Source organism: Erinaceus europaeus, chromosome 19 (assembly GCF_950295315.1).
Source record: "Erinaceus europaeus chromosome 19, mEriEur2.1, whole genome shotgun sequence".
Classification (NCBI taxonomy): Eukaryota; Metazoa; Chordata; class Mammalia; order Eulipotyphla; family Erinaceidae; genus Erinaceus; species Erinaceus europaeus.
This window is the reverse complement of record NC_080180.1, coordinates 32,784,977-33,073,334: the sequence shown is the minus strand read 5'-3', so window position 1 is coordinate 33,073,334 and position 288,358 is coordinate 32,784,977. Positions and strand designations below refer to the sequence as shown.

The following is a 288,358-nucleotide window of genomic DNA, read 5'->3' as shown; positions in this document are numbered from 1 at the left end:
CACCTGACTGCCAAGGCCCAAGTTTTACATGTGCTTCATCAATCCACAGTATCAGAGAGGAAGGTACTGGAAATAAAATTTTATTCCACTTTCATTTAACATACCACATTAGATAAAAACTTCCTGAACATGACAGGTGATGCAGGAACTGAGTGGTATCAACTCCTATTCAGTTGCATATTCTAGAATAAAATCCAATTATCTTCTTGGTGGAGAGAGTTCATGGCCAAGGGCACTTGACACACCTTGAATTTTAGTCAATATTGAATGCAGATGGATATCTTCCCTTTATTGAAGGAGTCAACAAAAGACATTTCATCACAGGGCTTTTGAAGTCGTCCTTCAAAAGAAAGGAGAGGGAACATCTTTCTAAATATTCAGATGGAGAGTAAAATATGAAGGACCTTCTGAAGAAGTCAAACAGTTTAGGGAATCATTTGTGTAACAGAATGAAAAAAGTTATGGCTTCACTAAAAAATAGAAGTTTGTAATGGAAAAATATACTACAATAGAAATATAAGAGGTTGAGACAAGAAGGGAGATGGGTTAATTAAGGAACCATCACAAAGCAATTAAAATGCAACAGCTGAATTGTTATCCTTAGAGGAGGCTGTAACTGCAGGGTGGACATGAAAACAATAGAACCACTGAAGTGCAGAACTAATGCTATAATCACTTCTGGAATGCAGAGGAAAAGTACTAAGACTTTTAACCAAGATGATGTGGGAGTGAATAATAGCAATTAAAGAGAGCAAAGAAGAGAGGCAATCTTAGAATTTCTGATATCTCCAGGGAGGAGACATAACAACAGGAATGGCAACATTAACTTAAGATCTTGAACTACTTACTCTTTCTGAGTTTGTTCAGAAAAGAACATAGTAACAAAACAAAAGTAGTGGACCTGCTTCTTCCCTTTCTATGCTTCTCTTTGAAGCAGTGATATGTAAGGCAGCATAAGGACATAGCCCAGGAATTGTTGTAGACTAGAAATGAATTATAGACAGGATGGGTGAATCCTTACACTGGTCTTTGCTTGGGTTTTGTGCCACGTGCGCTTAACCCGCTGTGCTACCGCCTGACTCCCTAGGATGGGTGAATCCTATGTAGATTTCCTAGAAAAGACAAGAGTAATGACATTTTGTCACCTTTAAAATGATGCATCCAAAGCTGGACAGATAGCTCACTCAGTAAGGCATGTGCCCTGCTGTGTACCCAGCCCAAATTGGAGTCTGCCACCACTTGGGAGTGTCAAAGCACTGGAAAATGCTTTGCTATTGTGGTATCTCTCCCTATGTCTGCTTCTCTCTTTCTCAATGAAAAAGAAAAAGCCAACTGGAGAATGGTGAAACTCAGCAAGTTCCTGACTCCACAAACAACAAAATAAAATAAATAAACTGATACATGTTGTATTCACCAAACAGAAGCAATGGATTTTGAGAAATAGGTATGAGTCAGGGTTCTCCAGAGAAAAAGAACTGCACATATATATATATGGAAAAAGGCTGCATATATATATGGAAAGTTGTAAACATTAATCATATTATTTATTTTCCATTTTGTTGCCATTGTTATTGATGTCGTTGTTGTTAGATAGGACAGAGAGAAATGGAGAGAGGAGGGGAAGACAGAGAGGGGGAGAGAAAGATAGATACCTGCAGACCTGCTTTGCAGCCTGTGAAGCGACTCCCCTGCAGGTGGGGAGCTGGGGGCTTGAACCGGGATCCTTGCGCTTTGTGCCACATGCACTTAACCCACTGTGCTACCGCCCAACTCTCATCTTTTTTCTTTCTTTCCTTCTTTCTTTCTTTCTTTCTTTCTTTCTTTCTTTCTTTCTTTCTTTCTTTCTTTTTTTTTTTTTTTTAAAGTTTTTATTTACAAAATGGAAACACTGACAAGAGTGGTACAATTCCACACAGTTCCCGCCACCAGAACTCCATGTCCCATTCCCTCCCCTGATAGCTTTCCTATTCTTTTTTGTTTTAGTTTATTTATTTATAAGATAGAAACACTGACAAGACCATAAGATAAGAGGGGTACGATTTCCACCACTAGAGCTTCATATCCCATCCCCTCCCCTGATAGCTTTCCTATTCTTTAACCCTCTGGGAGTATAGACCCAGGGTCACCATGGGATGCAGAAGGTGGAAGGTCTGGCTTCTGTAATTGCTTCCCCGCTGAACATGGGCATTGACAGGTAGATCCATACTCCCAGCTTGTCTCTCTCTTTCCCTAGGGGGGCTGGTATCTGGGGAGGTGGGACTTTAGGACACATGGTGAAGTTGTCTGCCCTGGGAAGTCAGGTTGACATTATGGTAGCATCTGGAATCTGGTGACTGAAAAAGAATTAAGATAGAAAGCAGAGTAAATTGTCGATGAATCATGAACCTAAAGGCAAGAATATTTTAGATGGAGATTTTGGGGTCTCCATTTTAGAAAAGGCTAGTAGGTCTTATTTTAGGTATATTCCAAGGGGTCCATGACTCAACTAGTTTTTGCCTAAACCTGACATCTAATATGCAAGTGACCTAAGCTATTGACTGGGAGGATGATGTCATGGTTGGAAAAAGGACCAGAAAGCTGAATCAGGGAAGAGAGTAGCTTCCAAATATGGGGAAAGTATTATTAACTGTAAAACCTATCGATCTGATCTTGGGCCCATGTTCAGCACAGGGGCCTATGTAACCTCTGCATCCCTGTAGGTCTGAGACATTAATAATATTCTTACAGGATATATATATATCTTCAAAAATTACTTAAATTCTTACAATAATTACAAGAAAATAATTCACATGACTATGGAGGCTGACAAGTCTCAAGATCTGCAAAGATGAGTTAATAAGATGGATAATCAGGAGAACCAACATGTTAACTTCAGTTCAAGTCTGAAGGCTTGAGAGGTTAGAGAACTGGTGGTATAGTTCTGGTTTGAAAAACCATACCTGTGGGACTATGTGGAAGTTTGGTAGAGCTTAGGGAAGCTCCCCCCATCTTCAAGGATGGAGGTCTGAAAAGACACCTCTCTTGTTAGCCTCTTTCCATAGAGATGAGCCAAGAGACAAGAGTCTGTCAGACTCAGCCTGCCCTTTGTAAGACTCCCAGAATTCACAAAGAGCCTACACCTTCTCTCACTTAAGTTCCCCTGCTGTCAGCCAAATGGTTGCCTGCTTTAGAATTTACTCACTCAAAGTTCATACATTCCACTTCACCTTTTGATCACAAAGGAAGAGCACATCCTGTCACACACACCTAACACCTGACAAGTGAAAAGCTCCCCAAGACCTTATTTCCTGTAGCCCTTTTGATGTCCTTAAAGCCTTGTTCTTCCTTCTCTATCTCACCTTAGTGGTTCAATCACTATTCTTCTCTCAAATGCCTTTAGATAATTAAATGCCTGCATCAGGAGACTAATTGTTTTGATCTTCATGTATCAACTCTTGTCATACCAGCCCCTGCCATAGGGGAATGCAGACCTTTAAGAAACCTGTGATTCTGAAGTATGTGAAAACTGTTCTTTGTCTAGCCTTCTATATTAACCCAAACCTACCCCCCAACAAACAAGTGTGTTCGTACCAGAATCCTCCCCAAGTTTCTTTCTTTTCACGTAGTCTCTTGAACTAGTGATGAGAACTCAGTAAGTTTACCTTCCTGACTGAGAGCCAAACCGCGTGAGCTCTGGCACATACCATGCAAACTGGTGCAACCATTATGGAAAACAGTATGGAGAATCCTTAAATAAAAATGGAAATACCTTATGATCTAGCAAATATCACTCTTGGAAATTTATCCAGAAGACAGGCAAAGACTAATTAAAGGAGATATATACATCCTCATGTTCATAGCTGCATTACTTACAATAGCCAAACTATAGAAGTAACCTAAATGCCCATTGACAGATGACTAGATGAAGAAGTTACAGACATATATTCAATGGAGTGCCATGAGGCACTTCAACAAGATAATATTGTGTCCTCCAGGACAAAATGGATGGCACTGGAGGTGATTATATTTAGTGAAATAAGTAGGGAGGTAAAAAGACATATAAACGGTTTCATTTCTATATCGAATATAGAAAATTGAAACACATGAATTTGCAAACAAAACAAGACAAAACAGTAACAAACCTGCCTCTAAGACCCTGGGAGAACAATGATAGTTATCCTTGGGGAGTGAGTTGGGGGACAGAGAAGTTTCCTTCTTGAAGGTGGGAAATAAACTGTGAATAAAACAGTCACTTTCCATGTGAAACTAACATTACTCAGACCCTGACTACACTCTAGATGCCTCTGTGAAGTTTATTTTATTTTAATTTTTAAATTATCTTTATTTATTGGATAGAGACAGCCAGAAATCAAGAGGGGAGGGAGTGATAGAGAAGGAGAGAGACAGAGAGATACCTGCAGCCCTGCTTCACCATTGATGAAGCTTTCCCCCTGCAGGTGGGGACCAGGGGCTCAAACCCGGGTCCTTGTGCATTGTAATACATGCGCTCAACCAGGTGTGCCACCACCCGGCCACCCTCTGTGAAGTTGTTTTTTTTTTTTTTCCTCCTCCAGGGTTATTGCTGGGCTCGGTGCCTGCACCATGAATCCACCGCTCCTGGAGGCCATTTTTTCCCCTTTTTTGTTGCCCTTGTTGTAGCTTCCTTGTGGTTATTATTATTGCCCTTGTTGACGCAATTCGTTGTTGGATAGGACAGAGAGAAATGGAGAGAGGAGGGGAAGACAGAGAAGGGGAGAGAAAGATAGACACCTGCAGACCTGCTTCACCGCCTGTGAAGCGACTCCCCTGCAGGTGGGGAGCCAGGGGCTCGATCCGGGATCCTTACGCCCTTGCGCCACATGTGCTTAACCCACTGCGCCACTGCCCGACCCCCCTCTGTGAAGTTTTTATGACAAGACACAAGTGTTGTTTAGGGCATGGAGAAAAGGGGAACTTTGCACTGTTGAAAAGAATATTAATTTGGGTAGTCTCTGAAAACAATATTAATAGCTCTCAAAAAATTCATAATAGAATGACTATATGACCAAACAATTCCACTTCTAGGTCTTTATCTTAAGAATATGACACAGGCTTGGAAAACTAGATGCATAGCTATGTTTATTAGAACATTATTCACCTTAGTCCAGATATGAAACCAACAGAAGTGCCCACTGAGAGATGAATGGGTAAGAAGATGCAGTATATATAACTGCAACAAATGGATAGAATTTGAGATGAAATAATTCAGAAAGTGAAAGGCAAACACTGGATTGTTCCACATATGTAGATTATAAACAAATAACAACAGTCTTAAGACTTTTTCAACAAAATGGTGGTTACCATAGAAAAGGAGCTAGGGGGTGAGAAGAATGGCTAGAGTTTGAATGGTTGTTATAACTTTGATGATAGAATTGGTGTGGCATCAGACATTTGAAGAGGTTTGAAGATGCACTTCTAAAACTTTGACAGTGTTATAGAATAATGGTATCTCAATTAAGAAGAAAAAAAAATGATTCCCACCTAGAAATTCTGAGTATATATGGTTCTGAAAATTAGGGTTTAAAATAAAGTAGATGCAGTTATATTCACCTTTTCTGGATGAACATTTTTTTTTTTGCCTCCAGGGTTATCTCTGGGGCTCCAGATACCTGCACCATAAACCCACTGCTCCTGGAGGCCATTTTGTTGCCCTTGTTGTTGTTATTGTTATTACTACTGTTGTTGTTGGATAGGACAAAGAGAAATTGAGAGAGGAGGGGAAGACAGGGAGGGGGAGAGAAAGATAGACACCTGCAGACCTGCTTCACTGCCTGTGAAGCGAGCCCCCTGCAGGTGGGAAGCTGGGGGGGGGGGCTGGAATCGGAATTCTTATGCCGGTCCTTGCACTTTGCATCATGTGCGCTTAACCTGCTGAGCTACTGCCTGGCACCTGAATGAACATTTCTGTGAGTTTTAACGTATGTAGAGATTAATGTGATGTACAACACAATCAGGGTACAGACTTATCCCTAGCCACCCCCTACTTCCAACTTCCTTGTCCTTTGAAGTCATTCCCCCACAGCTCTACTCTGAACCCCAGAATCTGGAAACCACTGAACAGTTCTATGACTTTAGTCTCCTTCATCCCCTCTTTAAAAATGTCATGCAAATGGAATAATATGCCATCTTTGGAACACAGGGATTTAAAAAAACTTTCATATTATTCTAACTTATTGTCATGCCAAGGTTGAGAATCACTGATTTGGTCTGGATAGCTTGTTCCTTCATAAAGTATGAAGTCTGCTTTCTTTGTAACCAAATGAACAAAAATATTGGATAAGGACCCAGGAACATTCTAACAAGAGATCCAAAAAGGCGACCCCATGTAGAAAATAGATAAATCATGTCTAAAAGAAAACAGGTGATGCAAAGTAGCAAAAGCTAGTCCAGATTAAAAAAATATCCTAAAATGGGATTGTTCTTAGAGCTTAAAAATAGAGATCAAGACTTTCTTGGCAAAGAGCAGCATCCGATGACATGCAAGGGCTCTGCCTCCCATAATGGCCATACTTGAGGGTTTGCACATAGGGGAGGAAATAAGATACCATTTATTCAGTCCAAGTGAGTAAATGATGATTGCTGCCAGATGTCCCTAGGCAAAAATGGAATTTCAAGCAAACTCTGAAACTTGCCTCTATTTTATAACATTTCTTTGAATGACTGTCACTGAACTAGGACTACCATATCAGCGAGATTCTAATTAAGGGATGGTCTACCAAAGAACCAGTTCACCATGGGGGCAATCCTCAGATAACATCGAGAGCTAGAAGGAATTATGTTAAGTGAGCTAAGTCAGAAAGATAAAGATGAGTATGGGATGATCCCACTCATCAACAGAAGTTGAGTAAGAAGATCTGAAAGGGAAACTAAAAGCAGGACCTGACCAAATTGTAAGTAGAGCACCAAAGTAAAAACCCTGTGGTGAGGGGTAGACATGCAGCTTCCTGGGCCAGTGGGGGGTGGGAGTGGGCGGGAGGGATGGGTCACAGTCTTTTGGTGGTGGGAATGGTGTTTATGTACACTCCTAGCAAAATGTAGACATATAAATCAGTAGTTAATTAATATGAGAGGGGGGAAATCAATTGTATGTCTCAAAGTTTCTCAAAACACAAACTGAATCTTTTTAATATATAGGCTGTGTATTTGATAGGAGGACTCTCTCAAAAGCATAGACCAAGTAGATCAGAAGCATCCAATAGCACAGCTATATACAAGATACTGGGTACTGTACAGCAAACCATAACAAAAGGACTTTTCAAAGTTAACCCAATTACCAAATAATGTGATCATAACATTAACTATCGATTGTCTTTTTGAACCCTAAGACAGCAGGAACCTCACATCTCCACTATAGAGCTCCTACTTCCCCCAGTCCTGGAACCCTTGGATAGGGCCCACTTTCCCGTATGCCTCTCCCTATCCATATCAAATAATATTGCATCCGCCGATCACAACCTAACCAACGCAATGATTGCCACCTCAACATGCTTCACTTCAGACTGTGTCCAGAGACTTCACATGTGGAATGACAACCCTTCAGCTTCATTACTCGGGTGAGACACTAGTAAAAGAATTTGTTGTGCATTTTGTTTCATTGGAAATTTGGGATACTGACCATGATCTTCACTAAAATTTTAGGATTGAGAGTTTATCCTCTGTACAGTTCCTAACTTCTAGCCTTAAGATTCCATATTTCTGGTAAAAGAATCTTGCATCATTGCTGATCCACTAGGAAATATAATTTCTTCTTCTCTTTGTGTGAGTCTTTCCTTGGACTGAAGTTCATTCAGTGCTTTTTAATCATCATGATGAGCAAGTGACGGACGATGAATCAGTAAATGAAATGACTGCCCTAATGGAAACACTTTAACAAGAGCCAATTAATCACTTGTGTTCAGATACCAGACACCTTGGCTGCTTATCCATCTATATTCTCAAAGATGGCTTGGCAAACAGAGTTTCAGTTCAGCAGTATTGGATGCATCTCTTGTTTTTTCTATAATCTGTATATTTGTGAAGCAAGAAATAGGTGATGTTGATGTTGCAGTGCTATGTATTCATAGTTGATACTGGCAAAGGACTGAGACCAAAATCAGAATGAAAAAGAAAAAAAAAAAAAGGAAAGAAAGAAAGAGGATCTGATGTTCTAAAGAAAAACGTGATTTTTTTTTCCCAGTAGAGATATAACCCTGTGATTGCAAGATTTTATCATTCTTGAGCCTCTATTCCCTACCCCTGTGCTGTGAATACCAGAAGAAGGCCCTCTGCGTCACTTTGAAAGCTCAAACCTAACAGTCTTAAAATCCACATCATATAATCTCTTTTAATTTTTTTGTTATCTTTGTCTACTTATTGGATAGAGACAGTCAGAAATCAAAAAGGAAGGGGGAAATAGAGAGGAAGAGAGTCAGAGAGACAACTGTAGCATTGCTTCACCACTCACAAAGCTTTCCCTCTACAGGTAGGGACTGGGGGCCCAAGCTTGGGTCCTTGTGCATTGTAAGATGTGCACTCAACCAGATGGTTCACTATCTGGTCTCCATCATATAATCTTTAATTCAAGTCTTTCTTATATGCTTCCTGGACTAATTATGCATTGAGCTCCAATGGGATGTTATGGGGGTTCAATAGATGCCATCTCTTTTTGCCTGCCTTATTTTTAGGCCATTAGATAGGACCTAGAAGTGAAACTGTGTCCAAGATTATGTGGGTATGGATATAAAACAGTTCTGAATTAGCGAGGTTTACACATTCAGACAGAGGCAATGTTGACAACTACAGACTTCTTAGTAGGGGGTCTACCCTTGAGGAACTGAGGAGAATCCCAAACAGAAGGCAAGAGAGAGGGACTGAGAATTGAATACCTAACTCTTGATCTAAATGCACTAAACATTTTTGAAGTTAAGGGTGGGAGGGAGGTTTGGAGGGAGGCCAGAAGTGTCCTTCGAATGGCTATCTCAACACAAAGTAGCTGGGCTACACATCCACTGGAGAAGCAATTACAGAAGCCAGAACTCCCACCTTCTCTACCCCCAAAAGAATTTTGATCCATACTCACAGTAGGGGAGAAATGACAGGGGGAAGATGACCAGAGAACTCTGAACTCCAACTCCCTCAGGTACCAGAGAGAGGAGGAGGAAAAAAGGAGGGACATTTGGATGTAGTAATAGGTGTATGTTTGACTTGGAAAGGAAGAGAAGATGAGACCTTATAAAAAAAAAGGGCAAATATTTACAAATATAGACAGATAGTTGTAGAAATAATAGTTAACTCATATCTGCAACCTTAGGAGAATTTCTGTAGCTTACAATAAAGGGAATGGGGATACAGAACTCTGGTGGTGGGAAAAGTGCCAGTCCCTGTTCAGGCGCCATTTGCCAGTCGAGCTTCGCGGGCGGGAGACAGACGACCAGGGACTCATGGCTGAGCTGGGAAGCAGTATCTAATTTATTAATCAGATACATCGCCTTTTATGTATCTCTTCACCGGAAGTGACAAGGGAAAGGAAATGACTAGGAGAGGGGGTGAAGCAAAAAAAGAGCTCGAACAGAACATAGAAAGCTTCCATCTAACCAGTGGGGATTAAACCAATACTCTGCAGGTAGGGCGGGACCCAAGTAAAACAAGCAAACCTAATGTGATGATCAAAACAGAAGGTTTTATAAGCAGAATTTAGAAGCATACCAACAGAAAAATACAGAGTTGTACCCCTGTTATTTTGTAATTTTGTAAATCAATATGAAATCACTCATTAAAAAGGTGACTGAGATAGAAGAAAAGAGGTTTCCCATAATAGAGACCTTAATGTAAGCACTTTTTCTCATTCAACCCCTTCTGTCTATTAATGCTAGAATTTTTTTTCTGAGGGATTATTTTCTGTATAGAATTTCTCTGAACACCAGACACAATTGTATTACCAATATTCCAGATCCTTCCCAAACATCCTAATATTTACTTATCACTCATTTCCTAAAGGATAAAGCAAACAACATTCAAGGCCATAACAAAATGGGAGAAAGATTAAGCTTGTCAAAGCAGGGGGGGGGGTTATAAAAACTGGAAAGGATGGGGAAGCAATTACAGAAGCCAGAAGCCAGACCTTCAACCTTCTGCATCCCACAGTGACCTTGGGTCCATACTCCCAGAGGGTTAAAGAACAGGAAAGCTATCAAGGGAGTGGATGGGATACGGAGTTATGGTGGTGGGAATTGTGTGGAGTTGTATCCCTCTTATCCTATGGTTTTGTCAATATTTCCTTTTTATAAATAAAAAATTAAAAAAAAACTGGAAAGGGACAAGAGACCAGTTCTCTTAATGATGGTCATTTTGATCATCTGAGGTCCGAGCCAAGTAATGCTTGGATTCTCTGATAGGCACCAATTAGCCAAGATCTCTAATGAATTTCTCTCTTTACTGTCACTGTTGGCACCCATCAAGAATGTCCTCATTACCCCTTTTGTGGACCTCTGCAGGACCTCACCTTCATTACAAACTAGCAATGATAGTGTTGCTCCACTCTTGGCAAGGAGGCTGGGCCATCTTAATCTATCACTCTAGGAGGACTGGTCCTGTAATATGTGCAGCCTAGAATGTTCCCAGCTGTCACCATGGGCTGTGAGCTCAGACTGACAGACACTCAGAGGTTATACAGGTTCATGTGCTAAATATGAATATACATGGGCCCTGGTTCAGATCTGTGTGGTAAACAGTTAATGATATTTATATATCTTCTAAAGTTTGGGAGCTGCTCTCAGCTCTAGCCCAGTTTTCAAGTTCTAGTCTCCACTCTGACACCATCCTCCCAGACAATATTTCTAGTTCACATTCATGTTAGTTATCAAGCTCATGCAAAGACTATTAAAGAACTGGGCTTCTAGGAACATACCTAAAATAGACATCCTAGCCTCTTTCTACCCTGAGGTCCCTATTCTCATTTGCTCCAATCTTACTCTTATGGTTCCACTAATAAAGTGGAATGTTCAATATATGTTTAATAAAAACATATTGTCCTGCTTTATATCTTAATGCCTCTCAGATTCTACTATATTCCCATCCTGATCTCCCTAGGCATATGACCTTGCCAACATGTCTTGCCTCTTCGGGGCCCTAACCCCTACTAGGGAAAGATAGAAACATGCTAGGGGTATGGACTGGCCAACATCCATGTCCAGTGGAGAAGCAATTACAGAAGTCAAAACTCTTTCATTTTTCAACACCAAGAGAATTTTTGTTCACACTCCCAGATAGGGAAATGTTAGAGGAAAAGGACCACAGGGTTATGAAATCCAGTTCCACCAGGACCCAGAACTTTTGTGACTAGGAACAATTTTATATTAGTGATTTAATACAGATTTACACAATTATGAGAGGGGCTGGGTGGTGGTGCCCCTGGCTGAACGCACATGATATAATGCACAAGGACCCAGGTTGGAGTCCCCAGTCCTTACCTGCAGAGGGAAAGCTTTTCAAGCTTTCTCTCTTCTTCTCTAGCTCTCCCTACCTTTTCAGTTTATGGCTGTATCTATCCAATAAATAAATATAATTAAATAACCCCCCCAAATTCTGAGATAACAGAGATGTAGTTCAACAATATTCCCACCACCAGAGTTTTGTGTCCCCATTCCCTCCATCAGAAATTGCAATAATTCTCCCAAGGTCACAGATCTGGGTTGTTATTTCTATAACTATCTATCTTTATATAGATGCCTATTTTTTATGGTCCTGCCTTCTCTTCCTTGCTAAGTACAAACCTACATCTATTACTACTTTCGAATATCCTTCCTTTTTTCCTCTTTTCTCTTTAGGCCTTGGTAGAATTGGAGTTCAGAGCACTCTGGTCATCTTCCCTTAACATTTCTCCTCCTCTGAGAGTATGGTCCAAAATTCTTTTTTTAAAAATTTTTCTTTATATATATATATTTATTTATTCCCGTTTGTTGCCCTTCTTGTTTTTTTATTGTTGTTGTAGATGTCATTGTTGGATAGGACAGAGAGAAATGGAGAGAGGAGGGGAAGACAGAGAGGGGGAGAGAAAGACAGACACCTGCAGACCTGCTTCACCACCTGTGAAGAGACTCCCCTGCAGGTGGGGAGCCAGGGGCTCAAACCGGGATCCTCATGCCAGTCCTTGCGCTTTGTGTCATGTGCACTTAACCTGCTGTACTACCAACTGACTCCCTGGATCAAAATTCTTTATGGGGTGCAGAAGGTGGGAATTCTGGCTTCTCTGTTGGACATGAGTGTTGGCAGGTTGATCTAGACTCCCAGACTATTTCTATCTTTCCCTAGTGGGGTGGAGCTCTGGAGAGGTGGACACATTGATGAGGTCATCTGCTTAGAGAAGTCAGGATGGAATCATAGTAGCATCTGCAAGTTGGTGGCTGAAAGGTGATCAGATAGGAACCTTTGTTTTTGCATCATCAGTGAGAGAAAACAGATTCTGAAGAACACTTGAGGAATCCAGGCACTGTTTTCCTTACTTAGGAGGCAAAATGAGAAACAGCTAGAATTTGTAATAGGTGTAGGCGTGGTTTAAAAAGCAAGTGAAGGGCGGAGGGTAGACAGCATAATGGTTATGCAAACAGACTCTCATGCCTGAGGCTCCAAAGTCCCAGGTTCAATACCCGGCACCACCATAAGCCAGAGCTGAACAGTGCTCTGATACAAGACAAGACAAGACAAGACAAGACAAGACAAGACAAGACAAGACAAGACAAGACAAGACAAGACAAGACAAGACAAGACAAGACAAGACAAGACAAGACAAGACAAGACAAAACAACTGAAGCCTTAGAAGTGAATAAAAGGGAGTGGGGGAGTCGGGCGGTAGCAGCGGGTTAAGCACACATGGTGCAAAGCGCAAGGGCCGGCTTAAGGATCTGGGTTCGAGCCCCTGGCTCCCCACCTGCAGGGGAGTCGCTTCACAGGAGGTGAAGCAGGTCTGAAGGTGTCTGTCTTTCTCTCCCCCTCTCTGTCATCCCCTCCTCTCTCCATTTCTCTCTGTCCTATCTAAGAATGACGACATCAATGACAACAACAATGAAAAACAACAAGGGCAACAAAAGGGAAAATAAATATTTAAAAAATAAGGGAGTCGGGCGGTAGCAGCGGGTTAAGCGCACATGGTGCAAAGCGCAAGGGCCGGCTTAAGGATCCTGGTTTGAGCCCCCGGCTCCCCACCTACAGGTGAGCTGCTTCACAAGCGGTGAAGCAGGTCTGCAGGTGTCTATCTTTCTCTCCCACCCTCTGTCTTCCCCTCCTCTCTCCGTTTCTCTCTGTCCTATCCAACAACAATGACATCGCTAACAACAACAATAATAACTACATCAATAAAACAACAAGGGCAGCAAAAGGAAATAAATAAATAAATAAATAAATAAATATTTTTAAAAAGTAAATAAAAATGGGTGTCAGTTTCCACAGGGCATCAGCCATCTTTGCCTAAATGGCCCCTGTACTTCTCTGTCTTCCCATCTTCCTGATTAAAAAAGTTTAAAATATGGGGGGGGGGGAGAAATCCTATGAAGAATAATTAGATAGAGTTAGGGGGAAAAAAAGCCTTTAACAATGGAACCAAAAATTACTAGTGGAATAAAAACCACTAATTTGAGGCTAATAAAGAAAAAAGTCTCATATTACTACTCAGCAGTTAAAAGAGACTATGGTGTGTCCTTTGGCACTAAATGGATTGGCAGTGGTTATGATTAGTGCAGTGAGTGAGTGCAGGACAACTATGGGATGATGATTTTACTCATAAGTAGAATACAGAGAATTGAAACACATAAACCAGAAAAAGATGTTTGTGTGTGATATTTATTCTTTTAAAATTTTATTTAATCCCTTTTATTGTTTTATTGTTGTAGTTATTATTATTGTCATTGTTGGATAGGACAGAGAGAAATGGAGAGAGGAGGGGAAGACAGAGAGGGGGAAAGACAGACACCTTCAGACCTGCTTCACCGCCTGTGAAGTGACTCCCCTGCTGGTGGGGAGCCAGGGACTTGAACTGGGGTCCTTTTGCCGGTTCTTGCGCTTTGCGCCACATTCTCTTAACCTGCTGCCCTACTGCCTGACTCCCCATGTGTGATATTTCTTAGAGAACTATGGTAGTTATCAGTGGGAAAGGCACAGAACTTCGGTGGTGGCAGTGGTGTGGTGAGAGCACTCTTTTATCTTTTGCTCTCCTGGCCCTCCGTCACACAGACCCTGTTTGCTCTTCTAACCTCTACAGTACACATACAAGGAATCCCTTGAATTTTAATTCCCTTTGGACTGTTTTAAATGATGCCTAATTTCTTAGTTGGACATGACTAGAGATAGTTCCAGTAGCACAGTCTGAATTTATATGCCCAGGAGCATAACTCATTGTTCTGCATGTAATGGATGAATATGCTTACTCAAGGTTTTCAAATGACTGCTGGAGATTCAAGAATACAAATGTTGGGTAACATTGTCCTAAAATAAATGAGAATCAAAAGACCTGGGAAATATCACAGGAAAACTTTTCAAATCAAGTATATGAAAAATGGTGTTAGGTAAGACATTATGTATTTGCTCAGAAGAGGCAGTCATAAATCACTGACCTGAAAGAATTAAAAAAAATTTTTTTTACTCTTGTTGTAGTTATTATTGTTGTTGTTATTGATGTCATCATTGTTGGATAGGACAGAGAGAAATAGAGAAAGGAGGGGAAGACAGAGAGAGGGAGAGAAAGATAGACATCTGCAGACCTGCTTCACCACCTGTGAAGTGACGCCCCTGCAGGTGGGGAGCTGGGGGCTCGAACCAGGGTCCGGGGGCTCGAACCGGGATCCGCAGGTCGGTCCTTGCCCTTTGCGCCATGTGCGCTTAACCCACTGTGCTACCTCCTGTCTCAACCTAAAAGAATTTGCTTTATTTTTGATCCACTTTCATTCACACCATAAACCACAGTGTCAAAGTATTTGTTCTGCTTTCATTCTCCCCAGAAGATGATAAGAAATGTAACATAACATTCATAGAAGGAAAACATCTTAGCATTGTGAGCAGAAAAGTGAAAATGGAGATTGGGTGGTCACTGGTTCGACAATATTTGTTGAGTGTTCCTTGCAGAGCATGATGTCTTAAACAATTATATCTAGAGTTAAAGTGGCCTTTCAGATCTAGTACGTTAACATAAATGTAATGGTTCTCTAGGGACTCAACGTTCCTCAGCTGGGAGGTTTTTTTTTTTTTTTTTGATATGTGTGAGGCCTTGGGTTCAGTCTCCACCACGTGACTGAGCAGTTTTCTGGTCTCTTTCTTTCTCACAAGCTAAGTAAAAGAGCATTTCTCTTGAACTAATGAGCTTGATTTCCCAGCCCCAAGTATAAATTGCTAATTGATTGTGTATGGGTTGGGAAGCTAAGAGTATAAAAGATACTTGCATTGTTATACAAATATAATACTGCTTCAATCCATTACTCCTGTTTCAGGAATCTCTGAGGAGAGAGCAATTGCTCCCATTACAAAAGGGAGATTCTGGAAACATGTCCCATTCCAACTATAGATAGAGAAAACTTGGAGGAAGAATGTGTATTAGGCCGTCAGAACAGTCACGGCCCATTTTTGCATAGCTAAACATAAAAGAAAATATGTCATGTGTTTTCTAATATGACGATACTTTCAACTTGCTGAATCTCCGATTTTAGGGCTCTATGACATACTATTCATTAGCAGAATTGGAACCAAATTCTCTCTACCATATATCTTTCTGTAATGATTAATTTTAGGTGTCAACTTGACTAGGCCAGAATGTGCCTAAATCTGGTCAAGTACCACTCCAGATACATCTCCAAGGGTGTCTCTGGATGGATTAAGATTTGAAATGGATGGCTGAGTAAAACCTGCCCTAATAGGGTAGATCTCACCCAGTTTGTTGAAGCCCTGAATAGAAGAAAATGACTGAGGGGGTAGACAGATAACATAATGGTTATGCAAAAAGACTCTCATTCCTGAGGCTCCAACAATAAGCTAGAGCTGAGCACTGCGCAGGTTAGAAACAAACAAATAAAAAAAAAAGGGAAACAACTGAGTAAATCATAATAAAAAGGAATGACCCCTGCTCGAGTTCATCTTTTGGGACATTGATTCCTTTTAGTCTTTAGACTCAGACTGAAACATCTATTTTCCTGGCTCTCCAGCTTGCCTGCTGCAACTCTTAGAACTTCTCAGCCTCTACACTCATGTGAAGAGAGAACTCTTTCTATCTAATTGTTTGAGCTGGAGAATCAATCTTTTCTGGTTTTCTGCCTTCTTGGTTTTCAGAACTCCCAGTGCCCAGTGGGGTTTACTCTGTTGACCCCTGGTTCTCAGGTTTTTGGACTAGAGCAATGGCCTTTCTAAATCTCTGTCTTGCAAACAATGCTTTGTAGGACTTCTCTGTCTTCAGTGATTGTGTGACTTTGTGCCATATAGTATATACAATAAACCTTTATAAGTCTATGTCCTATTAGTCTGTTTTTCTGGAAAAACTCTCTTAATACACATGTGTTTAGCTACATTTAGTGAGAAAAATTCCCTGAGAAAAATAAATCCTGGGGACAGGTGGTGGCGCACGTGGTTGAGCACCCATGTTACAATGAGCAAGGATCGGATTTGAGCCCCCAGCCTCCACCTGCAAGAAGCAAAGCTTTGTGAGTGGTGAAGCAGTGTTGTAGGTGTCTGTCTGTCTCTCTCTCTATCACCTCCTTCCCACTAGATTTCTGGCTGTTTCTATCCAATAAAAAAATATAATACTTTAAAAAAAAATCCCAAAGGGTCCACCTTTACAAAAGGGCCTATTGTTTCCACTCCTCTTAGTTTAGTGTGGCCCTTCCTGTGGTCATTCTGGAGATATCTGCCGCATCTTCCTGTACAGGTTAGAATGAAACTGCTGTGTGTTGGAATGGTTGTCTCAGTACAATGATCATACTGATGAACTTTACTGTGACTATTTTTTGAGAACTAGGAACTCTTCTAAACATTCACAGGAACCATTTAACTTCATTTTTTCAATGGCCATGTGAGGAGTGTGATTAATGTCCCTATTATGCAGGAAGGTACCCAGACACTGGGAGATTAAGAAATTGGTCAAAAGACAACAGCGCTGTAAAGACTGCAAATTGAGAGGCCAAGTTTCTGGCCTTCATGGGCTTATTCTTCTTAACTAACCCCCTTACTAAATCATAATCATGGAATTGTAGGGTAAGGCTTGCTAACATAAGTAAAGCATTAGAATGGGGTTTTATCTGGTTCAGGACACATTGAGTGCTCACTACTTTCTGAAGCACTTTAGTTTTATAATGGGAAAGATGCTATGCCATGGCAGAGATTTAATGACATGGAGAAGATTTAATGGTACTGAGTTTTCTTTTAAGAGAAAAAAGCTTTCTAGCGAAAATAGTAAATCAAAGGTCATAGCTGATACCTTGTGAGAAGAGCAGGATAGGCTGATTTATGGGAACTGGAACAGAAAACGTGGTTCAAGAATGATGATGAAGAATAAGATAACATGACTTTGCTGAGTTTATTTCAATTTTTATTTGTGTGAACCCTGGGGAAGGGCTTAAAAGAATGTCACTTAGGGCAACTGAAACTGTCATTTGAAAGAAGGGTAGAATATATTAAAAAAATTTTTTTATTGGGGGATTACTGGTTTGCAGTCAAAAGTAAAATACTATAGTTTGCACATGTGTAAGATTTCCACATAACAATAAAACCCTCACTAGGTCCTCCTCTGTCATCATGATCCAGGACCTGAACCCTCCTCATCATCCCTGAGTCTTTTGCTTTGGTATAATTCCCCAACTCTAATCCAGGTTTTGCTTTGTGTTTTCTCTTCTGATCTTGTTTTTCAGTTTCTCACTTAACATGATTCCTTCAGGTTCCATCCAAGGTGGGGTGAAGGAGGTAAATTACCACTACTACCATAGCTGAGTAGTATTCTATTATGTATATAGACCACAGTTTACTCAGCCACTCATCTGTTGTTGGAACCCTGGATTGCTTCCAGGTTTTGGCTATTACAAACTGTGCTGGTATGAACATAGGTGTACACAAATATTTTTGATGGGTGTGTTCTGTTCCTTAGGCTATATCCCCAGGAGAGGAATAAAGATGTATTCCCAGAAGAGGAATTACAGGACCATAGGGTAGGTCCATTTCTAGCCTTCTGAGAGTTCTCCAGACTGTTTTCCACAGGGGTTGAACTAATTTACTTTCCCACCAGCAGTGCAGGAGGGTTGAAGGATAGAATATTTTAAAGTCAGAATATACAAATAATTAGGATTACTCTGGTTAGTATTAAACTGTAAGCCCACTTACTCATTTACCCAGTAAACAGATATTTTTGAGCTGCATTTATAATATGAGCATCATAGTAGACACAGTGATAGTAGACACAACAGGAATTCTGCAGATGTGGTCTCCACTATGTGATGCTCAGACTAGTCAGGAAAACATATTTTAACTTAATAATTACACATTAGGTTTTTTTTTTAATTGCCACCATGGTTATTGCTGGGGCTCAGAGCCAGCACTATGACCCAACTGCTCCTGAAGGCCATTCCCCCCCTAAATTTTATTAGATAAGACAAAGAGAAATTGAGAGAGGATGGGGAGATAGAGAGGAAGATAGACACCTGAAGACCTGCTTCACCACTTGTGAAACAGACCCCCTACAAGTGGGGAGTTGGGGGGAGCAGAGGGGTTGCTCAAACCCAGGTCCTTGTCTTGGTAATATGTGCGCTTAACGGGTGCACCACCACCCAATCCTTTTATTTATTTATTTTTATTTATTTTTTTGCCTCCAGGCTTATTGCTGGGACTCGGTGCCTGCACTATGAATCCACTGCTCCTAGAGGCCACTATTTCCCATTTTTGTTGCTCTTGTTATTATTATTGTTATTGTTGTTATTGCTATTGTTGGATAGGACAGAGAAATGGAGAGAGGAGGGAAGATAGAGATTGGGAGAGAAAGACACCTGCAGACCTGCTTCTCTGCTTGTGAAGTAACCCCCCCCCCCACAGGTGGAGAGCCAGGGGCATGAACCGGGATCCTTAAACTGCTGGTCCTTGCGCTTGGCACTTAACCATGTGCGCTTAACCTGCTATGCTACCACCCGGCCCCCATCACCACCCAATCCTTCTACACATTAGTTATTTAAGTACAATGAAAAATGCTATCAATTTATATACAGGGTCATAAAAATATTTACCAGGGGTCTAACTTTGTCTAGCTCGGGGTCAAGGTAAGAACTGATGATGCATTGTAATGTGTACTCAACCAGGTGCACCACCACCCAGCCCCCAGAACTGACAATGCTTATACTGAGATGGAAACAATGAGTAGAAAGACTTAGTGGAGAGGAGAGGAACTTTCTAGATGGAGATGTGAAGGAAGAGGTCGCCAAGGAGCTATAAGAAGAGACTATGGCAAGCAGAGAGGAAGAGTTCTATTTGGCTAAGGAAATATGAAAGAGTTTGAATTTTGTTCTAAGAGCAATGAGAAATTATTTGGATGCTTTTAAATTAGGAGTGACATGATTGATTTGACAGGAGACCAGAGAGGAAAGCAGGCCAAATCCTTATTAGTAACAATGAGTTGTCATTTGCCTGTCCCTACCCCTTTTGCCTAAAGACTTGGAAACTCAACAGGAATAATTGTGAACAAAATAGGATGCATGGTTTCTGGTCCCTGAACCTTGACCCACAATCTCCAGTCCTAATAAATACCTACATTGTTGGGTGGCTGAAATCCAAAGCAGCAGAACAGGGACCTGTGATTTGTTTAGTATTTTTTTTTGTTTCCATTAGAAGACAGTAAGTTCATGTATTTGGTTCTGCTGGAGAGGAGCAATTAAGTCTAGGGACCGACTCAGTCTGGTAACCACAGCTATTTCTTTCTTTCTTTTTAAAAAATATCAATGATTTAATAATAGTTTATAAAATTATAAGATTACAGGCATATAGTTCCAGACCAAACTCACCACCACAATTCTGTGCTCTCTCTCTCCTGCTCCCACCCTGGGCTCTTCCTCCTTTCTATACCATAATTTTTACAAAGTCTTAGCAATGTTTTTTTTTTTTTAAACAAATTTATGTGTTTAAGTTATTTATATTAAGCATTACAGTAGTTGTCTTTCAGAGGAATTCAGATCATTTTGGTAACAGATAGAAACTATAGCAACAAATGTGTTTGAACACAAACATGAAATTAAAGAACCTCAAGACATTACATATGATAATAAGGATGAACAAAGCCCCCCAAAATTGTAAGAAAGATTAAAAAGTACTAGAGAGAAAAATGACCATCATTTAGTAAGACCTAGAGAGGACTGTATGCTTTTTATGCATGTGTTATACATAGAAGTATTATGCACAGAATTTATATATTAATATATTATATAGAAACATATCCAAGAGAGTCTTTCTTAAACTGTTCTTGATTCACCATTCTTTACTTAAACATCTTCTATCCATTTATTTATTTTTCTTTTTTTTGCCTCCAGGAGTTACAGCTCAAGTTCCTCTTTCCCTCCCCTCCTGCTCCTGCTGTCCACTTGAAATCACCAGACTTCAGATAGCAATGTTCCCTTCTTTACCATAAATACCAGCTGTTTTCTAAGGAAATTTGTTGAGGTCTTTCTTTTTTCCTTTCTCTCTTTCTTTCTTCCTTTTCTTTTCTTTTCTTTTCTTCTTCTTCTTCTTTTGGATTTGTTTTCTAGGAAGAGCCAACTTTGCGTGATTAGGTCACTATAGCTCTGCCTTGGAAGTCTCCATAGCTATTTTCAAAAACTCTTTTATGTTAGAAAAGTAAGTTTCTTGGGGTGGAGCCAAGATGGTGACTTTGGAGCAGCAGTTGTTGTGAGCTCCAACAAGCAGTAGCTGGCAACCTGGGATTCTCTGGATAGGGCAGGATACTGGGCTGTCTGTCTGTGGTGGGGTGAATACGGGCCGGTCAGGGTGTCACCAAAATACAGTCCTATAGCTCACTCTTGGGCTGACAAATGGAGGCCAGGGGGACAATGAAAAGAAATATTTTTATTATTTCTGAGCTCACCCCTCTCCCACCATCCAGAACCATCCCCCAGGGGCTGGATAGCCACTTCTAGCAGGCTTTCTGTTGAGCTATTTTCTTTACTAAGATTCCTGGCTCACCAGGGGTATCATTCCAAGCCTTTTCCTTTTGGTTTAACTTTTCTTTTTTTTTTTAAGTGACTGGAGCTCTATTTGAGTAACAAAATACCTAACCAATCATAGCCGCATCCCTGCCTTGGAAAGACTACCTGGAGTTTTTTGTTTTTTTTTTTGATACTCCTTACAGTTGGCTGTCTTTAAACAGGATGCCTGCAGCCAATCCAGAGTGATCCAAGCTGGCAGACTGGCGGCTAGAGTTTTCTTACTCTATTTTATTTTATTATTACTATTGTTATATACACATGTCCCTTTCCCCTCCTCCTTCTTCACGTTGATCAAAATTAACTGTTGTTGTTTTCTCCATTACTAGGTGACCGGACGTCCTATTCATTGTGAGAGGAACTTGTTTCTCTCTCTTCCCTCCACTCTCCTTTTTCCCTCCTCCTAGCTAAATAATAATAAAAAAAAACCTCTTTCTTTTCATTGCTCTTACCTTTTTTTCTTTTCTTCTTTCTTTCTTTCTTTTTTAAATCTTTCTTCCTCCTTCTTTTGCTTTCTGAATTCACTGATACTCACTTGTGAATTATTTTGGGGAGGAAATCTGACTTAGAGCGGACTGTGTGTGTGTGTGTGTATGTGTGTGTGTGTGTATACTCTCTACTTCCTTTTTTCCTCTGTCTATCCCTAGAATTTATAGTGGACAGTAGATTTACATAATTGTCTATTCTTGCTTTCCCTTTTTTCCTCCTTTATCTTTCTTTTCCTTTTGTGCGGTTGCTATTTTTTATTGGACTGGAGGTGTTGTTTGGCTAACTGGTATTGGTTGAACTGCATCAATCCTTGCTTCAGTTATTGTTGTTGTAATTTCTGAGGTTGGTGACTGCATCTGTCATAAAGTTATTTAGTATAGCATGGCTTGTACTCAAAATACAACTGAAGAATGACAGAACAGAAAAATAAAAAACACATCAATAAAAAATTGGTTAAATCAAGAGCAAATAAAACTGCTACCACAGTGAATCCAGACAGGAGCCCAGAAGAAACTCCAAATCAGTCAGAAGTAAACATGGATAAGAAAAGTATGCAAGCAATAGTAAACCTAATAATCACAGAAATGAAGATGACTATGGAGGAAAGGGCTATCAGAATTAGGGAAACAACAGAAGAGAACCTCAAAGAAAATACAAGCTTCCTCGAGGTAATTAGAGAAATGAAAGCTGAGATGGCCAACTAGCAGAACAAGCTAATACTATAACAGAACTGAAGAAAGAAGCTGAGGGAATGGAAATAAGACTAACAGAAGCAGAAAACAGAATTAGCCAGATAGAGGATGAGCTAGAGAAAATAAGAAAGAGGTAAAAGAGCTCAAAAAGAGATTGAGAGACACTGAAAACAACAACAGAGACATATGGGATTATCTTAAAATAAGTAAAATTCATATAATTTGCCTACCAGAGGAAGAAAGAGAGGAAGGGGAAGTAAATATTCTAGAGGAAATAATGAAAGAAAACTTCCAGACCTAAACAACAGAAAGGATATTAAGATTCAAGAGGCTCAGAGAATCCCAAACAGAATCAACCCAGACCTGAAGACATCAAGACACATCATAGTTACAATGAAAAGAAGTAAGGATAAAGAAAGGATCCTAAAGGCTGCAAAAGAAAAACAAAAAGTCACATACAGGGGAAAACCCCTAAGATTATCAGCAGACTTCTCCACTCTAAAAGCCAGAAGAGAATGGCAAGATATCTACTGAGCCCTGAATGAAAAAGGGTTTCAACCAAGGATAATATATCCTGATAGACTTTCATTCAAACTATATGGAGGGGTCAAAACCTTCTCAGACAGACAACAGTTAAAGGAGGTAATCATCACCAAGCCTTCCCTGAAAGATGTACTAATAGACCTCTTATAAACAAGAACATCACTATAATACTTGCCATATATCAGAGCAAATAAAAAAAATTGTTGAAAATGGCACTACAGTACATTAAATCCATAATATCAATAAATGTCAATGGCTTAAATTCACCTATTAAAAGGCACAGAGTGGGAGGATGGATCAGAAAACACAACCTAACTATATGGGTTGCTTGCAAGGATCCCACCTGATCCAACAAGACAAACACAGACTTTAAGTGACAGGATGAAAAACTATCCTACAGGCTAATGGACCACAAAAAAGGGGCAGGAACAGCCATTCTCATCTCTGACACCATAGACTTTAAATTAAATAAAATAATAAAAGATAGGCAAGGCCATTACATAATGATCAGAGGATCAATCAACCAACAAGATTTAACAATTATTAACATCTATGTACCCAATGAGGGACCATCAAAATACATCAAGCAACTACTCAAAGAGCTTCAAAAATACATCAATAGTAATACAATAAGAGTGGGAGACTTTAACACCACACTCTCACACTTAGACAGACCCAAGAGAATTAAATGAAGAGATGGACAGACTAGACCTCCTGGACATTTTCAGAGATCTTCACCCCCCAAAATTGGAATACACATTCTTTTCAAATCCACACAGCACATCCTCAAGGATAGACCACATGTTAGGCCACAAAGACAGCATTGAAATTATCCCAAGTATCTTCTTAGACCACAGTGGAGTAAAGCTAACATTCAACAACAAACAGAAAATTACCCAAAAGTCACAGAATTTGGAAACTCAACAACACACTGCTTAAGAACCTCTGGGTCAGAGAGACACTCAAGCAAGAAATTCAAGACACAAGTTATCAAACTATTTGGGACAGCTAAACCATTATTGGGAGGAAAACTCATAGCCACACAATCACATATTAGAGAACAAGAAGAAGCTCAAATAAACGACCTTACTGCAGAACAGAATTGAAAGCCCAGAACTAAACCCCCACACCTATGGACATCTAATCTTTGATAAGGGGGCCAAAAGTATTAAATGGAGGAAGGGGGTTCTCTTCAATAAATGGTGCTTGGAAAAATGGGTTGAAACATGCGGAAGAATGAAACTGAAACACTTTATCTCACCAGAAACAAAAGTCAACTCCAAGTGGACCAAGGACGTGGATGGATATTAGACCAGAAACCATCAAATACTTAGAGGAAAATATTGATGGGACACTTTCCCACCTAAGCCTCAAGGAAATCTTTGATGATATAAACCCAATTGTAAGAAAGACTAAAGCAGAAACAAATCAATGGGATTACATCAAATTGAAAAGCTCTGAACAGCTAAAGAAACTATCACACAAAGAAGGAGACCTCTCACAGAATGGGAGAAGATCTTCACAGGCCATACATCAGACGAGATTAATAACCGAAATATACAAAGAGCTCAGCAAACTTAACAACAAAAAAGCAAATGACCCCAATCAAACATGGGCAGAGGATAAGAACACATTCACTACAGAAGAGATTCAAAAGGCTAACAAACACATGAAAAATCGCTCCAGGTCACTTTTTCCAGACAAATGCAAATAAAGACAATATTGAGATACCACCCCCCCTGTGAGAATGGCATACATCAAAATGGATAGTAGCAACAAATGCTGGAGAGGCTGTGGGGACAGAGGAACACTTCATCACTGCTGGTGGGAATGTAAATTGGTCCAGCCTCTGTGGAGAGCAGTCTGGAGAACTCTCACAAAGTTTGACATGGACCTTCTATATGACCCAGTAATTCCTCTCTTGGGGGTATACCCCAAGGACTCCATAATGCCTAACCAAAAAGATATGTGTATACCTATGTTCATAGCAGCACAATTCATAATAGCTAAAACTTGGAAGCAACCCAGGTGTCCAACAACAGATGAGTGGCTGAGAAAGCTGTGGTACATATACACAATGGAATACTATGCAGCTAGTAAGAACAATGAACCCAGCTTGGATGGTGCTAGAAGGAATTATGTTAAATGAGCTAAGTCAGAGAGATAAAGATGAGTACGGGATGATCCCACTCATAAACAGAAGTTGAGATAGAAAATATTTGATTAAGTACTTTATGGCTTTTTTTTTTTTTTAAGACTTTCCACTTGCTTGCTAAAACTACTAAGTCTAAGTATACTCACTGCAGACTATTGTGCACTTTGACTTTAAGTTATATATTTTCCCCTAACTTATGGATACATGTAGACATGGACCCTGTCCCTTTGGCTCTTCTCTATGTCTAGGTTCTGTAACTTTGTTAGGAAGTGCACCACACAAAATGGAACTAGGGAGTCCCCATGAGCTAGGAAAGGTCTCACAGATTATTGGAGCTGGAGGTTTGTCATCTCGGGTCTGGCATCTCTGGACATAGTCTGAAGTGAAATGCAGGCTACATTTTTCAGACAGAAAGAGAGAGAGAGAGAGAGACCTAAGATTTTGTGAGAACTATGGTGGCTATCATCGGAAGGGTAGGGAGCTCAGAGTGGAATGAAACCCTATAATCTTAGAATTTTATAAATCACTAATAAAATGTTTAAAAACAAATAAAATTGAAATGAGAGACAGAAAGAGAGAGGGGCAGAGATAGCACAACACCAAAGATTCCTCAGATATGGTAGGAGCTGGTTTCAAACCTGGGTTGCATATATGGGAAAGCAAGTTCACTCTCCAGGTGAGATAAAAAGATGTATTTATTTTCACGAGAGAGAGAGAGATCAAAGTGCTGCTCATCACTGGTAGATGGTGGCTCCTGGGATTGAAAGTGAGATTCAGGGGGCTCTGACATGCAAGTCTGGTATACAGTGACCAGTGTACTACCTCCTTGGCTCCCAAAATCAATTTGTGGGAGATTACCCTATAGAGAGTGCTCAGTTTAGAGGGTAAGGGAGAAGGAGAGCTCATAAACTAGAGAAACTTACTTTTCATTTTATTTTATTTTTTTGTGTGTGAACATCCAATTTCTTTATATACTTATATATTTATTATTTATTAATAGGAAGCATTGACAAGACCATAGGATAAGAGGGGCACAACTCCACACAGTTCCGACCACCAGATCTCTGTATCCCATCCCCTCCCCTGATAGCTTTCCTATTCTTTATCCCTCTGGGAGTATGGACCCAAGGTCATTGTGGGATGCCGAAGGTGGAAGATCTGGTTTCTGTAATTGCTTCCCCGCTGAACATGGGCATTGACTGGTTGATCCATACTCCTAGCCTGTCTCTCTCTTTTCCTAGTAGGGTGGGGCTCTGGGTAATCGGACATTCTACACATTGCTGGTGTTGTCTGTCCAAGGAAGTCTGATTGGCATTATGCTAGCATCTAGAACCTGGTGGCTGAAAGGAGTGTTAACATACAAAGCCAAATGAATTGTTGAACAACCATGAACCTAAAGACTGGAATAGTGCAGGTGAGTAGTTGGGGGGGGGGGTCCTCTATTTTGTAGATAGCTAGTAGGCATATTTTAGTTATATTTCAAAGGGGCTGTGGCTATGATAGTTTTTTTGTTTATGTTTTTGTTTTTCCCCAAGCCTGAAATCTGATATGCAGGTGGATCCAAGTTATTATCTGGGGAGATGATGTCATGGCTAGAAAAGGAAAAGAAAGATGGATCAGGGAAGAGAGTAGCTCACTCCTTAATATGGGAAAGGGGTATAAATATTATAGACTGTAAACCCTGTTGATTCAATTTAGTCTGGGACCCATATTCAGCTTAGGAGCCTATGTGACCTTGGCATCCCTGTAGATCTGAGCTCACATTCTGTGGTCATGAGTAGGAGCATTCCAAGCTGCCCCAATATCGACCCATCTTCAGATGTAGCATAGAGTATGTTGTCCATCCTCTGTTTGGAGGATAGAACATTCTCTACCATTGTTGATCCAAGTTGAGGGCAAGGTCCTGTGGAGGGCCGACAAAGGGGTCTATTTTGTTGTTCCTGATAGAGATGACTGGTAACAATGGAGAGAGGGATTTATTTGAAGTCTAGGCCCATCATGTCTGTTTGGGAATCTCAGGACACCCCAACTAGAGCCCCAGCCGATGGGGTGGCCTGATAGTGACTAAAGAGTCATCATTAAAGTATGCCAGTCTCTTGCCCTTATTCAGCTTTTGCAGTCCTTGCTTTGATAAGGTTAGCTTTGGAGTGAGTGAGAGAACTGTACTAGTAAGTAGGTAAGGAGGGTATCTAAGTCTAAATAAATACTATTTCATTAGGAACTTTATATTGACTGCAGACTACTGTGTACTTTTGCTTTCAGGTATATATTTTTCCCACATGCATGTTAACTATCGGGTTCAGGTGAAAATTATGAAAGTCATGGGCTATTGGAATATACCTAAAATAAACTTCCTAGCTTCTTCCCAATCGAAGACCACTAGGCCCATCTGCTCTATTCTTACCTTTAGGTTTCTGGTTATTAAATTACTTGTCCTGCTTTATATCTTACTGCTTTTCAGCCACCAAATTGCAGTTGCTACCATGATGCCAACCAGACTTCCATGAACAGATGACCTCACCAAAGTGTCCCAATACCCCACCTCCCCAGAGCCCTGCCCCACTAGGAAAGAAACAGGCTAGGTGTATGGATCAACCTGCCAATGTCCATGCTATGCAGAAAAGCAATTACAGAAGCCAGATCTTCCACCTTCTGCATTCCATGAAGAATTTTGGTCCATAATCCCAAAGGGATAAAGAACAGGGAATCTTCCAATGGAAGGGATGGGATACAGAACTTTGGTAGTGGAAATTATATGAAATGGTACCCTTCTTATTATACATCTTGTTAATAATTATTAAATCAGTAATAAAAAATAAAATAAATGAACTATTAGAACTAAAATCTATTATCAAAGTGTCTTGTATGGTAAAAGAAGGAGTCTATTCTTCAGAATAATGTCATCTCAAAACATCAAGTTAGTTGGAATATAAGTTTTGTGCTCAAAATTTTATTTTATTCGTTTTAAGTTAATAATTTAAATAAATAATCAAGGTTATAATTACAAAAAAAAGGTAGCCTGCAGTGGTAAAGTTCTGGTAACAAAAAAATAAATAAATGAATAAAGAGCTGGAATGTGAACTGGAGAATTGAGTGCACATGTTACCATGCTCAAGAACTGGGTTCAAGCCCCAGTGGGACACCTGTAGGGGGAGGGCACTTCTGTAGGGGGAGGTCTGCAGATGTCTATCTTTCTCTTCCCCTCTCCCCTCTCAATTTCTCTCTGTCTTATCAAATAAAATAGAAAGGGGTTGAGGGGGGGCAAAAATGGCCACTGGTAGCTGTGGATTCCTAGAGTTGGTACAGAGCCCAGTGACAAGCTTGATAGCAATAAAAACAAACAAACATACTAAACAGGAAGGACAAAAAAAGAGTAGAGCTTGCAAGTATGAGGTCTTGATTTTTATTTCTGGCAGTGTACATATAAGAGCATTACTCTGGTGCACTCTCTCTCTCTCTCTCAAAATAAATAAGCTTTTTTTTTTGGAATTTAAAATTTTTAAAAATTTCTTTATTGGGGGATTAATGTTTTATAGTCGATAGTAAATACAATAGTTTGTACCTGCATAAAATTTCCCAGTTTTCTTTCTTTTAATTTATTTTTATTTTTAAAAAATATTTATTTATTCCCTTTTGCTGCCCTTGTTTTATTGTTGTAGTTATTATTATTGTTTTTATCGATGCTGACATTGTTGGATATGACAGAGAGAAATGGAGAGTGGAGGGGAAGACAGAGGGGGGAGAGAAAGATACCTGCAGACCTGCTTCACCACCTGTGAAGCAACTCCCCTGCAGGTGGGGAGTCGGGGCTCGAACCGGGATCCTTATGCCAGTTCTTGCACTTTGCGCCACGTGCGCTTAACTGGCTCTGCTACCGCCCAACTCCCTTTTAAAACAAATTTAAATTATCTTTATTTATTGGATAAATACAGCCAGAAATCAAGAGGGAAGGGGGTGTTAGAAAGGGAGAGAGACAGAGAGACACCTGCAGGAATGCTTCACCACTTGCAAAGCTCTCCCCCTGCAGGTGGAGACTGGGGGCTCGAACCCAGGTCCTTGTGCATTGTAACTGTGAGCTCAACCAGGTGTGCCATCGGCTGGCCCCACATTTCCCAGTTTTCCACATAACAGTACAAGCCCCACTAGGTCCTCCTCTGCCATCATGTTCCAGGACCTGAATGCTCCCCCACCCCAACCCCAGAGTCTTTTACTTTGGTGTAATACACCAAAAATAAATAAACTTTAAAGTTTATTCACAACAACACTTCTTTGGATTTGTTGATCTAGTGGTATGAGAGAAACTATGAATCCTTTTTGGATTCCTTTTTTTTCTATTTTTTTTTTTTTTGCCTTTTCTCTGACAAACACCAAGTGCCAAATATGATCCATGATGCATATTAGAAATGTGCAGTCTTGAACCTCATTTATGTGTGGGTTAGCCAACCCAATAAAGAATGAGTGCTTGTTTTAGAAATTGCTGCAAGGAATCACAGCTGGTTCTGAAATTGCTTCTATTTGTCAAATTCAAAGACTGGAAGAAAATGTGGACCACTGGAAAAATAGGGACTTGAGGACAGCTAGAGCTGGTCTACTCTAATTTTGGAGTCATTAAAAAAAACGACATCAGTTTTATGGCATGAAAACTTCACTCTGACTCCTGAAGGGCAGACTGAAGACACTTAGATGACATTCCTCTATCAAGGTAATGTAGCAGAATGTGGGATTTGGTCCAGTCTATCTATCAATCAATCATCTGTCATCTTTTTGCCAATTTTTATTCACTTCTATGGTCCTACCTTCATTTCTAAGTCACACCTAAACTTATTTTCTTCCTTTCTTCCTTCCTTTTTTTCTTTCTTTCTTTCTTTCTTTGTTTCTTTCTTTCTTTGTTTCTTTCTTCTGTTCTTTCTTTCTTTTTTAAAGATTTTTATTTTATTTATGAGAAAGGTAGGAGGAGAGAGAAAGAACCAGACATCACTCTGGCACATGTGCTGCCAGGAATCGAACTCGGGACCTCATGCTTGAGAGTCCAAAGCCTTATCACCTCCCGGAGCACCTTACACCTATTTTTATGTCAGATTGACCTTCCTTTTTTCTCTCCCCTCTCAGATAAACAAAACAGTGATTGACTTCCACTTGTGTTTTCCAGATTCTTTTCTCTTTCAGTGATAGTATAAAAACAAAGATTCCTGGTGACAAACATTTCTGGTCCTGGTGGAAGTGGGGTTCAGAGACCTCTGGTCATCTTCCCCTATGACATTTCATCTTTGGGAATATGGACAAACATTCTTTTTGGGGTTCATAAGGAAGGAGTTCTGGTTTCTATACTAGCTTCTTTGATGGACATGGATGTTGGACCACCATTCCATACCCCTAAGTACCCCTAGCCTGGAAGGACCCACTTTGTAGGATCACGTTTTTTCTTTTTTCTTTTTCCTATGTGAATAGTGCATTAAATTGGTAGAAAAGTGTGCTAAAATGTAGATTTTTTAATATGGTGATGAGGTATTTAAATATCTAAAACATGTTGAATTAGCCTGTGTTGAGTCCAGATAGATGAGACAACCGAATGCAACTGAAAAGGAAAAATAAAGTGAGATCTTGATTCAGTATTATTTATTGTGACATAAGGATAAACTGAATTTCACTACTTCTGGGCATGATAAAATAGACTCTTATGCCAAAGGTGTAAATACTTCCGTTATTCCACATGAGTTTATAAAAATGGTTGAAAAGAACTTAAAGACAATAGAATTTTCTGAGATAATTTTATCAATACTTAAGAAAATAAATTTAGAGCCTGATCTTATATCAGCAACAACAACAAAAAAATTCAAACAGGAGACAGTTGAGTATAATTTACAGTATTTGACAAGCGAGGAGAAAATGTAGTTGAAAGTCATGTAGTTACAAAAGGCTCTAACCCTAACTAAAATCCAAGAAAATAAAGGAAAATACCAACAGACTTAAGTAGCAAAATTAAAAATTGACACAAAATAAAACAAGGTACATTGGGAGTCGGGCTGTAGCGCAGTGGGTTAAGCACAGGTGGTGCAAAGCGCAAGGACTGGCAAAAGGATCCCGGTTGGAGTCGTGACTCCCCACCTGCAGGGGAGTCGCTTTACAAGTGGTGAAGCAGGTCTGTAGGTGTCTATCTTTCTCTCCCCCTCTCTGTCTTCCCCTCCACTCTCCATTTCTCTTTGTTTTATCCAACAACGATGACATCAATTACTACAACAAAACAAGGGCAACAAAAGGGAATAAATAAATAAATATAAAAAAATAAGGTATCTTAAATTAAAACAATAATGAATTTGAAGTTAAACAGAAGACCTAGAAACATTTGCAGCATATGTAATAAAGAGTTGAATTGCATGCAATGAATTTTTATAATTTTAAGAAAAGACAAACACCTGGGAAAATTGGGTGACTATATGCAGAAGGATGAAATCGGACCACTAAGTTTCATTGTGTACAAATGTCAGCCCCAGATGAATCAAAGACTTGGATGTAGATAGGAAACCACAAAATATACAAAAGAAAACACTGACAGAACACTCCAAATTGTCTTCTTTGGAAACATCTTCAGAGACTCAAGTCCAACAATAATGAAGGCAAAGGCTAAAGTAAACCAATAGGTTCACCTCCAACAAATAGCTTCTGTATTCCAAAAGAAGACATCACCAAAATAGAGAACCTATTGCAAGGGAGATGATATTTAGGAACCATACATCAGACAAAATGTTAATATTCAAAATATACAAAGAACTCAGAAAATTCAGTAACAACCACCACCACAACCACCAACACCACCCATTAAGACATGAGGGAAATCTTAGCAGATTCTTTACCAAAGAAGACATTGACGTGCCCATGGACACATGAAAGAATATTCAGGGTCCATGTGGTGGCACACCTGGTTGAGTGTACATGTTACAAAGCACAAGGACCCAGGTTCGAGCCCCTAGTCCCCACCTGCAGAGGGAAAGCTTTGCAAGTGGTGAAGCAGTGCTGTAGGTGTCTCTCTGACTCTCTCTTCCTCTCTGTCTCCCCCTTCCCTTCAATTTCTGGCTATCTCTATCCAATAAATAAATAAACATAATAAAAAAAGAAAAAAGAAAATGAAATCTACCAAAATGAAAATCAAGACAGCAATGACAAACCATCTTATACCTGTGAGTCAATCATACATTGCAAAGGACAGAGGGGAGCTGAAGAGATAGTTTAGTGGTTATGCAAAAGATTCTCAATGCTTGAGACTCTGAGATCTCAGATTTAATTCCCAGCGCTACAATAAACCAGAGCTGAGTAGTGTTCTGGTCTCTCTCTGCCTTTCTCTGTGTCTTTCTCATTTGCATAAAATAAAACATAAAAACAAACAAATGAACATAAATGACAGAGATGGGCTGGGCGGTTAAGCACCCAGCTGAGCACACACATTGCCATGCACAAGAATCTGGGCTCAAGCAACCCCCACCTCATCCCCACCAATAAACGTGCTGAAGCAGGACTGCAGGCGTCTCTCTCTCTCTCTCTTCCCTCTATGCCTCTATCCCTCTATCTCTCTCTATGTCTCTATCCCTAAATAAAATAATTTTTTTTAAATGGACAGAAACAAATACTGATGAGGATTTAGGAAAAGAGGAACACATCTGGACTACTGTTGAGAATGTAAATTATTCCAGCTCCCATGGAAAATGATTGGGACATTCCCCACAACATTAAGAATGAAGTTATTCTATGAACTGGTAATTCCTCTCCCAGGTAACAAATCAAAGAAAGCAAACACACTTATCCAAAGAGATGTATGCATAACCATGATCATGGCAGCTCTATAGTCAAAATTTGCAAGCAATCTTAAAATGTCAAAAAAAAAAAAAAAGGGTGAATGTATTGGGTTGTCAGAAAAGTCATGATACATTTCTACATTGAAAAACAGGAAAATTCGATCTGAAGAGAAACCAGAGTAGCGGGTGAAGCGCAGGTGGCACAAAGCGCAAGCACCAGTGTGTGGATCCCAGTTTAAGCCCAGACTCCCCACCTGCAGGGGAGTTGCTTCACAAATGGTGAAGCAGGTCTGCAGGTGTCTATCTTTCTCTCCCCCTCTCTATTTTCCCCTCCTCTCTCCATTTCTTTCTGTCCTAACAATGATGACATCAATAACAACAACAAGAATAACTACAACAATAAAACAAGAGCAACAAAAAGGAATAAATAAAAGTTTAAAAAAGAAAATTATATAATCTTAAAAAGAAAAACAGGAAAATAGTTCTTGACTTTTCCAACAGCCCAATAGCTCAGTAGTGAGAGAGCACAATTTACCACACCTGAGATCCTGGGTCCAATCCCCAAGACTATGGATAGCACAGAGGGAACTCCATGCATGGAAGATTAGTGTTCCCTCTCCCTCTCCCCCTCTCCCCCTCTCCCCCTCTCCCCCTCTCCCCCTCTCCCCCTCTCCCCCTCTCCCCCCTCCTGCTCCCTCTCTTCCCCCTCTCCTTATCCCTCCCCCTCCCCTCCCCCTCTCCTCCCTCTCCTCTTCCTCCCCCTCTTTCTCTCTCACCTTCTCTCTCCCTCTCTCTCTTCATATCTCTCCCCACCCACCCTCTCTCAAAACAAACAACTAAAAAGCCTTTGTTCAGGCTCCAGTGATCACCCATGGTTGGCTGCAGCCTCCCAGTTTCTGGTACCAAATGTGGTCTTTGTAGCCTCCGACTTGAGGCTGACCTCTAGAAGCAGGAGTAATAGCAGCCTCACCTGATCCTAGAGTGGCAGCAGGGGAGAGGTGCCTACCCCCCCAATACTCCCCCCCAAAATTAAGAGCCTGTTTAAATTCTTTTTAAAAGAAAGAGGGCTGGGTGGTGGCACACCTGGTTGAGCACACATGCTACAATGCTTAAGTCCCAGGTTCAAGCCCTCAGTCCCTACCTGCAGGGGGAAAGCTTCACAAGTAGTGAGTAGGTCTGTAGGTGTCTCTTTGTCTCTCTATCTCCCCATTCCTTCTCTATCAAATATTTCTTAAAAAAAAAGGAAAAAAAGGACAATCTGTTAAACATTGAAAGGGTGAAATAAAAAACGTGTGAGTAGTTAAGGAAGTTGTGGTATATATACACAGTAGAGTACTAATCAGCTGTAAGAAATGATGAAAATTTCTCTTTTTTTCTGCAACTTAGATAGAACTTGAAGGAACCATATTAACTGAAAAAAGCCAGAAGGAGAAGGATGAATACCTGATGATCTCATTCTCAAGTGGAACTTAAGAAAAAGAATAAAAGCAAATTATCAGGTGAAACATTCATTAGTTTTGGCCTACTGCAGAAGCTCCAAAACTATAATGAAGAGAGGTGCCAAGGGAGCAAAAGGAACTGGGAACCCCATGTCCTGTGGTGAAGGGAGATATGAAAATGTACACCTATAATAGTAAGTTTTTTTTTAACCCAATCATTCTTTAGGAGTTATCTAAAAAAAAAAAAAAAAAAAAGCTACACCATAATGGAAAAGAGAAAAACTATACATCACAATTATGTGATTCTAAAGCCCCATGTTCTACCCCCAGCACCACCATAAGTCAGAGCTGAGCAGTGTTCTGGTCAATCTCTCTTTCTTTCTCTGTCTCGAATTAAAATGAATAAATGAAATTTTTTTTTAAATTTTCCCTTTTGTTGTCCTTGTTGTTGTAGTTATTGTTGTTATTGATGTCATCGTTGTTGGCTAGGACAGAGAGCAATGGAGCGAGTTGGGGAAGAAAGAGGGGGAGAGAAAGATAAACACCTGCAGACCTGCTTCACAGTTTGTGAAGCAAATCCTCTGCAGGTGGGGAGCTGGGGGCTCGAACTGGGATCCTTAGGCCGGTCCTTGTGCTTTGCGCCACGTGCGCTTAATCTACTGCGCTACCGCCTGACTCTTGTAAATGAAATATTTTTAAAATTTATCACAAAGTTAATGTTATCAAGCAGTATGTTATTGACAAAATTAGACATGAAGACCAATGGAATGGAATAGAGACCACAGAAATAAACTCCTGTACACAGTCAACTAATATTTGACAAAGGATCCATGAACATTCAGTTTATTTCAATCAACTGTGAGAAAACTGGATATTCACAAGCACAGGGATGATATTGAACCATTATTATTTTTTTAAAAAATATTTTATTTATTTATTTATTAATGAGAAAGATAGGAGGAGAGAGAAAGAACCAGATATCACTCTGGTACATGTACTGCCAGGGATTGAACTCCGGACCTCAGGCTTGAGAGTCCTATTCTTTATCCACTATGCCCCCTCCTGGACCACTGAACCATTATTTTAATCCATATACAAAAAATTAACCTAGTACAGATTAAAGACTCAAATATAAGAACTGAAGCCATAAAGTTCCTAGAATAAAACACAGAGAAACTCCTCGATACTGGATTCGGCAATGCCTTTTGGCTATGACATCAAAAGTACTAGCTAGAAAAGCAAACATAAATAAGTAATATTATATCAGGTTTAAAAACTCTTCACAACAAAAGAAATAATCAGCAAGACATAGTCAACCACAGAATGTGAGAAAATATTAAAAATCCATGTATCTGATGAGTTAATATTCAAAGTATGTAAAGGAACTCATATAACCCCAAAGCACCAAAACAGAACAGGAAGCCACAGGTTAAAAATGAGCAAAGTATTTGAATAGGCATTGTTTTCTAAGGAAACTATACAGAAGGTCAGTAAAATAGCTCACTTGGATAGTGTGCTGCTGTATTGCAGGTGTGCAACACAGGTTTGAGTCTGGCCCTTACACCACTGGAGAAAGCTCTGATACTGTGGTCTCTCTCTCTCTCTCTCTTTCTCTCTCTCTCTCTCCCTCTCCTTTTCTCTTTCTCTATCTTCCTCTCTGCCTCAAAAAATACAACCAATGAAAATATAGAAATAAACAATAGTTCCATGAAAAGATGCTCACCATGTATAATCAGGGAAATTTGTATCAAAATCACAATTAGATGTCACGTCACAATGGGTAGGTTGGCTGTTAGAAAAAGAATGAGAATCAGGTGATGTTAAGTGGTGGGAGTGTTGCTGGAAACCTAAACCAGAGCAGTCACTATGGGAAATTATAGCAAGTTTCTCAAAAAACTAAATATAGATCTACCAGTTCTACTTCTGGGTATATATCAAATGGAATCCAAGGCTGGAGAGACAGCATAATAGTTATGCCAAAGATTTTCATGGCTGAGGCTCTGAGGTCCCAGGTTCAATCTCCAGCACCAGCATAAACCAGAGTTGAGCAGTGTTCTGGTTTCTTTCTTTCCTTCCTTCCTTCTTTCCTTCTTTCCTTCCTTCCTTCCTCTCTTTCTTTCTTTCTTTCTTTCTTACTTTATTTCTGTACCTCTTTCATAAATGAATAAAAAGATAAAAAAGGGACTACAAATTGGTACATTGAAGAAATATCTGCTCTCTCATATTCATTTTGGCATTATTCACAATAATCAAGATATAGAGCTAGCTTAAGTGTTGATGTGATGAATAGATAATGCGAATGTAATGTATATATAATATAATATAATATAATATAATATAATATAATATAATATAATTCAGCAAGGTAAGTGTGTTCATGCTTAAGGGGCCTAGAAATGGGGAAGCACCACACTGATGACACCCAGGTCTGGCAGTTCTGTGCATTGATGATCTACTTGTTTTTCAGTCCACCCCTGCACTCACTCATTCCAGTAGCTTTGGCAAACAGCCTAGTTTCCATAGTGATAGGGTTGGCAGATTTCTGATCCTCTGGTCCACTCATTGCTCAGCAGTCTCAGCGCCTTGGTCTTCACTGTGATCCTGAGAATTGCTTGACCCAAGTAGGACTAGGCAACCAGAGTGGAAGCTGGTCTCTTGATGACACCACGGCAGTTCTGAGAGCTGGCAAGGCAGAAATGAAGTGGCTCAGAGGAAGATGCTGTGGTGCTGTGGAGGTTATGGGGATTCCCAGGTCTCTTTGCCATGAAGTCAGGGATAGGGTGGCACCAAACTGGTTCTGGATATGCACGGCATCCTCCTTCAGTGGGACTTCTTGCCACCAGCATCTCTCTCCTGCAGGAGATCATTTTAGACATTTACTCTTACACATTTGACCAGCTCTCTACTTCCACTCTTTACTTCCTGATTTAGATGTGCTTTTTCTATTTGTACTTTTTTTTTTTTTTTACCTCCAGGGTTATCGCTGGGACTTGGTGCCTGCTCTATAAATCCACTGCTCCTGGAAGCTACTTTTTCCCTTTTGTTGCTCTCATTGTTTATCATTGTAGTTATTGCTGTCATTGTTGGATAGGACAGAAGAAATGGAGATAGGAGGGGAAGACAGAGAGGGGGAGAGAAAGATAGACACCTGCAGACCTGCTTCACTGCTTGTCTTCACACTTCACACCATGTGAGCTTAACCTGCTATGTCACTGCTCAGCCCCCTATTTGTACCTTTTTGCCTTAACATTGGAATCTGTCTTTCTTTGGGGGCAAGCGTTAGCAACTCTTCTTTGCTGAGTGCCCCCACACTTGTTCCTCAGCCCTTGGACTTGCCCCTCAATACCCTCATAATCCTGACTCTCATTCCAGCCTGGGTCAGGCAGAAAGAGGTCCTCTTGTTCATGAGGACACCCCCCCACAGTAAACAAACACAGTCCTTTTTATTAATTTATGTATTTAAAGCAATTTTATCACCCCCCCCCCCATAGACAAGTGATTTGTTTTCCTGGAACATGGCAATGTTATTCTGTTAGTAAAATTTACAAGGTAGATTAAGACTAGCCCAAAGTTTTTGACAAAAATAAAAAGTAATATGGCTAACTTGTACCAGCAAGTCATAAAACATATTATGAACTTCCTGCAATTTCTGTGCTTATAAAATGTGGAACAAAGATGCTTCCCTGAGGAGCTTTTTATAAAGATAATAAAGCCTAATCTGTAAATTTCTTAGAAATCAATGCATGACAATTGCAATTTTACTTCTATTGGAGCTTAGATAAATTTGCAGAGTTGAGAGTATGTACAGTAAAAGCAGTGCCTACATTCTAGTCTCTCTGCTATTGCAGGATTCCTTGTGTAGGAAGGAGGGAAGGGGTTGGTTTGGGACTGAAAACCTATAAAAGATTGAGAGCAACAGCAAAGGAAAGTGATGTCAATTAAGGACAAATGTGGTTGAGAGTCCAAACTAAAGAGAGTTAGGAGTTCACAGTAGAATTCATCAGTGGATATAACTTGTTTCACAGCAAGCATTCTCTAACTACTTGGTCCTGGGAAAATGACCTAACTTTTTCAAACTTCTGTTCTCTAATTGGCTAGATGTGGATTAATACTTTACACCTGCAGTGTTTCTGCAAGCAATAGGTGGTGGAACCTGCCCAATAGTTCATGTATTGCCTGGCCCGTGGGGATTGCTCCATGAATGGGAACAGTGATCATTTTGTAGGAGAAAAGTAACTGAGTCTGGACACTGAGGATTCCTGTGGTCCAGGCAAGAGGTATAATGAAGAAAGAAGTAGGACCCTGGAGGCCAGGCAGAGAGCAGGGAGAAGTCATGGAAGGAGGGGATACTTCTTTTGATGTTCCCTCACATCCTAGTCATCATTCATAGGATCTTCCACTTGCTGAAGTTTATCTAGTGTTTGTGCTTCTGCTTCTAACTTATTAGCATGATTCTTCCAAGTTCCATCCAAGGTAAAGCAAAGGAGAGGCTTTTATCATTTTTTAAGCTAATATTCCACTGTGCATATATACCACAACTTAAAAAAAAATTTATTTATTCCCTTTTGCTACCCTTGTTGTTTTATTGTTATAGTTATTGTTGTTGTCATCATTGTTGGATAGGACAGAGAGAAATAGGGAGAGGAGGGGAAGACAGAGAGGCGGAAAGAAAGATAGACACCTGCAGACCTGCTTCACCACCTGTGAAGCGACCTACCCCCCTCCCCGGCAGGTGGGGAGTCGGGGGCTAGAACCGGGATCCTTATGCTAGTCCTTGCGCTTTGCGCTATGTGTGCTTAACCCGCTGCACCCAACTCCCACCACAACTTTTTTTAAGAATATTTTTTCTTTTTCTTTTTTATATTTATTTATTCCCTTTAGTTGCCCTTGTTTTATTGTTGTAGTTGTTACTGATGTTGTTGTTGTTGGATAGGACAGAGAAAAATGGAGAGAGGAGGGGTGTCGTATGCTTTACATTGGTTTGTTCTAGCCCTCCCCCCCACCCCCCCCCACCCCCGCCAAGAGAATTGGATCAGTCCTGTTAATTTCGAGGGCCTGCTTGGCCCCGCCCCAAGTAACCCCGGGAGAGGGTTCCTGAGTTGGAGAGTGCCAGAGTTCCGGAGTTCCTGAGTTCGAGAGTTTCAGAGTTACAGAGTAAGAGAGAGTTCCACAGTGGAAGAGTTTCAGAGGGCTCCCGAGTACGAGAGTTCATGAGTTCGAGAGTGACAGAGTTCCTGAGTTCCTGAGTTCGAGAGTTTCAGGGTTACAGAGTAAGAGAGAGTTCCAGTGTGTCAGAGTTTCAGAGGGTTCTCAAGTACGAGAGTTTCAGAGTGCCAGAGTTGGAGGGTTCCCGAGTTACAGAGTAAGAGAGTGCTTGTGCCGCCGCAAAGAGACAGCCGAGTTCTGTTTGGTGATTAGTTTGTCTTAGTTTGTGAGTCGTTGTTCCTGAATAAAGAAATACAGCTTCCCTGCCCAGCCGTTGTCTCCGCGTCTCTGTTACCCGCCGTGAAGCAAGCTATCCCGCCCGGCCAGAGCCTCCGAAATTTTAACAACAGAGGGGAAGACAGAGAGGGGGAGAGAAAGACACCTGCAGACCTGCTTCACCGATTATGAAGCGATTCCCTTACAGGTGGGGAAACTGGGGGCTCGAACCAGGATCCTTGTGCTGGTCCTTGTGCTTTGCGCCACGTGTGCTTAACCCACTGTGCTACCGCCCGGCTCCCATACCACAACTTTTTGGTGAAACTTAAGAACCAAGAAAGGAAAGGGAAATCACAAAATGAAAATTATACTACACATGGTCTGTTGTAATAAGGCTAGGATTCCAGAGCTGAGGCCACTGAGTGAATATTTGGGACTCTGCACGATGGTGGAGGAGGGTGTAAGTTGATGGTAACAAGAATGTGCAGACAACATTAAATGAAAGATAAAAAAATGTACCCATGTGAGAACAGTTATCTCATAAATCACTATTTCTCTAATAAAACAATTTGATAAAGGAATCTAATAGGTCTAGAAGACTAGAATTCTTGGTTCTCCCATCTGCAGGCCATAGCAAGAGTGCCAGTTGTGGCCTGCATGCCTCCACCTTACATTAAATACAGTCACTTTCACGATTCCCCAAATCCCTACTTGCTAAAATTCCTTTATAACTGCTAAGAAAGTGCTCTCACGTTTTCACCATTATTGCTTGGGGTGCTGAAGAGATTAAGCTGCTGGAGGCACATTCCCAGCAGAGGTCGAACAAGGTAACACCCAATCTTGTTTCAGCTGTCATACTGCAGAGAAGAGAAAAAAGAAGCCTAGGTCACACCCTATTTAATGTCAATTTCTGGAATTGTTTGGGGGTGGGGTGGGGGGGCTTCACTTCGTTAAGAGACCTCCCCCACCACCCCCGGTACTAAGTGTTGCAGTTCTGGCTTTTGTTTCTGGACAACGGCTGTGCTGATCTACCTTATGGAGAAAATATCTATGTTAAGGAATTTCCCTTCAGCCATGGTATGACTATTAGTTCAGCATAATGACTTAACACTGTACCTTAGTTAAAGTGCATTTAAACAGAAACACACACAGGACAAGGTGGTATATTAGTTAACTGGTTGATGTGAGAAGTTATGCCCTGGACACTCTCAGAAATATAACACTATGGGTAAATTCTCTAATTTAGTGCTTGTGACTACTTTACAGAAGGTAATGATTGTGGACAAGAACTGTCTGAATGTTCTTCCTCCTGCCCTGACAATTACACAGTCCACACAACCTCAAAACCAGGTTGGAGCAAGTTGAAATGTGCTGGAACAGCCTCTGTGTCTGAGTCCCCTTCTTTCTCCACTACCAACTGTACTGAGTCCCTAACTATGTCTGGATGCCCCAGGTCACAGAGCCTCCCTGGGTCACTGCCTGGTTTAAGTGGGCAAATGGCAGAGGAGACTCAAGCTGGCTTTGGAAGCAACTTCAGGGTTTCTAGGCAGGACATTTGGGTATAGGGAGCCTGGGCTGTGGTTTAGATGGCTGGGTTGGTGGTGTTATTTTGGCTTCATGAATGGCTTCTTCTTTCTTCTTCTTCTTCTTCTTCTTCTTCTTCTTCTTCTTCTTCTTCTTCTTCTTCTTCTTCTTCTTCTTCTTCTTCTTCTTCTTCTTCTTCTTCTTCTCCTTCTTCTCCTTCTTCTCCTTCTTCTCCTTCTTCTCCTTCTTCTCCTTCTTCTCCTTCTTCTCCTTCTTCTCCTTCTTCTCCTTCTTCTCCTTCTTCTCCTTCTTCTTCTTCTTCTTCTTCTTCTTCTTCTTCTTCTTCTTCTTCTTCTTCTTCTTCTTCTTCTTCTTCTTCTCCTTCTTCTCCTTCTTCTCCTTCTCCTCCTCCTCCTCCTCCTCCTCCTTCTTCTTCTTCTTCTCCTTCTCGTCCTCCTCCTCCTCCTCCTCCTCCTCCTTCTTCTCTCCCTCCTCCTCCTCCTCCTTCTTCTTCTCTCCCCCCCCCCAAAACACTTCTCAGCTCTGGCTTATGATGTACAGGAACTGAACCTAGGACTTCTGATGCCTCAAGCATGAAAATCTATTGCATAACCACTATGGTATTTTCCACAGCCTCTTATGGAATTGTTGGTGCCTGAAAGTGATGTTTGTCAATCAATGCAATTCATTTATCTTTCTTTTTAATGATTTAACTAATTGATTTATCTGGTAATACAGAGAGAAATTGAGAGGGGAAGGAGAGACACAGAAGGCAGCGTTGAAGCTCGGTTTCAACACTAGTGAAGCTTCCCCCCCTCCAGGTGGGGGCCCAGAACTTAAACTCTGCTACTTGCACATGGTGATGTGTGCTCTCGACCAGATGTGCCACCACCCAGCCTCCGTTCTTCATTTTTCTGATGATGGCTCCTGGGTGACTGAGTACAGTCCAAAGCAGTGCACAAGGACTTCGCATCTGAGACAGGAGATCCTTATCTTTGCTGCTTTGTTCTAGCATTTGCTCCTCCAGACTTACTGCTGCAGGCACCATTTGATGGTCTCTTCTAAATATGGATGTGAATGTGAAATTCTCACACCTCAGGATTCCACTGAATGGAACGCTGAGCAAGGAGAACAGACTTTTAGTTCCTTTACTAAATATTTATCACACTTTCACTGGACCCTCCAGCCCTTTAGAGATAGAGAGCGGTGATTAAATCAGCAATCCTCCCACTACCAGCTAATTGGGGGCTAGGGGATTAACTTGTTTTCCTTCCTTTCTCTTTCTTTCTCCCTTTCTTTCTTTCTTTCTTTCTTTCTTTTTCTTTCTTTCTCTTCCTTCCTCTTTTCTTTCTTTCTTTCTCTCTTTTTCTTTCTCTCTTTCTTTCTTTCTTTCTTTCTCTCTCTCTCTTTCTTTCTTTCTTTTTGCAAGTAATTAAAAAGAATGTCAGAAGACGAATTCTGGAAGGAAATTTTTTTCTGGAAGCAATGCCTGCTATCTGGAGAATTTTAAGATTCAAATCAGAAAGGAAGTAGCCAACAACTTGCCTGGAATTGGCTGAAAAGCAATAACTTTTATTGCTTGGTATCCACGTTTTATTAGCATTTGGTCCCTGTGATTATTTTCATCAGAAATTCAGGAGATCAGATTTTATCAGCTCACTTAAGGACTCATGAATTTTGGAAGCCACTTAATGGAGCAGAAAAAGAAAGTGTTCAACTGACTGTGTTTGTTTTGGGAACTGGGGACTTGGTAGCATTAAGTAGCCATATGTACAGGATTGCCCCATGTATAAGTATGCTTTTTTTTCCTTTCAATTGTTTGCCCTAATTTTTGGGTGAGACAATCCTGTGAACTGTGAGTAGTGAATGTACTTTTGTACAGAAGCCCCATGAAACATTTTTTTTTGAAGAGGTTTATTACACATCAGTGAGAATTTTAAAAGTAATGTTTTATTTGAGGGTAGCATCTGAATATTCTGCTCTGCAGTCGGCTTCTCTTTCCTCTTTATCAAACAGGGAGGCTTATTAGAGGCAGAGAGAAAACATGACTTTGGTGTTCAGTGGTGGGGAATGGGGAGCAGGTGCTTTGTCTCATTTTTGCCTCAGTTTCCTCACCTGTAAAAGGAGCAACGGGCTTTTAGAAACTCTTTTTAAAAAGTGAATTTATTTATTTATTTTCACTGGGACACTGCTCAGTTCTGGCATATGGTAGTCCTGGTGATTGAACCTGGGACCTCAGTGCCTCAGGCACAAAATCTTTTGAATAATCATTAGGCTATCTCCTTGCTCCTAATTTATTTATTGTTGATGTGATGCTGGAGAATGAACTCAGGGCCTTGCATACATGCTGAATAGCATTGCCCAGTGACCTCCTGAGCTCAATTGTCTTAGTCTATTTACTGGGAGAGAAAGAAAGAGACACACACAGAGAGACAGACAGACAGACAGACAGACAGAGAGAGAGAGAGAAATTGAGAACAAGAGAGAGGAGAGATACCATAGGACTATTCCATCATCCGTGGGGCAACCCTGATGCTTTCCGTGGTGCTTCCTACTCTGTAAACAAAATTCCTTGGTGGTTTAATTTTTAGGGACATTAGGTGAGTTGATATGCATATAACATTTGAGATAATACTTGATGCCCTTTCATAAATTGTAAATAGTTTTAATTGCTAATTAACACTCATTGTCTATGTTTGTCAACTCATCCAGCCCTTGCTTGGGGAAGGCAGGTGTTGACTGCTGGGCTCCCTGGAAACCTCTGGCTAGCATTTGATCCTTCACAGGTCCCCTCTTCCATCACAGCCCCTCCTGGCCACCCTGTCACCATTCCCTCGAGCTCCTGAAAAAAATCCACGTGTGCGAATTTTCTAGGGTTTAAGTAGCATTATTTTGTTCACTAGAGAGGAAGAGAAGCAAAGTGGACATTTTTATCTTCTCTACTGTCAGGTTCATGATCACATTATTCAACCAGCCCCAAGGCTGTCCCTCACTCATTCAAATTATTTCTGTGTTTAAATACCAATTCTATTTTATTTTTTTACTCTCTCTCTGTGTGAATGATAGAGAGAGAAGGAATGAAATAGAAAGAGAGAGAGAAGAGATAGACTAGATCACCAGTCCACTATTTTATGTGGTACTAAAGATTTAACCCAGGTCCTGAGGTATGCAAAGCATAAACTCTCCTGATGAACTACCTCCTGGGCTGCCATTTGCATTATTGATTCGAAGACAACAGTCTCCTTTTACTTGTTTTTCCATGGTTTCAGCCACCCACATCAACCACAGCTTGAAGATAGTATATACAATGGGTAATTGGCTTTTTGAGAGTTATCTTTCATATAACCTTTAGCATAATGTACTGTTGTAATTGCTCTATATTATTATTAGTTATGGTTATTAATCTCTGGGTTTCATTTATAGGACCCCCTGTAGCTTTTTCTGTGCATGCAAGCAAACCTATCTATCTTGCATGCATAGAAATTCTATGGAGGGGGGCTAGGTGGTGGGGCACCTGGTTGAGTACATGCACTACAGGAAAAACTGGCCACCAAAAGGGGTGGATTCGTTGTGCTAGTACTGAGCCCCAATGTTAACTCTGTTGGCAAAAGGAGAAAAGACAATACAAGAGAAGAAAACAAAAACTATGAAGAGTTTGGTACGATCTATGGTTTCAGGCATTCACTCGGGTCCTGGGAAGCATGGACTGTGTATAAGGAGACTACTGTGCACATTCTCTGGAACTCTTAGCAGTCTTAATAAATTTCTGCTTGCAATGGATTTCAACCCACAGGAAAAACATTCCTGTAGATAAGAGCCCCTGCATGGTAATAAATACCTTTGGTTATTGGCCTTCCATCAATTTAGCTTTAGCAGACTTCTTGAACAACTGAGATACCTCTCCTCACAAACTCTTCCCCTATCCATTTCCTCCCCAGTTAGAAAAGCTTTATGGATTGACCACATCTATGAGAAGAAGGTAAGAGCTCACTTTCCAGGAAGAATATGTATATTTACTGTTCACTTGCTCTGGGGGGGGGGGGTCCTAATTGTCCCGTACGGGTTCCTCATGTGTGTAGTTGGGATTTTATCTGACTTTCCACATCATTTGGAAATTACTCTTCTTTTCTTTGTTTTGCATAATGGGTTTCTGCATGCGATTAGACCCTAACAAAAGATGGTACTTATAAGTTTTAAAACTGATTTTTCCCACTGAATTTATTCATTATGGCTTCCTATAGTGATTTAATCCTTTCATTTACATTTAACTAACAGAACAATCTGGCCAAGACATTGACCTTAGGTACCACTGAATCAAACAGTGGGTTTTCTGAAGTTGTCCTCTCAGTTGAATGGCTCACCTTTCTTATTTGAGAAAGACCTTTTGTGGTTAAAGCTAGTACTATTTGTGGTAACAAGTAAATAGCAGAGATATTTTTTTTCCTGGAGGGTATCATACATAAAATGATTCCAAAGAACTAAAAGAGTTCCCAAAATATTTTAAACTGTGACAACATTATTGAAATGTTTATGGTCCATAAACATGCTAGCAGCTCTAAAATAAGCTCTTGAGGTATTTCTTTTTCTTTCTTTCTTTCTTTTTTTTTTTTTTTCTTTCCTTCAGGGTTGTTGCTGGGGCTTGGTGCCATGAATCTACTGCTTTTATTGGCCATTTCTCCACATATATATAATTAGTTAGGACAAAGAAAAATTGAGAGAGGAAGGGGAGGTAGAGAGGGAGAGAGAAAGACAGAGATCTGCAGACCTGCTTCATGGCTTATGAAGTGTTTCCCTGCAGGTGAGGAACTGGGGACTTGAACCCAGATCCTTGCATGGGTCCTTGTGCTTAGTAATGTGTCTTCTTAGTAGAAAAGATTACACTCTTTCTCCTCCATTTCCTTTCCTCACTTCATTATGAATGGGTATCACAAACAGAAGTATGAATGGTCCTAAGTATTTTGACAATTATGCAAACATTGGTGTTTATATGTTAAATCCACATACTTTAAACACGTGGGTTTGGAAACTTTGAGTGTGACTATAGCTCTCATGGGGACTAATAAAATTGTTCTTTGTTTTCACTTGGCCTTTGCTTTTCTGTGACTAATTCCCATGGAAGAGAGCTGCAGGGCAGGGCTGATCACATTCAGCAACTGGTTACAGCTCATCCTGGTCTTATGACACATTCATTCATTCATTTATTCTGCCATGGACGTATATTATCTTTGCATAGATGGTATGGATGAGAACATAATAACAGACTGAAGAGAGAGCCTGGGGATATCAGTCTTTCTGTCCACTCACACAACAAAATAATCACTTTTCATAGAGCTTTTGGAATGCAATTTATAGTTATAAGCAGGAAAGAGGATAATTGACTAGCAGAGTGATTTGGCATTAGGAGGTCCTTAGAGAAAATGGGTTTATAGAATCAGCTAATACCTTGGCTAAAATCAAAATATAAAGGAAGAGAATTATAACCTTGGAGTCTGAAACAGAGACTAACTTGTTCGATGTGGGTAGGGGTTAAGAGTCAGTATTTTTTTGTATTATTATCTTTTATTTATTGGACAGAGACAGCCAGAAATCAAGAGGGAGGGGTTGATAGAGATGGAGAGAGACAGAGAGACACCTGCAGCCCTGTTTCACCACTCATAAAGATTTCCCCCTGCAGGTGGGGACCGGGGGCTTGAACCCGGGTCCTTGTGCATTGTAATACATGCGCTCAACCAGTGCACCACCACCCGGCCCCTAGGAGTCAGTATTATCTAAGGTCTGAAAAAGGATAATGTTCTCACCACATGTATTTGTCATCAGTCAGGCAATAGTCATATAATTATTATTATTTAATTTTCCCATTTTGTTGCCCTTTTTATTGTTGTTGTAGTTATTGATGTTGTTGTGATTAAATAGAACAGAGAAATGGAGAGAGGAGGGGAAGACCGAGAAGGGGTGAGAAAGATAAACACCTGCAGACCTGCTTCACTGCTTGTGAAGCTACTCTCTTGCAGGTGGGGAGCCGGGGGCTTGAACTGGGATCCTTACACCGGTCCTTGCACTTTGCACCACGTGCACTTAACCCACTGTGCTACCACCTGACTCCCATAATTATTATTTTTATGCCATAGCTTTGAGTATTTAATGTGGGGTAAGAATAGAAATTCTTTACATTTATTAATCCAATGAGAAAAAATACTATTATTGTAGCATCTTATAGATGAAGAATAATTTAGGCCACATACTGTTGGGGCATAGGGCCGGTGGACTGCTCAAACTGGTTTATAGTCGAGAGACTACTGTGCAAATTTCCTCCAAAGCATGCCAAACAATGCAGCTTGGTATAGGTCACTGTCAGAAAATTTAGACTATAGGACTTGACAGATACTATGCATTCTGTTGTTTATTTGTCTTTATCCCGAAAGAACTGATCACTAAATATTTACAGTTGGTGCTGCTGCATACGACTCCCAGGCTCTTACTTATATTAGGAAAGAATAGTTAGTATGTTAAAAGAAAATTCATTAGAAAAAAAAATGGGTCAAAGAACTGGAGATTTCTAAAGACGAAATCATATGGTCCACAGACACGTGAAGAAATGCTCCACTGATCATTAAAGAAATGGAAATTAAAAGTACACTGAGATACCATCTCACACCTGGGAGACTGGCTTACATCAACAAATCAGGGAATGACAAGTGTTAGCAAGGTTGCAGAGAAAAAGGAACTCTGCTACACTGCTGGTGGGAATGCAAACTGGTGCAGCACCTTTGAAAGACTAGATGGAAAGTCTTTAAGCAAATAAAAATGGAATTATCTTATGATGCAGCCATACCACTCTTAGGCATTTATCCAAACAATACTGAAACTCTAATTAGAAGGGACATATGCACCCTTATGTTCCTAGCTACACTATTCACAATAGCCAAAGAGTGGAAGCAGCCTAAATGCCCATCTACAGATGACTGGCTAAAGAAGTTATGGTATATATATTTTATGAAACACTACTCTGCTATTAAACAAAGACAAATTGTGTCCACTGGGACAAAGTGGATGGAACTAGAGGTGATGATACTTAGCAAAATAAATAGATGAAAGATAATTACCAGTCTTTCCTGGGCAGATGACTCCACCAACGTGTCCTGGAGCCCTGCTTCCCCACAGCCCTGCCCCACTAGGGAAAGAGAGAGACACGCTGGGAGTATGGATCGACCTGCCAAAGCCCATGTACAGCGGAGAAGCAATTATAGAAGCCAGACCTTTCACCTTCTAAATCCCATAATGAGCCTGGGTCCATACTCCCAGAGGGATAAAGAATAGGAAATCTATCAGGGGAGGGGGTGGGCTATGGAGTTCTGGTGGTGGGGATTGTGTGGAGTTGTACTTCTCTTATCCTATGGTTTTTGTCAGTGTTTCCTTTTTATAAATAAATATTATAAAAATAAAAAAAAAGAAAAACAGAAAGAAAAAAGAGATAAGAAAAAAAGAAAATTAATTAGAAAAGGATAAGAGAAATTTTAATAGGCCACTGTACACCATAAGTGGTGTGTGTATGATGTGTGTGTGTGTGTGTGTATGTGTGTTTGTGTGTGTGTGTGAGATTTTTTGTGATTTTCTTGGTCTTAGCCTCCATTGTCAGTGATTGACCAAATTGCATTTGCAGGGATTAAATTAGTCTTTGTGACTCACTGAGTCCCTGCAGGTAAAGGTAACATGTATGTAGTGGGTCACAGTTCTCAGGTCACAGGTTCCAAGCTGATTTTTTGTCAGCCAGACAGATGGCTGCCACCTGAGACGTCTGTCTCCATGGTTATCTACTTCTGTGAGTGCTAACATTGGGGTGGTGGGGGAACATTCGCCACCCCTCTGCCTTCTTCTCAAACTAGGTGGATAATCCACACAATTTTATCCAACCAGTGAAATGTAGGCCCCTATATTGCTAGGGGAGTGAAGGGTATTTTATACTCAAAATTGTGCCTTCAGGGAGTGAGAATGGAATCTAGCAGACAAGAAGGGAAAGAATTCACATTTCCTTCCATCTATAGAGGAAATTAAAAACATAAGCTATGGTTTGACATAGGAAGATAATGCCTTAACAGAAAATTCAGGCCTTGCTTTGGGACAGCATTTTTAGTTTAAAATAATCTGCATACCAAAACATGCTTCTTGAAAATGCCAGCTTGGTGAGAGTTCCTGTGGTTCCTTCACTTTATGGGATAGGATTCAAATGCAGTGGCTTGGGAGGTGATGCCGTGAATAAAGCCGTTGAACTCTCAAACCTGAGTTTCACTCCTCGGTACTGCATATGCCAATGGTGCTGTTCTTGTTACCCCCTATCCCCATTCCACCAGGACCCAAAGTGTTGGTCACAAGGAATCATATTTTTATATTATCAATGAAAGGGAAATGAAACTGAAAAACACCGAAGGAAGCCACTGTTTCTCTTTTCTGAGATAGAAATGCTAAGAATCCAGACCTCACACATTCTGCACCCCATAAACAATTTTGGTCTACACTCCAAGAATGGGATAAAGCATGAAAGGCAAAATATATACCTGAAAGCAGAAGTACATTAGAGTTTGCAGTGAGTACCCCCCAACACTTCATCTCCACTATTCCAACCTTTGGGTCCATAATTGCTCAACAATTTGTTTGGCTTTGTATGTTAACTCTCTTTTCAGTCACCAGGTTCCAGATGCCATCAGGATGCTGGCCAGGCTTCTCTGGACTGAAGACCCCACCAATGTGTCCTGGAGCTCTGCTTCTCCAGAGACCCACCCTACTAGGGAAAGAGAGAGGCATACTGGGAGTATGGACCGACCAGTCAACGCCCATGTTCAGCAGGGAAGCAACTACAGAAGCCAGACCTTCCACCTTCTACAACCCACAATGACCCTGGGTCCATGCTCCCAGAGGGATAGAGAATGGGAAAGCTATCAGGGGAGGGGGTGGGATATGGAGATTGGGTGGTGGGAATTGTGTGGAGTTGTACCCCTCCTATCCTATGGTTTTGTTAATGTCTCCTTTCTTAAATAAAAAATAAATTTAAAAAAAAGATAAAAGAAAAAAAAAAGAAAGATTCCAATGGAGGGGGTGGGACACAAAACCCCGCATGGTAGTAACTGTGTGGAACTATACCCATGTCATCTTATAATCTTGTTGGTGATTATTTAATCACTAAGAAAAAAATTAAAAGAAGACACCCAGAAGTAGTAATAGGTGTAGGAGTGAACTAGAAAGTAAATGAAAGCTAAACTGTTGAAGTAAGTGAGGAAAAAATATATATACACACATATAGATATAGATAAGTGTAGAATTAGCCATAACAGTGACCTTGGGAGAACTACTGAAGTTTCCAATGGAGGGGATAGGAACCCAGAACTCTAGTGGTGGGTACCATATGGAATTATTCCTCCATTATTTTACAATTTTGTAGATCAATATTAAGTCTCTAGTGAAAATAAAATGAGTATATCATTTCTGAAAAAAATTAGCATTTAGTAATTAAAAATGATTCAAGAAGGTTGATCTTAGAGCATTTGACAAAAGTGAATGTTTTCGTGACAAAAGAGTGAGAATAATATTTTATTATATTGGTGTGATAGTGGGAGAAACACCTCAGCACATCATACCTCTCATGTTGCTGGTCCTTGAAACTGTGCCACATGGCAAGGCATGTACTCTACCTGGAGGGCTATCTCTCTAGTTGATATTAAAGTCTTTTTAAAAAATTTATTTTTAAAAAATATTTATTTTGGATTGAGAAGGAGAGAAACTGAGTGGGGAAGGGGGAGATTAAGAGGGAGAGAAACATAGAGACACCTGCAGCACTGTTTCACCATTCGTGAAGCTTCCCTCATGCAGGTAGGAACCAGAGCTTGAACCCGGGTCCTTGTGCATAATGTGTGCGCTCAACCAGGTGTGCCACCACTCGACCCCTGATAATATAATCTTTTAAATTGTCTTATTGTGTGAGTCATTTTGGGATTCCGCTATTTGTAGTCAAGTACACCTGTAGCAGATTTATAGGATTGTTAGGATTGTTACAAGGATTTAATGAGGAAGCAGAACAGGGACAGGGAGCTCCATAGCAAAGTTTAGCAACTATTGCTGCTATGGAAGAGGGCACAGCAGAAATCTAACACCAATGTCAGCATGGCCATCTGCTTCAAATCATTTATCTGCCTTCATAGGGACTAATAATGGCAGAATTGACCACATGCCTGCTTTATACTCTCCCAAAGTCTATATCCTGGGGTAAAAATTCAATGAGTTACAGAAGAAGTCATCAAGATAATCCAGTGAAGGTTAGCCAACAAACCAGTTATAATACTTCCAATTTCCATGAAACCAAACCCTGGACAATTGTAAACATTTATGCACCTTAGGATATTATCTTCCATCTGCCCTTACTGTCCTCTCACAGTGAGGCTCTAGGAATTGAGGCCTCGGTCTTGTCAACTGAGCCTGGTTAGTGACCAGCAGAGCACCTGTCGGACATGACATTGAAAGTGCTCAGATGAGCCCATCCAAACGTTCTGAGCTGGAATTCTCAAGATGTCTCAGATTTAAAAAGAAGCACCTAGTATCTGGAGTCTAGTGTCCTCTCTCTCTTTAAATGGCTGCTCACTTGAAGTGGTGTATTTGTTTTTGTTTTTGTTTTTTTGCCTCCAGGGTTATCACTGGGACCGGGAGGGGGAGAGAAAGATAGACACCTGTAGACCTGCTTCACCACTTATGAAGCGACCCCCCTGCAGGTGGGGAGGCAGGGGCTTAAATTGGGATGCTTATGCCCGTCCTTGTGCTTTGCGCCATGTGCACTTAATCCACTGCACTACCACCCGACCCCCCTCCTCTTTACTTCAATTTCCTAAGGACTCAGTTGGAAGTATGAATTCTCTTTCTAGAATGATGGGACTTTCATAATCAAGAAAGTCAAATTGAATTTTTCTTTTTCTGGCCTGTCTAAAATTGTTGTGACTACTCATGAGGTATGAGAGTACCCTTTGGTAAATCTGAGACCATTTTAGGAGATTTGGCACTATCATTTCACTTACATGCAAAAGGAAAAGAAGAAAATAATGATCCTTATTCACCAGGGTGGCAATCCTTATCTTCACTGGTAGCCAAAGTACATTAATAACAAAAGCAACAAAATTGGTGAGAATAATATCAAATTATAAATGCTGAATGTGAACAGGATGTGAAGAATTCTCCACAACATTTCATTTCTTTAAAAAGTGTTATTAGCAGGTTTTGGGCAGTAGCTCAGTGGGTTAAGTGCATGAGGTGCAAAGCGTAAGGACCAGCGTAAGGATCCCGGTTCGAGCCCCCGGCTCCCCACCTGCAGGAGTGTCGCTTCACAGGCTGTGAAGCAGGTCTGCAGGTGTCTATCTTTCTCTCCCCCCGCTCTGTCTTCCCCTCCTTTCTCCATTTCTCTCTGTCCTATCCAGCAACAATGACAACAATAAAACAAGGGCAACAAGAGAATAAATAAATATTAAAAAAATGTTATTAGTGACATAATACTGATTTACATAACTATAATGTGTATAATTCTGTGCTATAGAGTTCTGTAACCTCAAACTCACCCCCCCCACCCCCAACGAAAGCTATAGTAGTTTTCCCAAGTTTGCAAACATGGGTTGACTATTATTCCTATAACTATCTATCTATATTTATGTAATTTGTCCTTTTTTCTCCTATGGTCCGCCTTCTCTTGCTTTCTAAGACACACCTACACCTATTACTACTTCCAAATGTGCTTCTTTTTTCCCTCTTCTCACTCCAGATCCTGATGGAGTTGATGTTCAGAACTCTCTGGTCATCATCCCCTAACATTTTTCCTTTTCTGCGAGTATGGACCAAAATTCTTTATGGGGTGCAGAAGATGGAAAATCTGGCTTCTGTAATTACTTCTCCACTGGGTATGGCTGCTGGCAGGTCCATCTATAGTCCCAGCCTATTCCTATCTTTCCATAGTAGGATAGGGCTCCAAAGAGATGAGGTTCTGCGATACAACGGTGGGGTCATGTGACCAGTGAAGTCAGCACAGAATCATGGTAGCATCTTCAACTTGGTGGCTGAAAGATGGTAACATATAAAGCAGGAAGGCAGGAAAAGATGATAAATGAACAGGAACCAAACAGTCTTTTAAATATTTTATATTCATAGTATTATTTTATTATCCCAGGAAGCCAGAGTATAAAAGAATATTCTGAAACTTTTGTATTCAACCATCATGATCAGACACAAACCTCAAATGAAGAACTCTCTTTTTTATTAAATAGAAATAATTTATTGGATAGGGACAGAAAAATTGAGTGGGTAGAGTAAGAGAGAGAGCGAGAGAGAGAGAGCGCTGAAGCACTATTCACCACCCATGAAGCTTCCCTTTGCATCTGGAGACTGGAGGCTTGAACCTGGGTACATATACATTGTAACATGTGTGTTCAACTGGATGAGCTCATGCATGGCCCCAGAACACTCTTTGAGCTGTGCTGCCATTGACCAGAACCATTGAATATATCAAATAATTAATACATCCAACATTTTCTTTTGGTGGGTTTGACTTCCATCACCATCTTCCTCTGCCTCTAAACCTAGTGATACAATAGCATTTTGGATCCTTAGAATGTTGCCTATCAGTGTATAATCTACTCTACCAAGCAGGCAAAAGACAACCAAGCATCCTGAGTTACCCTTTGTTCTTCTCAATAGGAATATTATCACATAAGGATTGAAGAATGAGGGCATTGTGTGTCTAAAGTGACTTAAAATATTTTATTAGAGAATGTACATCAATATTTACCAACTGCTTAAATATCATGGCATTCATATTTAGAAGGACAATGAAAATGCTTATAACTTGAACAGTCACTTTATTAAACAAATAAGACATGTTCCTTTTAAATAGTGGGTTGCATGATCCATAAAGTACAGCTTTTCAATAATTTATTCATTTACTTAGTAATATATACATTTTTCCTTAAAAAAAAAACCCAAAATGATTGTTCACCATGTCACATCATGAACAAATAGATCTGGAAAAAACAGAGTGTAGAAAATTCAGAAACACTTAGCACATTCCGAGGGTACTGAGTCCATTTAAAAGGAATACTTTAGAAGCCATTACAGTTAGCTTGGGTGTCATATATATGCATCCATACAAAAATGCTGCAGCAAATTCAAGTATAACATTTCACACACGGACATATTTATCTGATAACAGGAGAGAATTTTCCCTTATAGCATAAAGCACATATCAAATTCTCAGTGCAATTCAGATGAATTTTTTTGTTTTGTTTCTTTACAGCATGAAGGGGAAGCTGGGGTGGTCAATTTAGTTGACCAAATACCAAAACCCACAGAAGGCAGGCATGGTTCACAAAGACAGCCATTAGATGTTCTACCACAGGGATCTTATTTGCCACAACATTTGTAAGGGTTAGAGGGAACCCACAGGAGCTAGATTCAGTCAGCCAACCCACCCACAGGAGCTAGATTCAGTCAGCCAACCCACATTTGCTTCTTTGGCTGTGTGGACATATCTGTTTGCATTCTGAATACATTTATCTAGTGAAGAGATAAGCAAGAAGGATGTAGTAGCCAGAGAATGTCAGGGAGTTCATGCTTAAATAGCATCAGCTTTACTGACCAACATTTATATTTAACATCACAGACAAAATGAACCTCTGAATTTGTTCTCTGAAGCCCTCACAAGTCCTGTCTTTCCTAAATGCCAGTTGACTGTTGAAGTGTGGCTCCAAGGCCTTCATTTTTGTTTCTTCTGCTCTCCCCCCCACACCCGCTATATTCAGTTTGCAATAAACTACCAGGCACCGCTCTTCAGTAACGTGTTGAGGAAGCATTAAGATACTGACCCTCCAATGCTGGATTCTGTGAAAGTAAGTCAGCCTTTAGGGTACTGTGGTGGTCCAATTATTTTCTCTATTTCTTGGCGGGAAAAATTCATTTATAACTTACAGCATAACCTATACTTGCTAAAACAATGCCTCAGTTTTAGAAAACACTGAATTGTATCATGTAAAATTTGCTTGTAAAGATTTCCAAAGAATGCAGTTTTCCTTATAAATTAATTGCTTTATGTTTGAGCAGATATTAATTTGCACAATGAGAAAGAAAAAGATTTTCTGTTTTTTTTTTTCTTCCTATCCATCCCACTGTAGTGCTGTGTGAGAATCAGAAAGACTGATAAGCCAAGCCAAACAGAGGAGCTCTCTTAGGCAAGCTCCTCGATTCATTTATTGATCCTTTCTTGACTTTTTCTTGGCTTAAAAATAAGAATGAGCAGCCACCAGGTTCCAGATGCTACCATGATGCCAATCGGACTTCCCTGGGCAGATGACTCACCACTGTGTCCTGGAGCCCCGCCCCACTAGGGAAAGAGAGAGACAGGCTGGGAGTATGGATTGACCTGCCAATGCCCATGTTCAGTGGGGAAGCAATTACAGAAGCCAAACCTTCCACCTTCTGCACCCCATAATGGTCCCATACTCCAGAGGGATAAAGAATAGGAAAGCTACCAGGGGAGGGGATGGGATACAGAGCTCTGATGGTGGGAATTGTGTGGAGTTGTACCCCTCTGATCCTGTGGTTTTTGTCAGTGTTTCCTTTTTTACAAATAAAAATAAAAAATAAATAAGAGTGAGAAGAAAAACAGGGGTGATACATATTAGGGAACTAGGGGATTTGGGCTTGAAGTTTGTTGAGCCAAATGGCAACCAAGATAAACAATTCTGACCTCTCTATGATGTGGCAGATTGGAGGAAGAGGTCACCCCAGCACACACCTGAGGCTTGCAGCCCCTGTGCCTTTACACAGCTTCATCCCGTCTTTATTTGGAACAACTTTCGGAGTTTGCTCCCATTTCTTCCCCCAGAATTCAACGTTGATGTTCCTGTCTTCCTTTTCTTTTCTTTCTTTCTTTCTTTCTTTCTTTCTTTCTTTCTTTCTTTCTTTCTTTCTTTCTTTCTTTCTTTCTTTCTTTTTTTTCCCAGGAGCCTAACTCAGCACCTGGGATTGGTGCTTCCTCTTTCTACTACAACTGTTGACCAGCCTGTACTATGCTTAGACCACAGGCATCTTCAGGGCAAGAGTCAAATATGTGTATGTCACTGCTTTTCTCTACTACCTGAACCTGCTTGGAGTTCTTGCTGTTTGTTAGAGAATGGATGATTAATCTTGTTTTGTATTATCGTTTCTTCTCTGACCATACGACCTGGTGGTCTTTTTCTTTGACAGAAGATGACCGACAGAGAGATGGAGAATAAGAGAGAGCCAGAGAGGAGGAGAGATGCCTTCAGTGCTGCTCTACTGCTTAAGAAAGTTCCCACTGACCCCTGCAGGTGGAGACTGGTGGCTTGAACCCAGGTGCTTGTGTATGGTAATGTATGTGCTCAAATGGACTAGGGAATTCTTACTCCAGGTCTGATGCATCCATCATTTTAAGTTTCTACTTTGGGGAGTGGTAGACAACATAACGGTTATGTAAAGAGACACTCATGCCTGAGGCTCCAAAGGTCCAAGTTCAATCTCCCGCACCACCAAAAACGCATAAACCAGAGCTGAGCAGTGCTTTGGTAAAAACAAACAAACAAACAAAAACACAAAGAACAAAACTTAGTGACCTAAACAACAAAATATGTAGTTGTTACAGTCCTGGAAATTAGCAAAACCATAACAAGCATACAAGTTTCTACTTTGTTAGAGTTGGTAAATTGAGACCCACACTTATTTCTCTATTCGCCAGGAAGTCACATTCTGTTCCTTAGAAGATGATAGTCTTTTGAGTTCTCTTCTTTCAGCACAGAAAGGATAGGTAATTCTTCCTTTTAACTTGGAATAACATTAACTCTGATGACAATTCAGCATCTGCTTCGCAAAACTCTTAAGACTGAAATAACCAGAGACTATTTACATGCAACAAAGCTGGGCCAAGAACCTCATCCCTGAAAGTCACTTTTCCCCTCCACTGAAAATAAGTTTTCAGATTCTGAGTCACAAGAGACCATTTGGCAGAGAGATGTCAGCCATCTCCTGCCAAACACAAAACACATAGGCTGAGTGTGACTAACTGCCCTGGTCAGACAAACCGTGGTGTGATGAGCTTGCAGCATGGGCATTCCATCAAAGCACCTGCCCAGGAAGGTCCTGGAGATCACTTACAGGGAGCGACACAAATACTGAACCTCCCGTTGACGGAGTTTGAAATGAAAGCTGAAACTGAGCAGGCACTATGTGATGTGGGTTTCAGTTCTGGCTGAAATCAAAACTGTCTATGGGTCATGACTGGGAATTAGCCATATTGTCCTGTGAACTCTCACTTTTGACAATTGTCAGTCAAAGTGATGCGCAATTCTTTTTCCTTAGATGAATTTGACTCCAAGTTTAGCTTCAAATGCTCCGCAGGATTCTGGGGTTAATGTTACTTCTCTTTCTTATAACATAGTCTATTTAAAATAAACACTCACGTACACACACACACACACACACACACACACACACACACCTTTAAACTACATTCTCCATAGTAACTTCTACAGAGGAATTATGAAAACTTACATTATTGCCTATTGCCAAGTAAGTAGCCACTGCAAAGACTATAAACATCAGTCCCTGGTGTTCTTATCATGAGCTGTCTATATTTTTGAGAGCTTAGGGGAAAGCTTCAGAGTAATACAGTTGATCTTATTTTTAAAAAAGTAAAGAAAATTCCTCATGAATTTATTTTTAACTCAAAGAAAGTAGGTTTTTTTTTTCCCTTGGGGGGTGTGTGTTAAACATTTTAACTCAGAATTTGGTGTCTAGTGCCCTAAATTGAAGAGTGCTAGATAGCACCCAAGCAAAAAAGACTAACCATTCTGTGATGTCTATCCTAAGGCAAAAGTACTGGTGAACTGGTGATGACCAACTTCTGGAAACTATAAACATAAACCAGAATGAAGAGCAAAGGAAAATAAGATGCTTTATCCTACCGCCCCCCCCCCCCCGCCACTGTGTTTTCAGGGCTTTAAGATAATTTAAAGATGATCTACTTTCTACCGATATTTTCCTGATAGAATGTATGGGAGAGGAACAGATAACAGAGAAAGAGTGCCACAAGTGAGTTGGGGATGGCCATGACTTCATATGCTTTATCCGGTCCTGAGATTCACGTTTCTCTTTTTATCTTCCTATGCTGTTTTACAGAGGAGAACAAAGTGCCCCCGAGAGAGAAGTGTTTGTATGTGTGTTCAGGATTAACTAGGCACAGAGACAGCGACTGAAGTTAAGCACACCCCTATGGTCCCAAATGCCCGGCTCTTCACCCAACTCCACTTACAAATTCTCCTTTCCTCACTTTTCCCTTCCTATACCTCTGTGTCAAAGTGTTTCTTCTGTGACATGGCTGTCTATTCTTATTCTCTGCCATACTGACAATGTTCAAGGGACATTTAATAGTGATGCTTGTAGGTGTTATTTTGCCCACATAAACCTTGCTGCTGTATAGTTAATTATACACACGTTCCAAGGAAGTAACTTTCACTATCAGGAGTATGTAGACATACTGGGAGGTGGACTGCTTGTGACTTGTTATCCCCAGAGACAAAAATAATTGCTTTTCACCCTCCAGTCTGACAAGGAAAACTTGTGTTTCGATTTGGGCTGTAAATGTGGAAGCACGATTCTGCCTCGGAAAGTCAGGACTCACATGCTGAAGTTTAGGAGCCAGGGCTTCATGTGGTGAACAGGCAGATGAGCTTTTGAAAATGTAGACAGAGGCAAATAAAGGAGCCCACTATCACTTTCCAATTATTTCCTTATCAATGTTCAACTCCCCCAAGTAAATATATAGAAAGTTAACAATGAGTTGCCATCTAAGCATTTATATTGCCTTTAAAAATACCTCTTATTTAAAAAATAGATAGTTAAACTTTAAATGAAAGTTTTAAATTAAATTATTAAAAGTGGGCTTAATTTTTAATAGTCTTTCTTCTGGTCAGATTGAATTTGACCATTCTTATTTTTGATTAAGTTTACCCATTGGACTGTCCACTCAACAGAACTTCCCTTTTCCCTCTCTTGCTCTTTACAAGTGCTGTCATCTCTGCTGTGGCACATGGGCTGGGTAGGCAAGGCCTTGTGAATCAAGAAAGATCTGTCCTGATGTTCAGCTTTTGGCTTATGGGCCAATAGCCTTCAAGCCTTGACACTTCAGTTAACCAAGTTAACCAAGGCTGCACTCTTTTCACTATGAAAGATAAAGATGACCTTAGCGAAAAGGAATGTTAGCCAGAGAGGAGAGAGACAAGTGCTCGATGAGGGTAAATCATGAAGCCATTGCTACACTCATTCAAACCTATGTGGGGTTGCTTTTAGCTTAAAGGCACTAAATATTTTATAGTCCCTCCCTGCCTTTCTTTCCATGTGACTTATAACTTCTAGATAGTAAGAAAGTTGGGAAACCACATTAGTCTGAAGAATAGGGGTATCCCACTGTGATGGATATTGTGGAAGCAGAAACACTTCCAGTTTGAGCATCTTTGGTAAGGGGACCGGAAGTCAAGTAGCATCAACCATCTCCCAGAAAGCACAGCAGCAGATGTCATGCACTCCGGACTTCTGAGTAGGAACCAGGCACAAAAGAGAAGCCATCACTAAGACTGCTAGGGAAGTGCCATGTGGGTAATACATTTGCCCATTTGCTAGGGAAGTGCCCATGTGGGTAATACATTTGACTTGGGTGGGGGTAATGAATGCCTTTTAGTAGAGAATGGTTGTTCAGTTAAGTCATTATAGCTTCCCTCCCTTGGTGGTGAGACAGTGTCCAAGAAAAGCCACCTGCAATCTCTTTGGGACCTATTTCCTAAGCTGATCCTGACTGAGGGCAGACATGTTGAAAGAGTATTAGCTCACACTTCCCTGGGGACTAGGGGTCCATGGTGACCACAGATTCCCATGTTGTCCTCAATGACCCACCTCCCAGGAGTGGGTTCTATTATTGGTACTGAGTCCCACCATGCTCTGTCTTGCTTTGTTCTCAGCATCTAGGGACTGTCCCACTCATTGTTGGCACTTACCTTTTGGGGCATAGATATCTGTGCGTGATCCCACACCTGCCTGAATCTGTCTGATTCCAGACGGCTGCTAGTGTGGGGTTCCCCACTCTGTGTTCTGTGGCTCTGACTAGAATCTTACTGTAGGTTTGCAGAAGCTTTGTGCTGTCCACCATCACGGGAGCCTTCCTGATGCCTCCTCTAATATTTTTTTTTCCCTCCAGGGTTATTGCTGGGCTCAGTGCCTGCACCATGAATCCACCGCTCCTGGAGGCCACCCCTCCTTTTTGTTGCCCTTGTTGTAGCCTCGTTGTGGTTATTATTATTGCCATTGTTGATGTTGTTCGTTGTTGAATAGGACAGAGAGAAATGGAGAGAGGAGGGGAAGACAGAGAGGGGAAGAGAAAGACAAGATACCTGCAGACCTGCTTCACTGCCTGTGAAGCGACTTGCCTACAGGTGGGGAGCCAGGGGCTCGAACCAGGATCCTTACGCCGGTCCCTGCGCTTTGTGACACATGCGCTTAACCCACTGCACTACCGCCTGACCCCCCCTCCTCTAACATTTCTAAGTACTAAGGATCTGGTCTCCTAATCCCTGCCTCATGGTTGGGTCTTGTCCTCTGGTCTGTTTTATCTCATCTCAGTTTGTGTGCTCAGGAGAGTCCCAATCCTCTGACATATTACCTGTCTCCCCCCAGTCACTGTGTATTGTTATGAACATATGAGCTGATAGAATACTTTTTCCTCTTCCAAGATTTTCAATCTAGCTGAGATGATAGAATCTATGTATGTAAATAGGGCAAAGTATAATTTAAAGCGAAGAAACACAAATAGAAATCAACAGAGAGATCATAATAACGTTCACAATTACTTGCTACATACACTTAATAGACAATTGTTGTGCAAGTGTGGAGAACTGAGGTGAGGAAAATTGTGTATGGATTTTTTTAAGGGGAGAAAAGAGAGTGAGGGGGTAGTACGGGCTGAATTTTGACACTTGGTTCACATGTTGAGCTCTCAGTCCCAAGTGTATCAGATTATGCCTGTATTTGGAGCCTTACCGAGGCAATTAAAGTTAAATGAGACTACTAGGATAGGTCCTAGTTTAATGTGACTATCGTCTTTATAGAAAAAAAAGGAAGATAGGCCACAGATGCCTGTGTAGGGGAGGCTGTGTGCAGATGGGAAGAAATGACCACTTACAAGGCAAGGAGAAAGGCAACTGAAGGAAAAAAAGCCCTGCTGAAGTCTTGATTTTTTTTTTTTTTTCAGTCTCCAAGATGGTGAGAGAATGTCTTAAATTGAATGCGTGGAGCTGTCAGCAAAAGCAGGAGCGTGATGTGCAGGAGAGGATCCTTTAAAGGCGTAGGGTGGAAAGGTTCTTTGCACAAGGATCTGATGAAAATGAATAGGGAGACCTTGAGCAAGTGCTAGGTGGGTACAGGGAGCATCAGGAAACACCTTTCACCTAGTTGGGTTTTGCCTACAGGAGACGTCCTAAGGGAGTAACCATTGCTTAAAGCAAACGTGAAATCATGCTGACTTTGTAGATGAATTATGGTCTTGAGGCCCAAAGGTATACATATAATAAGAGAAAAAAAGGGGGGGGGGAGTCAAAGCAAGAAACAAAAGGAGAAAGAGAACTATTTATAGGGCTTTTAAAAAAAAAAAAAAAAAAAAAACGAGCTATCTAGTTGAAAAACATGATCAGAAGAGAAAACACAAGTAAAACCTGAATCGGAATTGGCGTAATGCACTAAAGTAAAAGACTCTGGAGTCGGTGAGTGGGTGGGTGGGGGAGAATACAGGTCCAAGAAGGATGACAGAGGACCTAGTGGGGGTTGTATTGTTATATGAAAAACTGAGAAATGTTTTGTATGTACAAACTATTGTATTTTCTGTGGTATGTAAAACATTAATTCCCCAATAAAGAAATTAAAAAAAAACACAAAAAAGAGGTATCTGAGAGGGAAAGATGTAACTGGTGAAGCACCTTGTCGGGGATGGAAGAGAAGCGCTACAGAAATCACTTCTGGTGACCAGCTCCCTTCTAAACCCCAGTGCCACATCATGCTCGTAATGCTTGTAGCCCGCACTTGTAACAAATAGTCAAAGAACTGAGATTAGAAATACAAGCAAAGGGGTCAGTGGTTTGGGGAGTGTGTGTGTGGGGGGGGGTGGAACAAGGCCTTGTGTGTACTCTCAATCAGTGGTTCCATGTCCTGCCCTGGACTCACTAGAAGCTTTGGTGTGTGTGTGTGTGTGTGTGTGTGTGTACACATAATGACTAATGAGAGCACTCTTTTGTCATCCAGGGCAACACACGGAGCACTATGACTCACGGAAATTAGCAGCAAAGGCCCTAAGTAGCTCATGGCTTGTCCCTACCCATGCCCCACATTGAATCTGGAGTTGAGACTTGACTAAATAGCTCAGGCAGGTTGGAGACAGTCAAGTGGGATTATGTAAGGCCTTATTAAAATAAGGATGACTGTGCAGTGAGGCAGTGGTACCGTGGGGGACTCAGTAGAGAGCACACATTACCATGTTCAAGGACCCAGGTTGAAGCCCCCTCACCTGAAGGGGGAATCTTTACAAGTGGTGAAGTGGTGCTGTAGATTCTTTCTCCCTCTCTGTCTCCCCTTTGCTCTCCATTTCTTTCTGTCTCTGTTAACAAAAAGCAGGGAGGAGGAAATAAAAATAAATTAGTAAAAAAATTTTTTTAAAAAAAGAAAGATGTATATGAGGTAGCAAAATGATAGCACTATTTGAGCTACACTCTAAGCTACTGTTGGCAGCAATGATGGTAATTTTGGCCCATGGTGTCTCTCTCTTTCTCTTTTTGTGTGTATGTATGTGTGTTACAGACTGTGAACTAAGACTGATTTCTACATTTTTACATAACTGCCCAAGAAAACAAATCCAACAAAGAATATGTGACAGACAGTTTTCTCAAAGTCTAACATATTTACTATCTAGCCATCCACAGAAAAGCTTGTTCTGGTATACATTAAATTATTTTTATTATTATTATTTTTTGGTTCAGTTGGGAGTACCCCTCCCCCTTTTATAAGTAGTTTTTTTTTTTTTTGAAAAAAGCATGCTTGACTTTCAAGAGATGGGTTTGGAATCCACCCAGTTCATAAGCTGGGGACTATGTGTACTTCTGTGTATGTTTAATGCCAAGCACAGTGCCTGGTGCAGAAGAAGAACCTGCTGATGGTAGTGATTAGGTTATAGCCAATGACCTCAGGCTCTTTGGAAAAAGTGCGTTCCCCAAATTCTCTGTGAGACCTCTGTGTTCTGGAGGTCTTTAAATTGTCAATCACTGTTGGCTTTGCCTTACATTTCACCCTGTTGAGCAAGCCAAGAGCCCTCTGTCCTTCTTACTTTCTTAGCATGGCTGCTGACTATCTAGGGAGAAAGAGCAGAATTACATTGCTTGTCTTCTAGCCAATGAGAAAAGCATAGACAAATAAGTATTTGGCTGTAGAATGATCTTGCACTGCTCAGTTGCTGGCAAAGATACAGGAGAGAAGGTGCACACAGAGCTGAAAATACAGATCAGAAACAAATGAAAGGAACCTGTCACAGTAGATCTTGGGGTCACTGTGGTGGCATGAAAGAAGGAATCTGAGGCTGGACTTGGGGATTCAAAGACATCCTTATGCCTCTCTCTTTGTCCCTTCTTATTTCTTCACATCCCAAGTTTAGATAATAGTCTCACTCTTGACTAGCAATGACTTGAAATAGGCAAAAATTACTTACAGGTACAAAGTATATAAATGAAAGGAAATATTAAACTCATGTTGGGTTTTCTATTTCAGTTATTTTCCTATTATATTTGAATGCACCTTTAAAAAATAACATTTTTTAAAAAATAGGCCAGCAGCTGTATTATTATTTATTTTCTCCAAAGAGAGCATACATTTTCTTTTAGCTTTTTTATCTTGTTCTCTGCACGTCCTGTAATTTACCAGTAGTCATTTCCAGCATATGTTTTGCTGATGATGGTATAGAGGGAAAGTAAGACTGAGCCACAGGGAAAAGGAAGACAATATTTTGCCCTTGGAGGTGAATAAATAGCCAGTTTGTGAGCAGTTCCTTGTGTATTAACTGAGAGAAATATTATAAAACTCTCCTGTTTGGAACAAAATGCATGTTAAGTCTTCCTTGTTCCTGTCAATACTCCCCTAACCCCTTTCCCCCTGAACCTTCATTTTAAGTGGGATACTAGGTAATCCACATTGCATTAGCAAGAAAAAAATAATTTCCTGCATAGAGCAGGTAAGGTTCACCCTCAGCCCCAGTGAAACTTGTGTCTGGGGCAGCAAGAATGGGGTAATGCTGATGGGATCCTTGGCAGTGAGCCGGGTGTCCTCAGCTGAAATCCTAACTTGCTTTTGCCAGCCCAGCCCCACAACATCTCCACTCACTCATCTTGCAGGGACTTTGGAGGCCAGGAGGCCCCTGTTGCCATGCTTTTGAAGATGGTGGAGCCCACAGCAGCCCCACTCCACAGCAGTTTGTCGACAAGGAGCAGTAGCCAACAGTGTTCCAAGTGGGTTTGACCGGAACTGTGTGCAGGTGGTTTCATGGTTAAAATTCCTAGTAGTGTAAAAAAGAAATCAGAGCAATAGGTGAGCATACCTCTGAGGCCTCCATATTTGTTACCTCTATCTTTTTTTTAGTCATCCTGGTTTTAACACACTCTCTCTCTCTCTCTCTCTCTCTGTGTCTCTTTTTGCCAAGGGTCAGAGCTCCTTCCTTAATCGAGGAAACAAGTACTCATGCAGATATCATTTCTCTTTTGGCAAAAGGACCAGAGTAAAACTAGCCCCAAGAGCAAGTGAGAATGTGTGCCCTGCTGTGATTAAGCAGCTGCTATTAAGGGGTGAATAATTACCTGCCCAAGCAAATAAATAGTTCCTAACATATTCTTAGTCCCAAGCCATTACTACAAAGCCCATTGAGCTGGAAAGTCTGTGTGATGGTTCATTTGAAAGGGGAGTGGAGGAACCTGAGACTCTGAACATAAAGCTTTCATTCTGAAAAGGAAATCCATGAACAAACAGGTCAATGTCATTTGTTTAAAGCATGCACGCATACATGCATACACACACACACACACACACGAAACAATTCCTCATTTTCTGATTGTCTAGGTCTGTGGCTACTTGGAGGTCAGAAGTCTGAACTGATTCTCAAGGTGACAGACTTGAGATTCACATGCTTGACATACTCTCAGAGCTCTGTATAATTCTTGCTGAAATACTGTAAGATTTCCCACTTCAACTCAAAAAATATTCAGTACAGCTAAGTGAGAATGACTTTTTTTTTTTTTGTCTTCAGGGTTACTGCTGGGGCTTGGTACCTGCACTATGAATCCACTATTCCTGGAAGCCATCTTTTTTTTTTCCCCATTGTTGTTATTGTTGTTGAATAAGACAGGGAGAAACTGAGAGAGGAGGGGAAGACAGAGAAGAGGAGAGAAAGTCAGACACCTGCTTTATGGCTTGTGAAGCGACCCCCCCTGCAGGTGGGGATCTAGCGGCTCGAACTGGGATCCTTGAGCCAGTCCCTGCACTTCGCATTATGTGCAATTAATCCAGTGCGCTACTGCCCAGCCCCTAGAGAGTGATGTTTAGTTTTAACTTCTTTCTTAAAATGGGACATACTTCCTCAAAATGTGACTGAGATCTGTTGACAATATTTTCAACAGACTACCTGATGTATTTCATAACCACAACTGTATGTGAAAGTTCCAGACCAATGCAGCCTCTTCTGAATTTTCTTATATAACCATATATCCTCCAAAAAACCCCAATGCATTTGACAGGATTACAGATTCCAAGCTTTTCTGATTATAACCTGTTCTCAGGTTTGTCTAAGAGGAAGATTGAGAGAGGATTTAAACTATTAGTTTGACTACTAGTTTAGTACCTTCTGAATAAGAGCCCCAAATGGAAAAATTGTAAATCCCTTTATTATGAAGTAGAAGTAATATGAAAAATGTCTCTTCAGAGACATAGAGACCCTGGTTTGAATTGTGGTTCCCCCCCTTGACTTTGGGTGAGTCCTAAGTCACTCAGCTACAGAGTAGAATTGCCATAAAGTTTAGAGACAATGAAAATAAGACACCCTACTAGTGTGTGTCACACAGTAGTACCTAAAAGAAAAGCCTGAATAGAATACTTATTTCTCCACATAGCACTGTCTACTCTAAAGGAGTCATTCCAATAAGATGACACAGAAGTTAGAAACTTTGACACTGTGTTTGCATACAGTAATCAATTGCAGTTAGAAGTAGTGCTGAATGAGATGTGAAAAAGCAAACAACCCCGCCCCCCAAGTATCCCCCTCAAAGTTGTGATGAGTAAAATGCTTTTCTAAAATCATTGTAAGAGTTTGAGTGGAAAATTTGAATACAGAGATTGAAGGATTGTGTTAATGCATCCCATTTGAATTGCAGAGTAAACACCAACTTCACCTATCCTACAATATCATGTTGATTATTTTGGTGATATTTACATAATTCCAAAGCAACTGCTTCTTATAACACATGGAACAAGATATTTTAACACTATTATTCTGGGGTAAATTCTTCAAAACTTCAAGTAGAAGTAGTAAACAAACATATTAATGTCATATGATGATCATTTGCTTAGCTGTGACAATGCTGAATAGCTTTTGGGATTCTCAAAGGTTCAGAGATTTTTTTTAAAACACTTTAAAAAAATCAGTGTTTCTTATTTTTTTAAAAAAGATATTTTTATTTACTCATTATTGAATAGAGACAGAGAAACTGGGGGGGGATAGAGAGGGAAAGAAACAGAGAGACACCTGCAGCCCTACTTCATCACTCCTGAAGTTTCGTCCCCTCCCCACCCCAATGAGGGACCAGGGGCTTGGACCTGGGTCCTTGTGCACTGTAATGTGTGTGCTTAACCAGCTGCTTTGCTATCTGGTACTCTGTTTATTGGTGGATAAATTAAAAAAACTGGCATATTCATCCCACTTTGACACAATCTTGAGTAATATTATCAATTTCTTATAAACTTAGCATATTTATACCTAAAAATCAAGCTACCGGAAAGGAAAAAAAATGTTAAAGTTTGCCTACCTAGAGGGAATGGGGATGAAGCATTTATTAATTCTCTTGCCATGACTTTTTTCTGATGATTAAGAGACTTTCTAGTTGTTTATTTGAATTAGAATTGGAATTAGTGCTAGCATTTCTGGAAAAACCTAAATATTCTACTATGTAAAATTTAAATTTGTCTGTCAAGATATTTAAAGGTCTCTGAACAGAGCTGAAGACTTTTATGCATCTTGCTGCAGAAAGAATACTATCCTCCTTATCATGGAGCTGCTATCTTCAGAAAGGGAAAGCTGGGCAGTGTGGTTTTCAAGTTCAATCCTGAAAAAAGTTCTCAATAATGAAATTTATCTTTCCTGTCAAGGCAGCAGAGAAGTCTGAAGTATTCAAGTCCTTCTCATCAGATGCCTAGCTTCATAATAAATAACCATATATGGAGGAGCTGTGATGGGACATGCAGAGAGAGCAGAGAACTCTAATAATTCAGATGTATCAAGTGCCAGATCCAAGTGTGAATACAAGACAGACAGTCTGCCAGACCAATAAGAAAACACTGTCAAGAAAGCGTTGAGAAAGTGGGAATAGTCTCTGTTCAAACATTCCCAACAATAAAACTTAAATCTCTATGTAAACATATATTCCACAGCAACGTGTCAAGACATTAGCCTTTAGAAAGAACATTGGAAAATTACCATTTTGCTGCTAGAAGAAGAAATAGGTAAGAGGGCCACTATCCTTTTGTTAGAAAGGTTAATAATAAGTCTACTTTGACATCCTTAGAGGCAATGAATGTGAGAAATAATCCATAGAAACAGCAGCTTCAACTATAAAATGGAGGTCCCCCCAACTCTTCACCTGCACTACTCCAGCCTTTAGGTTCATGACTGGTCAACAATTTGTTTGGCTTTGTATGTTAACTCTCTTGTCAACCACCAGGTTCCAGATGCTAGCATGATGCTGACCAGACTTCCCTGGACAGACAACCCCACCAATGTGCCCTGGAGCTCTGCTTCCCCAAAGCCCTTCCCGAATAGGAAAAGAGAGAGACAGGCTGGGAGTACGGATCGACCTGTCAATGCCCATGTTCAGCAGGGAAGCAACTACAGAAGCCAGACCTTCAACCTTCTGCATCCCAAAATGACTCTGGGTCCATACTCCCAGAGGGTTAAAGAATAGGAAAGCTATCAGGGGAGGGGATGGGATACGGAGTTCTGGTGGTGGGAATTGTGTGAAGTTGTACCCCTCTTATCCAATTAAATAAAAAAAGAAGAAACAGCAGCTTCAGGGGCCAGGTGGTGGCACACCTGGTTAAGTGCACACATTACAGTGAGCAAGGACCCAGGTTCAAGTCCCTGGTCCCCACCTGCAGGGGGAAAACTTCATGAGTGTTGAAGCAGGGCTGCAGGTGTCTCTGTGTCTCTCTCCCTCTCTACCTCCCCCACCCTTCTCAATTTCTCTGTCTTTATTCAATAATACATACATAAAATATTTAAAAAATAGTTTCTAACAAATGATTCTAGTCAAGAACTAGTAAAAAAAAAACACTCGCACACATAAACCATAAGTCCTATTTAAAATTCTAATCATGAAATTTGAATCACATTTTAATCTTTAAATGTAATTATCATCTGCATCTTTAATAACATAAGGAGTTGTTAAAGTTAAATTTGGTATACACAAAATAGCATGTTCTTCAAGTTGCTGCAGAAAGCCGGTTTAGATGAAGTTCATGGGCTACCGAGTCTTTTTCCGGAATAAATGAGCTTCTCTCTGAACTTTTCATAAAGTCCTGCAAACATATATATATGTATCATAAAGCTCATTCTACATGTACTGGAGAAATCTGAATCTCATTTGTTCTGTAATAATGATGCAGATGAGTAAAAAGGAAGTCAAATTATGCCTTCCCAAACATTATAAACTCTGGATTTTTATAAAGGAGTTCTGAAAAAATACATAATTTTCCAAAAAAGGCCATTCTAGGCCTTATCAAACAGGCTATGGGATATCTTGGCAGACTTTCTTAGCACCTACCCTACCTAAATCTATTTAAATATGTAATAGAAAAAGTCTTCCTCCATTTAATCTTAGGGATGCTTCATGGAATTTTGCCTCCAATAGTTAAGCTGAAAGAGACTGCCCCTCAATCCAGGTTCTACCATCTTCCATTAGAAAGGCTATTCATTCTTGAATTACTTCACTCTAAACCAAAATCTAGAGAATGGACCTCCACTAGTTCAGAGGCATAATGAGAGGTCCTCACTCTTATCTTTAGAAAATAAGAAGCAATGTCTGGTCAGACTGCAGCAAAAGGCAAATCCTTCCTGTTTGACCCAAGCAGAACAACAGTGTATCAGCCATGGCAAAGTTTAAAACTTGCACTAAAAATAACGGGCCTGGATGTAGGCCACCATCTTGAGGCTCTTCCTCTCCAGGACCTCTCCCTATGCACGTCTAATGTGGTTGTCAGTAAGTTTAGCCTGAAAATAAAATCTCCTTACTTCATCAAGAAATAGCTCCAGACTGAGTGTGCTCAAAATATTCATGATGAAATCATAATCATATATTTTTAGTCTTTCGGACTATGTAAGAAATTTTGTTTCCCATGGACTTTTTCGTAGAAAGGGCCAGACATGGAAAGTGGGTTCAGAGGGTTACCAAAAGTACATCAGCCTCAAGGAAATGCTGTTTATTATCAATTTGAACTCTTCTTCAAGCCCCACCCACTGCCCATGAATTGAGTCACCCCCCCCAGCCCATCCTCAAATGGTTCCCTTGTTTGACAGTTCTGTCTTGTCATCCAGGAAGAGAACTGGCCTTCTGCATTCCAAGCAGAGAGGGTATCTGTGATTACCCCCTATTCCTTCTCATCTTTCCCATCCACTAGACTTCCTCTCCATTTTCACTGAGGGAGATGGTGTGGATCTTAATGGTTGGAATTGGATGGTTCTCTCCAAGGCTGGGGGTTGAGGGCCCCATGCAGCAGCAGACCTGCAAAAAGCTTTTACTTCTCACCCGGGCTGTGGTGCAGGCTGATTGATCTTTGGGCACTGTAATCCTGGCAGATCCACGAGACATGGAAGAGAAAAATTTCCATTCACAGACCCCATCTGTCTTGGAAATCTTGTAGAAGGTCTCTCCTGATCCCACTGGGATGCGCACCAGGTCCTTCTGCTGTGCCTCCACCACATGGTTGGGTGGGTGCAGGGTGTAGCCCAGGGCGTGCTTGGAAGACTGCTTCCTGCGAAGACACTGGATTCTCAAGACATTCTGAAAAGCCTTTTTAAACTCTTGACTGGAGCAGGGGTATATAATGGGATTGATGCAGCTGTTCAGGTATCCGAGCCAAAATGCTATTTTAAAAACTGTTTCTGAGGGTTTGGAATCAGGGAAGAAAGACCCTAGAAGAAAGCACACAAATTCATACACATTATTTGCAAGACAGTAGGTCAGCTGGTTAGGGAAATAAGCAACAAACATCTTTTTATATCTTTAAAAAGTTTCAAGTGATTGCACATGCATTTGAGTTGCTCATATTTGACTGACTAGCTCCCATGAATATAATCCCTGTAATGGCCCCAAAGACCATTTTCTCTAAAGCTACATGTGTAATAGTAATCATGGGATAAACCCAGTGGACCTGCTTACCCTGGTTGTCACTGAGAAATACCACTGGATGTCAGCAGTCAAGCTTTAAATAATGAAAGCATGAGTCTATATAGGCAAATAATTTTGCTTGAGTTTAAAAACAAATTGGAATCCAGTCAAATAACCCATATTAAAATTGAGTCACTTCAACATGCCTTTTGTTCTTGGTGCATTGTTATAAAGACACAATCTAAGATTTATGGCTTACTTTTCTCCTGAATATTGGAATTATATATATATTAATGAAATCACAAATTTGTAAAATACAGCTTTGCTAGCGTTTGGCCAGAACTTTTCAATTACTTTCCCATGAGGATGGCATATTGTATTAAATTATATTAATTATATTCCCCTGTTCAACACATTCTATTGGCTGCTAGAAGCTTCACAAATGCTCTTCTAGTTCTTGTCAACTACCTGTAAATTGCTTGACAATCAGAGCCCTTCTGAGTAGGTGGCTAGTCAAGAAGACATAACCATCATATATATATTTGTTTACAATATGAATGCACCCAAATATGTAAAACAGGTATTTACTGACTTCAAGGAAGACATCCACAGCAACACAATAATAGTAGGAGACCAAAATACACCTTTCACAGCAAGAGTTATATCATAAGGGCAAAATATCAACTCAAGGAAATAGTGACCCTAAATGAAGTCATAGATGAGATTAGCTTAACAGATGTATTCAGAACCTTTCTTCTCAAAAGAAAAGAATATACATTATTTTCAAGTGCATATGGCACATTCTTAAGGATTTATCATGTGTTGGGACACAAAGAAAACTTTAATATGTGAATATAAAAATCGTAAACAGTATCTTTTCTGATTCTGACCACGAGTCCCAAATAGAACCAACCCAGTTCTACACACACCAAGACACACTATAGTTAAAATGGAAAGAAGTAAAGATAAAGAGAGGTTAGATAGCAACCATAAATAGAAAGTAAGAAGGAAAGAAAGAAAGGAAGGAAGGAAGGAAGAAAGAAAGAAAGAAAGGAGGAAAGGCACTCAAAACATGGAGACTAACTGATATGCTCCTGAATAACACTGGGGGTCACTGAAGAAAATTAAAAAAAAACTTAAAAATTCCTTGGAGAATTAAAAAAATGAAGTTAACTATCAGACCCTGCGGGATGCTGTAAAGGTTGTCCTAAGAGAAACGTTTAGAGCACAAACAATAAAGATCTCAAGTAAGCTATCTAACATCACAATTGAAGCAACTAGAAAAAGAGTGGAAAAGAAACCCAAAAATCAGCAGAGGGGAAGAACTAGTCAAAATCAGAGCAGAACTTAATGAAACTGAAATCAGAAAGTTGATCCAAAAGATCAATGAAATCAAGAGATGGTTCTTTGAAAGAAAAATGAAACAGATAAACCACTGACTAGATTCATATAAAGAAAAAGAGAGAAAACTATGATAAAAACTATTAGGAGCAACAACTGAAATTACAACCAAAAATAGGGAGATACAAAGAATTGTAAGTGAATATTATGAACATATCTATGCAAATATGTCCACATGTATCCATAAATTAGGGCAAAATATATACCTGAAAGAAAAAGTATACAATAGTCTGCAGTGAGTCAGTATTTTAAATTAAAAAATATATATTTATTTTCCCTTTTTTTTGCCCTTTTTAAATGGTTGTTGTAGTTATTATTGTTGTTGTTATTGATGTAGTCATTGTTGGATAGGACAGAGAGAAATGGAGAGAGGAGGGGAAGACAGAGAGGGGGAGAGAAAAATAAACACCTGCAGACCCGCTTCACAGCCTGTGAAGCAACTCCCCTTCGAGGGGCTCGAACCGGGATCCTTAAGCCGGTCCTTGCACTTCAGGCCACTTGTGCTTAACCCACTGCGCTACTGCCCGACTCCCAACAGTTTCATTTTTACAAATGTTATTAGTGATTTAATAATGATTTATAAAATTACATATCAACAGGGGTATAATTCCATACTGTTCCCACCACTAGAGTTCTGAATCCTCAATCCCTCCATTACAAGTCACTGCAGTCCTCCTAAGGTTGCAGACATGGGTTAATTGGCATCTCTAGAACTTTTTACATTTGCACATAATTGCCCCCTTTTTCTTTCATGTCCAGCCCTCTGTCCTCCTCCAAGTCACACATAATCCTATTACTACATTCAAATGCCTCTCCCTTTTCTTCTTCTCTCTCCAGGTCCTGATGGAGCTGGAGTTCTGAGCCCTCTTATCCTCCTCCTTCTATCACTTCTCCCCTATTGGGAGTATGGATCAAAATTATTTTGGGGGTGCAGAAGGTAAGAGTTCTTTTTGGCTTCTGTAATGGCTACTGTAATTGCTTCTCTTCTGGTCATGGGTGTTGGCAGGTCAATCCATACCCCAGCCTATTTCTATCTTTCCCTAGTGGGGTAGAGTTCTGAATAGGCAAGGTTCTAGGACATATTGGTGAGGTCATCTGCCCAGAGAAGTCAGAATGGAATCATGATATCCTCTTGGTGTCTGGAAGGTGACAGGATATAAAGTGAGACAAAATGGTAAATGAACAGGAATTAAAAAGTAGGAATAGAATAGATGAGATTAGGGATGTTAGGGTGAAAGGAAGCTAGGAAGTCCATTTTAGGAATGTTTCTAGGTCCCACAGCTATGGTAGTTTCTGCTTGAGTTGGATAGCTAACATGAAGTTGGATAAAGATATTGTCTGAGAAAATAGTGTCAGAGTAGAGAAAAGGGCTAGAAAGCTGGATAAGGGCAGAGAGTGGCTCCTATTCTTGAAAAAATTCTATGAGGGGGCTGGGTGGTAGTGCACTGGATTAAGCACACCTAGTGCAAAGCCTAAGGGCTGGTACAAGGATCCCAATTTAAGCCCCCGGCAAGGGGGGTTGCTTCACAAGTGGTGAATCAGGTCTGCAGGTGTCTTTCTCTCTCCTCCATCACTTGATCCCAACCTAATCAATGCATCCAGTACCACCTCAGCATGCTTCACTTTGGACTGTGTCCAGAGACGTTGGGCATGGAATGTCATCTCCTCAGCTTCATTACTCTGGTGAGACCTTTCGTAGCTTGTAGGACTCCTTAACTCCATTTCGAGTGGTGCATTTCTTAACAAAACCTCAAAACCTATACACACACACACACACACACACACACACACACACACATATATGCCCATGGAATAGGGCATATGTACATGTATCCACAAGTTAGGGGAGAATATATCTTAAAGCAAAAGTACAGAATAATTTGCAGTGAATCAATAAATGAAGACAATAGAAAGAACTAAAAAGACACCTTAAAGCACCCAATGAAACAGTTTCTACTTAGACTTAGATACCCTCCTCACCTACCTGCTATTACACAATTCCCTCAATCACTCCAAAGCTAACCCTTTCAGACAAAGTAAGGACTACAAAAGCTGAATAGGGGCAAGAGACTGGCATACTTTAAGGATGCCTCTTTAGTCACTATCAGGCCACCTCATTACCTGGGGCCCTAGTCAGGGAGCCCTGGGGTTCTCACACAGACATGATGGGTTTAGACCTCTAACAGGTCCCTCTCTCCCCACTGTCACTAGTCACCACCATCAGGAACAACATAATGGACTTTTGTAGGTCCCTATAGGACCTTGCCCTCAATGTGGATCAACAATGGTAGGGAATGTTCCATTCTCCAAAGGGAGGTTAGACAACATACTCTACCTATTAGGAGAGGAAGATGGGTCCTGAAATTAGTGCAGCCTGGAATGTCCCTAGCCATGACCACACAATGTGAACCCAGACCTACAGGGATGCAGAGGTTACCTAGGCTTCTGCGCTGAATATGGGCCCCAGATCAAACTGGTGGGGTTTACCATTAACAATATTTATACACTTTCCTAATATTTGGGAGCTATTCTCTTCCCTGACCCAGCTTTCTAGTCCTTTTCCAATGATGACACCATATCAGTCCCTACCACTGGTGTTTTACGGTGAGGGCAAGGTCCTGGGAAGGCCTGCAAGAGGCTTTATGATGACTCAACTAAACAATTATCTAAAGAAGAGGTACACATGATCCACAGACATGTGAAGAAATGGTTTACTATACTGAGTCAGTTTCTGAAGGGAGGTTGGGGTTTCCTGCCCTGCTACTCAAGGAAGACTAGTCCCAAAATGAAGACAGCCTGCTATGACCATAAGATGTGAGCTCAGACCAACAGGGACTTAGAGGTTACACAGGCTCTTGTGCTAATTATAAAAATATATATGGGTGACATGGGTAATATACTTTTCTTCTGTTTTTTAAAAAATTTTTAATTGGGAAGTTAATGGGTTATAGTACAGTTGTTGGCACATCATTTAACCAAGATAAGTGTTTGCAAAACACTCTCATTCCCAAATTAGGTCATCATTTCAAGACTTGAAAGCTATATCCTTCCCCACCCCTCTTTCTGTCCTCCTTTCCCAAAGTCCTTTGCTTTGGTGCAATATACCAAATCAGTCTAAGTTCTACTTTGTGTTTCCATGTTCTGTTTCTGTTTCTTAAGCTTTGCCCATGAGTGAAATCATCCCATATTCATCCTTCTCTTTCTGGCTTATCTCACTTACCACGATTCTGTCAAGCTCATTTCAAGATGAGGTGAAGAAGGAGTCATAATCTTACATAATTTCCTTCAAATGGACAAACTTAAGACAATTTATCACAGATCCCTTATATTTTTACATCACACTGAACTGCAACAGGTTTTTGTTTTAAGGTAAACCAGGTTTTTGGTTCTTCCTTTTGGAGAAGTTATTTTCAAGTCAGTGAAAGTTCTTGGCCCATGATTAAAAGTCTTGGCCAATTAGTACTCACAACTTCAATTCATTTTTTTCTAGTTCAAGATGAGTAGGAGCCTAGTAAGGCTGTGATAAAAGGACAAAAGGCACTGAGAGCCAAAAGTGGATTAATGAGCTCCTCCATTTATTTGTCTTCCTAACAGCTGAACTGTTACAACTATTGACACTCTTCAAAAGGTTCCTCTCTGAACCCTATCCAGGCACTGCAGGCTCCAAGGGACATCTTGAAATCCAGAGAATAGAGGGGCAAGAGCTTCCCCTGTGTGGTGCCAAAACCAACAAAGCCCCATGGATCACGTAATGAAACCTCAGCTTTTCCCCCTTGGAGATTTATTTACTGGCAGCTGACAAGGGGCAAATTCAACTTGAAATGTGCAGTCAAGGCCCTGTCAAGGACTTCATCATTCTTAATAGCTTAGAAGTATTCCATTATGTATATATACCACAACTTTCTTAGCCAACTCATCTGTTTTGGTGGTGATCCTGATGTAGTTTGTACTGTATTGAGGCCTAAGAAATAACATAATGTTTATATCAAAGACTTTAACGCCTGAGGCTCTGAGGTATCCGGTTCAATCTCTGCCACTGCTATAATCCAGAACTATGCAGTACTCTTGATAAAGAGAAAAGCAGATGCTAGATTATGAAGTCGCACACCTAATATTCAGGGAACATTATAAACCAATGTTACCCCAGTAAAGGTTAAATGACATAACTTTTGAATTTTTTGGAAGGCAAACCCGTGGCAAGAACTTTCTTAATAAAAAGTACATCAATTATGCAGGTGAATGTTAATGCGATTTGAGAACCCTGAAGATCCATCAGGAATATTCTTTCTGCTTATAGAGTCCAGTTTTGAATTCATAATAAATCCCTTCCTTCCCTTCCTCTAAAAGTCCCAGATCTGGTGCACCCATGGACAAGCTGCTGGATTCTACTCTGACTTCCTGCTGTGTAGTATGAGATAAATATTAGTCTCTCCTCTCTATGCTCTGCCCATGTCTTCACTTTGGCTCAAGTACAGGGTGAGAAAAGGAGACAGCTGAAATGAATTCAAACTAAGATTTGATCTGAATGCCAGGTAGTCTATAGCTTTAATTTTCTTGTCTAAGTCTCTAGGTGTTAACTTTCTTTCTTTCTCTCTCTCTCTGCTTTCCCTTCTACCCACCTTTCTTCCCTCTCTTCCTTCCTTCTCCCTTCCTTCTCTTTCCTCCCTTTTCTTCTTTCTTCTTTTCACTTTCTTTCCCTTTTTCTTTTTTTCTCTACCTCTTCCTCCCTCTCTTTCTTCTTTCTTCAGATAGACACAGGGAGAGAGAGAGAGAGAGAGAGAGAGAGAGACACTACAGCACCAAACCTTCTTCCAAGGTGTGGGCCAAGTTCAACATGGGTCACACACTTGGAAAACAGAATGCTATCTAAGTAAGCCCAGGTGTTGACTCTTCAGAAAGTGAGTAGGAGATGACTCTGGACCTGAGATCTTCCCATGAGTGACACCATTTGATTTATTCCATTCGTGTGTGCCAACACCCAGATGTGTCTAAACCTAACAGTGGATCTACCCACTTCCAATTTGATCAGGGGCCAGGGGTCCTGCTCACAATGTGAAATTTCCCATGGAGTAAATTCTCCTTTAGTATCTGATGGGTTAACTGGATTTCTTAAAGAACTTCCCAGAGGGCAAGAAATAGGCAATGTGATGTTTTCTTCTCATTCATGGTATTCACATCCTCTGCTCTTTCTTCACTTGAATTTCCTTGGGCCAAAACTGCATAAGAGCTGTGGTTTCCTGGTCCTAACCAGCTGGTCTCCTCTGATTTTCTTCTCTGTCTAAAACTTCCTGATCTTCTCTCAGCTCTCCACTATTTCTACCATCAACTTCAATGTTTTTTTTTTCTTTCTCTCATTCTTTCTCCATATTCCTTTGTTCTTGATGGTGCTGATGCTTTTTAGAATGCAAGGACCATACCACTTCTTCTCCTCCCCTCTTCTGGGAAGGAGCCCCAGGATAGAACGTGCCTCTGACCCAGGCACTAAGTTTTGGACACTGAGTAGGTACAATGCCAAGTTTTCTTTCTTATGGAGCTCTGGAAACCAGCACAATACTGGCATCTAGAAGACATCCTGCTCAATTCTGCCAGGTGAATTGCTGATTCCCGGACTGACTCATTGGATGGATATTTCCATGATTCTGCTTCCCTCTGCAATCTAGCCTCTTTGTGACTGACACTGCTGCCCCATATTTCTCTTCCAGCTCATTTCTCTCTTGTTATCTTCCTGCTCCCTCTCTTTTTCTTTGCCCAGTGTCTGTTCAAGCCTATGCAGCATAATTTGGTATCTAGCTCAGTAGTTTTTCTCATCCTGCTGCATACAAAAAGCCAGACTTCTGAATTATCTACATGAGGGGTCTGGGCAGTGGCACACCCAGTTAAGTGCACATAGTAATATGTGGAAGGACCTTCACAAGCATCCGGGTTTGAGTCCCCAAGCCCCACTTGCAGGAGGAATGCATCATGAGTAGTGAAGCAAGTCTGCAGGTGTCTATGTTTCTTTTTCTCTCTATGTCCTTCTCCCCTCTCAATTTCTCTCTGACCTAGTGAATAAAATAGAAGAAAAGAAAAGGGAGAAAATGGCTGTCAGGAGCAGTGGATTTATAGTGCTGGCACCAAGTCCCAGCAGTGACCTTGGAGGGGAAAAAAAAAGATTTATATACATGAGTGTAGTAAGTCCTACTTTTCTTTTTTTTCCTTTTTTAATTTTTTATTTATAAAAAGGAAACATTGACAAAACCATAGGATAAGAGGGGTACAGCTTCACACAATTCCCACTACCAGAACTCTGTATCCCATCCCCTCCCCTGATAGCTTTCCTGTTCTTTAACCCTCTGGGAGTATGGACCCAAGGTCATTGTAGGATGCAGAAGATGGAAGGTCTGGCTTCTGGAATTGATTCCCCGCTGAACATGGGTGTTGACAGGTCGATCCATACTCCCAGCCGGTCTCTCTCTTTCCCTAGGGGGGCGGGGCTCTGGGGAAGCAGAGCTCTAGGACACAATGGTGGGGTTGTCCAGGGAAGTCTGGTTGGCATCATACTAGCATCTGGAACCTGGTGGTTGACAAGAGAGTTAACATACAAAGCCAAACAAATTGTTGACCAATCATGGACTTAAGGGCTGGAATAGTGCAGATGAAGAGTTGGAAGGAGGGTCCTCCATTTTGTAAATAGCTAGTAGGCATATTTTAGTTAAATTCCAAAGGGCCTGTGGCTATAGTAGTATTTGTTGACTAATCATGAACCCAAAGGCCGGAATAGTGCAGATGAAGAGTTGAGGGGGTCTCCGTTTTGTAGATAGCTAGTAGGCATATTTTAGTTCTATTCCAAAGGGCCTGTGGCTATACTAGTTTTTTTCCCCCTGAGCCTGAAATCTGAGATGCCAGTGGATCCAAGTTATTGTCTGGGGAGATGATGTCATGGCTGGAAAAAGACCAGAAAGCTGGATCAGGGAAGAGAGTAGCTCCCTAATATGGGAAAAAGGTATAAATATTGTTGACTGTAAACTCCATCGATTTTATCTGATCTGGGGCCCATAATTAGTTTAGGAGCCTATGTGACCTTTGCATCCCTCTAGATCTCAGCTCACATTCTGTGGTCATGAGTTGGAACATTCCATGCTGCCCCAATATCGACCCATCTTCCTTAGGTGTAGTATAGAGTATGTTGTCCGTCCTCCCTTCGGAGGATCGAACATTGCCTACCATTGTTTATCCAAATTGAGGGCAAGGTCCTAAGGGGGGCCCACAAAGGGGTCTGTTTTGTTGTTCTTGACAGAAATGACAGGTAACAATGGATAGAGGGATTTATTTTAGGTCTAGGCCCATCATGTCTGGGAATCTCAGGACTCCCCAATTAGGGCCCCAGCTGATGGGGTGGCCTAATAGTGACTAAAGAGTCATTGTAAAAGTATGCCAGTCTCTTGCCCTTATTCAGCTTTTGCAGTTCTTGCTTTTATAAGGTTAGCTTTGGAGTGAGTGAGAGAACTATAATAGGAAGTAGGTGAGGAGGGTATCTAAGTCTAAGTAGACACTATTTCATTATGAACTTGATACTGACTCACTACAGACTATTGTGTCTTTTTGCTTTCAGGTATATATTTTGCCCTAATTTATGGATACATGTGAACATATGCTCTATCTCATGGGACCTGGTCTATATGTAGGTTTTGGGACTTTGTTAGGAAGTAAACCTCCTGGAAAGGAATTAAGAGAATCCTGTGAAAGGAAAGGTCTCACCTGAGTGATGAGGGTGAAGGGTTGGCAATCCATGCTTGATGTCTCTGGACACAGTCTGAAGTGAAGCATGCTGAGGTGGTACTCATTGCATTGATTAGGTTGGGATTGGCGGATGCAATATCATTTGGTATGACTTGAGAGAAGCATGCAGGAAAGTGAGCCCCACTCCAGAGGTTCCAGGATTGGGGGAAATATAGGCTCTATAGTGGAAGTGGGAGGTTCCTGCTGTCTTAGGGTTTAAGAAGACAATAGCTAGTTATTGCTATAATCACACTGTTTGGCAATTGGGTTAACTATGAAAAATCCCTTTGTTAGGATTTGCTTTATCATGGACACCATCACCATATTTTGTGTCCTTTGACATTATTTGTTTATAGCTATACCACTGGTTGCTTCTGTTCTTCCTGGACTAAGATTTTAAGAGAGTCAACATATCAAAGACTCAGCCTGTCCTTTAAAAAGTTTGAGACATTCAGTCATTTCCCCCCTCTCATATTAATTAGTGATTTATATGACTACAAATTAATAGGAGTGTACATAAACACCATTCCCACCACCAAAAGACTGTGTTCCATCCCATCTCCCCCAACCCCCACCCCATGAAGCTGAACATCCACCCTCACCCTCAATTCAGGGTTTTTACTTTGGTGCCCTATTCCAAATTTAGTCAGATTCTGCTTTGAGTTTTCCTTTCTGTTATTCTTTCTCAATTTCTGTTTATGAGTGGGATCATCCCATACTCATCTTTATCTTTCTGACTTAGCTCACTTAACATACTTCCTTCTAGCTCCATCCAAGATAGGTCAGAGAAGGTGGGTTCATTGTTCTTAATAGCTGAGTAGTATTCCTTTGTGTATGTGTATCACAGCTTTCTCAGCCACTCATCTGTTGTTGGGCACCTGGGTTGCTTCCAGGTTTTAGCTATTAGGAATTGTGCTGCTATGAACATAGATGTACACATATCTTTTGGTTGGGTGTTATGGAGTCCTTGGGGTATAACCCCAGGAGAGGAATTACTGGATCATATGAAAGGTCCATGTCTAGCCTGGTGAGACTTCTCCAGACTGCTCTCCACAGAGGCTGGACCAATTTACATTCCCTCCAGCAGTGCAGAAGGGAGAAACTCCTACTTTTCTTCTCACTGTACAGTCTCTCCAGACTCTATTCCAAGAGAAGTAGTTTGTAACTTAACTCTAAATCTCTTGCCCTTCCAGCCTGGTCATTTCTTACATGTAAGTTTTAGTTTTTGGTTTAATTCTGGTTGAATTCTTTAAGAACTCCTACTTATACTACTTGGTCAGCTGCAGGATTTTTAAATCTTCTTTTGTGGATCCTCTAGGTACTGTCCAACGAAAATGTGGCCAAGCTGAGATTCACGGAGTAGGTTTTTATCTCTGAACACATCACCATCCTCACCCTAAGGTGTTAGACAGAGCTTTACATGTAATCCTCACTTCCACCAGTGAGTCCTCTAGATTCCATGATGAAATTTTATTTACTTATATATTTAGTTATTTTCACCAGGGTTATCAATAGGGCTCATCGTAAGCACAACTCCACTATTCATGGCAGCCATTTTTTAAACAGAGAGTGAGAGATAAAGAGAGTAATGGAGAGAAGGTAAGATGCCTGCAGTACTGTTCCATTGCTCATGAAGCTTCCTTCCTACAGGTCCCCACCTGGGGCTTCAACTAAGATTCTTGCACAAAATAAGGTGTGTACACGACTGGGTGTGCAACCACCTGGCTCCAGGCAATTAATTCTAAATGTTGCCACTCCTCCTCATTTCTTGAGGATATCTGACTTTTCATTATTGATGAAGAGTTTATATGCTAGTTTATGAAGAGGGACACTGGGGACACTGAGAGACATCTCAGTAAAGGCCAGGCTCCTCTAGTCACAGTTTTAGCTACCAAGTGACAACAAAGCTTGCACACTGACTCCCCCAATACCAGAGAAAACCATTTTGTTTTTCTTTCACCACTGTCTCCTACCTAAGCTGGCTATACCAGTTCATTCTAAAACTCAATGAGAATAGAAATGGAGTTCTAAAATTCCAAATCAATACAATTAGTAGGTTCTTTTTGATTGCAAGTTTTTCTTTCAGAATCAAGGCGACTCAGTATAGAATTAGCCACATATGAGTCAGAAATCTTGGCCATAACCTCTCAGCTTCTATGCTTCTTTTTAGCTACCTGACATCTTGACATTTTAATGACAATTTTGAGAGACACTGGGTTCTGATAAATTCGCTGTAACTGGTGTCAGAAGACTGCCAGAATGTGAAGACTGTCAGAAAATTTGAGATTAATACGGACTGTCAATGACTTTTCTTACAGTTAAAATTTTTATGTGCTTTACATTGGGTCATCTGGATCATTTGTGGTCCACTTAGGACTAGAACCAGACTCTATTCTACATCAACTATGTCCACTCCTGCAACCTGCAATGACATAGGAAAAGTTAATGGAAATCTGTCCAGCTCTTGTCATTGGCTAAAATAGTTTTGCAGAAATAATGAGAAAGAAGGGGGAGGAGAACAGCATCATTAATAACAACATCATTTAAAAGTCATAATGTGCTGTTCAGACACTGGAAAGAAGACAGTGGGTGATGATCTTGGAAGGGATCATATGCAGGGTATGTAACATTCTGAAAATTGGAGTTTAAATGACTCCATTTAAAAAGTGTCAGCTCCAAAGGAGAAGCTAATGGTATGTGACCATGGGAGAAAATAACCTTTAATTGTTTCTCACTATCCAACAAATGGTTGTTCTGTGCATGTGGTACCAGGCCAATGTGACTGGTACACGGCCGAGGAACCAAAGGCAGAAACAAGTTGTCACACAAATAGGCCAGAGTTCCCCAGGCCAAGAAGCTCCAGTGCCATGAGGAATTCAGATGAGACAAGATGGAATCTTCTTAGCAAAAAGAAATCTGTATCTTGTTGTACTAAACCATGGAGAAACAGTAGAGAATTCAGAGCTTAGGAGAAGATTCAAGTTGCTTCTCATCTCAGAGTCTACCAGATAAACCCATGTTGTGTGTTGGCTTGGCTTAGTTAAAGTGAGTTGACTGGGGTTCATCCAGGGTCCACCTTAGAAGCTTCCAATCACAGAGGAGCCTTTAGAATCACTGTCTAGATTAGTGACCAGGAACCTCTAAGAATATTGGACACACAAAACACAGATTGATGCACCAAGAATCTCAACTCAAGATTCATAGTTAGCCTCTCAATGAAATTAAGCCCAAGTTTATGTATGTCCAGGGATTCATTTCTCTAGGAAGAGGTCTTCCACTTTGACTTCCCACAGGGGTCTTGGTGACACAAAAGAAGGCTAAAACTAGCAGGTGCCTTTGGCTGGTGTACCTCGCTTTGCCTGCAGTTCTGATGAGTGTTGAGCTGACATACTGGGTAAGCAGAAACTAGCTCAGTGCCTCTTTAGAAGACCCTTGTCTGCTCCTTTCTCCCATTTAGCTGGGCCTTGAAGGTACACGGTTTTTATGTTGAGTCTCCAAGGGGAGATATGTAGTTGTTCTCTTGAGAAACTTAATATGATATGTTGTCTACCCTCCCCAAAGTCATGGGCATAGTATATGCAAAATTTCTTAATTTTACTTGGGAAAGTGATAATAGTAGTCAAGTCATTCTCCACCTCTCTCTCTCTCTCTCTCTCTCTCTCTCTATCTATCTCTCTCTCTTTAAATTAAATTACTTTTTTATAGGGAAAAAAAGGTGTTGCAAGACTATTGTAGTGTTAGGTTTACCGTTTCATTTTCTTTTCTTTTCTTTCTTTTTTTTTTTTTCCTCCAAGGTTATCGCTGGGCTTGGTGCCTGTACTGCCATTCCCCCCCCCCCCCCATTTTTGTTGCCCTTGTTGTCATTGTTGTTGGATAGGACAGAGAGAAATGAAGAGAGGAAGGGAAGGCAGAGAGGGGGAGAGAAAGGCACCTGCAGACCTGCTTCACTGCTTGTGAAGCGACCCCCCTGCAGGTGGGGAGCTAGGCTTGAACCGGGATCCTTCCACCAGTCCTGAGGCTTTGTGCCATGTGCGCTTAACCTGCTGTGCTACTGCCCAGCCCCCTAGGTTTACCATTTCTTATCTGCCCATGATAGGTGTTAGCAGAGCATAATCTCTAACTCATTCTCTCCCTTCTTCATTGAACACTAAGTCCTCAACCCATTTTCAACAATGCCTGTTCTTTGACAGGTTGCTTCCTTAAAAGCCACTTCCTTTCACCAATCAGCTGATTTTCCAAAGTGTCACTTTTATTAGGGTAACCATTACTTCCTAAGTCTCTCTTAGAAGAATCTTCTTAGCATCGCTATACAAAAGTATTCTCCACTTAGTCAGTCTAAAGAAAATTAGTCCTCAATTTTATATCTGTGAATATGCTGTGTTGCTTTTCTGGCACATACCACAGTTTTTAAGTTTTTTTTTTAATATCTTATTTATTTTAATGAGAAAGCTACAGACAGAAAGATACAGGGAAAGAAAGACCAGAAAGATACAAGGAAAGTTCAGTTCTTGCTAATGGTGGTGCTAGGGACAGAACCTGGGACCTCACAGCTTAAGGCATGAAAGTCTTTTGTGTAATCTTTGTGCTACACTTCTTAGTCCTCTAGTCTTTTTTTCCTTCTTCTTATTGTTTCTTTGCTTGTCTTGTCCCTCAGAGTGTGTGATAAGCCATTAGCTGTTTCTCCTATTTGCAGCATGCAAATCCAAGGCCAAAGGCCACAAATCCAAAGCAGATACATAAACAACCAAAATTGGTCTCCAGGAGAGGAAGCATTGGGGTCTTTTAGGTTCATGTCCCTTCTCTGCCAGGGACATAGGCTGTCATTCTTCCTGTAGCCTGGTTCAGTTCCTGGAAGAGTATACATCTGACTCCTTTTGTCTGACATGTCTAGTCAGTCAATCCGCACAGTCGTCACCGCCCAGCTATCATCCACATTGATCTCCAGCTCCCACTGATTCTGTGCTGGGAGAAACTAAGATGGAACTTTCAGAAAGCAAACTGGCGTCTGTTCAGTGATCTTACCAACAAATCTATTCCTGTAATTCCAATTAACTCTATCCCCTCTGAAGATTCCTACAGGCGCTTCCGCCAAGCCATCTTCAAAGCAGTTTCCCAAGCCATTCCTCGTGGGAGACGTGCTAACTATACGCCTTGTCTCTTGATGCTGAATGCGAGCAACTACTAAAGCAGTATGATGAGTCGGGAGACCCAGATGTGGCTGACCATCTCATTACCTCCCTGGATGCAGCACGCCAAGCCCACTGGCAACAACTCACGGAAAGTCTGAACTTCACCCACTGAAGTAGGAAGGCCTGGAAGCTTCTTCACAGACTGGGTGCCGGTAGCCAACCGCCTCCCGTCTCCCATCCTCCCGTATCTCCAAACTCAGTGGCCAGTCACCTAACTCAAGTTGGACGTGCTAAGATCGACCCAGTCTGGAAAAGAGAAATTTCCCATGAGTGGTCATCCCACTTCCGGTTATCTTGTCCATCTCCAAAACTCTCTCCCTTTACACTGTCTGAACTGGAAGACGCTTTGAAGAGGGTTAAACCGGGAACAGCTGCTGGCTATGATAACATCACCCCAGAACTCATTCCTAACCTGGGCCCTGCGGCAAAGAAGTGGCTCGCTTCATTCCTGTCCCACATCTTGGAATCTGAGTCTATGCCCAAAGTTTGGCGTCATGCGAAGATCATAGCGGTTTTGAAACCAAAGAAAGACCCAACACTGGCTGCCAGCTATAGACCAATTTCTCTCCTCTCCGTGTGTTACAAACTCCTTGAGAGGCTGCTTCTATCACGTATTTCTCCTCTTACAGAGAAATTCCTATCACCCGCCCAGGCTGGTTTCCGCCCAGGAAGATCTACCTGCGAACAAGCCCTGGCCCTCTCAACTTACATTGAAAATGGATTCCAGAAGAATTTAAAGACGGGTGCTGTCTTTGTTGATCTCACAGCAGCCTATGACACGGTCTGGCACCGTGGTCTCCTGGTCAAGATCTCAAGATGCCTGCCTCCATGGGTGGCCAACACTATATCGTTTCTTCTCCAAAACAGAAGATTCTGGGTACATCTGGGTGACAAGTCTAGCAGATGGAGACTTGTCTCAAGTGGCCTCCCCCAGGGCTCTGTTCTGGCTCCTATGCTAGTTAATATTTACATCAATGACCTCCCAGAAACTTCTTCAAGGAAGTTCATCTACGTCGATGACATCTGCTGTGCAACTCAGGCATCAAAGTTCGACATCCTCGAGGAAACACTCACGAAAGACATGTCTCTGATATCTGATTACTGTAAAAAATGGCGACTAATTCCTAGCACTGCAAAAACGGTATCATCTGTTTTCCATCTACACCATGCCTCGGCCTCACGTGAGCTTAATGTGCAGCTTGGCGATACGAGAATCCGGCATGAAGCCCAGCCAGTCTATCTTGGCATTACTCTCGATCGCACTCTGTCATTTCACAAACATCTCATAAAAACTGCAGCAAAGGTGGGCGCGAGGAATCACATCATTGCAAGACTGGCCAGCTCCTCATGGGGCGCGAGCGCTTCCACACTACAATCATCTCTGGCATTATGCTATTCCACTGCAGAATACTGTGCCCCAGTATGGTTCCGTAGCCCCCATGTCCACTTGGTCGATTCCAAATTATATTCCTCCATGAGGATCATTTCTGGAACCATCCATTCCACCCCGGTTCCATGGCTGCCAGTTCTTAGCAACATCGCCCCGCCAGATATTCGTCGGGATGTGGCATCATCTAAGTTCATTTCCCACGTCTACGCTCAACCAGACCTGCCAATATACACGGATATCTTCGCCCACCCTGTCCAACACTTGACGTCTCGTCACCCAATCTGGTCCCCTATGCCTTCACTGAACTTCTCTGTTCCAGTCTCTTGGAAACAGAGCTGGCATTCAGCTGAGGTAAAGAACAAACATCTCATCACAGACCCCTGCAAGCGTCAACCCGGCTTTGACCTAGCACGTTATGACTGGGCCCTCCTCAATCGCTATCGAACAGGCCATGGCCGGTGTGCTGCTATGTTCCATCACTGGGGAGCCAGAGACGACCCGAACTGCCCCTGCGGCTCCAGACAGACTATGACCCACATAGTCAACGACTGCCACCTCTCCAGATTCAAAGGAGGTCTTGAAACTTTACATCAGGCTCAACCTGATGCTGTTTACTGGCTACGGAAGAAGGGCAAACGCTAGAAGAAGAAGTCAGTCAATAAGCCCCACTGGCATTTCCCTCTGAGATATCTTTCAGTCTTGCCTTCCCCCACTACCCATACCCCAGCATCCCTGCATCATGACAGCTGAACATAGAGCACTGCCAAGCTGATGGTGCCTGACTCATCACTGCAGCCTTGTCAGGATCATGCTGCTGTCTTGCTCAAAAACCAAGGGGACAGTTCACTGCTAGGAAGCAGGAACACCTGGACCAGTTGTTCAAAGATGAATAAGCTACCCATGTGGAAAGCACATGCTTCTAGGAAGACGCAAACAGTTAAATGTAAAAAACAGGCCTGTGCTAACTGGGTTGATTACAGAAACCTATGGCGAGATAGCCGGAAGGTGAAAGGGCGGACCGGAAGGGAGGGGGACCCACCAGCAGTTCACAGCTGAACTTTAGTAAGTACATCCAGATGTTAATGATGGAGATTCCAATTTGAACTGGAAGGATAGAAGGGCTGGGTTGAGAAAGATAAGAGCTGTTGTCATGATACTGTGTGTTCCCCTCTGAGGCCCACTGACAGCAAGCTGCATCAGGCAGGAATGGCATTCACTGTTTATCTGCATGGTTATTTATTGTGCACATGCACATTTGGGGCCCAAGAGGCTATAGCAGTGACCTTCTGGTCATCATCGTGGAGATGACAGGAAGAAAAGGAAGTGGTAGAAGTTATAGGAAAACAAAGGTTTTTTTTTTTTTGTTTTCCCCAAGGGACTTAATAATAAAGTGAAGGGAAACTATTAATAGTGATAACTGTCAAAATGAGTTGTACATAAACCTTGTTGCAGATAAGAACATGGTTAAGCTCATGACCCTGTCACTCAAGGGCCTTCATCACTTGGTTTTGTGGGTTTCACACTACCTTCTGTCGCACTATGTACTCACTCAGCAAAGAATTCACTCAGTGCTGCCTGTGAGATAGGCACTGCTATGGAGATCGGAGCTAGAACAGCCAGGAAAGAAGCCAGCTAGAGGTGTAGCAGATAGAGTCCACAAGTTAACCGTGTAGTATGATCCAGGTTCAATTCCCCACCCTTCCCATCCTCACCAATGGTGTGTGTGTGTGTGGGGGGGCCTTCACAAGCAGTGGAACAGTCCTGAAGGTAACTCTTTTCATGGTCTCTTTCTCCATGCCCCTCTAACAAAAACAAAATGGCTACTGGAAATGCTAGAATTGAGCAGGCATCAAGCTGTAGTGATAACCTTGGTGGCAAATAAAATAAATTAAGAAGAAGAAGAACAGCCAGGGAAATGCTGGTCATTCTTTCTGGCATTTCCAATAAATGCCTGCTTAACTGGATTGGATTGTGACTTTTTAACACCAAGGCTCTTTTCCCGGCATGCAGACTTTTCACTGTAACTGTGCGAATCCACTAAGTGGCTATGGCCTCAGTTCAAGTGGCTCTCTCTTTCATTCCCCAGCTCTTCTCTTAAAGCCACGTTACTTTGCCCTATTGCTGTTTAAATTCTATCAAGACTGCACTCAAATACCCAGCTCACTCACTAAGCCTTCCTTCATTATAGGCATTTTCTCACACTTTCCTTGATGCACTTGACAGAAGTCACTTTTCCTTCACATATCCCCACTTTTGTGCTTGACTGATTTTTTTTTTTTGGGGGGGGTCTCATTACTTGAATACAGTCATTAAAGTCCTTAAAGGCAGAGGCTTTCATCTTTTCATTTCACAGCTGCATCCTACTCACCTAAGTACTACTGAATGAATGACACAGTCAACCCTTCTGAGTTTAGTCTTTGAAAAGATGTGAGTTACTCCTTAGCTTTCATTTTTCACTCTTTCAGTGATGAAGACAATTCTCAAATGTTTATTGAATAACTATCTGCTGACCAAGGGAAAAAATGACATTTTAAACAAAACTCTTTCTCCAACGATTTCCCAGCTCAACATGCACTTGAGTGAAGGAAGAGAACTGTGTCAGCTCATATCCTGACAATCTATCTTCCTGATCTTCAAGACACTCCTATTCACAGAGATAAACATCCACCCATACAAATCACTTTACATAGTACTTGCTAAAACTGGTAATTCTAATACTTCTAAAGGTATCTTGTAGGGCTCTGAAGGAAAGGTCAGGGCCTGTAATCAAGACGTTATAGCCATTAGCTGTCTCTCTTATTTGCAGGATGCAAACCAAGACCCAAAGCCCAATAGAACCAAAGCAGAGACATAAACTACCAAAACTAGTCTCCAGGAGAGGAAGCACTGGAGTCTTTTAGGTTCATGTCCCTTCTCAGCCAGTTTTAAGGCCAAGGCAGGTTCCATTCCAGAATCCTTCCTGGTTGGACAATGGTGCTTATATAGTGAGAGATGAAAAAGGAAGCAGGGCAGGAAGATGGCTTATGATTCTGGAATGCCCAAGACAATGTCTGCTCTGACTACTTTGGATAATGCCCTACCTGGAAATAATATGCAAGGTTCTTGAAGTGTATATTGGGCAACCCAGATGCATATCCCTTTGGTGCTGATGCAATATCCCTCCCCAGGACCACCATCTAGCTCTGTTCAAGGTGCATTATGGAAAACACTTTGCTCTACACTTCAGTTCCTCCCTATCCATCTCCTCAAATGGGCTAATCCAGAGAGAGAGAGGTTGTCTCTGAATTCCTATTTCTCCCTAGCAGAGCACCTGACTGCCATCAAAAGTGGGTGCCATGCTTCCCCCAAAATCTTGATCCATTATCCCATTGGGGAGAAGTGATAGGAGGAAGAGGACAAGAGGGCTCTGAACCACAGCTCCATCAGGACCTAGAGAGGAGGAAAAGTGGAGGGGCATTTGGATGTTGTAATAGTGTCATGAGTGGCTTGGAGGGGAAGAGAGAACTGGGCCTGGAAGAAAAAGGAAACAATTATGTGCAAATGTAGACAGATAGTTGTAGGGATGATGGTAAGCCCATGTCTACAACTTTAGGGAAACGTGGCTTGCATTGGGGAGACTGGGGACGGAGAACCCTGGTGATGGGGACAGAGTGGAATGATGCCCCTGTTGACGTGTAATTTTGTAAATCAATATTAAATCATGAATAAAATTTTTAAAAAGTGAACGTTATCCAAACTTACATAACAGATATGCATAGATATTGGAATAGATTAGTTTCAAAATAAAGCCTTTCTTTTTGGAACATATAATAAAGCATCTAAGTATTATGAGGTAGACTAGTTTTATTTTCAGTTATGATTTTGTTTTGGGAGTTTGGCAGTGACACGCTCTGTTGACAGATTACATTACTGTGTGCAAGGACACAGGTCCCCACATGCAGAGGGAAGCCATGAGGTTCTCTATAGCACATGAAGTGAAACCATGGTGCAGGTGTCTTTTTCTCTTCCTCTCTATCTCTCTCTCCTTTCTCAATTTCTGTCCATTCTATCAAATAATAATAATAAAAATAGCCACTATTGAGTGGTGGAATTGCTATGCAATAAGCCTAGTGGCAATATGAACATTTTATTTATTTTTTAAATTTACTTTACTCGGGAGGAGGGAAAGAAAGAGAGAGACTGGTTGATTGGAGCACTGCTCAGCACTGGCGTATGATGGTGCTGCTTCTGTGATATTTTCCCAGCCAACAGACCGATTTTCAAATGCAGTGAGGAATTTGGGTAAAATTACTATTTAATTTAATTTGCTTTTAATTGTGGTCACCTTGACTTGCAACACTGGATATAATTATGAGTACAAGTTCATACCTCCTCAGATAGGTTAGTTGTCATACTGCAGCCACTAGCAAAGTACCAATTACCCTTTGCTTCACTCCATTTGATTCACCTCCAAGCTTTGCTGCCACTGGCTTGCCCCCAATGCCCAGCAGTAATTTTAGTTTTGCATTCATAATCCAAGGGTTTGTTTTGATTTGGTTTTGGCTGTTCATTACTTTTTTTCCCTTGCATTCCGTATATCTGTGCTTTTTAAATTTAAAAGGCAACGGAGTATGAAACTCTCAGGGGGGCGGGTGGTAGCACAGTGGGTTAAGCACACGTGGCAAGAAGCGCAAGGACCGGTGTAAGGATCTGGATCAAGCCCCCGGCTCCCCACCTGCAGGGGAGTTGCTTCACAGGCGATGAAGCAGATCTGCAGGTGTCTATCTTTCTCTCCCCTCTCTGTCTTCCCCTCCTCTCTCCATTTCTCTCTGTCTTATCCAATGACAACAACAGCTATAACAACAATAAAAACAAAACAAAAAAATAAGTGTAACAACAATGGCAACAAAAATGGGAAAAATGGCTTCCAGGGGTAGTGTATTTGTGGTGCAGGCACCAAGCCCCAGCAATAACCCTGGAGGCAAAAAAGAAAAGAAAAGAAACCCTCATCATTCATACATACACCTCCACTTCATATTCTTTAGGAATGTCAACAGTAAAATTTATTACTGACACACACTAATTGCCTTGTCTTTTATTAGTCCCTATTTCTATCAGTGATAATATTTGTTTATTGCTTATTTATTTAGCAGAGTACTGCTCACCTGTAGCTTATGGTGGTGCTGGAGATTGAATTTGGGGCCTTTAGTGATAAAGTAATAATTGACATTCAATTTGTTTCGAATTAGAACATGGAAGTCAATGCAACCTAATATTGTCCAAGGCCTTCCATCACCTAGCCCAAGCTACCACTGTCTGCCACCTGCAGGAGCCTCTGGGAGCTAGTTTTTGTTGTTAGACATTTTAAATTTCATGATGGTAATTCTTGAATAATGACTGCTATGAGAGAGGTAAATTACTGAGCATTTTCAAAGTATCTGACATTGAGTTAAGTGCTTTCCATGTATGCTTAACTGATTGATCTTATTATCGTGAGAACCTTATACATTTTTTTTCTGTTTACTATCATTTTACATATGAGGAGATGAAACTTACGGAGGTCATTAGTCACCATAAGCACCATCCAGTCAGAGAAATGTTGGGTTCAAGTCCACCTCTGCTTAGATGTAGATGTTACCTTTTGGTCTAGGCAACGACACAGGACTTGCTACTGGGCAGTGCTAAGTGCTTACTGATTAATTTTCATAGGCAAAATTCATTTCTGATTTAGACAGAAATTGAACCAGCTATTAAGAAATTACTAGGGAGTTGGGTGGTAGTGCAGCTGGTTAAGTGCAAGTGGCACAAAGTGCAAGCACCCGTGGAGGGAATCCGGTTGGAGCCCCCGGCTCCCCACCTGCAGGGGTGTCACTTCACAAGCGGTGAAGCAGGTCTGCAGGTGTCTTTCTCTCACCCCTCTGTCTTCCCCTGCTCTCTCCATTTCTCTCTGTCCTATCCAACATCAATAACAACAATAAAAAATATAAGGACAACAAGCGGTCCGGGAGGTGGCGCAATGTCTAAGGAATAGACTCTCAAGCATGATGCCCTGAGTTTGATCCCCGGCAGCACATGTACCAGAGTGATGGCTGGTTCTTTCTCTCCTCCTATCTTTCTCATGAATAAATAAATAAATTCTAAAAAAAAAAGACAACAAAAGGGAAAATAAATAAATATTAAAAAATTTTTAAAAATTACTAGAGATTTTCTTTTTATTTATATTTATTATTGACTAGAAATAGAGAGAAACTGAGAGGAGGGAGAGAGATAGGCCTGAAGCATTCTTCACCACTTGTGGAGCTTCCCCCTTGCAGGTGGGGATAAGGGGGTTGAACCTGCATCCTTGCACACTGTAATCTATGCACTTTACCAGGTACACCACTGCCTGGACCCACTGGAAATGTTTTCGATAGAGGAATTCATAACAATTATTTTTTTTGCAATTAGTCTAACTATACTTAGTTAAAATGCTGTTTTAAAATAACGAAATCAATGTATCTCAAATTAGTACAGTCCGTACTATCTGTATAATCTTGCATGCTCAATCATGCATGCATGTACATCTATTTATATACCTATATAAAATAAAATTCAACCATGGGCTTGCCATCCAGAAATAAGAACCTATTGTCAATCATTATAATAATATTTATAGTACCTGATTTTATGACACCCCCTTCTCACCTAACATACCATTAAGATTTTTCTATTTTATCCCACTTATACTCAGTGAGATTGGGTGTCATGAAGCCTATTTCACGTAAGATATCACTATTCCTTATCGGTGTCAAGAAGCAAATCCTGTCAAAGTCTCCAAGGAATTCCCTGACCTGAATACGACCAAGAGCAAAGAAAACATTTCATAGTCATGCTGAACCTTAAACTTTTCTCAAACTTTCAAATTTCTCCAACACCTAAGCCTTTTGTGTTTGAGTTCTGTCTTTTTGGGATATTCTTCCTTTGGGTTTGCATGTATAGATCTTCCTCTTTTCCATTTCAGCAGAAAGCTACCCCTCAGAGACACGCTGTCTGACTACATCAGCTAAGAAACACCCCTTTCATTCTCACTGCCCAGTCTTCCACATCTGCCTCCCTATAGGTCCAGCTCCTCTAATTCTTTTAATGTTTTCGATCAGTTTCTAAAACATTTTTTTAAAACTCTCAAGGCATTTTAAAATAGCCTGCCCCACCAACGAAATGTGATCAGGCTAAGGGCAAGGTGTGTCAGAGTAGGGATTGCTAAACAAGGGGAACTCACTTCCTAGCTGAGTGAATAAATAATCTGCATGACAGAGCAGCAAGAAAAAGCCACTAATATTAGATCTCAGACCTTGCTTCATCACTGCAATGTCCAGACACTATCTACTCTCCCATTCTCAGCAGCAAGATGTTCTTATTTTCTCTGGCCCATTTGATAGTCACTTAGTTTACTGCTTTTGTCAAGTGTCTATTAATTATTGGGCCCTATTTTTCTGCAGGGTCATTTTTTTTCTCATTATTTGTGAAATAAACATAAGATCTACTGAATATTTCCTGTGGGCAATATATAATACGTAGGAAGCAGGTAAGAAATAATAGATTTAAAAATTTTAAAGGAGGAGTAAATAACTTGATAGCTACAAAATGGCAGCAAAAAAAAAAAAAGCATTTGGTGGATTTATGACAAATCCCTGATAAAAATCCTCCTAGGTTTCCATAGTGGGAGGACATATCTTTAGCTTACCCTTTAATGAGTCACATAAATTACACAGATGCTTAAATATATCAAATGAAAAAATGGAAATGTTTTGCATGTACAAACTATTGTATTTACTGTTCAATGTAAAACAGTCCCCCAATAAAGAAAAAAAAAAGTGTAAATGGCCAACATTTCTGAATTAAGAGACAATATTTGACAGACATTTCAACCTATGATGCCAGAATAACTCAACATTCGCATGAAAACATAAGCACTCTCAAGACACAGACTTTACAAAACACACTTCATAAAAATCAATTAAAAATGGCTAACAGACTTAAGTATGAAACACAAACATAGGAGGTAAAAATCTAGATGACCTTGGGTATGGTGATGAGATTGTTAGATACAATACCAAAGGCATGTGAAGTTGGGCTTGTTTATTAAAATAAAACATAAAAATCTGCTCTGCAAAGCCAATGTCAAGAGGATAAGAAAATAAACCACAGACTGAAGAAAAAACATTTGCAAAAGACCCATCTGATAAAGAATTGTTAGCCAAAATACACAAACAGCTCTTAATACTCTATAATAAAAACAATCTTATTTAAAAATGAGAAGCCAGAAAGAGAAGGATGATCTCATTAATAAGTAGGAACTAAAGAAAATGCAGAGGGTTAAGTGTACTGACACTTATCTTGGGCAAATGTGGAATTGTACTTCTATGACAACAGCAATCTTGTAAATCAACATTATCTCAATAAGGTGATACTAACATTGAAAATAAAAAAAAGGACCAAGGAACTTAGACAAAAAAGAATGGTATATAGAGAATAAACAAGCCAATGAAGAGACTCCTATATTTCTGTCTTTAGAGAAGTAGAAATTTAGACACTAAGCTATTACACACATTAGAACAGCCACATTCAAAAGTACTGACACCACCAAATGTTGGGAAGCATGTAGAGAAACAAGAGCTGGGCAGGGGAGATAGCATAATGGTTATGCAAACAGACTCTCATGCCCGAGGCTCCTAAGTCCCAGGTTCAACCCCCCGCACCACCATAAGCCAGAGCTGAGCAGTGCTCTGGTGTTTCTCTGTGTCTCTCTCTCTGCACCTCTCTCAAAAATAAAATAAAGAAAATATTTTAAAAAAGAGAGAAACAAGAGCTGGTGTGAATGAAAAATGGTACAGCCACTCTGGAAGACAGTTTGGAAGTTTCTTACCAAGCTATACATACTCATTTAATTTAGCAATTACACTCTTTGGTATTCACCCAAAGAAGCTGTACACTTATGCCAATACCAAAATCTGCTTGTCAGTATTTACAGAAATGCTATTGCTAATTACCAAAACTTGGAAGCAACCAATGGTTGCTCTACCAGGACATGAAGAGGAAAAAAAACGGGAGAACCTGAATTGTATGCTAGCAGGTGAAACAAGACTATCGGTAAGTGCTGTATACAGCATGATTCTATGCTACCCTGGAAAACGTAAAATTATGGAGGCAGTTGAATTGCCAAGTGACAGAGGGAAAGAAGGGATGAATAGGTAGAAAACAGAATATTTTTAGGGAAATGAAATTATTTTGTATGATAATACAAAGGTGGATGTACATCATTATATATTGTCCAAACTCACAGAATGTATAGCATTAAGAATAAACAGTACTTCCAAGTTTGGGCTGTTACAGACTGTGCTGCTCTAAACAGAAATGTACACAGATCTCTTCTGGATGGAGTTAGTGGCCTTGAAGTACTGGTGCATGATGATAGAAAAGGATCTAGGCTGGGAGTGAGAGTATTTTGTTGACACCTATCACAGATGAGAAATCGTGCCTATGTGTCAATAACTATACTGTAAGCTGTTCACCCTCCAGTTCAATGATAGGCAGGAAAAGAATGAACCTTAAGATAAACTACAGACTTCAAGTACTCAGGATGTGCCAATGTAGATTCAACCGTTGTAATAAGTGTATTCCATCTGGTATGGGATGTTGGTAGTTTGGGGTGGCTGTGTCTAGTGGAAGGGCAGGGAGTTGCAGCAAATTTCTGTCCCTTCTCTTCAATTTTGCTGTGCACAAAGAAATGCTTTAAAAATAAAAGCTCTTATTAAAAAAAACAAAACAGACAAAGCCTATTGTTTGGAGCGATAAGCCAAGTCAAGGCAAAAAAAGCTCCCCAACAACATTGTGCATATTTGATAATGTACATAATATTTTTTAAATTAAAGAATGAAAATACAGAACTGTAAGAATTACTAATTTACTTATGTTTTTGTTCCCTTTATCTGCATTTCTAAATTTATTAAAGCCCTCTGAAATGATTTTATTCTTTAATTAATCCAGCTTGAAGATTAAAAGTATTTGAGACTGGAAGGAACAGAAAGAGGTGTTCCTTATACTCTGAAGTCATTATAAACCAAGATTAGAGAGCTCCACCAGTAAGCCACAGAGCATAATTCCATGAAGACAGTCAGTACAGAAGGAAAACATTCTTGGAGGAATGATTCCAGGATAAATGTTCTCTGTATATCGCCTCAGAGAATGAATAACACAAGGATAAACCCAGAGACAGGGAAGAGAGAACATTTCAAATGAAGCTACTAGGTAAAAAGAGGACCACAACGAATCAGGGCAGATCTATGATTAAGTTAAAAAGAGTGCATTGAGATAAAAAGATATACTAGGGGAGTCGGGCTGTAGCGCAGCGGGTTAAGCGCAGGTGGCGCAAAGCACAAGGACCGGCATAAGGATCCTGGTTCGAGCCCCGGCTCCCCACCTGCAGGGGAGTCACTTCACAGGTGGTGAAGGTCTGCAGGTGTCTATCTTTCTCTCCTCCTCTCTGTCTTCCCCTCCTCTCTCCATTTCTCTCTGTCCTATCCAACAACGACAACAACAATAAAACAACAAGGGCAACAAAAGGGAATAAATAAAATTAAATTAAAAATTAAAAAAAAAGATATACTAGAAGTCAGACAGAGGCAATTAGCTTTGGTACAAGGACAACCCAACTACTTTTGAAATGTGTGATCATAGAAAACTGGGAAATAGTTTTATTATGTTTATTATTTTTTAATATTTATTTTGTTGCCCTTGTTTTATTGTTGTGGTTATTATTGTTATTGTTATTGATGTCATCGTTGTTGGATAGGACAGAGAAATAGAGAGAGGAGGGGAAGACAGAGAGGGAGAGAGAAAGATAGACACCTGCATATCTGCTTGTGAAGCAGCTCCCTTGCAGGTGGGAAGCGGAGGCTCGAACCGGGATCCTTATGCTGGTTCTTGCACTTTGCGCCACCTGCGCTTAACTAGCTGTGCTACAGACCAACTCCAAGAAATAGTTTTATTTTGAGGGCAGACAATATTCAGGATAGATTCAAGAGTTTAATTCTCTCACTGAACAAATATTGAGACTGGAGATGAATATGAAAGGAAAAGTGTCACACCAGTTCATGAATTCTCAAACTTGTCTTCCCAAGAAGCTGTAAGATGAAAAGTATATTTGTAAATTACAGATAGACTATCTTTTCTTGCTCACCCCCTTTGGAGAGCACTATGGAAGATGGCACAGAGTGTTATTGTGATAAATTAAATTAAGAAACAAATTAAAGGAGTAAAGAAATTTGCAAAAAAATGTAAAACAGTATCACTCTTCTCATTTTTTTTTAAATTTGAAAAAGTTCCTTTGCACAAACCATACTATTGACATTAATATGCTATCCTTTGTTATTGCTCTCTTAAGAAAAACAGATACATGAATATTTCTGTTTTAATTTCCTATGTGGTAACAGCAGATGTAAAATAGATAAACAGAATTTTTGAGGGTCTCAATAATTTTTACAAATGCAAAAGGAGGTCTGAGACCAAAATGCTTGAGAACTGCTGTATTTGTGTATTTAAATTATTAGGGTTTAAGGATAAGAAGGGGGAGGGAAGAATTCAAGGGGGGAATCTCAAGAGAAAAAGTGTCCAAGACATGGTGACTACTTCGATAAATAACTATTAAGCTTTTATGATGTTCAAGGTACTGAAATGAATCAGGGAGGATAAAAGCCATCTTCAAGCTGTGGAGCTGGTTTTCTGCTTTTTTCAGCCAGACACAAATTGTTATCTATGCTGACAAGTGAGTTTCAAATGACTTCTAGTGATGCTTCAAATCATCTGCTCTTTTAATTGACAAAGGACAACATGGGGAGAGAAAATTTAACCCCCTCTCACCTAAAAAAAAAAAAAAGCACAGTTCTAGGAACCTACATAGAAAAAAACAGCTTCTAAAAAGGACTCCTAATAAACTGAATCAAGCAGATTACAATACATCCTTTTGTTTACACATGTCATAAACACTGTCAGCTCTTACCTCCTGCTTATTCCTAGTTAATTTTTTTCCAAAGATTTTTTCATTTTCAAAGTATGTACTCAGACGTGGATAATAATCCAGTTATCTTGGCAAGTCACTTAGTGTGTGTGAAGGAATGCTAATTCATTTGATTAGTTGGAGTCAAATAAAAAAAAAAAAGGACTAAGATGGCATCTGTCTGTTAAAAGACGCAGAGCTTTAAAAATATTTCAGTTTATGAAAACCAGGATATTTGGAAAGGGGTTAAAATGTACTCATTCTTCAATACCTAAAAGAAATGGCATTCTTCAAAATGCCATTCCAGAATATCACTCATGCATACCATCCCCATGTCAAAATTAAATACCTTCCTTGCACTCTTTATGGGCATGTTGATTTTCCTCTTACGGCATTTATTAATCATCAGCACAGAACAATTTATTATACTCCTTTCTGTTTTTATCCCTCTGCCCAGAAAGAGCTTTCAGAAAATCATATTTTACACATATTGGATTCTTGACAATGTCTTACACAGTGCCGAGCTCTTGTAATAGAAGTTGAATCTAGTTAGCTAAAAACAAAATGCAAAAGCAAAAAACCTCAGGATTATCTGCACTGCATCTGTCTCTCTAATATATGTCGTTGTTCAACAATTTAAACTAGGTTGCAGCCATGCCACAGCAAATATACTCTCATGCTAAAAAAAAAAAATGACACCATAGAGTGCACATGATACAATGCACAAGGACACAGGTTTGAGCCCTGGTCCCCACCTGTAGGGGGAAAGCTTTGCAAGTGGTGAAGCAGGGCTGCAGGTGTCTCTCTCCCTCTCTATTACCCTCCTACCCTCTAGATTTCTGGCTGACTCTATCTAATTAATAAATAAAGATAAAAATTTAGTAAAATGAATGCGCACAATACAAGTATAACAAAATATAAACCAACTATTAAAAGTACTTAATAGATTGGACCCATTATATGAATCACCTATTTTAGGGAGCCAGGGGTTATGATCCTTGAGAGTGAGTAAAACTCTCCTGAGGAACATTCTCTGTCTCAGTTTCTATCTGTGTCTGTACCTACCTGTGCCTATGACTTTATTCAAGTAATTTTATTGACTGAGGAGGAAAGTTCCTCAAACTTTTTCTTTAAATTTTTCACATTATTGAAATAACATTGGTTTGTAAAATTAAAAGATTTGAGGGTAGAGTTTCATATCCAGATAAGTGTATATACTGCTCACTGCCTCACTACCAAAGTTTGTCTCTCACTTTCCTCTACTTTTTTTTTTTTTTTACAAACTTGTTTGCTTTAGTTATTGATATTTCACATATGAGCAGAATCATCTGATAGTCTTTATATTTATTTATTTGAAAGATAGGGGGAGAGAGAGAGAGAACCAGACATCACCCTGGTACATGTGCTGCCAGGGATCGAACTCAGATCACCTCATGCTTGAGAGTTCAGGGCTTTATCCACTGTGCCACCTCCCAGATCACACTCTTTTAGTTCTTATTTCATTTAGTAGAATCACCTCCAGTTCCATTCATTTTGTCCCAAACAACACAATATAATCTTTTCTAAGGGTAGGGTAGTATTCCTTTGAATATATATCCCACAACTTGTTTATCTAGTCATCAGTGGATGGACATTTAGGTTGGTTCCCTATTTGGTTCTTGTGAATACTACAATTATGAACATGAGCGTGCATATATCCTTCCAAATTAATGTTTTCCTATTCTTTGGATACACCTAGAGTTTTATTACTGGACCAAAAGGTAATTCCATTTTTATTTAAATGTTTTCCATATTGCTTTCCTGTTATACAGGCTCCTGTGCTAAATATGAATATTAGGTCAGATTCATGGGGTAAACAGTTAATTACGCTTATATACTTTCCTCATGTTTGGGAGCTACTCTCTGCCCTAAAATCCAGGTTTTAGCCCTATCCTCAATTCTGACACCATCTTTTCAGACAATAATTTTAGTCCACCTGTATGTTATCAAGCTCAAGCAAAAGTTACTAAAGTAAAGGTCCCCTAGGAACATACCTAAGATAGACTTCCTAGCTTCTTTCCACCCTAAAATCCTTATTCTCACTTACTCTATTCCTACTTTCTTGTTCCTGTTTATTAAACATTTTGTCCTGCTTTATATCTTACTGCTTTTCAGCCACCAAGTTGCAGATACTATGACTGGCCCTGACTTCCCTGGACAACCTCATCAAGGTGGCCTAGAACCTCACCTCTTCAGAGCCCTACCTGATTAGGGCAAGACTGAAACAGATTGGGGGTATGGGTCGACCTGCAAACACCCATGTCCAGTGGAGAAGCAGTTACAGAAGCCAGAAATCCCACCGTCTGAAACCCATAAAGAATTCTGGCCCATACTCTAGGAGGGGGAGCAAAGTTACGGGAAAGATATCTAGAGGGCTCTGAACTCCAATTCATTCATTCATTCATTCATTCTTTCTTTCTTTCTTTCTTTCTTTCTTTCTTTCTTTCTTTCTTTCTTTCTTTCTTTCTTTTTAGCATTTTTTAATGTAGTATTTATTATTACATTGAAGCAGAGAGAAATTGAGAGGGAAGGGGGAGGTAGAGAGGGAAAGAGACAGAGAGACACCCGCAGCCCTGCTTTACCACTCACAAAGCTTTCCCCCTGCAGGTGGGGACTGAGAGGCTTGAACCTGGGACCTTGCACACTGTAATGTGAGCATTTAACCCGGTGCACCACCACCTGGCCCCTAAACTCAGTTCTATCAGGACCTGGAGAGAGAAGAGGGAAAAAGGAAGGGCATAGGGGGTCAGGGAGTAGTGCAGTGGGTTAAGCGCAAGTGGCGCAAAGTGTGGGACTAGAGGAAGGATCCTGGTTAGAGCCCCTGGCTCCCCACCTGCAGGGAAATCATGTCACAGGTGGTGAAGCAGGTCTACAGGTGTCTATCTTTCTCGCCCCCTCTGTCTTCCCTTCCTCACTCCATTTCTCTCTGTCCTGTCCAACAACAATGATATCAATAACAATGATAATAATAACCACAACAATGGTAAAACAACTAGTGTAACAAAAGGGGAAAAATAGCCTCCAGGAACCGTGGATTCATGGTGCAGGCACCGAGCCCCAGCAATAACCCTGGAGGCAAAAAAAAAAAAAAAGGAAGGGCACTCAGAAGTAGTAATAGATGTAGGTGTGACTTACTAAAGAAGAGAAGGCACCATAGAAAAGATGGGGGGGGGCAGGTGGTGGTGCAGCTGGTTAAGTACACACACTACAGTGCATAAGATCCAGGTTCAAGCCTCTGGTCCCCACCTAGGGGGGAAGCTTCATGAGTGGTGGGCGGGGCAGGGTTGCAATTGTCTGTCTCTTTTTCTCTATCTTCCTCTCCTTTTTCAATTTCTCTGACCCTATTTAATAATAAAAAATAAAAATACTAAAGAAGGTAAAAAGGCAAATATACATAAGTAAACAGATGGATATAGAAATAATAGTCAACTCATACCTGTAACCTTGGGAGAACTACTGCAGTTTTCAATGGAAGGAATGGGGACACAGAGCTGTAGTGGCAGAACAGTGTGGAATTATACCCCAAGTTATCTCATCATTTTGTAAATCAATATTAAATCACTAACAAAAATTCATTAATTAATTTAAAAAATAATCTCCATATTGCTGTCCTTAGGGGCTTACTAGTTTGCATTCCCATCAACCATGCACCAGGGTTCCTTTTCCTTCAGATCTGAAGAAACTGTGACACAGTGTAGTGAAGCTAGAAGGCATCTCTCTACGTGGAAAGAATAGAAATTGTTGCTAAGCGATATTGAAATGAATGATTATGCAGGCAGGGTCCTAGATCAATGAAATCTATGCAGGGAAGTCCCAGAAATCTGTAAACTAGTCCCTTGACTCTGCAACTCAGTACCCCCAACCCTCTTTTCATCCCATCCTTTTATCCATCATTGTACTCAGGTACAGATAGGAAAAAAGGGTCTTCTTTATCCATTACACCAGTGGTAAACTTGGATTCATCCCCTATCTTGGCTATTGTGAATAAAAACGGATTATACATTCTGAGAATGTGCTTGTCTCTTTAAGATCTTGATTTCATTTGCTTTGGGCATATCCCAGAAGTGTGACTGATATGTCATCTGGTGGCTTAATTTTTATATTTTTGATTAATCCACGTATTATTTTCCATGGTAGCTATATCAATTTATATTCCCAACAAAACTCTGTAGAGGAAAAGGGAGAAGGAGAAGGAAAGGGAGAGGGAGAGGGAGAGGGAGAGGGAGAGGGAGAGGGAGAGGGAGAGGGAAAGAGAGAGATATCAGAACACTGCTCAACTCTGGTTTATGTTGGTGCTAGAGATTGGACCTAAGACCTGGGAGGCTCAGGCATGAGAGTCTTTTGCATAATCAGTATACTATCTCCCAGTCTTGGATGATTTCTATATAGATGTTTGATATCAATCTCTTGTCAGATTGTGATGTGAAAATATTTTCTCCCCAATTTATGGGTTGAGCCTTTTTATTCATGTGGAATTTGTGTGTGTGTGTGTGTGTGTGTGTGTGTGTGTGTATGATTTAATAATGATTGACAAGACTGTAGGATAAGAGGGACACAATTGTGTGGAAATTTTTTTTTTAATGTGTAGAAGCTTTTCAATTTGATGCAGTCCCACTCATTTAATTATGTTTTAGTTATCCTTGCCCTGGAGAGTAGCTTCTAAATAAATCTTTGATGTTAAAGTCTTGAAGTAGTTCGCTGATATTGTCTGTTATGTATTTTATAGTTTCAGGTCTAGTATCTGGAGATCTGATCCATTTTGACTTAATTTTGGTATATGATGTTAAGTGGTGGTACAGTTCTATTTTTCTTGTGTTACTTCTCTCAGTAAGTTGGACTGGTGGTGATATCTCAGTTGTGGTTGTTGTTCCCCTGTGATGTTGAATACTTTTCTTTTTTTAATGTTCTTTATTGGGGAATTAACGTTTTACATTTGACAGTAAATACAATAGTTTGTAAATGCCTAACATTTCTCAGTTTTCCATATAACAATACAACCCCCACTAGGTCCTCTGTCGTCCTTTTCCAGGACCTGTATTCTCCCCCCCACCCACACCAGAATCTTTTACTTTGGTGCAATACACCAATTCCAGTTCAGGTTCTACTGGTGTTTTTTCTTCTGATCTTGCTTTTCAACTTCTGCCTGAGAGTGAGATCATTCCATATTCATCCTTTCTGTTTCTGACTTATTTCATTGAACATTTCTTCAAGCTCCACCCGAGATTGGCTGAAAACAGTGAAATCACCATTTTTAATAGCTGAGTAATATTTCATTGTTTATCTATACTACAACTTGCTCAGCCACTCAGCTGTTGTTGGTTCCAGGTTTTGGCTATTACAAATTGTGCTGCTATGGACATAGCAGTTGTGGTTATTATTCCCCTGTGATGTTGAATACTTTTCATTATCTACTGGTCATGTCTGTATTCCTCTCCCTCTTTCTCTCCTCTCCTCCCCTCCCTTGCCCTCCCCTCCCCTCTTTTCTTCTCCCTTCCCCTCCTCTCCCCCTCCCCTCCTCTCCCTTTTCCCTCCACCACCCCATCTCTCCCTCTCTTCCCTCCCCCTTCCCTACCCCTCTCCCTCCCTTCCCCTCCCCTCCCCCAATCCCTCCTCACCTCTCCTTTCCCTTCTTCTCCACTTTCCTCCCGTGTCCCCTCCACTCCCCTCCCCTCTCTCTTACCCTCCTTTCTCTTTGGTCACCATGGTTATTGCTATGGTTTGGTACTGCACAATTCCACCGTTCCCAGTGGCCATTTTTCTCCCACTTTATTTCATACAAGGTGAGAGATAGAGGAGGACAAAGAGACAGACAGAAAGGAAGACCCTGTAGTGCTACTCCACCATTTATGAAACTTCCACCTGCGGGTGGGGACCTATGGCTTGAGCTTGAATCCTCCACACATGGTAACTTGTGTGTTCTGCAGGGTGAGTCAACACTTGACCCCCCAGCATTCTGTCTCCTTTTGAAGTTCTTTGCTCACTGTTTCTAATTAGGTTATTTGCTTTTGTGTCAATAACTTGTTTTCAATTCTTGCATATTTGGATATTAGATGTAAGGTTTGCAGATGACCTCTCCCATTCTGTATGCTGTCCTATCTACTCTATTGACTGCTTCCTTTGTTGTGAAGAAACATTTTAGTTTAACACAATTCCATTTGTTTACTTTTTGCTTTTGCAGCCTGTACTTTTGGGGGTCATATCTAAAACGATTATTTCCCAGGTGTATATCAAGATGGTTCTCTACATTTCCTTTTAATATTTTATTATTTTTGTTCCATCCTTTAATAATATTTGTGAGTTAGATTTTATATGTAGACTGAGATAAAGGTTCAGTTATGCCCTTCTGCATGTGGAGGGCTTGCTTTGCTGATATGATGTATTGAAGAGACTGACTTTCTCCCCATTATATAGTTTTGTTAACTTTGTTGAACACCAACTGCCCTTAAATGCCTGAATGTATTTCTGGACTCTCTACAGTTTCCTCTCTATATAGCTTCTATGCAAGTGCCATGCATCTTTGATACTATAGTTTCCTAGTTTATTTTGAAAGTCAGGTATTATGATTTCCCCAAATTTGTTCTTTTTGCTCTACATTACTGTAGTTATAATCATCTTTTGTGTTTCAATAGACAAGTAAGGTTTGTTTTTCCATTTTTGTATAAAACAGCATTGGATTTTTTTTTTCCACCAAGGCTATTGTTAGGATGGTGTCTGCTCTCAGTGACCTTTTTCTTTTCTTTTGATACAGAGTGAGAGAAAGAAAAAGGTAGAGAAAGGGAGAGGAAGAGAGAAAGAGAGACAGACAGACATTTACAGTAATGCTTCACGGCTCATGAAGCCTGCCCCCTGTAGGTGGGACAGGTGCCTCGAATCTGGGCTCTTGAGCATGGTAACATGTGCACTCTACTTGGCAACTTCCAATCTGGCTCTCAGTTTGTGACGACTTGTTGTGACAATAAACTAATTCACATTCAACAGTAAAATAATTTTTTCCACCATTGTATTGATCATCGAGATCCATCATGTGGAAAAAATCTGAATATTTACCATTCTCTCTTGCCATAAACAAAAATTTATTTGCAAATGGATCTAGGGCCAAGTGTAAAACCTAAAATTAAGAACTTTCTAGAAGAAAATACAGGAGAAAATCTTTTTGTCATTAGGTTACTTAGAACAACAAAAGACAAAAGGTAATGACACAAATGACCAGTTGGAATTTATCAAAATTGAAATCTTTTGTTTTTGTAAGACTATTAAAACTGAAAATTCAAGATACAGACTAGAAAAAATATATGCAACACTTTGTGTACACAAACACATACACACATATGTATGTACTCAGAATATAAGTAGAATTCTCAAATCTCAACAATAATACATGTTATGACCAAAATATATGAAATATTTAAATCATGTTTCTCAAAAACAAGTCAACCAAAAAAACAAACAACAAAGTGCCAATAGTCAAGAGAAAAATACAAATTAAAATCATAATGAGATACTACTGTACACTTATCACAATGAATGACCTTAGGAAAAAAATAAACAAAATGTTGGTGAAGAACAACTAGAAATCTTACATATTATTTGATGAGCATGCAAAAAGATCTAGTTTGCAAAATAATTTTGGAAGTTAAAAGACATACTTATTTATATGATACATTTGATTTTCTTTAAGACATTTCTTTGGTATTATCTTTATTTATTTATTGCATAGAGACAGTCAGAAACCAAGAGGGAAGGGAGAGGAAGAGAGACAAAGAGACACCTGTAGCACTGTTTCACCACTTGCAAAGTTTTCCCTTTGCAGGTGGTGGCCAGGGGCTCGAACCAAGGTCCCTGTACATTGTAATGTGTGTTCAACCAGGTGCGCCACTACCCGGCCCCTATTTTTCTTTTTCTTTTCTTTTCTTTTATTTATTTTTAAAATTTTATTTATTTATTCCCTTTTGTTGCCCTTGTTGTTTTATTGCTGTCGTTGTTGTTGGATAGGACAGAGAGAAATGGAGAGAGGAGGGGAAGACAGAGAGGGGGAGAGAAAGACAGACACCTGCAGACCTGCTTCACCGCCTGTGAAGGGACCTGCCTGCAGGTGGGGAGCCGGGGGCTCGAACCGGGATCCTGATGCCGGTCCTTGAGCTTAGCGCCACCTGCGCTTAACCTGCTGTGCTACAGCCCGACTCCCACGGCCCCTATTTTTCTTTTAAATATTTACCCAAGTGAGATGACAACTCATGTCGACTGAAAACATACAGATGAATGTTGAAAGTATTTGTATCTATTAGAATGAAAATACTACAAATATCTGGAAAAAGTTTAAATATTTTCAGACTGTAAGTAGCCTAATGCTCATTACTAGGTGAATATATAAACATATAGTAAATATATAAATATGTAACATATATATTATTCAGTAATGAAAAGGAGCAAGTTATTATACAAACATAGACCTCAAAAATCAAGGTGAATGAAAGGAAAGGTAAAAACAGAGTACATTATTATTTTACTTACTGAAAGATTCTAGAAATTGCAACAAAAATACAAATTCAAGTTTACCTGGGGACAGAAGTCGATAAATCACTGTTTAATGAACCAATGTGGAAAATATTTGAAGTGAAAGTTTGGAGGTCTTGCACCAGAATAGTAACTGATAAAGCAGGTAACCTTTATGAATATTTGATGCCTTAGTGACTAGTTGTATAAGAAATCAAATGAGATGACATATGTGAAAATGATTACAATTTTACAGGGCCTGATTTAGTTTACTTTTACAGTTTGGTATTAGCAGCTAGAGAAAAAAGCCATGAAATTGGAATTTCACAGCTCATTAGTGAGCACCAACCATGAGTGGACATCAGAATCAGCTTTGGAAACACACACACACACACACACACACACACACACACACACACACACACACACACACACACACACACACACCATAGGCTGCACAGAGATGTGAGTATGAGTGAAATACTTTCTAGTGCAATGGTGAATGGGATGGCCATATTAACCTAGGAATCAAAGTCAAAAAGATCAATTAGATGGAATCTCCTATGACCAATGAAAATGTAGGTTACTTAAACCTACAGATTTTACCTAAAGTCACTTGTCTAGTAGATCCAGGGCAATCCCAGTCAAGTGTCATGTGTTGCCAGAATTGTGCAGTGTGCTCTCTTTCATTCACTCAAGCATTAGAGACTGTACAACAAATTAACATTGAGTTGATATTTAATGGTGAGAAACCTACAAATGGGTATGGTTTCTACTTCAAAAATGAAGCAAATTGCTTTGTAGAGCTAAGAGACACCATGACACTAGGTTAAGTAAGAGGCAGTATACACCTTACTTTCACTGTTTCATGTGTACTGTCCATATGTTTTCCACATAGTATCTTATTCAACTTTCTCAAATTTCTGTGTGGTAAAGGATGATTACAGATTAGGAAAGAGGCTTGAGCAACTAAACAACTTGCCTGAGAACACCAAGAAATTAACGGAAGAAGAGAATTTGGATTTCAGTAACTCCTAGCCTTTTCCTCTTGCCCTCTACACCCTGGATCCTACTACAGGGAGGTATGACTTTTCTGTTCAGAGAAGCAGGCATATTGGTCTAATGCTTTGCTTCCTCTGAAGGAAGAAATATATGCTCTACCCTACCTGCTTCCACTCTTCTTCTGCTTTCCCTCAACCCCTAAGCATGGTGCACAGTAAGGAATTATTATTCTATTTTTAACTGGGTAGCAACTTATTCAGCTTTCTAACTCTGCATGGGTCAAAATAAATTTCTTTACAGCCTTTCTGCAGACATGTGAAACTGGCCCCCAAAGCCAAGAGTTTAAGGACTTTTCCTTTTTTAAAATGAAAAGCTAGCTTCTGTTCAGCTCTTCCCCTACAGCACAATAGGTAAGAAGACAGAAGAGGCTCTTTATCAAGTTAATAGAGTGGTTGGGGGTAGAGGAAAAGAACACAACTCAAAATTTCTGCGACTTTTGGCTCCATGTTAGTGGAATGTTTGTGCAATGCCAGAACTTGACAAAAATAGAAAGCCTCTGGTGTCCAGGCTCTTCTCCAGATGGTGCCTGGGAATCAAGATAGAAAATCAGTACTGAGATGGGTCCCTATTAATTAGTAGGATAATGTCACACTTCACACAGAGCAGAGAGTAAAATGGTTTCGAGCTCAGAGTGGAAGCTATGATACTGCCAGAGAATCCCGGGTTGCTCCCCAAGTCTCTTTGTTCTGGATTAAGCATTCAGGCATTAAGTAAAGCTATTGTATACCTTGAAGAATGAGGCAGGAAGAACAAGTACAGTTGACTTTGGTTAGAAGCAGCCTAAGGAGAAATCCTGGAAAAGACCCTGTCAGTATCTGCTGGGGGTATGGGTAGACCTGCCAACGTCCATGTCCAGTGGGGAAGCAACTACAGAAGCCAGAACTCCCACCTTCTGCACCCCCAAGATAATTTTGATCCATATTTTCAGTGGGGGAGAAATGGCAGGGGGAAGATGACCACATGGCTCTGAACCCCAACTCCATCAGAACTGGAGAGAGAAGAGGAAAAAGGGAGAGACATGTGGATACAGTAATAGGTGTACATGTGACTTGGAATGGAAGAGATGATGGGACCATAGAGAAAAATGGGCAAATATATACAAATATAGACAGATAGTTGTAGAAATAATAGTTAACCCATATCTGCAACCTGGGGAGAGCTTACAGTGGAGGGGTTGGGGATCTAGTTCTGCTGGTGGAAATGGTATGGAGCTGTACCTCTGTTACCTTATAGTTATATAAGTCAATATTAAATTACTAATAAAAATTAAAAAAGAACCTGTCAGTATCTACAGAAAGGATAAATGATGTCCTAGACTGCATTTGAATGAAGTAGAATTTTGTTGGAGAACAGGGAGAAACCCATGGACTAGTAGATAGTTAAATCTATAAAAACCCAAAACTGGGTATACTTTAGTAAAGTACACAGTAATACAAATAAACATGTAGGAAGCTCATACCTCTACAACACTGTACTATAGCAATAGGACAGTATTGATAAAAGAGTGACAATCTTGACCATGGCTTACCTCTTCAGATGGTTTGCTACCTAATTCTGTCAGTGTCTCAAGCAATTTGGTCATCAGATTTGCCATACAGCTTATGAAACTGCTTTCTTGATTATTGTACTATATTCTGTGTTTTAGTAAATAGCTTGTATCATAGTTGTGGAACTCCAGTTCTAAGGAGACTTTCTCTTGAAAACCAGCATCTCTTCCCTTAACCGAGTTTCACTGACTTGTCTTTATTTCCCACTAACTATTTATGCCTCAAACACAGAGATCAGTTCAGTAAAATCAAGATCTGAACCAAGTACCAAAGCAATTTTGATAAAAGAATAGCCATTCAAGTTCATCACAGTGGCCTAATTTTAAGCTGCGTTTTTGAATTCCCCTGCAATTGCTGCTGAATGCAATCATGACTATGGGCTTTTTTTTTTTTTTTTTTTTCCCTTGATCCATCCTACGAGCTGGTGACAAGCAACAAGCTTTAAACATTCATTCTGTTTCACTAGGGAGACAAGCTGTGTGTGTGTACTTTGAATGAAGCCATCTGTCAGAATCTCCTGGCAACATGCTAAAGGAGGAAGTGGAGGCAGGAAGAAGGCAATTCCTTATTAATATGCCATTCCCGTATTACACTGGCAAGGTAGACCTGGCTTATTCCAGTCTAGAAGAATGGTCTGTGATTGGCATAGAGACCTTTGTGAAGACCAAGACCTTTATTTCAAGTACACCCTCTAACCCCAGGATACTCCCATCAAATCATCACTTGGAATCAACACTCTGGGTTAAGTGACTCTAACTGGTATGAATTAAATAAGAAGAATTGCCTTAATGTAAATCATGCTTAACCAACTGTTTGAAAAAGTACCTACAAATTCAAGATTTAAGAAAATCCCTTCATCGTTGTCTCCAAACTGCTTCTGTAATCAACCTATTTCTGGAGTTAACTGAAAGCATACATTTGAACCCACACAGAACATTCTATACTGAACACCAAATCCACTAACAAACACAGACTCACTCTGGGTGCATTTCTTGGCTTATTATCATTTTGGGGCAGATCTTTGAGGAGGAAGAAAGAGGCTGGATCTGGCCCAGAGGGGTCTCATTCTCTAGCTGTGTAAAGTGAAACTGGTCCTCAGACCACTCTACACAGACCGCTGCTAATATCCAGTTTCATCAGAGCCCGCTCACAACACTTTTGATCAGCCATATGAAAATATGAGTGGAGACTAACTCTCAACTATTTTTCTTTAAAATATAATATAGAAAAGTATAGTGGCGTGGGAGGTGGGGAAGATAAAGTGATCAATTGAAATGGGAAGCTTAAAAAACTGGACTTTGGGAGTTGGGTGTAGTGCAGTGGGTTAAGCACACATGGAGCAAAGCCAAGGACCTGCGTAAGGATCCTGGTTCAAGCCCCCGGCTCTCCACCTGCAGGGGAGTCGCTTCTCAAGCGGTGAAGCAGGTCTGCAGGTGTCTATCTTTCTCCCCCCCCCTTTCTTCCCCTCCACTCTCCATTTCGCTATGTCCTATCAACAACAATGACATCAATAATAACTACAACAATAAAACAACAAGGGCAACAAAAGGAAATAAATAAATATTTACAAAATGGACTTTTGAGTAGATGAGCATCAAGGCAACCTTCATAAGATGGTGTAATTTTTGTCTTTAGTGTTCCCGTGTTCCCTTTCTGCCTTTCCCTTCTCTTCTTTCTCTGCTCCTAATAGTGACAACTCTCAGCCATTTCCATTATAGGATTTTCCCCCCATATTTTCCCTACATACCTTCAACATGAATATACTCATAAAATTATAACTCAGTAAGTACTATTTAAGTTGAAATAATAATGATACCCCTTTCCTGATGATGTATGCATATTAGTAAGAAATAGAAGGATGTTTTCAATAAAGAATTTTTAGAAATAAATAAAGTTCAGATATATATATATATATTTTTTTTTTTTAGCAAGGAGACTGTTTTGGTGTAAAAAAAAAAACACCTAAAGCCATGAAAATGCCCTCCATATGAGGCCAGTTCTTAATGCACCCAAGAATGAGTTTGTGTTTTTTTAAAGTATGGTTAACTAAAAAAAAAAGAAGAAAAAAAAAAAAAGCTTAGGCCATTAGTTCCATCTAGAATTCTCCTAACAGTGTACTAACCTAACCACAGTCTGTAAGCATTGGTTCTAACCATATTTTTCCTGCAAATTGCCAGTTACAGAAAAGGTAGCAGAAGTTATATTTGTTTGAATAACAAATCATATTAGAACAAGATCTTTCAGGTAGATTTTAGGATAATGACAGTTGTCCCATTGGTCTGAACAAGCAAAACTAGATAAGTGTTTATTTCCTTCTCTAACATCTGTGGTAAGCGATCTCATCCAAGCCATCAGAGGAGCAGGTAAGATGATTTTCAATGACTTGTTTAGAGTCAGGTTTTTTGAAGAAATTTTAGGAAAAAGGCAAAAGATGTGAAGCAATAGCTATGATATACTATATCATTAAATGGAAGGATGAAAGTCATATATAATCATCTAAAAAGCTTCAGAAAAAGCATTTATCAAAAACTGACATTAACAAAGATAAAAACTGAAAGTGAATTTAAAGGGAATATACCAAAATGCAATAAAGACTCAATATGATATTCCCACAGCATTAAGTATTATAAAGGTGAAAAATGGAAACATTTTTATTTCTCTAAGCTCAGGAATATCTGCTGGAAGTCCCAGTCAAAGTAGTCAGACAAAGAAAAGTTGTAAGATACCCAAACTGAAAAGAAGTAAGCAAAACTATCACTATTTGTAGATTACATTATAATTTGCAAAGAATATTCTAGACTTCAGTAAAAAACTACTAGAAATAGTAACAAAATACATTAAGGTGACAGCCCTCAAAATTGATAATAAAAATGTTTTGTTTCTATATACAAATAACAAGAGAAACCAGAGAAACTGTCTCATTGACAATTACATCAAAAAGGAATGAAATAACTTGTAATAAATATAACCAAAGGGATAAAATTATGAGATAGATGAAAAAACAGGAAAGATTTGTGATTATAAATTGGAAGAATTGACATAGTTAAAACAAAGGCTATATAGGGAGTCGGGCGATAGCACAGTGTTAGAGCAGGTGGCGCGAAGCACAAGGACCGGCATAAGGATCCCAGTTCGAGCCCCCGGCTCCCTACCTGCAGGGGAGTCGCTTCACGGGCGATGAAGCAGGTCTGCAGGTGTCTTTCTCTCCCTCTTTGTTTTCCCCTCCTCTCTCCATTTCTCTCTGTCTTATCTAATAACGACGACAACAACAATAAAAAACAAGGGCAACAAAAAGAGAAAATAAATAAATATTAAAAAATAAAATTTACTCTAACGTAACTTAACTCTTAATTGAATATACTAAGAACTTTTACAGGAGTTATAGCTAATGTTCCAGAAATGATTTGAGTATCTTACAGCATAATTCATAAAAAAGAAATAAAGTTTCCTGTGTTATTTTATTATTATTATTATTATTATTATTATTATTATTAATGATTAATAGTGAGCTACAAGATTGTAATATTATGGGGTGTAGCTCAAAGACCCCAGCCACCACTAAAGTTCTGTATCCTCAACCTTCCAGTTATAGCCACCATAGTTTTCACATAGTCTAAGAAACAGTCTGGTTTCTTGTTTTTGTTTTTTTTGTTTCATTTCTGTTTGCAAATTCTCGTGTACCAGTTGGATTATAAGAAAACAAAATTATGTCTAAGTAGAAAGTGTTTCATTAGGTACTTTAAGGTGCCTTTTTAGGTTCTACTTGCTTGCTTAGACCTAGATAACCTCCTTACCTATTACACATCCCTCAATCACTCCAAAGCTAACCTTGTCAGACACAAAAAGGACTATAAAAGCTGAATAAGGGTAAGAGACTGGCATACTTTAATAATGACTCTTTAGTCACTACTAGGCCATCCCATCACCTAGTCAGGGAGTCCTGCGATTCCCACCCAAACATGATGGACCTAGACCTCTAACAGACTCCTCTCACCATTGCCACTGGTCATCTCCATCAGGAACAACATAATGGGCCCCTTTGTAGGCCCCTAGAGGACCTTGCCCTCAATGTGTATCAATAATGGTAGGGAATGTTCCGTTCTCTGAAGGGAGGCTGGACAATATACTCTACCTAGTAACCGGGGAAGATAGGTTCTGAAATATATATCTCAATCTCCTCTGACTCATACCCTTTCCATGCACACATATGCCCACATGCATATGCCAATACGTAACCACTGTCATCAAAGAGAATTGTCTTCATTACATGAGGTTCTGAAAAGATGCAGCTTCCACAAGGAATAAATGTATGAGGGAGTTGGGTGGTAGCGCAGCGGGTTAAGCACACGTGGCGCAAAGTGCATAAGGATCCTGGTTTGAGCGCCGGCTCCCCACCTGCAGGGGAGTTGCTTCACAGGCAATGAAGCAAGTCTGCAGGTGTCTGTCTTTCTCTCCCCTTCTCTGTCTTCCCCTCCTCTCTCCATTTCTCTCTGTCCTATCCAACGACGACATCAATAACAACAACAATAGTAACTACAGCAATAAAACAAGGGCAACAAAAAGGGAATAAATAAATATTTAAGAAGAAATAAATGTATGGCAAGACCTGCTCTCTGCCTGTTAAAACTATCTTTTCTGTCTTCTTCTCTCTTTGTTATTACTGAATAGTGACACATCAGTGTTTAACTACTCACTTGCTGAAGAACATCTGGATTGCTTCTGGCTTGGAACTATTACAAAAAAAAAAAACTGGCTATAAATATTCCAGTACAGGATTTTGCGTACATATAAATTTTCACTTGTGTGGGATAAATGCCTAAGAATGCAATTTCTGAGTTGTAGTGATCATTGAATGTTTATATTTTCAAGAAAATGTGAACTTGCCTAACATAACTGTGTATTTTTACAATGCTATGTAAAACAGTTTATGAAGGATCCGGTTTCTCAGCATTACTGCTGGGATCTGATGTTGCCACTAATTCTAACTTTTGCCACCTTGACAGCTGTGCAATGACAGCTAGCCTTCGCTTTTAATTTTTTAACAATGGCTAGTGATACCAAACATCTTTTTATGTACTTATTTGCTATGCACATACCCTCTTCAATGAGACGGCTATTCGTTTCACATGCATGTGTTTAGATTGAGTCTTCTTTTACTCTTAAGTTTGCAGTGTTTCTCATGCAGTCTAAATATGAGCCTTCTTAGTATGTCTTAAAACATTTTTTACAGGGGGCCTGGTGGCACAGCGGGTTAAACGCACATGGCGAAAGCAGAAGGACTGGCATAAGGATCATGGTTCGAACCCCCGGCTCTCCACCTGCAGGGGGGTCGCTTCACAAGTGGTGAAGTAGGTCTGCAGGTACCTGTCTTTCTCTCCTGTCTTCCCCTCCTCTCTCGATTTATCTCTTCCCTATCCAACAACAGCAATAACAACAATAACAATAAGTACAATAACAATAAATACAACAAGAGCAACAAAATGGGGAAAAATGGATTCATAGTGCAGGCATGGAGCCCCAGCAATTACCCTGGAGGTAAAAAAACAAAACAAAAAACCTTTCACTGTCTGTAACTTAGCTTTTCATCTTGTGAATAAGAACTTTTACAGAGAAAACTCAAACTTTTAAAATAGTCTAATGTATTAATTTTTCTTTTTATGAATTGTGATTTTGTCATTGTCTGCTTTAAACATAAGATGTTAAAGATTTTCTTTCATTTTTTTTCCTACAAGTTCTAAATTTAGGTCCACAGTGTATTTTGAGTTAATTTTTATGAAAGATATGAAACTAAGGTCCATATTAACTTTTATTTATGGATGTCAAGTTGATTTTTAATTAAAAAGTTAAGACTTTTATTTTTTTTTCCATTCAATTGTCCTTAGAGGATTTGCTGAAAAGGCTTTCCTCCATTAAATTGTGTGTTTATCTTTGTCAAAATCAGTTTGCTATATTTGTGTGGGTTTATTTCTGAGTTCTTTATTTTATTCCTTTTTGTTCTGTGAGTCTAACACTCTGCCATCCTATCAAGTGTGATTATGGTTGCTATATAATAAATTCCAAAGTTTCGTAGAGTGATTGCTTTCACTTTAAACTTCTTTCCTAATTTTCTTTTTTTAAAAAGATTTTATTTATGTATTTACTTATTTATTTATGAGAAAGATAGGAAGAGAGAGAATGAACCAGGCATCGCTCTGGTAATGTGCTGCCGGGGATTGAACTTGGGACCTCATGCTTGAGAATCCAGTGCCTTATCTACTGCACCACCTCTTGGACCACTTTCCTAATCGTCTAAACCAATTATAGCTCCATGCCTTCTCATATACATTTAGAAGAGTCTTGTGTAGAGTTACAAAGAAATCTTGTTAGTTTTTTTTGATAGCCATTACACTAACTTTTTTTTTTTTTTAATTTATTTTATTTTTGAGAGAGATGCAGACAGAGAGAGACACTGAGAGAAACACCAGCGCACTGCTCAGCTCTGGCTTATGGTGGTGTGGGGAGATTGAACCTGGGACTTTGGAGCCTCAGGTATGAGAGTCTGTTTGCATAAACATTATGCTGTCTCCCCCACCCTACACTAACTTTTACTTAACAATTTGAGAATTGATAACTTTATAATATGAAGCCCAGCACAGCTATATACAAGATACTGGATACTGTACAGCAAACCATAACAAAAGGACTTTTCAAAGTTAACTCAATTACCAAATAATGTGATGATAACATTAACTATCGATTGTCTTTTTGAATCCTAAGACAGCAGGAACCTCACATCTCTACTATAGAGCCCCTACTTCCCCCAGTCCTGGAACCCTTGGATAGGGCTCACTTTCCCGTATGCCTCTCCCAATCCATACCAAATAATATTGCATCCGCCGATCACAACCTAACCTACGCAACGATTGCCACCTCAACATGCTTCACCTCAGACTGTGTCCAGAGACTTCACGTGTGGAATGACAACCCTTCAGCTTCATTACTCGGGTAAGACCTTTCCTTTTATAGTACACCCTAATTTCATCTCAGGTGGTTCACTTTCTAACAAAGTCCCAAAACCTAGATATACACCAGTTTTTGTGAGAGAGAGCTTATGTTCACACGTATCCATAAACTACTGCAAAATATATATCTGAAAGCAGAAGTACACTAGAGTTTGCAGTGAGTACCTCCCTAACACTTCCTCTCCACTATTCCAAGCTTTGGGTCCATGATTGCTCAACAATTTGTTGGGCTTCATATGTTAACTCCCTTTTCAATCACCAGGTTCCAGATGCGATCAGGATGCTGGCCAGGCTTCCCTGGATTGAAGACCCCACCAATGTGTCCTAGACCTCAGCTTCCCCAGAGCCCCACCCTACTAGGGAAAGAGAGAGGCAGACTGGGAGTATGGACCGACCAGTCAATGCCCATGTTCAGCGGGGAAGCAATTACAGAAGCCAGACCTTCTACCTTCTGCAACCCTCAATGACCCTGGGTCCATGCTCCCAGAGGGATAGAGAATGGGAAAACTATCAGGGGAGGGGGTGGGATATGGAGATTGGGTGGTGGGAATTGTGTGGAGTTGTACCCCTCCTACCCTATGGTTTTGTTAAATAATCCTTTCTTAAATAAAAAAAAATTTTAAAAAAAGAGAAAAAAAATAATATGAAGCCCATGATACAATATATTTCTCAATTTATGTAGATCTTTTTTTTAATATTTATTTATTTATTTTCCCTTTTGTTGCCTTTTTCTAATTTTTGTTGTTGTTATTGATGTCGTCGTTGTTGGAGAGGACAGAGAAATGGAAGGAGGCGGGGAAGACAGAGGCGGGAGAGAAAGATAGACACCTGCAGATCTGTTTCATGCTTGTGAAGCGACTCCCCTGCAGGTGGAGAGCCATGGGGCTCCAAACAGGATCCTTACGCTGGTCCCTGTGCTTCGCAACACGTGCGCTTAACCCGCTGTGCTACCGCCCGACTCCCAGGTAGATCTTTGATTTATTCCATTAGCACTTAGTTGTTCTCTTTATACAAATACTGTATAGATGCTGTTAGATTTGAAGTTTTTTTTCTCTTATCTTTCTGCTGTTGATTTCTTGTTTTATTTCACTGTGAGTAGTGACTATATATACAGATATGATTCTGACTTTTGTGTTTGATACTTGTTTTATGGTCTGAGATATAGTCTACTGTGATGCATATTTAATAGCTCTTGAAAATTATGTATACTATGGTGGCATATTTTATAAATGTTAATTGGCCTCTTGATTGATAGTGTTTTGTGTTGTAATTACTAGCTGGATTTATGTCTGGCTGTTCTATCAGTTGTTTAAAGATGTGCTTAGAAATAAGCAAGTTGAAGTGCAGATTAGTTTATTTCTTTCAGTTATATTTTTACGTCACATGTGTAATACACATTTATGACTGCTGTGTTGTCTTGATTTGCTGTTTTTTTTTTGTTAGAGTAATTTTCATGTTCTGAAGTCTACTTTATCTGAAATTAATATAGGCACATTTGTTTATTTTTTGATTAATATTTGCATGGCTGTTCCCCCATAATTTTGCTTTAATGTATTTCTATACAGTCCCACAGAGCTTAATGATAGACTGGATCATTAGACAATTTCATCATTGTGTGCATCTCATAGAGAATAATTACACAAATCTAGATGGCAAATCCAACTACACATTGAAGCTACATGTTATAGCTTAGGGTATACTGCACTTTAGGGTACAATTTCTTATCTCCCTTGATAGGTGTTTTCAGAACACCACCACCTTCAACCTGGGTCCTTTTCCACCATCATTTACTAGGATTCCAGTATCTTCTCGGCCTCCTCTGTCCTCAAAGTCCTCTGTTTTGGTGAAATATACCCCCACACAGTCCAAGTTTTGTGTTTTCCCTCAGAAAAAGAATCTTTCTTTAATCCTGGATTAGAGACAAGGGAACTGGATCCAGTAGCACATGGGTATTAGGCTGCCAGGATTCTCAACATAATTGAAGCACCAGGAAGTCAGTGCACCCTCGTTCCTCATAAAATGAAAAGTAAAAGACTCTGGGGTGGGTGGGTGGGGAGAATACAGGTCCAAGAAGGATGACAGAGGACCTAGTGGGGCTTGTATTGTTATATGGGAAACTGGGGAATGTTATGCATGTACAAATTATTGTACTTACTGTTGAATGTAAAACATTAATTCCCCAATTAAAAAAATAAAAAATAAAGAAAAGATTAGAATTTGACTGTCTAGGACTCTCACCAGGACCAGAATTTTATTATTTATACCTGACAGCTGTATGCTTTTATAACTACAAGGAAACACCCACTATCTGGTCTGGTGTATAGCATAATTATGGTGGTAGCCATGAGAAGTGAAGGAAGCACTTGAAGACGGCGAGTTAACTGACGTCTCACAGTAAGATGGCGGTGGAATTGCAAATGAAATCTTAAAACTTGAAACCATTGAGTCTTTGCCTCATGCTAAGTTGCTCTGAGCTCATTTGAAAGAAATTGCTCGGGGCTGAAAAATGGAACATCTAATGAACAGAACTATTTTCTCCTTCCTCTGTTCCTTCTGGCTCAACTCTCGACCTGTTAGTGTCATCCCAGGTTTGGATATACAAGGAAGAGAAGAAAAGTGGAACAAGAGAAAGAGAATGGTAGAGAGGATACTTAGTAGTTGCTATCTATGCAGAATGAAAGGCAGTGTTTCCAGAAGAGCCAGAGTTGTCACAGTATCACCAACTGTTAGAGAATGAGAGGACGGAGAACTGGTGAAGTGACTTACTTCAGGTACTGCAGGTCTAATTCGCAAGTCGACAATAATAACTGGCAGTGGAGTCTGGAAATAAGGGCCAATTAGGGTTCTAATTCCAACTCTGAAGCTTCCAGCTGGTAAAAGTTAGTTAGTGCAATCTTTCTGAACTTAATTTTTCCTCATTTCTATAAAGGGGGGTCGTGACAGCAGCACCACAAGGTCACTGTGAGGATTAAATGAGACCCTACATTTAACCCAGCTGTCCAAGAGAAGGACACAACAGTGGAGGCACTTTATTGGTTTGGAATAACTCCAGATCCTGTGCTTTAATCAAGTGATCTTTCTGTTATAATGTGCAGGAGTTCCTTTTCCCCTCCCTCCTACCCCAATGCCAGCTCATTCCCTTAAGTCCTCTAATTAGCTAAATAAAGAGTGAAGACAAGGCCTATGTGAAAATATGCTCTCTGAGCCCAGTGAAATCCCCAGAGAAGTGAAGAAAACCACATGGCCAATTACCATAGCATCGAAGTTCTCTTCCTCAGAGTGACTAATACCCAGAGACAGTCACTTAAATGCTAATTGCAGGAGGACAGGTATAAATCATGCTAAATGAGTCCTTTATTTCTGGAGAAAGAGACAGTGAGGCTATATGATCCATGCAATTTGCTTTCCTTTTCATTCTATCTTTCTTCCTTTTTTTTTTTTCCTTCTCTCCAGTAAAGTTATTTCTGGGACTTTGTGTCTGCATGACATTACCTTTCCAGGGGCCACTTTTAAAACTCTATTTATTTATTTATTTATTTATTTATTTATTTGATAGAGACAGAGAGAAACAGAGAGGGGTGGGGGATTGGGAATAGAGAGGGAAATAGAAACACCTGCAGCTCTGCATCACCACTTGTGAAGCTTTCCCCCTGCAGGTGGAGACTAGGGCTTGAACTTAGGTCCTTGGGCACTATAATGTACATACTTAACCAGGTGTGCCACCACCTGTCCCCGCCAGTGGCCATTTTTTTTTCTGTCTTCCTTTAGATAGAGGGGGAGAGAAAAGGGAGACAGAGACCACAGCACCATTCTACCACCTGTGCAGCTAGTTACTCTCCCTGCAGAGGGAGTATGTGGTGACTCTGTGGTGATTGGGAAGAAACTGGAGTCAGAGGGAAACGACAGATACCCGTAGTTTTTACTTTGATCTTTCTAAATGTCCCACAGTCTTGGTCCTCTTTCAAACCTACTGTTCAACTGCCCTAAACACTGAGAACAGCAGTCACATCTATGACTCACTGAATGCTCACCATGCACCAGGGGGACTTCATAACCTAAGTGGGATATTTTGGGGAAGAGCCCGGGGCCTGTTCCCAATCCTACCTTTGAAACACACTGATGAATCTTTCAGTGCACTTAACCTTGGAATTCCTACATTTCTAATTCCTCCTCTACATTTGAGTAACAGTGCTATTTGCCTTCTAAGGCTGAATGCATGAGTCCATACTTGTGAAATTTATAGTGTCTTACAGACAACCATTTTGCAAAACCATTATCTTTTCATAAATCAGGTTCATTCATGGTAGCAGTTGTTGGATGCTGGGAAACTTGCCAGAAATGGTGGTTATTTCCCGTTATCACCTGACTAGGAACCAAACCAATCTCCACACTGACCTATAGAGTTATGAAGGGTCTGCCTGAATCAACCCCTGGGAAAAGACAGGGTCTGGGTAGAAGACCCTGCTGGACTCAAAACTATATGACGAGAGGAGAAATACAGAGCTGACAAAAATGGCCACAAGACAAGGCAAATTCAGACAGTTCTTAGTAATAGCCACAAAACAAAGAAAAAACCAAAGCAACCTGGGAGAGGGGCAACAAGGAGACAAAAGAGCTTCTTCTGAAGAACATATTGATAATGAGGAAAAATGTATTCATTTTATTAAATCAAAGAGCCTTTATGCCAAAGCACAATACCGCAGAAGTTCCTCTACAAAATTCTGCTGCAATTTCCCTTGGAGTTTCCATGAAGGACGAACAGAAAATCCTGATCTGTGACAAGTAGATGAACCAAGAAAAGTCTAACTCATTAGGGAAACCTGGCTCCTCATTCTTGAGTACCAAAGGTGTGCAGGCAAGGGGTAGACGTGGGTACTGCAGAGAGAAGCAACGCCAAAGGTTTGGAGGGGACATCTACCGTGTGTGAGATGAAACCTCTCACAGACTCAGTCTAACTGTGTCAAAACCACAAGAACCCAGCCCAGCCCACATAAGACAGAATCTCTAGAGGTTGGGAGCTGAGAGTCTGTATGGTCAATTCAGTTCCTAGGTCATTTTTTACATCGAATACGTACATTGCTTTAGGTAATATAACCTTCTTAATTATATCAAAGTATGAAAAAAGTATGACGTCAACACCACCTTCTACTCAGAGCTGTCCTTACTAGATGTCAAGGAATGCCTCTGGGGCAGGGCTCCTCGTGTTCTTATGGGGAAACAAAAGGTCAAGTTCATATGTAAGACCACTATCAGCAACAACAAAAAACACTCCTTGGCATAGCCCATCTTTCCTTGCCTCCCGAGCTTGGAGGCAGCTCTAGATCTCCATTTATTTCAAAGAAAGGGAAGCACCTCCAGCAATTTGCTTGTGGATTCTGACTCTCCCTATGATATCACTCTCACTAACCTGGCTCTGGACCTTGCTGTCTTCTGTTCTTATCAGAAACCGCCCCCCCCCCCACAAGACTCTTTGCTTCTGAATGTGAAGATGACACGTCTGTACCACAAGTACACGACTATAAAAGGATGATGCCCTGCAGCCAGACAGCATTCTTTAGATACAACAAGGAAGAGAGTTATCAGAAGGTAAAACTAAAGAAGGGTTGGCTAGAGGGACAGCGCCATTGAAACTTCACTAGGGTGACCAAGTCTAGCATTAGCAGAGATGACAGTTTACTTAAGGAGTTAACAAAGAAATAAGCTGTTCTGTCCACAGTCACCCCAGCTGCCAAAACTCAAATTATTTTTCCACCAGGAGGTGATTTGAAGAAAAAGAAAAAAGAAGGTTTGAATTTCAAACCTAGTATTAATTATGCCCTCTGTACTTTGTGTTAACTCCTTCAGCTTATTATTATGTTATTCAATATTCTCTTAGAAAGGACCTGATTGCCACCCCATCAGCTGGGGTCCTAGTCAGAGAGTCCTGAGATTCCCGAACAGACATGATAGGCTTAGACCTCAAATAAATCCCTCTCGCCTTGTTACTGGTCACCTCTATCAGGAACAACAAAATAGACACCTTTGTGGGCCCCCCATAAGACCCTGCCCTCAACTGGGATCAACAACGGTAGAGAATGTTCCATCCTCCGAAGGGAGGATGGACAACATACTTTATGCTACACCTGAGGAAGATGGGTTGATATTGGGGCAGCATGGAATGTTCCTACTCATGACCACAGAATGTGAGCTCACATCTACAGGGATGCAGAGGTCACATAGGCTCCTAAGCTGAATATGAGGCCCAGACCAAATCAAATTGATGGAGTTTACAGTCAATAATATTTATACCCCTTTCCCATATTAGGGAGTGAGCTACACTCTTTCCCTGATCTAGCTTTCTGTTTCTTTTCCAGCCATGACATCACCTTCCCAGACAATAACCTGGATCCATCTGTATATCAGATTTCAGGCTCAGAGAAAAAAAAAAAAAAAAAAAAACTAGTATAGCTACAGGCCTTTTGCAATATAACCAAAATATGCCTACTAGCTATTTACAAAATGGAGGAACCCCCACTCTTCATCTGCATTATTCCAGCCTTTAAGATCATGATTGATCAACGATTTGTTTGGCTTTGTATGTTAACTCTCTTGTCAACCACCAGGTTCCAGATGCTAGCAAGATGCTGACCAGACTTCCATGGACAGACAACCCCACCAATGTGTCCTGGAGCTCCAATTCCCCAGTGCTCCCCCATACTAGGGAAAGAGAGAGGCAGACTGGGAGTATGGATAGACCTGTCAACACCCATGTTCAGCGGGGAAGCAATTACAGAAGCCAGACCTTCCACCTTCTGCATCCCACAATGATCTTGGGTCCATACTCCCAGAGGGTTAAAGAATAGGAAAGCTATCAGGAGAAGGGATGGGATAGGGAGTTCTGGTGGTGGGAACTGTGTGGAGTTGTACCTCTCTTATCTTCTGGTCTTGTCAATGTTTCCTTTTTTATAAATAAATAAATAAAGTTCAAATCTGGAACCCGGTGCCCCACTAGAGAAAGAAAGAGACAGGCTGGGGGTATGGATCGACCTGCCCACAGCCATGTGCAGTGGAGAAGCAATTACAGAAGCCAGATCTTCCACTTTCTGCACCCCACAATGACCTCAGGTCCATACTCCCAGAGGGATAAAAAATAGGGAAGGTATCAAGGAAGGGGATTGGATATGGAGCTCTGGGGGTGGGCATTGTGTGGAAATGTACCCCTCTTATCCTATAGTCTTGTCAATATTTCCATTTTATAAATAAAAAAATTTAAAAAAGAGCTCAAATCTAAAAAAAAAAAAAAAAAGAAAGAAACTGATTGGGAGTGGGGCCGTAACACAGTGGGTTAAGTGCAGGTGGCACAAAATGTAAGGACCTGAGTAAGGATCCCTGTTCGAGCCCCCGGCTCCCCACCTGTAGGGGAGTCACTTCACAGGCGGTGAAGCAGGTCTGCAGGTGTCTATCTTTCTCTCGCTCTGTCTTCCCCTCCTCTCTCCATTTCTCTTTGTCCTATCCAACAATGATGACATCAATAACAACAACAATAATAACTACAACAATAAAAAACAAGGGCAACAAAAAGGAATAAATAAATATTAAAAAAAAAAGGACTTGCCTAGATGTAGCAGGGCTCCAGGTGAGTTTGGTGAGGTGTCTCTCTTCTTTCACCACCAGATTTATTATTTGGCTCAGTGCCTGTACTCAACTATTCCCAGTGGTCATATATATATTGGAGAGTGAGAGAAAAGTAAAAGGGAGAGAGAGTCCAGGTTGTGGTACACAAAGTAGAACATACATGCTGCAGGTGCAAGGACAAGGCTTTAAACTCTTAGTTTCCACCTGGAGGAAGAGGAGACTTCACAAGTGGTAAAACAGTACTTTGAGGGGTGGTGGACGGTAGAGCTGTGGGTTAAGCACGCGTGGTGCAAAGAGCAAGGATCGGCGGAAGGATCCAAGTTTGAGCCCTCGGCTCCCCACCTGCAGGGGAGTCACTTTACAGGCGGTGAAGCAGGTCTACAGGTGTCTCTCTTTCTCTCCCCCTCTCTGTCTTCCCCTCCTCTCTCCACTTCTCTCTGTCCTATCCAACAACAATGACATCAGTAACAATTATAACAGTAACCACAGCAATGTTAAAACAACCAGGGTAACAAAAGGAAAAAAATGGCCTCCAGGAGCAGTGGATTCGTGGTGCAGGCACTGAGCCCTGGCAATAACCCTGTAGGCAAAAAAAAAAACAACAGTCCTTTAGGTCTCTCTCTCTCTCTCCTTCTCTCTCAATTTCTCTGTCTCTATCCAAGATAGAATAAAACATTGAGAGAGAGATGGCCATAGCATCACTCCATTTCTTGTGAAACCTCCACCCACCTGCAGGTGGAGGCCAGGGGCTTGAACTTGAGTCCTTGTGCATGGCAACACAGGCAACCTTACGAGGCTAGCCCCAACTCCACCTCTTCCTGTAGGAGACCAAGGGCTTAAACCTTTGCCCTTGCACCTGTAGTATGCACGTTCTACTGGCTGTACCACCACCTGGTCCATCTCTCCTCACTTTTCTCACTCTCTAATATATATACATCACCTGTCTCTCTTTTTCCCCTTTACCACTTCCCCTTTACCTACTTATTTTTACTAGACTAAACGGTGTGGAATAAGCCTAAGTCAATGGCCTGCACAGATATCTTTATTCTCACTGATGCATTATTACTTTCAAGAATTCAGGAGACTTATGGCCTGTTATAAAGAGATATGTCCAGGAGATGAATGGTGAGCAGAGAAGGCTCTGGAATTATAACCTAATCATGACTTCTTGGCAGCCAAGACAAGATCCCTTGATGACTTGTCAAACTCTCACATGGGTCTTAAGAAGATTAAGATAATAGCACGCTTAACCTAGCTAATAAGAAAGATTTAAAACAATTGGCAAAAATAGATTGAGTTCTGAAATGCTTATTAGGAGGACTGGCTCTGTGTCATAACAATACCAGAAGGCTCAGCTTAACTTCACACATCACACAGAGGAGCAGAGCTACTGACACTCTGCCATGTTTCTTGCCTAGCACCCAATGAGACAGGCTCAGACATGCCCACCAGGCAAAGCATACACAATGCTCCATCACCCCTCACAGAAAGGGTGTAAAGGCCACACAGTTGCCAGGCTCCACCTGACATCTTGAACACTGGGGGAGGTGCAAGATCAGTTTTCTTAAAATTTTTTTTTAATTTTTTTATATTTATTTTATTTATTTATTCCCTTTTGTTGCCCTTGTTGTTTTATTGTTGTAGTTATTATTGTTGTTGTCGTTGTTGGATAGGACAGAGAGAAATGGAGAGGAGGGGAAGACAGAGAGGAGGAGAGAAGGATAGACACCTGCAGACCTGCTTCACCGCCTGTTAAGCGACTCCCCTGCAGGTGGGGAGCCGGGGTTCGAACCGGGATCCTTATGCCGGTCCTTGTGCTTTGCGCCACCTGCGCTTAACCCGCTGCGCTACAGCCCGACTCCCTGTTTTCTTAAATTTAAAAATAGTTGATTCCAGGCCTGAGGATGGAGCTCAGTAATCAGCAGTAAAGCACATGGTTCATATGAAGTACTGGGTTCAATCCATAGTAACACACACAGGGAAAGGGACAGGGACAGGGAAAGGGAGAGGGAGAGGGAGAAGGAGGGGGGAAAGAGAGGGAGAGAGGGGGAGAGAGGAGGGAGAGAGAGAGAGAGAGAGAGAGGAAGAAAGAGAGAGAGGATAACAATAACATTTTACTCCTATTCTTTCTCCATCTGGCCATACCAGTTAGTTACATGCCAGTTCAATTCCTATTTGCTTTCAAAAAAGTAAGGAGAGCATAATTCACACAGAGAGAATTAGCTAAGGATCTTCTGGAGTTTCAGGGAGCACAGTGAATGCAGTTTGCTCTTCCCAAGCCCACCCGTGTCCTGTGATGCTCCTTCTCAAGTCCCCAGGGGCTGGTGGCAGCAGAAGCCCTTGTCCTGTACAGCCATGTGTTGGGGCTGACTGACTGTAAGCCTTGCTCATCAACACTGTATGCTTCTCATCTATTTAGAGGAAAGACCTGATTCATGGCTCCTGAAACATCCCCACTGCAGGTGGGGAGTACTTGTGTGTGGTAATATGTGCACTTAACTGGGTGCACCACCGCCTGTCCCACTAGTGTATTTCTTTTTTTTAATATTTTGTTTTAATGAGAGACAGAGAGAAAGATGACAGCACTGCTCAGCTCTGGTTTATGGGATTAAACCTGGGACTTCACAGCCTCAGGCAATAAAATTGTTTGCATACCCATTATGCTATTTCCCCAGCTCCACTGTATTTTTTAAATGTTTTTTATTAATTATTTAATAGTGATTGATGAGATTATGGTGTAAGAGGGGCAGAATTTCATAAAATTCCCACAACCACAGTTACACATCCCCTCCCCTGCACTGGAAGTTTCCCTATTCTTTATTCCTCTGGGAGTATGAACCAAAGAGGGAGCAGAAGGTGGAAGGTCTGGCTTCTGTAATTGTTTCTTCATTAAGCACGGACGTTGGTAGGTCGATCCATACCCCTGGCTTGTTTTTCCCTAGTGGGGTAGGGCTCTGGGGAGGTGGGGTTCCAGGACACATTGGTGAGGTTGTCTGCCCCGGGAAGTCAGGTTGGCATCATGGTAGAATCTGAAACTTGATGGCTGAGTACTGGAGCTGGAGGGTTGCCATCCCACATCTAGCGTCTCTGGACACAGTCCAAAGTGGAACATGTCGAGGTGCCACTGGTTGCACTGATTTGGCTGAGATCAGCAGATGCAGTATCAAATGGTGTGGATCGAGAGAAGCATGAAGGAAAACTAGCAAAGCCCCAGAAGTTCCAGGACTGGGAGAAATACAGGTTTATAGAGAATGGCTACCTTTAATCCATAGCAAGGGGAGACTGAGGAGACTCCTGGCCAGGAAGCTTTGAGACCGGTCCAGTGGTTTTCCCTAACCTCGTCATAATGTGAACCAGGCAGTCAGTCTCCCAGCTGATCTAATGTCCACTCCTGAGAACTCAGGCTGCCTTCTATTTTTGAATGGGTTGGAAATAGAACGAAGGGATAAATTTTGTCTCCCTCTTGCATGTCAGAGGTGAGAACCCTGAATATGGGTATGAATTGAAATCAAATATAAAGTACAAAGTAAAGACCATAGACTAGCTGTCTCCCTGGGAGACAAAGCTATAAAACCAAGGCAACTGCTCTGATCCAACCCTAAAGTGGAAGTTCAGTGTGGACTTAACAGGTACCCATCAAGACGCTTTAACAATGCACCTCATACTTAGAAATATAATCACTCCCTAAAGCCCACCTTCTGCTTCCTACATCATACAACTAAGGAGAAGCAGAGACAGTGCTTTCAACCTGAATGATTCTCCCAAGATTGCATTTTTAAATTTTGTATTATTTATTCATTGATTTATCTTTATCAGAGCACTGCTTAGTTCTGGCTTATTGTGGTGCTTCGGACTGAACCTTGAACTTCTAAGAAGTGCCTCCAGGCATGAAGGTCCACTGTGCTTTTTTCCCTGGTCCTCCCCAACACTCTGTCACAGTCATTTGAGGGAAATTTTACTTCCTAGTGGAGCTAATATTTGAAAAGGCTGTCACAGAGTTTTGAAATTTCATGCTTCTGTTGATAAGGAAAGAAAGATTTGACAGCTTGTCATATCCCTACAGGATGTCTTTCTTCATTTGTTTAATGCTGTTCTGGAAGTAATAGTTAATTACAATAAATGCAATTAATAGTTGCCATTAGTGAAATCAGCCAAAAAACAACTGAGCTAAGTGTATTGGAAAGAAAGACTAGAGATGGCTAACGTAGGTGATTCCTGTATACTGTAAAATCCAAAAGCATTAGAACAGTAAACATCAGGGAGATGTTTTGTTGAATATTAGTGTGTTAAAAATCTATAGCTCTCTTAAATAGCAACAGCAGTTAGAATTGGAATGTAATGGGGATAGGTTTCTGTTGACAGTAACAGTAAAAATAGAAAACATCTAAGATAACATCTGTCAAGAAATGAATAGAACCAACAATACAGAAAGCTTTGACAATTAACTGGCTCAGATGAAGTAGTATATTCTTGAGTGTGAAGATATTAATTTTATTCAGCTTACTGTACATTACATTAACATTTACTTAGCACTAGGCAAGTATAAATTTCATCTAGAAGAATAAATACTGTATGGATAATGAAATACGTAAATATTCATATGTCAATAACTGTCCTGTAAAGCATTAACCTCCTCAATAGAAAGATTTAAAAAAGACAAAGTCACATCAGGGAAGTCCTATATATTAAATTATATTCACTTTACTTGATTGAAATTTAACAGCTTAACTTTTTTTATTGTGTGTGAAAAAGGGAGAGAGAGATGAGAGAGAGAGAAAGAGAGAGACCAGAACGCCATTTCATTATATGCATTGCTGTAAATCCCTACCACTGAGTTACCTCACCCTTGTAAGGCAACAACAATAAGCCAAGATAAAATGTAAAATCATATTAATTTATAAACACTGATACCAGAATAGAAATCAGGCTATCTGCTAATTCAGTCACTTCTGTTGTGTCTGGGCATGGAAATTAGCTTTCTCTTTTTCCTCAGTGAAGCATGGATCAAGTGTCTTATCCTAGATTAGGACACTTTGACAGTGTCTGCAGGACACCAAACATTGAGAAGAGAAGTGACCCAAACAGTTGGAACAGTCCTTCTGTTTTCCACTTCCTGTTGGCCTTTCGCTAGATAGGTAAAGCATGAACTTGCACTTTAATTTTCACTTGTCTCCTAGGCTTTTGATGTCTCATATACCAAAGCTTCTCAAATCATCTGCGAGAAGAGTTGTTTTTGAGTTTCCAAATTCATCTCTCATTAGTAATATTTTAAAAATTATAGTAAAAGGGAGTCAGGTGGTAGCACAGCAGGTTAAGCGCATGTGGCGTGAAGCACAAGGAAGGATCTTGGTTTGAGCCCTCAGCTCCCCACTTGCAGGGGAATCTCTTCACAGGCGGTGAAACAGGTCTGCAGGTGTCTATCTTTCTCTACCCCTCTGTCTTCCCTTCTTCTCTCTATTTCTCTATGTCCTATCTAACAACAACAGTAATAACTACAACAACAATAAAAAAATAACAAAGGCAACAAGAAGGAAAATAAATAAATAATTAAAAAATAAAATAAAACTAAAAAAATGAAAATAATGCCAAGCAAATGTAAGTCCCAGTTTTTATCACTGTAGTATCATCTATTCATTCTTATAGTCAACAGAGTCTGTTAACTTACTATAAATGTCTCCCAGTGTTTAATTTACTTGCTTCACAGTCCAGTGATGGAACATCAGCAGACTGGCCCCCAGCCAGAGACTACATTGCTTCGACATCTTGTCACAAACAGACTGATTCTCACTTTGGCTGAGGATTCTGAATGCCTAATGGCTATGCAGCAAGATCGTTGCACACTTTTATAACATAGAACTTTTTATTGAGGTTATGCCTTTTGGAGGAGGGGGCTGGATGGTGGTGATACCCAGTTAAGTGCAAAGTGCTATGTGCAAGGACTGGGGTTTGAGCCTCTGCTCACCATCTCCAACAGGGATGCTTCACAAATGGTGAAGCAGGCCTACAGGTGTCTGTCTTTCTGTCTACATTTCTTTTTTTTTTAATATTTATTTATTCCCTTTTTTGTTCCTTGTTTTTTTTTTTGTTTTTTTTTTTTACTGTTGTAGTTATTATTGTTGTTATTGATGTTGTCACTGGTGGGTAAGACAGAGAGAAATGAAGAGAGGAGGGGAAGACAGAGAGGAGGAGAGAAAGATAGACACCTGCAAATCTGCTTCACCGCCTGTGAAGGTACTCCCCCCCCCCCCCCCGCAGGTGGGGAGCCTGGGGCTAGAACCTGGATCCTTAGGCCGGTCCTTGAGCTAAGCACCACGTGCGCTTAACCCGCTGCGCTACTGCCTGACTCCCTTTCTCTCTACATTTCTAACTCCTCCTGGTCTCTCTCAATATCTTTCTGTCCTACTGAATTAAAAAAAAAAGGGGGGGGGGAATGCCTGCTGGGAGTGGTGGTTTCATAATGCTGGCACTGAGCCTCAGCAAAAAAGGAAAAACAAAACTTTTTATTTTTGATAGAGATAAATTGAGAGGGAAGGGTGAGAAAGAGGGTACAAAGTGAGAAAGACCAGCAACTGTTCCACTCACTGCTCATGAAGCTTCCCCCCACACCCCACTGCAGGTGGGGACCAGGGGCTTGAACCTAGGTCTCTGTGCACTGTAATGCCTGTGCCCAAACAGAAGTGGCACCACCCAGCCCCTAAAGTATGTATTCTTAAAAGATATTTTATTTACTTATTTTTGAGAGGAAGTACTAAAGAAAAAATGAGGAAGGAGGGAAGGAAGGGAAGGAGGGAGGGAGGGCGGGAGGAAGGAAGGGAAGGAGGGAGGGAGGGTAGGAGGAAGGAAGGGAAGGAGGGAGGGAGGGCAGGAGGAAGGAAGGGAAGGAGGGAGGGAGGGCGGGAGGGAGGAAGGGAAGGAGGGAGGGAGGGCGGGAGGGAGGAAGGGAAGAAAGGGAAGGACCAGAGTACCACAGGTGTGAGGAGTGAAATCTGGGGCCTCAAGCTTTCAAGTCCTGTGGTCTGCCTCTGAGCTGTCTGCAAGGTCCAGCACTTAAGATGTCATAACATTAAAGCCTTTTCTCTTACGTGACTCTCTCTTTTTTTCTTTCCCTCCAGGGTTATTGCTGGGGCTTGGTGCCAGCACTATGAATCCACTGCTCCTGGCGGCCACTTTTTCCATTTTATTGAGTAGGACAGAGAGAAATTGAGAGAGGCGGGGAAGATAAGGATGGAGTGAGAGAAAGATAGACACCTGCAGACCTGCTTTGTCACTTGTGAAGCATCCCCCCTACAAGTAGGGAGCTGGGGGTTTGAACCAGAATCCTTGTATGTCCTTGTGCCTACTACTATGTGCGCTTAACTGGGTGCACCACTGCCTGGCTCCTTTATCTAACTCTAATAATAATACTACTCTGAGATAACTGGATCAGCTTTTTAACAAACCCTACTTGTCAGACTAGAAACACAAATCCTGGTAGAGATATCCAGTGATGTGCCAAAGTGCTTACTGACAAAAGTTGGAACTCACCCTAAAGTGTTCTGATTGTGTTCTTTTGGCTCCTTCATGGAGACACCATCCTAGTGATGAACTCAGTTGGTTCAGGAGTCTAATCTTATGACCAATCAAACAGTTTAAGCACCAGTATCACAAAGGTTCCTTTTAACCTCTCATTACTCCGTATCTTTGAAGAACAAGCATACCAAATTATGCAAAACCCTTCAATTAATGATATTGTTCCTGCACTGCATTATGTGTTAGAAATATTTCAAATGATCTAGGCCACAAAAACAGCAGCAAATATAAAAGTTCAGCATAGTCAAATGCAAACACACAAGACCTCTCACTACAAGGTTTAAGAAGAGACGTATAGCATGTTAAGTGAGATTGGCCAAAAAGAGAAAGATGACTATGGGATGACCTCACGCATTAGCAGACCTTAAGAAATAAGAACAGAAAGGGAAAACACAAAATAAACTTTGGACTGCGCTTGGTGTACTGCACAAAAGCAAGGGGCAAAAGGGAAGGGCTTGCTCAAGGAGTGAAGCTTTGCATAATGGTAGAAAAAGACCTGAAACAGGCAGTAACACAGTGGGTTAAGCGCAGGTGGCACAAAGTGCAAGGACCAGTGTAAGGATCCTGGCTCCCCACCTGCAGGGGAGTCGCTTCACAAGCGGTGAAGCAGGTCTTAGGTGTCTTTCTCTCCCCTCTCTATCTCCCCTTCCTCTCTCCATTTCTCTCTGTCCTATCCAACAATGACAACATCAACAACAACAACAACAACAATAACTACAGCAATAAAACAAGGACAACAAAAGGGAAAAATAAAGATTAAAAAAAGAAAAAGATCTGAAATGGGAGTGAGAATATTTTCAGACACCTATAATGGTGAGATGGGAAATTCTACCCATGTGTCAACAACTGTACTGTAAAACATTAATTACACACCAAAAGAAAACACAATGATTGAAGAAGAAGAGGAGGAGGAGGAGGAGGGGGAGGAGGAATGGGGGAGGGGGAGGATGGGGAGAGGGAAGAAATGAGGAGCAAGTTAGCTCAGTTTCATGGTTATAATTAATATGGCACTGAGCAACTCCAGTTTTCCCAAACTTTATATACAATATGTAAAAGCAAAACATTGCCTGCGAAGTTTACAAACTTAAACTGAAAGACATCGCTGAAACTCCTCCTCGTTATTCAGACTAGGGTATTTTTTTCTTATGTAGAAGGGCTCAGAAGTGGTGTCTAAGGTAGGTGAGAGTGAAAGTTATTAGTACTTAGGTTAGATTCAGGTTTCCAGCAGTCAACTACAGTTCAAGAGAGCTGAAGAAAAGCCAATAACCAGCTCAGGAGGATAGTGTGGAGCAGGGAAAAGGTCCTGGTTCTAAAGTTAGAGGGCCTTAGTTTGAATCTCAGCTTACCACTATCTAAATAATAAGTCTTGATCTTCCTTTGCAGAAAAGAGCTAAGGTTATACTTTGAAATTCATTTAATTTAAATTCTTTTCTATTTATTTATTTATTCCCTTTTGCTGCCCTTGTTTTATTGTTGTAGTTATTATTGTTGTTGTTATTGATGTTGTCGTTGTTGGATAGGACAGAGAGAAATGGAGAGAGGGGAAGACAGAGACAGAGAGAGAAAGATAGACACCTGCAAACCTGCTTCACTGCTTGTGAAGCTACTCCTCTGCAGGTGGGGAGCCAGAAGCTGGAACCGGTCCTTGTGCTTTGTGCCACTTGTGCTTAACCCACTGCACTACCATCTGACTCCCTCTTTTCTTTTTAAAATTGGAATATAAAGGGACCAGGCAGTGGTACACCTGATTAAATGCATGTATCATTTGGGCTCTAGCCTCCGAACCCCACTTGCAGAGGGGACACTTTATGAGCAGTGAAGCAGGCCTGTAGGTGTCTCTCTTTCTCTTGCTCTATCTCCCCTCTTTTCTCAATTTCTCTCTGTCCTGTCATATAAAATAGAAAGGGGGAAAAATGGGGGGAAATGGCCACTGGGAGCAATGTATTCCTAGTGCCAGCTCTGAACCCCAGAAATAACCCTAGTGGCAATAAGTGATAAAATTGTTCATAAGACTATATAAGTATTAGGGGTTCAATCCCACACTTCTTCAAAATATTCTGAAGCAAAACTACCTCTAAAATAGTCTAGCACATAAATGCTGAAAAATAGCTCTTGTGAATAGAAAATAAATGACTCTTCCCAGACCTTCTAAAAGGATCTTTGATTTCTTTTTGCCCAACATTAACAGTAGAGAATAAAAATAAGTTCATATGTGGTACAGAATATTCTCAAAAACCATGGTTAAAGGGAGAAGGAGGAAGAGTTATCCTAAAAATATACAACTCCCATTGTTGACCCAAGTCATATAGATAGCCGAAGGTTGACTCTCACCTACCAATATAATAGGGAGCGTTATGAGACAGTTTTGCATTAGCCATCATGATGCCTACACCCAATGAGCTAACATGTATGGAGAAGATGCATCTATCTATGACTCACAAAGTACCCACTTTGGCTGGCTCTGCTCCTGCTTAACATGGTACTTTTGTCTCTATCAAGACAAACGGGAAAACAGAATCATCTTTCCATTTTAGAAAGCACTAGAAAATACAATCAGAACACTTCCAAGTTTTTGGGTTTTTTTTTGTTGTTAGTTTTCTTTCTTCCTTCCTTCCTTTCTTTCCTTCTTTCTTCTCCTCCTTCTCCCCTTCCCCCTCCTTCCTTCTTTCTTTCTTTCTTTCTTTCTTTCTTTCTTTCTTTCTTTCTTTCTTTCTTTCTTCTTTCTTTCTTTCTTTCTTTCTTTCTTTCTTTCTTTCTTTCTTTCTTTCTTTCTTTCTTTCTTTCACTTTTGGCTTGAATTGTTGCAGTTGGCTGTCTATCCTAGTCACAAGATTTGCTTCTGAGGATTCTGTAAAATTAAGCCAAGTAACTGAGTACAAACCAGGACAATTGTTCAACCTTACAGATGTTTTACACCATAATTTTGTTGTTGCTTTGTTTCTGGAACCAAGAGGAATTGGAGAGTTTATTGTGTTTATAAGACTCGCTTTCCAGTACTTTGGATAATTTGTTTAGAATTAAATAGTTAATTAATGAGGCCTGACCAGGCCAGTCTTTACATCTGCAGAAACAAGACTGGCCCAGCTTAAAGTTTAAGTCAACACTACTTTTGAATCTCTGTGATGAGGAAAATATACTTGGTTCTGCTATTTATACAAAAGTTGGTAGAGCTGACAAGAATCTTCACACTCTTCATTAAGATCAGTTTATCATCTCTCATAAAGAAGTAGACTTTGAGCCCCTTCAATTTAGAACAAATATTTGTTTAGTACTTAATACTCTGCACAGATTCCAAGGATTCAAAAGTGATAAAAACTGATTTAGGTGAAGCTGCAGAGTATAATTTAGAGCTTAAGAAAAGCTCATCATTCTGCAAGTGAAGAACTTGGACCTGCAAAGAAGGGACTTTATTAAATTCACACAGCAAGCAAGTATAAACCTTCAAAAGCCATGCTTCTGAACCAGGGTAACTCAACATTTATATTTAAAAAATTTTTTTATTTGGGAATTAATGTTTTAATTTGACAGTAAATACAATAGTTTGTACATGCATAACATTTCCCAGTTTTCCATATAACAATACAACCCCCACTAGGTCCTCTGTCATCCTTCTTGGACCTGTATTCTCCCCAACCCCCAACTCCAGAGTCTCTTACTTTGGTGCAATACACCAATTCCAGTTCAGGTTCTACTTGTGTTTTCTCTTCTGATCTTGTTTTTCAACTTCTGCCTGAGAGTGAGATCATCCCATATTCATCCTTCTGTTTTTGATTTGTTTCACTTAACATGATTTTTTCAAGCTCCATCTAAGATCGGCTGAAAACAGTGAAGTCACCATTTTTAATATATATATCCCCAGGAGAGAAATTACAGGATCATAGGGTAGGTCCATTTCTAGCCTTCTGAGAGTTCTCCAGACTGTTCTGCACAGAAATTGGACCAATTTACATTCCCACCAGCAGTGCAGGAGGGTTCCTTTGACCCCACAACTTCTAAAGCATTTGCTGCTGTTACCTTTTCTGATGTATGACATTCTCACAGGAGTGAGGTGGTATCTCATTGTTGTCTTTATTTGCATTTCTCTGACAATCAAAGACTTGGAGCATTTTTTTATGTTTCTCAGTAACTCAACATTTTAAACTGGTTAAAATGCAAGTGTAATTACTATCAGATAAATGGCAAAAAAAAAAAAAAGGAATAATAGAGAATGAAAGTACTATGTTCAATGAAAGTACTATGTTCAAGTTCCTCACTCAGTAGATTTTGGTCTTAGATGTCAGTATGCTTCCCCTTGTGGTTCACATAGTCCGCTGTCTGCACTTGAGGTCAGGCCCTCACATAATTTGTGTCTGAGTCATAATTTGACCCCTTGGTTCTGAAGCATGGTCAAGGTCACAGTGAACCTAAGTTCTCAAATATCTTCTAGGATAGTCACATAACTAAGCAAGTCTCATGAAAACCAGCTTTTCACACTTAAGAGTTTTTGCAAACTAAGGTGATAGGAAAGCAGACTTCTGCATAGATGTGTATTTTTTAAAATATATGTTATTTAATATTTATTTGATAGGGACGAAGAGAAATTAAGAGGGAGAGGGAGATAGAAAGGGAGAGAAAAAGAGGCACCTGCAGCTCTGCTTCACCACTCATGAAGCTTTCTCCTTGCTGGTGAGGACTGTGGACTAGAACCCAGGTCCTTGCACATTGTAACATGTGGTCAAACAGGTGCACCACCACCCAGCTCCCAGATATGTGCTTTTAAAACCCTGTTGTATTTATGAAAATATGAATGTAAATTATTGATCTGTTAGAGAGTATGGATCATGCTGATCAAGTCACTTATTTTAAAGAAATTTAAAAAAAATAAAGACACTTGTTTGACACCCTTATGTCTAAATTAGAAAACTGACCTCTTCTAGGACTAAGCATGTAATGAACATAATCATTTATTGGGCTCATTTGTGTGTTAGCTTCCTTCTTGAAGTCAGGGTCTGTTTTCCACTCTGTAGGCTCTCAATATACTTCTTGAATAAAGGAAAAAAAGGACCAGGGAGATAGCACAGCATGTGGGAGGAAGGTCCCAGCTACAATCCCCATCACCATCAACAGCTATAGCCAAATGGTATACTACTCCAAACAAGAATGGAATATTATGAAATTCAAGTTAACTCTTGGGGGTTGTTTCCAAGAAGAAATCCGTTTTAAGAAAAGGAAATCACTCAATGTTTAATATATAATAAAAGTGAATGATCTGGTTTAAAAGGAGGCAAAACTGTCAATAAAAATCAGATAGCGGGAGTCGGGCAGTAGTGCAATGGGTTAAGTGCACGTGGTGCAAAGCGCAAGGACAAGCTTAAGGATCCTGGTTCGAGCCCCTGGCTCCCCACCTGCAGAGAAGTCGCTTCACAAGCGGTGAAGCAGGTCTGCAGGTGTCTGTCTTTCTCTCCCCCTGTCTTCCCCTCCTCTCTCCGTTTCTCTCTGCACTATCCAACAACGATGACAACAGTAACACCAACAACCACAACAATAAAACAACAAGGGCAACAAAAGGGAATAAATAAATAAATTTTAAAAAATCAGATAGCAACCTAGGACATTAGAAGAAACTTCCTTTCCCTTCTCCACAAGTACAGTGTAAACGGTACCGATGTTAACCAGGAGACAGGTTAACTGGTAGAGCACTAGACTTGCATGCCTGAAGTTCCTGGTTTGATCTCTGGTGTTCCACTGCGAGGTTCCACCGCTCTCGTTCTTATATTAAACTCTTTTACCTAATTTAAAAACTAAATCATTTTTTAAAGAAGGAAATAAGTAGAAGGAAGTATATTTCTTTCCTAGTTCCTGTACTAGAGAGAAGGAAAAGTAGGAGTAAGGTTTGGGGTAAGGGCTTCAAGGTAGTGTGTGGAGGGCAAAGGCACATGTTGTTCCAATGATTCTTCCGTGGCCCAGGCTAACACTGCCAAGGTCAAGGCTGAACAAAGGAAAGGAAAGCCTGACTCTCAGCACACTTTCACTTACCCTGCCATACCATGTTTTCCATATGAGACACCTTTGTACTGAGCTTTGCAGTGATCTGGGGAATTACTTCCATCTGGAAGTTGGAGTGAGTCATAGCAAGGCACAATGCAATTTCTCTAGTTCGTATCTAGTGTGGACCTTCAAATCTACAGTCTGCCCCTTATGAAATGCTATTACCCAAGAACCCTCTGATGGATGCAACATGAGTCAGTTGTAAGCCTGTGGCTCTAATTATCTTCCAAGGCACACAGTTGGACATGAGAGAAGTCACAGTTGCATGCAGCTGGTGGTTTGACTTTGAGAGGACACTTGCTCTGGGAAGTTCTGGGCAATTGGTCAACATAGTAGCAAAGTGCTAGGGTTTGGGAAGGTACTGGTTGGGTGGGAACGGATGTTAGATGTAATATTTCTCTTTCTGGTTTTTGTCCCAGGAGATCCATTTGATATTGACACCTGAACTTTGAGACATTGCAGCGTCCTCCTCCACTGGCTTCTATACAAAACCTGATGCAAAACAGCTGGGGTAACATCAGTTACCATGGAAACCTCTGACTCGGATTTGGCAAGTAAAAGTGATATTAACAGTTATGGTTTGCACCGATGCATTTTCTGGGAAAGTTTTTTTTAATTTAATTGATTTATTTAAATTGTGAACCTTGGCATTTTTTTTCTCTTGCTCCATAGAATTTGGCAAGAAATATTTGTTTTAAAAAAAAAATCAGATTGAAAATACTATCTACCCAACTAAATAGCTAAAACAGGAGGTTTTGTTTTATTCAAACCATATTTGTTGAAGACAAATTTAACTCTAAATACTCAAAGGTCAAGTTTTGTCTTGGATACTTTGAAAGAGTTGCTAAGCATTTTTGTCCCCGTGGAGGTTGGGCTGACACCAGGAGGTGTTATTTGTTTTATTCCTTCTATAACTATTTTTCCACCTCTCAATGACAAGAGAAGAATTATGGTTTGAGACAGCAAACACTTCCTTATGTGGGCATGATCTCAGTCAGAGCCAACCTAGTCATGATAGCAAGAATAGACTGGTGGCGTTAGCACAGTGGCCTGGGAACAGAGAGGACGCTAAGGGCATGAGATGGGGCACCAGAGAGGACCAGGTTCCAACTGTACTGGCTATGTGACCTGTGACAAGTTACTTAACTAGCTGCTGCCACCATTTCCTCATCTTTGAAGTTAGAATCAGAATTCACATTGCTCCAAAAGGTTGTAAGGTTTCAGTGAAATAATTCACAAGAGGCACTAGGTATCAGTATATAATAAAATACAATCCAAAATTAAATCAATCTCCAACAATTTTTTATTGTTGTTATAGTAATTACTGTTATTGTTATTGATGTTGTCATTGTTGGATAGGACAGAGAGAATTGGAGAGGAGGGGAAGACAGAGAGGGGGAGAGAAAGATAGACATCTGCAGATCTGCTTCACTGCCTGTGAAGCGACTCCCCTATAGATGTGGAGTTGGGGGTTTGAACCAGGATCTTTATGTGGGGCCTTGCACTTCGGGCCACCTGTGCTTAACCCGCTGCACTACCACCCGACTCCCAATCTCCAACAATTCTTAACCTCAGTGGCAAGTGGAATGAATTACCTTTGTTCAGTGGAGTTGCCAACACACACATTCATACACACAGTGTCAGTTGTGTATGTATATATATATTTTAAAGCATCTCTTCAAATGTAAGTACAGTTACTGGTAGTTAAAATTAAATAATATTTTATTAGTTACTTTGAGAGTAGTAAGATGAGTCCTGTACAATATAAGTGAAACAGACTCTCCTTGCCCTTAGAATCTAAAGCAGATGACACTGATATGGACAAATAACAAATGTATATGTATAGCTGCAATACTTTTGGAGAAATCTAGAAGAACCTATGAAGTAATGGTGGGTTAACATTAGAAAATGATCAATCAGGGAAAAACTGATTGAATGTCTCAAATTTTTTAAAGAACAGACTGAGTCTTTTTAATACATAGGCTGAGTCTTGGATATGTTGATCTCTTAAAAGCTTAGTCCCAGGAGAACAAAAGCAACCGGTGGCATAGCTATATGCAAATAATGTCAAAGGACATAAAATATAGTGATGGTGTGTATGATCCAGCAAATCCTAACAAAGGGATTTTTCAAAGTTAACCCAATTGTCAAACAGCATGATTATTGAAATAACTATCTATTGTCTTCTTAAACCCTAAGACAACAGGAATCCCCTGCTTTCTCTATAGAGCTTATATTTCTCCAATCCTGGAACCTCTAGGGTGGGGCTCACTTCTCTGCATGTTTCTCTCAAGTTAGGCCAAATGATATTGCATCCACCAATCCCAACCTAATCAACGCAACGAGTACCACCCCAGCATGCTTCACCTCAGACTATGTCCAGAGACATCAGGCATGAAGGAATGCCAACCCTTCATCCTCATCACTCGGGTGAGACCTTTCCTTTCATGGTAGTCTCTAATTCCATTTCAGGAGGTTTATGAGATTTCAGGCTCAGGCAAAAAAAAAAAAACAACTAGTATAGCTACAGGCCCTTTGAAATATAACTAAAATATGCCTACCAGCTATCTTCAAAAGGGAGACCCCCCCAACTCTTAATCTTAATCTGCACTATTCCAGCCTTTAGGTCCACGATTGTTCAACAATTTGGCTTTGTATGCTAACTCTCTTTTCAGCCACCAGGTTCCAGATGCTAGCAGGATGTGACCAGACTTCCCTGGACAGACAACCCCACCAATGTGCCTTGGAGCTCCGCTTCCCCAGAGAGACAGGCTGGGAGTACGGATCAACCAGTCTGCTCATGTTCAGTGGGGAAGCAATTACAGAAGCCAGACCTTTAACCTTCTTCATCCCACAATGAAGTTGGGTCCATGCTCCCAGAGGGTTAGAGAATAGGAAAGCTATCAGGGGAGGAGATGGGATACAGAGGTCTGATGTTGGGAATTGTGCAAGGTTGTACCCCTCTTATCCTATGGTTTTGTCAGTTTCATTTTTTTTTTCCTGTAGGGTTATTGCTGGGCTCGGTGCCTGCACCATGAATCCACTGCTCCTGGAGGCCATTTCCCCCCCTTTTGTTGCCCTTGTTGTAGCTTCATTGTAGTTATTATTATTGCCATTGTTGATGTTGTTCATTGTTGGATAGGACAGAGAGAAATGGAGAGAGGAGGGGAAGACAGGGGAAGAGAAAGATAGACACCTGCAGACCTGCTTTACCGCCTCTGAAGCGACTGCCCCTGCAGGTGGGGAGCCGGGGGCTAGAACCGGGATCCTTACGCTAGTCCTTGCGCTTTGCACCACATGCGCTTAACCCACTGCGCCACCGCCCCACCCCCAATCATCTTTATAAATAAAAAATTAAACAAAAAAAGAAAATGCTCAATCTGTCAGGACCAGGCAAAAATTAGTAAAATCACAGTCCCCTTGAAATATACCTAAAATACACTTTCCAGCATTTTACAAAATGAAGACCCCCACATCTCATCTGCTATATTTTTACATTTAGGTTCTTGATTATTAAACAATTTGTTCTGCTTTATATCTTGATGCTTCTTAGACACCAAGTTGCAGACGCTACCATGAATGACACCAACCTGACTTCCCTGGGCAGATGACCTCACCAATGTGTCCTGGAACCCCACCTCTCCAGAGCCCCGCTCCACTAGGGAAACACAGAAATAGGCTGGGAGTATGGATCGATCTGTCAATGCCCATGTCCAGTGGAGAAGCAGTTACAGAAGCCAGACCTCCCCCTTTCTGCTCCCCATAAAGATCTTTGGTCCATCCTCCCAGGAAGATAAAGAATAGGAAAGTTTTCAATCGAGGGGATGGGATGAAATGGAGAGGTGGTCATTGTGTGGGACTAACTGTACTCCTCTTGTCCTACGGTCTTGTCGATCATTATTAAATCAACAAAAAAAAAAAGTGAGAAGGAAGGAAGGAAAGTGGATCTGGATATATATATATATATATATATATATATATATATATATATATATGGAGAGAGGGAGAAAGAGAGAGAGAGAATGATGCCAAATCAATCAAAAGGCAGAATCCAGTAAAAAGAAAATGGGAAAATAGGAGAGTAAAAGCAAGCATACCAACCTGACACATTCTTCTGGCTTTATAAAAGTGTTCTAATCTGAAGACAACTGCTACAAGCTAAACAAGAGGTATTCTTAAACCCCCCATGCCCCATTCTTTCTTTCAGCCCTCAAAGCCTAATCCCTTTACTCAGTTCTCTTTTTCTGAATCCACTCCAGCCACCAGAGCACCTAATTTATAGATGTCCCCTCTTCTCTAAGCCTTTCAACCAACCCTTGAACACTCATTCCCTTTCTTGTTTCTATGCTCATCCTTTTCTTGGGGGTCAAACTAGCTTGGAAGTTCCCTAATGATAGTATGATAGTAGTACAACATTCTTCATTCTTTTACTTTCTTGTCCCAGCAATTGATTCTGCTCCCCACTTCCATCATCTTTAATGATATCCCTCTCAACAAGTCCCCTGCCTGTACTCCTCTACCAAACTCTTCCTATCCTCAATCACAGTAACACTCCTACTTCACCACACCTCTCCTTCACTCCTCCATGGAGTCTGATTTTTCCCAGATGTCCTCAGATGGCAAAAAATTTTTTTTTCTTGGTTCTCCTCTTTCAACTCTGCTATAGCAGTTGACATTGGGCATCATTCCTTCTCAATGAAATTTTTCTCCCACTTTTTCTCATCAGAACTTTATGCTGTGCTGAGTCTTTTATTTTTCCACAACCCCAAGCATTTTTTTTGTCTGTTTCCTGTCTATTTCTCCCAACTGCATATATGTTCTAAAATTCAGCTCAAGGCCCTCTCCCCTGAGAGCTGACTCTGGTTTAACATCACCACTTTCCCATTCTCTTCTCAAGAGCTCTCCCATAGTCAAAATGCTGATACTTGCTATCTAGAGCAGTTCGACTTTATAGAATATTCTGAGATGGTGGGTTTTGTTTTCTATCTGCACTGCCCAACATGGGAGTTACCTGCACATGCAGCTACTGAACACCTAAAATGTGATTAACCTAAACGAAGGACTAAAATTTTAATTGTATCTATTTTTTTCTCTCATTGCTGGGCCTTCATCCCTCTGAGTTGACTTTTTCAGATAGCGAGGGGAGAGACACTTCTCCAGTGCTCTGGTCCACTAGGGAAAGATAGAAACAGGCTAGGGGTATGGATCAACGTGTCAACGCCAATGCTCAGTGGAGAAGCAGCTACAGAAGCCAGAACTCCTACCTTCTGCTCGCCATAAACAATCTCCATAGCAGAGGAGAAGTGATAGGATGAAGATAAGAGGGTTCTGAACTCCAGATCCTCAGCACCCAGAGAGAGAGAAGGAAAAGGAGAGGGACATATGGAGGCAGTTATGTTGTCATGAGTGGCTTGGAAGGGAAGAGAGGATTGAATCCAAAAAAAAAGGGGGGCAGGGAGACTATGTATAAGTGTGGACAGATAGTTGTAGAGATGATGGTTGGACCATTTCTACAGCTTTAGGGGAACTGCGGTGAGTGTAGTAGAGAGACTGAAGATTCAGAACTCTGGTGGTGGGAATGGTGTGAATTTAAACCCCTGTTGACATGTAGTTTTGTAAAATAAAGATAACAAATAAAATATAAACATACTTTTATAAAACAGAAGACAGAGAGGGAGGGAGACAGAGAGAGGGAGAGAGAGAGAGAAAGGGAGAGAGACAGAGAGAGACAGAAGGAAAGACACCATAACACTGAGGCTTCTCCCAGTGCTGTGGGAATGGAGCATGAAAGTGGGTCCAGCCAAGGCAAAGCAGGCACTCTCTCAGCCGGCCCAATGATACTTAACTGCCATGGATTTTAACTTAAATTTAACCTGTTAAATATGACTGGAGTCTAAATATGAAACAGGACAGTTCTAGGGAGTTTTGTTGGCCAAAACTAAAGGTCTTCCGGGACATATTTTTCTCAGTATCTCCATCGCTGGCATCCTGAACTCAAAGCTAGAATGCTACCATTTTCCCACCTCACTCTACCTCCTCACAGTCATTCTCTGACTCCCACTGACCGCGCCTTGAAACATCACCACTCTGCTTACTCTGGAGTTCAGGTCCTCATTCAAATCTAAACTATCAGTCTCTATCTCTATTTAGTACATCTTGCCAAGACTGCAGAGCTAATCTTATTTATTTATTTTGGTACACACACTACCACTACCACCACCACCTCCACCACCACCACCACCACCACCACCAAAACTTCCTTCATGGTAGTGAGGGCCAGACTCAAACCAAGGTCATGCACATGGCAAAGCAGCATGCTATCCAAGTACGCTATTCTGGCTGCCCTTATCTAAGCTTATTCCAACACTCCTCTATTTTGATACTTTCCTGCACCAAAACAAAATTCACTGTCCATGCTCCTTTGTATCAAGAATTAAATCCTTATCTTCTCTTTAAAATGTATCTAAGAGGGAGTCAGGCGGTAGGTTAAGGGTAGCGGGTTAAGCGCACGTGGCACAAAGCGCAAGGACCAGCATAAGGATCCTGGTTCAAGCCCCGGCTCCCCACCTGCAGGGGAATCGATTCACAAGTGGTGAAAAAGGTCTGCAGGTGTCTATCTTTCTCTCCCCCTCTGTCTTTCCCGCCTCTCTCCATTTCTTTCTGTCCTATCCAACAACAATGACATCAATAACAACAACAATAATAACTACAAGGGCAACAAAAGGGGATAAATAAATATTTAAAAAGAGTAAAAAAAATGTATCTAGGAAAATGCTGTCTCACTAAATGTGGTCAATGCCCAGTAACTCTCCTCATATACACTATCTCTCTCTCTCTCTCTCTCTCTCTCTCTCTCTCTCTCTCTCTCACACACACACACACACACACACACACCCCTCTTCAGGGGCATCATCTTCCAGGTTCATACTTACTTTTGCCTTAGAGTGTCTACTGATTTTCTCAAATCCCCTTTCATTCTCTCTCTCTTTCTTTCTTTTTAAAAATAGTTTACTTATTTATTTTATTTTAATGGGAAGGAGAGAGAGATATAGAAAGATAGACACAGAGAAAGATCAGAGCACTGCTCAGCTCTGGCTTATGGTGGTGCTGGGGATTGAACCTTGGAGTTCAGAGCCTCAGGCATGAAAGTCTTTTGCATACCCAGTATGCAGTCACCCCGACCCTCAAGTCCTATTTTTCAGGACCCAGCTAACATTTTTCTCTCTCTACTAAGAATTCTGTAGCATTCTAAGTCCTAACTGGCATATCTCTCCACTGTAAGCCTACAGCATTTTTAAGAAACATTACCTCCTCCTGATGACTATTGTTTTATGGTGGTATCCTCCTCATTTAAACCTTAAGGTAATAAACAAGTCATCTTCTTCAATATCTGCCACAAAACTCAGTTTAGAACTGAGTGCATCAAAGATGTTGAGCACTTCATAAAAACTTCCTGACTAATCAGAGAGTGCAGAATAAGACCTGGACATGAAAACACCTGAGAACACAGTGGACATTAGACTTGTGTTAATAATTTACTTCCTGTTCCCTCAGCTTTTCTGGGTATCCTTCTGTTTGTTCTGGATTTTCGGATCTCTGATTCCTGTCATATGTCCATTTTCACCCTGCACCTAGGCACTTATATGAGCTAGTCACAAAGAGTCAGGGTAGAGAATAGAGTGGTGTGTGTGTGTACACACACACACACACACACACTGAGACAGTAGCTATAGTGAACATCTTGTTTGCCAAATAACCAACATGGTTTGGTTGAGGAAGCTAGTATTATGCCCTAGGGGTAAACCTGTTACTAGCTTAGTGACAGTGAGCAACTTACTTAACCTCTCTAAGGCTCTTCTTGAACAGAGAAAACAGGCTTAGAATATCTTCTTTCAACTTTATGGAACTCCGTATGTCAATGATTATCTAATCCCACACCATTATAGAGTTAAAAATATATATATATTTGACTGGCAGTCTAAGGATTGGAGCCTCAGAGACCAAATACATGCATCTCATTGATGGTCCGGCATATTTCCATTAAAGAATGAGCTAAAAGGACATCATTTGAACGAAAGAAACTGATGGAAGTACCTAGACTTAGTGACCTAATCTGAGAAGGGAAGACATCTAGAAAACACAAACAGCACTTGACGGCTGTAGAAAGCCACACAAAAATGAGAAGAATCTGAGGGCTATCTCCCTCCTCTCGGGAGGGATGCAGCAAACTGGACTATCAAACAAAAGAACTGGAGAATTATGAAAGGAAAGGAGTGGGCCTCTCCCCACCATCCCACTTGAGAGGTCAGTCCAGACACCAGCTTCCCAACAGCAGAAGGAAACATTCCTCAGTGTCCCCCAGGGGACATTGGCTACACAGGATTTTAGGAGCCACGCTGGATCTTGAGTTCCAGGCAGAGCTTTCTTTTTTATTTTCTCTTGACTTACAAACAAGCAAGCAAACAAAAAGCACTCGAAAATAACTCCCAACTTCTCAGTGCCAATACTCCATGTATTTTTTTTTTCCTATAGAAGCTGCATTTTGAACGATTTTAAAACGAGACAGAGGCAAAGTGCCTAATACATTGACTGGCACACATCATTTGGACCAAATATGTTATTATTATTCCCACCTCCCCCCCCCCCGTGTGTGTGTGTGTGTGTGTGTGTGTGTGTGTGTGTGTGTGTCCTCACTGGAGCTTTATTGCTCTGGAGTGAGGGGCTAACATTTTCAGACATTGTGAAACAGACAGACAGAGAGAAAAGGGCCATACACAGACACTTCCTCTAATGCAGTAGTGACTGGGCTCAAACCTGTGTGTATGCATAGTAAAGCAAACACACTAGTAAGGCGGATTTAAAAATTTTTTTTACCACTGTTATTTTTATAGAGCTATATATATATCTACCATAACGTAGCTCCACACCATTACAGAATTAAGATTTTTTTTTATTTTAATATTTGATTGGCAGGCTAAGGACTGGAGTCTAAGAGGCCAAATACATGCATCTCACTGATGGTCTGGCACATTCATGTTAAACAGTGATCTAAAAGGGCATCATTTTAAACCAAAGGAACTGATGAAAGTGCCTAAGTCCAGACTTTGTACCTAGACTTTGACAGATAACACTAGAGTCTTGAGCATCATGAGATAATCAGTGTTGGCTAAATAGAATAATACAAGTCAACTCTTTCTTTCTTTTTACCCAACCCTTTGGAACCAGATGTGCCTTAGACTGTTTGAAGAGGATATGGATCATATACTATGCACTGTATAATACCACCATATAATACACTAACAATGGGACAATGGCCCACAATCAAACACAAATCTTTCAGCAACTGATGTAGGAACATAAGATATATAAATAAATTAATGGACTGTGCAGAATGGTATTTGCTACCAAATGAGTTCTAATCAGGTCAAGTTTGGCCCCACATAAGTAGTAAAGAATTTTTCATTTTTAGGATGTTGGGAACTTTGGAATTTCAAATTTTGGGTACCTCTATGTCTATGTACTTATCTGAAGGTGAAATTGTTCTTCTGAAAGTTCAATAATAATGAGTAACTATTTCAAAATTTACTTGTTAGCTACAGCAGTCTAAACAGTGTAGTCATAAAGACAACAGTGAGATACCACCTCACTCCTGTGAGAATGTCATACATCAGAAAAGGTATCAGCAGCAAATGCTGGAGAGGTTATGGGGTCAAAAGAACCTACCTGCACTGCTGGTGGGAAAGTAAATTGGTCCGACCACTGTGGAGAACAGTCTGGAGAACTCTCAGAAGGCTAGAAATGGATCGACCCAATGATCCTGTAATTCCTCTCCTGGGGATATATCCTAAGGAACCCAACACACCCATCCAAAAAGATCCATGTACAGATATGTTCTTAGCAGCATGATTTGTAATAGCCAAAACCTGGAAGCAACCCAGGTGTCCAACAACAGATGAGTGGCTGAGCAAGTTGTGGTCTATATACACAATGGAATACTACTCAGCTATTAAAAATGGTAACTTCACCGTTTTCAGCCGATCTTGGATGGAGTTTGAAAAATTCATGTTAAGTGAAATAAGTCAGAAACAGAAGGATGAATATGGGATGATCTCACTCTCAGGTAGAGGTTGAAAAACAATATCAGAAGAGAAAATACAAGTAGAACCTGAACTGGAATTGGCGTATTGCACCAAAGTAAAAGACTCTGGAGTGGGTGGGGGTGGAGAGAATACAGGTCCTAGAAAAGGATGACAGAGGACCTAGTGGGGGTTGTATTGTTATATGGGAAACTGGGGAATGTTATGATTGTACAAACTATTCTATTTACTGTTGAATGTAAAACATTAATTCACCAATAAAGAAATTTAAAAAAACAACAACAATATAGTCAATGGAATAGTACTACATTGAATGTCTTGGACTTTTTGATGCATAGACCATAGCTCTGAGTATAGGTTCCTTCAATCTAAGCACTTAAAACTTCAAAGTAGTAATCGGATTGAATTTTAATAGTGGGTTCAAATTGTTAATACATTTCTAATAATGACTTGTTCTTTGAAATATTAACTCTCCTAAAAACTTAGACCAAGGAGAATAGAAGTAACTGGTGGCGTTCCTTTATAAGATACAGCTATCTGTAAATAACAGACAAATAATGGCGAGGCCTTGTATGATATAGCAAATCCTAACAATGGGATTTGCAAAGTTAACCCATTTACCAAATAATTTGGTTATAGCAATACCTACTTATTGCCTTCTTAAACTCAAAGACAGCAGGAACCGTTCCTTTTCTATATAAAGTCCACATTTCTCCCAGGCCTGTAACCTTTAGGGTGGGGCTCACTTTCCTGCATGCTTCTCTCGGTTCATACCAACTGATACTGCATCTGCTGATCCCAACCTAAGCAATGCAACCAGTACCACCTTGACATGTTTCACTTCGGACTGTATACAAAGACATCTGGCGTGGAATGCCAATCCTTCAGCTTCATTACTCTGGTGAGACCTTCCCTAATTCATAGGACTCCTTAATTCCATTTCATGTGGTGCACTTCTCAAAAAAATCTCAAAAACCTATAGATAGACCATGGCCCATGAGATAGGGTTTATGTATACATGTATCCATCCACAAATTGGGGGAAAATATATACCTTAAAGCAAAAGTGCACAATAGTTTTCAGAGAGTTAATAAATTAAGCAAGCAAGGAGAAAGACCTAAAAAGACATCTTAAAGCACCTAATGAAATAGTTTCTACTTAGACTTGGATACCCTCTTCACTCACCTCCTATTACATGTCCCCCAATCACTCCAAAGCTAACCTTGTCAAACAAAGTAAGGACTACAAAAGCTGAATAAGGGCAAAAGACTGGCATACTTTAATGATGACTCTTTTGTTACTGTCAGGCCATCCCATCACCTGGGGCCCAAGTGAGGGAGTCCTGGGGTTCCCACACAGACAGGATGGGCCTCGACCTTTAGCAGTTGGTGTACTGTACCAAAGTAAAAGACTCTGCGGTGTGAGAGGGGAAGCTTCAGGTCCTGGAAGATGATAGAAGAGGAGGATCTAGTAGCAGTTATATTGTTATGTGGAAAACTGGGAAATGTTATGAATGTACAAACTATTTTATTTTACTGTTGACTGTAAACCATTAGTCCCCCAATAAACAAATGAAAAAACAGTGTAATCCTAAGATAAGAATAATAGACATGTACGATATAAAAGAGAATTGAAAGTCTAGAAATAGTTCATATATTAATTGAATTTCCACAAGGATAACAACTATGATAATCACAAAAGGCTTCATACATAGTCAGATGACCCCCAAGAGGCAAAAATCACTGATTCTTAAGAACTACTGCGAGGGCTTCTTTAGAAAAGGTTTGCCACCGGAAATTTCATCTTTTCCTAGGCACTTATTATTTTTTTCAAATCCATTTCTTAGATTTCCCATTAGTTGTTTTCCAATGACAGCAAAATAATGATTGAAACAAAAAAGAGGAAGAAGAACATGGCAGCAAGTTCAGAAAGAAAACTTCAAAAAGAGTTTCTTACTATAGAGGATCAAACTACATGATCAACTTATAGATAGCTGGTTTCTCACTAGCAACTAAACATGGTGGCAATAAGCTAAATGTAGCTACCCATAAAAAAAAAAAAAAGAAAGAAAATTAGTGTGTACCATTCCCTTGCCCAGCCCTTTATGGGCAAAGAGCACTGCTCTGCCAGCATTCCAAATGACAGCCCATGTGCCCTGTCAACTTTGCCTTCTTTTCCTTTGAAAGTGTAAGCCAAATTCCTTCCAGAACTTCTGATATCATTTGCTGGTTCTGGAATCAGACACTGTTAGCACAGAGGGCAACCCGTTCTCCAGACCTCCCATAGCTGCTATTGAGGTCCAAAGACTAGAGTTGAGTGTGCAGAACTCAAGGTTCCCTGGTAGCTGCAGTCCATGCAACGCCTCTGCTATCTACCCTTTTCATCTAGGTGGGTTTCTGAGGAGGGTTGCATTTGAATAAGGACTTATGAAACTGAGAAGTGTGAAAGTTGTTGGCCCAGTGCTAAGCCCCTTTAGCATGGATGACACAAGAGCCCAGGACTTTCAACACCTGCCTAGACTCTTTTGTGATTCTGAGGGAAGCAGTCAAACACTACAGTGAGATGTAACTTCATTTCTATTGCACCAATGCTTGCTTTATAGGAAGAAAGAAATACGTATTTTACAGACTTATCCTAGAAATTCAATTATGAGCAGCAAACACCAGTTCTGTAGACTGACTGTGTCTGCCTCAAATGTACATGTGGAAGCACTAATCCCTGGGGCACGGGGGGGGGGGGGTATAGACAGCATAATGCTTATGCAAAGAGACTCTCATGCCTGAGGCTCCGAAGTCACCACAATACCATAAATCAGAGCTAACCAGTGTCCTGGTTAAAAAAAAGAAGAAAGGAAGAAAGAGGAAGGAAGGAAGGAAGGAAGGAAGGAAGGAAGGAAGGAAGGAAGGAAGGAAGGAAGACACTAACCCTCCAGTATAAGGGGACAGTGTCTTTGAAGTCATTAAGCTTAGATGAGATCAGGAGGGTGGGCTCCCCACCCCCCACCAGCTCAGGATTAGTGTCTTTATAAGGAGGTGAGGTGATCAGCGGTATCTCTCTATCTGCCATGTGAAAACAAAGTGAGAAATTCTTTTCTGTTAAATGGGAAGGTATCCTATCTTGTGTGGCATCCTGATCTTGAACTTCAGTCTCTAGGACTGTGAGAAGAATCAGTGTTTGTGTGGTAAGCCAGTTAGCCTGTGCTGTTGCTATAGCAGCTTCCACTGACAGCAAGTGCTGTCTGTTGCACCCCACATATTTCCAAATAGGTGAATTATTTCATTTCTTTTTCCTAGGAAGAGACTTGTTAAACCTACACAGTTTTCACCTGTGTGATCAGATTCACAAGCGAAAGCACAGTTTACTGGGCTGTATGATGACTCAGCCACTGCCTGACCCCATTGTTATCTTCCTTGGATTGCTCTGTCTTGACCAACAATCATACAATCAGCTTATTCTCATTAAAGCTTCACACTCTGATATTGATGTGAAAAGCTCTCTGGGCTGAGGCATGGCTACTAAACAAGCTGAACTTCATCCTCTCTCTAACTGCTTAATAAATCTCAAGGGATATGCATACAGGTGAAATTTCACATTACTGCTAAAAATGCGAGGGAAGGGAAATATTCTTATTCCAGAATCTCTGTGAAATTTCTGGGTTAAGACTAGTTTGTTGTTGTTGTTGTTGTTATCTTTATTTATTGGATAGAGAGTCAGAAATTGAGATAAATGGGGAGATTGAGAGAGAGAAAGTGAGAAAGAGAGAGAGCCCTGCCCTGCTTCACCACTCATGAAGCTTTCCCCCTGGAGCTTAAACCCGGTCCTTGCACACTGTAACACGTGCACTCAACCAGGTGTGCCACCACCTGGCCTACGGTCAAGACTAGCTTGAAGGAAGGACAGCTGAGCCACCAGTTCACCCCAAGAACAGGGGGTGAAGGCTAGAATGACCCCAGGTGCTGCACAGTTAACACCTCTAGAGTTTGAGATAACAGACACTGGAGACAGAATGACACTTAGCTTTTCAGAGATAGATCTCAACTGTCCTCAAGATTCTGAGAAGAGCAGCTATGCTAAATCCTCAGCTTTCCCAGGCAAGGTCAGCAGACAAGTAAGGGAAAGTTCTTTGAGATTTCGATCCCTGGGGATCAGTCATGCCACCAGGAGCATAGGTCACTGCACACCCCACACCAAGCAAATGGGACAAAGAATCTTTGCTGTGAAAGCCAGTTATTTCCCTTCTTCCTCTCTCCCTCCCTCCCTCCCTCCCCCTCCTCTTTCTCTCTCTGCCTCTCTCTCTCTCTCTGCCTCTTTCTCTCTCTCTCTCTCTCTCTCTCTCTCACACCTCTTCCCTCTCCTTCTCTCTCTCCTCTCCTGTACTCTAGGAAACATTAAAAAAAAGACGGTCTTTCTCTGCGCCTTAGTCTGTGTCTGAAAGACACTCATTCTGTTTGAAACAGAGTTCATGTCCAATTCTATTCTACATCATGTATGAAACTGAACAAAAAGAATTCCTGTTTATGTGGACAGAGACAGCTGGTCAGTTGAGGAGAGGGATCTGAAGACTCAGAGCAAACATCCTTCTTGAAGTCAGTATGAAAGACACCTTTTGAGTTTCACTGGAATGGGAGTCAAGGAGTTAGTGGATTTACAAAGTGAGCAAAGACAACAATGAAAATAGAACAATATGCCAATAAGATACATGGAAGTGGAGAAAATGAGGAAATTGTGTATTACTAAAATTAACGAGGTAAAACAGAACATAAATTTGAGAAAGTTTATGGAAGTCAGAAGAAAACCAGCCAGAGAAGAAAAGCAGAAAAAAAAGTTAAAAGGTGGGGCAGATATAGATGATCCAAAACACTAATATAAATTATAAGAGAAAGCACAATGCAGCCAGAGAGAGAAAGAAAAAAATGGGGGGGAGGCAAAAACCTCAAAGGGAACGTCTCGTAGACTTAAAAAAAAGAAGACCCAGGGGCTGGGCGGTAGCGCACAGGTTAAGCCCACATAGTGAGAAGCTGAAGGATCTCAGTTCAGGGCTCCCCATATGCAGGGGGGAGGGGTGGTCACTTCACAAGCAGTGAAGCAGGTCTGCAGGTGTCTTTCACCCCCCCCTTCTCCTCCTCTCAGTTTCTTTCTGTCCTGTCCAACAACAGCAACAACAACAACAATGGAAAAAAGGTGACCACCACAAAGAGCAGTGGATTCCTATTACAGGCACCAAGCCTCAGTGATAACCCTGGTGGTAAAAACAAAAAACAAACAAAAAGCCAAAGACCCACTCTTACAGAACTGGAACTTGATGGTAAAAAAAAAAAAAAAAAGCTTATACTGGAGCCAGGTGATGCTACACCTGGTTGAGCGCATGTTACAGTGTACAAGGACCCAGGAACAAGCCTCTGAAAAGCTTTGCAAGTGGTAAAGCAGTGCTGCATGTGTCTCTCTGTCTCTCTCCCTCTCTATCACCCCCTTCCTTCTCAATTTCTGGCTGTCTCTATCCAATAAATAAATAAAGATGATTTTTTAAAAAAAGCTTATACTAAGACGTTTTGAGAACTATAGTTTTTACTGTTTGGGTAGGTGGGGTAGTGCACAGAAGTTTGGTGGTGGGTGCAGTGTGGAACTATGCCCAATAACCTCACAATATCGCAAGCCATTATTATTTTACTAATAATGGTGGGGCAGCAGCATAGTGTTTATTACGCAAGAGTTTCCTGCTTGAGGTTCTGAGGTCACAGGTTCAATGTCTAGTACCACCAAAACAAGCAAGTGCTCAACAGTATCTGGTCTTTTTCTCTCTTTCTTTCTTCCTCTCTCTCTCTCTATCAAAATAAAAAATAAATAACACATTAAAAAAGAAGTGTTTGGGAGTCGGGCGGTAGCGCAGCGGGCTAAGCGCAGGTGGCGCAAAGCACAAGGACCGGCATAAGGATCCCTGTTCGAACACCGGCTCCCCACCTGCAGGGGAGTCGCTTCACAGGTGGTGAAGCAGGTCTGCAGGTGTCTGTCTTTCTCTCCTCCTCTCTGTCTTCCTCTCCCTCTCTCCATTTCTCTCTGTCCTATCCAACAACGACAACAACAATAATAACTACAACAATAAAACAACAAGGGCAACAAAAGGGAATAAATAAATAAAATAAATATTTTTAAAAATTTTAAAAAAAGAGAAGTGTTTACAAAATTAACTAATTTTAAGACAGAAAACAAAGAAAAGGAGGCATAAATCCAGAAACCATAAAATTTAAAGACAAAAAAATCAAAACAAAACACATTTTATAATAAATAAAAATAGGTAAATTCTCACTATAAAATAAATCTGATGTAAGGTATATAAGTAGGTCCATGAAATATGGACAAAGAGATGTTGGTAAATACATATATATAACATATATATATATATATATGTATATCAGTGATTACAGAATTAAAGTTTTCAGATGTACATATCAAGGGAAAATAAATAGCACAAAAATCTGTCTTTAAAATACTATTGCATCAAAAAATATATATATTATTGCATCAATCTTCAAGAATGAAGCATATTATGGATCACATATTAAATCATAAAGAAAAACTACCCTCTACAAGCAAAAAATTATTTTGTTCATTTTTTTTTTTTGTCTTCTGTGAAGCTTCATTACTCTGGGCTGACAGAGAGATAAAGACAGAGAGGAAAAGAGAGAGGGAAAGAAACCACAGCATGTCACATCCTTCAGTGCGGTGGAGACTGAGCTTAGACCTGGGCTGCAGGCACAGCAAAGCAACATGCTATCCAGATGAGCTATTTTGCAGCTTGTTTTGTTCATACATTTATGACACAATTCAGAAAACTAGAAATCAGTCTTTTAGAATGGGGGATAAATAATACCAACACTCTTCACATTAAAGAAGAAAGGTGAGGGTTGGAGATAGCTCAACGACTAGAGCACATGTGCAAACATCCCAGTTCAAGCCCTCAGCCAGTACTGGGGCTCACCATGCAAAGGGAAGGGTGGAGATGAGGTGTTTCTCCTCTCTCCCTCTTTTCCTCACACTCTATTTAGATAAAAGAAAGAAAAATAAGAATCCTCCAGAGTGGTAGGATCAAGGGGGGCCAGGAGGCACAACAAAACAAGAAATTACAGCACAATGAATTCTTGTCTACAAAGGAAATATTAAAAAAATGAATACAGATTAGCTGGCTGAGAGTTCTTTATAGAAAAAATAAGGGAAGGAACCCAAGTTTACTTTGATAAAAATATACAGTTTTGATGGATTTTAATCCTAAACAAAAACAACTCAAAATACTCAAGTCAAACATTTTGCTCAAGGTAACACAACAAAAATATAATTACCAAAACACACTTCTAGATTAAATTAGCACAAGAAAACTGACTAAAATTACTAGTTAGCCTAGAGCATAGGTTCTTTGTAAAAATCAACATAGATGCCATTTTCTATGCCATTTCAGTGAAGAAAAAAGAAAGCATAAGGCTTTGATGTAGCAAATGAGTAAGATATAAAAGAAAATTTAAAAATTTCATGTAGTGCTCTCTACCAAAACATTGAACCTCTGTGAGAAGAAAATGGAAGATAAGAAAACAAAGGTCATCAAATCTGTCAGAAGAGATCCATGGAAGAAATGGAAATCAGTCTCAAAGAATTATATCCATTTAAGGAGTTCTGAGTAAATGTTTTATGGTCAAGTTTTTCAGACCTTCAAGATATGTTATTTAAACCATTACAGAGCATAGGGAAAGTATCACCTTTTGATTTACAAAGTTAACATGAGGTTGACAACAAAATATTATAAAAACACACACAAAGTTGTCATCTCAAAGAGAAATATGGGTGAAAAATAGATGTAAAATATTTAGTATCATGCAGTAAAGTAAAAGAAAAATATAGATTAGCAACATAACTCAATTACTTTGCCATGTGGGAGACCCAGATCCAATGGCCTGGTCCCCAATACATTGAAAGAAGTTTAAGAGCTGTGAAGTTCCCTCCACTTATCCCCTTACCCATTTTCTGTTTCTCTTCTCTCTTTCTTTATATTTATTACCAGATAGAGACAGAGAGAAATTGAGAGGTGAAGGAGAGATAGAGAGGGAGAGAGACAGAGAGATACCTACAGCCCTGTTTCACCACTCATGAAGCTCTCCCCCTGCAGGTGGGGACCAGGGGCTTGAACCTGGGTCCTTGTGTACTGTAATTTGTGCACCTAACCAGGTGCGCCAACATTTGGCCCTCTGTTTCTCTTCTCTCTATATACATATAAAATACAGCCTGAGGGGGGGCAGGGGGGGGGCGCACCCAGTTAAGTGCACATAATAAAATGTACAAGGACCCGGGATTGATCCCCCACTCCCACCTGCAGCAGGGGCGCTTCACAAGTGGTGATGCAGGTCTGCAGGTGTCTGTCTTTCTCTCTCCTTCTGTTCCCACTCCCCCTCTCAATTTTTCTCTGTCCTATTAAGTAAAATAGGAGAGAAAAAAATAAAAGAAAAAGAAAAGCGGCTGCCAGGAGCCATAGATTTGTAGTGCAGGCACAGAGCGGGAGTGATAGCCCTGGAGGCAAAAAGCAAAGCACAGCAAAAGTCAGCCTAGAGTGGTGAAGTCCTGAAGATAAACAAAGAGATTGTGATACTATTGGATTATGTAGAATTTAATTCAAGAATACATATATGTAACCCCACACCTATGGATATCTAATCTTTGACAAAGGTGCCCAGACTATTTTTTAAAAATATTTATTTATTTCCTTTTCGTTGCCCCCCTGCCACTTTTTTTTATTGTTGTTGATGTCGTCGTTGTTGGATAGGACAGAAAGAAATAGAGAGAGGAGGGGAAGACAGAGAGGGAGAGAAAGATAGACACCTGCAGACCTGCTTCACCACCTGTGAATTGAGTCCCCTGCAGGTGGGGAGCCCAGAGCTTGAGTTTTGCGCCACATGTGCTTAGCCTGCTGTGCTACCGCCTGCCCAGACTATTAAATGGGGAAAGGAGAGTCTCTTCAACAAGTGGTGTTGGAAAAATTGGGTTGAAACATGAACCACTATATTTCACCAAACACAAAAGTAAATTCCAAATGGACCAAGGACTTGGATGTTAGACCAGAAACTATCAAATACTTAGAGGAAAATATTGGCAGAACTCTTCTGAATTTAAATTTTTGACTCTCTAAATTTTAATAGCATGTTCAATGATAGGAATACAATTACAAAGAAGACTAAAACAAAAATAAATGAACATAACTACATCAAATTAAAAAGCTTTATATGTTAACTCTTTTTTCAGCTACCAGGTTCCAGATGCTAGCATGATGCCAACCAGACTTCCCTGGACAGATGAAACCACAATGTGCCCTGGAGCTTCAATTTCCCAGAACTCCAACCCAGTAGGGAAAGAGAGAGGCAGGCTGGGAGTATGGATCTACCTGTCAATGCCCATGTTCAACGGGGAAGCAATTACAGTAGCCGGACCTTCAACCTTCTGCATCCCACAATGACCTTGGGTCCATACTCCCAGAGGCTTAAATAAGAATAGGAAAGCTATCAAGGGAGGGGATGGGATAGGGAGTTCTGGTGGTGGGAACTGTGTGGAGTTGTACCCCTCTTATCCTACGGTTTTGTCAATGTTTCATATATATATATATATATATATATATATATATATATATATATATATATGAAACATTATATATAAGCTTTGTATATATATATAAGGCTTCTGCACAGCAAAAGAAATCAATACCCAAAGAGACCCCTCACAGAATGGAAGCTCTTTACATCAGACAAGAGGCTAATAACCAAAGTATATAAAGAGCTCATCAAACTCAGCAACAACAGCAATAAAAAAAAAAATGACTCCATCCAAAAATGGGAGAGGATATTAACAGAATATTCACCATAGAAGAGATCCAAAAGGCCAACAAACATGAAAAAATGCTCCAAGTCATTGATTATCAGAGAAATATAAATAAAGACAACAATGAGATACCACTTCACTCCTGTGAGAATGTCATTTATCAAAAATGGTAGCAGCAACAAATGCTGGAGAGGTTGTGGGGACAAAGCGACACATCTACATTGCTAGTAGGAATGTAAATGGGTTCAACCCCTTGTGGAGAGCAGTCTGGAGAACTCTCAGAAGGCTAGAAGTGGATCTACCCTATGATCCTGCAATTCCTCTCCTGGGCATATATCCTAAGGAACCAAACTTACCCATTCAAAACAATTTGTGTATACCTGTGTTCATAGCAGCATGATTTGTAATAGCCAAAACCTGGAAGCAACTCAGGTGTCCAACAACAGATAAGTGGCTGAGCAAGTTGTGGTCTATATGTACACAATGGAATACTACTCAGCTATTCAGGTGAATATACTACTCAGATGAATTCACCTCCTTCACCTTATCTCGGACGGAGCTTAAAGGAATCATGTTAAATGAGATAAGTCAGAAACAAAAGGATGACTATGGGATGATCTCACTCACAGAGGTTGAAAAACAAGATCAGAAGGGAAAACACTAAGCAGAACTTGTACTGGTGTTAATGTACTGCACCAAAGTAAAAGACTCTGAGGTGTGTGTGGGGGGTTCAGGTTCTGGATCATGATGGCAGAGGAGGACCTAATGGAGGCTGAATTGTTATGTGAAAAACTGAGAAATGTTACACACTTACAAACTATTGTATTTTACTGTCAACTGCAAACCCTTAATCCCTCAATAAAGAAATTTAAAAAAATGATGAATTCACCTTCTTCAACTCATCTTGGTTGGAGCTTGAACAAATCATATTAAGTGAGATCAGCCAGGAAGAGAAGGAAGAATACGGGATGATCTTACTCATAGACAGAAGTGGAAAAATAAGAACAGAAGGGAAAACATAGAGCCGAACTTGGACTGGAGTTTGTATATTGCACCAAAGGGATAGGATAGGCTCTGGGGTAGGGGGAGATTCAGGTCCTAGAAGACAGAGGAGGATCTAGTGGGGTTTGAATGCTATGTGAAAAACTGAGAATTGTTACCCATGTACAAACAATTGTATTTTATTTTGATTTATGTTGATTGTAGATTATTAATTCCCCAAAGAAGAAATTAAAAAACATATATATGGATAGGGTAATATTATGAAAGAATATTCAATTCAGTGGTAGTAAAAGTAATCATATATATATATATATCAAAAAACAAATTTGATAAAATTAATTTATATTTATTAAAATATTTTAAACAATACCTTAATATGATTGTATACATTGTTCTAAGATCACTAATCTCATAGCTAATGTCAAAATACCAAAGCAGCATTTCACAACATTGTTGTAATCATTTTTTTCCAGGACATATTAGTGCACTTAAAAGTAAAGTGTGGGGACTGGGTGGTAGTACAGCAGGTTAAGCGCAGGCGCAAAGCACAAGGACAGGTGTAAGGATCCCCATTTGAGCCCCTGGCTCCCCACTTGCAGGGGAGTTGCTTCACAAGTGGTGAAGCAGGTCTGCAGGTGTCTATATTTTTCTCTCCCTCTCAGTCTTCCTCTCCTCTCTCGATTTCTCTCTGTCCTATCCAACAACAATTACATCAAAACAAGAATAATAATAACCACAACAACAATAAAACAACAAGGGCAACAAAAGGGGAAAACAATAGCCTCCAAGAGCAGTGAATTCATAGTGCAGACACTGAGCCCCAGCAATAACCCTGGAGGTAATATATATATTCAGGGTCCTGAAGCCAGAACATATTTAAAAAGTATTATGAAACCACAGTTAAGTATAATAAGGTAGCACCAATGATGAAATAGAGAGACAGATATATGGAATGAAAAGGGAGTCCTAAAAACAGATGAAAGTTATTTTTCTAATATAACCAAGGTGATTCTCCAAATAATAAAGGAAAGATTGAATCAATTTGATAAATATTTAAGACTCCCTGGCTAAGCATTTCAAAACAAATCAGCCAGACATCACTCATAAAAATATGAAAATGAATACCAGGTAAATTACTAATGATAGCAAGAAAGATCCAGAAGAAAATAGATGCTATCTGCCCTCTACTGTGAAGGTCTCTCCAAGCATCCTAAGAAAAAAAAAAAACCAAAAAAACAGAATATAGTAGTTCATTACCTAAAAAAAAAAAAAAAAAAAAATCAAAATTGTCATGTTTGTAAACACTACAAAAGCAGTAGGCTGCAAATAACCCAGTGGGGGAAAAAATAGCTGCTAAATGTGTGTGAGGATTATACTATTTTAAAATATCTCCATCTCTTATTTCCTTTTTAGTAAACCCACCTCCCCCCCCCCCCGTGTGTGTGTGTGTGTGTGTGTGTGTGTGTGTGTGTGTGTGTGTGTGTGTGTGTGTCCAGCCCATAGTGCCCCATTGACAGAACTACTCCAGGAAGGAGAAGGATATGATGTAAGAGTGTCCTGCTCAGTCAGTAAAAAGAAGGGAAGGTCTTTTTCATTTCTCCAATGGCAAAGGGGCAAATAGAGTAGGAGGTAAGTGGGTCATTTTCTCTGAATTTCCCTGTCAACAAGAAAGATTAGAGGTATTTAAGAATATAAATATGAGGCTGAAAGTTGCCCTGCCGCCTCGCTCTGGGCATTTGGGTTACCTGTTAAAGTGGCTGTTAGCCACTAGCATGCCTGAGTGGTGTGGTACAGAAGAAAATTATAAGACTGTCCATGTCATGAGATATTGCCTGATTGCTGTTGCTAAGAATCTGACTCAGAACTTTGTGAAAGTAATGAAAGGACTGTAGAGATAAAGTGACACTTGAACTAATGGTAACGGAAGGGAGTATCACTTAAGCCAGGAGCCTAAGGGAGTTACAGACATACTAGAGGGTCTATAGTCTCAGGAAGGACTGAGAGGGACTGGTATCCACAGGCAGAAGCTTCAAACTCTTAAGAGAACAACAGCATGATGGTCAAGGGCTAGACTTAGAGATCAGTTCCCAGATTAAACCACCTTCTCCAGAGGAAGCACTAAAATTTACCACGAGGGTCTTCTGGGGCCCCCAATTTCCTAGTTCCCCACTACTACAAAGTTACATTGTAACTCAGCTCCTCTCTCTCCCTCTCTCTCTCATTTTCTAACATGTGAATGTTCTCAATTTTCCCAAATAAAATTTAAAATTCCTGAAAATCATGTTCTCTCAATTCTTTGTTGAGATAATGTGTGACGAACTTTTCAAATGTTGGGGAAACAAATGTTGTCCTCCCACTTCCCCCAAAAACACTTTGTTCTGAGTTTATTGGATTTTTGGATTTAACTATAAAAGGGTGTGTGTGGGGGTGTGTGTGTGTATTTCTTTGAATGTTCATATAAATGATCACACCAAGTTTTAGTAAGTAAAGAAACTGCATCCCCCCCCCCCGAAAGTTGGTATATAGCATAAGAAAAATCAGCAACGGGCATATATAAGAGAAGATCTCTTTTGAGAGGTTGTGCCTAGGTGTTAAAGGCTATCCTGTAAACCATTAACTCCCTCAATAAAATTGAAAAAGAGAATGAAAAGAAATACTAACTCCCTGTAATAATTCTAGGAGGTCTTGGCTTTGAGAGGTGATTAGGTTTTTTTGACTAGCACTCTCATGAATGGAATTAGAGCCTTGAGACAGAGAACCCTGAGTGCTTCCTTACTTGTTCTGCCCTATGAGGACAGAGTATGAAAACAGCTATCTACAAGCTTGGAAGAAATCCCTAACAAGGGAGTCGGGCCGTAGCGCAGCAGGTTAAGCGCACATGGCGCAAAGCGCAAGGACCGGTAAGGATCTACGTTCAAGCCCCCGGCTCCTCACCTACAGGGGAGTCGCTTCACAAGTGGTGAAGCAGGTCTGCAGGTGTCTTTCTCTCCCCCTCTGTCTTCCTCTCTCCATTACTTCTTCTCTCCATTACTCTGTCCTATCCAACAACGACAACAACAATAAAAAAAACAAGGGCAACAAAAGGAAATAAATTAAAATGATAATAATAATAAAAAGAAATCCCTAACAAATACAAAACTTTGATTGTGGACTTCTTAGTCTGCTGAACTGTGAGAAATGAACATTTGTTCTTTATACTAGAGAAAGACAGACAGACAGACAGAGGGAGACAGAGAGAAAGAGAGATTTCTCCATGTATATAAGAGATTCATCACTTCAATTTAGGAATGAGATTACCCCCCAAAATAAATGGTCTTATAAAAACATGGATCCAAAGCATAAGCAGGCAATTTTATATCACAAAAGTTAAATATAAATAATTAACATGTATATGGGGAGAAATATTCAACTAATTAAAAACAAACTATTTTAAAATGAGAAGTCACTTTGCAAGAACTCAGAAGCCTAACAGAGTGAACCTGACAGACAAAAGCACTACCTTAGACAGGTATTCACTGAAACTGTGCAGTAACAAATGTCTCAGTCTTTAAGCATTATCTCTTTCAATGCCCTGCCTGTCAGTCTGTCCGTAGCCTGACTAGAAAGACTCAGTTATATTGTTCAAAGCTTTGTTAAGACTCTTTGTCAATGTGTGCTGAGGTTGTAGAACTTTTTGTGTGTTTTTTTTTTTTAATATGAGGATAAATCTTCATTGACAGATTCATCTTATGGGAAGAGTCAAAATTAATTTAAAGCCAACTCTGATGCTATTATTTGTGATCCCAGAAAAGCTTTTCTCGTAAATCTGCTCTGTAGACAACGACAAAGGAGGCATTCTGGAACTATGCAGCAGCTCCCGGAAATAAGTATTTCCAACTACATGCTAGAAAGATCGTGGTTGGCAGGAGAGCTCTCACCTGTCCTGTGCAAAGGTCTCCCGACTGGTCTATCCACCATCCTCTCTTTTCACTAAGCCTTTGATATTTTGTAATATAGACTTGATCATGTCCTGACATTCCTGGTTGTTTTCAAGTAAAAAAAAAAAAAAGAAAGGAAGGAAGAAAGAAAGAAAGAAAGAACCTCTAAAAAGGCTTAGAAGGTCTCATGCCTGAGGCTCCAAAGTCCCAGGTTCAATCCCCCACACCACCATAAGCTAGAGCTGAACAGTGATCTGGTTTAAAAAAAAAAAAAAAAAAAAAAAGGCTTAGAAGGGTGATTTAGGAAAAAAAAAAAAAAAGAAAAAGGCTGATTTAGTTTGGTGTTTCTTTGTCTTCAGCTTTATCTAATGCCAGATACCTCTTAGTCTTTCAGCTCTGGCCACAATGACCTGGAAAACACTCAGACAAAGCAGAAAAAGACACTGTCAGTGTCTTTTTCCATTCTGTCCTTTCCCACTCCTTTTAGCTATTGAATGCTTCCATATTCTACACATCTTAGCTCCAAGGTCACGCTCGCCTTTCCAGTATATGCTTTGTCTGCCTTCCCTGCTCAGTTACCCTTGTCCATACTATATATATATATATATATATGAATTCCTTTCTTTCTGTTTTATTTGATGGGACAGAGGGAAGTGAGAAGGAAGGGAGAGAGAAACCTGGAGACCTGCTTCACCACCCATGAAGCATTCCCCCTGCAGGTTCAGAGTGGGAGGCTTGAGCCCGGGTCCTTGTTCTTGGTAATGTGTATGTCAACTGGATGCAGCCACCACCCGACCCCCCCCCCCATAGTATATGTTTTCAAGGTGCCACCCATACTACCTTTATTATACACGACTTTGGATTCTTTACATGGTTAATATTTAATGTCCACCTGGAGACTAGGAGCCTGCAGGAAGGCCAAGACCCCACCAGTTTCTACACATGGTACAGGGCAAAAAGTCTAGTAAAAAAAAGTGACAGAAAAAAGAGAATCTTTTCATTATAAGGGAGCTGATGGTCACAGCAATCCCCTCATTATGAATTCCCTACTACTTGATCAGCAGGCAGTGAATCTATTTCCTCCCTGTTGAACCTATGTTGACCACCTCATTCGTGCTGATGAAAGAATGAGGCGGTAGTGACACCTGATCAGCTCTGGGCCTGACTCCTACACCACATGGTAGCTTCATTTTGTTTTGTAAGGACGCCAGTATAGACACAGGAGAAAGACAGCCACTAATCCTGGAAGATAGCCCCGTAGTCACAAAGCTGGACCTTGACTTATCTCATAGAATCATTAACCATAAAATGCCTGTTCCAGAGGACTGGAGGACCTAGTGGGGGTTGAATTGTTATGTGGAAAACTGAGAAATGCTATGTGTGTACAAACTTCAGTATTTTACTATCGACTGTAAGCCATTAGTCCCCCCAATAAAGAAATTAAAAAACAAACAAAAACGCCTGTCCCTTTAAACTCCCAAGTTTTATTTAGGATGGCAGCATAACATGAGTAACTGAAAAAAAAAAAAAACTCTCTTTTAAAATGTTTTCTTTTTTGACTCAAAGATGTATTAATTTATTTGATATAAGAGTGAATGAGAGGGGTCAGAGGGTGTTGCACCTTGCTGAGTGCACATGTTACAATGAGCTAGGACCCAGGCTAAAGCTTTGAGAGTGGTGAAGCAGTGATGTAGGTCTCTCTCCCTCTCTATCACCTCCTTTGCTCTCAATTTCTGGCTGTCACTATGCAATAAATAAATAAAGATTATACAAAAAAATAAAAAAGAGGAACAAGAAAACAATTTAAACTAAAAAAGAGTGAAGGAGAATGAGGATCAGAGCACTGCTTGATTCTAGTATAAGGTGGTACCAGGGACTGAACATGTGACCTCAGGTGTGCAAACTGAAGGTCTATCTGGCTGAACTTTCTCCATGGGCCCTTGGAAATATGTCTCTGATCATAAAATCATGATGACTTTTTTAAAAAAATGTTTATTTATTTATTTATTCCCTTTTGTTGCTCTTATTGTTGTAGTCATTATTGGATAGGACAGAGAGAAATGGAGAGAGGAGGGGAAGACAGAGAGGGGGAGAGATAGACACCAGCAGACCTGCTTCACCACCTGTGAAGCACCTCCCCTGCAGGTGGGGAGCCGGGGCTCTAACCAGGGTCCTTGCACTTCGAGCCATGTGTGCTTAACCCACTGTGCTACTGCCCGACTCCCTCGTGATGACTTTTTAGGTTATTTACACACCATCATCTAAAAGAAGTCAGTCTTTCCCATAAGAATTAGTGGTTTGATCTCTCTGTGCCTGTGGGGAAACCATACTTAACCTATAGTTGTCTTAGATACCACTAAGAGTCATTATATGCCATGATATATATGCCTTTTTTCCTTGATGAGTTTCATATATCATCATCTGAAATACTGCTATGTGATTAATTGTGCAAATGTTTAGTTTCTAGTAGGGCAGGGACTTATGTACTTTGACCCTAATGATTCTCTAGCTGCCTAGCATATTGGAGAATGGGCCCACTGTCCTGGAAAGACCATTGTTTCCATGAGAGCTGAGTGGGTTGACCCCCAACTTTCCCTTCAGGTTGAGAGAAGGGCTGCTCCAGTCTTTATGATGGCTGGACCCTCCAGACATGGACGTCTTTCTATACATGCCACCCCCCCCCCCATTTCCTTCTTTAATTAAAAGCCATGGATTACGGTGTTAACTTTAAAACTCCAGCAAACATTGCTCAGCTTTTCCCTCTCTCTCACTGCTCTAAAATGCCTGCAATTTACCTCAGGGAAAATGTACATTATAAAGCTTATGATCCGGGGAGTCGGGCTGTAGCGCAGCGGGTTAAGCGCAGGTGGCGCAAAGCACAAGGACCGGCATAAAGATCCCGGTTCAAACCCCGGCTCCCCACCTGCAGGGAGTCGCTTCACAGGCGGTGAAGCAGGTCTGCAGGTGTCTATCTTTCTCTCCTCCTCTCTGTCTTCCCCTCTTCTCTCCATTTCTCTCTGTCCTATCCAACAAGGATGACAACAACAATAATAACTACAACAAAAAAACAACAAGGGCAACAAAAGGGAATAAATAAATAAAATAAATATTAAAAAAAATAAAGCTTATGATCCAACAGTCTGTCCGTAAAAATGTAACTATGGATTATCTTGCTCTGTGTTTGGGTTAATGGATACCCCAAGCCTCCTCACTCTAGCACATAGTAAATACTTGATGAACTTTTGCAGAATGAATAAATGAATAATTCTGTCTCACTGCTTCTACCTGAAAACACCCTTGACAGCTCTGCCTTTCCCCCTAAATCTCATTTTAGAACAGTCTGCTGTTTATTTCATATAAAATGTCAAATATTCCATACCCACATAAACAAGGTTCAGTCCAGTGCTCCTTCTTTTTATTTAAGATATTTTACTTATTTATTTATTTATTGGAAAGAGACTGTAAGAAATCTAAGGGGGAGGGAGGTTGGGGGGGAGGGAGAGACAGAGAGACACCTGTAGCACTTTTTCACTACTTGCAAAATTTCCCCCTTGGACATGGGGGCTGGGGGCTCGTGCACTGTAACATGTGTGCTCAACCAGGTGCGCCACCACCCGCCCCCAATGCTTATTCCTTTAACCCAGAGATATCAGTGGGCAGGACATGACAATACTGACTATTTTGTATTTCAGTCAGATAACGTGTCTACAGAGTTCAAAAACTGAGGAGTGTGATTTATCAAGTGGTGCCCCTGCCGTACCTCTCCAATATGTTCTTGATATTATCTCTCTCTCTCACCTCCAAGGGCATCCACCCTCAACCTAGATGGATATCTTTCAGTAATGATCTGCAAGGCTCAAAAACTCCCATATGATAAACATTTATTGCCATTCACTGTGTTAGGCACTTTTATTAGGCAGCTGACTTGTACGACAGGTATGAAAAAGAAAGCCTAGGTTGAAATCTTTGATAATTTTTTCCCTAGCATAGTGTTTCTGGGACTATTAGACAAAGGATGACATAAGCAAAAATGAAACATACACTCCAGACACTGGAACTTCTGTGTGAATTACACTTCCTCTTCTTTCTTTCATACACTGAAAGCTAACACCATAGCTTCATCTTCATGGTTAAAACTTGCTTTTAAATAGCATCTACAGCAAGGTTTAAATGAATGGCAACAACCTGAAACATGCACTCCTCCCCACCCCTCCCCTGCAAAGATTTCTGAATTTCAATCCCACACAGGATGCTAAGAGAAAACAAGATTTTTGACACATATTACCAAGCACAAAGATCCAGGTTCCAGCCTCCACTCCACACCTGCAGGAAATGCACTTCAGAATGGTGAAACAGTTCTGCTGGTGTCTTTTTCTCCCTCTCTATTTCCCTGTCCTCTCTCAATTTCTTTGTCCTATGTAATAAAAATTAGGAAAGAAGAAGAAGGAGAAGGAGGGGGAGATGAAAAAAAAAATGACTGCCAGGAGTAGTGGATTCATAGTGCAGGCACAGAGCCTTAGTAATAAACCTGGTGACAAAAAAAAAAAGAAAAAGAAAAAAAAGAAAAAAGATTTTGTCTTCAAAGCAAGAGAGTCAGATTCCTACCTGCAGTCACAGGGTTTACTCAGCAGGCAACTAGCCTTGCTGGGGTTAAACTGAAGAGAGAGGGGAATATGGTGGCAGTGAAGAGACAAAGCCTTCTCCTAGGATAGAGAAGAGATCTTCAGAATGAAAGGGAGAAAGAATTCCAAAACCAGTCCCTAAAACACCTGTGTGTTTCAGATCTCAAATCTCAGCCCCGACAGGAATTTGCTTCAAGTCTAGCAGCCTCATGTAGATAATGTCTTCTCAAGAGAGTACCTGGAAAACTTAAAGGTTCAGGGGGCCGGGTGGTGGTGCACCTGGCTAAGTGCACACATTACAGTGTGCAAGGACCGAGATTCAAACCCCAGGTCCCCACTTGCAGGGGGAAAAGCTTCACAAGTGGTGAAGCAGGGCTGCAGGTATTTCTCTGTCTGTCCCCCTCTCAATTTCTCTCTGTTTCTATGCAATATATACATAAAAATATTTTTTTTAAACTTAAAGGTTCATGCCCCTGAATGGAGAGAGCTCAATGGAGAGATAGCTTAGCATGTTGGAACACCAACTTGTATTCCTGAGGGCCCCAGAGGGTACAGGTTTAATCCCTGACACTAACTCATACCCAAGCTGTGAGCAGTGTTCTGGGGGTTCTCCCCCCGCTTCTCCTCTCTCATAACCAATCAGTCAACCAATCAACCTCAACCTGGAAAAATACCTCACCAGGTTAGGGTACCTGTATTGCCCAGGTTTCTCGCGCCACTGCACTGGAGGGAGCTTCAGTGTTCTGGTATCTTTTCTCCCTCTCTCTCTACATCTATCTCTGTCTTTCAGGAAAATAAAGTTGACCCAGAGTGACTACTTTGTGAAAACAACAAAAATCTTAAAACAAAACCAAACCAATAAGAGTTCATGGAGTTGGGGAGTGGCACACCTGGTTGAGTGCACATATTACAATACACCAGGACTCGAGTTCAAGCCCTGCGTCCCCACCTGCAGGGAGAAACTTCTCAAGTGGTGAAGCAGTACTGCAGGTGTCTCTCTCTCCTTTATCCCCTCCTCAGTCTCCATTCAGTTCAGTAAATAAAATATCTAAAATACTCGTCATTTTATTTTTTAAAAAAGTTCATGTCCCTACTCTCTTCTGATAATATAATGCATATTTATTCTTCCATTAAATTTTTTATAACACTGAATAAGATAGTTAATGAAAAAATATAAAATCTCACTGATGATCCAGTAGAAGGATTGATTTTTTTTTCTTTTTATTCAAGGAGAATACTTCTAGAAGCTTTCATAGTGATCTCAACACAGTTGACTATTTTATTCCTCAGCATTTGTAATGCCACTTTGAGAACCAATATCAGAAACCGGTGATAATTTTTCCTAACTTCTTAACTAGATTGTGAAGCATTTGAGAACAGGGAAAGGAATTTACTCATCATATTATTCCACATGACTCAGTGTCTGGGATTTCTGATACAATCAATGACTCATGAAATTAGTAATCTCTTATGTGTTTGATATCGAGAGGAAACTGTGGACCACAGGTTTAGTGGACGTTAAGGACCCTTTCCCCTCCTCAACAGCCAGATTATATTCTGTTAACTCTCAATTTTTAAATTCCCCTTCTGTTCCATAACATTTGTAAGGTCTAAAGGATGGTCAATAGTTCTGAACACTTTTTTTCCTTAATCATAATATCCATCCAATATAACATCATTACCTCAGCATCACTAGCTTCCTCAGCCAAAGGTCCAAGAGGAAGCTTTCCTATGCTCAAACCAGAGCCCCCTACCCCAAAAGACTTCCTAGAAGACTTAAGGAGCCATCCTACCACAATTACATCCTTATGAAGCTACGTCACCACTCCCAGATCATCTATCTTCATCTGAGTTTTGGGGACCAACCACCTCTATAAATCCTTACTCTGATCCAGTTCACAGCACACCCAGATTATCTACCTCCATCTGATTTTCTGGGGACCAATCAGCTCCATATCATCCTGAATCTGATCCAGTTTACATCTCCTAGCAAACATCCTCACTTTATTATCACTGGAAATACTCATCAGTAACAGTTCCTAGAACTCTCAGCTCTTTCGCTGTTAAAAAGTGACACACAACCTTCTTGGTTGATCTTACTTTCATTTTTTTAAAGATTTTTAAAAAATATCTATTTATTTATCCCCTTTTGTTGCCCTTGTTTTATTGTTGTAGTTATTATTGTTGGTGGTGGTGGTGGTGGATAGGACAGAGAGAAATAGAGAGAGGAGAGGAAGACAGAGGAGGGAGAGAAAGATAGACACCTGCAGACCTGCTTCACTACTTGTGAAGCGACCCCCCTGCAGGCGGGGAGCTGGGAGCTCTAACTGGGATCCTTATGGTCCTTGCGCTTTGTGCCACCTGTGCTTGTACCCGGTGCTACCACCCGACTCCCGATCTTACTTTCAGTATATCACCATAGGACTCAAGTAGATCCTCATAAGTTCTGGTTGATTCTATTAGATTTCCATACTCTATTTAGTCTTTCCTCTCAAGAGTGGGTATTTCACATCTTCTCTCTGCTTCTCATCTGCCATCATTTCCTATTCTTGCCTCACGCTTAGCTGATGGTGTTGTGTTTCTTATTTTACCGACAGGTATTCTCAAGAGATCTTTATTTCTCTTTTCCTTATCCACTTGCCTCTGTGCTCATCCACCTGGCTTCCCTGTCACCTCCCAATCCTCCGCTTCATCACTCAACTCCATCTCCTCCCTTGTCTATGCCACTGGTATCTCTTTCTACTCCACCACTTCCAGTAGAACATAATAAGCACCAACTCCCACATACCACTTTTGAAAATTCTAAGTTCTTATAGCTGCATTCCAATTCATAAATTTTACTGTCTAGAAATTTTTTTTCCAGATTTTTCTATTCTCACTGGAACTATGGCCACCTGTTCTTTCGAGAAACAACAATCAAGCTTTTGTTTCTTGTCACTCTACTGGAACAACTGTCATTGCCAGTGTATTGTTGACTCCCAGGCCTCTTCTGACTCCATCAAGCAGCAGCATGTGACATAGCTGATTAGTTCTGCCTACTGACAGATTTCCATTCAGCTTCAGGGACACTAGACTTGCCTAGTTTTCTTCCTTCTTCCTCTTTTTCTCCATTTCTTCTCCTTCTCCTTCTTTTTCTTTTTCTTTCTCCTTTTCCCAGCCTTGAAATACCACAGTGCCTCAAGGCCCAGTCCTTATAATTCCTTTCTCTCCATACTTCCTTTGAGTTCCCTCCATTTCTGTGACTAAAAATATACTGAAGTGTCCTAAGTTTGTATCTGCAGCCACGCACCGTCTCTTAGCTCCAAATTAATTTCTCTAACTGCTTACTTGGCATCTCTCCTTAGATATCAAATAGACACTTCTTAACACAGGATATACAAAATAATCTCTCATACTTCCAAGTTCTCCAACCAGCTCTTTATAATCCTGTCAGTGCTAGCTTTTTCTATTTCAGTATAACGTATTACTATTTACACAGTAGTTTAGACCCTGAATTGGGAAGTTATTTTGAATTCCTTACTTTTTTTTCTCATCTTATTTCCAGACTTGTTAGCACTAACTTTGAAATTAGTGCTGAGCTTAATAATTTCTCCCCATATCCACTTGTCTCAGCTAAAAGCAAGGCATCAAAAGTCTTCCCCCATCTCATCTAACAGCCTCTTAATTGATCTCCCAGCTTCTTCTCACATCCCCAAACATCCCAATCCGCATCCAACAACTAGAACTACCCACTAAAAATATAAACAGGACCAGTCACTCATTTATTAAAAATTCCCAGATAGAATGACCCCTTCACAATTAGAGCACAACAGTCTCAACTATGATAGTTCAAGTCATGTCATTTTGTTTTTGTGAGAGATCTACAGTTGTATCTGTTTTGAAAAACCAAAAGATATTTGAGAGGATTTCCAATTTTATCACAAATTTAAAAAAAAAATACAAGTAGAAGTCACTCTGGAGGTATCAAGCACCATGACCCGCAGACTCCTTGATCAGGGATGTCTTTATACAGGCTGTTCACATCTCCTATTTTTACTGCTTTACTACAGTGTTATTTTAGCTTTTCTGTATTATCTGGGATGACTTGGGAGACATAAGTATGTTACATTTTTTTCCCATATAAATTCATGGAGATTGCTTCTTGACTATTGATCACATATCTCATTTAACAACGGTTTCAAAGGAATGCTTTCCTAGTAGCAGGAACCATGTAAAATGTAATTTCTACACTGGTCCAAAAGTACTTTGACCTTGTCTACTTTGACCTTGTCTACTTCCCTGGCCTCCTTCTAAACTTTTCCTCTGCCTCCTTCTATTCTTCAGTCTCACTAAGCTCTGGGCCTTGCACACATCAGGCTCTTTCCTACCTCTGAACTGGCTGTCTCCTCTGGCCAGAACATTCTTCAACCTCAATTTTTCATGTCAGTCAAGTCCCTAATCAAATGTCGACATTTTAGAGAGGTCTTTCCTGAACAACTCTCCCACCCCCCCCCCCAAGTCCTGTCATTCTGTCCTCTTAGATAACTTAGTTTTTTTCTTTAACAGTGTTAATTAATCCTGGATTCTTAAGATACACTTGTTTATGTTTGGCTCTCTACAAATATGCAAATATCATATTGGTGAGAACGTTTCTGCCTGGTTCATCCTAAGTGTTTAGAACAAATGCTCAAGAAGTTCTGAAAAGTGAACAGATAAATGTGAAAACTTCAGGAGGAGTCAAAAGATGGGACATAGGACGGTGGATGGGAAAGTAGTGGTTTAGCTAAGTGTTGTTTTAATAAATGCAAAGCATGATGCAGTATCAGGAGCAATATGAGCAATAATGAAGATGCACAGGTACAGAAAAAATCCAAAAAAGAATTTAATGATGAAACTGTGCTATCTCTCTACCACCCAAAGCAGTAGTCACTGCCAGATATATCAACTGAGTACCTGAAGTATATCTAGTGAGATAGAGTAGCTGGGTATTAATTTTCTTTCTTTCTCCATTTTTTATTGTTGTCTGAACTTCAAAGTTCCAGGCTATTCTTTTTTCTTTCTCTCTTTCTTTCTTTCTTATTTTTTTTTTTCAGTTTAAAAGAGACATGAGGAGAGGAGAAAGGAAGAATGGAAAGAAGGAAGGAAGGAAGGAAAGAAGGAAGGAAGGAAAGAAGGAAGGGAGGAGAGAAGAAGTGACTACAGCAGGGGGTCAGGCAGTAGAGCAGTGGATTAAGCACACATGGCTCAAAGCACAAGGACCCCAGTAAGGATCCCAGTTTGAGCCCCTGGCTCTCCACCTGCAGGGGGGTCGCTTCACCACGTCTTTCTCTCCTCCTCTCTGTCTTCCCCTCCACTCTCTATTCCTCTGTGTCCTATCCAGCAATAACTACATCAGTAACAACAATAATAATAACCACAACAATGATTTTAAAAAAAAGGCAACAAAAGAAAAGAAAAGGAAAAAACAGCCTCCAGGAGCAGTGGATTCACAGTGCAGGCACTGATTCCTAGCAATAACCCGGGAGGCAATAAATAAATAAATAAATAAATAAATAAAATAAAAGAGAAGAACAGACTAAAGCATGGGAATTTCTAGCAAAGCAGGTGCCTTCCTAAGTGAGCTATCGCATGTGTCCAATTTTATATCCTTTTTAACCCACATTTAAGTAACTACATGTGGTGGTGGCAACTTTGGAGTTAGACAGCAGAGCTCTAGAAACTAAAGAACCCCTTTCCCCCAACTTACAGTTTCAGGATAACAATACACATGTCATTGAAGTGCTAGAACATAATCGGCCCTCAAAAATTAATGGCTGCTATTACTACACAGATTTGCAAATACAACTACATTCCATTTAAATTTGACTCTAAGGCACCAGAAACTGACATTCATTAATTTTTATCATGACTCTTTTTCTAGAGTTAGTGAATAACTAATATGTGGGTCTATATTTGAGCTTACAAACTAAAAATAGTGAACAACCATTTTGGGATCTCACCAAGGCCTTTCAGATGGATGACTATTTCACTCTGAATGGACCAGCTTGCTGATACTTATAATGAGCTAATTAGTTTTGACAATAGCAAATTTAGCATCTGCAAGAATTGGATTTGCGACATTCTTGTGCTAACTTCCAATTTTGTCATCTGCAGCTTCCCAAATGATTCTGAACGAGAGGAATGTTTGCTGTAGTCCATACTAGTAAAAACAAAGTAGTAACTGAAAACATGTTGACATCTGTGAGGCTTGGTTTGAACACACAGTTTCTTTTTCTCGCCAGTGGCTCATCGTATTTTTTATACTAAATCTAGTAAACAAAAAAATCAGCATAGGTATAGAATGTAAGTAGACTGTCATAAGTAACCTATAGTTGCTATTTGGCCTAACAAGAAAAGTACACGTTTGCTCAGAACAAGTCTGGTGCTTGTTTTCATACTTAATATGTACCCCACTTGTTTTCATACTTAATATGTACCCCACGCAGTGGAGGTGACAGTGGCATTCCAGAGCCCATGCCTAAGTGCTTGGTGGAGAAGCCTCATGAAAGGGGTTGGGGGCAGACTTACGTCAATTAAACACTTGAAGGCTTTAAGAAAAGTTGACGGTCTGATTAAGGAGACCAATTAATCTGCACCAGTTGGAAGCCACTTTACAGTAGCAGAAAAAGTGCTTTAGGACATAGCATTAGGACATAAATAAGGAGGAAGGAATTCAAAATCACATTTCCTCAAGAGTCTTTGCTAACTACCCTCCTAGCTTTGCTGTTCGACATGCAAATCCTTTCCCTTCCTCCATTGTCTGGGGTGGCTAAAGGGGTAGGTGTCACTCTAAATACTAAGATGAGGTGTAAAGACTTACCAATAGGCATCACTAAGAAAAAAGGCAACCAGCAAAGCACGAAGCAGCCGACCACGATGCCCAGCGTCTTGGCTGCCTTCTTCTCCCTGGAAAACTTCAGGAGTCTCACTGAGAAGTGCGTCTTGTTCTTGGAGCTAGGGACCCCAGTGCCAACCGCAGGGACATTTTTCCTATGGATGCGAAGTGTCACCTGCTCAGAGTCCGACTTGTCTGTCTTGAGGCCGGATTTGAGGCCCCGGCTCTCCCTCTTGGCCACCACGTAAACCCGGCAGTACATGACCAGGATGATGGTCAGGGGCACGTAGAAGGAGCCTAGTGCAGAGAAGAGCACGTAGCCTGGCTCCTCGTTGATCTGGCAGATGGTTTCGTCCTCGGGGGCTGGCTGCCTCCAGCCGAACAGAGGCCCGATGGAGATGACGAGGGACAGCGCCCAGACGCAGAGCAGAGCCATGAGGCCCCTCTTCTGGGTGACGATGGTGGGATAGCGCAGCGGGTAGCTCACGCCGATGTAGCGGTCAATGGAGATGATGCAGAGTCCCATGATGGACGCGGTGCAGCACAGGACGTCCACCGCCGCCCAGATGTTGCAGAAAACCCTGCCGAAGGCCCAGTAGCCCAGGATCTCGAAAATAGCGGAGAAAGGCAGCACCGTGGAGGTGAGCAGCAGGTCGGCTACGGCCAGGTTGACAATGTAGTAGTGCGTGACAGAGTGCAGATGCCGGTGGCAGACCACGGAGAGGATCACCAGGATATTTCCCAGCACCCCGAAAATAATAAGGCCCCCCAAGATCACCCCGAGTAGAACGGCCTTGGAAATGTTCACTGGCGCGGGAGGGTTGGTGCAGTTGGAGCTGTCCGAGGCATTGCCAGAGAGAAACACCATGGTCCCAGCCCAAGCTGGAGAGGTCCGGCTCTCGAGGGCCACCCCTGGGCGGGGGCGGGGTCGAGGGCTACAGAGTGCGGAGTCAAAAGGTCTCGGTGCCTGGCAGGGGGAGCCTCGCCTGCTGGGGTTGGCTGGGGGCGAGAGTGCGCGTGCGGACAGGGAGCAACCCCAGCCGGCCCTGGAGACTCCAAGAAAACCCATCCAAAGGGCAGAGCAAGGCATGCGGCATGGTCCAAGGTGCGCGGCGGCTGCCCGGGGGCCCCCTCCACTCTCTGCGCTGGATCCCCAACAACCTTCCTTCCGAACCGAGGTTTGGCGCGCAGCTCCGGGAGGCGAGTTGCAAAAAAATAAAATGCAGTCTCAGAGAATCGCCAAGAGTCTGCAGGTCTGCACTGCTTGAGCCATCCCGGTTGGAAGAGTCACAATTGTGCACTTAATTTGAAATTTCACCACTCGAGCGCCAGCCTCTTCCCTCTCTCCTCACCACCCCCTCACCCCCCCCCCCCCCCCCGAGTGCCAGTAAATACCGGTCTGAGCTCCCGGCTCCCAGGGCTCCTGGGCGCTCTGCCCGCCTGCAGTTGAGCGCAGCGTGGCGGGCTCGGCGTTAGACTTCTATCTGGGCGCGCAGGCCGGGCGACTCGCCGAGAAAGGTTGTACCAAGCCCGAGGGAGACTGTGGAGCAAGTTTGCCAGCGGCCTGAAAGAGCGCAAAAAAAGAAAGGCAAGGTGTGAGGCGAGCGCCTGGCTCGACGGACGGTTGGATCCGGATTGAAAGCCCTGCAGATCAGGGTTGCGGGAGACTTTGCCCTGCAGCTGCAGAGGCGATGCAGGGGAGCACCCAGAACAGAGTTCCTGCCGCTGGGGACCGGGCCTGCCACGCTAGGCTGCGCGGCCCCTGGACGGGTTCAAGATCCGAAGCAAACAAACGCCCTGACTGCAGTGCCCAGTGACTTCTTCGCCAGCGGGAGCACAGCGCGCTTTAAGGCGAGAGGGAAACTGAAGGGTCTGTCCTGGCTTCCATCTAAACAGGTTGCTTTGCAGTCGCCTGGAGGGCGGGGGCTGGGGGCGGGAAAGCGAACCTCGGCTACCCGGGGACTGCAGACCGGCGTCACGCACGCTCACGCCACGGGAATCCACCCGGGTGCGGGGGGCGCGGGGACGGGAAACAGGTCCCCGGTACCGCTCGGCAAGTCCCCAGGGCCAAAGGCGAGCAAGGGCGGTGCAGAACCTCTTTCCAACAACATCCCAGGAGATCGGAGCTCCCGGCAAATCAGGGCTGTGGGGGCGGGGAAGGGTGGCCTAGGGGGTGGTCCCTGCGGGGTTCCTAACCGTGAACATCTATCTCCCCACCCCCAACCTGGAATCTCAGCTAGTAAAACGTCCGACTCCACAGCTGCAAATTCGCTCCAGGGACTTGAGCCGGAGTGCGGAGAGTGGGGGTCCATCTTGCTTTCTGAGGACTCTGGGGTCAAGCCCTGAGGAGGATCCCCTGGGCAAAGGCTATTGTGAAAACCTTAAGTTCAAGAGCTCACAGGTGGTATAAATGCGCTTAGCAACTGCGGAAGCGCATTTCCTCCACTAGCTTGCCGCTATCATTACAGTATTTAAAAGATACACTTGTTAACTACAGGGCAACTTCACGGTGTATATGTACGGAGAATGGAGTGGGGACGTGGTAGTAGTATCTGAACGGGTGGGGGGAAAAAAGGGGAAGGAAGAGTGGGGCTTATGAGCTAGGAGAAGGTTCGGGTTCCAAAGGCAGGAAGAGCTTGGCTCTCACCCCGCCTCGGCCCTGCGGGAATCCCGCACCATCGCCGCGGCTCACTCACCTGGAGCTCAGTAGCTCAGTAGCTCAGCCGCAAGCCATTGCGCAGGCGGGGCCGGGAGAGCCCACCCGGTTCCTCCTGGAAGCTGCCTCCTCTCCCGCAGGGTGGAGGATCTACTCCCCAAAAGCCGATCCCTGATCCTTTTGCACCCTCTGATTCACCCCACCACTGCTGACGCCTTGACTCCCTATTCTTTATCTGGGGATTTTTTTAAATAGAGGGTGAGAAAAAGGAAACGAAAGAAAAATGACAGCCAGTCTATAACTCCACATTCACCCTCTGAATATTCAGCTCACTAAGCGTGGTAAAGAGCCGTGAGGAACTTTGCAGCTCTCTCTGACGTCACACAAGCAGTAGCCCCTGCTAGTACCGTAATGTCCCGCTGTTACCGTATTACTCTAAGGCAATAGACATCTTGCACGCATAGCATTTTCCCCGCCAGCCACCTTGCCTTGAATGGATTAGTGCCTAGGCAGGGGTCGGCAAGATAAGCCGCGCTAGCCCAATAGACCTGGTTGTGTGAGGTCCCTCCATTCCAACTCTCACCACAACTAACTAGAGCTGAGTAGTGCTGTGGTTAAGAAAAGGGGGAAGAGAGTAGAAAGACATGTGGCGAGGTGTTTTTCTTTGTAGTACATAATAATAATTATTATTTTTGCCTTCAGGGTTATCACTGGGACTCGGTGCCCGCACTATGAATCCACTGCTCCTGGAGGCTATTTTTTTTCCTTTTGTTGCCCTTTTTGTGGTTATTGCTGTCTCTGCTGTTGAATAGGACAAAGAGAAATCGAGAGAAGGAGGGGAAGACAGAGAAGGGGATAGAAAGACACCTTCAGACCTGCTTCACCGCATGTGAAGCGACCCACCCCCTGCAGATGGGGAGCCTGGAGCCTGGAATTCGAACGGGGATTCTTGAGCTGGTCCTGCCATGTGAGCTTAATCTGATGTGCCACCGCCCAGTCCCATGTAGTAATTTTTAATAATAATAAAAACAACACGTGCCAAGAAGACACTACTATGTATTCAAATTAACACAAAAAAATTGAATTAACATTTCCACTACAATGTAGTAAAACATGAAGAAACAGACAGTTTAAGAAAGAAAGCCAGGTAGCATACAGTAAAATTTTTTTTTCTGAAGTTCTATTTAAATGTTGAAGTTCCAACATTTAAGCTGTATTTAATATGATGCTCTTTTAATTTCTTTAGACAAATCAACTTAAAAAGCATTACAGTTCTACTGTAGTTCTTCCATGGTTTAGTGTACTTTAAAGTGCTATACATCTCTTTTAGTTTTCAAAAGAAAATAAATTTCTTTAATTTTCTGTGATTTATTAGTACTAAGAGTATGGAAAATTGACACGCCCATCTTAATTACTTTTCTTCTGGTAAACTCCTTGTTCTTCTTACCTTCCAGCTTAGTAAAGCCATACATAAAGGGACAATGGAATATTATTCCCTCTCATGCCCACCTCCAAATCATCTTCTGTAATCTTTTTTTTTTATTATTCAGAGAAAACATGCTGTTCTTAAAAATATTTACTACATTCGTAAGAACAGAAGGGGAAACACAAAGCAGAACTTGGGCTGGATTTGGTGTACTGCAACAAAGTAAAGGATTCTGGGATAGGATGAAGTGTTCAGGTCCTGGAACATGATGGTGGAGGAGGACCTAGGTGGGGGTGGGGAGGTGAGGGGGTTATTTTGTGACTTGGAAAAGGGAGAAATGTTACACATGTACCAACTACTGTATTTTTCTGTCAACTGTAAGCTATTAGTCCCCCAATAAAGGAAAAGAGAGAGAGATAGTTACTACATTCCATTAAGCCTAGTAACAAAGAGACAACTGAGTAGTGGTGTTCACTTGAATTTCCACCTCTGAAGAGAGTTTACTAGTAGTATCAACTTTTGTGAAGCAGATAATCCTTTGGGGGCATTTTTTTACAGCAATAAATCTCAAAATGTCTTGAGAAAATAGTCATAGGAGAATTAGGAAGCCTGGCTTCATTGAAATCCAGCTAGCTGTTTACCTGCCCCCACATAAAGGTAGTGCCCAGGACTATTACATTGATTCAATTTTGTAATTATTTCTTCTAACTTTGCTAGTATTTAATTTTTACCGATATCTATCGATCTATATATGCAGATAGCTTGCTTTCCTTAATCTGAATTTCATATTGTAGAAGCATACTGGTTGAGACGACAGGAAATCTGGTTTCACTCTATTGAATCACTTGCTGTCTCTGAGATTCAGTCCCCAGAGGTAAAGAATGTTGAACTACAGTTCCCTGCAACTTTCACATCTTTTTAACATTAAATATAAACATAATGTCTATTCAAAAATCCCAGGTATCAGAGGTATTTCATATTTATTAACTTGTACCATGAATGCTTATTTGCTATTAAGATCTATTCATTATAGATGAGTAGTGCTGTAAACAAGGAAACCTATTATTGAGAATTAAATTGCTTAGTTCTGTAAGGTCAAAATATAGAAAGATATTTGGAACTCCTAGTCCTTTATCACCCCCAACAAATGGGAATACTCTTTCCATTCCAACTAAGGGACAGTTACCAAGTCAGAGAAGAGTGATTTTGTTTCTAGGTTGGCTGCTATATGCTATCAGGTAGGTCTTTTGAATCTGTTTTTCAGTCTATCACATTCACTTTTGCAAAATTATCTGAACCAAGTTTTCTGCCACTAACCATAAATTTACAAAACGGAATGATCTATCTGTTGGCTGCTCCTTGAGGAAGTTGGCATGGATGTTCCAGAAAGTATATGGGTTATATTAACTGGGAGGCAGAGTAAAGAGGAAATAGGCTTTGGAGCTATACAAATGTTCTCCGTGTTCTCTTGAACTTTTCTGAGACCTGCTTTCCAAAATCACAAAGTGAAACAATAAAATATCCTAATCTTGCTATCCGGTTTGAATGAGATTACATTTTGTGAAATTTTCTAACGCTCTTGCTATTCTTATTAATGCTTTCCTTTTCAGCTAACTTCGTGTGCTACCTTAAAGTGAAGTATAGTTCTAACCTAGAGTGGGACCAAACCCCACATGAGCACAGTGATCAAGTTGGAGAAACATGCTCAATGACCTGAGAGTTGTGCCTGGGCCCACCCATGTATCAGAGTGACTCCACATGGCAGAATGGGAGACCTCACTCTTGACTCTGGTCACTGGTACTCCTCCATTTGGTCCGATTCCCCCTTGTTCTAAATCTTGAAGAACCATGTAAGTTTGTGTGAACACTTTGGTCCTTACATTTAGACAACTACCCTTTGGGCTGGTACCTCATGGCGCATGCTCCTGTGGTCCTACCTTTGAAGGGATAAGTCTAGGAAGACGATCTTAAAGGTCCAGAAAATGATGGGGTGGTCATTTGAGATGAGAAATTTTGGGTCCTGCAGCATGATATGGAAGTGAGGGGTGCAGGATCCAGGTAAGAACATTACCTTAATCCTATTATTTACCTCACAGGAAGGCCATGGTTAAAGGTAATCTCAGGTAGACTCTAATAAAACCTAATACTCAGGTAGGAAGCCTGTTTCCAGGAGCAAAAGATACTACTCCGTAGGCTTCAGGTATAGGGAAAGTTGAGAAAAAATCACTGAAGCCAGTGGCTCATAGGTTGAAATCAAGCTTGCAGGATACTAAGCAAGATTCTGATTGGTGGACTAAAGTGAGGAAGGCAAGTCCACAGCAACTGCACAGTAGAGGGGAGTGTGTGTGTGTGTGTGTGTGTGTGTGTGTGTGTGTGTGTGTTGTCTAATTGGAGAGGAAAGGCTGGCAATCAACATAAACCCTGTTACCTTAGATTGACAGAACTCAGCTAGTAACCAGTGAGCAAGTGTGGGAGATTTTAAGGGGGAAGGGGAAGAATCTATCATCTTAGAAAACAGTACACAATGGAATTACACGTTGTTTTCTGGGATTTATAACTCCAAGTGACAGAGTAGAGGGTTTGGTGGCAGTAACCACCTCCAAGACCTGGCTTTTCAATGAATTCTAAGGCTTAAAAAATTTAAGTGGGAGGAAAATGAAAAAGCACTGCTCAGAGAGATATTGATGCCGTATGAAGATGCCATTCACCAAACAAGCTTGGTGTACTAATCCTTTATCGAACTGAGAAGACTGCACAGTGCACAGACATTGCTGAAGGAAGCCTAGGATGACATAATTCCCTTTTGGGTGTCATTTATTCTGCTCATTCTCATAGCCCTGAGAAAATATCTTCTAAATATCATGAGTCTTGACATTCGACAGCTACATTCTATATCAAGATGGGAAGGTAGGCTCGCATCAGCCTGTAACTAGATCAGGTAAATTATTGCTTTAGAGCAATTTAACCTTGCTCTCATAAAGCAAACATGAGTTGAGTCATATGGATCAAATTCTTTCAATATCTTTGTCAAATATCACCTAAAAAGGGAGTAAAAGACCTAAATCAATTCCTGCTCTAAAAAAATGCTTTACATCATTTCTCCAGTTACTGATGGGCTGTATTTAATAAGCATGCTGAAATGCATTCTACCCTGCATTTCACTAGAAAATACATGCTTACAATAGCGCATTTTCAAAAGCTAGAAATGTATAAAGAGCTTCTATAATTCTGTCACTAGTGATATAGCTACCACTTTTTCATAACAGTGTAGCAGTCTCTTATTTTTCTTCCTTCTTTCCCTTCTTCCTCAAAGGATTCTGATTTGGATTATAGCATGAAGCCTCTACTCACCATCTCCAACTCCTCTTTTTTCTCTCACAGAAGATTTTCCCAATAATTATTTTGTAGGATGAGTCACATCCTAGTCTCTGCTTATTTTAACCTTTTGTGATATTGGTCTTACTGTTGCAGATATTTACAGGAAAACACTTCATGAGTTCATGTAGTAAAAAATCTCTCCATGTAAGCTCTCTCACAGTCAAAAGCCCATGGTATTTGATTTACACCAGGACAATTACCCACAAACCTAATCTCTGCTTTTTGTTTTTGTTGTTCTTTGTTTTTGCTGATTTTATAGGGGTTTACTGGTCAGTGATTTTCCTTTCTAAATTTTTAAAACCATCTTTTATTTATTTGAAGAGACAGCCATTAATCAAGAGGGGGGAGAGAGGGAGAGAAAGACCTACAACACCACTTCACCACTCACAAAGCTTTCTCCCTTCAGGTAGATAGACACTGGGGGCCTGAACCTGAGTCCTTGTGCTTTGTAACATATGTGCTCAACTAGGTGCACCACCACCCGGCCCCCTGGTGAGTGATTTTTCCAACCTGGCAAGAGTAGTTGATCTCATGAAATCATCTAGGAAAAAAAAAAACTTCCCTATTTCTCTTTGTTTAGGGAATTTTCTTTCTGCCTCTAGAATTTCTAGTACTGAGTTTAATTTACATGTTGCAGATGGCAATCCTCAGTAACATTACCAGACTTGTAAACGAAAGCCATCTAGAGTGTCAACAAGGTGCAGAGCCTTGATTTCCTGACTATAGGTCAGCAGAAAACACACGATTAAAAAAGCTTTACTATTTCTTACTAAACGATACGCTGAAGTTTTGAAACAATATTTAGAGTTCTGATTCAGTCTTACTAATTGAGCTTCTGACTTATTTTAAGTGGTGCTGGGAAGTGAGCTCAGGCCCTTGTACATGCATGTGTGATACCAATCCTGATTACTTATTGTTTATTTTTTAAAGAGAGAGTGGGGGGGGGAGTGAAGAGAGAGATAGTAGAGAGAGATACCATCGCACTGTCTGGTTATCCATGAAGTTTCTCCTGGTAAATTCATGGTGTTTCCATGAGCTGCTGGATATGCTATCTCCTGGTCCTGTCTGGTAATGCAGCTTACCATTTATTTGTTTGTTTATTTTTAATTTTTATTTATTTTTGCCTCCAAGATTATTGCTGGGGCTCAGTGCTGGCACTACAAATCCACTGCTCTTGGAGGCCATTTTTTCCTATTTTGTTGCCTTTGTTGTTGTCATTATTGTTGCCATTGATGTTGTTGGATAGGACAGAGAGAAATCGAGAGAAGAGGGTAGACAGAGAGGGGGAGAGAAACATAGACAGCTGCAGACCTGCTTCACCGCTTATGAAGTGACTCCCCTTCCCCTCCCCTCGTCCCTGCAGGTGGGGAGCCGGGGCCTTGAACCGAACCCGGGATCCTTAAGCCAGTCCTTGTGCTTTGTGCCATGTGCGCTTAAGCCGCTGGGCTACCACCCCTCCCTTATTTATTTATTTATTTATTGCCACCAAGCTTTTCACTGGAGTTTGATGCCTGCACGATGAATACACCACTCCTGGTGGCCTCTTTCTTTCTTTCTTTCTTTCTTTCTTTCTTTCTTTCTTTCTTTCTTTCTTTCTTTCTTTTTTTCTTTCTTCCTTTCTTTCTTTCTTTCTTTCTTTCTCTCTCTTTCTCTCTGTCTCTTTCTATCTTTCTTTAATTAGATAGGAAAGAGGAAATTGAGAGGGGAGTCGCAGCTAGAAAAGGAAGCAAACACTTACAGAACTGCTTCACTGCTTGTGAAGCTTCCTCTCTGAAGGCGGGGAGTAGGGATTTGAACCTGGATGGTTGCCCACTGTAATGTGTATACTCAACTGGATGGGCCATTACCCAGCCCCTCTATACTTTTTTTTTTTTTTTTGTTCAGCTTTGGCTTATGGTGGTGTGAGGGCTTGAACCTGGAACTTTGGAGCCTTAGGCACTATAGGCTGTTTATATAACCATTATGCTATCTACCCTCTCCCTAAACTTTATTTACCATCTACTTATGGGGCACAAGTTGTTGGAATGATCTTTTAAAATATATTCATGAATTTTGTCCATTCCTGTTCCCAATGAATTAAGATACATACATAATTACATAAGGTAAATACACACACAAATGAAGATACCTACATATATACAGACACACACACATGCACATCCATATTGTTTGAGAGGTAGAGAAATGGTAAAACACAAAACTTGCAAATGTGAGATGATGACTTTGATTTCTGTCACAAGTCAGAGTAATGCTATGGTCTTCTGTCTCCTACTCTCTCTGATTAATAAATAAATGAAAAATAATGAATCTTTTTTTTAAAAAGAAAGTTATAACAAGTCCCCGGGGGGGGGGGGCATGGAAGTCAGGACTATCTGATTTTATCAAATATACTGTTGTACTGGGGAATTCTTGGAAAAAGGAGTTATAAGCATAGAAAATTAAAAAAAAAATAGCTGGCAAACTAAGAATCCTGAGAATGTTTGACAATTTCAGTAGTCAGTGAGGTTCCTAATATGAGAAAGTAAATTTTAATGAAACAAATGAAATACCCACTGCATTAGTATAAATTTTGAGCTCTCTCAACTTTCTTTCTAAGGTTTCCTCCAAATCTCAAGCTCTAAATTTAAGAAAGAAAGTTATGGATATGTGACCTCAGCTTCACAGCAAGACATCTCCACATCCTCTCCAATCAGATTTACACTTCTCAGTTCCCCGACATAGAAATGACAAAGCTACTAGCACAACGCTCTATGACTAAGATGAATAATCAAGGCAATACTACAATGAGTGTATTGAGGAAACTAAAATGTCCAAAATGACCATTCGTTTTTACAATTGGGGAAATGGTGGCTTACAGTACAGTTGTTGACACCTGCATACAATTTCTCATTTTCTTGACAGGTCTCTGCAAAACATCCCACTTCTCACACTTCTTTACCACCCTGGGTGCATCCCACCTTGTGTGATCTTTGAAGCTAAATAGAGTCAGGCCTGGTTCATACTTGGAAAGGAGACTATTTATTGTTATTCTTTATAAGGTATTTACTTTGTTGATTCCCGTATTGATCAGGCCCTAAGCAGAATTGTATGGTGAAAAAGTGAATGGGCATTTGGTTCTCCATACTGGAAAAGTGAAATGAAATTAGAATTCTGTCTCACACTAAACATGACAATATGTGTTGTAGATTAATGATAAAAATTTAAAAAAAAGAATTATATGAGATTCTTTCATAGTGGACTTGGGACACATTTTTTTGGAATAAGGTGGAAAAATACATTTGTAAGAAAAATTGAACTACATCAATATTACATATTTTTGGTGTAAAAAAGCCTAAAGGCAAGTTGAAAATATGATTAAATTGGAAGCAAATTTTGTGAAATGTATGACAGACCCTCTCAGCTACCAAGTTGCAGATGCTATCATGATTCCATCCTGACTTCCCTGAGCAAACAACTTCACCAATGTGTCCTGGAACCTTACCTCTCCAGAGCTCTACTACCCTTGGAAAAGATAGAAACAGGCAAGGGGTATAGATCAACATGCCAATGTCCCTGCCCAGTGGAGAAGCAATTACAGAAGCCAGAACTGCCACCTTCTACACCCCCAAAATAATTTTGATCCATACTCTCAGTAAGGGAGAAGTAATAGGGGGAAGATGAACAGAGAGCTCTGAACTCCAACTCCATTAGGAAAGGAGAGAAAAAAGGGAGGGACATTTTGATGTAGTAATAAATTTATGTGCGACTTGGAAAGGAAGAGAAGATGGGACCTTAAGAAAAAAGGGCAAGTATATACAAATATACAAAGATAGTTGTAGAAATAATAGTTAACCCATATCTGGAAACTTAGGAGAGTTTTTGTAGCTTACAATAGAGGCACTGGGGATTCAGACCTCTGGTGGTGGGAATGGTGTAGAGTTGTAGCCCTGTTATCTTGTAATTTTGTCAATAAATTCATTTTTTCTTGTTTGTTGCCATAGTTTGGTGATATTGAATAGTTTTCCAATTCTTTAATTTAATTAATGAACGAATTAATTTAAAAAATACAAAAAATGTAGAAGGAAGGAGGATAGAGATACAAAGAGGGGGGCCAGGTGGTAGTGTAGTGGGTATGTATGGCGCAAAGTGCAAGCATCAGCATAAGGGTTCTGGTTCTAGCCACCGGCACCCTACCTCCAGAGGGGTCGCCTCACAAGCGGTGAAGCAGATCTGCAGGTGTCTATCATTCTCAACCCCCTCTGTCTTCCCCTCCTCTCTCGATTTCTCTCTGTCCTATCCAACAACAATGACAACAATAATAACAACAACAACGATAAATAACAAAGCCAACAAAAGGAAAGAGCCTCCAGGAGCAGTGGATTCATAGTGCAGGCACCAAGCCCTGGGATCAAAAAAAAAAAAAAAAAAGAGAGAGAGATAAGAGAGAAACCTGGAAGTTGTGCTTCACATCTTGAGAAGCTTTCTCCCTTTCAGCCTGCAGGTGGGAATTGGGGGCTAGAACCCATGTCTGTGTGTAAGGTAAAGGTAAAGTGTGCTCTGTCATGTGCCACTACCTTGTTCCTGTCAATTCCTAAATGTAGTTGATAGGAAGAGTAACAGTCATGACCAGTCAGCAGCATCTAATTGAACATGTGTTTCTCCTTACTAAAGAATCTCAGTTTTCATCAAAATCTGAACTTCTTTCTCTCTCTTTTAAGAAAGGAGGCCACTCATTTTAAATTTCCTGAGGATAAAGTCTTTGACATTTGAAAGTAGATCTCTACAAATATTTTATACAAAAATGTTTTTGTGGTTTTTTTTTTTACTTTGAATGTGGAAATTTAGGAAACCACAATTTGTTTTCCTTAAAAGTAATTCCACCCACAAAATAATAGCTTCTAAGAAAAGTCTGAAGCTTTCTAATAATCTTCAATTCAAACCAAAGAACTCTTTAGGACTTTCCCACACTGTGTCACTGGAACTGCATAGATACAAACGAAGCCATAATGTCATGAATTATATTTTTTAAAGTTCACTAGATGTAACCTACTATTAATCACAGACTATTTTTTTTTAAACTTCTTCAATAGTAATGAAATTAGAAGTAATGAATTTAGATGGAAGCTCAGCTAAGGAGTTTTCAGACTACCTCTGATCTGTACTTCCCAGAAATCTCTGGAAACTAATCATGTGCTTTCTGAAGCTAGGGAACAGAACCCTCACAGAAAGGAGGGTTCACTCAGATCTGCTGGCTATGGAACTGGTATTGTGTACAATATATATATTTTGCCACCAGGGTGGTAGCTGGGACTTCACTGTTCACTGCAGCCAATTTTTCCCATTTTCTTTCTTTTCCTTTCTTCCTTTCCTTCCTTCCTTCCTTTCTTTTTTTCTTTTTATATTTTATTTATTTATTAATGAGAAAGATAGGAGAAGAGAGAGAACCAGACATCACTCTGGTACATGTGCTGCCGGGGATCGAACTCAGGACCCCATGCTTGAGAGTCCGATGCTTTATCCACTACCTCCCAGGCCACTCTCTTTTTCTTTCTTTCTCTTTCTTTCTCCTTCCTTCCTACCTTCCTTCCTTCCTCCCTCCTTCCCTTCCTCTCTCTCTTTCTTTCTTTCTTTCTTTCTTTTTTTCCAGAGCACTGATCAGCTCTGGCTTATGGTGGTGTGGAGACTGAATCTGGGACTTTGGAGTCTCAGGCAGCATAAGAGTCTCTTTGCGTGACCATTATGCTGTCTACCCCTGCCCCCTCCCCATTATCTTTCTTTTGAGAGAGGATATGAGCTAGCTGGCTAGATGATAGAGAAGAGAGAGAAAAATATCTACAACACTTCTTCACTACTTATTAAACTCCCCCCCCCCCACCAGTGAGGACCAGTGACTTGAGCCCTCTAAGGTATACATTCTAATAGATGAGCCACCACCAAGCACTGTAAGTCATTCTTCAAACTTTTCCAGCGATTTTTGCCTTAGAATCCTGCATCAAGGTTGTAGTCTAAGTAGCATATTTTTAATAGTAAGCACAAAACCAGGGCCGTTTATCTATTCTTGCATATTAATTCATTCAGAGCAAATATGTGAGAGAATGTGGTGGGGTCAAGGGTTTAATTGCTGTGTTTTTTTTTTGTTTTTTTTTTTTAAAGATTTTATTTATTTATGAGAAAGATAGGGGAGAGAGAGAAAGAACCAGACATCACTCTGGTACATGTGCTGCCAGGGATTGAACTCAGGACCTCATGCTTGAGAGTCTAGTGCCTTAGCCACTGTGCCACCTCCTGGGCTGTTTTTTTTTTTTAAGCCTCCAGGGTAATCACTGTTACTGGTGCCTGCAATATGAATCCACTGTTCCTGCTTGCCATTTTTTCCAATTTTTGTTGTTGTTATTGTTGTCAGATGTTGTTTTCGATGGGTTATGTTGTTTTCGCCAGGCTATGTTGTTTTCACCGGGCTGGCTTCACGGGCAGGTAACAGACGACCAGGGACTCATGGATGGGTTGTACGCAGTATCTCTTTATTCATGCAGGACGCAGCACAATCTAAGACGAGCTAAGCTAAACTCAAGGTACAGTACCCTAAAACTCACAATGCTGTCTTTATATATACTTCCCAAGTAGGGTGGAAACAGGATGTGACATAGAAAGGGTGGAGAGAAAAGTGACTGGTGAAAATCAGAGTGTGACAAAGAAGGGATCAGGGTGTGACAAGGAGGGGGGTGGAGCAAAAACATATCATGAAACTGTGGGGATTGAACCAATGCCCTGGAGGGAGGTGCTTGTTAACAGCGGTTATGTAAATAGAATGAAGTGGTTATGTAAATAGAATAGTGTTAAGCAGGGGGGATTTAAACCAAATGAAACAGAAGGGGTCTCATGCATACCAACAGTCAGATAAGACATTGACAAATTGAGAGAGGCGGGGAAAACAGAGATGAGGAGAAAAAGACAGACACCTGCAGACCTTCTTCACCACTTGCCAAGCGATCCCCCCTGCAAGGGGGGAATGGGGGCTCGAACTGATATCTTTGAGCTTCATACTATGAGCTCTTAACCCAGCCCCCCAATTTTTTTTCTGTTTGAAATATTGTTTTAGCCTATTGCATCTAGCATTTCAAAGATGTAATGTGGGACATAATTTTTTTTTAATTTTTTTATTTAAGAAAGGATTAATGAACAAAAACATAAGGTAGGAGGGGTACAACTCCACACAATTCCCACCACCCAATCTCCATAACCCACCCCCTCCCATGATAGCTTTCCCATTCTCTAGCCCTCTGGGAGCATGGACCCAGGGTCGTTGAGGGTTGCAGAAGGTAGAAGGTCTGGCTTCTGTAATTGCTTCCCCGCTGAACATGGGCGTTGACTGGTCGGTCCATACTCCCAGTCTGCCTCTCTCTTTCCCTAGTAGGGTGTGTCTCTGGGGAAGCGGAGCTCCAGGACACATTGGTGGGGTCTTCAATCCAGGGAAGCCTGGCCAGCATCCTGGTGGCATCTGGAACCTGGTGATTGAAGAGAGAGTTAACATACGAAGCCAAACAATTTGTTGAGCAATCATGGATCCCAAGCTTGGAATAGTGGAGAGGAAGTGTTAGGGAGGTACTCACTGCAAACTCTAGTGTACTTCTGCTTTCAGGTATATATTTTGGGACATAATTAAAAGGTCTAGTTGTTTACAACAGCCTTTGCAGAGATTTGTATTGAACTATGTGAAATGCACTGTGTCGAAACTAGTAATATGGAGAGGAAAACTAAAGCCTTCTTGGACTGACGAGAGAGGGAGAAAGGTACATAATTGCATTACTACACAACAATAAGTATCAATGAAAATTTCAAAGAAAATACACAATTAAATACACATTTGACACTACACATGACCAGATCTACATAATATCTATAACTTTTCGGTTCCTGAAATGAATTTTAGAGGCAGTCAGTTTTCAGTCACTGGTCTGAGGAGTCCAGAAAATTCTAGAAATTTCAGTAGAAATATACTACACATTCGGTAGGACTTTTTCCATCCCCTCTAAGAAAGCTTCTATGTAGAAGATGGCATCATCACCCCAAAACCACTTTGGCCACCCATGAAATGTTGAACCAGGATTCCACCACTCCTTAACATCAACTGAGGAAAGCATTTGCAGCAGTCAAAACTGTTTGCTGTCTCAGTCCTAGAAAGTTACTAGAAGCCCAGTGGCAGACCATGTCTGGCAGGTAAAGTGCATCTAGGAAAGTGGGAGGGTACTCGGGGTGGGGTCCTGAGTGTTATGGATCACAGGTAAACGTAACCTTTATCTGCTGTCATCACAGACCTGCTCTCCTTTTTCACTTGCCAGTTTTGCCCACTCATTCTCAGATGTCACGACAGAAGAGGAAAAAAAAATGACAATGACAACAAAACCAGAATCACACACTGCCGTTTATTTCCCTCTAACTTAGAGATCCCAAAAGAAGCATTTGCTTCCATTTAAACTTTCCTCCAGTGCCTGGATGTTGCCTACTAGTGCTCACAGAATTATTCTCTCACGCTCTGGAGATACTTTGCCTAGTGAGGCATTTTTGAGTTGTTCCAAGTCTCCAAATGAGAATTATGAGAAATTGGCAGAAGGCGCAGTGGTGTCAAAACCAGAGAAGTAAAAAGCATTGATGCCAGGTCAAGTTCAAATGGAAATAGTCTTTCTGTTTCTTTTAGTCCAATGAAAACTTGGGATTATGCAAAATATTCATTGGAAGTCTCCCTTCACTGTATTGCTCAACAAACATGTTCATGCTTAGTACATCAGGTGTCCACTCAGAATGTCCAATGCAATGAGAGGTTTTTGAAACTAAATCAGTTGGGAAAAAAATAAGTGAATTTCCTTTCAAAGATAAAGGTAAAATCTAACTTAAGACACTTTGGAATTTTTGTATCTGGTAGGAAGAAATGCAAATAGATTTGAGTTCCAGCTGGTGGAGAGAGCTGTGCTACAATCAGCTTGTCCTGTGTTGGACCGCAGTAATGGACTATGACTCTCAGTGCAAGGGCATCTTAGAGACAATGCACTTTGAAGAGAGGAATTTACAAGTACCACATGAAAAACCTTCCTTGCTGTTAGATTGTATCTGACTCAAGTCAATTTGTTCCATTCCTTTTTTTTTTTTTTTTTTGACAGGCTGTGAATGAAAGACAGGAAGACAGGGCTTCCATTAACAGAATGGAAAGGAAATTGGTCACCAAAAAAAACCAGAAAGAAGTAGACCGCCTTCTGAGGACTTTCTTCTTCAGGACCAGTATTTGTAGTATTATGGTCAAAACCATAAATGCCTTTTGTGGGATTTTCAGCCTCCCTGCTCCCTGAGACATATCAGTTACCCAGTATCAGAGGGATCTGAAGGTCCATCCTGAGAAGTTAACCATGGCTTCCCAGAATCAGATGATGCATTTGAACCCATCACTTCAAAAGTCTTTACATTCACAAGCAAGATACAGTTCAATCTCTTTTTCAGGTCACAAATTATTCAAGACCCAACCTACCAAGTAATAAGGAAATCACATCATATTTTCTTTTCTTTCTCCATGCCTGAAACATCAAGAGGTTACATGGGTTTAAGAGAGAATATTAGTGTCCGTGTGTTCACATGGGTCTCCACTCAGAATGCTACAGTAAATGAAGACATAGGCTCTGTGATCAGAGTTCATAAGTTTGAGTGCTTAATTCACCATTTCCTCCTTGTGTTATCTTGCATGAATTCTCAGCTCCTCATTTCCTCAGTCATGGAAGTAGGTAATAGCCATAATGAGGATTAAATTGTACATACATGTTTTTCTCTTCTTTCTCTCTCTCTCTCTCTTTTTTGAGCTGCTATAGTTGAGTGTCTTAAGCAAATGGTCTGTTTCTCACAGTATTGAAGGCTGAAAGTTCAAGTTTTTTTCTTTCTTTTTTTTTTAATTGGATACAGACAGAAGGAAATTGAGGGGTGGGGGAAGATAGAGAGGGAAAGAGACATCTACAGCCCTGTTTCACTACTCATGAAACTTTCCCCCTGTGAGTGGGGGCCAGGGAATTGACCTGGGTCTTTGTGCACTGTAATGCATGTGTATAACCAAGTGTGCTACTGCCTGGTCCCTGAAAATTCAAGAGTAAGGTGCTGGCAGATCTGGAACCTGGTGAAGACATTTGTTTGTAGATATTCTCTTACTTGCTGTATCCTCACATGGTAGAGCGTGAGAGACTTCTGATGTCCCTTTTCTTAGAAGCACACTAATTTTATCAACATTCAACATTGAAGGTTGAAGCTTAAATATAAGAATTTGGCATCCAGGAATCAGGTGGTAGCACAGCGTGTTAAGCTCACGTAGCGCAAGCGTTAATGGACTGGAGTAAGGATCCTGGTTCGAGCCCCAGGGTCCCCACCTGCAGGGGAGTCGCTTCACAGGCGGTGAAGCAGGTCTGCTGCAGGTGTCTGTCTTTCTCTCCTCCCCTCTGTCTTTCTCTATCTCTCTGTCCTATCCAACAACAATGACATCAATAACAATGACAACAATAAAACAAGGGCAACAAAAGGGAATAAATAAATATTTTTAAAAAAGAATTTGGCAGCCATAATAGGGAGAAGGCATGCAAATCTTCAGTTCATAACAACTTCTAAATTGATTAGATTAGAATTTGCATACAGCAAGTACCCACTAAATAGTTCTTCTCATTATTACTACCTCCCTTCCATACAATGTCTTATCATATGGTGTCACTGTTCTCCATAGTCAGAGGTGGCTGTCTTTTCTGTAGTGTGACCTTGTTCATCTTGTCCTGTGATGGGGAGTCTCCAACAATGGCTCCTAACTCTTGGAATCTTCTCCTTTGGGCAGCCCACTCCAGTTGAGTGTGGGATAGTTCTAATAACTCACTTCTAGTGATTGGAATATGGTTAGTAATGGCCTGGAACTTCTGAAATAAGTTATAGAATGACTGGCCTGCATTTTGTGTTCTCTTGTAAAGAGGCCTATAAATCAAGGAATTGAGTGACATCTTTAGCCAGCAGTCAACAAGGACCGAAGTCTAGCCTACTAAAATGTATGTGAATGATTTGGGAGCAATCTATTATTATTATTATTATTATTGTTATTATTATTTTACCAGAGCACTGATCAACTCTGGCTTATGGTGGTGCAGGGGACTGAACCTGAGACTTCTGTGCCTCAGGCATGATAGTCTTTTTACATAACCATTATGCTATCTACCCCACCCTTAACCACTTTATTTCCTAGCCAGGGGGCATGGAGATTAAATAGATTTAAGTAAGTTTTATATTAGAGAGAAATCTCCATAAAATAGGATGTCTCATAGTTCTGTCACAAAGATGGATCCCAAACTTTTTTTTTTTTCTTTAGTTCTCACATCATCTTATCTAAGTAAAATAGTTCATTTTAACAGTGTAACCTCCACCCTCACCTCATGGCATGTTTCCTCTGGTATCTACCTATTAATGTTATTAATCTCTTCTTTGACTATTTCTCCCTTTGTTCTTATACACAAGACTGTTCCCATCTCTTCCTTCTCTCTCTCTCTCTCTCTCTCTTTCTTCCAGGATTTTTGCTGGGGCTCGGTGCTGCTCCACTGCTCCTGGAGACTATTTTTCCCTTTTATTTTTTTCCTTTCTTTTTTTTTTTTTTTTTCATTTTATCTGATAGGCCAGAGAGAAATTGAGAGGGAAGCAGGAAGAAAGAAGGGGAGAAAGAAAGACACCTGCAGATTTGTATCACCTCTTGAAAAGCTCTCCCTGCTGGTGGAGAGCTGGAGTTTGAACACAGGTCTTTGCATATAGTACTATGGGCGTTCAGCTGGCTGTGCCATCAAGTGGCTCCTGGGGGAGCAATCCCTTCTGGCCTTCAGCAACCCCCTTTACCCTTTTGATATAAGATCACAGCAGCTGACATGTTGACTTCAGCCTTGTGAAGGTCCTTGAGTCAGGAAGTACCCAGTTGAACTATCTCTAGATTTCAGATGCACACCTATCAACAGAAGATAATGCTTATTGTTTTCAGCCACTGATCTTGGAGTAATTTTAGTCACATTACATAACTAGTACATTATTTTAAATATGCATCTCAAGCAAGCTATTATTAACATTGCTATGTTATTGATATTCATTTAGTCTGAACCTATGTTCTCTTTTTTTGTTGTTGTTTTTCCTTTCTGCATCTCCAACCTTTCATTTAAAATGACCTTCTTTTGGCCCAAAGACCTTTAAGATACATTTTTAAAAATTTTATTTTTGAGTAGAGACAGAGAAAATGAGAGAGAAAGGGAGACAGAGAAGGAGGGAGAGACAGACCTACAACACTGTTTCACCATTCTCCACCCACTGCAAGGAGGGGCCCCTGGTGCTTGAACCCAGGTCGCTCTACGTTGTGATATGCACACTTACCAGATATGCCACCACCTGACCATAAGATAACTTTTAATAAGAGGTTTGGTGGCAAATATCCTCATCAGTCACATCAGATTACCCCAAAGAGGTGGAGCTAATGAGTCTGGCATAATTACAAGTCACATGTAGGGGGGACTGAATCTAAGAATTCGAATGTACTTGAACTTGGCAATCAGGAGACTTCATTTCTCTTTTGGGTTTTCTCATGGACCAAATATGTATTGACTAAAGGCAACAATTTCTACTTCTCTAAATGAAGGGATAAAATAAGTACTCTCAAACATAGTACCCACTTTGAAAAGTGATGTCATTAGAGTATTCTCATAGAAATCCTACTTTGGGGAAATTGGCAAATATTATATTAAAAATAATTTAAGAACAGTGAAAAATAGAAAAGTGCTATAAACCTCTGAGTATCTCATGTTAATAGCTATTAGCTTGCTGCTGTGCTTGCTTTACCTAATACTGCTTAATCTTGTTTTTTTTTGCCCCCAGCCTTATCACTGGGACTCAGTGTCTGCACTATGAGTCCACTGCTCCTGGAGGCTCCCCCCCCCCGTTGTTTATCATTGCTGTTGTTATTATTATTGTTGTCATTGTTGTTTGATAGGACAGAGAGAAATTGAGAGAGGAGGGGAAGGCAGAGAGGGAAAGAGAAAGACACCTGCAGACCTATTTCACCGCCTCTGAAGTGACTCCCCTGCAGGTGGGAAGCCGGGGGCTCAAACCGGGATCCTTATGCTTGTCCTTGCGCTTCCTGCCATGAGCACTTAACCCGCTGTGCCAATGCCCAGCACCCCCACTGCTTAATTTTTTTTAATTGCATATCACCATATGGATATTACTATTAGATAATGAGTGCATGTGCCTCTCCAGGTAAAATGTCATCATCACAAACATGTAAACTTAATAACGGTTCTTTGACGTCTGATACTTATCTTAGTCTTTGGTGAAACTAGTCCAACTGTTGCCAGTTACTATTATTTTTTTTTTTTTAATTTTCACATGTCTGAACCGATTATGGTTCACACATCTCATTGATTGCTATTTTAAAATTTTTCTTTTAGTGAAAATCAGTTTCCTCCACTTTTTATGTATGACCCTAACTGGTTGGAAAAAAAGGAAATCTGTGTGAATAAGCCAGCAATCTCTTCACTGATAGAGCTGTGTGATAGATACTATGTGTCTCGGACTGACTAGCAAGTACCACTTAACCCAGTGTTCCTTCTGCAATATTCTGTCCTCTATAAGAAACTACAACAACAATGTAAAACAACAAGGGCAACAAAAGGGAAAATAAAAAATAAAGAAAAGAAAGAAATCAAACCAACATCTTTGGCTCAGATGACTATGACTCAAAGCAACTAGCTCCTGTCCCCAGACTCTGAGGTCACAATTCTTGAAGAAGTCAGACCAAGGTGCAAGGTCAGTGACTGATAACAGCATAAGAATACAGAAAGAAAATGTTATCCTTACTGAATGCAAAGCCATTTAATGGAAGACATTAAATCTGTAATAACATTTGAAGGAGCTTCAATTGTATTTCATACAAGTTTAAAGTCCCTTCAGTCCCAAGGGAATTCTTAAAAATAGTCGACTACCCTTTTCCATTACAAAAGCCATAATTTTTCAGATGCTTCTTAAGACTACTTTAACCAAAGGCTATAATGGCTTTTTTTTCATTTTTATTGAACACAAGTAAGATGAGATTTTGGGGGGTACTTATTCAGTTTTGACCTAATAAGCAGCTTACTATGCAGGATTCTCTTCAGTGGTTATCTGACAATGATGCTGTTTGCAGTACAGTTTGTAACATCTTTTGGCATTTGCTATCAACTGAACATGTGAGTCATCAATGCTATCTATATAGTCTACGTAAGCCCTTCTTTGTTCTCTCTCCTAAATGATATTTATCTTTTACTAGAAGTGACTTTCCTATGACTTTGTCATCAAACAACTAAGTTCCCAGAGTTGTGTTTGATGGAGGGGGAAGAGTTACTTTTTTAAAAATGCAGTTATATCTTTAATAACTTGATGGAAAGCAGCTAAGTATGAGCAATGGTATGAGTCTTGCTCATCTATCTTCATTGAAAAGTAGTTCAGATTTATCAAGTAAAGAGACACAGAAGAAATAGAGAAACAGGAAAGGACAAAAATAATCTAATCAGCTAAACTTACTGCTGTTAAAATAGCATATTTGCTCTCATTTTATGTCTGTAATGTGTTCAGATGTTAAGCTGCATAGCCTTAAATCATACATTTATTTCCAAAATCAGTTGCTGCCAATATCATTATAGATATTTGTGATAGTTATCTGTGCTATTTGTCTGTATGTCTTGATGAACTTAAATATGGTCAAGGAACAAATTTTTGGTGGTCTAGGAGGTGGTGCAGTGGATAAAGCATTGGACTCTCTAGCATGAGGTCATGTGGTTCAATCCCCAGCAGCACATGTACCAGAGTGATGTCTGGTTCTTTTTGGTTCTTTCTCTATCTCCTCCAACCTTTCTCATTAGTAAATTAAAGGATTTATTTTATTTTATTTTTTTAAATCTATTTATAAAATGGAAATATTGACAAGACCATAGGATAAGGGGAACAGTTCCACACAATTCCTACCACCAAAGCTCTGTATCCCATCCCCTCCCTTGAAAGTTTTCCTTTTCTTTATCCCTCTGGGAGCATGATTCAGGATCATTATGGGGTGCAGAGGTGGAAAGTCTGCCTTCTGCAATTGCTTCCCTGTTGAACATGGGTGTTGGCAGGTCTATCCATACTCCTAGCCTGTTTCTATCTTTCTCTAGTGGGGCGGGGATGTGGAGAGGTGGGGTTCCAGGACATATTGGTGAGGTTGTCTTCCCAGGGAAGTCAGGTTGGCATCATGGGAGCATCTGCAACTTGGTGGCTGAAAAAGCATTAAGATAAAGCAGAACAAATTGTTTAATAAGGGTAGGGGTAGATAGCTTAATGGTTATTCTCATGCCTGAGGCTCCAAAGTCCCAGGTTCAATTCCCTGTACCACCATAAGCCAGAGCTGAACAGTGCTCTGGTAAAAAAAAAAAAATGTTTAAGAATCAGGAACCTAAAGGTAAGAATAGAGCAGATGAGATTTGGGGGTCTCCATTTTAGAAAAAGCTAGTAGGTCTATTTTATGTATGTTCCAAGGGGCCCATGACTTTACTATTTTTTGCCTGAGTTTGATGGCTAACATGCAGGTGGACCCAAGGTATTGTCTGGAGAGATGGTGTCATAGTTGGAAAAAGGACTAGAAAGCTGGAGAGTAGCTCCCAAATATGGGGATTGGGTGCTGGCACACCTTGTTGAGTGTACACATTATAGTATAGAAGGACCCTGGTTCAAGCCTCAGGCCTCCAGTTGCTGAGGGGAATATCAGTGAAGCAATACTGTAGTTATCTGTCTCTCTTCCTCTCTGTGTCTACTCCTCTCTGAATATCTCTGTGTCACTATTCAAAATTAATTAAAAATATTTTAAAAGAATAAAATGGTTTCCTAATTTGATTATATTTCAAAAATTTTATGAAAAAATGTATGAATTTGCCATTGTTTCACAATGAATACTTTCAAAATTTGGGAATACAAATATACCTCCTCTGACCATAACCAAACTTGCAGAGCCATCACACTATTGAAGCATTCCCCCTCTAAACTTTCCTCCCACTCTCCTTTTCCTGTATCCTAGTCATCACCACATTTCTCAAGTCTAAATTTGTGTGTCTGTGTGTGTGTTGCCAATTTGTTTGCTTTGATGATTAATAATCCACTTAATAAATAAGACCATGCAGTAGTCTTTTACTTCCTGACTTGTTTCACCTAGCTTAATCACTTCAAGTTCTACCACTGTTGTTGCAAAAGAAGTGATCTCATATTTTTTGTATTAGCTAAGTGGTATTTCATTCTTTCATAAAGATAAATGTATCTTTTAAAAATGACAGTTGTGTCTTAAATAAGTCTCATGTTGGTTATTTATTTGAAATAAATATTCATTACATTACAAATTATATTATGTGCTTCTTAATACGATATTTAGATCAGATTAGATGTTGAATGTTATTTATTTCTTTACTTAGTCATTGCCTCTACTGGAAGCACCATATGAGTCTTCTAATTTGTATAATTTATATCAATAGATTTTCCAATTTTAAGTTAGTCTTGTTTTCTGTTAAAAATATTTTTATTTATTATTGGATAAAGACAGAGAGAAATAAAGAAAGGAGGGGAAAATAGAAAGAGGAGAGACAGAGAGATAGCTGCAGCATTACTTCACCACTTGTGAAGCTTCACCCCTGCAGTGGGGGAACAGGGGCTCGAACCTGGGTCCTTGCACATTGTAATGTGTGTTGTCAACCAGATGCACTACTACCTGGTCCCCTCTTGCTTTCTGTAGTTGAGTCTTCCTTTACTGCGATGTATAATTCTTTTGAATAGCTGCTGATTTTTTTTCATGTGTACTTTTTGTTATACATACTGCATTATTTTTTATTTTGATTGTTTTATTTGCTATTGTTTTATTTCTAGAACTACCATGTTTAGAATTGGTTATTATAATATATGTACTATAATATATGTATTTATGAATACATATATTTATTATATATTAGAATATATGTATTTCAAATCACAAATTGAGAGGCCTTCCAACTTTTGTTACCTTTATAAACAGTTTATATCACAGGAGAGCAATTTTTTTTTAGATGAGCACATTTGAGTACACCTTTAATGGCACCTTATAAATGTTGACTTATTTAAGTAGAGTTTTTATTGTCACTATAATCTCACTAGCCTGTATCAATTGTATTAATCTCTTTGCTCAAATCCAGAATTCTTTAGAACGATCCATTTTAACATCCAGAAATTTCAGAATATTTTACGTGATCTTTGTTACTTAATTTAATTTTAGTATAAGATGGTTAGAAATTGCAGTTCACATAACTTCAGTTCCTCAGTTTTTCTTTCTTTGTTTTTTGCCATGAGAGTTATTGAGTCTTGGTGCATGCATGACAAATCCGTTGTTCCTGGTGGCTATATATATATATATATATATATATATATATATATATATATATATATATATATACAGAAATAGAAGGGTGAGGAGGAAAACAGATAGAGACACTAGCGATACTGCTCCACTATTCATGAAGCTTCCCTTCCTGTAGGTGGGTAGCTGGGACTTGAACTTAGGTTTTGGCCAGGGTAACATGTCCCCATGATATAATTATATAGTCTTTACTATTTGATAGAAATTTATCTTTTTACTTTTGTTGTTATTACTGTTATTGACTGTTGTTATTTTTTATTTTATTTTATTTTTTATTTATAAAAAGGACACATTGACAAAATCATAGGATAAGAGAGGTACAACTCCACACATTTCCCACCACCAGAACTCTGTATCCCATCCCCTCCCCTGATAGCTTTCCTATTCTTTATCCTTTCGGGAGTATGGACCCAGGATCATTATGGGGTGCAGAAGGTGGAAGGTCTGGCTTCTGTAATTGCTTCTCTGCTGAACATGGCCATTGACAGGTAGATCTATACTCCCAGTCTGCCTCTTTCTTTCGCTAGTGGAGTGGGGTTCTGGGGAAGCATAGCTCTAGGACACATTGGTGGGGTCATCTGCCCTGGTTGGCATCATGCTAGCATCTGGAACCTGGTGGTTGAAAAGAGATTTAACATATAAAGTCAAACAAGTTGTTGACTAATCATGAACCTAAAGGCTGGAGTAGTGCAGATGAAGGGGGGGGGGGAATCCTCTGTTCTGTAGATAGCTAGTAGGCATATTTAAGTTATATTTCAAAGGGCCTGTGGCTATACAAGGTTTTTTTCCCCCCTTATCCTGAAATCTGATATGCAGGTGGATCCAAATTATTGTCTGGGGAGATGATGTCATAGTTGGAAAAAGGACCAGAAAGCTGAATCTGTGAAGAGAGTAGCTCCTAAGTATAGGAAAGGGGTATAAATATTGTTGACTGTAAACCCCATTGATTTGATGTGATCTGGGGCCCATATTCAGCTTAGGAGCCTATGTGACCTCTGCAACCCTGTACATCCGACCTCACATTCTGTGGTCATCAGTAGGAACATTCCAAGCTGCCCCAATATCAGGACCCATCTTCCTCGGGTGGAGCATAGAGTATGTTGTCCAGCCTCTCTTCAGAGGATGGAACATTCTCTACTGTTGTTGATCCAAGTTGAGGGAAAGGTCCTATTGGGGGGTCCACAAAAGGCTCTATTGTGTTGTTCCTGATATAGATGACCATTAATAATGGAGAGAGGGATCTATTCGAGGTCTAGGCCTATCAAGTCTGTTTGGGAATCTCAGGATTTCCCGACTAGGGCCCCAGCTGATAGTAACTAAAGAGTCATTGTTAAGGTGTGCCAGTCTCTTGCCCTTATTCAACTTTTGCAGTCCTTGCTTTGATAAGGTTAGCTTGGGAGTGAGGGGAATATAATAGGTAATAGGTGAGGAGGGTATCTAAGTCTAAGTAGACATTATTTCATTATGAACTTCATACTGACTCACTACAGACTATTGTGTATTTTTGCTTTCAGGTATATATTTTGCCCTAATTTATGGATACATGTGAACATATGCCCTATCTCATGGGACCAGGTCTATATCTAGGTTTTGAAACTTTGTTGGGAAGTGAACCACCTGGAATGGAATTAGAGAATCCTATGAAAACAAAGGTCTCACTCAAGTAATGACACTGAAGGGTTGACATTCCATACCTGATGTCTCTGGACACAGTGAAGTAAAGCATGCTGAGGTGGTACTCTTGAGTTGATAAGGTTGTGATCCGCAGATGCGATAACATTTGGTATGAATTGAGAGAAGCATGCAGGAAAGTGAGCCCCACTCTACAGTTTCCAGGACTGGGGAAATATAGGCTCTATAGAGGAAGCGGGAGGTTCTAGCTGTCTTAGGGTTTAAGAAGACAGTAGATAGTTATTGCTATATTCATACTATTTGGCAATTGGGTTAACTTTGAAAATTCCCTTTGCTCGGATTTGCTTTATCATACACAACATCACCATAATTTATGTCCTTTGATATTATTTGTATATAGCTGTGACACCGATTGCTTCTGTTCTCCCTGGTAAGCTTTTAAAAGAGTCAACTTAACTGTTGTTATGTGTTTGGGCTTACAACTGAAATCATACTCATGCTTACCAATGTAATATGTTTTGCATTCTTCTTACTTTGATATATGAATTTGAGTTATTCATGTATTTTATTTGTTCTATAATGCTTTCAAAGTTACATATCCAGTGTTTTATTTTACTGTCACTTTTAATTTTTAAAAATAATTATATGTTGAGCAATCATGGATCCCAAGCTTGGAATAGTGGAGAGAAAGTGTTAGGGAGGTACTCACTGCAAACTCTAGTGTACTTCTGCTTTCAGGTATATATTTTGCAGTAGTTTATGGGTACGTGTGAAAATAAGCTCTCTCTCACAGAAACTGGTGTATATCTAGGTTATGGGACTTTGTTAGAAAGTGAACTACCTGAGATGAAATTAGAGTGTACTATAAAAGGAAAGGTCTCACCCGAGTAATGAAGCTGAAGGGTTGTCATTCCACACGTGAAGTCTCTGGACACAGTCTGAGGTGAAGCATGTTGAGGTGGCAATCGTTGCGTTGGTTAGGTTGTGATCGGCGGATGCAATATTATTTGGTATGGATTGGGAGATGCATACGGGAAAGTGGGCCCTATCCAAGGGTTCCAGGACTGGGGGAAGTAGGGGCTCTATAGTGGAGATGTGAGGTTCCTGCTGTCTTAGGGTTCCAAAAGACAATCGATAGTTAATGTTATCATCACATTATTTGTTAATTGGGTTAACTTTGAAAAGTCCTTTTGTTATGGTTTGCTGTACAGTATCCAGTATCTTGTATATAGCTGTGCTATTGGATGCTTCTAATCTACTTGGTCTAGGCTTTTGAGAGAGTCCGCATATCAAATACACAGCCTATATATTAAAAAGATTCAGTTTGTGTTTTGAGAAATTTTGAGACATACAACTGATTTTCCCCCTCTCATATTAATTAACTACTGATTTATATGTCTACATTTTGCTAGGAGTGTACATAAACACCATTCCCACCACCAAAGGACTGTGACCCATCCCTCCCGCCCACTCCCACCCCCCACTGGCCCAGGAAGCTGCATGTCAATTGTTTGGCTTCATATGTTAACTCTCTTTTCAATCACCAGGTTCCAGATGCCACCAGGATGCTGGCCAGGCTTCCCTGGATTGAAGACCCCACCAATATGTCCTGGAGCTCAGCTTCCCCAGAGACACACCTTACTAGGGAAAGAGAGAGGCAGACTGGGAGTATGGACCGACCACTCAGCGCCCATGTTCAACGAGGAAGCAATTACAGAAGCCAGACCTTCTACCTTCTGCAACCCTCCATGACCCTGGGTCCATGCTCCCAGAGGGCTAGAGAATGGGAAAGTTATCATGGGAGGGGGTGGGTTATGGAGATTGGGTGGTGGGAATTGTGTGGAGTTGTACCCCTCCTACCTTATGTTTTTGTTCATTAATCCTTTCTTAAATAAAAATTTTTTAAAAAAAATAAAGAAATGAATGAAATAAAATAAATAAATAAATAAAAAGGGTTTTTAAGTTAAAAAAAATAATTATATGTAAATCTATTGTTCCTAAAATCAAAGGAGACTGGAAATAATATTAATCAACTCCCATACATATAAATTTTAAAGTATTTTAGTTTCTTTCCATTTCTTCTACTTCTTTTATCCTACCTCCCAAATGAGAATTTTTATCCATTAACATTGTGATTTTATTACAAATTGTTTTAAAAGGATTTTTACATTTGTGCTAATTTTAGCAATTTAATCTATTGGGTATATATTATAACTTCATGCCTTTCTGCACATGTCTTACTATTCCCTGCCCCCTGCCCATTTGCAAGTTTAAAATGTCCAGTCACTGCAGGGTAATTCTGAATAAATTTTTCTCATTTAGTATGTGAGTAATAGACTTTTTGATCCTTTAAAAATCTGAAAATTTCTTTCTCAGCAGAAAGAAATGAACAAACAACACAATCACTAATGAACAAGTGTACACGGAGTGCAGAAATCTGGAGTTAAAATATTTCATCTAAAAATTCTGTGGCTATTGTATCACTGATTTACAATATCTAATGTTGCAAGGATGCTTGGAGCCATTCTGATGTTCACTCCTTCAGTGGCAAGATTATTTCCATCTGCCTATCTTCTACAATACATTTGATTTTGACCCTGGCAGTTGGTAGGTTTTTTTTCACCTATAGATTCAGGTCTGACTTTTAGTTTGAAAAATATTTCTTCTGCAGTTTAAATATTCTTCTTCTTCTATTGCTACTTATACCTTAACTCTTACATATATTTTACATAATGTCATTTTCATGTCTTTTCTTTCATAGTACTCATTTTCTCATTTCTTCTCTACTCTTAGATAATTTTCAATCCTCTCTCTGTCTTGTTAATTAGATCTGTTGTGGTATCTTCTCAGCAACTTAATATTATATCCAGTCTTTCTGAATTCAGAAAGTGTCATTTTCATCAACATTTTCTCTTGATATCAAATAATTTCCTTTTAATGAAAATCTGCTTTAATCTTATATTTTAGCACTCTTTTGAAACTTCAAAGATCACACAATTTCTTTAAGATGACTCTTTCTCATAATAGTCATGACTTTGAAAGCGTGGCATTTATTCTAGTTTTGAAATATGATAATTTCAATGATTTTCTTCACAGTTTCTTTTTAAGAAAGGACATCCAGGTTTTCCCAAAGGGGGCTTATAAAATTAAGCTTTTATGACTGTGTGTGTGTTTTATCTAAGAATTGCTGACTCTCCCAAACTGACTAGTCTAGTGGAGTAGAGGAGATGATAGGACATCTGAGATTTTCTTTGGTTTCCTTCACTGAACTTCTATGCTGCCATATTTCTAGCCTTGCTTCAATATTGTATCAAACATTGTAGTGTCTGGAAGACTAAGGTAGTGTGGAGGACATCATCACCTGGAGGGTTATTGTGTCGAATCCCCATTGGAGAGACTCCCCTGATGCCTGTCCCTAAAGGCACCTTCTGTGGGTCTCAGCTCGGAGGAACATACCACAAATGCTGAAAGAGTGGAAATAGTTTGCCTGTCCTATCTATTCAGTATTACACTAAATATTGAATGTTGGATGTGGAAAAACCCCATGTCATGTCACATGAACCTATGACACACTGGTAACCCTGACTCTCACTCTTGTATCTTAGGGTTTTAATACATTATGTTTTTTTTATACTAGTGAATGAATATTTATTTGCAAAATTATAAAATAACAGGGGTATAATTACACAACATTCCTACCACTAGAGATTTATATCCCCATTACCTCCGTTAGAAGCTACAATAATCCCAAGATCACAGATATATGTTGATTATTATTTCTATAACTGTATATATATCTATATATATAATATTTGCCTGTTTTGCTATGGTCCTGCCTTCTATCTCTCATTTTTTTTTAAATTTTTTATTTAAGAAAGGATTAATGAACAAAAACATAGGTAGGAGGGGTACAACTCCACACAATTCCCACCACCCAATCTCCATAACCCACCCCCCCCCATGATAGCTTTCCCATTCTCTAGCCCTCTGGGAGCATGGACCCAGGGTCATGGAGGGTTGCAGAAGGTAGAAGGTCTGGCTTCTGTAATTGCTTCCTCGCTGAACATGGGCGTTGAGTGGTCGGTCCATACTCCCAGTCTGCCTCTCTCTTTCCCTAGTAAGGTGTGTCTCTGGGGAAGCTGAGGTCCAGGACACATTGGTGGGGTCTTCAATCCAGGGAAGCCTGGCCAGCATCCTGGTGGCATCTGGAACCTGGTGACTGAAAAGAGAGTTAACATACGAAGCCAAACAATTTGTTGAGCAATCATGGCTCCCAAGCTTGGAATAGTGGAGAGGAAGTGTTAGGGAGGTACTCACTGCAAACTCTAGTGTACTTCTGCTTTCAGGTATATATTTTGCAGTAGTTTATGGGTACGTGTGAAAATAAGCTCTCTCTCACAGAAACTGGTGTATATCTAGGTTATGGGACTTTGTTAGAAAGTGAACTACCTGAGATGAAATTAGAGTGTACTATAAAAGGAAAGGTCTCACCCGAGTAATGAAGCTGAAGGGTTGTCATTCCACACGTGAAGTCTCTGGACACAGTCTGAGGTGAAGCATGTTGAGGTGGCAATCGTTGCATTGGTTAGGTTGTGATCGGCGGATGCAATATTATTTGGTATGGATTGGAAGATGCATATGGGAAAGTGGGCCCTATCCAAGGGTTCCAGGACTGGGGGAAGTAGGGGCTCTATAGTGGAGATGTGAGGTTCCTGCTGTCTTAGGGTTCCAAAAGACAATCGATAGTTAATGTTATCATCACATTATTTGTTAATTGGGTTAACTTTGAAAAGTCCTTTTGTTATGGTTTGCTGTACAGTATCCAGTATCTTGTATATAGCTGTGCTATTGGATGCTTCTAATCTACTTGGTCTAGGCTTTTGAGAGAGTCCGCCTATCAAATACACAGCCTATATATTAAAAAGATTCAGTTTGTGTTTTGAGAAACTTTGAGACATACAACTGATTTTCCCCCTCTCATATTAATTAACTACTGATTTATATGTCTACATTTTGCTAGAAGTGTACATAAACACCATTCCCACCACCAAAAGACTGTGACCCATCCCTCCCACCCACTCCCACCCCCCACTGGCCCAGGAAGCTGCATGTCTACCCCTCACCACTGAGTTTTTACTTTGGTGCCCTACTTACAATTTGATCAGGTCCTGCTTTTAGTTTCCCTCTCAGATCTTCTTAGTCAACTTCTGTTGATGAGTGGGATCATCCCATACTCATCTTTATCTTTCTGACTTAGCTCACTTAACATAATTCCTTCTAGCTCTGTCCAAGATGGGTCAGAGAAGGTGGGTTCATTGTTCTTGATAGCTGCATAGTATTCCATTGTGTTTATATACCACAGCTTTCTCAGCCACTCATCTGTTGTTGGGCACCTGGGTTGCTTCCAGGTTTTAGCTATTATGAATTGTGCTGCTATGAACATAGGAGTACACACCTCTTTTTGGTTGGGTGTTATGGAGTCCTTGGGGTATAACCCCAGGAGAGGAATTACTGGATCATATGGAAGGTCCATGTCTAGCCTTCTGAGAGTTTTCCAGACTGCTCTCCACAGGGGCTGTACCAATTTACATTCCCACCAGCAATGTAAAAGGGTTCCTCTGTCCCCACATCCTCTCCAGCATTTGTTGCTGTTGTCCTTTTTGATGTATGCCATTCTTACAGGAGTGAGGTGGTATCTTAGTGTTGTCTTAATTTGCATTTCTCTGACAATCAGTGACCTAGAGCAGTTTTTCATATCTTTGTTAGCCTTTTGGATCTCCTCTGAGGTGAATGTTTTGTTCATATCCTCTGCCCATTTTTGGATGGGGTCATTTGCTTTTTTGGTGCTAAGTTTGCTGAGCTCTTTATATATTTTGGTGATTAGTTTCTTGTCTGATGTCTGGCATGTGAAGATCTTCTCCCATTCTGTGAGGGGTCTCTCTGTTTGTTTAATAGTTTCTTTGGATGTGCAGAAGCTTTTCAATTTGATGTAGTCCCATTGGTTTGTTTCTGCTTTAGTCTTCCTTGCAATTGGGTTTGATTCATCAAAGATGTCCTTGAGGTGTATGTGGGAAAGTGTTTTACCAATGTTTTCCTCTAAGTATTTGATTGTTTCTGGTCTGACATCTAGGTCTTTGATCCATTTGGAGTTGATTTTTTTTCTGGTCTCTCATTTGTTTTTTAAGAGCATCATCAGTCTTTTTTTATTAAAAATTTTAATTATTTTTATTTATTGGATAAAGACAGCCAGAAATAGAAGAAGGGGGAGACTCAGAGGGAGAGAAACAGAGAGACACCTGAAGTCTGCTTGACCACTCCTGAAGCCCCTCCCCCCCATGCTCCAATCCAGGTCTTTGCTCATAATAAAGTGCCCTCAACCAGGTGCACCACCATCTAGCACCTATAGTCCTCCCTTCCCTCTTTTCCCTTCCTCCCATCCTTCCTTCTTTTTCTTCCTCCCTTCCATTATTTCTTCCTCCCCCTTTCCTTCCTTCCTCCCTCCTTTCTTTCCTTCCTTCTTTCCTTCCTTCCTTCTTTCCTTCCTTCCTTCCTTCCTTCCTTCCTTCTTTCCTTCTTTCCTTCCCTCTTTCCTTCCTTCCTTCCTTCCTTCCTTCCTTCCTTCCTTCCTTCCTTCCTTCCTCCTTTCCTTCCTTTCTTTCTTTTTCCTCTTCTCTCTCTGAGTCTTGTTGGAATTGAGTTTCAGAACCCTCTGGTCATCTTCCTCTAGCATTTCTTCCCCTCTCGGGGTATGGACCAAAATTTCTTATAGGAAGATCTGGTTTCTGTAATTGCTTCTCTATTGGACAAGATCTATCCATACCCCAGCCTATTTCTAACTTTCCCTAGTGGCATAGGACTCTGGAGAGGTGAAATTCCAAGACACATTGGTGAAGTCATTTTCCCAGGGAGTTTAGGATGGAATCATAGTAGCATCTTAACTTAGTGGCCGAAAGAAAATAAGAGAGAAATCCAACACCTGTAGCATTGCTTTACCACTGGTGAAACTTTCCACCTGCAAGTGTGAACCAAGGGTTTGAATATGGTGCTATGTATGGTAACATGTGTGCTCTATCAGATGCACCAAACACCTTCATCTTTTTTGCATTCAAATGGCTTCTTTTTAAAACAAATTCATAAATGTTTAGCTGCTTCCAGGTCTTTGCTGGAGTTTTATGCCTCCACTATCCCACTGCCCGTAGGGGGCTCTTTCTTTTCTTTTTCCAGAGAAAGGATATGAGGCAGAGAAAGAAGGTGAGACACCACAGCATTCTCTACCTTTTGTGAAGCTTCTTCTGTGTATGGTGCTCCCTAGTATTGCGGGTTGTGAGCAGGTGCCAACCTAAGTCTTCATGTGTTGGCAAAAAGAGTGTGTGTTACTGGGTGAATTATCTCCTGATGTCTAAATTATTTCTTTTTTTAAAAAAAAATTTTATTTATAAAAAAGAAACATTGACTAAACCATAGGATAAGAAGGGTACAGCTTCACCCAGTTCCTACCACCAGAACACTGTATCCCATCCCCTCCCCTGATAGCTTTCCTACTCTTTAAACCTCTGTGAGTATGGACCCAAGTTCATTGTGGGATGCAGAAGGTTGAAGGTCTGGCTTCTGTAATTGCTTCCCCACTAAACATGGACATTGACATGTTGATCCATATTCCTAGCCTCTCTTTCTCTTTCCCTAGAGGCTCTGGGGAAGCTGAGCTCTAAGGAACATTGGTGGGGTTGTCTGTCTAGGGAAGTCTGGTTGGCATCTGGAACCTGGTGGTTGACAAGAGAGTTAACATACAAAACCAAACAAATTGTTGGCCAACCACGGACCTAAGGGCTGGGATAGTGCAGATAAAGAGTTGGGGTGGGGGGGTTCCTCCATTTTGTAGATAGTTAATGGACATATTTTAGTTAAATTCCAAAGGGCCTGTAGCTATACTAGTTTTTTTTGTTTTTTTCTTTTTATTTTTGCCCCTGAGCCTGAAATCTGATATGCCAGTGGATCCAAGTTATTTTCTGGGGAGATGATGTCATGGCTGGGAAAGGACCAGAAAAATGTATCAGGGAAAGGGGTATAAATATTGTTGACTGTAAACTCCATCAATTTAATGTGATCTGGGGCCCATAATTAGCTTAGGAGCCTATGAAACCTCTGCATCCCTCTATATCTGAGCTCACATTCTGTGGTCATGAGTAGGAACATTCCATGCTGCCCCAGTATTGACCCATCTTCCTCAGGTGTAACATAGAGTATCTCGTCCATCCTCCCTTCAGAAGATGGAACATTCTCTACCATTGTTGATCCAAGTTGAGGGCAAGGTCCTACGGGGGCCCACAAAGGGGTCTATTTTGTTGTTCCTGGTAGAGATGACTGGTAATAATGGAGAGAGGGATTTATTCGAGTACTAGGCCCATCATGTCTGTTTGGGAATTTCAGGAGTCCCCGACTAAAGTGATAGTGACAGAGTCACTATTTTTAAAGAGTCATCTTTAAAATATGCCAATCTCTTGCCCTCATTCAGTTTTTGCAGTCCTTGTTTTGATAAGGTAAGCTTGGGAGTGAGTGAGAGAACTGTAATAGGAAGTAGGTGAGGAGGACATCTAAGTTTAAGTAGACACTATTCCATTATGAACTTGATACTGACTAACTACAGACTATTGTGTATTTTTGCTTTCAGGTATATATTTTGCCCTAATTTATGGATACATGTGAACATATGCCCCATCTCATGAGACCTGGTCTATAGCTAGGTTTTGAGACTTTGTTGGGAAGTGAACCACCTGGAATGGAATTAGAGAATACCATGAAAGGAAAGGTCTCACCTGAGTGATGAAGCTGAAGGGTTGGCATTCCATGCCTGATGTCTCTGGACACAGTCTGAAGTGAAGCATGCTGAGGTAGTACTCGTTGAGTTGTTTAGGTTGGGATCGGTAGATGCAATATCATTTGGGATGACTTGAGAGAAGCATGCAGGAAAGTGAGCCCCACCCCAGAGGTTCCAGGACTGGGGGAAATATAGGCTCTATAGTGGAAGTGGGAGGTTCCTGCTGTCTTAGGATTTAAGAAGACAATAGCTAGTTATTGCTATAATCACATTGTTTGGTAATTGGGTTAACTTTGAAAATTCCCTTTGTTAGGATTTGCTGTATCATACACACCATCACCATATTTTATGTCCTTTGACATTATTTGCATATAGCTATACCACCGGTTGCTTCTGTTCTCCCTGGACCAAGCTTCTAAGAGAGTCAACATATCAAAGACTCAGCCTATGTATTAAAAAGACTCAGTCTGTGCTTTAAAAAGTTTGAGACATTCAACCAGTTTTTTTCCTCTCATATTACTTAAATATGATTTGTATGACTACAAATTAATAGGAGTGTACATAAACACCATTCCCACCACCAAAAGACTATGTCCCCACTCCCCACCCCCATGAAGCTGAACATCCACTCTCACCCTTGCTCCAGGGTTTTTACTTTGGTGCCCTACTCCAAATTTAGTCAGATCCTGCTTTGAATTTCCCTTTCTGTTATTCTTTCTCAACTTCTGTTGATGATCATCCCATACTGGTCTTTATCTTTCTGAGTTAGCTCACTTAACATCATTCCTCCATCCAAGATGGGTCAGAGAAGGTGCGTTTTTTTTTTTTTCTTAATAATCTGTTATTTGTTTATTGTAGAAAGACAGAGATAAATCCAGAGGGAAGAGGAAGATAGAGGAAGAGACGCACCTGCAGCACTATTTAACACTCACGAAACTATCCCCATGTAGTTGGGGACCGGGAGCCTGAACCTGCATCCTTGTGCACTATAATGTGTGCTTCCAACCAGGTGCACCACCACCCACCCCCTCTAAATGATTTATTGCCCCCAGAATCTTAAACTGCCAGACTGGATATATTTTCATAATATGTAGAGGAGATGGGGGGAAGAGTTGGATTTTTGTACATATGTCTTCATGTTGTCTAGTCTCCAGCTGCTCTAGAACACTTTCTGTTGAGTCTTATGCGTAGCTCTAATTAGTTGGCAGAGAGCCAGTCTTGGGTCTTCTTCCATTTCCACAGAGTAACCAGTGATCTTCATTTTTTTCACCCTTTATACACATCAGATGAATTGAATTATAATACAAACTTCCCCACTTCTTCCCATATAGACCAAAGCTTTAATTATTAACATATATATATTGTTTTCTGGCAAAGAGTCTCTTGACATACGATGCAATTCTCTGGTTTTCTTTGTTAGTATCAAGCATAAAAAACAATAGTGTTGTTTTTTTCCTCCCTCATAACTTACTGCCTTTCAGACACCAAGCTGCAGATGCCACTATGATTTCATCCTGAACTCCATGGGCAGACAGTCTCACCAGTGTGTCCCGGAACCTCACCTCTCCAGAGCCCTACCCCAATAGGGAAAGATAAAAACAGGCTGGGAGTATTGATTGACCTGCCAACATCCATGTCCAGCAAAGAAGCAATTACAGAAGCCAGAACTCCAATCTTCTGCACCCTAAAAACAATTTTGGTCCATACCACATATAGGAGTAATAGGGAGAAAAATGACAATTTTCAGAAAATGGCTGAAACCCAATTCCATCAGGACCCAGAGAGAGAAGAGGAAAAGAGAAAAAGTATTCACAAGTAGTACTAGACATGGGTGTGACTTAGAATGGAAGAGAAGGTAGGACCACACAGAAAATGGGGATAGATAGATTGGCAGACAGGAAAATAATAGTCAACCTATATCTGTGACTTCAGGAGAAACTACTATAGTTTCCAATGGAGGGAATGGAGACACAAAACTCTGGTGGTGGAGACAGTGTGGATTGTACCCTTGTTATTTTGTAAGTCACTAATCATAATTTTAAAAAAAGGTAGTGTTGAGCACCACATATGAAAAGTTCTGTTAGTCTTATAAATAAATAAGTGGGTTAAAATGCCTGGGCCTGTGTCCACATTACAAGTGGAATCTGTGCTTCATTGTTCTTTTACTGGCTGGATTACTTAGGGGAGTTGATGGACTGAAAATGAAAATAACAACTTATTTTTCCCTAGCTTCTCCCCCCCCTTCATATTCTGCTAGTGCCCAAAGAACATGACAAAAGGAGAGAGCCGCTTAAATCTCTCCTGAAGGAAGTCAGGTGTAGTGCAGCGGGTTAAGCAAAGGTGGCTGCAAAGCACAAGGACCAGCTTAAGGATTCCGGTTTGAGCCCTGGCTCCCCACCTGCAGGAGAGTCGCTTCACAGGTGGTGAAGCAGGTCTACAGGTGTCTCTCTTTCTCTCCTCCTCTATGTCTTCTCCTCCTCTCTCCATTTCTCTCTGTCCTATCCAACAACAAGGATATCAATAACAACAACAATAACTACCACAACAATGAAAAAACAAGGGCAACCAAAAGGAAAGTAAATAAATATATTTTTTAAATTTTTAATATTTTATTTTATTTATTTATTCCCTTTTGTTGCCCTTGTTTTTTTATTGTTGTAGTTATTATTGTTGTTGTCATTGTTGGATAGGACAGAGAGAAATGGAGAGAGGAGGGGAAGACAGAGAGGGGGAGAGAAAGATAGATACCTGCAGACCTGCTTCACCACCTGTGAAGCGACTCCCCTGCAGGTGGGGAGCCGGGGTTCGAACCGGGATCCTTATGCCGGTCCTTGTGCTTTGTGCCACCTGCGCTTAACCCGCTGCGCTACAGCCCGACTCCCCCGTAAATAAATATTTTTTAAAAATTAAGAAAATAAAATCTCTCCTGAAATATTTGCATAGCTGTAGTTCTGATAACTATTAAAAATATCAAAGACAAAGCCTATGAATTTGTTGAGCAAGTCACCTGTGAAGGCTGTATGAGAAGGTTAGCTGACTGAAGAGAGCTAGCCAGGAAAAAGATGTCATCTATAATATCTGTCCTAGTTTTATTCCTTACTCCACAATTGACACACACCATTGACTACATAGAAGAAAGGTTTGACTCCTGTTTAGCAAGAGTCAGTGGATAGATATGACGGAGAGAAATTGATCAGGGAGACACCTGGAGACTTATTTCAATCTGCAACTAATATAAGGACAGGTCAACTGAAAACTAATTTCAGATAATAATGTAGAACTATCCTGTTTTTTGGTTTTTGTTTCAATTTTTATTTATAAATACACTTCCCACCACCAGAACTCACCCTTGTAAGCTTCCCTATTCTTTATCCCTCTGGAGCATGGACCCAGGATCATTACAGGGTGCAGAAGGTGGAAGGTCTGGCTTCTGTAATTGCTTCCCTGATGGCAATGGGCATTGACAGGCCAATCCATACTCCCAGCCTGTCTCTCTCTTTCCCTAATGGGGCAGGGGTCTGGGGAGGTAGGGCTCCAGGACACATTGGTGGGGTCGTCTGCCCAGGGAAGTCAGGTTGGTATCATGCTAGCATCTGGAACCTGGTGGTTGAAAAAGGAGTTAAGATATAAGGCAGAACAAATTTTTGACTAGTCATGAACCTAAAAGCTAGAATACTGCAGATGAAGATTTGGGATCTCCGTTTTGGAAAAAGCTAGTAGGCCTATTTAAAGTATATACCAAGGTGCCCATGACTTTACTGGTATTTGCCTGAGCCTGACAGCTAATGTGCTGGTGGACCCAGGTTATTGTCTAGAGAGATGGTGTCATATTGGAGAAAGGACTAGAAAGCTGGATCAGGGAAGACTTCAGCAGTTTCCAAATATGGGGAAAGTATATAAATATTGTTAACTGTAAACCCCATAGATTTGATCTGGGGCCCATATTCAGCACAGGAGCCTATGTAACCTCTGCATCCCTGTAGGTCTGAGCTTGCATTCTGTAGTCATGGCTAGGAACATTCCAGGCTGTACTAATTTCAGGACCCATCTTCCTTGAGTGGTGGGGTATGCTGTCCAGCCTACCTTCAGAGAATGGAACATTCCCTACCATTGTTGATCCACACTGAGGTAAGGTACTCTAGGGGCTCACAAAGGGGTCCATAATGTTGTTCCTGATGGAGATGACCAGTGACAATGGTGAGAGGCGTCTGTAAGGGGTCTAGGTGCATCATGTCTGTGGGGGAATCTCAGGACTTTCTGACTAGGGCCCCAGGTGATGGGGTGGCCTGGTAGTGACAAAAGAGTCATCATTAAATTATGCCAGTCTCTTGCCCTTATTCAGCTTTTTTAGTCCTTTGTCTGACAAGGTTAGCTTTGGAGTGACTGAGGGAAGTGAAATAGGAAGTAGGTGAAGAGGTTATCTAGGTCTAAGTAGAAACTATTTGATTAGGTATGCTATGGTATCTTTTGAGGTCTTTCTACTTGCTTGCTGCATTTATTGACTCTTACATTCAGTGATATAAACCATCTCAATTAGAAGTATTTCACTTAAAATGTAGTAACAGGAAATAATTCATCTACAGCATTGTTTAAATTTCATTTTCCTTTTTTATACACTGAGAAATGAAGAAGCAGATATTCTGTTCTTGTCTGAATTTCAGAAGAAATTCAGAATGTAATCTAATAATGGAATTTTATATCCTCCAGAACTAATGTTAAGATAATTTATGATTATATATATGCACATACATATTTCAATATTATTGCTGTCATTCTTGTAATCTTCTTGTACCCAGGAACTATTTCCTTTTTCACTATATCACTTTTTACTCATAGGCTGGTTTTTCAAGAAAAATGCTCTCTTAATCATTGAAAAATTGCCATGTTCAACTGGCTTACAGTTTATGAACATCTCCTCTCCCTGGTGCATGCTTAAGAATGTAACCATTTCACTGTTACAGAAAAATAATTGCAAGTTTCTATTTCAGCCACAGAGTCAAGAGGATAAATATAAAGAATATTTTATGACCAAAAATTCTCAGACCTCGTGAATGTGGAAAGTTTTTTTTAGGGACAAGTGTTAAGATACTTATAAGCTCCTTTCAAATCATTCTAAAGTAATCCACAGCTATAAAAAGAAAACAGGTAATCCATGTCATTAGAGTCACATCTATAATTCCTTCAGAAGAATAACTATGATGACATCCATAAGATATTTTAATATAAATTTCAAAATGTATATCTACATGATAAACAAAAACCTAAAAGTCAGTTTCAAATAGTTTGGTATTTCCCACAAATCACATTACACCTTCTTATAACGTTTATTGATTTAATATTTAAAACCATAAGGTAGGAGGGGTACAACTCCACACAATTCCCACCACCCAATCTCCTTAACCCACCCCCTCCCATGATAGCTTTCCCATTCTCTAGCCCTCTGGGAGCATGGACCCAGGGTCATTGAGGGTTGCAGAAGGTAGAAGGTCTGGCTTCTGTAATTGCTTCCCCGCTGAACATGGGCATTGACTGGTCGGTCCATACTCCCAGTCTGCCTCTCTCTTTCCCTAGTAGGGTGTGTCTCTGGGGAAGCGGAGCTCCAGGACACATTGGTGGGGTCTTCAATCCAGGGAAGCCTGGCCAGCATCCTGGTGGCATCTGGAACCTGGTGATTGAAAAGAGAGTTAACATACGAAGCCAAACAAATTGTTGAGCAACTTTTACATAATTCTAAGACTTCAGAAGGCCAGGAGGAAGTGTGCATATTACAGTGTGTTAGGACCCAGGTTTAAACCTCCTGTCCCTACTTGCAGGGATCCTATTTCACCAGCAGTGAAGCAATGCTGCAGGTGTCTCTCTCTATTCCTTTCTGCATTTTTCTTCTCTCTCAATTTTTCAGTCTCTATAAAAAAAGATTTCAGGCATGAATAGTTACACATAGGAGTATACAACTCATCACACCCATTACCAAATTTCTTGTGCCTCTTGTGCAAAACCTTATGTGAACTACCAACGCTTTTATGACGTCTAAGAGACAGTTTGGTTTCTTCTTCTTTTTTATTTTTGCAAGCTTAGATGCTTTAGTTGTCTACATCCCACACATGGGTGAAGCCATTTGGTACTTTACGTATCTTTTATGGTAGCTTTTATTTTCCAGTTGATACAGGTGTATCAACTAATTTGGGAGAAAATTATATATCTAAATACGCTCTCATTGTTCCTTTATTTTTCAAGTAAAAGACTGAAATATCTCTTGCAAGAAATTTAGAGATTCTCTTGAAAGAAAATCACCGTCCTGTTTAAACTATAGTGAATCTTTTTTTTTGCTTTATTTTAAGCATTTTTATTAGTGATATAATAATGGCCTACAATACTATAAGGTTACAGGGTATAATAATACACCCACCACCAAATTTTTGTGTCCCCACCTCCAATGATAACCATCACATTTTTCACAAAATCTTAAGAGAAAGTTTGCCTACTTTTCCTCTTCTTTCCTTTCCCTCCCTTCCTCCCTCCCTTCCTTCCTTTCTCTCTTTTTTCCTTCTCTCTCTTTCTCCTTCCTTTCTTGCTTGCTTGGTTGCTTTCTTGCTCCTTCTATCTTTTCTCTTTCCCTCTCCTTCCTTCCTTCCTTCCTTCCTTCCTTCCTTCCTTCCTTCCTTCCTTCCTTCCTTCCTTCCTTCCTCTCTTTTTCCTTCTCTTTCTTTCTCCTTCCTTTCTTGCTTATTTGGTTGCTTTCTTTCTCCCTCTTTCTCTTTCTCTTCTCTCCTCCCTCCCTCCTCCCCTCTTCCTTCCTTCCTTCCATCCTTCCTTCCTTCCTTCCTTCCTTCCTTCCTTCCTTCCTTCCTTCCTTCCTTCCTTCCTTCCTTCCTTCCTGCTTTTCTTCCTTCTTCCTTTTTGTAAATTCATGTGTTTCAATTTTCTGTATTCCACATCCCTTTTAAAAGGTGAGGGTAGACGAGACTGAAATGGAGGAACATCATTGCTGTAGAAATGACAGGACAGTGTACATATTCTCAAACTTAGCTGCACACTACAATTACTTAGTTAAAAATACTAATGCCTGGTATTACCCCCAGAAATTCTGATTTAACTGATGGGAGTGCAACGTAAGGGACAAGAGTCTTCAAAGCTTCCCTGGTGATGCTATTATGCATTCAAGGTAGAGATTCTAGGGATAATGGCTAGAACTTCAAGTTGAATGTTAGCTGGGAAACATTAGTGAATTATATAGACTCTCCCAACCATATACTTTCTGTATGTGAAAATTAGATAAATACCAGCATCTGAGAGTGCTATTGCAAACATAAAATAAAACAAGGGACATGAAATTTCTATGTAAACTTTAAAGGGCTATACAAATGTACATTGCTAGAGTTATATTTAGACCTTGCTCCCAAGAAATAATTTTAGCAACCTAATTTCTAAAAAAGAAAATAAAAGGAAAAAAAGTCCTGCTTATGTTACCTACCAGGAAATAAAGGTCCTGGCAATTTTAAAGATGACTATTCCTCATGGGTAAATTTAGAAACTCAGTGACAATTTCATGCAATATATAGATTTTTATACAATAGAGGAATATTTCAATGCAGTTTCTAAAATAGATATATAAGCAATATGTCAGTTCTCCAAGATTTTATTTTATTTCTTTTATTGGCACTCTCATTCACAGTTCTGAAATGGGATATGCCTGGCCTGGAGCTGTTCTCTGAAAAGAAGTGACTCATTTTTCTAGCTAAAATTATAAAGAACTAATATCCCATCTGAGGACTTATTTTCAGAAAACCAAAAGAGAAAACTCAAGAGAGAGCAATTATGAAAGAGAATGGAATGCTTTGTTGATCACCCCCTCCTCCCAGTATAAGTGAGTGATTTTGTTCTTGTTCCTTCTCTTTTGGGTAAACATGCCTTACACAAGATGTTCCTTCCAATCTCAGTGGTAAAAAGAAATTAAGAAGGAATAATATCTGAATTTCTTTTTATTTATTTATTTTGGATAGAGATAGAAATTGGGAGAGAAGGAGGAGAGAGGGGAAGAGAGATAGACATCTACAACACAGCCACTGTTCATTGAGAAGGGACAAGGAGGAGACAGAAAGATAGACACCTACAGACCTGCTTCACCACTTGTGAAGTGACCACATCCCCGCAGATGGGGGTCAGGGGTTTGTCCATTGTGATGTGTGCGCTCAATCAGGTACACTACCACTGGGCCTCAATATCTGATTTTCTAAAGTTTCAAAAAATTGATTTCAGGATACCAGGATTCAAATTTGGGGGCTAGATAGTGACACATCTGGTTGAATGCACATATTAGGAGAAAGGAGCTGAGTTCAAGTCTCCAGTGCTCACTTGTAGAGAGAAGCTTCATGAGTGGTGAAGCAGTGATGCTGGTGTCTCTCTTTCTCTTTCCCTCTCTACCCTCCCCCTCCCACTTAATTTCTACCTATCTCATACATTAAATAAGTAAATAAATAAATAGTAAAATATTTAAAAATGGGAAATTAGGGGGCCAAGTGTTGGCACACCCAGGTAAGAGCTCACAGTACTATGAACAAGGATCCAGGCAAGGACCTGATTTCCAGCCTTGCTTCCCACCTGTAGTGGGGAAACTTCATAAACAGTGAATTAGGTCTGTAGGTGTCTATATTTCTTTTTCTCTCCCTATCTCCTCCTCCCCTCTCAATTTCTCTCTGTCCTATTGAATAAAAAAACTAAGAAGAAGAAGAAGGAGAAGAAGGAGGAGGATGAGGAGGAGGAGAAAAGGGCTGTCAGAAGTGCTGGATTTTTAGTGCCAGCACTGAGCCCCAGTGATAACCCTGGAGGTGAAAAAAAAAAGGATGGGGGGAAATAGATTGTTTGATTTATATATTTTTGACAAAGAGAGTTTAGGAAAAGGGATATACATATATATATATATATATATATATATATATATATATATATACACACATATATGGAGAGAGAGAGATACCTTACAGCACTGATTCACCACTCGTGAAGCTTCCCTCTTACAGGTGGGGACTTGAACTCAGCTCCTTGCACACATTCAACCAGGTGCACCATCTCCCAGTCCCCCCCCAGTTGAAAATTGACTGGATTCGAGTAGTGTTCAGTCTCTGGTGAAACTGAAGATCCAGTCCCTACAGCATTCTGGCATTTCACCATTGCTGCCATATTACTCAGGAGACTTCTGCCTAGTGCCCCAGATGTAGCAGACTCTTATCATGTTGTATAAATTGATCATAAATTTATATAAAGAACACAGGATGACTGGGGGAGTGGGATGTGTACAAGGAAGTATCAAAGCACTAGTTTCCCATTGCCAGTCCTGGGCTGGAGAATATTGTCAGGTTGCGAGGCGGAGGAGAGAGAGAGGAGATCCGGAGCAGAGAGGGAACACAATTCTTTATTCACACGGGCACCTTAGAGTTGGGTGAGAGCGCAGCAGTTCAGGCCACGTGGAGCTAGCAAAAATGGCCGCCTTGTGCAGCACCCTTTTCTGCTCTAATCACTGAGGTGAAAAGCAGGCAAGAGAGCGAGGGGTGGAAGAAGAAGGGCTTTTATGGGAGGCTAGGAAACAAGGCACTTGGGAATAGAATAATGGGAACAGGGAGGAGTAAACAAAGTGCTCCAACTATCACGGGGAATTGACAATGCCCTGAGGGCACAACATGGCAGAACAGGCGCTCTGAGAATGTCCCAACTCTTGCGGGAACTAGCAATAGACTGAGGGGACAACATGGCAGATGTGACTGCATCTGCACAATTTCCAGCAGAATATAGTTTGAACCTGAGAGCAAATGCGGCATTTTACTACTCCTGACCTATCTTCACCTATGCTAGTGGCGAGACCAACAAATGGATCAGAGATCTCATTGATGCAGTCTCAGCAGTTAAAGCCTGGCCTGCCTAGTTTTGGGAGACTGATGGGTATGGAAGGCTAACCACTGAAAACAAAAGAGCAGAGAAAGGAAGTATGGGCCTTTTAAAAAAATATTTATTTTAATGATTATATATATGGAGAGAGAGAGAGAGAAACCAGAACACGGCTCAGCTCTGGTTCATGATGGTGTTGAGGACTGAACCTGAACCTTGGAACCTCTAGCATGGAAGTCTTTTGTATAATCATTATGCTGTTTCTCCAGCTCCAGAGTTTGTTTGTTTGTTTTTTGCCTCCAGGATTATCACTGGGACTCAGTGCCTGCACTATGAATTCAGTGCTCCTGGAGGCCATTTTCCCCCTTTTGTTGCCCTTGTTGTTATTGTTGCCACAGTTGTTGTTATTGGATAGTACAGAGAGAAATCGAGAGAGGAGGGAAGACAGAGAGGGGAGAGAAAGGTAAGATATCTGCAGACCTGCTTTTCTGTGGGTGAAGTGACCACCCTGCAGGTCGGGAGCCAGAAGCTCAAACTGTGATCCTTCTGCCAGTCCCTAGTTCCTTTATTTTAACAAGTTTGCAAAGACTACACCTCTCCTCCCTTCTTCCCTCCCCACCCCCTCCTCCAATCTTGCCAAACCTATTACAGAAGAAAGTGGGCAGTTGGGAGACAACTTCTCCAACATGAGTTATAAGTGGATAAGGAAAGTCAGTTTACTTCCAAGTTCCCAATAACTGCCGCTTCCCGGATTCATCTCTACAGGCAGACTGCAAATGGAGATTCTGTTTATAAACTGGTCACAACAGCTTAAAAGCTTAAAAAACTATTACTAATATTTATAGTCATCAGTGTCAAACGAGCATCTGAATTCTCAGTGGAAGCATATAATAAAAAATGTTTCTATTATAAAAATGAACATGTCAGAAAAAAATACATTTCTTTACAGAACAAAAGTAAGACAAAGTGAATTCCAAAAAAAAAAAACCCTAATAAAACCGATATATTTTTATCCTCAGTTGAATGACTGATTGCATCTAGTTATGTGACAACCCAAAAAATGATAAGCATTTCTGCATAGGCTAGTGTTAAATTCATAGCAAGTATGAGTTCTTTCTTTTGAATTTAATGAAAGAGATATACAATTCCATTCATCACTGAAATCGGTTTCTAGACACTACATATACTGGTCTGGTCCTGCCTCCTCTTAATATGAGACTAGCTTTTATAAAGGTCAGCCACCCAGAAAAATCCTCAGAAAGGGAGGAAGAGGTAAAAGTGGTGGCTTCGTGTTTATCAGTCTGTGGATACTATGTACTGAAATCATATTGCCTCCTCAGTTCCTTTTGCCTTTCAGGGGAACAAATGACAATGGAAGAGTCACCATGACTGGACAGACTTAAGAAGTAACTGTTCCTCAAAACTTACTTGCTTACTTAGGGAAATTACTGAGTAATCAGTCTATATGACACATTTATCACATCTTTTTAGAGATATTCAGGATCCAGTTGTGTTACTAGAAGCAGTCCATATTTTTTAAAAAGTTGCCTTTTTTTTTTCTTTTTGCCTCCAGGGTTATTGCTGGGGCTTGGTGCCTGCACCAGGAGTTCACTGTTCCTGGAGACTATTTTTTTCCTTTTGTTGTCCTTGTTTATTGTTATTGTTGTTATTATTATTATTGCTATTATTGCTGTCATTGTTGTTGGATAGGACAGAGAGAAATTGAGAGAGAATGGGAAGACAGAGAGGGGGAGAGAAAGATGGACACCTGCAGACCTGCTTTACCTCCTGTGAAGCGACCCCCTCCCTGCAGGTGGGGAGCCAGGTGATGGAACCAGGATCCTTACACAGGTCCTTGCGCTTTGTGCCATCTGGCTTCACCTGCTGTGCTACTGCCCGCCCCACCAAAAAGTTGCTTTTTATAAACTCTGAAGTCTACAATAAATTATTGAATGTACTCTGCTTGCTTCCTTAAACATTATGGATTACTCTGCTCTTGCTGAGAACTGACTGTAGTCGACAGATTTGTGAGAATAAGAGATTTTCCATGAATGAAAGTCACTTTGAATGCTATGCTAGTTCAGTGGTGCTGAACCTACATCCACGTCTTTACTGTTCGCTTAAACTTATTTTTGTACACATTTTGAAGGCATACTTTTCTAATTTTTTGAATGGAGACTCTTCATTATGCTCACTATATGATATCCTTTACTATAAAAACAATTGCTTAGGGCTGGGGAGATAGTGTAGTGACCATTATGCCTGAGCATCTGAGGTTCTAGGTTCAGTTCCTAGCACCACCATAAACCAGAGCTAAGCAGTCCTCTGGTCTGTCTCTATATATCTATCTATTTATCTATCTATCTATCATCTATCTATCTCTTATTAAAATAAATAAATAAAATATAAAATTCAACTCTTACTATTTTTTTTACCACTATGACCCAAACACTGATCTAAGTGATTTTCATCATTGTCTTATTTAAACCTTATAGTAAACCACAAACACACACAAAGTTTACTGTCTTTATTGATTTTACAGGTGAGAAAGTAGAATCATAGCCATTGATACTAATATGATACTAGTATGACTCAAGCCCAGCACTCTACCTATGAGGTTACTTTTCTTCTCCTGCCTCTTCAAAGATTGTCTTGTTCCTAAGGACTCCTCTACTGACTCTTCCATTGAATTGTCGTCCCACAGAAGTTGCTTATAACTCTTGAAAAGATGAAATGACTTGCTAAAGTTTTCACAGTGAGTAAATGATAGAGCCAAACTTAAATCCAGGCCTTCTGATTCCAAATCCTATTATCTCTAATGACATCACCCTACTGGATATAGCTGAAGTTTTCAATTTAGGGGAAATTGGCTCTGGAGCAAATAGCTGGCACTATTTCACTTCTTTTAGAAATAAATTCCAGATGGATTTAAGAATTAAATCTTGCAAATGAAACCATAAAAGTACTGGAAGAAAATTTTAGTGAATATTTATGTAATCTGGAGATGGCAAAGGCCATTCTAAAATTGGAAAAGATGGATACATTAGATTTCATTAAAAAAAAAAGTCAGTTTGTGAAAAGCACTATAAATAAAAAAGAAAGGCAAACAACTCAGCTCAGGAAAAGGGTTCTTTTAACTGATTCATTCATGTATTCATTCCAAAAACATTGGCGCTAGGGTAGGCTAAAGGTTAAAAACAGATACTTTCCTGCCTTCGTGAAATTTATAATCAGTCATGATGATGAGTCATGATGATGATGAATATGCAAATTTAGGACTCGAAGGGACCATGGCTCTATGAGGGCAGATAGCACATGACCCCAACATTGATAAAACCTTTCTACAGAATAAAGCTTGGATGGAAAGTGGAAAATTTAGGGACAAGTAGCAAAAGGAAAATAATATGCTTTGGAGAAAGAGAATATAGTCCATTTGAAAGACAAAGAGAAGCCAATAGGACCAAATGCCAGAATGTGAGGACATTCCCCTCAGTGTAGAAGAACAGTGGCAGAAATTACGCCACTATCTGGAGAGAGGCTGGGTCAACATGCTCTGACACTTGAGAAAGACTGGTCTTAAAATGAGTTCAGCCTAGAATGTTCCTAGACATGACATGGAATACGAGCTCAGACTGAAAGGGATGTGGATGTTACACAGGCTTCTGCGTTAAATATGAATAGATATGGGCCCAAAGTCAGATGTGGTTTACAGTTAATGGTATTTATATACTTTCCCCATATTTGGGAGTTTCTCTCTGCCCTGATCCTGCTTTTTAGTCCTATCCTCAACTCTGACACTATCTCCCCAGACAATACTCCTAGCCCGCCTGCATGTTAGCTGTTGGGCTCAGTCAAAAATTGGTAAATCAATGGGCCCTTTGGAATATACCTAAAATAGACTTCCTAGCTCCTTCCAACATGAAGACTCCAAATTTCATCTGTTATACTTTTACCTTTAGGTTCTTGATTATTAAACAATTTGTTCTGCTTTATTATTATTTTTTTGTTTGTAGGATTTTACATTTTATTAAGGTACTAGAAATATTGATTATTTATATTTATTCACAATCTAATCATTGACATACATTGCAGTAATTTGTTTTTATTTTGGATAGTTTATTCAGTATGGAATAATCATCTTCCACTATTCTGGCTGTAAGGCTGTTACATTTATTAAAAATTAATCATTCTCTGTCTTTATTATGCATACTTATTCATTGCATTCAATTTATATTTATTTATTTATAAAACTGAAATATTAAAAAGACTACAGGATAAAAGCGGTACATTTGCACACAATGCCCATTCCCAGAGCTCCATATCCAATCCCCTCCCTTGATAGCTTCCCTATTCATCTTTTGACAATGTTTATTTATTTATTCCCTTTTGTTGCCCTTGCTTTATCCTTGTTGTAGCTATTATTGTTGTTGTTATTGATGTCTCTGTTGTTGGATAGGAAAGAGAGAAATGGAGAGAGGAGGGGAAGACAGAGAAGGATAGAGAAAGATAGGCACCTGTTTCACCACTTGTGAAGTGACCCCCCCCTGCAGGTGAGGAGCCGGGGGTTCGAACCAGGATCCTTATGCCGGCCCTTAGGCTTTGCGCCACCGGCGCTTAATACTGCCTGATTCCCAACTTCCCTATTCTTTATCCCTCTGGGAGTATGGACCCAGGATAATTGTGAGGTGCAGAAGGTGGAAGGTCTGGCTTCTATAATTGCTTCTCTGGTGAACATGGACATTGGCAAGTCTATCCATACTCCTAGGCTGTCTCTCTCTTTCCCTAGTGGGGCGGGGATCTGGGGTCCTCTGCCCAAGGAGATTGGATTGGCATCATAATATCATCTGAAACCTGGTGGCTAAAAAAGAATTACGATATAAATCAGAACAAATTGCTGACTAATCATGAACCTAAAGGCAAGAATATCGCAGATGAAGATTATGGTCTCCGTTTTGGAAAAATAACACTTTTCAGCCACAGGTTTGAAGATTATACCATGATGTCAACTTGACTTCCCTGGGCAGACAGCCTCACCAATGTGTCCTGAAATCCCACTTCTCCAGAGCCCTACCCCACTAAGGAAAGATAGAAACACGCTGGGATTGGGAGAGGCATACGGGAAAGTGGGCCCTATCCAAGGGTTCCAGGACTGGGGGAAGTAGAGGCTCTATAGTGGAGATGTGAGGTTCCTGCTATCTTAGGGTTCAAAAAGACAATCGATAGTTAATGTTATCATCACATTGTTTGGTAATTGGGTTAACTTTGAAAAGTCCTTTTGTTAGGGTTTGCTGTACAGTACCCAGTATCTTGTATATAGCTGTGCTATTGGTTGTTTCTGATCTACTTGGTCTAGGCTTTTGAGAGAGTCTGCATATCAATTAAACAGCCTATATATTGAAAAGATTCAGTTTGTGTTTTGAAAAACTTCGAGACATACAATTAATTTTCCCCCTCTTGTATTAATTAACTACTGATTTATATGTCTACATTTTGCCAGGAGTATACATAAACACCATTCCCACCACCAAAAGACTGTGACCCATCCCTCCCACCCACTCCCACTCCCCACTGGCCCAGGAAGCTGCATGTCTACTCCTCACCACAGGGTTTTTACTTTGGTGCCCTACTTATAATTCGGTCAGGTCCTGCTTTTAGTTTCCCTTTCAGATCTTCTTACTCAACTTCTGTTGATGAGTGGGATCATCCCATACTCATCTTTATCTTTCTGACTTAGCTCACTTAACATAATTCCTTCTAGCTCTGTCCAAGATGGGTCAGAGAAGGTGGGTTCATTGTTCTTGATTGCTGCATAGTATTCCATTGTGTATATATGCCACAGCTTTCTCAGCCACTCATCTGTTGTTGGGCACCTGGGTTGCTTCCAGGTTTTAGCTATTATGAATTGTGCTGCTATGAACATAGGAGTACACACCTCTTTTTGGTTGGGTGTTATGGAGTCCTTGGGATATAACCATATCAAATAATATTGCATCTGCCGATCACAACCTAACCAACACAACGATTGCCACCTCAACATGCTTCACTTCAGACTGTGTCCAGAGACTTCACGTGTGGAATGACAACCCTTCAGCTTCATTACTCGGGTGAGACCTTTCCTTTCATAGTATACTCTAATTCCATCTCAGGTGGTTCACTTTCTAACAAAGTCCCAAAACCTAGATATACACCAGTTTCTGTGAGAGAGAGCTTATGTTCACACGTATCCATAAACTACTGCAAAATATATGCCTGAAAGCAGAAGTGCACTAGAGTTTGCAGTGAGTACCCCCCTAACATTTCCTCTCCACTATTCCAAGCTTTAGGTCCATGACTGCTCAATAATTTGTTTGGCTTCATATGTTAACTCTCTTTTCAGTCATCCAGTTCCAGATGTCATCAGGATGCCGGCCAGGCTTCCCTAGACTGAAGACCCCACCAATGTGTCCTGGAGCTCTGCTTCCCCAGAGACCCACCCTACTAGGGAAAGAGAGAGGCAGACTGGGAGTATGGACCGACCAGTCAATGCCCATGTTCAGCTGGGAAGCAATTACAGAAGCCAGACCTTCTACCTTCTGCAACCCACAATGACCCTGGGTCCATGTTCCCAGAGGGCTAGAGAATGGGAAAGCTATCAGGGGAGGGGGTGGGAAATGGAGATTGGGTGGTGGGAATTGTATGGAGTTGTACCCCTCCTACCCTATGGTTTTGTTAATTAATCCTTTCTTAAAAAAAAAAAAAAAAGAAAAGAAACAGGCTGGGAGTATGGATTGACTTATCAATGCCCAAGTCCAGTGGAGAAGAAATTATAGAAGTCAGACCTTCCACCTTTTGCTTCCCATAAAGCTCTTTGACCCATAACCCCAGAAGGATAAACAATAGGGAAACTTAGAGTGGAGGGGATCAGAGGTATGGAATTCTAGTGGTGGGAATTGTACTCCTCTTATCCTACAATCTTGTCATTCATTATTAAATCACTAATAAAAATAATAATAAAAGGAGTGGTATGGGGTATAGTGGAGAGTTGGGTGTGTTTCACCAATACAGGGACTCTGGGAAAGAAGTAGGTTTGGACAGGATGAAAGATCAAGAACTTGATCTTAGTAACTGAACATAGTAACTTTGATATATACTTGAGAGGTACAAGTTAAGATTCCAAGCAGTGGGACATACATGCATCCAATGTATACTGGATAAAACAGGTAAAATAAATAAATAAATAAATAAATAAATAAATAAATAAATAAAATTGAAAGTAGATTACAGGAGCCAGGCAGTGGCACGTCCAATTGAGCACACATATAACCTTGCACAAGGACCTGGGTTTAAAAGCACTGATCCCTAGCTGCAGGAGGGAAGCTTCACACATGTTGAAGCAGGTCTACAGGTGCCTCTCTTTCTCTCTCCCTATCTCCCTTCTCTCAATTTCTCTCTGCCCAATAAAATAAAAAGGACAGAGAAAAAGACAAATAAATGACCACTAGGAGCAAGGGGTTTGCCATCCAGGCATAAAGCCCCAACTGGAAACACTAGTGGGGGGAAAAAAAAAACCTGCTCAGAATTGACCTTGGATGAGTGCTAGCACTAAAGGTCAAGTTAAGAATGATCCTGAAATGGCAGCTGAGGAGGTTACCACCTGGACTTCCCTGGGCAGATGACCTCACCAATGTGTCCTAGATCCCTGCCCCACTTGCCCAGATCCCTGCCCCACTAGGGAAAGAGAGTGACAGGCTGGGAGTATGGATCCACCTGCCAATGCCCATATTCAGTGGGGGAATCAATTACAGAAGCCAGGCCTTCCACCTTCTGTACCCCATAATGACTCTGGGTCCATACTTCCAGAGGGATAAAAAATAGAAAAGTTATCAGGGGAGGGGATGGGCTATGTGCTGGTGGTGGGAACTGTGTGGAGTTGTACCCCTTTTATCCTATGGTTTTTGTCAGTGTTTCCCTTTTATAAAAAAGAAAAGAAAGAAACAAACAAGGAAAGCAAATTTATAAAAAGGAGAGAGAAAAGTGTCAAATGTTGATTAAAGATCAAATTAGAGAGCTGAAAAATTCCCACTGCATGTAAAGCTTGAATGACATTAAGGATGTTAATACTTCCCTAGAGTAATCATAGGGACAGAAGCCATATTAAGGTTTATTGAGCTATGGGTGTCCTCTTTTCTAGAGGGCATTTAGATGACAACATGCAAGGAATATGTCTGAGAATAGGAGAAAAGAGAACAGAAACAGACAAGAAATTAATGGAAGTTTTATTTTTATTGAAATACTTTAGATCAGGTAAAATTTTAGGTACAGTGGAATGAGCATGGTTTTGTAAATCCATTGTGAAGATTTTTTTTCATTTTTAAAAATTATTTTTATTTATTTATTATTTTTATATTTATTTATTTTCCTTTTTGTTGCCCTTGTTGATTTTTATTGTTGTAGTTATTACTGTTGTTGTTGATGTTGTTCGTTGTTAGATAGGACAGAGAGAAATGGAGAGAGGAAGGAAGACAGAGAGGGGGAGAGAAAGATAGACACCTGCAGACCTGCTTCACTGCTTGTGAAGCAACTCCCCTGCAGGTGGGGACCAGGGGCTCGAACCGGGATCCTTACGTTGGTCCTGTGCTTCATGCCATGTGTGCTTAATCAACTGCACTACCACCCAACTCCCTATTTTTATTTATTTATTGGATAGACACAGCCAGAAATCAAGAAGGAAGGGGGTGATAGAGAGGGAAAGAGATAGAGATACCTACCTACAACACTGCTTCACCACTCATAGAGCTTTCTCCTGCAGGTAATTTTATCTGGAAAGCAGGATAAAGGATTCATTGAACTTCTGGCACCCAACCCCAATTATAGAACTTTTACACTTATATCAATACAATGGTAGTATATTGCACCAAAATAAAGGACTCTGGGTTGGGAGGAAGTGTTTATGTCCTAGAACATGATTAGGAGGACCTGGGTGGGGTGGACCTGGGTGTTAGAATGTTATGTGGAAAACTGAGAAATGTTACCCAAGTACCAACTACTGTATTTTACTGTTGAGTGTAAGCCATTAATCCCTCCCCAATAAAGGGGAAAAATTACAATGGGAGGCAAGAAACCAATCACTACCAACTGGTTGAGGGTAGGACTTGTTAATGCTATATTGCTATATTGAAATCCAGTCTCTTTCTACCAAAAGCAATCTACAATTTCAATACAATCCCTATCAAAATTCTAATGGCAATTTCAAGCAACTTTTATGGAGAGCTCTTAAACAAATAAAAATGGAAGTACCTTATGATCCAGCAATACCACTCGGGCATTTATCCAGTTGACCCTCGAACACTAACTAGAAAGGACATATTCATTCCTATGTTCATAGATGCATTATTCACAATAGCCAAAGAGTGGAAACAGCCTAGAAGCCCATACATTCAGTGAAATACTACTCTGCAATCCAAAAAAAAATGATAGTGTCCTTTGAGACAAAATGGCTAGAACTGGAGGTGATTATGCTTAGTGAAATAAGTAAAGAGAAGAAATACAACTACCAAGTGGTTTCATTCATATGTGAAATCTAGAGATCTGATTTACATAAACTTGCAAAAAAAATTCCGTATAAAACATAAGCAAGTAAACTGTTTGTAAGACTTATAAGAAATATAGTGATTATTTTGGGGAGGTTGGAGAGTGGGGATACAGGACTTTGGTGGTGGGTGTGGTGTGTAATCTTACAATCTTGTAACAAGCTACTAATAACAACTAAAAAATTAAAAAGATAAAATGAAATTTTGTCTCCACAGTAACAGAACTTGGGGACAGATTGTTGGAAGAAAACTCTACTCCGAAATAAGAGCTAGGTTAACCAGGGCTGAGAGAAATTTATCAAGCGTAATAACTTTTGGTATAAAAACTGACCCAGTCTTTTCAGATCGTGCCTTACTGCTAGCAAACAAATTACACCTCTACAGTCAGGAAACGTCCTGTGAACTTTCCAAAGCATATCCATCCAACAAAGGGCTTCCACTGTCTGCTCTGCTACCTTGTTGTTCCATGGCATACCAGACTCTTCCTTCCCAGCAGAGGAGAAGAATTTGAGGACTGCTACTACATGGAACCAAGGGTGCAGTCTCATTTCATATCTGAAACTGTATCCATGGCAACCGAGAGACTCTACAGCAACTCTGAAGTCCTGATTGCTACATTGTTTATCTCAACCTTGATGCTGGAACCCCTGCTAGGCACTTGTGAAGGTAACTCTGACCAACCCTGCCCAAGCATCGACTCATAACGCTGTTCATCGTTAAGTACCAAATATTTTGAGAAAACAGAGAGAATTACTCACCTTGACTGATCAAGACAGCAAATTATAGAAAAATCCAAATTGAACTGAGCTATATGAATTTCTTAGAAATTGTCTTTTTTTCCTTTTTTATTTTATTTTAATTTATTTATAAAAAGGAAACACTGACAAAACCATAGGATAAGAGGGGTAACATCTCCACACAATTCCCACCACCAGAACTCCGTATCCCCCCCCCCCCCCATAGCTTTCCTATTCTTTAATCCTCTGGAAGTATGGACCCAAGGTCACTGTGGGATGTAGCAGGTGGGAGGTCTGGCTTCTGTAATTGCTTCCCCGCTGAACATGAGCACTGACAAGGCCATTCATATTCCCAGCCTGCCTCTCTCTTTCCCTAGTGGGGTGGGATTCTGGGGAAACATAGCTCCAGGACACATTGGTGGGGTTATCTGTCCAGGGAAGTCTGGTTGGTATCATGCTAGCATCTGGAACCTGGTGGCTGAAAAGAGAGTTAACATGTAAAGCCAAATAAATTGTTGACTATTCATGAATGTAAAAGCTGGAATAGTGCAGATGAACAGCTGGGGGGAGGGTCCTCCATTTTGTAGATAGCTAGTAGGCATATTTTAGTTATATTCCAAAGGGCCTGTGGCTATAAGAGTTTTTTTTCTTTCTTTTTTTTTTTTTCCTGAGCCTGAAATCTGATATGTAGGGGGATCCAAGTTATTGTCTGGAGAGATGCTCTCATGGCTAGAAAAAGAACCAGAAGCCTGGATCAAGAAAGAGAGTAGCTCCCAAAGCAGTTGTCTTAAGGTTGCTTACTGAAATGCAAAGCTTGCTGGAAGACAACTTCAACAAAGAGAAACTATGAGGCAAGGCATAAGAAAAGTTATATCAGAAATCAGAGAAATGAAGAATACAGTGGCTAACTAAAAATATAGTAGAATGGACTACCAGTAGAAAGACTGAAGTTGGGGGGCTGGGCAGTAGTGCAGGGGATTAAGTGCACATGGTGCAAAGCTCAAGGACTGGTTTAAGGATTCCAGTTTGAGCCCCCAGCTCCCCACCTGCAGGGGATCGCTTCTCAAGCGGTGAAGTAAGCCTGCAGGTGTCTATCTTTCTCTCCTCCTCTCTGTCTTCCCTTCCTCTCTCAATTTCTCTCTGTCCTATCCAACAACAGCTATGACAACAATAACAACAACAACTACAACAAGCACAACAACAAGGACAATGAAATGGGAAAAATAGCCTCCAGGAGCAGTGGATTCATAGTGCAGGCACTGAGCCCCAGCAATAACCCTGGAGGCAAAAAAAAAATTGAAGTCAAAGATCAGAGTAGTAAACAAACTGGAGGGTAGTGTAGAGGAACAAAAAAGAACAGAAAAAGAAGTTGATACAAGTGAAGATAATAGGGGGGTGAGTGATGCACACTGAGTTAAGTTGCACATAGTACAAAGTACAAGGATCCTGGTTCAAGCCCCCAGCTCCCCATTTGGGGGGTGTCACTTCACAGGCATGTTTGCAGGTGTCTGTCTCTCTCCCTCTCTATTTCCCCCTCTCCCCTTAGTTTCTCTTTCCTGTACAATTAAAACAGAAATTGAAAAATGACCACCAGGAGCAGTGGATTTGTAGTGCCACCACCAAGCCCAAATCCCAGTGATAACCTTGGAGGAAAAAAAAAAGATGAATAAATATAAGAGCCTTATGGGACAAAATTAAGATACACAATCTTCACATTTTTGGGGTGCCACAAGAAGAAGCAAGAGAGAAAAGGGACAGAGTTCTTCATTGTAGAAATGATAGCCAAGGATTTCTTCAAACACAGGAAAGAGAGAGACACTCAGAACAGCGATCTCTAAGAGTTCCAGACAAAATAAACACAAAACTATATACATCAACACATATTTTGATTAAAATAACAAAAGATAAAAGGTAAAGAGAGAATTTCAAAAGCAACAAAACGAAAGCAAAGAACTACATATAAAGATTTGTCAAAGGCTATCAGCTGATTTCTTAACAGAAACTCTAAAAGTCAGAAAGGATCGGCATGGTAAATGCAAAGTTTTGAATGGAAACTTTGGATAGGAAACCCCTAACCACACAGGTTTGAACAAGTGATGAAGACAAACAATAGATAAACCACCATTAAATTAACTCTACAACAAATACTAAGAGAGAGAGAAATACTGAATGATCTTAATTGTAGGAAGGTACAAAAAGGGAGTTGGGCAGTAGCACAGTGGGTTAAGCGCATGTGGCTCAAAGCCCAAGGGCCAGCATAAAGATCCCAGTGTAAGGACCAGTCCCCGGCTCCCCACCTGCAGGGGAGTCGCTTCACAAGCAGTGAAACAGGTCTGCAGGTGTCTATAGTTCTCTTTCCCCTCTCTCCATTTCTCTCTGTCCTATCCAACAACAACGGCATCATCATCAACAACAATAATAACTACAACAATAAAACAAGGGCAACAAGAGGGAATAAATAAATATTTTTTAAAAAAGAATAAAAAGGAAGGTACAAAAAAAATAGGCAAGAAAACAAGCAAAGTCAAGGGGAAAAAAAGCTTTAGACTCAGATTACAGAAATGAGGTTACCAAAAAGGAATTTTGGAAAGGGGTCAGTATGCAAAGATTAGGGAATCTAATCAAACTTGGTAGAGGGATACTGATAGGTTAGTGGGAAGTGTAGCCTGGTAACATATATATTTTTTGACAGATTAAAAAAAAGTTCTGTTTTTTTTTTTTTAAGAAAGGATTAATTAACAAAACCATAGGGTAGGAGGGGTACAACTCCACACAATTCCCACCACCCAATCTCCATATCCCACCCCTTCCCCCGATAGCTTTCCCACTCTCTCTCCCTCTGGGAGCATGGACCCAGGGTCATTGTGGGTTGCAGAAGGTGGAAGGTCTGGCTTCTGTAATTGCTTCCCCGCTGAACATGGGCGTTGACTGGTTGGTCTATACTCCCAGTCTGCCTCTCTCTTTCCCTAGTAGGGTGGGTCTCTGGGGATGCGGAGCTCCAGGACACATTGGTGGGGTCTTCAGTCTAGGGAAGCCTGGCCGGCATCCTGATGACATCTGGAACTGGATGACTGAAAAGAGAGTTAACATACGAAGCCAAACAAATTGTTGAGCAATCATGGACCCAAAACTTGGAATAGTGGAGAGGAAGTGTTAGGGGGATACTCACTGCATATTCTAGTGTACTTCTGCTTTCAGGTATATATTTTGCAATAGTTTATGGTTACGTGTGAACATATACTCTCTCTCACAGAACCTGGTCTATATCTAGGTTTTGGGACTTTGTTAGAAAGTGAAATACCAGGTGCCCAACAACAGATGAGTGGCTGAGAAAGCTGTGGCATATATACACAATGGAATACTATGCAGCAATCAAGAACAATGAACCCACCTTCTCTGACCCATCTTGGACAGAGCTAGAAGGAATTATGTTAAGTGAGCTAAGTCAGAAAGATAAAAATGAGTATGGGATGATCCCACTCATCAACAGAAGTTGAGTAAGAAGATCTGAAAGAGAAACTAAAAGCAGGACCTCACCAAATTGTAAGTAAGACACCAAAGTAAAAACCCTGTGGTGAGGGGTAGACATGCAGCTTCCTGGGCCATTGGGGGTGCAAGTGGGTGGTTGGGATGGGTCACAGTCTTTTGGTGGTGGGAATGGTATTTATGTACACTCCTAGTAAAATGTAATCATATAAATCAGTAGTTAATTAATACAAGAGGGGGAAAATTAATTGTATGTCTTGAAGTTTTTTAAAACACAGACTGAATCTTTTTAATATATAGGCTGTGTAATTGATAGGTGGACTCTCTCAAAAGCATAGACCAAGTAGATCAGAAGCAACCAATAGCTATATACAAGATACTGGGTACTGTACAGCAAACCCTAACAAAAGGACTTTTCAAAGTTAACCCAATTACCAAACAATGTGATGATAACATTAACTATCGATTGTCTTTTTGAACCCCAAGACAGCAGGAACCTCACATCTCCACTATAGAGCCCCTACTTCCCCCAGTCCTGGTACCCTTGGATAGGGCCCACTTTCCCGTATGCCTCTCCCAATCCATAACAAATAATATTGCATCTGCCGATCGCAACCTAACCAACACAACGATTGCCACCTCAACATGCTTCACTTCAGACTGCGTCCAGAGACTTCACGTGTGGAATGACAACCCTTCAGCTTCATTATTCAGGTGAGACCTTTCCTTTCATAGTATACTCTAATTCCTGGTAACATATTTTGAAGAGGATTAAGTTGCATCCTTTAGGTACTGATGAAAGATTTGAAGTGAAGCAGGCTACTTGGTCAGATAAGGTTTCAACAGTATTCTGGTTCCAGTGAGGAGAATTGTTTCACCAGGGACAAAGGGGAAGTTTTTTGAAGAATAAACACAGAAACAAGTGAATGTTATTAGACACTAAAAGGAGTTTCAAAGGACAAAAAAAATTGCGCCCATTTAAGAATATACAATCTTGTGAGCCAAAATTATCTCAATAAAAACAGTAACACAAATTAGTACTAAAAAGTCATGTAACAAACTATTTTAAACTATTTTTTATTATCTTTATTTATTGGACAGAGACAGCCAGAAATCTAGAGGGAAGGGGGTAATAGAGAGGGAGAGAGACAGAGAGACACCTGCAGCCTTGCTTTACCACTCATGAAGCTTTCCCCCTGCAGCTGGGGACCGGGGGTTCGAACTCGGGTCCTTGTCAACCAGGTGTGCCACCACCTGGCCCCTATTTTTAACTTTTATAGCTAATGTTATTGCCAGCTTGTAGTCATTCATTCTTGAAAAGTTTTTTTTTACGACTGTCCAATTTTTTTAAAAAAAATTAATACAGTATCATACTATTTACTATCATTTGAAAATATTTTGATTTATATACTTATTTTCACAGCTTACTGACTTTGCTTTCAAGAATAAGTTTATGCAACTTGACTTACTTTCGTAGAACTGCCAAAAAAAAAAAAAAAGCAAAAACCAACAACAACAACTCCTGCTCTTGCTATAAAGTCTGCCTTATATTGTGAGCATGTGTTTTAATCCACGTTCACAGCTACTTCATTAAGAGGAAACACATGGCTGCAAAGTTACTCAAGCTGAGATTCTGAAGAGTGGATAGAAGTTTAGCTTCTGGCCAGACCTTCTACCTTCTGCAACCCTCAACGACCCTGGGTCCATGCTCCCAGACGGCTAGAGAATGGGAAAGCTACCATGGGACGGGGGGGGATTATGGGGATTGGGTGGTGGGAATTGTGTGGAGTTGTACCCCTTCTACCTTATGTTTTTGTTCACTAATCCTTTCTTAAATAAAAAATTTAAAAAAAAAAGAAGTTTAGCTTCTGAACTTCTCTTTCTTCATGTGTTAAATGTGGTTTATCACTTAGAATTTCATTCGGTTGTAACTGACAGGAAAGAATATTTTCTTTAGCAGCACAGCATTCTATTTTTTTTTTCACTCTTAAAATAGTTCAGGAGACAGGCAGTCTGGACTGATACAATATGGTGACTCCACACTACCATCCCAACTGAAGCTCTTTACTTTGAGTTGCTTTGTTCTGAACACATGGCTTCTGTCTTCATGGTCTACCAGAGTTCAAGTTGAGGGCTGAGCCTCCAACCATCACTTGCATATTCTAACCAGAGCAGAGGGAACAAGGGGCCAGTGGCCATGCCTTTTTCTTTTTTAAAATGATTTAATAATGATTGATAAGACCATAGGATAAGTACAATACCACACAATTCCCACCATTAGAGTTCCACATCCCATCCCTTCCATTGGAAGCTTTCCTATTCTTTATCCCTCTGGCCCCAGGATCACTATGGGGTGGAAGTTCTGGCTTCTGTAATTGCTTCTCTACTGGACATGGGCGTTGACTGGTCGGTCCATACTCCCAGTCTGTTTCTATTTTTCCCTAGTGGTGCAGGCCCTGCCTCTTAAGGAGACTTTGCAGATGGCTCATGAAATACTTTTGTTGCATATCATTGGCTAGAACTTCAGCTCTATGAGAAGAGTGAGTGTGAAATGTAACCCTTTGGGCTCAGATTACTGCCACCTCATGTAAGGTCAGAGTCCTATTATTGGTGGAGAATAAACTTTTTAAAGCCAAGCAGTCATTTTCTCAGGGGAAAAAAATATCTTTAGGTGCCCACTCATTTTCACTGATTTCTTCTAAGTCTGCTTCCCTGTTTGCACCTCCCAAAGTTTTGGAGGTTTTCTTTAAGACCTTAAGGGTTCCATGGATTAGAAAACTTTTAGCTAAGGTAATATTCACTGGTACATAATTTTAAAGAATTTTAAAGAATTCTCATTCTTTGATTTTGCTGATTTGAAATACAGGTGATGCATAAACATTTCTCAGTGATTTTCATGTATTTATAAAAAGTTGTGGCTGCTAAAATGTATGTGTTAAGAACATATGTTTTAATTGATTTTCCTCAACCTGAATATTCCGTGATATTCATGTCGTAATGTCTCTTATTATTTTGAGTCCCCATCAAGTTCTGAATATCTATGTAAAGGTGAATTAGGGAGTTTGGGCAGTGGAGCACTGGATTAAGCACTCATAGTACTACACTCAAGGACCTGTGCGAAGATTCTAGTTTGAGCCCGGGGTTCCCCACCTGCAGGGGATTTTGCTTCACAAGAGTGAAACAAGTCGGCAGGTATCTATCTTTCTCTCTCCCTATCTTCTCTTCTCCTCTCCTCTCAAATTTCTCTCTGTCCTATGCAATAAAATGAAAGAAAGGAAAAAAAAAAAAAAAAAAGAAGGTCTCCAGGATCAGTAGATTCATAGTGGAGCCCCAGTGATAACCCTGGAGGAAAAAAAAAGTTGTGTTGAATATATTATTGAAGAAATATTTTATTTATTTATATTTTGTGTTTTTCTTTTAGCATGGGTGAAAAATAACATCTATATGTTACTTGAGTAAAGTATTACTTGAGAACATTAATTGTAGTAGGGGTAGATAGGATAATGACTAAGCAAAGAGGCTCTCATCTTTAGGCTCCAAAATTCCAGGTTCAAATCCCACACCACCATACACCAGAGCTAAACAGTGCTCTGGGAAGAGGAAGAGAGGGATGGAGGCAAAGTAGGAGGGAGGGAGGGAGCAAGGGAGAGAAAGAGAGAGAAAGAGAGAGAGAGAGAAGAGAAAGGAGAGAGAGGAGAGAGAGGAGAAACATTAATTATTTTATAAAATGTGTTCAGTGCTTCATCTGCAATATTCCAGCCTTTAGGTTCATGATTAGTCAACAACTTGTTTGGCTTTATATGTCAACTCTTTTTTCAGCCACCAGGTTCCAGATGCTCATGATGCCAACCAGACTTCCCTGGACAGACAATCTCACCAATGTGTCCTGGAGACCCGCTTCCCCAGAGACCCACCCTACTAGGGAAAGAGAAAGACAGGCTGGGAGTATGGACCGACCTGTCAATGCCCATATTCAGCGGGAAAGCAATTACAGAAGCCAGACCTTCAGCCTTCTGCATCCCACAATGACCCTGGGTCCATACTCCTAGAAGGTTAAGGAATAGGAAAGCTATCAGGGTGATGGGATATAGAATTCTGATGGTGGGAATTGTGTGGAGTTGTACCCCTCTTATCCTATGGTTTTGTCAATGTTTCCTTTTTATAAATAAAAATAAAATAAAAAATATGTTCAGTTGTTTATGCTTAACTCCTGCTTTCTGAGTTAATTATGAGATACATATTATTCCACCCTTATAGCTCAAAGATAATTTCACATTTTAGCATAAATTAGAAACTGAAAGAACATGGATGTTGTAATTACTTACTTTTACAGTTAATGGTTTCTGTAACCTAACAACTGTGAGAACATAAGCCAATTACTTATCTTAAAGATTTTCATATATGAAAATAAAATTAATATCTATTATGTAGATTTTTGACTTAGATAAAATAATGTATGTGCCTTACAAATTTAATTTACTTTAAGGGAGGAAACATGTTTTATATCATAAGTAGGCTATTAGTTTGGTTCCTTTGAATGTAAAGGACTAGAGGGGCATGGAGGTGTAGAAAGAGTGGCAAATATTAAGATGATTTGTTTTGGGAATTCAGGTCAAAGAAACAATCACTGTAGGACACATTATGTCAATTTAGCCTTGCTTTTACATGTAGCACCATAACACACACACACACACACACACACACACACACACACACTCGCTGAATATGAAACACCAGAAGAAATAATACAACAAAAAGATGATTCCTAGTCTCTACAATGACACTCTGGACAGAATTCTAAATGTTTTTGTTTGTTTGTTTGTTTTTTCCTCCAGGGTTTGTTGGAGCTCGGTGCCTGCACTATGAATCCACTGCTCCTGGAGGTTATTTTTCCCCTTTTGTTGTCCCCGCCTTTTAAAGTGGTTGTTATGGTTATTATTATTGACGTCTTCATTGTTGGATAGAACAAAGAGAAATCGAGGGAGGAGGGGAAGACATCCAGGGGGAGAGAAAAATAGACACCTGCAGACCTTCACCACTTGTGAAGCGAGCACCCTGCAGGTGGGGAGCCGAATCTAGATCCTGATGTCTGTCCTTGAGCTTTGTATTATGTGCGCTTAACCTGATGCGCTACCGCCCGCCTGCCCCACCCCGCCATTGTTTATCATTGTTGTTATTATTTCTGTCATCGTTGTTAGATAGGAAAGAGAGAAATCGAGAGAGTAGAGGGAGACAGAGAGGGAGAGAGAAACAGATCTGCAGATCTGCTTCAAGCTTGTGAAGCTACCCCCCAACAGGTGGGAAGCCAGGGGTTCAAACTGGGATCCTTACACCGTCCTTGTGTTTCGCCATGTGTGATTAACTCGCTGTGCTATTGCCCGACTCCCCACAATTCTAAAGTTCTTTGAATTTATTATTTTTTTCTTACTGTTTTTTTCTTTTTGCCTCCAGGGTTATTGCTGGGGCTCGGTGCCTGCACTATGAATCCACTCCTCCTGGAGGCCATCTTTTCCCATTTTTTTGTTGCCCTTGTTGCGCCTATTGTGGTTATTATTGTTAAAGCTGTTGTTGTTGTTGTTGGATAGGACAGAGAGAAATCGAGAGAGGAGGGGAAGACAGAGAGGGGGAGAGAAAGACAGACACCTGCAGACCTGCTTCACCTCCTGTGAAGCGACTCGTGGAGAGCAGGGGACTCGGACGGGATCCTTATGACTATCCTTGTGCTTTGCGCCACATGCGCTTAACCCGCTGCGCTACCGCCAGACTCCCTCTTACTGTTTTTTTTTTTTAATTAATAGATTATAATATTACGTGGTATAGTTCTGCACCCATCACCAAAGTTCTGTGTCCCCATCCTCCTAATGACAGTCACTATAGTTCTCACAAAAATCTTAAGACAGTTTGCTTCTTTCTCCCTTCCTTCCTTTCTTCCTTCCCCTATTCCTTCCTTCCTTCCTTCCTTCCTTCCTTCCTTCCTTCCTTCCTTCCTTCCTTCCTTCCCTTCTTTTTTCCTTTTTGCAAGTTAATGTATCACTTCTCTAGAATCCACATATGAATAAAACCATCTGGCAGTTGTCGTTCATCTCTTATTTTGTTAAATGTAATCATCTCCATATCCATTCGTTTTATCTCAAAGGACACAACATTGTCTTTTTTTCCTTTGGTTGGTTTCCTTTTCCTTTGGAGTAAATATCCCATAATATCTTTAGTCAGCCATCTGTTGATGGGCATTTAAACTGTTTCCACTCTTTACCTACTGTGAATAATGCAGCTATGAACATAGGGGCACATATGCCCCTCTGATTTAGTGTTTCAGTGTCCTTTGGATTAATGCCCAAGAGTGGTATTGCTGGATCCTAAGGTACTTCCATTTTTATTAGCTTAAGGACACTCCATGCAGTCTTCCAAACTGGCTGTAATGTATTCCCACCAGCAGTGAAGGAAAGTCTATTTTTCTCCACAACCTCCTTCTTAATACCTGTTATAAAATTCCTCAGCTTTAAAAAGTGGCATTTGTTTGATTTGACCCTTGGTTTTCACAGGAAAACAGCATGTCTGGCCAAAAGACTAAATTACTAGACTTTCAAGTCACTCTTTGGTAAGTCTTCTTTCAAAATCTTTCTGTCTTCTAAAATGGGGTAAAGGAGGAGGGTAACGAGGTAGAGACTATTGAAAAAACAAAGACTGCCATTTGGATAGTATAAATGAAGGTTTTTTATTAGGTGCCTGGAAGCTGTGGTAGTGGTTTGATGCTCCAGCCTTAGGGCCAATAAATAAAGCTAAGTTACACTGGAGACAGTTGAAAGAGGAGAAAGCCTAACAGTAACCATGTGGTGTGAGTTAGGTTCTATCATATGTCTGTTCTCCAGTGTACATCTCCCAAAACATGTGCATCCCAAAGAGACTAAGGAAACCAAGGGAGAGCTGCTTCCACAAAATACCTCTTAAAGTAGCTTCTAGGTCTCATGCTTTTATATCCCAAGCTGTCTTTAAAATGATGTCTGATAATCATGTTCACAAGGACCCCCCTTCCTCTTACTTTACTGGCTTTAGCAATTAGTCATAATGGATCACAGTTTGGGGCATCATTAGCAACTTAAGATATTTGAGGAAGTGATAACAGGTCACACCACTTTGGGGTGCACAGCTTTCCTACTTTATGGGAAAATATCCTTGAGAAAGCTCCTAAACATGTTCACTTTATGGGAATATAGGGGATTAAAGAATTTCATCCAACAACTCAGTCAGAGTGAGTGACAAAAATAATTAAGGTATGTCATCAGCATATCTATTGAGGATATCAAACTCTCCATGGCAACTTTTTGTTCCTATATTTCCTTCTCCTTTATCTGTCAACCTTACTTTTATTTTTATAATCGAATATTTATTCATGCTAAATTTTCTTCATCTACATGGTTCCATTTTTAGGGGACACCTTTATGAATTAGCAGTAATAAGAAATGTTACTGGACAAGAAATTTAGGTGACTGAGCACTGGTTTAATAGATTTTTAGACCAGCAGAAATTCTCTTCAAATCCAGGTGACTAGAGAGCTAGACAAGTCAGAACTATGATGATCAAAGTTACAATTCTTGTTTTTTTGGTGTTTTTTAAAAAATTTATTTCTAAAATAGAAATATTGACAAGACTATAGGATAATAGGGGTACAATTCCATAAAATTCCCAGCACCAGCACCCTGTATCTCCCTTGAAAGCTTTCCTATTCTTTTTTTAATTTTAATTTTTATTTATAAAAAGGAAACACTGACAAAAACCATAGGATAAGAAGGATACAACTACACACAGTTCCCACCACCAGAACTCCATAGCCCATCCCCTCCCCTGATAGCTTTCCTATTCTTTATCCCTCTGGGAGTATGGACTCAAGGTCATTATAAGGTGCAGAAAGTGGAAGATCTGGCTTCTATAACTGCTTCCCTGCTGAACATGGACATTGGAAGGTCAATCCATACTCCATACTTTATCTTTCTCTAGTGGGGCAGAGCTCTGAGGAGGCAGGGCTTCAGGACACATTGGTGGGGTTGTCTGTCCATGGAAGTCAGGCTGGCATCATGGTAGTATCTGGAACCTGGTTGCTGAAAAGAGTTAAGATACAAAGCAGAACAAGTTGTTGACTACCTAAAGGCAAGAATATTGCAGATGAAGATTTGGGGGTCTCCATTTTGGAAAAAGCTAGTAGGTCTACTCTAGGTATATTCCAAGGGGCCCATACTTTTACTAGTTTTTGCCTGAGTTTGACAGCTAATATGCAGGTGGACCCAAGATATTATTTGTGGAGATGGTATCATAGTTGGAGGAAGGACTAGAAAGCTGGATCAGGGAAGATTTTAGCTTCCAAATATGGGGAGAGTACATAAATATTATTAACTGTAAACCCCATCAATCTGGGGCCCACATTCATCACAGGAGCCTATGTAACCTCTGCATCCCTGTAGATCTGGGCTCACATTCTGTGGTCATGGCTAGGAATGTTCCAGGCTGCACCAATTTCAGGACCCATCTTCCTTGGTGGTAGAGTATGTTGCCCAACCTCCCTTTGGAAAGTGGAACAGTCCAGCCTCCCTTCAGAAAATGGGACATTCCCTACCATTATTGATCCACATTGAGGGCAAGGTCCTATAGGGACCCACAAGAAGGTCCATTATGTTGTTCCTGATAGAGATGACCAGGGACAGTGGTGAGAGGGATCTGTTAGAGGTCTAGGTCCATCATGCCTGTGTGGGAATCCCAGGACTCCCTGATTAGGGCCCCAGGTAATGGGGTGGCCTCGCATTGACCATAGGGTCATCACTAAAGTTCAACCTTTCTACTGGGAAATGGTATGCATGCACAAACTATTATATTCACTGTCGATTATAAAACATTAATCCCCCAATAAAGAAAAGGAAAAAAAAAAAGAAAAAGAAAAAAAAAGTTCAACCTTTATGCAATCAATATCCATGGCATTGTAATCATCATACCTGAATCACCAAGTTCACCAGCCCAGAAGCTTTTGTAATCTATGGCTCAGCTCAGATCTTTTTAGGTACTGCATCAGTCTTGAGAGCAGAAGTAGTTTTGCTCTTCATCATTCTTGGTATTTGGTGCCAAAGTTGGTTTGCTATTTATTTATTTATTTTGCCACCAGGGTTATTGCTGGGGTTCAGTGTCTGCACAAGGCGTGTACCATTTCCAGTGGCTATTTTTTCCCTTTCTATTTTATTTGATAGAACAGAAATAAATTGAGAAGGGGAGGAGGAAACAGAGAAAGACACCTGCTGACTTACTTCACTGCAGGTGGGGAGTTGGTGGCTTGAATTCCAGTCCTTGAGCAGGGTGATGTGTGCATTCAACTGGGTACATTACCACCCAGACCCTTGGAATTGGTTTGCTTTTTACATTAAATATCTTGAATTTCAATATGTTGAGCTAGAGCCTTGCTGCTGATCAAGATTAGGATCCTCCCATTGTGGGCAATCTCATCCTTCACCCATCTCAGGCTTTCAAGCTAAATTTTATCTCAAATATTTTCCTTAGTGGAGATTCTTCCTTTCTTCCTTCCTTCTTTCTTTCTGTCTTTCTTTCTTTCTTTCTCTCTTTCTTTCCTTCCTTCCTTCCTTTCTTCTTCTTTCTTTTTTATATTTATTTATTTATTCCCTTTTTTTGCCCTTGTTGTTTTAATGTTGTAGTTATTATTGTCTGTCTTCGTTGTTGGATAGGACAGAGAGAAATGGAGAGAGGCGGGGAAGACAGAGAGGGGGAGAGAAAGATAGACACCTGCAGACCTGCTTCACCGCTTGTGAAGCCACTCCCCTGAAGGTGGGGAGCCAAGGGCTTGAAACCAGGATCCTTACATTGGTCCTTGCGCTTTGTGCCACGTGCGCTTAATCCGCTGCCCTACTGCCCAACTCCCCCTTCCTTTCTCTTTCTTCCTTCCTTCTTTTCTTTCTTTATTTCTCTCTTTCATTCTTTCTCTCTACCAATGAGGTTTCTTTTCTAAAGTTTTTCTCTATTTATTTATTTATTTGAGACATAAATCTGTGTGGAAGAGGGAGGTAGAGAGTGGGAAAGAAAGATACCTGAAACACTGCTTCACCACTCATGAAGCTTCTCCCTGCAGGAGAGGAAGGGAGCTTGAACTTGGGTCTTTGCACATTGTAGTGGGTATATTCCACAGGTGTGCCACCACTAAACAGCAACTTGTGAATTTCTATGCTATCATTTGAATCATCAGTTGTACCATGTTCTTTTCCCTATTAGTGTTGTTCTAACCAGAAGAAGGTTTGCAGAGCCTCTTTGGGTACAATGATGTAGATGACTGGTCATCCCCTTTTGGGACCAATTATATAGAGGGACCAGACTTTCTAACATCAGCCAAAACAGTCTGGGTGGCCATTGCCAGAATAACCCATTGTCAGCCCTCTGAAGATTGGTGCTCATTATAGCAATGACTTCTCATTTGAACATTACAATCCTGTGATGAGAGATTGGCATGGGATATTAAGCTCAGAAAGAATACCAGGCAGCTGATTCAAAACCTTCTTTAAACTATGTTAAATTCTGTTATATTTTTAGCTTGCATTCTGGACCATTTTTATTCTATAGAGCACTTAGTCTGATTCTGTGTCTATATATCAAAACATCTTTTAGTATATTGTAGAAATTTTTTATTATTTTAAAGTGGTTTTGGTTAGATGAACTTATCTGAGCTTAGTTATTTTTAGGAAATGTTTTCCTTTTCTTATCATTTGCATGTTTTTGTCACTTTTCCGCTATATACTGAGAAAATGTTTCAAACTTTTTTTTTTTTTAACCACCAGGGTTATCACTGGAGCTTGGTGCCTGCATGGTGCTACTGTTTCTTGAGGTTATTAAGGAGAGACACTTTGCAGGACTGTTCCACCACTTGCAAAGCTTCTCTCCTGCAGATAAGGAACGAGTTCAAGTCTCCGATCCTTTCACATGGTAACATGTGCTCTAAAAGATGAGCCACCACCTAGTCTCTGAGAATTCCTCAAGCTTTTATCATTGATTTTTTTTTTTTTACAGATAGAAAGATTGAGACAGATAGGCAGAAAGAGAGTGAGAGGAGGGAATAACACAGACCCACCCCAACACACACCCATGTACATCTAGTCTTTGAGAATGGTGTCCAGACTATTAAATGGAAAAGGAGTGTCTCTTCAACAATTGGAAAAATTGGGTTGAAACATTAAAAAGAATTAAATTGAACTACTATATTTCACCATTTTTTCAAACACAAAAGTAAATTCCAGATGGATCAAGGACTTGGATTTTAGAACAAAAACTATCAAATACTTAGAGGAAATTATTGGCAGAACTCTTTTACATCTACATTTTATGACATCTTTAGTGACACATGTCCAGTTGCAAGGAAGACCAAAACAAAAATAAACCAATGGGACTACATCAAATTAAAAAGCTTCTGCACAACAAAAGAAACCACCACCAGACAAAGAGATCCCTTACAAAATGGGAGATTTTTACATGCCATACATCAGACAAGAGGCTAATAACCAAACTCTATAAATAGCTCACCAAAGTCAACAAGAAAACAAGTGACCCCATCCAAAAATTTGGAGAAGATATGAACAGAATATTCACCATAGAAGAGATCCAAAATGCTAACAAACATATGAAAAAATGTTCCAAGTCATTGATGGCCAGAGAAATGCAAATAAAGACAACAATAAGATACCACTTCACTCCTTTGAGAATGTCATACATCAAAAAAGCTAGCAACAACAAATGTTGGCGAGGCTGTAGGGACAAAGGAACCATCCTGCACTGCTAGTGGGAATGTAAATTGATCCAACCCCTGTGGAGACCTCTCAGAAGGCTAGAAGTGGACCCACCCTATGACCCTGAAATTTCTTTCTTGAGGGATATATTCTAAGGAATGAAGCATGCCCGTCCAAAAAAAGATATGTGTATACCTTTGTTCATAGTAGTAGCACAATTCATAATAGCCAAAACCTGGAAGCAACCCAGGTGTCCAACAACAGATGAATGGCTGAGCAAGTTGTGGTCTATATACACACAGTGAAATACTACTCAGGTATTAAAAATGATCAATTCACTTTATTTAAAAATTAAAAAAAATTAAATTATCTTTATTTATTTATTGGATAGAGACAGCCAGAAGTCAAGAGGAAGGGGGAGGCAGAGAGGGAAAAAGACAGAGAGACACCTGCTGCCCTGCTTCACCACTTTCAAAGATTTCTCCCTGCAGGTGGGGACCGGGGGCTCAAACCTGGGTCCTTGAGCATTGTAATATGTGTGCTCAACCAGGTGCACCACTACCCAGCCCCATCAATTCACTTTCTTCACCTCATCTTGGATAGACCTTGACAAGGGAATCCTGTTAAGTGAAATACTCCAGAAAGAGAAGGATGAATATGGGATATCCCACTCACAGAAGTTAAAAAATAAAAACAGAAGGGAAAACACAAATAGAAATTGCACTGGGGTTGGTGTATTGCTCCAAAGTAAAGGCCTCTGAGGCGGGGCAGCAGGAGGCAGGGAAGTGTTCAGGTACTGGAACATAATGGCAGAGGAGGACCTAGGTGTGGGGGCGGGGGTGAGGCTGGGGGTGGGGGGGTTAAAGTGCTACATGGAAAACTAAGAAATGTTACACATGTACCAACTACTGTATTTTACTGTATTATTGTCAACTCTAAACCACTTACTCCCCAGTAAAGAGATAGAGAAAGAAAAGGAAAGAAAAGGAAAGAAAACAAAAGGAAAGGAAAGAAAAGGAAAGGAAAGAAAAGAAAAGAAAAAAGAAATGGAAAGACATAACACCAAAGCCTCCTTTAATGCAGTGAGGACTGGGCTCCAACACCAATCTTATACACAGCAAAGCAGTGTGCCACCTGAGTGAGTTATTTTGATACCCTCTTTTCTCTCTTCTCTTCTCTTTTCTCTTCTCTTCTCTTTCCTCTTCTCTTCTCTTCTTTTCTCTTCCCTTCCCTTTCCTTCTCTTCTCTTCTCTTCTCTTCTCTTCTCTTCTCTTCTTTTCTCTCTTCTCTGCTTTTCTCTTTTTTCCTTTGTGTTCTTTTTTCACCCCTTTCTTCTTCCCTCCCTCCCTTTTTCCTTCTTTCTTTCTTTCTTTCTTTCTTTCTTTCTTTCTTTCTTTCTTTCTTTCTTTCTTTCTTTCTCCTTTTCTTCCTTTCTCTCTTTCTTTCTCTATCTGATGTGGTATTGATTCTGTTACTCTCTACCTAAAGGCATTTATAAAGTCATGATTTAGGAAGTCACGGGGGGTCCTGGATGGAACAAAAAAAATGAAACAAGGCAATTTATCAACAACTGTATTACAAATAGACTAGGCTCAGTCAAAGACCTGAAGCACTATTTTACAGCTTATGAAGCTTCCCAGCCTCAGGTTGGACCTGGGAGCTTGTACTTGGGTCCTTCCATAGTGTAACACGTATGCTCAGCCACATGCACCGCTGCTTGGCCTCCTTCACCTTTTTTTTTCTTCACTTTTTAAAAAAGAAAGAAATGATACCTTATCTCATTGGTCTTTCTCCCAATACATAAACTTGGATTAATTAATAGGTAAAAATAAATCAGTTAAACCCCAGTCAAGGTACATTCTATGGAATACCTGACCTATTTTCCTTGAAATTGTGAAAGTCATCAAAAGAAGAAAGCTTTATAAACTATCAAAGCCCAAAGAAATATAAAAAATTACACAAGGGTCTAGAGAGATTGTTCACAAGGTAGGATGCTTATCTCGCGTAGAAACTTTGGCAATGGATGTGATGAATTGTATAGACATAATAAATGTGGAACTTTATTCCTAAAATCTTTTATTATTAGTGCTAAAACAAACTTTTATTTTATTTTATTTATAAAAAGGGAACAATGACAAAACCATAGGATAAGAGGGGTACAACTTCACACAATTCCCACCACCAGAACTCTGTATCCCATCCCCTCCCCTGATAGCTTTCCCATTCTTTAACCCTCTGGGAGTATGGACCCAAGGTCACTGTGGGATGCAGAAGGTGGAAGGTCTGGCTTCTGTAATTGCTTCCCCGCTGAATATGGGCATTGACAGGCCGATCCATACTCCCAACCTGTCTCTCTCTTTCCCTAGTGGGGCAGGGCTCTGGGGAATCGGAACTCCAGGACACATTGGTGGGGTTATCTGTCCAGGGATGTCTGTTTGGCATCATGCTGGCATCTGGAACCTGGTGGCTGAAAAGAGAGTTAACATACAAAGCCAAACAAATTGTTGACTAATTGTGAACCTAAAGGCTGGAATAGTGCAGATGAAGAGTTGGGGGGGAGGGTTCCTCCATTCTGTAGATAGCTAGCAGGCATATTTTAGTTATATTCCAAAGGGCCTGTGACTATGCTAGTTCTTTCTTTCTTTCTTTCTTTCTTTCTTTCTTTCTTTCTTTTTTTTTTTTCCTGAGCCTGAAATCTGATATGCAGGTGGATCCAAGTTATTGTCTGGGGAGATGATATCATGGTTGTAAAAAGGCCAGAAAGCTGGATCAGGGAAGAGAGTAGCTCCCAAATATGGCATAAATATTTGTTGACTATAAACCACATTGATTTGATTTGATTTGATCTGGGGCCCATATTCAGCTTAGGAGCCTATGTGACCTCTGCATCCCTGTAGATCTGAGCTCACATTTTGTGGTCATGAGTAGGAACATTCCAAGCTGCCCCAATATCAGGACCCATCTTCCTCAGATGTAGCAGAGTATGTTGTCCAGCCTCCCTTCAGAAGATGGAACATTCTCTGTTGTAATTTAACTTAAAAAGGAGTTTGGTTGGGGGCAGCTGCGAATAAAAGGATTCATAGCCGGGAGCTGGGAACTGGTTTAAACAGTACAAGGTTTATTAGGGTAAAACAGGTAAAAGGCAAAATAAGCAACCATCATCAAGGGTTAAGAGTACACTAGGTCCATAAAATCTGAGTATAGTTATTAAAAGTTTAGTCCCATAAGATAAATAATTATCAGCTCTGGTAAAAGTTGCTCATGGCTGTAGAGAGATCTAAAAGTTTACTGGATAGCGGAGTCACACCTGTTCAGTTCCCCGGAGAAGTAGCCATGGCAGATACCTGGTGCACCTCCATCGTGATGCTTCTGACCAGGAGAAGAAACAGCAGCCAAAGAGAGCAATGTGCTCAAAGTCCCATGCTTTTATATATTCCTTTCTCTGAAGCACCTCCTCAGGGTGACGTCATTTGTATGCTGATAGTCCCAAACTCCTGCTGAGGTCACAACAATTCTCTATTGTTGTTGATCCAAATTGAGGACAAGGTCCTATGGAGGTCCACAAAGGGGTCTATTTTGTTATTCCTGATAGAGATGACCAGTAACAATGGAGAGAGGGACTTATTTGAGGTCTAGGCCCATCAAATCTGTTTAGGAATCTCAGGACTCCCCTACTAGGGCTCCAGCTGATGAGGTGACTTGATAGTAACTAAAGAGTCATCATCAAAGTGTGGCAGTCTCTTACCCTTATTAAGAATTTTGGGGGTTGGGCTTTGGCGCAGTGGGTTAAGTGCATGTGGCGCAAAGCACAAAGACCTTTGTAAGAATCCTGGTTCGAGCCCCGGCTCCCCACCTGCAGGGGAGTCGCTTTACAGGTGGTGAAGCAGATCTGCAGGTGTCTATCTTTCTCTCCCTCTCTCTGTCTTTCCCTCCTCTCTCCATTTCTCTCTGTCCTATCCAACAACGAACAACATCAACAATGGTAATAATAATAACCACAGAGTCTACAACAACAAGAGCAACAAAAGGGGAAAAAAATGGCCTCCAGGAGCAGTGGATTCATGGTGCAGGCACCGAGCCCAGCAATAACCCTGGAGGAAAAAAAAAAAGGATTTTGAAGTCCTTGCTTTGATAAGGTTAGCTTTGGAGTGAGTGAGGGAGGTGTAATAGGGAGTAGGTGAGGAGGGTATCTAAGTCTAAGTAGACACTATTTCATTATGATATTGACTCACTACAGACTATTGTGTAATTTTGCTTTCAGGTATATATTTTGCCCTAATTTATGGATACATGTGGACATATGCTCTATCTCACAGGACCTGGTCTATATCTAGGTTTTGGGACTTTTCTAGGAAGTGAATCACTTGGAATGAAATTAGAGAATCCTATGAAAGAAAAGGTCGCACCCGAGTAATGAGGTAAAGGGTTGGCATTTCATGCCTGACGTCTCTGGACACAGTCTGAAGTGAAGCATGTTGAGGTGGTACTTGTTGCGTTGATTAGGTTGGGATTGGCAGATGTGATATCATTTGTTATGAATTGAGAGAAGCATGCAGGAAAGTGAGCCCCACTCTAGATGATATTCCTAGACTGGGGAAAATATAGGCTCAGTAGAGGAAGTGGGAGGTTCCTGCTGTCTTAGGGTTTAAGAAGGCCATAGATAGTTATTGCTATAATCACATTATTTGGCAATTGGGTTAACTTTGAAATATCCCTTTGTTAGGATTTGCTGTATTATGTATTATGTATTACACAACAGCACATGATTGAGACATTTAACCAATTTTCCCCCTCTTATTAATTAGTGATTTATATGACTACAAATTAATAGGTGTGTACATAAACACCATACCCACCACCAAAAGACTGTGTCCCACCCCATTCTCCCCCTTCTCCCCACCCCATGACATAATAAATATGGAACCATATTACTAAAATCTTTTATCATTAGAGCTAAAACAAATAAAAAAAAGTCTTGATAATTGTTAGAATTTCAGTTTCAGATAAACCTACAGCTTTAATGAAACCCCAGATTTTTAAATAAAAATTAATAAAATATTTCTAAAATTTGTATGGGAACATACAATATCTACAATTGCTTAAACATGTTTTAAAACAAAGTTGAACCAGGTTCAAGCCCCTAGTTCCCACTTTCGGGGGGAAATTTCCTAAGCAGTGAAGCAGTGCTGCAGGTGTCTCTTCATCTCTCTCATCATCTCCCTTTCTTCTCAATTTCTATTTGTCTCTATCCAAAATAAATAAATAAAACATGAAAATAAGGAAAACTGTGGTAATCAACACCATTATCGCTATAAAGAGAAGTAAGATTTATGGAATGCAATAAACTGACCAGAAACTGATCCATACTTATAGGCACAACTGATTTTTTTGGTCAAGATGCAAAACTTATTCAGTGTGAAAATCTATCTTTCATAAATGGTAATATAACCAATTTAAACCACATACAAACAACAAACATTGATGACTATTTTTTCTTTTAAACAAAAATCAATGATTAGATCAAAATAGATCATAGAGAAAAATAAAAAGAATGACAAAGTAGGAAACTTTATAATGCTAAATACCACATTGAAAATGTAACTGTGAAGATAAACTGATGCACCACATGATATAAAACCATTATACAAAGAAAGAATTCATAATTAAAAGACAGAAAGATAAAATACAGTATTGATTAATAAGAACTATAGGAAATAAGTCAATATCAACATCACATATGTCAAGGGGATAAAACAATAAATAATTGTACCTTGGAGTTTGATTGCCAATTTGAAATTTGATTGCCAATTTGTACCTTGGAGTTTGATTGCCATCTAGAAACCTTTTCATTTTAACTTCATTTTTTTATATGACTGATAAATCTGGTTTCAGCTCAATTCTATTATTTCATGTTCCTGCTTTTAGTTTATTTACTTTAGGTTTAGGTTGTAATTACTGTATATGATAGCTATATTTACTATGGGTTAGGTTTATACTATAACTCCTCTGTGTATTGGTTTTATTTACTGTATGTTAGGTTTAGGCTATAATTCCTGTATATTTGGCAATATCTACTATGTATGTTTATGGGATGTGTCTTCTTTGCTCTTTTTTTTAGAATTTACCTTGCCATTTATAATGGCTTGTATTTCTGTCCAAATGGCTATGTCTCTATTAGCATCTTTTACAATTTACTTTCTGGTCTTTCAGTTGCATTCATTTTCTACTGCTGCCTCAGTACAATACCAAACATTCTGTATTTTTAAATGAAGCATATTTATTTGTCTTATAATTTTAGATTAAGGAATCATCAGGGGTTGCTCTCTGTCTGAAAGCACTAAGAAAATAAATAAAATCATTTTTCTATTTGTTTATGTGGTGCTGGGGATAAAACCCAAGGCATCACACATTTGCAAGGTATACGTTCTACCACACAGCTACATTCTCCCCAGCCAATCTTTTAAAAAATTACATTAAAAAACTGCTTCACTGTTAATAAGGGTTTTTTTTTCTTATTGAGAAGTTTCATGATAATGTATTTTCCTCCTTATTAGTTATTTGATATTTTTTCTGGAGACCTGGAAGATTATTTTTTTTTAATTCTTTAATATCTAATTGCTTGACCTGAAGGAGTGGATGAGACAGCTTAACCAGTGAAAACATTTGCTTTCTATATCTGAAAAACTGGGTTTGAGCCCTAGCATTGCAAGAGAATACCACAGAAGACACCATGAAACAGTGCTGTGGTGTTTCTAATGTCTCTTCCCTCTCTCTTTCCACCTCTAATACTGAGGAAAAAAAAAAGAAAAAGAAAGAAAAAAGAGATAGAAAAAAAGAGAAAAATAAAACACTATGTACATTAGACAGCTGTCAAGTATTCTATATGCAAGAGGCCTTGAATTTATTCCCTGACTATATTTTACTCTTTCTTGTATCTTTCCTTCCTGTTTTTTTTTCTTTCTTTCTGGTTTTTGGTGTTGCCTGAGACTGATCCAGAAACTCAGAAGTCTCAGGCAAAAAAGTCTTTTTGCATAACAAAAAGTGCTACCCCCCACTCCCAAGAAATTTTTTTCTGTGTGTATGTGTGTTCAAAGACTCTTATTATGATAGTTTATATCTATTACTATGTGACCTGTATTTCTTAGACAACTAAAAGATGGCTTTCTCTTATGTGAAATATAAAGAATTGAAACATATGAGCTCCTCATTAATTAATTAACATAATCAATGCATTTCTAAGACTTTGTGGAAACTGTAGTGGTTATCTTGGGAGGGGGTGAGTGGGTGAAAGAGTCATGGGGGAAAAGGCACAAAACTGTAGTGTTGGGTATAACACGGAGCTGTACCCCCATAACATTATTTTGTAAACCATCATCAAATCACTAATAAAAATAAATTAAAAAGAGAGTTTTTAAAAAGGTATGTGTGTGTGGGGGGGGGAGGGAGAAGTGGGGTGGTGGCAGATGCTGGTACAACTGGTTGACCACACATGTTATGGATACAATGGGAAAAGACTCAGTTTTCAAGCTCTTCATACTCACCATAGGGGGAAAGCTTCATGAGTGGTGAAGCGGTGCTATAGGTGTCTCTCTCTCCCTATCTCCCCCTTCATTTTCATTTTTTTAAAAAATATTTATTTATTTATTGGATAGAGACAGAGAAATTGACAGGGGAGAGGAAGACAGAAAGAGAAAGAGAGACACCTGTAGCCTTGCTTTGCTGCTTGTGAAGCTTGTCCCCTGCAGGTGGGGACCAGGGGCTTGAACCTGGTGTCCTAAGCATTGTAACAGGTACTATCAACCAGGTGTGCCACGACCTGGCCTCTCTTCCCATTCCTCCTCAATTTCTTTCTGTCTGTATCCAATAAGTAATAAATACATAAAAAATTTAAAACTATTTAATTCTAAAATGGAGGTCAAGAGGGGATAATAGATATAATTGTTTTTCTATGACATGCTAACAATATATTATTGAGACCCAATTTTTTGAGGTATATGGTGTGTCTTTTCAATATGTAAATTTGAGTTTTCTCTTATTTCTACAGAGTTTTCTTTGAGTTATATAGCCTTGAGAGTTAATTTCGGGGTTTTGTTTGTTTTGATTTCTCCTGGGCCTCCAATTATATATATTGAATTTCCCTTTTAGTGTTATTTTTACTTTGCCCTCAATTCTCTTTTTAGCTCATTTTTAGTCATATATTCCTGCCTATCTTCATTATCTCTTAAATTTTTATTTGGGTCTACCCGTTGGGGACTTTGTCATTATTCTTTATTTTTCCCTCACTTTAGTTTTATTAAACTGAAACTGCCAAATAAAATTTATATACATTTAGGTATTGCACCAGAGTAAAGGACTCTGGGTGGTAGAAGGTCCTGATGCACACTGGTGGGGGAGGATTTAGGTGGCTAGTTAGAGAAATGTTTTGAGAAAACATATTTTACACATTTATTGACGGCTGTACTTACTGTTCACTATAAGCTTTAACTTCCCAATAAATAAGCAAAATTTATTCTGCTTTATATCTTAATGCATTTCAACCACAAAGATGCAGATGCTACCATTCTACCACTATGACTTCCCTAGGCAGATGAACTAACTAGTATGTCCTGGAACCCTATCTCCCCAGAGCCTTTTCCCACCAGGGAAAGATAGAAACAGACTGGGGGTATGGGTCGACTTGTCAATGCCCATATCCAGCAGAGAAGCAATTACAGAAGCCAGACCTCCCACCTTCTGCTCCTCATAAAGATCTTTGGTCCATACTCTCAGAGGGATAAAGAATAGGGAAACTTCCAATGGAGGTGAGGGGATATGGAACTCTGGTGGTGGGAACCCTGTGGAATTGTACTCCTCTTATCCCACAGTCTTGTCCATCATTATAAAATCACTAATAAAAAAGAAAATTACAACAATAAATAAATAGTTCATATACATCTAAAATATACAATGTGATGATTTGATACACAAATAAATTGTCATATGATTGCCAAAATCAGGTTACCACATTTAACCTCATATAGTGACCATGTTTTGTTTATGGTGACAACTCTCTTAGAAAATTATGAGTATATCATATGCAATATTAAAAAAAACTGTATTATTATTGGAAAAGCTAGCCAGCTATGGTAAGTCTCAGTGACAATATAAACCAATACACACCAAAAATAAAGGGCCAGTTATTTCACACTTAACAGTGTGACCTGAGTTTGACCCCAGCTTTCACCAGACTGTGGGAAGCTTTAGTGCTGCCTTTCCCTTTTCCCTTCTTGTCTCTGTATAACTGAAACATCAACCCAGAAATAATACCCCAGAAGCTACAACAAGCAAGCAATCAAGCAAACAAGCATTGTGGTGAGTGCACAACCCCTTCTAGGATCTAGTGCTCAAGAAGATTCCCCTAATTACTCCCTGCCACTCATGCAGAAATGCTGGCAGAGTTACTTGCTGAGGGACCTGATAGGGGCACATCTAACTGAGAGCACATATAGGGGCCTAGTGGTGCACATCTGTTTAAGCGCAAACGTTAACATGTACAAGGTCCCAGGTTTGAACCCCTAGTCCTCACCTCACCTGCAGGCAGGTGAGGGGGAAGCTTCACAAGTGGTGAAGCAGGGCTGCAGGGCTCTCTGTCTCTTTCCCTGTCTTCCCCTTCCTTCTCGATTTCTGGTTGTTTCTATCCAATAAATAAAGATAATAAAAATTTAAAAAGAGAGAAAGAGTGCACATATTACAATGCACAAGGAACCTGATTCACATCTCTAGTCCTCACCTGCAGGGTAGAAACTTCACAATATGTGTAGTGCTGAAAAATATCTCTTTTGTCTCCTCTATCTACCTCTCACCTCTCAAGTTCTCTCTCCCTTTATTCAAAATAAATAGGTTCTTCTTCTAGCGTTTGCCCTTCTTCCGTAGCCAGTCAACAGCGTCAGGTTGAGCCTGATGTAAAGTTTCGAGACCTCCTTTGAATCTGGAGAGGTGGCAGTCGTTGACTATGTGGGTCATAGTCTGTCTGTAGCCGCAGGGGCAGTTCGGGTCATCTCTGGCTCCCCAGTGATGGAACATAGCGGCGCACCGGCCATGGCCTGTTCAATAGCGATTGAGGAGAGCCCAATCATAACGTGCTAGGTCAAAGCCGGGTTGACGCTTGCAGGGGTCTGTGATGAGGTGTTTGTTCTTTACCTCAGCTGACTGCCAACTCTGTTTCCAAGAGACTGGAACAGAGAAGTTCAGTGTAGGCGTAGGGGACCAGATTGGGTGATGAGACATCAAGTGTTGGACAGGGTGGGCGAAGATATCCGCGTACATTGGCAGGTCCAGTCGAGCGTAGACGTGGGAAATGAACTTAGATGATGCCACATCCCGACGAATATCTGGCAGGGCGATGTTGCTGAGAACTGGCAGCCATGGAACCGGGGTGGAACGGATGGTTCCAGAAATGATCCTCATGGAGGAATATAATTTGGAATCGACCAAGTGGACATGGGGCTACGGAACCATACTGGGGCACAGTATTCTGCAGTGGAATAGCATAATGCCAGAGATGATGATCGTAGTGTGGAAGCGCTCGCGCCCCATGAGGAGCTGGCCAGTCTTGCAATGATGTTATTCCTCGTGCCCACCTTTGCTGCAGTTTTTATGAGATGTTTTTGAAATGACAGAGTGCGATCGAGAGTAACGCCAAGATAGACTGGCTGGGCTTCATGCCGGATTCTCGTATCGCCAAGCTGCACATTAAGCTCACGCGAGGCCGAGGCATGGTGTAGATGGAAAACAGATGATACCGTTTTTGCAGTGCTAGGGATTAGTCGCCATTTTTTACAGTAATCAGATATATAAATAGGTAAAATAATGTATTAAAAATGAAGTCAAATACTCTTTTAAAAAAGTCAAATACTCTTTAAAAAATAATGTATTAAAAATGAAGTCAAATACACTTTAAAAAAAGGTGGGCCAGGCAATGGCACACCTGTTTAAGTGTACACATTACAGTGCACAAGGACCCAGGTTCAAGAGGGAAAGCTCCAGGAGTAGTGAAATAGGGCTTCAAGTGTCTCTCTGTCTCTTCCCCTCTATATCTCCTGCTCTCTTCTCAATTTCTTTCTGTCTCTATTTAATAAATAAAGAAGAAATAAAGGACTGTTGGCTCTTTATAATGCAAACACAGCCACACCAAAATTTCCTTGAGACAAAATTCTTTATATTTTGTGTTAGACTTTAGGTGGAAGAATGTAGAACAATGGAAGAAGACTTCTGACATCCTCTTGGTGACCAGAACCAGGAACTTCACTTTCCTGTATTCAAGATTCATCTATTAAGTGGCAATATTAGAATAAATACTAATTTACTATTTTTTCCTCTGTAAAACTCAACAATCTTCATCATATCTAGACCTCCTACAATATACACAGTCATTAGTCTAACACAGACAATCCCCCAGCCCGTGCTCAGTTACTTTGCATGACCTAAAATAGCTTGTAACTTGAATTAAATTTGATGGAGTTCTTGGAATAAAGATGACATGAAGCTTTTAGAGACAGATTTAGAGACAGAAGGAGCTTTATTAAGATCCTTTTGGTATTAGTAAGAAATGACAATACTCATTGACTCATTGGCATAATTTTCCTATCTAATGATACTACAGCAGTTTTACGCACGAAACCTGTGAGATATGCCAACCTTGGGGTTTATATCATTCAGTTTTACTCTCTGCTGAGTCATATTTTTTTCTGATAGTGTGAGTCAGCTCTCATTTGAACTTCTCTGCATATTTTACCCTCAATTTTGTTGCAGAAACATTTCCTGCCTGCATCTTAAGACTAAAGATTGGAAGTTTTAACAAAAGAACCGGAGAACTGTTGAATGAGTAGACAGTTTGCTGCTGAAGGATGTGTCATTGGAAATATAATTTCCCCCAGATTTGCAGGAATGGATTTGGTTACACAGAGTGCTTCTCTGCTGTAGTGATTTGAGCTATGGTACTTGCCAGGTCTGTAAATAGGCACCTCAACTACAGATTTTTGGATCAAAACCTAAACGTCTGCATTTTATTGTATAAAGCATGTTCTTCATATCTAGTTTCAGACTTTATTGACTTACCTCTTGATCAATAATACTGAAAAATGACCATGTCCCCATTACTATTTTGCAAAAACCATGTTAGTGATCTCTGTCAACAGATACGGGTACCCTACAAATTATTGCATTTTTATATTTCATGGTCACTGGCTATTTTTGGGGGGGGAGGGAGACAGAAATTATCAGAAAAGAGGTTAATAGTCTCAGTTGTGGTAATAGTTTTAGAGACATAGCGATATTAACAATCTCAATTTATAGAACAGTAAACCATGACGATGAGATACTGAATATCATGTTCAAGGTTACAGAACTGATTACTGAATAGAGCCATTGCTAGTGCTTCTTCAAGTGACATAGTCTAGTCCATCAGTGTAGCTAATATTCCTTCTTCAAGTCACATAGTCTAGTCCATCAGTGTAGCTGCAATAACATGATTAATTGGACTTCTCTCGCTGAATTTTGTTGACTGAACATTGAGTATAACGATTGACTGTAGTTCCTAGATTTTTTACTATTAATTATGTGATTAATTTACAATTAATCTTTAGTCTATAAAGGACAAGCCTCTTAAATTTAGGGCCATTATTTTCCATTTGTAAAGCAAGGATAAAAATGTTGATAGCACCTGGTTAATAGAATAATTAAAAGAGGTAATATTTTGGAAAGTATAAGCTGAAAGTGTACAATTAGCAATGACAAGAATAAAAAATGTTTTGATCATTTAATTATTGTTATTTTACTGGGAAGATTTAGTGATTTACAGTATAGTTGTTGACGTATGGACACATCAATACTCCATGACCTTTTTCACACCCATCCAAACTCTTCTTCCCAAAGTCTTTTACTTGGTTGAGTATAACTTGCCCCTTCTGAAGTTCACTTTGTGCTTTCTTGTTCTGATTTGTTTTAGGTTCCACTATTAAGTGAGATAATCTGGTATTTGTCTTTCCCTTTTTGACTTATCTCACTTGACACAATGCCTTCAAGTTTCATCCATAATGAAGCAAAGGAAATGTAATTTTTATTTCACTAGTGATGACACTAAAAATTTAAAAAATATATTTGTATTCCCCTGAACAGACGACCCCCCCCCCCAATGTGTCCTGGAGCTCTGCTTCCCCAGAGCTCCACCCTACTAGGGAAAGAGAGGGGCAAGCTGGGAGTATGGATCGACCAGTCAATGCCCATGTTCACCGGGGAAGCAATTACAGAAGCCAAACCTTCCACCTTCTGCATCCCACAATGACCTTGGGTCCATACTCCCAGAGGGATAAAGAATGGGAAAGCTATCAGGGGAGGGGATGGGCTATGGAGATCTGGTGGTGTGAATTGTGTAGAGTTGTACCCCTCTTATCCTATGATTTTGTCGATGTTTCCATTTTTACAAATAACAAACAATAAAAAATAAAAATAAAAAAGAATGTATTTTACATGCAAATATATATATATATATATGCATATATATTTGAACCTTGACTCAAGTCAAGACACCATACCGCCATTTAATTCTTGACAGTTTAACATAAAATTTTAACTGAATCTTATATTTCATATTGCCATTAAAACATCTAATTCAGCCCCCACACCTATGGTCATCTAATCTTTGACAAAGGGGGCCAGACTATTAAATGGGGAAAGCAGAGTCTCTTTAACAAATGGTGTTGGAAACAATGGGTTGAAACATGCAGAAGAATGAAACTGAACCACTGTATTTCACCAAATACAAAAATAAATTCCAAGTGGATCAAGGACTTGGATGTTAGACCACAAACTATCACATACTTAGAGGAAAATATTGGCAGAACTCTTTTCCGCATAAATTTTAAAGAGATCTTCAATGAAACGAATCCAATTACAAAGAACACTAAGGCAAGTATAAACCTATGGGACTACATCAAATTAAAAAGCTTCTCTATAGCAAAAGAAACCACTACGCAAACCAAGAGACCCCTCACAGAATGGGAGAAGATCTTTACATGCCATACATCAGACAAGAGTTTAATAACCAACATATATAAAGAGCTTTACTCAACAACAAGAAAACAACAAGAAAACAACATACTCAACAACAAGAAAACAAATAACCCCATCCCAAAATGGGGGGAGGACATGGACAGAAATTTCACCACAGAAGAGATCCAAAAGGCCAAGAAACACATGAAAAAATGCTCCAAGTCTCTGATTGTCAGAAAAATGCAAATAAAGACAACAATGAGATACTACTTCACTCCTGTGAGAATGTCGTACATCAGAAAAGGTAACAGCAGCAAATGCTGGAAAGGTTGTGGGGTCAAAGGAACCCTCCTTCACTGCTGGTGGGAATGTAAATTGGTCCAGACTCTGTGGAGAGCAGTCTGGAGAACTCTCAGAAGGCTAGAAATGGACCTACCCTATGATCCTGCAATTCCTCTCCTGGGGATATATCCTAAGGAACCCAACACATCCATCCAAAAAGATCTGTGTACACATATGTTCTTGGCAGCACAATTTGTAATAGCCAAAACCTGGAAGCAACCCAGGTGTCCAACAACAGATGAGTGGCTGAGCAAGTTGTGGTATATATACACTATGGAATACTACTCAGCTGTAAAAAATGGTGACTTCACTGTTTTCAGCCGATCTTGGATGGAGCTTGAAGAAATCATGTTAAGTGAAATAAGTCAGAAACACAAGGATGAATAAGGGATGATCTCACTCTCAGGCAGAAGTTGAAAAACAATATCAGAAAAGAAAACACACATAGTACCTGAACTGGAATTGGCGTAATGCACCAAAGTAAAAGACTCTGGGGTGGGTGGGTGAGGAGAATACAGGTCCAAGAAGGATGACAGAGGACCTAGTGGGGGTTGTATTGTTATATGGAAAATTGGGGAATGTTATGATTGTACAAACTATTGTATTTACTGTTGAATATAAAACATTAATTCCCCAATAAAGAAATTTAAAAAAATCTAATTCAGTTTTGGGGAGATATAATATTAGGTTTTGGGTTCTGGATTATTACCATTGCAATATATGAAATGTAATAGAACAGACATAATATACTCAGTGATACAATAAAACTCTAATTAAAAATGGGAAAAGATTTGAATACATTTCCCTGAAGAAGATATATAAATGATCAACAAAGGAGCTGAAAGGTGGTCAGTATCATTAGTTTTTAGGAAAATTAAAATAAAAGCCAAAACCACAATGAGGTAGTACCTACTAGAATGACTACTAAACACACACACACACACATGCACATAGAATAAAAACTTTTGTATTGCATGCAAAGAAATTAGAACCCTTGTACATTGCAGATGGGAATATAAAACAGTGCAGCCACTATGAGGAAAATTTGACAGGCCCTGAATATGTTAAAAATAGATCTATCATGTGAGAGTCTGAAAGATAGCTCACTGGGTCGTGAACATGCCTTGTCATGTATGTAATCCAGGTTCAAGTGTCAGCACCACATAGGAGGGCCACAGCAGAACCAATAGGAGTTCTTATGTTGTGATCTCTCTCCATCCCACTCTCTCTCTCTCTCTTTTTTACCTGTCTCTTTATCTTAATGAAAAACAAAAGGAAAACTTGACATGGGAGACCTTTGTTTCACATCATCATCATCTCCAACAATTTTACTTCTAGTTATATGCCCCCAAGATTTTCAATCAGAAATTAAAACAAAGAAACTTACAAAATATTATTCATAACAGCTCAAGGTAGAAACACTCCAAATAGGGGACCAGGTGATGGTGCACCTGGTTGAGCACACCTTACAATGTGCAGGGACCTGGGTTTGAGCCTTAAGTCCCTGTCCTCACCTGCAAGGAGTAAGCCCAAGTGGTGAAGCAGTGTTGCAGGTGTCTCTCTGTCTTTCTCCCTCCCTATCACACTTTTCTCTCCCTATTTCTGGCTGTCTCTAGCAAATAAATAATGTTTATTTTTTTTTAAGTAACACTCCAAATAGTATTTCACCTTTTTACTTACTTCCCTGAGCATAATCACCGCAAAGTCCTTTTAATGTGAGATAATGAACCTCCACATAAGCTACTTTAGGTAACTTGAAACTGAAGGGCATTCTGCTAGTTATATGTCATCATTTCTCAGTTGTACATCCTCATTCTGGAGTTGGAAGTTTATTATTACTACAATTACTACTACTACTAATTTTTTTTTTTTACCAGGGTTATCACTAGAACTCGATGCATGTGACTCCACTTTCCCCAGTTTATTTTTTTTCTTTCCTTTTTTCTAGAGGACAGATGATAGAGAGAGGCAGAGAAGCAGAGTGAGGGAGAGAGAGACAGAAGAGAGATACCAGCACCATTCCTCCACTGATTGTGAAGATTCCCCACTGCAGGTGCGGACTAGGGGCTTTAACTTCATGTGTGGTTTATCGGGTGAACCACCACCAACTCCTCTGACTTTTTTCTTCAGAAGAGAAAATATTTCCTTTCTCTGATAGCTTTGGAGTTATTCAGAAGTCAGATGACTGCAAGGAAGAAAGATTCTTTGAACCTGAGGGTGGTTCTTTTATGTGGTTACAACTCTCTGAAACAAAGATGTAGCTTTAATACTGCCTGAAGCAGGAATCTATCCACAAGAAAGTGCTTTTTCATGCTAATTTTAAATTCAGGATTCAAACTACTAAAATAGAGCAGAGAAGAATAGCTTAGTGTGAAATAGCATTAGTCCTACTTGAAGCTGGAAATTTCATTGAAGGCCGGCTTAAAGACTAGACTAGTCCATTTATCCAATTTGTCTTTCATGCTCACAGAAAACTAATTTGTCCACTCTACTATTCAGGGTGATTTTTAAACTGCATGGCACCTGTTCAGAAGCTGAAAGGAAGTAGAGACCATGCATTAGAGATGAGAAGGATCACAAATCAAAGGAAAATAATGACAGGCAGCCTTAAAAATTACCCATCAGGGAGTCACCAGGAGCTCAGACAAGGCTGAGGGTACAGAAGCAGAGGATAACTGCTGAATATGGCATGTTAGGTTGTTTTCATCAATGGGCAGGAACACTGTTTCTCTGAACACTGCTAAATGGCTCATATGTTCACGCTATAGTCTATGCTAGATTGCTAATTGGAGATGGAGATGAAAGGCTCAATGTCATATCTCAGTAGCAAAGGCAATGACCTAGAACATAGATGGGGCCAGATATTTGGACTGGATGGAAGCCAATGGGGAAAGACAGAATTCATTGGTTTTTATTTGCCCTGTTTCTCTACTGGGACTTCCAGAAGTTTATTTTTCTAAGCTGAGAGAGAGAAAGGCAGAGTCAAACGCCAATAGAAGAACATAGTATATAACATTCTCCTTAGAGATTCACAACATACATCTTCATAATACTGAGTGAAAAAAAAAAGAAAAGAAAAAAGCTAAAGGAGTCTATCTCATTGCATTTCTACTAGCATTTCTCATTTAATAAAGCAATATCTAATAAAATATGCATTGGAAAACACTGCTTTCTGTCCACCTCATTTTGTTAAATTAAAAGCTCCAGCACTATGTAATGGTCTTTGATGGTTATTCAAATAAACTGCTACCTTGAGCTACTTTGGTGGCTTTTTTTTTTTAAGCTCTAGGACTTTATGCATGTATGATTCATAATCTTGAGTCACAATTTTTAATTCTTTTTACTTCAGACAGAAATGTAGAATGAGAAAGGGAAAGAGAGAGGGTAAGCAACACCACAATACCAGGACACCCCTACCACACTGATACTGTGACAGTCCATGTGGAATCAGAGTTTGAACCAGGGTCCTGTACATTGCAAGACACATATCCTATGTGGTGACTGACCTTTTGTCCCCTTACTTAGCTTATTAATACTTAAGCCACCACACTAAATAATGCTGTCCTGACTAATTTTTCTACCTTATGCTCATCACCTGAAAGTATAGGATCACAAATTTTAAATCCTTCTTTGTACCTGACATAACTACTGAATTTCTCTGTTCATTTTAAAAAAAATTTTGTATTTATTTTCCCTTTTGTTGCCCCCCTTTTTTATTGTTGTTGTAGTTATCGTTGTTGTTCTTATTGATGTTGTCGTTGTTAGATAGGACAAAGAGAAATGGAGAGAGGAGGGGACGACAGAGAGGGGGGAGAGGAAGATAGGCATCTGCAGACCTGTGAAGTGACACCCCCCTGCAGGCAGAGAGTCGGGGGCTAGAACCAGGATCCTTACACCTGTTGTTGTTCTAGTGCCATATGCGCTTAACCTGCGCGCTATTGCCCGACTCCCCCCCCCCTTTTTTTTTCTTATTATGCACTAAGAATCATTTACGAGTCGACATTCAGAAGAATTGATTTGGGCATGGCACTCAAGTCAATTCATAAAATATAAAAATCAGGTTTTAGAAAATTACAAAAATGCCTTCCAACCTACTTTTCCGTGTTATTGATGACAGATACATAAGCATTTGGGACCAGAAAAGAACTCAGCCAAGCAGTTCCAAGGTCTGTGGAGGTGCTGAGGACTTTCCTGGTTCCATTATCATTCTGCAACAAGATGTTGCCCTCAAGCAATTTCATCTTTGCCCTAGGTAGATCCAATATCTGGCTACATATTCAAACTTATCAAGGAATTAAAACAGTGATACTGCATGTCACAACTAAGTCAAAACCTCTGTAAGGTGATAATTAAATATTTCGGGATTTTTAAAAGTATTTCTAGGACTATTTATTTATTTATTTATTTAATCTATGTTTTTTTTAAAAATTTTTTATTTAAGAAAGGATTAGTGAACAAAAACATAAGGTAGAAGGGGTACAACTCCACACAATTCCCACCACCCAATCCCCATAATCCCCCCCCCCCCATGGTAGCTTTCCCATTCTCTAGCCGTCTGGGAGCATGGACCCAGGGTCGTTGAGGGTTGCAGAAGGTAGAAGGTCTGGCTTCTGTAATTGCTTCCCCGCTGAACATGGGCATTGAGTGGTCGGTCCATACTCCCAGTCTGCCTCTCTCTTTCCCTAGTAAGGTGTGTCTCTGGGGAAGCTGAGGTCCAGGACACATTGGTGGGGTCTTCAATCCAGGGAAGCTTAGCCAGCATCCAGGTGGCATCTGGAACCTGGTGATTGAAAAGAGAGTTAACATATGAGGCCAAACAATTTGTTGAGCAATCATGGATCCCAAGCTTGGAATAGTGGAGAGGAAGTGTTAGGGGGGTACTCACTGCAAACTCTAGTGTACTTCTGCTTTCAGGTATATATTTTGCAGTGGTTTATGGATACGTGTGCACATAAGCTCTCTCTCACAGAAACTGGTGTATATCTAGATTATGGGACTTTGTTAGAAAGTGAACTACCTGAGATGAAATTAGAGTGTACCCGCCGATCACAACCTAACCAAAGCAATGATTGCCACCTCAATATGCTTCACCTCAGACTGTATCCAGAGACTTCACGTGTGGAATGACAACCCTTCAACTTCATTACTCGGGTGAGACCTTTCCCTTTATTTAATCTATGTTATTAATAAGAGAAATTGAGAGAGATGTGGGAGAGGCTTTCCTTCATTCTCTTTCCACCAGAAAAGGTTGGATGCATCTTTCTACTCTCATTCTTCCTGCCAAAGGACATTATCTCCTTCCCAGGAAATCCAGTCTTTCAGTGCTCAGTTTCAGTATGTTTGATGGATCAAGAACACATTGGGGAGTCTCTTCGTCTTCCTTTTTTGTTTTGTGAGTCTGGCTAAAAGTCTGTTGATTTTGTTTACTCTTTCAAAGAACCAACATTTACTGTCCTGATCTTTTGTATGTTTTTCTTATTTTCAATGTTATTTATTTCTGCCCTAACTTTAGTGATTTCTGTCCTTCTGGTTGGGTTCCTTTGTTCTTCCTCTTCTAGGTCTTTAAGATGTGCAATCAGGCTGTTTATTTGTGCTTTTTCTTGTTTCCTAATGTGTGATTGTATGGCTATGAACTTCCCTCTCAGCACTATCTTAGCTGTGTCCCAAATATTTTAATAGCTTGTGTCTTCATTTTCATTGAACTCTCAAAACATTTTAATTTCTTCCTCTATTTCCTCTTTGACCCAGTAGTTGTTAAGGAGTGTACTGTTGAGCTTCCACATTTTGGGACTGTTACTAGTCTTTTGTTGATTGTTAAGTGTTAGTTTAATTCCACTGTGGTCTGAGAAGATGCTTGGGATGATTTCAATGCTCTTGAATTTGCTGATGCTGTCTTTGTGGCCTAACATATGGTCTATCCTTGAGAATGACCTATGTGGACTTGAGTAAAATGTTTATTCCAGTTTCTTAGGGTGAATGACTCTGAAAATGTCCAATAGTTCTAGTTTCTCTATCTCCTCATTTAGCTCCCTCATGTCTGTATTGATTTTCTGCCTGGATGACCTGTCAAGTTGAGAGAGTGGGCTTTTGAAGTCCCTTACTATGACTGTGTTGCTGTTAATATATTGCTGTAGCTCTTTCAGTAGATGTTTGATGTATTTAGATAGCTTCTCATTGTATGCATAGATGTTAATAATTGTTAAGTCCTCTTGATTGACTGATCCTCTGAGCATTAAGTAATGTCCATTCCTATCTTTTAAAATTTTATTTGCTTTAAAGTCTATCATGTCAGATATGAGAATGGCTGTTCCTGCCCTTTTTTGTGGGCCACTGGCTTGTATGATAATTTTCCATCCTTTCACTTTGAGTCTGTGTTTCTCTTGAGTTAGGTGGGTTTCCTGTAGACAACATATTGTTGGGTGGATTTTTTTTTTTTTTTTAAAGATTTTATGTATTTATGAGAAAGATAGGAGGAGAGAGGGAACCAGACATCACTCTGGTGCATGTGCTGCCGGGGATTGAACTCATGCTTGAGAATCCAAAGCTTTATCAGTGCGCCACCTCCCGGACACGGGTGGTGTTTTCTGATCCACTTTCCTACTCTGTGCCTTTTAATAGGTGAATTCAGGCCATTGACATTTATTGATATCAAAGATTGAAGATATTTTAATGCCATTCTTGTAGTTTTTAGAGTGTTCTGATATATGGCATATTTATGGTGTTCTGACTGTTTATAGGAGACCTTTCAGAACTTCGTTCAGGGCAGGGTTGGTGAAAGTTAATGTCTCTGGACACAGTCTGAAGTGAAACATGCCTATGTGGTACTGGTTGCATGTAGTATCAGTTGGTATGTGAATAACTTTTTAATCAATTTGTCATTTACTAAATTTTGGGTTGGTTTCACAGCAGTAATCATTTTGGCGTTTTTGTTTACAACAAAAAACTGCATTTATCTACATATTTAAGGTATATGAAATGCTTACTGAAGGGCAACTGAGACCAGAGAACCAAAGATTCAGAAAAGAGAAACTTTATTTTTAACAGCGGGCTTGGTGTGGGATCTCTCCGAAAAAGAGCACCAGAAGTCAGTCTTTGCTCTCTAAGGTATTTATACCTATAAGACAGGTTTCTAAATTACTTGGCAGAATTTCATTGTTGTATTGCATAGCAAGCAGCAAATACAGAAAGGGCATTTGGCTCTTACATTTACAAACATGTCTTTGCATAACTTCCTGTACTAAGCAGTGGCATTCCCTTTGTCCACCTCTAGCCTGCCCTTTCTTTAACCATTTCAATACATGTGCACAAAAACCCACATCTCAAATATGTACTATTTCTTTCACTTCAGTGATGCATCAAGAATCAAATGTGCTGTTTTAGTTTTCCACCCTATTTCAGAAAATCCTCCTTCTACCAATTCAAAATATTTCCCAAATAAACCGTCTGAAGTACAATTTCACAGACTAACTTAAAAAGTTTTCCTAAAGTTCTGTTTGTTTCTTAAGCATCTAATTTATGACACATTGTGCTACATTTTATTAGATTTTGATCTTTTATTTAGTATGTGACTGATGAGTGTTGTGCCCTAATTCTGTTAAGGTTTATTTTTATTTTTTTCAGTGATTTAATATTGATTTATAAAACCATAAGATAAGAGGACACTGTTCCTACCAGAGTTCTGTGTCCATTAGAGTTTATTTTTATCACACCATTTTACATATAAAACACTCTGTTAGTGGCTATTATTATGCTAAACAGATGACTTGCTCAGGAGAAACAAATGCTGGAGTGTTTGGGCAACTAAATGACTGTTCCCTACCTTTGTATAAAGGTTGGTAAAGTGAAATTAGAAAAGTGAAGAGGAAACAGAAGCAAGTTAAGAAGTACCTGGTAGGGAGTTGGGTGGTAGCACAGCAGGTTAAGTGCACATGGAGTGAAGCTCAAGAATGGGCCTGGGGATCTTGGTTAGAGCCCCTGGCTCTCTACCTGCAGGGGGATCACTTCAAAAACAGTGAAGCAGGTCTGCAAGTGTTTATCTTTCTCTCCCCCTCTCTATCTTCCTTCCCCTCCTCTTTCCATTTCTCTCTGTCCTATCCAACAACGGCGACATCTATAACAACAATAACTACAACAATAAAACAACAAGGGCAACAAGAAGGAAAATAAATAAATATTTAAAAAAAAAGAAGTACCTGGTAAAATCAACTCAGAAATTTGAACTTTATTTATTTTTTTTAAAGATAGAAACAGTAGACAAGGAATCAAAAAGAGAGTGAAAGCAACCACAGCAAGGATGTTTCTTTCAGTGTGATGAACACTGGGCTTAGACCTGGGTCACTTTTTCTTCTTCTAGCGTTTGCCCTTCTTCCGTAGCCAGTCAACAGCGTCAGGTTGAGCCTGATATAAAGTTTCGAGACCTCCTTTGAATCTGGAGAGGTGGCAGTCGTTGACTATGTGAGTCATAGTCTGTCTGTAGCCGCAGGGGCAGTTCGGGTCGTCTCTGGCTCCCCAGCGGTGGAACATAGCAGCGCACCGGCCATGGCCTGTTCAATAGCGATTGAGGAGGGCCCAATCATAACGTGCTAGGTCAAAGCCGGGTTGACGCTTGCAGGGGTCTGTGATGAGGTGTTTTTCTTTACCTCAGCTGACTGCCAACTCTGTTTCCAAGAGTCTGGAACAGATAGATTGGAGAACAGATTAACTAGTTTTTGTAGGTTATTGCATGAATATGGATGAGAGAAATGTTCCATAGAGTAAAAAAAAAAAAAACAAGGTCCAATGGGCATTAGAAGGCTAGAAAGTGAAATGAACAGGATTTTGTGGGATGTTAGGGAGAAGCAGGAGTGAGAATGACTTCTGAGTTGTGGGAGGAGGACATTGTTGTATTATTTCCTCCTACCTTATGGTTTTGTTAATTAATCCTTTCTTAAAATTAAAAAAAAGAAAATTCTGATGAGATAAATGAACATGAATCTGAAACTGACATAAATTTTTATAAAGTCACATAAAAATGGAAAAGAAAGAGTGTTTAGGAAAAAACACATTCTGAACTTCTCTGAAATCAAAACATTACAGAGGGTAAGAAATGTACAAGACAGCCAAGCTGATTTCCATCTAACTTTAATTCTAGCAGAGTAGTATTAATAGAAACCAAAGAAAAGGAGGTCTAGTGGTGGCACACCTGGTATGTTGAACAAGTTAACAATGTACAAGGATCCAGGTTCAAGCCCTGGGTCCCCACCTGCTAGGAGGAATGATTCACAAGCAGTGAAACAGCACTACAGGAGTTTTTCTCTCTCTATCTCCCCCATCTATATTGATTTCTCTCTACATACACTAAGTATATAAATAAACGTTTGAATAAAAAAAGAAAGTAACTAAAGAATATAACACAACCAACTATTTTAAATGGCTATAAAAATCCAGTGAAAAATCCATTCATTCATTTTCTACCTTGCTGGGCACGGGGTTATAAGAAAATGAAAAATGAAGCCATTTACCTTTTTGTGTATTTATTTATTTAGGTTTACTTCCAGGGTTATTGCCAGTGTTCAGTGCTAGCACTACATATCTACCACACCCAGTGGACATTTCTTTCCTTTTTTTTTTTTTTTCTGTTTTATTCGGTAGGGCAGAGAGAAATTGAGAGGGGAGGGAGAGATAGAAAAGAGAGAGAGAGGAAGGGAGAGAGAGAGAAAGTGAGATCTTTAATTGCTCTTCCCTGCAGGTGGAGAACCACTGCCTGGCCTCCCCTGACCTTTAATTTTTGAGAGAGGAGGGTAGGAGGGAAAGAGGATCTGACTTTCGCATGAGGTGGTACCAGGGAGAAAGTATGGGATGATACCACTCATCAACAGAAGTTGTGAAAGAAGAACAGAAAGGGAAACTAAAAGCAGGATCTGACTTAATCTAGAGTAGGGCACCAAAGTAAAAACCCTGTGGTAAGGGGGAGGGTGGACATTCGGCTTCCTGAGGTGCCAGGGGGGTCGGGGGATTTGTGGGTGGGAGGGGACACAGTCTTTTGGTGGTGGGAATGGTGTCTATGTACACACTCCTATTAAAACAACAACAACAACAACAACAAAAACCTATGAAGCTCTAGGAGAATGCAAGTTGGTGTTCTAAGAAGTTGAGCTATTGCTTTGTTCCACAACTTCCTTTACCGAAAATGTTGTTGACTTTGTAATTTTATTTATGAGAGAGATAAATCTGTATAGGAAACTGGAGACTCAGACTCCATTTAGCTTTAGTTCTAAGCTAAGCTTAACGAGTAAAGGAATGAAGTGTAACATTGCTGTAATTATGGTCTTTAGATGTATATGGCTCCAGATATATATATATATAGTTATCATTAGACAGTATGTGCAAAACTGAAATAAATGCTAAGATGTTTTAAAAACACAATGCTTATTAACAAAAACTAATTGCAATTTACCTTTGTTCTGCTTGTGAAACTTGCCTTAATATATGCCAACTGAATTATGTATTAATAATTAAGTTTTCCTTCTATCATTTCTGAAAATATATAGTAGTCAAATAAAGATTTATTTCAGCTGACTGCATTTGTTTTTGTGAAAGCATGGCTTGAGATTAGAGATTAAAAATATTTTGAACAATACGTGGTGAACTGATATGACAAAAAACAACAAAGATTAAATTTGGCCATCCTTGATATGTGTTCTTATTGGTGAAATTTAAGTGAAGGAAGAAACAGATTCTCAATTTGATTTTAAACCGTATGTGGTAAAAGCAGCTCTGGGCTGCAAATATCAGAAGGCTTTTTATTATTATTATTTCATTTATTTAATTTTTGTGGAGCTTTGTAAAATGTTCACTCAACCAGCTGGGCCACCATCTGGCCCCTTGTGGAGCTTTGTACCATTCTTGGCCTCATTTTAATTCATATAGAGAGACACATGGGGTGTGTAATAATGTGTTTGACAAGGGCTAAGACCCTAGAAGCTCATGGCAAAGCAGTGCTCTACCTGATGAGCTGTCTCTCTCAGCCCTCAAACAGTGGTAACAGAACGTGTTCGGAGGTGGACTTGGGAGCCACATACCATACCAAGCCACAGAGCTCTAACACGGCCACACTGGAGGACTGTGCAGTGCCCACGTTTCCCTATTTAAATTGTGGGAAAGCCGGTTACTCATCCACCAGGGAGGAGAAATTTCCTCTTAGAGCCTCTAGGCTCTTCATAGGCTGGCTGCACAACTGTATGAGCCTCGGACCGATGAGTAGGAGAAAAGAACAAATTAAGTTACACACATATGGAAACTATATTTAGGTATGAACTTCAAAAGCAATGTAGCAAAATGAAGAGTATAAATTCTGACAAATATTACCTTCTTTAAAGAATTTAGAACAGGGCTGGTTAAATAACTCCTTTGGGTGGGGTTCTTCTTTGCCATGTGAACAACCCAGGTTCGAGCCCAACTCACTGAAGGAAGTTTTGGTGCTGTGGAGATTTCTCTCTCTCTCTCTCTCTCTTTCTCTCTCTCTTTCTCTCTCTCTCTATCTCTGACTTTGTCTCTCTGTTTCTACCTAAAATATAAAAAAAAACCTCTTAGAACACTGAATTTATCATACATTTTGAAAGAATAGTTTCTACTATTTTAAACATTATAGATAAACTAAATAACACTATTTTTCCCAGTAAATATGCAAGGGAGACAATTAAAAAAAATCACTGTGCACTTCTTTAATTAACATTCACTTAGTGGTCTACCAAGCTGCCTAACACTTCTCAACAAATATATTTTCAGCAATTATGCAAAATTGGAACCTCTAGCTGGGGCAAGTCATATATATCCCGAATATATAACACATTTAACACTAAAGCCCACTAAAATAGAGACGTCTAACTAGTTGTATAGATGTGATTATACTGTTCAATACAGTCAATAATGTTTTCAAAAGAAAAACTAAAGAAGAAAACCATGGAGGCTGTCCACCCTTACAACTTGAAGGAGTCTACTGTTTGCTCCATCTGTAAAGATGAAAAAAAAAATCTGTGCAACAGCTACTCTCTTTCAACAAGGAAGCAAAGGCAAAGGGTTTTTTCTTATGTCTAGAAGCTCTAATAATGGTAAAAACCATATTTAGAAGGCCATAAACAAGTTTTCTATGCTCTAACTATGAAAATATTTGGTTTAGAAATAAAGAATCCTACTTTGAGGAATTCACTTATGGCAGTAGAGTCTGGAGCTGATTAACCACAATAAACAAGGGACAACTGTATCTTTCTCCCTGAAATAAGGGAATGAAAAAAAAATCATCCCAGGAGCAGTGAAATGGAACATGTACAAGGTCCTGAGGTCTTAATACTAAAAAAAGAGAGAGAGAGAGAAAGAAATTGCCATGAGAACACACACATGCAAAGTGAGAGAAAGAGAGAGAGGTACACATTCTAGATACAGACATTTTTACATGGATTTATGTGGAGTAGTAAGGTACATGCGAATCTACAATGATAGACTGTGAACTGAAAAGTGAACTTAATAATAGGATATCACTGTAACTGTTTGTTGGGAATGAACTCAGATTTATTCGTTCCACTCTGTTCAACACTCGCCAGCTATATATTTTAGAAAATTATACCTTTCCTCTAACTAGAGAAACTGAAGGCAGTTTTGTAGTCAACTGACCCAAGAATGATGTGAACATATTTTTAGAGAAGAAACACAAAAGCAGAGGGTCAGCAGGGATTATTTCTGTTGGTTATAGCTGAGTCGAAAGTCTGGTGGTCATAAAATACTTAATCAAATAGTTTCTACTTAGACCCTCACCTACTTCCTATTTCACTTCTCTCAATCATTCTAAGCCTAACCTTGTCAGATAAAGTAAGGACTAAAAAAGTTGGATAAGGGCAAGAAACTGGCACACTTTAATGATGGCCTTTTTTCTCACTACCAGGCCACCCCATTATCTGGGACCCTAGTCAAGGAATTCTGGGACTCCCACATAGACATGATGGGCCTAGACCTCAAATAGATCCCCCTCTTTACCATCACTGGTCATCTCTAGCAGTAACAATATAGTGGACCTCTTATGGGCCTCTACAGGACCTTGCCCTCAGTGTACAACAACATGGTAGAAATTGCCTCACTCTTTGAAGGGAGGCTGGGTCAACATACTCTGCCATTTAAAGATGACTTAAGTGAGTGCAGCCTAGAATGTTCCTAGTTATGACCATGGAATTTGAGTCATAACTCAAATTTAATTTGAGTCATACTACAGGCTCCTGTGCTAAATATGAATAACACACACCCTAGACTAGATCAATGGAGTTTATAGTTAATGGTATTTATATACTTTCCCCATATTTGGGAGCTTCTCTCTGCCCCTATCCAGCTTTCTAGTCCTTTTGTCAACTCTGACACCAGCTTCACAGACAATACTCTTAGCCGGTTACCTCCATGTTATCTGTTGGATTCAGGCAAAATTAGTAACGTCATAGGTCCCTTGGAATATAACTAAAATAAACTTCCTAGCTTCTTTCAAAATGGAGACCCCCAAATCTCACCTACTCTGTCCTTCCCTTTTAGATTCCTGATGATTAAACAGTTCGTTCTGCTTTATATCTTAATGCTTTTTAGCCACCAAGTTGCAGTTGCTACCATGACACCAACCTGTCTTCCCTTGGCAGACGACCTCACCAATATGTCCTGGAACCCCACCTCTTCAGAAGCCTGCCCTACTAGAGAAAGATAAGAAACAGGCTAGGAGTATGGATTGGCCTGCCAATGCTCATGCCCAGAGGGGAAGCAATTCTTCCAGAAGCCAGGTCTCCCACCTTCAGCACCCCATAATAATCTTGGGTCCATATCCCAGAGGGATAAATAATAGGGAAGCTTCCAATGGAGGAGATGGGAAGTGGAACTCTGGTGGTGGGAACTGTATGGAATTGTACCCCTCTATTATCCCACATTCTAGTCAATCATTATTAAATCACTAATAAAATAAAATAAAATAAAATAAATCTGGTGGCATCAATACTAGTATGACATGCTCCTAAGATAAGAATTTGACCATTTCTCTCTCTTTAGTCCTACCCAAACCTGGTTCTCTAATCATATTATGGTCAGGCATATCACCTAAATCTTCCTTTTACTTATGTTTAAGCTTCAGCTTTAGTGCTGTGTAACAAAAGGAGTCATGATTCATTCTGATGAAGTTCATGACATTATTACTATGAACCAAAATTCTTTTTAGGAATATTAGAAGAATCTTTGCATGCCTAAGCATGACAAGATATGAAGGATTTCCTTTTGACCATAAAGTAGCAATTCCAGATGTCTTATCATGCCTTACTTGGGCTCCATTTGTCAACTTATACAATTATTAATTTTAGTTAAAAGTGATTTGTTAAAACACACACACACACACACACACACACACACACACACACACCCACCATTAACAAACAATGATATTCTGTAATTTTAAAAGGGGTTCATTGGAGCCAGATGGTGGTGCACCTGGTTGCGTGCACACGGTGCAATGCATAAGGACCTTGGGTTCAAGCCCCCAGCCACCTGCAGTAGGAAAGCTTCCCAAGTGGTAAAGTAGTACTGTAGGTGTCTCTCTATATCCCCCTAACCTCTTGATTTCTGCCCATCTCTATGCAATAAATAAATAAATATAATAAAAAACTTTTTTAAAAGATTGATTTTAAAAAAGGGTGTTCACATATATCCATGTCTAAGGTTTTGCCAAGTTTCGTACTTGATGACTTGCTTCAAAATATTAACAGCAGTTAATATTCCAGAACATGCCATTTCAGAAAACTATCTCCAACTTTTTCCTTTGTTTTACTTCTCAGACCAGCTTGAGCTTTCGCCACACATTTTACTGCAATCTCTACAATAGAGTGGAGTTTTTTTGTGTTTTATAATTTCACAGGATACAGCCAGATTAAATGGAACAGTACATTCAAGGTTTAAGTACCCCAGGGTAGTGTATTGGTTGAGGGTACACATTACTGTGCACAAGAATCCGGGTTCAAGAACCCAGTCCTCACCTATGTGTGTGTGTGTGTGTGTGTGTGTGTGTGTGTGCGCGCGTGCTATACAAACAGTGAAGCAATGTTGCAGGTGTCTCTCACTCCCTTTCTATCTGCCATTCCTCCCTCAATTGCTCTCTCCATCCTATCAAATCAAATTAAATGAACTCTACCTTTGAGCCATGTCCCCAGACACAAAATATATTTTTAATGCAGAGCTTTTATAAAATTTCTTTATTGGGGATTAATATTTTACATTCAACAGTAAATACAATAGTTTGTACATGCATAACATTTCTCAGTTTTCCATATAACAATCAACCCCCCACTAGGTCCTCTGTCATCCTTCTTAGACCTGTAGTCCCCCCCCCCAGATTCTTTTAATTTGGTGCAATACACCAATTCCAGTTGAGCTTCTACTTGTGTTTTCTCTTCTGATATTGTTTTTCAACTTCTGCCTGAGAGTGAGATCATCCCATATTCATCTTTCTGTTTCTTATTTATTTCACTTAACATGAATTTTTGAAGGCCCATCCAAGATTGGCGGAAAAAGGTGAAGCCACCATTTTTGATAGCTGAGTAGTATTCCATTGTATATATAACACAACTTGCTCAGCCACTCATCTGTTGTTGGACACCTGGGTTGCTTCCAGGTTTTGGCTATTACAAATTGTGCTGCTAAGAACATATATGTAGACAGATCTTTTTGTGTGAGTGTGTTGAGTTCTTTAGGATCTATCCCCAGGAGAGAAATTGTAGGATCATAGGGTAGGCCCATTTCTAGCCTTCTGAGAGTTCTCCAGACTGTTCTCCACAGAGGTTGGACCAATTTACATTCCCACCAGCAGTGCAGGAGGCTCCTTTGACGCCACAATCTCTCCAGCATTTGCTGCTGTTACCTTTTCTGATGTATGACATTCTCACAGGAATGAAGTGGTATCTCATTATTGTCTTTATTTGCATTTCTCTGACAGTCAGAGACTTGGAGCATTTTTTCATGTGTTTCTCAGCCTTTTGGATCTCTTCTGTTGTGAATATTCTGTCCATGTCCCCCCCCACATTTTGGGATGGGGTTATTTGTTTTCTTGTTGTTGAGTTTGGCAAGCTCTTTATATATTCTGGTTATTAGCCTCTTGTCTGATATATGGCATGTAAAGATATTCTCCCATTCTGTGAGGGGTCTCTTGGTTTGGGTAGTGATTTCTTTTGCTGTGCAGAAGCATTTTAGTTGGACGTAGTCCCATAAGTTTATACTTGCCTTAGTCTTCTTTGTAATTGGATTCATTTCATTGAAGATGTCTTTAAAATTTATGTGGAAAAGAGTTCTGCCAATATTTTCCTCTAAATATCTGATAGTTTTTTGTCTAACATCTAAGTTCTTGATCCACATGGAGTTTACTTTTATATTTGGTGAAATATAGTGGATCAGTTTCATTCTTCTGCATGTTTCAACCCATTTTTTCCAACATCGTTTGTTGAAGAGGCTATGCTTTCACCATTTAATAGTCTGGGAACCTTTGTCAAAGATTAGATGTTCATAGTTTGTGGGGCTTACTTCTGGGCTCTCAATTCTAGTCCACTAGTCAGTGAGTCTATTCATGTTCCAGTACCAAGCAGTTTTGATGACAACAGCCCTATAATACAATTTGAGATCTGGGAGTGTGATGCCTCCAGTTCTGTTCTTTCTTTTCAAGATTGTTTGGGCAATTCTAGGTCTTTTCTGGTTGCAGTTAAACTTTTGTAGCATTTGTTCTATTATCCTAAATAATATGGTTGGAATATTGATGGGGATAGCATTAAATTTGTAGATGGCTCTGGGTAGTATATTCATTTTGGTGATGTTAATTCTTCCAACCCATGAACATGGAATATCTTCCCACTTCTTTGTGTCTTTTTCAATTTCCTTGAGTAGTGACTCATAATTTTCAGTATACAAGTCTTTCACTTCTTTGGTTAGGTTTACTCCTAGATATTTTTTTGTTTTTGTTGCTATAGTAAAAGGAATTGATTTCTGGATTTCAACTTCTTCTAACTTAGTGTTCGCATAGAGGAATGCCAATTTTTGAATGTTAATTTTGTAGCCTGACACATTACTGTATTGCCTGATGATATTCAAAAGATAATTGCTGGATTCCTTAGATTTGTCTAGGTATACTATCATGTCACCTGCAAATAGGGAGAGTTTGACCTCTTCTCTTCCAATCTGTATCTCTCTAATTCCTTGCTCTTGCCTCATTTCTATGGCAAGAACTTCCAACTCTACGTTGAATAGTAATGGTGCTAGTGGGCATCCCTGTCTAGTACCTGATCTGAAGGGAAATGCTTCCAGTTTTTCACCATTGAGTTTGATGTTGGTTGTAGGTTTGCTATATATAGACTCCACTATCTTGAGGAATTTTCCCCTCTATTCCCATTTTCTGTAGTGTTTTGATCATAAAGGGATGTTGGATTTTGTCAAAGGTGTTCTCTGCATCTATTATATGACCATGTGGTTTTTGGTCTTGCTTTTGTTGATGTGGTGGATCACGTTGATTGATTTACATATATTAAACCAAACTTGCTTACCTGGGATAAACCCCACTTGGTCATGATGAACAATCTTTTGAATATACTGCTGCAATTGGTTGGCTAGAATTTTGTTCAATATTTTAGCATCTATGTTCATCAGGGATATTGGTCTGTAGTTTTCTTTTTTGGTTGTGTCCCTGTCTAATGCAGAGCATTTTTATAGAAGAATATACAAGTACCATTTGTGTCTTACTCAACTCTATGCAATTACTCAGAACCCAGAGGGTAAATTAGAAAGGAATATACATGAATGCGAAAACAAATTCAAAATACACTCTGTTACTCTCATAGCATAATACACTGATCATGGCTATATGCTTTGCAGTTTGCTATCAAGCATGCCTTTATTTCATATATTTGAGTATTTATAACTTTGACTTTTCATCTTTGCTGATATATAACTGGCATATGAAAATTTTGAAATTTTGGTATGTTTATAGTATACATGATAGTGATTTAAAAAAAATCTTTTCCCCCCTTTTTTGCCCTTGTTGTGTAGCACTGTTGTTATTACTGTCGTTGTTGGATAGGGGCAGAGAGAAATGGAGAGAGGAGGGGAAGACAGAGAGGTGGAGAGAAAGACAGACACCTGCAGACCTGCTTCACAGTCTGTGAAGTGAACCCCCAGCAAGTGAGGAGCTGGGAGCTCCAACCGGTATCCTGATGCTGCTCCGTGGACTTTCCGCCATGCACACTTAACCCGCTGTGCCACTGCCTGGCTCCCGACATGATAGTGATCTTATGTATGTATACATTGTTAAAGGATTCCTCTAGGAATTGGGCGGTAGCACAGCGGGTTAAGCGAGGTGGCGCAAAACGTAAAGACCAGCGTAAGGGTCTCGGTTCGAGCCCCCTGCTCCGCACTCACAGCGAGCATTTCATAAGTGGTGAAGCAGGTCTGCAGGTGTCTTTCTGTCCTCCTCTCTGTCTTCCCCTTCTCTCTCCGTTTCTCTCTGTCCTATCCAACAACAATAAAACAACAAGGGCAACAAAAGGGAATAAATAGATATTAAAAAAGGATTTCCCTTATTTAGTCAATTAAAGGATCTAACATATTATCACTTTATGTATGCATCAGAACACTTAAGTTCAATTCTGTAAGCAACTTTCAATTCTGCGGTATAGTGCTATCAAGTAGAATCAGTATATATTAAAATATTTCACCAGAATTTATTCATTGTATAATTGAAAGTTTGTACCCTTTTACCAATCTCTCTCTATTTCCCTCAGTCCCAGATCCTGGTAATGACTTTTCTTTCTTTCTTTTTGTAATTGCTGCTAGTGTTATTGCTGGATCTTGGTAGTGCTACCACTGTGAATCCACTACTCTTAGCCATCTTTCTATTTTGTTGTATAGGACAGAAAGAAATTGAGAAAGGAGGGGGAAGGGACCAACTGGTTAAGTGGTGCAACCAACTGGTGCAGTGGCACAACTGGTTAAGTGCACACATTTCAGCACTTAATGACCCAGGTTCAAGCCCCTGGTCCCCATCTGTAGGGAGAAAGCTTCATGAGTAGTGTGTGCAGGTGTGTCTCTTTCCCTCTCTATCCCCCCCTCAATATTTCTGTCTCTATCTAGTAATAAATAAAAAATATTTTTAAAAAAGAGAGGGGAGAAGGATATAGAGAAGGAGAGGAGAAGATAGATACCTGCAGACCTGCTTCACTGCTTGTGAAGTGTCCCTCCTGCAGGTGGGGAGGGAGCCTTGAACAAAACACCTTGATCATGGTAATATATGCACCAGGTGCACCATGGCCTGGTCCACTGTAATGACTTTTCTTTTTTTTTTTTTTTGTCATCTTTTTTTTAATTAATTTTTTATTTAAGAAAGGATTAATGAACAAAAACATAAGGTAGGAGGGGTACAACTCCACACAATTCCCACCACCCAATCTCCATAACCCACCCCCTCCCATGATACCCTTCCCATTCTCTAGCCCTCTGGGAGCATGGACCCAGGGTCCTTGAGGGTTGCAGAAGGTAGAAGGTCTGGCTTCTGTAATTGCTTCCCCGCTGAACATGGGCGTTGACTGGTCAGTCCATACTCCCAGTCTGCCCCTCTCTTTCCCTAGTAAGGTGTGTCTCTGGGGAAGCTGAGGTCCAGGACACATTGGTGGGGTCTTCAATCCAGGGAAGCCTGGCTAGAATCCTGGTGGCATCTGGAACCTGGTGATTGAAAAGAGAGTTAACATACGAAGCCAAACAAATTGTTGAGCAATCATGGATCCCAAGCTTGGAATAGTGGAGAGGAAGTGTTAGGGAGGTACTCATTACAAACTCTAGTGTACTTCTGCTTTCAGGTATATATTTTGCAGTAGTTTATGGATACATGTGAACAGAAGCTCTCTCTCACAGAAACTGGTGTATATCTAGGTTTTGGGACTTTGTTAGAAAGTGAACTACCTGAGATGAAATTAGAGTGTACTATAAAAGGAAAGGTCTCACCTGAGTAATGAAGCTGAAGGGTTGTCATTCCACACGTGAAGTCTCTGGATACAGTCTGAGGTGAAGCATATTGAGGTGGCAATCGTTGCTTTGGTTAGGTTGTGATCGACGGATGCAATATTATTTGGTTTGGATTGGGAGATGCATACGGGAAAGTGGGCCCTATCCAAGGGTTCCAGGACTGGGGGAAGTAGGGGCTCTATAGTGGAGATGTGAGGTTCCTGCTGTCTTAGGGTTCCAAAAGACAATCGATAGTTAATGTTATCATCACATTATTTGTTAATTGGGTTAACTTTGAAAAGTCCTTTTGTTATGGTTTGCTGTACAGTATCCAGTATCTTGTCTATAGCTGTGCTATTGGATGCTTCTGATCTACTTGGTCTAGGCTTTTGAGAAAGTCCGCATATCAAATACACAGCCTATATATTAAAAAGATTCAGTTTGTGTTTTGAGAAACTTTGAGACATACAACTGATTTTCCCCCTCTCATATCAATTAACTACTGATTTATATGTCTACATTTTGCTAGGAGTGTACATAAACACCATTCCCACCACCAAAAGACTGTGACCCATCCCTCCCGCCCACTCCCACCCCCCACTGGCCCAGGAAGCTGCATGTCTACCCCTCACCACAGGGTTTTTACTTTGGTGCCCTACTTACAATTAGATCAGGTTCTGCTTTTAGTTTCCCTTTCAGATCTTCTTAGTCAACTTCTGTTGATGAGTGGGATCATCCCATACTCATCTTTATCTTTCTGACTTAGCTCACTTAACATAATTCCTTCTAGCTCTGTCCAAGATGGGTCAGAGAGGTGGGTTCATTGTTCTTGATAGTTGCATAGTATTCTATTGTGTATATATACCACAGCTTTCTCAGCCACTCATCTGGTGTTGGGCACCTGGGTTGCTTCCAGGTTTTAGCTATTATGAATTGTGCTGCTATGAACATAGGAGTACACACCTCTTTTTGGTTGGGTGTTATGGAGTCCTTGGGGTATAACCCCAGGAGAGGAATTACTGGATCATATGGAAGGTCCATGTCTAGCCTTCTGAGCGTTTTCCAGACTGCTCTCCACAGGGGCTGTACCAATTTACATTCCCACCAGCAATGTAAAAGGGTTCCTCTGTCCCCACATCCTCTCCAGCATTTGTTGCTGCTGTCCTTTTTGATGTATGCCATTCTTACAGGAGTGAGGTGGTATCTTAGTGTTGTCTTAATTTGCATTTCTCTGACAATCAGTGACCTAGAGCAGTTTTTCATATCTTTGTTAGCCTTTTGGATCTCCTCTGAGGTGAATGTTTTGTTCATATCCTCTGCCCATTTTTGGATGGGCTCATTTGCTTTTTTGGTGCTAAGTTTGCTGAGCTCTTTATATATTTTGGTGATTAGTTTCTTGTCTGATGTCTGGCATGTGAAGATCTTCTCCCATTCTGTAAGGGGTCTCTCTGTTTGTTTAATAGTTTCTTTGGATGTGCAGAAGCTTTTCAATTTGATGTAGTCCCATTGATTTATTTCTGCTTTAGTCTTCCTTGCAATTGGGTTTGATTCATCAAAGATGTCCTTGAGGTGTATGTGGGATGTAATGACTTTTCTATACTCTTTCTAAGTGTAGAAACTTTTTCCTCTAGACTTTATATATGTTCTACTATGTAATATATGCTTTTTCCTTTTTGACCTATTTCACTTAATGTAATGCTCTCAAGGTTCAGATTTCTGTGTTGTCTCAAATGGTAGGATTTCTTTTATAGTGGCAGAATAACATTCTGTTGGTTGTACACACACACACACACACACACACACACACACACACACACACACACACCTCCATTATTTATTCCATTCATCTGTTATAGGATACTTAGGTTATTTTCATATTGTGACTATAGTAAATTAATGCTACAATAACCATAGGCTACAGACATCACTTTAATAGGCTGATAGTTTTCTTAGCTTTATTTTTTGACTGTACACAAATGGGATTACTGGATCAAGTGATAGTTTTGATTAATTTTTTTGTTCTTTGTTTCTCTTACTGAATAATTTTAATTGATTTTCAGCTTAATTATCCTTACCAGTGATTGAGTCTGCTACTGAGTCTCTTTCTTAAATCTCTTTTTTTCCAGAAAGAAAGTGAAAGAGAGAGAGAAAGAGAAAAGGAGAAACACCACAGGACCACTTCACCACTCATGAAGCTTACTCAATGTGAGTGCTCCCATGTGTTGGTAGAGGCATTGAACCTGGGTCTTTGTGCTTGATAAAAGTGTACACTTCACCAGATGAGCAATTTATCAGTCTCCTTCTTTATTAAATTCTTTGATACAGTCATTAAGTTAGTCAGTTCCAAAATTTGTTTGGTCCTTTTCTGTTTATTTTCTCTTGGTTAAACACAGGATTTTGTTTTTATATTGCCTTTCTGTTATCATTGAACTGGTGAGTGCTATGTTAATCCTCGAATTACTATTTCATCAACAGAACTCCTTTTCATTATTCCCACCACCTGAAGCTCCTCTTAACTCACCTCTAAAATATACTATTGCTTCATTGCTATTCTTGGGAACACCTTTTCTGTCTCTATATTATATGTGGTTTTAGAAAATCCTACTTTTGTACATATTTTTGTAGAATAATTTTTTTTCTTTATTTGATAGGGAAGAGAGAAGTTTAGGGGGGAGGAGTGGACAGAGAGGAAGAGAGACAGGCACCTGCAGCACTCACTGCCTCACCAATCATAAAGCTTCTCCCCTGCAGGTGGAGAGTGATCTTTTTACCTGGTAGCATGTGTACTTAACCAAGCATGCCACCACCCTGCCCCCCAAATGTTTGCATTTACTTCAATCTCTCCTATTTGATAATGAGAATTTAAAATGGCAACTGAGCCAAATTCACTTTTGTTTACTTCAAGTCTCATTTATCGTGTTTTAACTGTGTGCAACTGAGGTCTGAATATAGGGTAGACAAGACATGGGCTCTGGCTTTCAGACATTTATAGTCTAGTAAGTGTGACTTTATGTTCCTTATCGTATCTATCACAATACCTTACATTCATTAGTATCCAATATGTTGGTTGCATTTAATTGAGAATTGGCTTAGTCACCAGAAGAAAAATGAGAGAGGATACAAACAAGAAAAGATTTTTGTTTGTTTGTCTTATAAAAGAACACCATCCTCTGATGCAGGAGCCAATTCCTCCTGCCTGGGCAGACTGGGCACAGCAATACAGGAAATGGAACTACAGCCAGTCTAGTTAAACATTGCCAAGTGGGTGACTGCTCATCAATGCCAGACAAACGTTAACGTCTAGGGTTCTCTTGTGAAATGCATGCATAACAAGGGCTTTAGTAGAAAACACAGGTCAGAAGGTTTATGCAATAACCAACACTAACTGAAAACTCATATCAGAGTTTCTCTATGACAGGCATATAGTACTGGCTGAAGTGATGACTATGTTTGATCATCTCACACTCTGTGCGACTTGACCTTGCTCTTCAATGTTGCCTCAGTCTACATGATCATCAGAGACAGGCTTTTGAGATAATTATGAAAAACATATTCTGTTTTATCTACTTGGAAGCCACTGATCTTTTGTTACCCATATGTGAAGTATAGTTGGAGTTATGGAGGGATGAAAACACTTTGTATTTGCTTCTTATTTGACCTTGTTTAGTGATTTGTTTTAAAAGCTTGGACAATCTGAATCTATAAATGAGTCTATCATATCTGAATTAGGGGAATTATTATAATCCTCATTATTTGATGAGAGTTGCAAGATTTTATTAATGACTCTGACCTCACCTAGCATCATTCCAGAAAAGGTTGAGAGCATTCTTGAACACATTGGAAACTGACAATGTAAGGCAGAGAATGGACAAGGTAGATTCAGATCTTTCACATGTTTGGACTTTGACATGAAAAATGGAATAGAAGAGGGAGGAAATTAGGAGAGAAATGATGGAGAAAAGAAAAGAGAAAGTAGAGATAGGAAGCTAATAAATCCCTTTTGGAAGCAACCCTGGAAAACACTAGAGTAAACCAGGATTCTACTTTTTCTCTTAACTGAGAGAGAAGAGGAGAAAAGGAAGGACTTTCAGAAGTAGTAATAGGTGTAGGTATGACCTAGAAAGGACGTGAAGACAGGACCATAGGGAAAAAATGTAGATAAACTATATATATATGTATGGAGAGAAAGAGAGAGAGAGAGGTGTATATAGATGGAGATACAGATATAAAGTTAGCCCATATCTGTGACTTTAGGGCAATTATTGCAGTTCCCAATGGAGGGGATGGGAACACAGAATTCCGGTGGTGGAAATGGTATGAAATTATACCCCTAATTTTGCAAATCAGTATTAATAAAAAATAAATAAATCCCTTTTGTGGTTCCCTTGCCTACTTGAAAATTCCTTCACACCTCAAAAAACTTTACCTGTGCCAGGAAATAGTAGTGGTAGTATGAAAAACTTTTATGCAAGTCAGGTCACATCTCTGGCAGTAATACCAGAAATGAGTGGTCCTCTAATAAAAAAAAACAAATGAACAAGGGCAAGCAGTGGCACTCCTGGTAGAAAACACATTATAGTATACAAGGACATGGGTTCAAGTCCCCACTTGCAGTGGGGGAGGCTTCACAAGTGGTAAAGAAGTGCTGCGGATTTCTCTCTTTCGCTATCTTCCCTTCCCTCTCCATTTTTCTGTCTCTATAAAAACAGTAATAAATAAAGAGCAAGGGGGAAGGTGGTTTCTAGTATCTGTGGATTAGTCATGTAGCTACAGCTATAACTTTGGTGGCAAGAAAAAAAGTGAAAAAAAGGAAAACAAGCAAAACCCTTGCACTAAAGAATATACCTTTTTTTCTTAAGTTTTATCTTCAAGATCATCTGAAGAGCTTATACCTATGTGTCAACAACTGTACTGTAATCCATTAACCCCCAACAGAGAGAAAGAAAGAGAGAAAGGAAGAAAGTAAGAAAGAAAGAAAGAAAGAAAGAAAGAAAGAAAGGAAGGAAGGAAGGAAGGAAGGAAGGAAGGAAGGAAGGAAGAGGATTAGGTGGTGGCCCGCCTTGTTAAGTGCACAAGGATGCAGGCTCAAAACCCTGGTCCCCACCTGAGGAGGGAAAGCTTCACAAGTGGGGAAGCAGCCCCACTTGTGAAGATGGTCTCTCCATCTCTACCTTCCCCTCCCCTCACAACTTCTCTCTGTTTCTATTCAACAAAAATTAATAAATAAAATTAAAGAAATAAAGGAAGGAAGGAGGGAAGGAAGGAAGAAAAAGAAAGAAAAAAGAAGGGAAGGAAGAAAGCGAACATATTTCTTACCTCTTGTACATGTGATTTCTCTTTCTTAGCTGGATCCTTCTCATTAAAAACAAACAGACAGACAAAAAGCAAGCTTTCCTTCACTAATATACTAACATCCATTTTCCAGAACCACGTTCGGTAGTTTATGAGAAACTTTGGCTTAAACTCCGGCAAAGGAGGAAGGCTGACAGCTATGGAGGGAAGAGGGGGTGGATGAGTGGGGTGGTGGAGGGAACATTTACTTTGTTCTGACAAGATTATTCATGTAATCACACCCTGTAGAGAATTCAGGATTTGGGTGCTGTGTTTTAAAAACACAGACATGAGGGAAGGAGGGCATGCAAACAGTAACCTTGTGATGAGATAATCCTGTTGAGGTCTTGCCATTGCACCTGAAACAACATTTTGTTGCTGCTTTTTAAAGTAACAGGGACCTTTGATGAAATCATTTGCTTAAAATCAGCACAATGGTGCAATTATTCAACACTTCTTCTTTTAAATGATGCTCATTTTATGGGGAAAAAAGATGATAAAACTGAAAATTCTTACTCAAAGATTAATTGGTCTCTTATTTTATTGCCTTTTAAAAATATTTATTTATCAGACAGAAACAGAGAGAAATCAATAGGCAAGAGAGAGGTAGAGAGGGAGAAAGACAGAGACACCTGTGATACTACTTTACCAAGCCTGAAGCTTCCTCCCTGTAGGTGGAGACCAGAGTTTTGAGCCTAGGTCCTTGTGTACAGTAACATGTGCACTCTGTCAGGTGAGCCACTAATTGCCCAGTTACTGCCTTTTTGTGTTGGTCTGGGACTGCAGTCTTATGTCTTCAAGGTTTTCATAGACCTGTGAGCTTTCTCCTCTCCTCTTCTCTCCTCTCCTCTCCTCTCCTCTCCTCTCCTCTCCTCTCCTCTCCTCTCCTCTCCTCTCCTCTCCTCTCCTCTCCTCTCCTCTCCTCTCCTCTCCTCTCCTCTCCTCTCCTTTCTCTCTCTTTGTCACACCATTTCTTCTTTCTCTTTTCCTTCCTTCCTTCCTTCCTTCCTTCCTTCCTTCCTTCCTTCCTTCCTCCCTCCCTCCCTCCCTTCTCTCTCTCTCTGTTTCTCTCTCTCTTTCTTCCTAGACAGAAGGTCAGAGAGAGAGACTACATCACTGAAACTTCTTTCAATACAGTGGGGACTGGTTTGAACCTAGGTCATGTACATGGCAAAGCAGAGCACTATCCAAGTGAGCCATTTCTCTGGCCCTGCTCCTTTCTTTCTTTCTTTCTTTCTTTCTTTCTTTCTTTCTTTCTTTCTTTCTTTCTTTTTCACTATCATTCAAAATCATGTAGTAATCCTGTGGCATGCAGTGTGCTTGCCTTAGAGAAACTGATTTCTTAAGACATCTAAAAGAACCGGGTCACTTGGTTTATGAGCAGCAGAACCTCAGTTCATAGCCCCTCTTCATGACTGACTTTATTGCCTCTGTTCTGTACATTTTCTGTCTTTTCTTCAGAGGCCTGGAACCTCACAAAATCTTTACTTCTCTGGAAAGTCCACTCCACAGGCACCCAGCCATCAATCTACTAGGTACCACCTCCAGTACCCAACACACTGCAGTCAATTCTTCGGTCATTAATTTCATGTTAAAGGGCAGAAAGAGAAATGAGTTCATCCCTGAATTTTCAATGTCTTTGCTCAGGCTGCTCTAGCAAAATGTCATGAATGAGATGACTGAAACAGCAGATTCTTACTTTTTATAGTTCTAGAGTTCTTTAATACTACAGCTGTATTGGGTTTAAACTATAGCAGTTGAGTGCAGAGTGGTTCTATGAATAGATGCACCTGACCATGTGGTTATATCATCTATTATAAAGTAGATGATTCTGGATATATATGCATATATATACATATATATGTATACTCTCACACTAATTATAAATAAACATTTTCATATTAAAGCTAGGATCCTTGATTAATTTATTTAGTGATATATACAAATCAACTATATTTTTATTAATTTAATTGTAAAAGGGGCATTGCAAAACATCCGTGAATAAAGAGTGTAGCAGTTCTGATTCCACTCATGTTGTTTGATAGTTAGGTTTTTTCAGCATTTTAATTTACAAGTAGTATTGCAATTACAAACTTCATATATATCATTCTGTACCTTCATAGTAGTGTTGTTGCTTACTAGTTCCTAAAGTTAAATTCAGGTTATTTTTCAAGTAAAATTCTAGGTTTTTGTCTTCTAATATACATAGAATATGTATATTATATAGTCATACTAGCTTTTCACTCTTGCCTGGTAATAATACTTTAATTAAAATTTTTATCTAATTTTAACAAGGTGCATTCATTTTCTGGGGTTTTCATAAGAGAATACAACAAATAGGGTAGTGTGGACAACAGAAAAAAATTGTTCTTTCTAGTTATGGAGGCTGAAAGCCTAAGATTAAGGCACTAGAAAGACAGATAATTCCCTGTAAGAACACATGACTTTTTCACTTGTGTCCTCTGGGAGGGTTAGAGAAACTGTGGTGTCTCTTCTTGGAAGATTGCTTATGTCATCAGATTAAAGCCCTACCTTTATGACTTGATTTAACTTTAATTACCAATTGCATTAAGGGTTAGAGTTTTTTTTTTTTTTTAACATATCTAAAGGATATAGATTTCTCCAGACAGTCACAGTTCCTATTGCTTTTTTTTTTTCCTGCTTTCCACTAACTAGTACCAGTTGTCATTTATCATGTGGCTGTTGTGTTTCTTACAGCAAAGGGGAAAAATTAGATAATTGTTATGTTTATGATCCTATCAAACTTATGAAAATGCAAGAGAGGTTGAGAGGACCTAGGGTTTCAAATATAATTGGACACAGCACACATTTTGTTATGAGCAAAGAATATGCTTTCATATTGTTATTCAAACATATGTGACTTTGTTAAATGGTGAAACTTAATGTATCATTATGGAACAAATTACTGAAAGCATTCATACCCAGCCTGCTGTACATAGTCAGGTCTTCTGCTTGGTCCTGCGGGCTTTTGATTCATATCCCTGCTCTATTCTGACTACTAAAATATCCACCTCCACTAATTTTGCATTGCCTTTCCTCACATGTCATGCAAATATGCAATTAATGAAGAAACCACCAAACACCCCTCAGTCTCAAGCACACTGCCAACAAAATCCTGAGTATTTGCTTCCTGCTTCTAGGAATTGCTTTGTGTCTGCTGAATTGCCACCCTGGGAAGTCAACTACTATATCCTCATTCCTTATGCATTGCAGGTATTCTTTAATAGTTTTCTAGGATATACACTGTGGTATATCCAAGGGAGACCAAATCCTTATTCTGTTGAGAACTGAAGCTGAACTGGCTTTGCCAGCTGCCCTGTCCTATTGTTCAACTTAGAAGGAAGCCAGGATATTTGTGTTTGTTCATTTCCTTTCCTAACATGTGCTT

The 288,358-nt window shown here is 40.3% G+C and overlaps 1 protein-coding gene across 6 annotated transcripts; it reads right to left on the bottom strand.

Moving 5' to 3' along the window:
• Positions 1-58,029: 58,029 nt before the first annotated feature.
• On the bottom strand, positions 58,030-175,807 carry ADRA1A (adrenoceptor alpha 1A). Of its 6 annotated transcripts, XM_060178839.1 has the most exons (5): positions 174,426-175,807; positions 70,416-70,801; positions 64,738-64,909; positions 62,879-62,968; positions 58,030-59,865 (listed from the first exon to the last, which is right to left on the bottom strand). In XM_060178839.1, exons 1-3 carry the CDS (start codon positions 175,528-175,530, stop codon positions 64,901-64,903), a joined length of 1,500 nt encoding a protein of 499 aa, XP_060034822.1. In that variant the 5' UTR covers positions 175,531-175,807; the 3' UTR covers positions 58,030-59,865; positions 62,879-62,968; positions 64,738-64,900. The 6 variants fall into 6 exon arrangements, with proteins under 6 accessions (XP_060034822.1, XP_016048896.1, XP_007535098.2 ...); XM_016193410.2 differs by having other exon boundaries at positions 62,879-64,909; XM_007535036.3 differs by lacking the exons at positions 58,030-59,865; positions 62,879-62,968; positions 64,738-64,909 and having other exon boundaries at positions 70,075-70,801; positions 174,426-175,806.
• Between the last annotated feature and the right edge of the window lie 112,551 nt (positions 175,808-288,358).

Bases quoted from the DNA above. Each gene is read 5' to 3' on its own strand.
- ADRA1A (XM_007535036.3), bottom strand. From the start codon at position 175,530: ATGCCTTGCTCTGCCCTTTGGATGGGTTTTCTTGGAGTCTCCAGGGCC. The intron at 70,802-174,425 runs GTAAGTCTTTAC...GCTTTCTTCTAG, and splicing joins TTTCTTAGTGATGCCTATTG to GGTCTTTCTTCCCTGATTCC.